General features: G+C 36.9%; 8 protein-coding genes across 14 annotated transcripts; 4 read left to right on the top strand and 4 right to left on the bottom strand.

The window, feature by feature from the left end:
• The first annotated feature begins 348 nt into the window (after positions 1-348).
• LOC117412537 (putative uncharacterized protein C3orf49) lies at positions 349-3,353 on the top strand. Its single transcript, XM_058988587.1, has 5 exons — positions 349-847; positions 1,058-1,527; positions 1,962-2,092; positions 2,474-2,587; positions 2,995-3,353. Exons 1-5 carry the CDS (start codon positions 795-797, stop codon positions 3,187-3,189), a joined length of 963 nt encoding a protein of 320 aa, XP_058844570.1. The 5' UTR covers positions 349-794; the 3' UTR covers positions 3,190-3,353.
• Positions 3,354-3,485: 132 nt separating this feature from the next.
• Positions 3,486-7,177, bottom strand: LOC117412117 (THO complex subunit 7 homolog). The gene is made up of 8 exons (XM_034020120.3): positions 7,021-7,177; positions 6,314-6,431; positions 5,632-5,759; positions 5,356-5,442; positions 4,914-4,971; positions 4,417-4,483; positions 4,262-4,331; positions 3,486-4,146 (listed from the first exon to the last, which is right to left on the bottom strand). Exons 1-8 carry the CDS (start codon positions 7,037-7,039, stop codon positions 4,079-4,081), a joined length of 615 nt encoding a protein of 204 aa, XP_033876011.1. The 5' UTR covers positions 7,040-7,177; the 3' UTR covers positions 3,486-4,078.
• A 238-nt stretch (positions 7,178-7,415) lies between these two features.
• LOC117412405 (ataxin-7-like) lies at positions 7,416-40,950 on the top strand. 4 transcript variants are annotated; one of them, XM_034020792.3, is made up of 12 exons: positions 7,416-7,594; positions 18,912-19,127; positions 19,285-19,353; positions 25,031-25,135; positions 31,998-32,259; positions 32,558-32,820; positions 33,074-33,156; positions 33,531-33,790; positions 33,878-34,076; positions 34,223-34,344; positions 34,491-35,484; positions 37,098-40,950. In XM_034020792.3, exons 2-12 carry the CDS (start codon positions 18,920-18,922, stop codon positions 37,113-37,115), a joined length of 2,583 nt encoding a protein of 860 aa, XP_033876683.3. In that variant the 5' UTR covers positions 7,416-7,594; positions 18,912-18,919; the 3' UTR covers positions 37,116-40,950. The 4 variants fall into 4 exon arrangements, with proteins under 4 accessions (XP_033876683.3, XP_033876688.3, XP_033876684.3 ...); XM_034020797.3 differs by lacking the exon at positions 37,098-40,950 and adding an exon at positions 36,576-36,834; XM_034020793.3 differs by lacking the exon at positions 7,416-7,594 and adding an exon at positions 8,103-8,491.
• Positions 40,951-42,205: 1,255 nt separating this feature from the next.
• On the bottom strand, positions 42,206-45,860 carry LOC117972037 (26S proteasome non-ATPase regulatory subunit 6). Its single transcript, XM_034920236.2, has 8 exons — positions 45,598-45,860; positions 44,536-44,741; positions 44,088-44,233; positions 43,746-43,965; positions 43,387-43,495; positions 43,003-43,171; positions 42,717-42,794; positions 42,206-42,429 (listed from the first exon to the last, which is right to left on the bottom strand). Exons 1-8 carry the CDS (start codon positions 45,731-45,733, stop codon positions 42,333-42,335), a joined length of 1,161 nt encoding a protein of 386 aa, XP_034776127.2. The 5' UTR covers positions 45,734-45,860; the 3' UTR covers positions 42,206-42,332.
• A 2,168-nt stretch (positions 45,861-48,028) lies between these two features.
• On the top strand, positions 48,029-53,850 carry LOC117412536 (solute carrier family 2, facilitated glucose transporter member 11-like; the record flags this gene model as incomplete). The annotated part of the gene is made up of 10 exons (XM_034920267.2): positions 48,029-48,204; positions 48,573-48,697; positions 49,172-49,301; positions 49,785-49,933; positions 50,048-50,235; positions 51,066-51,176; positions 51,575-51,676; positions 52,170-52,245; positions 52,538-52,665; positions 53,195-53,850. Coding segments are annotated over 10 exons (1,389 nt in total), but the record flags the coding sequence as incomplete, so codon positions are not given.
• Positions 53,851-55,671: 1,821 nt separating this feature from the next.
• LOC117972038 (periphilin-1-like) lies at positions 55,672-67,937 on the top strand. Of its 2 annotated transcripts, XM_058988588.1 has the most exons (7): positions 55,672-55,754; positions 56,767-56,859; positions 57,127-57,248; positions 58,180-58,373; positions 59,122-59,183; positions 63,719-63,829; positions 65,815-67,932. In XM_058988588.1, the coding sequence occupies exons 1-7, from the start codon at positions 55,731-55,733 to the stop codon at positions 66,007-66,009; spliced, it is 801 nt and encodes a 266-aa protein (XP_058844571.1). In that variant the 5' UTR covers positions 55,672-55,730; the 3' UTR covers positions 66,010-67,932. The 2 variants fall into 2 exon arrangements, with proteins under 2 accessions (XP_058844571.1, XP_058844572.1); XM_058988589.1 differs by lacking the exon at positions 56,767-56,859 and having other exon boundaries at positions 55,682-55,754; positions 65,815-67,937.
• A 7,395-nt stretch (positions 67,938-75,332) lies between these two features.
• Positions 75,333-149,917, bottom strand: LOC117411849 (prickle-like protein 2). Of its 3 annotated transcripts, XM_058988590.1 has the most exons (9): positions 149,759-149,917; positions 147,455-147,540; positions 88,593-88,776; positions 84,588-84,701; positions 83,895-84,032; positions 82,122-82,325; positions 80,101-80,287; positions 77,583-78,425; positions 75,333-76,830 (listed from the first exon to the last, which is right to left on the bottom strand). In XM_058988590.1, the coding sequence occupies exons 1-9, from the start codon at positions 149,798-149,800 to the stop codon at positions 75,950-75,952; spliced, it is 2,679 nt and encodes an 892-aa protein (XP_058844573.1). In that variant the 5' UTR covers positions 149,801-149,917; the 3' UTR covers positions 75,333-75,949. The 3 variants fall into 3 exon arrangements, with proteins under 3 accessions (XP_058844573.1, XP_058844575.1, XP_058844574.1); XM_058988592.1 differs by lacking the exons at positions 147,455-147,540; positions 149,759-149,917 and adding an exon at positions 110,689-111,040; XM_058988591.1 differs by lacking the exons at positions 147,455-147,540; positions 149,759-149,917 and adding an exon at positions 93,409-93,954.
• Positions 149,918-156,984: 7,067 nt separating this feature from the next.
• LOC117412356 (A disintegrin and metalloproteinase with thrombospondin motifs 9-like) lies at positions 156,985-203,668 on the bottom strand. Its single transcript, XM_058988593.1, has 40 exons — positions 203,146-203,668; positions 202,426-202,811; positions 200,600-200,747; positions 197,251-197,537; positions 196,492-196,575; positions 196,265-196,389; positions 195,862-195,902; positions 195,493-195,598; positions 194,772-194,918; positions 194,193-194,334; positions 193,829-193,933; positions 193,068-193,213; positions 191,702-191,883; positions 191,440-191,576; positions 190,883-191,000; positions 190,667-190,762; positions 189,283-189,449; positions 189,010-189,139; positions 188,507-188,633; positions 188,045-188,255; positions 187,779-187,943; positions 186,816-186,980; positions 186,088-186,207; positions 185,060-185,167; positions 184,744-184,911; positions 183,402-183,638; positions 183,052-183,213; positions 182,319-182,495; positions 176,316-176,483; positions 172,523-172,699; positions 169,583-169,753; positions 169,033-169,227; positions 168,250-168,379; positions 168,040-168,134; positions 167,474-167,568; positions 167,246-167,379; positions 165,867-165,958; positions 164,622-164,726; positions 160,985-161,072; positions 156,985-160,878 (listed from the first exon to the last, which is right to left on the bottom strand). The coding sequence occupies exons 1-40, from the start codon at positions 203,246-203,248 to the stop codon at positions 160,868-160,870; spliced, it is 5,751 nt and encodes a 1,916-aa protein (XP_058844576.1). The 5' UTR covers positions 203,249-203,668; the 3' UTR covers positions 156,985-160,867.
• Positions 203,669-222,830: the final 19,162 nt, after the last annotated feature.

Consider the following 222,830-nt stretch of genomic DNA (forward strand, 5'->3'; position numbering starts at 1 on the left):
TGATAAAAACTTTGCACTAGAGCAAAACATTTTTTTTTTTAAAAAATACTGTAGAATTAACCCATACAATTTAAAGGAAAGCCTGACACCTTCAGGCAAACTAAGATACTTGAAAAATGTAAAATGAAGTCTGTACTGCCATCTGCAGGGAAACACACACATTAAATGTGAAATCAACCAAATCCAAAAATGAGTCAAAATTAGATATTTTCATATACAAATAACTACTTGTATATGCTAAATATATTTCATCTGATGTACAATAGTCAGATGTATTTTAGATATAGAATGTTCATATGCAGACAGCATTGTCTGGAGGCTGAAACCCATTTGACAGTCAGAATGGTACTCAAGTGAAAACTCCCAAAATGAAGCAACGCCATCTGTCCACTGCATATTAAGTATGTAGCAGTCTACAAATGGCCAACTGTCGGGTTCGGTTTAATGGCTTGTACCATCTTGGGGGTGTTCTAATACATAGCAGTGACCTTTGGTATTTCTCACAGCTTTGGTAGAATTCTCATCTTCAGCCAAGTCATTTCTAACAGCACAGGGCTTTCAATGATGCAGTTAACAAGTGCAAGCAAATGAATATGGAATTGTGTTAAATACTATCAACTACATGTTAAGCAATCGGAAGAGAATATATTTCAGTAAATAAGTTTCCTTGTCCTTAAAACATCTTGAAGGTGCCGTTGATGGATCTTCACAGTCCTGGTTAGTTAAACATGCAGCAGAATAAAGCACGGCTTGCTTCTTAGTGCTGTGCTTGCAGAGACCCCAAGTCTACAAATATGAAAGGGAAAAAGAATAAAACATTGGAGCCCAAAGGAAAAGGAATTGCAAGGTACGCAGCAGCTATTGACTTTCAAACTTTTTAAGGTTAAGGAATATTCAGCAATTTCATTTCTTGACTCAAAATGGCACAACAACATTCACTTCTAAAATAATGTTACAGGATATAAGTATTGGTAAATACTGTACAATAGTATACATATTTTAAATCTGTTTTCCAAAATAATTACCAATGGAATTCTAACCTGTTCTTTTTTTATAGATGGCATGGAGCTGTATCGACTGATCTAATGAAGCCAAATGTTCTCCAACCTAAGAATGAACTGTCCAATGAAAGTGACTCTGAATGCAGTTCAATCCCGGAGGGCAAGCAAGATGGACTTGGGAGGAAAGTGAAGAAAACTTTAGGAAAGCTACTGTTTCTCAGTCACCACCATCAATCCCATGAAAAAATGAAGAAATGTCAAGATAATACATTCAACAGGCCAACTACAACAAAACACGCTGGCTTTATTGGAAAAAAGAGTTTCCTTCCAAAGTGCTTTAAGGAGCTGCCATCTCCAAAACTGTTCCCAAAAATGAAGCCGATGGTGGATGAGAACGGTTATTTGAATAAATATAACATTGTTAAAAAGGATACCAGAGGGACAAAGACAACGGATCCCAGGCAGTTTTACAAGATAGACGAGAATAAAATATGCACGTCATTTAAAGCCCATCCACATCCAACTGGTTTGATTTTGCACAAATATATTGCTTATTTTTAATTGTCATAATAATTCCCAATTTTATGTGAATTATGATCAAAAATCATAACAATTGGGCTACATTTTAGAGTACCTTTTTAAATTTTCATATGTGACATTATCTATCAATAACTAGTTTCGTTTTCCATTTTAAAATGGTCACATTAGTTACCCTGTGGTTCAAATAAACATCATATATATTATCTGTATTAACCATTATGATCAATTATCTATGCAATTCATATATTTTATATCAATTGTTTAACCTTTTTGCAAATGCTAAAAATCTGTAAGTCTATAACACCATTAGTTGCTCCTAATGGTAATATGGTTGGTTTTAAAGGGGGGTGTCAACATTTTTCATAAATATGCTTCAGGATTTTTTTATTTACTGGGCCGAATAAATTTCACTTTTTACAGCAACTATCCAAGTTGACTATGATGTGGTGGAGGCAGAAACAGAGAAGTTGATAGGAAACAAATGGGTTTTGAGATCAAGACGGACGTCGAGAAGAGTCTCTGTAACCAGCTTGCCCATTGGACTACAAAAGGTAGAAAATACATATAACAAAAATGAACAGAAAATAGCAAACACAATAGGAGTCAGATCTAGTTTTCAGTAATAAATCTTGTTATTTTCTTAGTAAATGGTGGATACAGAATTCTTACCTTTAGCTAATAAATATTGTATTGTTGAAGGGGAACACTATGGGTCTTTTCCAGTTACACCTATTCATTTCTGATTTGCTAGGTTCTATTGCCATGCTACAGTAGCACGCTTCCTCAAGCCATGTAGTGTCTCAAAAAGCCTGCAACTATAATTGGCAGATGAGTCAAACATATAAAAACAAAATAATAGCAGAAGTTGTTATTTTTAAATGCTTTAATTACTACTATTTTTTCTTTTTAAAATGTTTCTTCCAATTTTGTAGGCACAGTATTTAAAGAAAAGGCAACACTTTGGAATATTTAAAAGAAAGAAAAGGAAGCCAGTTGATAAAAGCAGAAAGCAGTCTGTTTTAACATTAGGAAAGCTCCAGACTCAGGCAAGTAATTTTGTATTAAATCATTATGCAGTGAAATTAACCTTTTTGATTTTTTTTTTTATCAAACAGAATGTAAGAATGCAGTAGAGAAGGCTAAAGAAGAAGGGCACTGGTCATTTAATTGATTATGCTTGGTTTAGATCTTGCCATAAATATTGATACTTTTAGAGTTTAGGTAAGATTATTCATGGCTTTTGGTTGCAACTGAACAACAGTTTGCTTAAATTACTTTGCATGTACATTTGTTAGAAATGGTTAATGAATCTACAGCATATGTTCATCCAACTTGCTCAACTGTTATAAAAACAAAACAAAAAAAAAAAACTTGTAAATCTCCCCCTCAAGTCTTTTTTCAAATGTATTCATATACTGTATGTATATTTATAGTTGCTGTATTTGTTTTTCAGGTGGATGATCTCATAGAAACTGTGGCTGATAGATCAGTGAAGCTCCTGGCACAGAGACATGCAGAGCTGGAACAGTGTGAGTTTCTCGGGGATGAGATCCTTCAATCCTCCAAACAGTTTCACAGGATTTCTAAGAAGCGTGCACGGAAATACAAATGGAAGAACTTATGTTTTCCTTGTGCCTGGTGCTGTTAAGGAACTGCCCTCAAAAACAAGAAAAAAAAGAAACACACAACCAACTAAAGTTAAACATAATGACCTGATTTCCATATGTTTAAACGTAATTTACTTTAAAAAAAAACAAAAAAAAAACAAAAAAACGAGATTTTACTAGGTGGCACTGTTCTGCAATGGGAATTTCTATCATTTATGATAAACTTTTGGAATAAGATCTCTGAAGGAATTGTAAATTCAAACTATAATGGACATGTGAAAAATATCTATCATAGCAACAGGCAATTGTTTAAACAATGTGATTCCATAGCACTTAATATTGGTTTCTTATTATTTATTTATTTGGCAGACACTTTTATCCAAGGCAACTTACAGGTGTTACAGGGCAGTACAATTTATGGGGCTAAAAATAATTGAAAGAGTGGTGGGGCCAGGAAATTGACACAATTTGCCATAACTGTACAACCTATTGTTAATTCAGTGTTAGAAAATTTTGACTTTCTGTTCTGCATGTTGTCTGTGCTTTTGGAGCCTTGGTCAGAGCAACTAAAACACCTTCAGTCAGGGAAGGAAGTTAAAGAAATGATATTCATGGAATGCACTTGTGTATTAAAAGTCATCTTTTTCACATCAAGAGAAAGAAAGTAGTAATGTAACTGTGCAACTCAACATTTCACTCCCTTAAGCATAATATACATAATCAGCAAAAACACACACTTCCAGGAAATTCTCTTCTTTTCATAACTGAATCTAGTGACAACTAACTAGTTTCAAACTATATGTATTACAACACCATAAGCATTTGCCAATTCGTATAATTTTTTTTTTAAAAAAGGACAAGAGAGCTATTATCTAATAACACACTAAAGATTGAGGTCCAAAACACGTGTAAACAGACTGCTTGGTCTCTTCAGTGTCCATTTTCTGTTTCCATTTGGTTTTCTTGCTGTTCATCAGCGTCCGAGAACTTTTCATCATCTAAACCAGAAGCAAATACCAGTACAAAAATTAAAACCATGAACAAATAGCAACTTCAATAAAATAAAATATTTCAAGAGTGGATAGTTTAATATCTAAAAGACCTAACACTTACTTTCTAATGTTTGTTGAAGTTCCTGGATGGTGCTTAGCAAAACATGAAATTGTTTCTTCCTCAGCTCAAGCTAAAAAAAAATAACACACACAGATTTTATATATTATATATAGTTATAATAAAACTTAGAAAAATGGTCTGAATAGTTGCATTACCTTGTCTTCAACATTTTCTTTTATCTGGGACAGATGCTGCAGTTCTTTGTCAAGCGATTCAAGCTGCCTGCAAGTTATACAGATATTTACAAATAATGAACAGGGTACTTTCTGAGATGATAAATGTTAGACAACGATCTACGATAAACATGATGGAATACATGAAACATAAAATTACAATCTTATGAGCAAAGAAAAAAACAACAAAGCAGATAAATAGCTGATAAATGTGGTGTGCCACTTATTAAACGATAATTTGCAACACAGACAGTAAAACTTAATTTTTTTTTTTTTCAAAAAACGGCACAACTTTAGTAGAATCCTGCAGAACTGAAAATGTAAAACCTTGGTCAAAACTCAAGAACTCTATACAGTCTTGCTGAAAATCAGGTAATACAAATGTTGATGTGTGATGGTTTCAGGAGGTAACACAAAGAAATCTTAAAATCCAGATTACATTATGTAATGGGAAAACATGTCTGATGCAATGTACTTACTTCAATGTGTCGTGCCTGTCAGGGTGCTGCTGAATGACCTTTGCTAACGCATCATATTCTAAAAAGAACACAAAAGTACACATCTACTTTGAAATCCTTATGTTTTGCAAATGTTCTCATGAGAATCATTCAGATCCAACTTAAGGATCTCATTTGGACCTTTATATGTTTAGAAAATATGAGCTGAACAGTTTATTTGATCTACATCTACACTTGTTTGAACACACACAAAAAGTCTGCTTTCTGATTTATGGAGACAAAATAATAATTATTGCACCTATGTGAAGATCACGACCAGTTTACAACAATGACTAAACAACTGCATGCATTTCCTCTGTGACTCTAAACCACAATAATGCTAAACAAAATAAAGACTATGTAAAGAAACGTTTCTACAAAACTATTTTTTCAGTACAGAACATCGAAGAATAAAACTCTTTACCTTGCCGGTTCTTTCGTATTCTCTTTGCTTGTAAAATTTCTTTTTTGCATTCAGCAATTTTTTCGTGTGCAGCTGTTAAGTTCTGCCCTGTAATAGCAATTCATATTTAATATTCATTTTCCAGTATAAAAAGAAAATATGGTAAAACTAAAACTTACACTGATATTAACCTTTATAAAGTACATGCATGTCTCATGCTGTGTGGTAAAACAATCTAATTGGGACTGCAAAAACATTTCACTGGGCAAGACCATATTCATAAATTGCATGTCTTACCTATTTCTGTGTAGATTTCTTCATAGTTCTCCATTTCCTTTAGGTTCATGTCATAGACCAGCAACGTTTTCCCCATTGAGAATTCACATTGTCCCAGGGTACCCAACATACGCTGGTACTGAGTGTACCTACAATGACAGAAAAGCTAATGTAGATTAATTTGTAAATAAACAAAATTACTTGGATGATAATAATAATAATAATAATAATAATAATAATAATAATAATAATAATAATAATAAAGTGAGAGACAGGAAAATGGAATTATATATTTAAGACATACATAAAAGACACTGATAAGGACTTGATTGTCAACATTATTACAAATGTCTATATATTATATTATATATATATATATATATATATATATATATATATATATATATATATATATATGGGTTTAAAACTTACTAGTATGACCATTTTCTTCAATCGATTTGAATTAAGTTCGTGGTTGTTCAATAAAATAGCTCACTGTATTTACATTGAGCAGAATATGTGTAGAGTATCAAGCACGCCATTATTCAAGGGATAACAGTGTGTGTGTGTTAACCCATGTTAACACCATTGGTTTTGATTACTTACAATGTAACTACATGTTTGTTAAATGTATTGTGCAGCCAGATTTGACTGTAACTGCAGCAGTTAAGGCGTTAAAGATAACAGCTTTACCAGGACGTACCCGTCTTCCTGGGATCCAGAATTACACCACTTGATGAAGCTCTTCAATAGGACATTAATGCGCCGATCGTCACCAGCCCCATCGCCGTCAATCAGAAGCCGCTTCCGGATGACCTCATCTAACAATGTGTATGGTGAAAAAAAAACAAAAAAAACTCAAATGTTAAAGTTTTTCTCAACTAATGTCTTTCGATGCTACTGTAATAAAACTACGCTGCCCCTTACACGGTAACATATTCACAATTTACTCTCCCACTTGCAGTTGCACACACAGGCAGCCTAATTATCTAAAGCTGGAACACATTAACTGTTTGAATGCAATGTTGTTAGATGTAGTATTCGTCGTGTACACGATAATACTATACATCAACACACGTGCTAAGATTTCCCACACATGTATATTTAATTTCTACTGTACAGGCAACCCAATCGTTCTATTTACACCAGTAGGTCACGCAGAAATTACCGTAAGTCAAATGGGCTAAACAAGTCAATGTAACAAATCTACACTAAAACTCCATATTCTAAACAATGCGTTTACAAAACTCGACTGTGCAGCAAGCAATCAGTCGAAAAGGCCTGGCTAGTTTTTCAGTGTCGTGCAAACGAAACTCAACAGAATCGTTAAACTTTCACAAACGAAAGAGAAAAAAAAAAAAAAAAAAAAACATCACGGTGTTTACTCTTACAATTTTAAATCAAACTTACCATCGGTCACAGACCCCATTGCTGAACACACCAGTACAGTACTACCAACACAGAGAATGTTTCTTCAAACAAACTTTATTAGCAGTTCAAAAATAAATAACAAGCGTTTCCTCGGCAATATTATGGTAATATTATGTGCCCCGCCTCTGAAACCAGTTGTATTGATTGGCTAGACGAAAATGGTGTTTTCTGTAACATGAAGGAGGTTAAGAAACTATTTCGCTTATTTGACATGTTGGCTCCATCGTTTCCGTACATTAGCATGCCATGCTGACTCTTAGACGGATCCAAAATGCCGTCAATTTCTTCACCATCTCTGTTCCATAAACTTTGCTTTGTGATAGGCTCGCTAGAATAACTTGCATATGGACGTGCAATGCGTGCGGGAAAAGTGACGTTTCTCCTCCCAGAATGCAGCCTGGTAAACAGACATGGAAGCTGCTGGTGAAGACCTCCACAGTCACTGAATACTGCATTCGTGCTTTATTCACAAATCCCGCATAAACTATCAAGTCGTTAAACTATACAAACGCCTTTAAAAGCTCTCTTTTGAATTTGAAACATCTGGATTCAGGTAAGCGGGGGATAAAATGGTTGTTTACGTTTTTGCTGGTTCTCAAAAGGCAATGATAGAAACATGTCGTTTAAAAAAATACGTTTGCAGTAAAAAAAACAAATACAATACAGTAATCTGCAACTTGAAAATATAAAGTAAAAACATATTGTAGCTTTTCAAAATGTATTTATCGAATAGTAAAGGGAAAAATACCAACGGTTTACTTGTCATTCTGTGCATAGTCTTGAAAGACCACACCAATGAAGCAGCATAGATGGATAGTGGCAACTTAGTTGAACAGTAAGTATTTACTACAGTCGCAGTGGCACCCTACACTGATGTAACATAATTCAAGAAGACATGTCAAATAAAAGCATTAAGTGAACATTAGCCACCAATTAATATGATAGACCAAACTACACATTTTCTGGTAGTTTTAACAAACAATCTTTATCAAAATAAAAATAAATCACTAAAGCAATTTCATTTGTTTATGGTATAAAGTATTAATTTCATTTGTTTATGGTAAAAAGTATTAACACCTTTATATTAAAAGTTTGTAAAAATGTAATAGAACTAGTTAAAAACATATATTCATTGATGAAAACCATTACATGGTAATTAAACTACATTATAAAGTCAATAGTCACAAAAAGAGGTAATTATTTCCAACATCGGTTGAAGAAGAACGTTTTGGCAACACAACAGATGATGGTCATGACAAGTTGGATTCACAATTTAGAAAAAAAACACTTGTAGCAAACTACAGCAAAGGAAATGGCTACAGAACAGTTTCAAACAAATCTGGAATACCACAATCCACAATCAGAGCAATAATCAAGAAGTACCACAGAACAAATTCAACTGAAACTCTTGAAAGAAGTGGACATCCAAAGAAAATTACTGGTACACCAGGTAGGAGAATCATCTGAGCAGCTAAAAAAACAAATCCAAGATTAACAGTCAAGGATGTAAAGAAAGATTTAGAAGCTGTGTGGTCCAGTGGTTAAAGAAAAGGGCTTGTAACCAGGAGGTCCCCAGTTCAAATCCCACCTCAACCACTGACTCATTGTGTGACCCTGAGCAAGTCACTTAACCTCCTTGTGCTCTGTCTTTCAGGTGAGACCTGATTGTAAGTGACTCTGCAGCTGATGCATAGTTCACACACCCTAGTCTCTGTAAGTCACCTTGGATAAAGGCGTCTGCTAAATAAACAAATAATAATAATATTTATTTGTTATGTTTTGTGTCTAGGGTTAATTGGTCCACCAAAGACAAATAAAAGATTATTATTATTATTATTATTATTATTATTAATTTATTTCTTTCTTTCTTACTTAGCAGACGCCCTTATCCAGGGCGACTTACAATTGTTACAAGATATCACATTATTTTTACATACAATTACCCATTTATACAGTTGGGTTTTTACTGGAGCAATCTAGGTAAAGTACCTTGCTCAAGTGTACAGCAGCAGTGTCCCCCACTTGGAATTGAACCCATGACTCTCCGGTCAGGAGTCCAGAGCCCTAACCACTACTCCACACTGCTGCTTGAAAATTAAAAAAAATGTTTATACAGAAGTTACAAAAACTACTGCATAAGATAAGAGCAAATCTGAACCTGTACTAAGTATCACACACATGATTAGACATCAAATATCATCAAAAGCATAAAGCAGTGGTTATATGGGGGGCAGCCCACCGCCTCCCCAGATAAGAAAACTGCTAAGGAGAGACCCACTGGAACAAGTGGCCAAGGGGAGCTGAAACAATATTATAAAATAATTGAAAGTTTGTGGAGGAGCTATAATGAGAAGCACACGATTATACGTGAAAACTGTCCATTTTGGGTTATAATAAAATATAGGCTCTTGGGCTACATATTGATTTAAAGCTGTTTAAGCTGTTCTTACAAAAACAAGAAATTTTAACTGGTTAAGGAGATCCAAGAGAGAACTTAACGTCACAGAGGGATCCTCTGTTTTTTTATGAAACCTTCTTTGATCTATATGCCAGTTTAGAAATTTAAAATGAACTACAATCAGGGTTAGGATCAATTCCTTTTTTTAACTCAATTTCCAATTCCTTTTTAAAATCAATTCTAATTCCCATTCCCTTTAAAAAATTATTTGGAATACAAAAAAAGGAATTGACCCCAACCCTGACTACAATTCCATGTGCCATATTAGAGGAGCTAAAATTGAAATGACCGAAACAAGGGTTAGACACTGCCCCCCCCCCCCCCCCCCCCCCATGAATGGTTTCCGTCCTGTCTAGGGCATCTGCTGATGGTGATAGTCTTGCGTTTGTCGGGCATGAGTGTAAACTCTCATGTCCTGCTCATAGTAAAACAAGAATATTCTTATGAGCACTAATTGTAACCTATTATTTATTATTTGTGCTCCCTTCCACGTGTGGTCATGCCTTACCTTATTTGTCTGAATCGCCACCACAAGCTGGGGGAATGCTGTTTCCTTTCAAATCGAAACAGCTTTGTCCGGCAAGGAGACACTGTCTTTCAGTGGAGGTGTGACTTAGATGTCTCGCCAGTTAAGACGTTTATTGCCCACTTAATGTCTCTAGTCTGTGAGCAGAATAAAAATCTTGTATCCAAGCTTAACAGTGAGAGCGCCCTATTATGTTTGAAAGTTAAAATTGTCTGTTTTCTTTTGAAGCTTTGATGTTTCAACTGGAACTGCCATCTCCCTTGTCTGTTCCCAAGTATAAAACGTACAGTATTATCCGAATAATGTTTTTTCCCATTACAACTACAGGTGACAGAATTCAGAATGTTCCTGCCGCTTCCTTTTGGAAGGACAATGTACTGTTTACAAGGCTCTCGGGGACGCGAGTACCCCTGTCCTTTACGCACTCATGGTTTGTCGGGACTCTTAGGTTTGCAGTTGTCTGCGTCTCCAGGACGCGCGTCAGTCCTTCTGCATTTCCGGGTATTTCATTTTATTATTTTAAACTATGCAGGTAATACAACAGCGTTGTGTGAGGTGCAAACTTTGTTTTGCTGAAATCCGTTTCAGTCTTTCTTGCTGACTGCTTCCCAAGCATAAGCAACTGTGTTTGAATGACGTTAGCGGCTACTGATAGAAAAAATGGCACAGAGAAGTTAAATGTCATTTTTTCAGTGTCTATTTGACTGTACTGTAGTTACAATACTGCTAAGTATAAGGGTCTACTGGTTGCTTGTTAGTTCTTGGCAGAATTAATGGTAGTTCTGATGTTGGGTACCGGTAGTTTTTTTTCTCCAAATTACAGCAGGTAGATATATAGAGAAAAAAAAAGAAATGCAGTCATTTGAATATCCCTACCACTAGCCCATCGTATATGGTTAAAACATGAGCTCCCCTCTTGTTAAGTTTGATATTAATTATTTTCATGCAGTTTTAGAAAATGTAACGAAAGCAGGGCTTCCTAGAGCTTAGTGTTCTGGCACAGAGCAGCGCACGCATAGTTTGCAATATTGAATAAGCAAGTTAGTTAGTTCGGGGAACTCAGGAAAAGAATATAGGCTTTAAGTGAGACCAAAAAATGTTAATTTTAAAATCTCATAGGGTCTGGAGCATTTGGTCTCTTTGAATGTTGGTTTAGTAGAATGTCCTTGGTCTTTATCCTGGAATTTGGGTTTTGTGGATTCTATTGCCTATGCTTTCTGCTTGTGGCTTTTAGTGTGTGTTTATTATTGTCAAAACTAAAAAATTTAGAAAAAAAAAGATTTGTGTACCTTACCATTAAGACTTTGTACTTTATTAGCCCCCCATTAGTTTGTCTGGGACCTTCCGTTTTTTTTAGTTGAGAGTCCTGGACACTCAATGGAAAAACGCTTTGGAGAGTCCTGGTTTATTATATTGTTGCTTGCTTTTTAGCAGTACTTTGCATTTTTGCACAGTGATACCCTGAAGCAACACACATGAAAACTGCTTTCTAAATCGTTTTTTTGTACTATTCAACTATTCTTGCTGCTTTGTCTTGTGTAAATTATTTTATCTATTAAATCAAGCTCAGTAGTGCCCTTAATGTTTATTGTGACTCTCAGCTTGAGGTTCCTGAGGTCATTATTGCACCAGTCGATGTCCGTCAGTCTTACAATCTTGATTGTGCGTACAGTACGATAATTATGAAAGATGACAACCCCCTCCACTGGTTAAAATCAACTCAGTTCTGATTATTTGCTAAATATCTGTTAGTTAGCTATTTAAAAAAATTCAATAAAAAAAAGATTCTTCATGCTATGCCTACAGTATTTGTGGCACATCGTTTCAGTCTCAATATCAGCAGTTTACATTTTTTGTTCAGGATGTTGCATGTTTTATCAGTTTTTATCTACTGCTGACTCGAAACCTCTGATTCACCCTTCTCAATAATTAAGCACGTGAAGTAAAGAAATGAAAGATGTTCGTGTTTTCAGTAATTCACCAGGAAATAGGATTATCAAACTGCAAACTGAAATTCTCTAGGTGGTTAACCAGGGATAGTACTTAGTAGCTTGGATTACTTGGCACTGACGACTTTTTTCCATAAGTAGCTCATGTACTAACATGAAAGCCCTTAGTGAGAGTGCTAGAATTGCTGCTGTCATATCCAGTCATCACAAATATTATGTCTTTCATACGGATAAATAGGACATTCCCTAAACAGTGATTATTTGGAGACTGTAAATTCTTGATTCTAAGTCCAAATTGCTGTCTTTTGTTCTGATTTGTCTTAACTGAAGTGGAGAAGTCTGATCATCTATAAAACCAAACCGATAGGGCTAATGGGATTTCTTTATCACATTTGACAACGTAAGGTCCTAATGGCCCACAGATCATAGCCTTTTTAAGGCTACTGTAGTCGCCCCAACTTTAGACTTATCCACAGTTCACAATGACCAGAATCAGTAGACCAATACTTGTGTTCAAGCAGTAGTGTTGGAACAATAACCAGTTATCATAAGATTAGCAATAATTTGTTGTCTCTTATACTGAAATTATCAATAATGATAATATTGTCAATGATATTTTATTCCTCTGTCTAACTTAGTACTTTGTTTTTCATAAAGACGTCCAAGAGAAGATGACTTGAATTCTGTCTCCCTTCTATAGTGGGAGACAGCAGTGGTATGACAGAGAGAGAAAAAAAAAAAAGAAAAACTGTGAGAGAGTAAAAACTGTTGCACTAACTAAAACAAAAGATTTTCTTGATTAAAATGTCACTATCAACAGCACTACAGTACATGTAGCAGACAGATTTAACTGGGAATGGTGGGAGAATATATATTTTTTGCATGTCTGATGTTCATATAACCTTAAACGTAGTGCATGATATTTCAACAGTACGTAACTGGGACCGCACAAAGAATGTATGATTGGATTTATTTCTGATTTTTGTACAGTCCACTTGAACCCGATCCTCTAAGATATGATACCCTCTATTAACTGATGGACCTCAGTAAATATGTCATTGACACATGCTCATACCAACTGAACGGTACTGATGGAAACTGATCAGTGCACATTTTATTTTGGGTCGAGAACAGTAAATTCAGCTCTTAGCAGGACAGATTGGATTCAGTTGCAGATAAAAAACATGTTTTTAAAGATGGTGCATTTGGGAATTCAGTTTCACTTATTACATGCTGTCACTTCATGTAACTGCCCAGTTTAACCATGTTAAGTAAAAGAAAACAAGGGTTTAATATAATTACTGTACCGTTAAAAGCTTTTTCACCGACCAAAGTGAGTTTATGTGCGTGCTTTCTTGTTGATGTGTCTGTCTTGGTCAACAAGCACGGTGAAAAAAAAACCTGTCGGATTACTTTGGCATTGACATGAGAAAGCACGGCAAGAACTGTTTTTGGAATGCTATTTTGTAAATTGCCAAATACTGTGTTAAAGTGCTTTGTTTTGCAGTCATTTTCACTGATCATCTTTTTATTATTATTATTATTATTATTATTATTATTATTATTATTTATTTTTTTAGCTGATGCCCTTATCCAGGGCGACTTACAATTCTTAAAAGATATCACATTATTTTTACATACAATTACTCATTTATACAGTTGGGTTTTTACTGGAGCAATCTAGGTAAAGTACCTTGCTCAAGGGTACAGCAGCAGTGTCCCCACCGGGCATTGAACCCATGACCCTCCGGTCAAGAATCCAGAGCCCTAACCACTACTCCACACTGCTGCTATCTTTGTGTAGTATATGTGCTGTCCAGTACTTTGGTGTTTTAGACACACTGATGTTCCTGGTATTGTTCATTTACGTTAATAAAACAGCTGCAAGTAATCCACCGAGTGGCTCCCCTGGTAAAAGCACAGCCGTGTGGTGTGCAGAGTGAGTCATACAGTGCAGGTTTGTATCCTGGCTGTGCAGAGTCACTGGTCTTCACTGGGGATTCCGAAGCAAGCGTCGTATTGGCTCTGGCACTCCCGCGGGTTAGGGAGGCAAAACCGCCAGGGACTGCTTCCCCTCATTGAGCTGAAACGAACCCTGCTGGCCAGGCGCCTAGTGAGCCCAGAGCATACACCTGCGGGGATGGCCTTTCCCCTCCAGGGGCTGGTAGCTCACTGACATCTGCTCTCGAGTTCCTGGGTATAAAAGAGGAAGCTGGTTTGGATGTGGGATAGGAGGATGCCCACTGAACCTTCAGTTCTCCAGAGCTGTGTGGGGAATCGCTGCAGAGAGGAGAAAAAATAATTGGGCATTCCAAATTGAAACAATTTTTTTTTTTAAAAAAGTAATAAATACACAATGCAGCTACAATGTAGTATGACTCCCTCTGAGATGCAATATGTTTACATACAGTATCTGATGGACCCCTGGAACCAATTAAACCGGATATAACAAGTTCTGCTGTATTTAGTTTGTGTACATCAGTCTTTAGAAACTAATTAAACTGATAGAATATGAATATCTGTGGTTTATCTGTTACAGTAACTGAATCCAATTTGTATTTTAAAACTGCAAATATACTGTACATGTGGAAAGAAAAAAAAATGTTTTACTCTGTCGACAAATGCTGATTGTTGTCTCTACATCTAGGCTTTGTCTTTTATGAAATTGAGATACTACTGTATACTTTAAACATCGGCACTGATGTTATGTTGTTAATACAGTAGGCTGAAGTATTGTTGTCATTTGTCCATTAGGAAGTCTGTACTGACTAGATGTATGTAGAAGGATTTCAACTGGCACCTACTGTAATGTATTCCAAGAATGTATCAACAAGACCTTAGACGAGTTTACACGAGTGACTTTTAACCACTTTTTTAAGGTCACAGTCAACGTAAGGAAAAAATTGCAAAAATAAATAAATAAATACTACTCATGATTTAAAGTAAAGGAATTTTGTGCAAAGCAAACTGCTATATGCTACTGTACAAGTTCTGTTCAGATTGTTCCTGCCCAAACAAAGAACCTTGTTTAGAAAATAGGTTTTCAGATGCTATACCTAGAATTTTTATGGAAAAGTCAGCTGTGTCTTAAAGTTGCTTGATCTTCAGTTTTAAAGTGTACATATTATTGTTAGAAGCCGAATTTTGGATTTTACACTTGCACTGTAAGGGGGGGTTTCACAGGCCCCGATTACTTACAGTAACATTTGGCAGCCCAAGATTATTGCTCATCTGGGTCTTTGAAACCTTAAAATAAAGTAACCATTTGTTTTAACTTATAAAAGAACACTGTAAATGGTGTGAGCCCTATCGTGTGACCTACATAATAAGGATGATTCAAATGAGCTGGGGCTGTTTGTATTGCCTGTGAAATCACACTGCAATACAGTACACTACCACGCATATAATTGTTCTGTAAAGTATTATACCCCAAGTGTACTGGTTTTGATTTCACTGTATTGTCTGCTGAGCCGCTTTAGAAAGCGTGCATTTTCAGTTGGTGGAATTGTGTTCAAGGTATCCGTGTATACAGTAGGCTGTATTACACAAGGTGCTGTTTTAGTGGATAAAGCCGTCTGTTCATGGTTTGATGAATGGAGACTGTCGTCTTGTGGAGGGTCCTTTATAACACACTGGCGATTCCATAACCTCTGTGCAGTACAACACGCTCTCCATTCTGCTCCCTGGGGGCTAATCTGAATGGAAATGGGGAAAGTGAAACTGCTTCACAAGGGCCTGTGGCATACTGCCAGCCTCTTCAGGGAAGTGTTTGATGTGAAACTTGGTGGAAGATATTGGCTTTTTTTTTAAATTTCTTAAGTGACATTTCGAGTGCATGGTACAAAGAGGCCTTACAGCCAAACCAAAACCATTTATTTTAGGTTACTGATCATGTCAACATGAGCCAAAAAGCTCACTTGAGTTTTTGATGGGTCTTCTTTGCAGAGTTGTTATTATTATTATTATTATTATTATTATTATTATTATTGTTATTGTTATTGTTATTGTTATTATTGTTATTGTTATTATTATTATTAGTAGTAGTCGTAGTAGTAATATTAATATTATTATTATTAATGAGCTGCAGCAGATATTGTTCATTGCATCTATTGCATCAAATGGTATCTTAATAACTAATAACATTGAATGGGCTGTAATTTAGATTTTGAACGTTTCAAGAAAAAATATGATTTCTTTGACTGTGCCATATGTGTTCTAGGGTACCAGAAAAAGCACAAAGAGTTACCTTAAGTGCATATAGGGGTGCCTCTAAGACCATGACATTTAAGATGCCATCCAAAAGGAAATGCCCATTACCACTTAATGTAACTCATTTCTCACAATCATGCTCAGATGCAGGACACCAAATATCCCCTCCCTGTCTTCAGTACTTGAGAATACAGCTTGGTCAACTACCCTACTTATAGTACTTGTTAGTCACCTTGTATATTTAGACAAGCTGGGCTATCCATGAAAGAAGTGTGCTTATACATGAAAGAAGTGTGCTTATACAACCAATGCAGTCAAGTGCTCCCATCTAGTGACATGAATTGAGCAATGCACTTTCTCAGGTTAAACACTGTTTAAAGAGATGTTGGCAGGGCTGTATTTTTTTCACAGTAAAAAAGTGCTTATTTCACAGTCGAAAAATAGGTCTTTCACAATTTGAAACATAATATTTATTGAAGCAGAAAGCAATTGTGTTGTCACATTCAAAAGTGACAATTTTCTCTAGAGTTATTATGCAACAAATACTCATATTTAAATACTTGCCTGAAAAACAGTAAATGCTAAATTGTAGAATATTTTATTTTTTAAGTCCACCTTTTAAAGACATTATGTTTTCACCATCAGTGAATTATCAAACAAAATAACAACATAAATATATGTAAAAAATAACAGCAGATATGTGAAATGTCCCTATTTTGCACTGGACAGAGCCATGTTTAGCAGATATATTTCCGATCTTTGATGCAGCTGGTGTCTTTTTTGTTGAGACATTTTAAATAAACTGTGCCGCTGTATGCAGTGGCTTCAATCATTTACCAGTCCATGTAACCTTGAGAGTCATGTGTTAATCCAGAACTGTTTGATAAGATTGACAGTTTTACTTCCACAAACATTGGAGCAAATGACACTTTGGTGTTAAGACTTTGATAAATATGGCCATATGTTTTGTGTTTTCAACCATTTCTTTGGTCCCTGATATTTATTTGCTCTTTAATACAGATTTAGCACTGACCAACAGTTTCCTTGTTCTTTTATTTAAAATTGGATCACCAGATTCAAAGGCAAATTACCATTAATGTAATGTACAACTTTTTAAAAATAACCTGAACATTTCCGATTTTATTTTGATTTGAAGATGGATCGTTTAATCATTATTGTGGAAAATGTAGATATTGTTTTTAAGAGGGTTCCAAATGACAGGAAGCAAGGATGCTTGAAAATAATGCAATGCATTGAAAAGATGAATGCAAATGAAAACAATTCAAATAATAGCAGGAAAAACAGAACTGGACATACAAAAACCTATAAAGGTTAACAGGAAGTAATAGCCATGAAATATTGGAAGTTAGATTTTATTTTATTTTTTTTATTATAGAGTTATACAATATTGCTGTGAGGGGAGCTTATTTGTTTTAGTAAGTCAGCCACCACTGGCACCATTTCATCTAGAGGTCATCGTAAGCCATTGATGGTGTCTTTTATATTTTCAGTATCCTTCACTTTGATGTCTGCTATAACGGATTTCGGATGATCCAGGACGTAAGGCTTTGAGATATTGGCTTCATACTCGATCCACAGATTCCCTTAATTCAGATTTGGTGCAAGAAAAAACTTACCCTGACTCGCTGTCAAAGCCATATATCTCAGAGACTGTCACAATTACTTCATATTTGTTGTGCTATACACTGCATGCTAAATGAGAGGTCATCTGGCATTGACCTCTGACCTAATGTGGCTTACCTGTGCATATTGAGGTCATGTCACATATCCATTTTTATTCATGTCTTCATTTTATCTAAAGTGACCTTTACCTTCCATTATACCACAGGGCTTGCTTTGTTTTTGTTAAGAAAAAGTCAAATAATCTATTTTTAAAGAATGTTTTGATGGATTAAATAAAGTTTGAAGTGATGTTGTACATTACAGTATGTGCATAGTCAAGCCATCACATGCATCTTGAGCCTCATTGTAGGAAGTATACAAGAGTATTTCCAATCGCAGAAAGAGACTACAGCGCAATTGCAGCACGTTCTTACCGTAGTTCGTTATCTGTGTAAGAATGTTCAAAATTCCTTGATTGTGCAGTTGCACTTTAATCCCAGTACCACTGTACTGACGTACACGCTGTAACTGATGGGAATCTGAACTGACGTACTGTAAAACAGCCGGGTTTAAGGAAGTAGGGCAATATACTATGATGACCAAAGCACCTCCCACACGATAGCAGAAAGCAACCAAAAAAGTTGCTCTGGATTATTATTATTATTATTATTATTATTATTATTATTATTATTATTATTATTGGTAATATTAGTATTATTAATAATACTGTGTTTTTATGTTCAGTCGTGGTTTTACAACAATTGATAGTAAAGAAAAAAAAAATAGTAAGGATTTCATTCAGGTCCAAGTTCTGGGTGCGCTGAAGCTAAATATAAAGTTAAATCTCGTAAATGACCCGGATTCCTTTAACTTGCCTCATACGCCATGAATACCGTACGTTGTGTAGTTTCGTTTTGCCTTAAAATTGTAACCTTATATTTTATATTGTCACAATAAAAAAATACACCTATCGGAGAATATTGAAGTGACAGTCTGATGGTTATTTTTGATCGATTGAATACACACGGCGTGCTACTACAGTAGCATGCGCGAAGAATGCTTTCATCCCACCTTAAACATTGACTACTGTTTTGTTATATTGTAGCGGAAAGAATGTCGGAAAGGGCCGATCATGACGTCAGGGCAGAGCCCCGCAAAGCGGCCAGGCAGCCCAAGCAGCAGCAACAGCAGCTCCAGCAGGGAGAAGGCTCCACAGTAATGGCGACTGTAGGGGAGCGCAGATCACTGCCCAGTCCAGAAATCATGTTGGGACAGCCCTGGAGCAATTGGGTTGATGTTGCCAAACTCCACGGGAATGGCGGTGAGTGATCCTAGCGAAATCCTGCCTGATCGCTTCTCAGGATCGCAAGATCCCGAGGTTTGATTGCATTCAGTTTTGTGATACAAGAAACGTTACTAGTTGTATCAGCAGCAAGTGTAACTATTTATCTAACTGATGCATCTGATTATTTCTTCAGGTGCAGAAACGGAAGAAAGTTTGAAAGAGTGCGGGAAAAATCGAGAAGCGATGAGGCTTTGTAGAGAAGGTGAGTTTCGGTTTATGTATCGAAAGGTGTGTGTTTGTTTTAGTGGTACGCACAGACTTCATGCACCGGCAGAAATCTGTTTTTTCAGCAAGTGTAGTTGGTGGACTTGTTAGTTGGGGCCCTTGAACAGTTCGACCGTCAGTGTTGGTGGGGAGTTTTATGAACACGATTTTAAAGGTTTTTTTTAAAACGGTAAACGAACTTGACGAAAGTAAAGCGTTGGTGTAATATAGCTGCACAGGTATGGATTGTTTGCTGTTTACAGCGAGGGAGTGGCAGTAACTTGTGTGACGGCAATTTAAAACGTAAAGAAGAGCTGAGTCTGTCATTAGCGACTGGTACTGTCGGGTCACCAAAACGTGATATTCGAAATTACGCTACAGTACCATTTGAAGAGTGTCGATAATACAGGAGCTTTCCACCCGATTTCAGTGAAATGCGTATTGGAGAAACTGATGATGCACACAATACGTGCATTTCAATTTAAGTAATTCGATTTCTGTCTTATAAAATGCAGAACATAATAGCCAGGTTCCACGTTTAGTGTCTCCTATACCCAGGACATAACAAGAAATAATGCTAAGTAGGTAGGTATGGAGTGGAGTACAACTCTGCCTTTACTTGGTACAACAAATACATTGTAAAGTGTTATTCATTATAATAGGGATTTTCAGACATGTTTTAGGAAACAATGGGCTGCATATTTTATTAGTATTATATTATATTATATTATTCTGCATTTTGCTTTTTTAAAAAAAAGTGTCGTTATATTTAAGAAAACTAAAACCTGCGTGATAGTTATTATCTTGTTAAATTGTTACTAGCAGACCTGTGAATTGGTGCTACAAGTAGAGTTTCTGATAGCTCTATTCAGTGTCAGTGATGTTACACATAACCTAAATCTCAACATTTAAACATTACATTCATTTGAGGTCTTTTCCTAACTGCCCACATGTGTTTGCAACACGCCATGGTTTTGGAACGTGCATCTTGTGAATAACATTATTGGTTGGGCAGCACTAAACAAACAGTTGCAATATAAATACTGTAAACCGTTTATCTAGCTCTTGTTCCCAGTCAGTTCTGAGAAACCAGTGAAAACAAGATTCCAGGTTTAAAAAAAAGGTACATTTCCATATTTACACTAGGTTACAGATTAAAATATAATTTTGCAGGTTTATCACTCTAGACAGAGAATACTGTCCGCTTCGGTATTCATTTAGTAATCATTTATAAGTTAATGCCATCCATCATTATTGATTAAAATCAGCTCAAAATATTTACAGTACAGTTTTATAAATGTATGTTAACTTTCTGCAACTGGTAAGCATGTAGAAAGATTACATTTTGAGTACCGATTGCTTGTCAGGAGCAGGCATTGGCATAAGCCCTAGCAGTAGCTACTCTGGACCAGAAGGGGTCAATTTGAAGTAAACTGGAAATCTAGAAGACCCTTTGGTGGAGTGAAAGTTATTGTTCTTGAGAACATTTTATGTACTTGTGGGCTGCCATTGGTTTCACTCTAGTACAGCAGATAGTCACATAGCTGGAGATTACAGGCACAAACCTACGTTCTTACTTTCAAGTTGAAATTCAATTAAAATCACCATGTTGATATTCACATCTGCATGCCGTTTAAAAACAAAATTGATAAACACATCTGCCAAACAAAAAGACAGAGAGGACCATCAATCAGTCAGCTTTTATTGAATTCACTTTCAGAGTCGAATACACAAATGTGAGACCATGAAGGGTTATTACTCAGTACATTTGGGAATAAAGTAATTTAGCTGTTTTGGAGTCATTAAACAAAGTCCCATTGGTGGTTGTTATAGTAGTCAAGTTTCAAGTCAATACAAAATTGTTAAGCTATCCATATCTTCCCAAAGATGAAAAAGAAGTTGATAACTTTTATTGGACCATTGGACCAGAAGTTAAAATGTACAAGCTTTCAAAAGCTCATACTTTAGGTCCCTCTTCAAGTAAAAGTGGATTTCAGGATAATCTACACCGTTTCTGTTTTACCTGATGATGATCCCTATGAGGTCTTGACATTTTCAACTTCTCTGTTGGTCCAATAAATGGTATCAATTTAAACGTTGTGTCTTCAAAGTCAATACAACACAGTCTCAGAGATACAATGATAACCTGAACCAATACACCCACATTTCTATTTTTTTTCATTTGTTGTTTTCCTATTTATGCCTGTGCTACTTTTTCCTTTGTGATGCTGAGTGACCTTTTATCAGCTTTCTTTTTTTTTTTTTTTTTTTTAAATTTAGTCATTGCCAATTAGTTTTTTTTATTATTTTCTCCCCAATTTGAAATGCCTAATTATTTTTAGGCTCAGCTTACCGCTACCACCCCTGCGCTGACTCGGGAGGGGCGAAGATGAACACACGCTGTCCTCCAAAGCGTGTGCCGTCAGCCGCCCGCTTCTTTACACTCTGCAGACTCACCGTGCAGCCGCCTCAGAGCTACAGCGTCAGAGGACAACGCAGCTCTGGGCAGCTTACAGGCAAGCCCGCAGGCGCCCGGCCAGACTACAGGGGTCGCTGGTGCGCGGTGAGCCGAGGACACCCTGGCCGACCTAACCCTCCCTGCCCCCGGGCGACGCTCGGCCAATTGAGCGCCGCCCCCTGGGAGCTCCCGTCCACGGTCGGCTGTGGAATAGCCTGGACTCGAACCAGCAACGTCCAGGCTATAGAGCGCATCCTGCACTCTAGCGAGTGCTTTTACTGAATGCGCCACTCGGGAGCCTCTCTTTTATCAGCTTTCTAAGGCTGGGATGATGCCTCGTTTTTAGCATTGATGCATCGTTCTCCAAAACAGCCACTGCATCCATGTCCTCATACTGAATAGTTAATAAATTAGTGAAAAGCATTGCTGGTACATAAATGAGGACAGATGTGATTGTTGGTTAAGGTCCATAATATCTTAAGGCAAGTCTGCCAAGTCCGTGTAGTTTTTGACTTTGCTAAGTGTAGCATAGCTACTGATCTTAAATTTTTTTTAAAAAAATGATTTAAACATTTCCAATAAGTGTTTTTTTTTTTTTTTTTTTTTTTTTTAGTTGGACACCTTCAAAATGCTGTATGTTTTATTTTTGGGGGGTAAGGGGAATGCAATACTGAGCAGGAATCCCTGATAATGTAGCTAAGCATGTAGGATTATGACGCCTGTAACCTTGAGTTTCTGGAACCTAATATTGACACAACACTACTGTAGTTATCAGCATTGTACTATATAAAAGATAAAGCGGGCGTTGGCAATATACTTATCACTGTGTGCATTTTTTTTGCCTGATTGATATTTTTGTAGAATTACCCAAACCCTCAAGTTTTTGGTCAGACAGTACTTCTTGATTCCCTGTGTACAAATACAACATTTTTGTTTAAATAACAATTAAAATTACCCACTGGATGACCCGCGTATTAAGGATGATGGCTTGATCCATCTCCCTGATATACTTTTTCAAACATGCAGACAAACTGACAATGAAGGCTCACTGACACAATCCTGAAAAAAAAAAAAACTTTAAAAAATGGTCAGTTTCTAGAGATGTCATTCACAATTTACCAGCTTTCCAGGTGATTTATTTAACTTGCTGGTCTACAAAAGGTGCAACTATAGGACAATCTATTAAAGGTTAATTATGTCTGATTTTCTTGGGTAGCTTTGAATATGTACTAGTCTATAATTACACTTTTTATATTTGTTGTGTTGCTAACAAGCAGTCCAGTGAACTGTTGTTTTCAGTGAATTGATATAACTAGTGATGCACTGATCATCTATCAGAATCTGTTATTGGCATTCCACTGTCATTATCACCATTTATTATTGTCTGCATTTTTTAATGATGCACCAAGGCTGTAACCATGCTGCAGTGTAGGAAACATGCTGCATGAAGATACTTTTAAACAGTAGATTGCAATGAATTTCGAATTTGAAAAAGCTCCGTCCCAAATCTGTGATGTTATTCTTTAACATGTGACTCGCAGTTTTCATCTCCAATCCACACTCGACATGCCATCTCATGCATGTGGGTCTCCTCATCAGTCGAGCAAAATTGGTGTTGGGGTGGTGGCTTGAGGTAGGAAGAGCAATCTTGATGGTAACTCGTTGTTGTTATTGTAAACTTTGTTATGTTACCGCTGTATGAACACATGTTATGTTTATGCATAACCACTGTTTGTATACTTTTCATACACTTCATCATCTGTGTTTCTTGTACCTTTGTATCAGGTGCCGGTTGTAAATAATAAATAGGCCTGCATACGTGCAATATAATGTAACCTACAAGCTTTTACATTTAACTGTAGTTCTAACAAAAATCTACGTAAGGATCTTGGGAAGAAATCATTCAGAATAATTAACATGTTATGTTAGGCTGTGTGACTGACATGAGTATGTTTGAGATGTGTGTGTGTGTGCTAAAATTTCAAAATAAAAACATTTTTCATTGGCCATGTTTACGACTTCTGGCACCCAGAATGGAAAGTTTTTGGAAATAATTTTAATGTCATCATACTGTCATCTTACTATACTTTTTCTAAATTTTGGAAATGTTGCGTTACATCAGTGCCGGTTTGATATGATTAAATGTCCAAGGACAAATTGAAAAATCATCTTTCTGTGACAGAAATACACTTTCTTATCTCCTGTAATTCCGTTGCAAATCTGAGTGTTAATAAATGCTTATCGCACAACTTCAGAATAAATAACTCAAGGGACAGTGAAACTCCGTTAAAATAAATACATTTAAAAAAACAGGCAAGGAGGGACAGAGCTACATCTGTGCTTCCCCCCCCCCCCCCCCCCACGATTGTCAAAAGTACATTCTTGGAATTTCACAACATTCTTTGAATAATCTCAGAACAGGTTAATCTGTACAAATAATAATTATACAAATACAGTATAGTTAAGATATACACCTCCAGACTTGCTGATGAAACCTCTGAAGTCTCAGCAGCAAGGCGAATTCTTCACACAGCTCAAAAATAAAGCCTTTGCTTGCGGTCCTAAGGATCACAGTATTGAATGCTGCTGTTGGAAAGTATATTAATACAAAGTATTTCTCTAATAGTAAGTAACATTTATAGCATTTCTTTGAAAAGTAATTGATTTGGAGTTAAGGATTGTACTTGTTTTAGCTTGAATTAAGTTTTATATTACAGCGAAGCTATTCTGATGGTCGCATTGCTGAGTAAGGAGGGGTAACCATAAAACAAAGCACATATAGAAATTGCACTTAGATAAAAGGTTTTATATTGCAGTGGTCTTATCTTTTCCAAGTGGTCCACCAGGTTGTAGGAAGGTTATGAGCTGGTCCTTGATATCAATAACATTGAAATGCTGACCTCCTGTAGGCTAAACCACTGCATATGCAAAGATCCTGTAATAATTACTCAAACAGGTAACCTTTGAAGATGAAATGTCCTAACCATGCAATTTATAGACTACCTTAAGCCAGCTGACTGCCAAAATGTATATTTCCATATGAGGGGCTGCATAAATTAAACAGAATTTATTATTATTTTTTTATATTAGACTTACTAAGTCACCTTCCATTAAAATGTCTTCAGATTTTCTTTTAAGATGTCAGTCATCCTGATTAGCAGTGGTCCTTTTTTAAAACTTTTTTTTTTAAATCCTGTTGTTTTTTTCTTACATGCAGACATGCCTTTATTCGGTCACTGCCCGGCACAAGATGATTTTTACTTGGTGATGTGTAACCATTGTAATCAAGTTGTCAAACCACAGGCGTTTCAAGCACACTATGGTAAGTTTACATTTTTATATTCAGATGAAAGAATATGAAGTGTCGCTCCCCCCCCACCCCCACCCCCTGCCATCAGTTAACCTTATGTAAACATATTTGAATTTTGTAAGGTAAGGGAAATAGTTACAGCAACATCTTGAGCATCTCGCACATCCTCCTGAGTAATCACACCTCCGCCGTATTTGTAATGTAGAATCCAGCTTGGGTCTGATAAAACAAGCAGAGATTGGTTTTATTTATTGATTTTTTAAAAAAAATTTATTTATTGTATTTTTTTCAAAACTATTAATTTAAGCATCAACAAGTAAATGATTTAATAAAATTTAGTAATTTTGCAGGTTTTTAAAGCCCGGTGAGAGAGGTGCTTGGTCATTCGTATTATGCAGGTGTTTAGAATCCTAAATATAGTACACCTTCTAGATTGTAGTTCATACTGTACTATATGCAGTTTTGAATGTGTCCACGAGATGGAGCCTACTACATAATTTTTGATCTGTGGTGACACCTAATGGAATTCTTTTGCAGTGACTGCTGTTTCATAAAATTAACTTTAAAGAATGTGATAAGTTTAACATAAGGGAGCAGTTGTGTGTGTGTGTTTTTTTTTCCCTTAAAGTACGTGTGTTTTAGAATTTAAGTACCCTTCATAACTTTTGGACCACAACCACTAAAATATCAGCAGATATTCCTGCTGTGAGCAGCACTCCAGATTTTTCTGTGAACCTTAGTTTTTAAATTACCTGTACAAAGAACCTGAAATGGCTCAAACTGCTATGCAACAGGAGTCTCTTTATTTATTTATTTATTTATTTATTTATTTTATATTCCATCAGATACCATATTGTTTTCGTCCAAGTTTTATACATTTTTAAAAATTGTGCTACTTTGCTACAACTAAAAGCATGTTGATAGCAGAATGTGAAAGCACTGCCACAAGTTAATTGAAAGGCAGTAGACCTATGTGTGACAATCTGATAATTCACAAAGTATTCATTCACAGGTCAAGCATGTGGGGTTTGGGTAACCATAAGATAACCTGCACAAGTTTTTTGTAGGCGGCATTTTGGATCAACTGCCTGCTTGAGAAATGGCCACTCGCTCGCAATGGAAAAACTATTAAAAAAATTTGGAGTAATATTTGCTAATCTACAATATTTATAAATCTTGGCTCAAGTGTTCTAAAATAAACAGTGGAGATTATAAATGGACGCTGTAACAGATAATTGGTATTGTGCAGCTGTCTTAAATGTTTAGCTGTAAATACCAGTATTTGCCTCCTCCTTACATAGGTAATCAATAGCAATCATGCTTAAGTTATCTGTTGACGGAGATGCACTGTGGGTTACAGAGGAAATCTTCCTCCTCTTGTTTTTTTAACTGACCCTTAAACAGAAAATACAGAACACCAGCTAAGATTGTTATAGAGTTCAATTGGGTGTAGTACAGTGAGACAGTTTAATCACATCTGTATCCTAATCCTTAAATCAAGGTTTATAATATTGTTACATCCGCACATACTGTATCCGTCTATTAAAAGATTGCGTGACAAAACATGATGGTGTTTTCAGATACCTTGCTAATTTAACATTAAGCATTAAAATCCATTACCCGCTAGAAAATGGACCACGGTGACAATGAAATAAAAGAAAGCAAGGTCAATTATTTAGCACTATTTCATGTCCTTTACCCAGGGTTTAAATTCTATTATGAACTAAATGTATTTTATCTGTATATGTTTTTGAAAATGCTTGCATTAAATAATGATATATTTAAGAGGTATGCAAGATGATTTCCACTGTACTGCAGTTCCGGCCGTGTCAGGCTTCAATTGGATGCTTTGTTGGATATTCTTGAATTAACTATATATCCTAGAGGCCACATATTTGAATTTCATTTTATTAAGCTAGTAATGCCTGACATGACTTAAACTGCTATGCAACTGGAAGGAGCATTCTTTGAATATCGTTAGACATTGCAGTCTTGCTGACCCTAATCACAGAAGAGCACACAGAGGTAAACAGATCTTGACAAAGGATAACATTTTCTGACTAAACTACAGACTAGATGGTAGAGGTGTGCATATTGGTGCATTTTTATGAACCATTTAAATGCTAAGCACTGTCAACCATATCTACATACACACCCACTCTTTATATTACATTCTGAATGAATACTGACAGCCTTGGTTAGTATTTTTAAGCAAATAAACCCTAAATGAAAAAAAAAATAACATTAACATTGCAAAGACGTAACAATAAACAATAAAATCATCGGTAAGTGTTTATATATATATAAATATAAAAACACTTACTTTAAATGGTTTAAAGTTGTCAGTGGAGATAGTATACTGTTTTTAGAAAAGTTTGTTTCTTATGTTCATTTAGCAAAAGCAAAAAAAACAGGAATCTATTCCGTGTGTTACTGAATTTATTTATTTTTGAGTAACTTTGCCCCAAATTATGTGGTTGTTTTATTAATTTTTTTTTTTAAATAAATAAAAGATCAACATGATCAAGCTCTTCAGCAACGTCAAACTCTGTACAGCGCTAATGCAAAAAAAGAGTTGAGCTTACGATTGGAAAAAAATTAAATACTTTCACTTCTGGAAAAGGGAGTTACCAAGGGTAAAATAGCACAAGATTTTGGAATTGGAAAGAGCACTGTGATTGATGTTAAAGTCTGCCTCTGAGATTAAAAAGTTTGAGAAATAAATTGCTCGAGTACTTGAGCATTACAATTTCAAGTACTTGAATCCAGTGCCACTCTCCTCTACATACCAGTGTACATAAACCTCCCAAACATTGCTACAAGTCCTATTTTTAAATGCCAATTTAATACAGTGTCAAGTAATATATTAAGTAATGAATATAGTTTACCTTCTTGTGCAGTGAATTGTATGGTCAAGTATTACTAAATAATGTAACGTATTGAAAGCAATTTAAAAGCTTATTAAATTGTTAAAAAGAGATGCCTGGACTACCTGTTTCAAGTGGGTTTCGGAGGTCCTTTACTTTAGTGCAGTAGTTCCAATACACAAACAAAAATTGTACTAAACATAACAGCTGTTTGGTCCAAAATCATACAGAACAATTTCAAGTGAGAAAAAGCCTACTGCCTATGGGAAGATTGGGGAATGGGGTCCACGAGTCTGTGGTAATCGCAACTCTTTCTCCCTTTGTAAGTTTTGTATGAACAGCTGCACCACAATTTTCTTTAAGTTTTTCCAGCCTCACTGTTGTTGTTTTATGGGTCGGCACAGTATGGCTCAACAAATTTCATCACATCTCGAAATCCATCATCTTCTACTTTGAAATCCAGCATCTTCTAAGCCAAGTCTGGAAATTCAATGGCCGCTTGTCTTAAAAACAAACTCTTATACAATAAAATCCACTTAGAAATGGGATGTAATCTAGGTGAATTGTACAATCCAAAGAATTATATTTTGTGAGATTTATACAATATTTTGAGAAATTATTATTACGATTAATACAAAAGGTTTCATTGTCTTTTGTGATATGTAGTGACTTTAGAGCTCTGTAAACATAAAACTACCAAAACATACTTCAATATTTTAAGACAGATGTGTTTTTGAAAGGAGTGAACATTATGAAGGTGAAATTACTTGGGGTTATAATGTGTTCTTGACACCTCCCTGGCTTCAATTAGAGGCCAATTCAAACTCCCAGGAACAGCACAGGAATAAACTATTGGTTATATTTAAGCATCCCTCGTAAGAGGGTACCTTTTATGGATTCCCTCATGTTTCCATGTCTGACACTGCAAGAAAGGCTCAGTGGTGATAACAGTTAAATAAATACGTGCACTTCATATTAAGAAATCCTACCGGGGATATACTGGAGGCATCTGTCCGCCTGTTTCTCTGTGTGTGAACTGCATTTACTATTACTGTACGTTGTCACAAAGATAAACCGTATGAGTGAATGTACTTTTCTTGTGGCACAGGGGATGCTTTGCTTTTGTTTCCAGTTTTGTTCTAAATAAGCAAAGTGACTTGTTAGAAACACCTTACAAATGGATGTAATGGCCTGATAACTGTGATTTTGGAAAGAACCCCTAATCGTTTTCAGATTTTTGGCTTGCCTGGGCTCCCTAAAGAACTTAAAATATATAACTCAGGATTTCTTTTGGAAAATGTGCCTGTAAAGTACTTCTGTAAGAGTATAGATTATGTTTTGAAGACATATTTTTCATTGTTTTTTTTTTTTTAATTAACTGGTCTTGGGGAGGGGAAAAAAAAATCAAAGACTGCTTAATGCTTCTTTTTTATTTACAAAAATATAAATTGCTCTTTGTTATTAAGCCACGTTTATGTGGAATCTTGACAGCTTTTGTTACGTTGCAGAAAGAAAGAAAATGTGCTCTCTTTTTCTGGTAAGTTTTTTTAATATACAGAAACAATTAGGCCATTGTTGATAAGGGCTCCCGCACCATAAATTGTTTCTGGTTGAGCCTACTGAAACTCTGGCAAGTTGCCTTTGAAATAGGAATAATTTGCATAAACCAGGACTTCTGGTATGACCATATTAGATAAAGTGAGACTCCTCCTGTTTTTCTGTTCATCTGCCAGGACCTTTGTGACTCAAGTGTACTTTTCGGTAGTAGCAAATGTTGCATAAGACCAAACATGGAGTCTGCTAGGAGTTTGTGGGCAGAGTCAGCTAACGATACCAGACCTCAGTAGCAAGTACGTACGAACACGTTATGTGAAACAAGAAGCTACGAGAAAGCTTTGTGGAGAGGCCTCCCTTTGTGCAGAGCCCTAGGCACAAAGCGAGTTCTCTTCTGCAGTTTTTCTGAGACGGGGAGTTGGCAGGGAGCCCAGAACTGCATGGAGTTTGCAGAAGGTTAGTGGAGCTGTGCATTAATTAACCGTGGCACGAAACGACAGTTGTACTGTGCTTTTCTTTCCCTTTCAGCTGTTTCACGCTGTACCTGTATTCCTGTTGCTGCTGATTTGCAGTAGAAGTTGTTGTTGTTGTTGTTGTTGTTGTTAGCTGTCCTTTGAGGAGTTGGCTGATCAAAGTGGATAATCGCAAAATGAGGGATTAACTGCTGCGATCGGCCCACATGAGCCATTCTGAAATGTCATTTGAGTGTTTTGGCAGAAATTCAAAAACAGATCGAAGTGGAGTTTACAGTGACTGCTTCCCAAACAAAAGCTGAGCTTTGCATTAGGCAGCCGCCCACAATTTTAAAAATAAACAACAAACCGCAGTTACCTGTCGGCATGCTGGAATTGTTTATGTATATTTTATTAAGTTTTGCACCTTCTGTTTTTGAAGTAGTTGGTATTTATTTGTGGTAACTGAGGTTTTACTGTCACAGGAAATGCTTTCAAGCTGTTTTAGTTTCCTCTTGAGTGCTACACATTGACACAGATACAGGAACCATTTCAACTGTGGTCTTTTTGTTGAAAAGGTGCACCTAACCAAATGATACTAATTCCACAGTAAATAATTGGATTAGATTTAGTTTGTAATATGTGAAGTGGGGATGCATTTATACTGAAGTTTACCCAACCATTTGTTTTCACTAGTTTCAGCTGGTCTTACATACGCTGCATTCATCTGTAAAAAGATGTATATAGTTACGGAGAGAATGAAGTGATCAGTTTGTTTACCAAAATAAAAGCAAACAGTGACTTTAAATTCACAGAAAGGAAATGGTTCACAAGTTTAGTGACCCATATGTACAAGAACAGTTTTTAGAAGCCTGTGTTGATATCTGATCTTCGTGTGTTTTCTGTCAGCTGGTATCATTAAAGAAATAAATACCTTTTTTTTTTTTTTTAACTGAGCTATACAATTCTTTCAAACAGAACATTTAATATCTCAAAGTGTACAGACGGCTAAGTGCATTGTAAAATTGAAGATGACTGTATGTGATACAAAAGTTTGCACTATTTGTATTTGTGGTATTTTTTTTGTCATTTCAAAATTGAAACTAGTAGATTTTCAAACTTGTGTTTTCAAAGTAAATATTATGGATTTTCATAATAAATACAAAACCCTGTATGTGCTATTGTCAGGTTGGAATTAACTGGATTCCCTTTTATGCCACACATTAAATGGGTGATAAATATCAATAGTGAGTACATTTACTTGTATATTTAGGTAATTTGTTCTGCGCTATTGGAGTAGACCAAAACAAAACCAAATGGTTTTATCAAACATCAACATAATCCTCTTTTACAATAGTTTTATTTTTATCTTTTATTGTTTTTGCCTGTAAGCTATAGTCAGATTTCATTAAGATGAATTTGAAGGGATTGGAAAAGACATGCTGACTACTTTATGACTGCTACTGTATTAATGCACATGTGTGCCATCCACTGATCTCATAATGCAAACATTTTAGAGATCTTGCTAGTTTTACCATTATGTTTGCATTGGTGGCCAGAGGGAACTTTCAAAGGAAACTTATTTTCATTTTATTTTAACTGTTAAAAACATATGTTTTTTTGTTTTGCTATTATTGTTCCTCTGGTTTTTATGTAGTATACAGTGATATTACATTAAATAGTTTCAGCTTTACAGACATTTTTTATTTTTAATTGAGACTTACTCTTGCTGTATTAAATATTTTAGGTTATTTTAAAAAAATGTAGATGTATTTAATTCTGTGTCACGTTTTCATATTTTATAAGTAAAGATGACGTGCCTTATTGGATGGTGCAAGAAGTTACATATTTGCACACCAGGTCAACCCATTTATAGATGGTTTTGACTTAACGGTATGTAGTGTGTGCAACTCTAGTTTTGGTTGTACTTGACGAGAAGGACATACGTTTAAAAAAAAAAAAAAAAAAGTTTACATAATTTCCGCTTCTTTTTGTCAACAGAAAGAAGACACGGCTCATCCAGCAAACCCCCACTTACCCCAACTCCATCTTCTGCGTATTTTCTGCCCTCAACGCTGCCATCAAAAAACAAAGGCAGTAGCGGCAGTGGCAGTAGCAGCAGCAGCAGTAGTCGCTCGTCAAGTGGAAACAGTGCATCGTCTAACTCCAAAATCTTAAAGTCGCCCAAAGAAAAGCTGCACAGCATCAGTGGGAGTAACAGGCCAATGCATCTACCACACAGCAAGGTGCCACATGACAAAATGTAAGAGCTAACATGAAGTTGCTTTTATCAAATGTTTGCTTGATCACTTCCTTGGTTTATATTGAAACAAACAGTCTATTTTTTTTATTTTTTTATAGATAACAGGTTTTGTCATTGCTGTGGTTTGGAGTTTGTTTTGTATTGTTTTAACAGGATGTTGGGGATTGAGATTTTTTGGAGAACTCTGACATTTATTGCGTTTTGATAAACATTCTGCACATTTCATAGAATATATGATTTAATCTGTGCAGCCCCCCCCCCTCCAGAAAACTAATCGTCTCATTTCTTTTCTTATTAGTATGCCACCGTTTGTTAAAGTGGAAAAGATGCATCCTAACCCAAAGGTAGATGGTACATCATTAAAAACAGTTGCCGGCCCCACATCTTCTACCACTGTGAGTTCCTCAATAAAGCCAGGGCTTAACTGTCCCTCAATACCAAAGCCACCCCTGCTGTCTCCTGGACAGATTCCTAATGGGAAAGGTCTTCTCTCAACTCCAGACAAGAAACAAGATGATAATTATGCCATTAATAAGAAGCAGTTGCACAAAAGACTGTCAGGTGAGTCCTTTGTATAAACTTCCAAAAAAGTACTCAAGCATCGTATTTACAGTATAGCCTGCCAGTAGCTAAATCAATAGATTGTATTATCATTACTGTGATGACGACGATGATGATGATGATGATGATGATGATGATGATGATGATGATGATGATGATGATGATGATGATGATTAAACATTTACAGTGTATGAAATGTGTTGTATGCCTGTTTAGTGTTCTGGTTTTAATCCTTTTTTTTGATTGTTTACAGAGCGTGAATTTAATGCTGATATCCACTGTGGGGTTGTGGATATGGAAACCAGGAAGCCCTGCACAAGATCTTTAACATGCAAGGTTAGTACTTAAGAGCTGAAAGGACATACTTTGAGTGAGTTCAAGATTTGTAACATAAAACATCTCTCAAACTCACTGCTAGGTTTCAAGTACAAACGCTGTACACAAGCATCAAATGATCATTTAGAGCAGCCCAAAAATTACATTTTTCAATCCAGCTGTGGGCCCCCAAAAAAGTTCTAGGACACTTTTGTTTTTGCCTTTCAATCTAAGATTGTGTATTTTAAGAAAACCAGCAAAGGTCTTTATCTTACATGGTTGTGCAGTGATTCAATGCATTTTGACAGGACATTGGGATGTTTTCGTTTTTTATTGACAAAAACACATTTTATTATAGCTGATTTGATTTGAACTTTTATTTTTTTATTTTTCAGACACATTCCTTAAGCCACCGGAGAGCTGTACTGGGTCGAAGAAAACGTTTTGACATTTTATTAGCTGAGCACAAGAGTAAAACCAGGGATAAAGAACTGCATCGGAATGCCGAGTACCCTCAGCAAACCCTCAGGGAACCACATCCCTCCCCGTCAAGAACTACCCAGGAAATACACCAAAACTCTCATGGAAATAACACTTCAGAGTCAAAGCCTTTAATACCCAGCAAACCCAAACCTTACAATCCTAGTCTTCCAAGGTGAGTTCAAGATTCTAAGCACAGGATTGGGAGTTGATTTCAGCAAGTATTTATCTAAAGCTAACGCTTTTTTTTTTTTTTGCTCAGGCCTACAAGCTACTCCACTCCACACAGTGGGAATGTCTCCAGTGACTCTCCGTTGGTTCACGAATCTCCCCACCACTCTGCAGCACCAGCTGAGGCAGCGTCCCGGTTATCCAGTGATGAGGGGGAGAACGATGAGAAGGAAGAGGCCACAGAAAGACTGGACTACCACTATTCAGGTTACCATCCTCAGCCAGCAGCTGTAAGTTCACAATTTGCTGGAAACTTTCATGCTTAATTTGAGACATAAGCACACATGGTTTATATTTAGGTCTCAAACAAAAAAGATCAAACTCTTTTCTTCCAAGCTTGATGTCCTGTTTTTTAATCCCTGTTTATTTATTTTAGTTTTGCACCTTTGGAAGCCGACAAGTGGGAAGAGGCTGCTATATGTTTGACAGGCGGTGGGATCACATTCGATGTGCACTTAACTCAATGGTGGATAAGCATGTTAACTCTCAGATGTGGAAGTGAGTTTGAAATACTTTATACATTTATCATTATACATTCCTCCTGATGGAGCCTTTTTTAAGCAGCTTCGTTTTTTTTTGTATGCGAGTGAATGAACGAATGCAAAAAGAATAGCTTAATATACTGCAATGTATTTGTTTTTCAGAAAAATTCCTCCAGCATCTGAGAACACAGGTTCTACACCAGCTCCACACAGGACAAGCACAAACTCATTGCCTACATCACACTACAGTGTGAACTCCACAGGATTCTTGTGCCCCACCTCAGCGACAGCCCCACAAATTCTTGGTTCACCATCCTACACACAATCTCTGGACAACAAATCAATTCCATCTTATGGGACTACTTTAAATGCCCACACTTCTTCTATGGGTTCTATAGACCAGGCTGCATATAATATGCAGTCAAGGCAAGTGTCTTCTTCGCCCCAAATGCCTTCAGGACATTCAGCTGTACCTTCCCTGATATCTAAGCCTCAGAAATCCAAACCCAGCAGCAAGTATTTCAGATCCAAGGAACCTTCTGCAACAATTACTAACTGTAACAATAACACCAACAACAACAGCAGCAGCAGCAGCAGCAGTAACAGCTCGGGAAAGAGGAGGAAAAACAGTTCCCCGCTTCTGGCTCATTCATCTTCTCATTCAGCCGAGTCATTGTCATCCTTTAAGAGAAACTGTGCATTGAACTCTGCCAGCGCGGGGAGCTTATATCCCTCGCCAGTGACCTCTTCATCTCACATCGGTCTCAACTGCACCACCAACCGAGCAAACTCTCTCAGCCTCAAACACGACCAATCAGGGAGGGGCCCTCCGTCAGGGAGCCCCGCGGAATCAATAAAGCGCATGAGCGTGGTGATGAACAGCAGCGACTCCACCCTTTCACTCGGACCTTTTGTTCACCAGTCCATCGAGCAGACCATGAACTCGCATGGTGGCTACTCTCACTCGCATGCTCCCATGGAAAGACTGGAAGGGAAGAAGCGGAAAGGTGCCCCCGCTTCCAGCGGTGTTAACAGCGGCAACAGCAGCAGACCCAACAAGGTGGCCAAATCGCCTGCTGTGAACAATGTTCACACGAAACATGCCCGCACAATCCCAGGGACGCAAGGACTTCCGAACAATTCACTTTTACAACAGGTACAGTAGGAAATGTTTTGTTTTATGGCATCTAAAATGTTTGGTAGTCCGCACCTGTGGTCGAGTTTTACTACTTCTCACGTCCGTTTTTATGCACGTCTGTGACATTTTTACATTACCAAACTGGATGTAAGTCATGGTGATCCAATAGTTCCTTGGCATGGGTTATGTATATAAATGTAGTGGCCTATTTCTGGAGTAACATGTCTTTTTTTGTAAGCAGTTAGATAGTAGAAAGTGGTATTTGTTATGAATTACTGACTATCTGGGTAAAGGTACTGTATTTATATTGTATACTGTATCCGATTTACTATTACAATCAGAATTCAATGTTTTATTTGAGCACATTTTGATTTAGTGACTTATTATTATTATTATTATTATTATTATTATTATTTATTTCTTAGCAGACGCCCTTATCCAGGGCGACTTACAATTGTTACAAGATATCACATTATTTTTGCATACAATTACCCATTTATACAGTTGGGTTTTTACTGGAGCAATCTAGGTGAAGTACCTTGCTCAAGGGTACAGCAGCTGTGTCCCCCACTTGGGATTGAACCCACGACCCTCCGGTCAAGAGTCCAGAGCCCTAACCACTACTCCACTGCTGTCATGCAGGGTTGGGGTCAATTCCATTTCCAATTCCAATTTTAATCCATTTCAATTTCTTTAACAACGTATGCTTTATTGAGCAAATATCTATCCATCTATCCATCTATAATGTCAAACACATTTGATTTAATACATTTGTATTGTAATTGTGTTGTTGACAAGTTGTACATGTATTTGAAAAGTTGTATATATGTTTGCTCAATAAGGCCTGTCATAAAATTGGGATTGATTTTAATAAGCAATTGGAATTGAAAAAAGGTGTTGACCCCAACCCTGGTGGCATGCCAGTTGCAACTAAACAGCTGTTTACTTTTTCAGTATACTGGCTTTTTCTATTCACAACTGTGTTCTCAACCATTGCGCTGTTTTAAGGTTTGTTTGTTGGCCCTGTATTTGTTGATATAAGTCAGAACACAATCTACCCTTCTTACATGTCGCATCTAGAATTACTCTGTGTTTCTCATTCAATGTAGATACTTAACACACTGTGACGATTACTCTCAGCCATAACAGACACCTAAATATAATAAACTTAAGAAGAGGACTGCGATCTACTTCTACACAGAACCCCAGACTGCCAGGTTATGTTAAGGTTTTATCTGCTGGTGTCTGGGCCAGACTGTTGGGTGTATAAGTACTTTTTATTGTATTATAAATTCTAATACTCTTAATAAGTTAATAAAGAATGTCCTTTTCATGTTTCAACTGGATAAGTGGTTTATGTAGACAGACCACCTCCAAATATAAATATAAATTATAAATTATGATATACACACTAGCTTGTTTCTTCAGTATTGAACAAGCAGTGCTGTAGATAAACACAACATTTAGTGTGATATACAAATGGACAGTCAGTCAGCTTCTTTCACTATATCCCCTGGTGGAGATAAGCATCAGACCAAAGAATTATTCTAGTTTGTGCTCTAATTCTAGTTGTACAATAATCAGGACATGTATTACTTTAATTAATTATTGATGTTTCTTTTCTTTGCCAGCCGAAGGCACGTCCCTGACGACGACTGCTGCTGTTGTACTTGCAAAAAAGAACTGGACATCCTCCAGCAGAAATAGATCTGTCTGGTACTCTGAACTGCAAGAGGCCTTTATCTCAGCTTCCCATGTTCCTCAGGGGTGGAGATCGACTGGACAGATAGTTATATCAAGGAATTCCCTGAAGCCATGTTTGTAACAATGCCACAATCAAGACAACACTGGATGAAAATCTGTCATGCTGTGGCTCTAATCAGTGTTATTGGTGGAAAGGACTGCTGACTGCCCATTTGTGAGGTTTTCCTTCAAAGGAGAGTGTATTAAATAACCTTACTCTAAATGTAAGGTACAGATAAGGGCTTGGGGGGGGGAGGGGAAGAAAGAACTATGGGTTATACCTACAAGAAATGCCCTGGAGTAGGAGTTACATGTGGCGGTGACTTAGGTGTTACTATTCAAAGCTCTTTGAATTCTACCAATCTGCTCCTTGTAGTTTGGATGCCTTTTATGTCGTCCTTTTAAGCACACAATGTGTGTTCAGTAGGTCAAACCCTGCAAAACCAGTGGGATTAAAACAAAAAACCTAGCCCGTAAGTAGTTGGGGATAAGAAACTGCCAGGAGTTCAACTATTTTATATCGCATTTATACAGACGGCTAACAATGAATTACAGAATCTTTTAAAGGTTTTGTTAAAAAAAAAAAAAAAAAAAATGGGAACATTTATTTTTCTAAAAAATACTGCAGCTGGTGAGTTAATTTTTAAAGCTGAAACTGCCAAAAATTAACAATACATCATTAGGGTTAGATTGTGTTTAGATTTTTTTTTTGTTTTCATTTTGAAGTCCACAAATTTAAATCATGGAACTTTAAATATTTAATGAAGAAGTTGCTGTTTGTTAATCTGAAAATTTGATCACAGTAGGTTTAAGGTAGAACATTTCAGGCACCAGACCATTATTATGGCAGTATATACTATATGTCCCCACATTTGGTACTGCATATTGATGAATAAAATACTAGTTAATAACACTCTTCATTCCAGTGAGGGTAAAACAAATATAACATTATGAAAAAGACCCAGACCTAATAGCTCATGAATTTTATTTTTATTGTTCATCAATTGATAAAAAAAAAAATTATATATAATATATAAACTCTAGAACCAACCACACAAATAACACATTTATAACATTGAATGGGTTGTCAGTGTGATGAATCTGCACACATCTAGTCCTTAATTCTGGCATGTGATTGGTTGAATCTCATCACATGACCAAACTCAAATTACGTCATCACGCTGAACGTCTTTCCTCTCTTCACACACAAAGCAAAATGGCGGACAACAGAAAATTAATTCCAAAACAAAGATGCTGCAAACACTAAAATCGTCATAAAAACGTCGCTTTCAGTGTTTTCAGACTTCCTAAAATTCAAAGAAATCCAACTCAACGGTGTAAATAAATACGACGTTCACAAACTCAACAGACTCCCGAGAATTGTAAGCTGCAGTGAGAAAGTCAGACGGACAGTTCTATGCCAAAAAAACTTCAATAACTATGCGCTATGGACTTCAAAAACATTACTTTCTTGACTGATTCATAAAACAAATGTGGACTGCAGACCTCGGCTCATAGTGGGAAACTAAAGGCCCCTTGGGAAGAACTGCAGTTACCTCCAGGGGACAATTGCAGCACTGTTGGTAACTAGTTCTTCCCTCAGGGGCCATAGTTTCCCACTATACACCGCCTCTCCAGTCACATACATACATGCATGGCAGAGAATTCTTTAAAGGGTATCCAAATAAATTATCTGAATCCTTTAATGATTTGCACTTTCTTAATCTGCCTTTTCCCCTTTTATTATCCTTTATTATTAGAAAGAACTTCCTATACTGTGAGTCCAAGTATGTACCTGTCAAACAGAATGTGCCACTGGTTGTGCACAGCAAGTGCACTACTTATGCAATAGTGCTTCCCACAAGACCAGAACCTATAAACAGTATGTCTTGTTAATTGGCTACACTCCAAAATCTGAATACCCTGCACATCAATTGCCTCAAAGCAAAAATCCAGAGCGATTTCCATTATTAGCATAGTAATATTAACTTGGATTCAAACAGGATTGTTTTAATATTAAAACAGTAAGGGTTTCGAGTAGTGCACCTTCACACCTAATAACTGTGACAGGTTTTCATAGTCAACAAAGACTTTTTATATACAATTATGTTCAATTGGAAACTGTAGTAATTGAGGTAATTATACAAGGTGGCTATTGATTGTAACTCCTGCAGTTTTCTTAACCCTAAATGTCACTGAATGACCGAAGCTATAAAGCAAAGTCGGTTTAGTAGTTTTCTTTTTGGCTTTTCTTGTATGGATTATGAAAAATATTGAAGTATCCCATTTTCAGAATACATATTTTGTTAAAGATTGTACATATTTAAATATGTATTTTTGCACAGGCATTCTTTCTTATAACCAATTTTGGTACAATTGAGATCATCTGATATTTATTTATTTAGTAAATAATAAAAAAAAACAAGATCAAGGGGTTTTATTATATTATGAGGTTCACTGCCAAGCCAATAATGCAATATGCCTACAACATAAATAGATGGACATCTTTTAATGTGATGGTCCTTTTGAAAGGTCAAGTGTTGTCATTTAGAAGTACAAGATTTGAAAATGGCAACTATACAAAATACCTGTATCTTTAATGAAGAATATTAATATAATACTGGAAGATCTTGCAATCTCTTGTTTTTGCCTCCTAGTTGGAAAAGACTGAATACATATGACCAGGAATATAATTCACCTGCCAATTGACAGATGGCTTATATAAAAGTTTCTGTTCATATGCTGTCGGTGATTATTTTTGTCCAACCATTTTATGCGAAAGAGCAGTTATTTAGTATATTCTTTAAAGTTTGTTTGACATAGGTGGTGGAAAAAAAGAAAGACAATTGGCAGCACTTTTCCTTCATAAGGTCTGGGAGTAGGGTGATTTTTTTTTTTTTTTTTTTAATAAAAAGAAAAACAAACAAAAAAAACACTTTAAAACACAATGCAGCCGCTTGCATCATTGTTGCCAAACTCCTTAATTTGAAACAGTGCTTTTTACTGATAACTTTTGTTTGCAGCTTTTAGAAAATAATGGAAAAAATGAAAGTGCCTGACAATAGTTTCACACTATGACTGTTTTAAGGACAGCTATTTTTTACAAGACTTGAATGTTTCAAAGTGTTTAGGAGCTTGCTTTTTCCACCTGACTATAGGTCCTAATTACTGGTATGTTTGTTGTAATTTATTTTCCTATTTGATAAACTTCTTGAGTTCTGATTGCTTATCTAACTCTTTAGATTGAGTGTTTCCCTTCACCAATTTTTATACTATTGAAGGCTAAAACCAGTTTCTCCCTAGACTGATTTTTGTTGGAATATGAAATGCCTCTCCTGGTCTTCAAATAACATTTGTTAAGCAAAAAAGACATCTAAATGATATCTTGGTTTACCCTTAATTTAGGTGCTCTTTAACAAGTCTGCCAATGTTTCCAGACAACATTACTAAGATCTGGTTTAAATAAGCACTACACATTTAATGTGAATAAAAGCCAGAAAGCAGCTTGCTTGCTTTTTGAGAATGGTTCTAAAAGCAAACTCCTGTATATAGTGTGAATAGTTGATTTTTGTATACATAATCAAATGCATTTGATCAGCTGGACTTTTGTGTTGGCTGCTATACAATTCATGAACAAATGTCATAGGATAGATATTTACTTTAAATATTTAAAAAAAATAAATTGTATAGTCTATTTGTTTTGTAACAGGTTTCTGTAAATAAAAATAATTTATACTGTTATTTATACGTAAAACAGGCCTTGGCTTCTTGTCTAAAAAAAAAAAAAAAGGAAACACATTTCTTGGATCAAGATTACACGTGGGTAGGGTTCATCTACTTGAAATAGCTTCAAAGGAACGAGGAGCACTTCATTTAAAAATAACAGATTAAGGAAAGGGTATAGCTGCTGCTGAAATAGATATAAAAAAAATCTTGACTACACAGCAGAATGATACCTGTGCTTATCACACTCAAACATACAGAAAGAACAACCTGGCAAATCCCTGTGAATATGCTAAATCAGAAATTCCACTAGCTAATGAAAAATGTACCCTGGATATTCTTACTTTTTAGCCATAGCTATACATTTTCCAAAACCCTGTTAAATGTGTTCCTGCAATCTCTCGCAACATACTCAAATCTGAACTGGTTTTTGGACAGCTTTGTTTCACATCTGGTCCCTGTCCATTTTATTTACTTATTTATTTATTCACATTTTCTAGAACCCCTTATTACATGGACCCCAAGGCGCTTCACTCAAAGTTAAAAATCAATCCATTGTAATAAGACAGTTAACTACAAAATTTGGTAACAGAAAGAAAGCCAGTTCATATAAAAAGAACAATAAGAACAACATAGTAGGAACATCAATCAAATTTGTAATTAGAACGGACAACAAAAAAACAGTTACATTATATTATAAATAAACTATGATAAGGCCAGTTTGTAAAACACCTGTTTTCAGTCTTGATTTAAAGACAGCAAGAGTCCTAGCTTCACTGACAGAATAAGGCACTGTTTCATAGTGTTGGAGCCTTCCAATAAAAGGCCCTTCCTTCCAAACGGTTTGTATTCACCCTCGGAATAACCAGCAGCCCCGCATTCTGTGATATAAGAGGGCAACTAGGAGTGTACGGGGTCAACAACTGTCTTAATACATCACAACATCCACCGGAGGACAGCCTGCAGCAATGGTAAGTAAATATGTTGTAAATCCAACAGCCTGTTCAAAACCACTTTACCAGATATGCCACACTAGAGAAGTTTTAATTTACTGTAAGAGCGTGTTTCTTTGCCCTGTCACATTTTGTTGGATAACAGCAGGATCGCTTATAATATTCTTATTTTAGTTTACAAAAGTTAAAGGAAAATATCTCAGATTAAGTCAGTGTAGTGCAGAATAAGTGAGACAGTATTTGTGAAAACATGGATTTTATTATATACAGTTAGGTGTTTACGTACTGTAGCAAACAGTATTTTTTTTTTTTGGGGGGGGGGGGGGGGGGGGGGGTTAAGTACATTTACTAGATCCATAAACCATTATCATCAATTGTAAATACAACAGGCCACACTTTAAAATCTTAACATTTCAAATCCTGAACATGTTCCTGCCTTTAACCAAATTACATGTTAATAACCCTGGACAGTTTTTGGACTCTATTCAGTAGGAGATCGCCCTTCTTTATAGTCTCTTGGTACTGCCAGTTCTTACTGTCAGGTCTGCATAAAAGGGAGAGAGAACAATAAATAATACAAGAAAACAAACTTGTTGGCTATAATCCAAGCATGCAGCTAAAAAACACAAAATAGTGGTTTGCTATACGATGGGATTAAAAAATGTGTTATATATTTACATTAGTATCCATGTCTCTAAAAACACATTGAAAAACTGAATTGTAAATTAAATGGAAAACACTGACATATTTGGAGGTAAAACATACAGTATATAATGTTCTATTTTGTCATTCAAATAACTCGAACTAATAAATTGTAAAGTCGTACTGTACCTGTTTGTTTCGACTATCTCGTTTACTTTATCTATTTTGCAATGTAGTCTACCAGCTGCAATAAATCGTGAAAGTTCTCTGTAAAATAGAACAAAAAAAGATGTACCATTGCATTTATGAGAGACAGAACACAACTTTGGAGTAAACTTAAAAACTGAAATCTACACACATTACAGTAGTTTTTGGACCTTGATATTGTAGAGATCCAAGTACCCTAGAAGTAACTGTGTTTTTACTGTTAATCTTAAGTGATGGATGCAAATCCACACCCTGCAACGCTACTTACTGATCTATGAACTCCACACTAACTCCAAATGCCTCTGCCATGTACCCCAGTGTTAGGGAGCGATAAGACTCCAGCAATTGGCTGTAAGCAAGGATTCTCATCTCCCGGACATAGTAACGGTAATGAGGAGCGAAGAGCCAATCCTTCTTGAGCTCCTGTTCCACAAGTGCTGCAATTAAAGAAAGCACAAAGTAACCTACTTAGGACTGAATAGAAAATGGTCTTTCTAAACCTACATCTCTGAAAGGTGGTGTGTACTGGGGTAAAACTTGTAAGGCCAAAAAAAAGGAAGATTACTTTAATCAGACAAAGGCTCACAAGAAAATTGGGAATAGTTTTCTGCATACAAGCCATTTAAAAAAAAAATAAATACATAATACCTACCTAATGATTGGAAGAATACAGAGTAACGACACTCGTATAGTGAAAACAAATACTGCCGCACTACAGGAAGACTGTGCAATACCTCCAAGATCTCTGCTCCCTTGATAACCTGTTCATCCAATAAGAAAATCAATTTAGTGTTAATGTAATAACTACCATCACCCAAAACTATAACCTAAACCTTCATTTTCATCTGTAAATACTTCACAAAGGTGTGGTTGTAACACACGTAGTTAAAACCAAGATGTTTGTTTTACCTCAGCTCTAAGAGTATACGAAACCAGCAACTACACCAATAAACACTGAAAATGCAGACTTAATTCCACAGTAGACCCCAGGATTGTGTATGTTGGTCTCACCTTTTCCCGGAGATCAGGTCGCTTTAGTGCAATCATACTGACGTACACTGTATAAGTTACAAATGTTTTATAATCCATAAGTTCATAGGAGGTAAATGTTGAGACTGTGTCCAAGAAGAGTTCTGCAGCTTGCTTGAAATCTCGAATAGCCACACAATAAAGACCCTGGTAAACCTTCAAACGATTCCTTCTGTCCCAGTCACCTCCTTCCTCTATTAAGCTAGAAAAGAAGCACTCAATTACTATAACACAGTGCTTATTCAAATGAACTATTCACTTATTTTGAGAAAGCATGCATCACCAAAGTCAGCTTCTAAAGAGGAAAGTAAAAACAAAACCTACCTCTTTGCTTTCTCAGTATTTCGTATAATGAGGTCACTGTCCATGTAAAACAATCCAATTCTTAACAGGTAAAACACAATATCAAGCCGATGTCCCAGAGCCACTGTTTTGTCATAGGTCTTGCGAAACGCAGTTAAAGCTCCTTCCTAAAACATGACAAACAAAACAAAACTTACCACCATTACTTAAACCATTTGCTGCAACAATATGCTTTAAAAAGCTGCTTGCAACTGTGGACAAAAACAAGGCTGGCTCACAATGTTGACCAATCATTAGTAACGTGGCTAATTGAAGGCACATTCTTTTATTCGCCAAATTTATTTTCAAACAGAAAAACGAGCAAAGGATATACATATATATTTTTATTGGTAATGTCTGATTTGGAGTTTCCTGAAAATTGTGGAAGCAGTTTAATAACGCGGTCTGTAGAACTCATTGTAAATTTTACCTTGTCTCCAATCCTGATCAAATATTCTGCTTTTGCCATCATTGCATCTCGGATTTCACTCTCTCCCAGATTCTTATCTGCATCCTCCAGCACATCATCCAAGCGTTTCAACTCCTCTTCATTTGCTTTTTTCATTTTACTCAGCAGATCTGTGTCCACCGTCCACTTCAGGTCTTTGCAGAGGCCCTCATAGTATGGTGCCATGTCTGAAAGTTGAGAATCAAAAGCAAAGTTATTTTAGATAACATTGTGTGTAAATATTACATACTTAATCTTAAATGCACATTTTTTTGGTTTCGGTTCAATATAGATAAAAATAACTTGCCCAAACTAGTTTCAAATTCAAGCTCATTTACTGTATAGCATCGTTTTGGAGCACTGTAGTAGTACAGAGCTGAATTGACAGTACTGGAAAAAACATACCAAAAACAGGAGTTCAAAAACTGTCAATTTAATTAAAAGAATTTCATTTTAAAAATTGCTGAAATACTATAATATTTGTAATCATGCACATATAAATTTCAGCCAGGTTACTTTTGACAGGTTGTAAAATACCAGTAAGGGTTATAAAAAATAAAAAATACAAAAACATCAAAACAACGACTTGACAACACTACAGTAAACACCATCTCCATTCTTATTTCAGTGTACTTGCTGTTTCTACAATGAAAACAAAAAACGTAAACAAACAACATGTTACTCTTGGTTTAATGTTAGTAATTGCCTTTTAACTAACTACCGTCCCCGGTATAAATTGTGTCAGTACGATCGGTAACGTATCTGTTAAACAAAAGTAAAAGCAGACACCCATTTAAGTAAACTCTCTAATAATTTTCTAAACAAATGTGGAGATTATTGACAAAACAATTGCCGTTTAATTATACGCTTATGTATTGGTTATACAGCCTCTCGTAGTTGCTGTTTTGCCGCGCTCCCTACGTACAGGCCACGGCTAAATGAAGTACTCGAGGCCCGGGATTGATTTCAGGCCCCGGTGACTCTGCAGATCTCTCTCTCTCTCTTGACGCGGCATGATTTCGTTTAATTTCATCCGCTACTCACTGTTCTCCTTAATGGCCCCCATCAACTCCTGTTTCACTTTTACATCCTCCCGATGGGTAAGCAGGAACTTGAGCTGTGCTATCCGCAAATCTGGGTTCTTAGGTAAGCCCTCTTCTTCTAGGTTTTCCAGCGGCATTCTTGCAAAATTGTCTGCTGGTTGTTGGTTATAGTCTTGACGTTTGCAAGTGATCTCTGTTGAGAGACCAAAGCTACGAAAATCAATGAGATCCAACAAAGCCCTCCCCTTGCCGTATTACCAACAACAAGCTAGTCATCTAAGAGGAACGCACATCAGAGGAAGGTCGTGTCGTTAACTGGCAGTGCCGCCTGCTGGGGAAGTTAAGATTATTATTTGTTTGTTTTGTACATTTGCTCTTCCGTGTAAATTTACAGGATATACCGTATTTATTGTAATTATCACACACACACACACACATTTTGTCCACTTCTTACTAGTTGTGACCCAATGTAGCATCATACTAATGTGCTGTATGTATAAATCCATACCACCTTAAAATGTGTTATAATTGTTTTTTTCTTTAGGTCAAAAAGAGGTTTATATAGAAGAACATTATACAACTTTGTATTCAGATCTTTTCAGACGTAGTCTAACTGGGAGCGGTGGAGGGTATTTATGGCAGAACTTTAACCCACTGCAGCTATAGTCGAGGGTAGCCAGAACGAGTTTTGCCATTACTTTACTTGTAGATAATGACATTGATATTGAACTGTTAATATAGACTTTGTCACTCCCTAGTGGTAAAATTGAACTATTGCAATCCTAGAAAATGTGGCCTTGTATGGCTAAAGATCAATTGCTTTTTGATTTGTATCACCTAAAATAAAGATGAAGCTATTTATGAGAATATGCATTAAATACATTAAAACTAGAAAAAATAAGGTGCCGGTATATCTATTTGCTACATGCATATGAAGTTTAGACTTACTATTGCTTAAGGTTGACCACGGTTCTGTCAACAATTAATCTGACATTTAAAATATCTAACAGACCATGTATAAATTATTGGGCAAGCAAAGAAAACAGGACATTCTGTGTAACATCTCTGTCGGTGGTGCATTGCCGGTATGGAAATCTTAATGAAGCAACTGGTAGGAATACTTTTTAATTTACTTAATGTAAAACCACGTCATTGTTTTTCAATTACTTTTTGAATTTATATAGTAGATAATTTAACAAGAACATAATGAAATCCAGTCGTGTTTAGTTGAGTCTGATATATAACAGGACTACAATTAATACACACTAAAAAAAAAAGATTCTGAAAACAGCATTCATTTGCAATGTTGTGAAAATTATATTTAAAAAAACATTTTAAATACAATTTTATTCAACCTCGATATGACTCAGCTGATAAAATAAGCATTTCTAAGTAACTGAGTGGTTACAAATTGATTGTAACTGTGCACTAACTTATTGCAATGGCTAGATTAAATGAGTGACTTTAAAATGTGCTTTTAAGATGGATGATGAAATGTCTGGTAAAACTTGGGAAATAAACATTTGTCTCAATATACAAAACCAACGACCCAATGGACAAGATATTGATGTTTAGCAAAGTTTATTTTCATCAAGACAGATGTGTCTTATGTGCCATACAGCATGTGACAGCAATGAAATATTATGTTGTGATTTGAGTAACGGTACGTGACAGTTTGTACAGCTCATTACTGTCAAGCATATCTTTTTTTCCTTTAATATTTTCAGTTCTATGGTCGAGCGCTGTTCTTCATAATTGCTTTGGGAATTGAAGTGGTCTTCAAAGAGTAAGTAGTTAACATGCTGACAACTTTTTACACATAACTTTAAAGTCTGTTTCAAAGCGCTGTTCAAAATGGCCGCTCTAGTGCACTGGGGTTTGAGATCTGTCCTCTAAATCACTGCAGGAAGCTCTGGCTTTTCTTTTCTGTACCACATCATGGATCGTTATTGCTGCGTTATCTGTTTGACAATGTGGACAATAATTCATACACTGTCAGTGCACTAGAGCGGCCATTTTGAAAAGAGCTTTGAAACAGACTTTAAAGTTAGAAGTGTAAAAAGTTGTCAGGATGTTAACAATGAAAAGAAAAATCACAGGTACGTTATTTAAACAGTTGTAGCAACACATGGGGATGTGTAATGCTATCTTTTTCAGAACCCCTCTGCTTGCTCTTGAACACAGGTTTGACTGTAGATTTGACCGTTATTGCTTTTAATTACTCTTGATACTAGCTGATATACTGCTTATTCACAGTACTGTACATTAATATAAATTGGTCTAAATTGCATGAATAAAATACTGGAAATATGAAGAAGAAAAAAAATCTGCTTTTACTCTTTTTTTTCTTTTTTTTAAATCCACAGGAATACAATGTCCTTTGTGTTACATTCAATCAATGGTATTATATAACTTCTTAAAATACATTTTATTTCATTAATCTGCAGTACATTCAGGATTTTATAAATGGAAGTTGGGTGGCACGTTATGGTAAACCTATGGAGGAGAGAAGTGTAAAATTGATCTGGTCAGCTATAGTGTCTGTCTATTCCATAGGAGGCCTGGTTGGGTCCTTAAGTGTTGGATACTTTACTATAAAATATGGAAGGTGAGTCATACCTGTACAGTATAAATGTTGTAAAAATCGTGTACCTGTTTTTCAAGAAAGAAACCAAGATATTTAGTTAAGTAATCGTCTGAGTGGGGCAACAACCCCATACGCCACAAACCAGCACGTGTGATCCATCTCTTTATCCAGGAAGTTGTGTATTAAAGTAATATCATCATCCAAGAATTTAGCTGGTTTTGTGGTTCTGTCTTAACCTCCAAGTTTTCTATAATTCAAAGCAATATGTTTTATTCCATGTATGAATACCTATCTAATAAATAAATAAAATAAATACATATTTTTATTTTAGTAACTTTGATAATACTCTGTGTGGAAGAATGTATCTTACCGGATTGTGTTCATTCTAGAAAGAAATGCATGTTTTATAACAACATCATCGCTTTAGCTGCGGTGGTGATAATGGGGTGCAGCAGAAAAGCCAAATCCTTTGAAATGATTTTGGTTGGAAGAGTTCTGTATGGCTTCAGCGCAGGTACATACCACTTTTAATACCTGCTATTGAAAAATAAGGAGGGCTACGTTGCAATCATGCCAGTACTTCCAGAATCAGGTCAAGTCAAATGCTCTCTGTAGCCAGTCAAAGCAGCTGATTCACACAATTACTATTCATTAATGTCAAAGCAAAAGCAGGGCGAAAAAAAAAAGAAATACTTTTGTTTGAACACAAAACCACCCAGAACATTCTGAATGGCATTTAAGTAAATTTACTGTATTTTTGTTAAAAAATCATGTTTTATAAGGAAATTGAATTTGATGAAAATCAAGTAAGATATATTTTTAAATATACTCTCTTTCTCTCTCTCTCTCTCTCTCTCTCTCTCTCTCTCTCTCTCTCTCTCTCTATATATATATATATATATATATCGTGTGTGTGTTTTGTAATTTATTATTATTATTATTATTATTATTATTATTATTATTATTATTATTATTTTACTCCTTTAAGGACTAGGTGCAAATGTCCATGCCATTTATCTTGGGGAAAGTGCACCCAGAAAAATCCGAGGAATTGTGACAATGTCTGCAGCAACATTCCATTCCATGGGGAAATGGTCAGGGCAATTCTTTGGCCTCAGGTAAAAAGATCCTTACCTTATAATTCCGGAGTTAAATATTACTATATAAGTTTGGTAAATTATTGAAAAATAGCTAGGCACAAAATAGTTATTAATGCATGCTTGAGCACCCTTTTACTGCTGTCATATAATTGTTTGATGCAACTTTTCACTTGTAACACTTTTCTATAGAGCTCCCTCCTTGCCTGCAGATAAAGTATTATTCTGATATTATTACTGTGGCCCACCGTTTCAGTAAAAACACTTTGGCACAGCGTGTGTTAGGTTGGAACAGCACTCTGTCCAGAAAGAAAGCATGGTCGTTGTGATCTGTACTGATCAACAAGGAGGAATGGGCTGCTCTATAGTCACAATGTCAGAGTTTCAAAGTTTAAAAGCATAATGATAAAGGGGGTGCAGAAGACATTTTAAAACGTTAAGGATGCTTCAGCTGTATATGCAAAAGAGCCATTCTCACTCTTCATGTCGTTTTGTTCTGTACAGTGAAGTTTTGGGGCATGAGGATCTCTGGCATTTTCTCCTAGCCTTTGCCAGTGTTCCTGCTGTAATTCAGCTCATCTCACTACAGTTTTTCCCAGAGGCCCCCAGATATTTACTAATCGACAAAGGAAACCAAGAAATGTGCAATAAAGGTAGATTTTGTAATTTTTTTTTCATTCCTTTTTCAGAAATTATATATATATTGTAGTAGACAAATAAAATGACTTTAATTACATCGTACAGTTGATAGCTTCTTCTTTTTCCAGCCCTGCAAAAGCTCTGGGGGAGGAAGGATTTCAAAGCTGAGATTGAGGAGATGCTGGAGGAGCAGGCTGCAATAAAAGGGGAAAAACCTAAAAGTGTGTGGGAGCTTCTTCGAGACAGATCCCTACGCTGGCAACTTATCACCATGGTGGTGATTCTCACCGCCATTCAGTTCAGTGGAGTCTCTATAGTAAGTAGTATATATTCCATTTGCATGAGGGCCCTGCATGCATTTTGCAGATAATAAAGACATGTATTTTGTCCAACCATCATGATCAGTTTCACAGCAGTAATAATATACAACACTCTTCCATGTTTTGCAGTATGTATCAGCAAGCAGACCTTGTTGACAATCCAGGCATTTTTTGTTGTATTGGCAAATTTGTCTTCCTCATATGAATCCTGCTTTCCACTATTTCAACCAATGATGTGCAGATACAATGACATACAATATTATATAATAGGCATAGCTTGTCATTGTCAGTGTTGCACCTTGGAGATGATATTCTTTATTCAGTTATCCAGCCCTGTTTAATCAACTTTTTACATGACAAAAAGCATTTGGCAAAATTAATTATACATGCAAAAAACTTAATTTAATTCAATCAGAACTTCATATTGCATACATATTGCTTCACATCTGCTTAATTTTATATTGTATACATTTATATTTTCTCAAAACTCCCTTTTCCTACTAAACAGTTTATTGAATTAGGCTCAAACAACATTCATCTAATTAATTTAGATCTTGATTTATCATGTTTATATCATGTTTAATAATTTAGTGTTTTGTTTTTTTTTGCTTAAAGGAGAGCTATCATCACATGAAGACACTGATAAAGACTTTTGGTTGAAACATTTGTCTTAGATTAAAGTTCCCCTTACTTCTGTAAATCATACATTTCCCTTTTCTGTACTTTCTTGTTAATGTCAATGATAACATTAGGATGTATCAGAGAGCAGAATTCAATGACCTAAGTGATTTCAAATAGACAAATAATGTGAGTTTGTGCTCTTCAGATTTCCAGCTATGCCTTTGAAGTGTTCCGTGAGGCTGGGATTCCTGATTTGAAGATTCGCTATGTGACACTGGGTGTAGGGGCTACTGAAGTCTTCACTTCAATCACATGTGTAGGTCCTTGAAAAGAAACCCCCCATACCTCACATGGAAACAGAAGCCAGTCTCTGTTACAGTTCCAAATCAAAAGGTGCTAAATCTGTGAATAAGGAAACACCTTCTGCATAATGAAACACAAGTCTCACAAAAATAAACAATAAATATATATATATTTATATTATATATATATATATATATATATATATATATATATATATATATATATATATAATGTATGTATGTATGTATGTATGTATTTATTTATTTATTTATTGGATAATCATAGACCTGTATAAATATCTTGCTGGCTCTTGACTGTGTTTGTATACAGTGGAAACAAGACTGAAGTCACAGAAATGAATCAATGGCTTAATTATCTTCTTTCCTTTAACCATAGACTTGTGTTCTTCAGGGATTTCTCATTGATAACATAGGGAGAAGAGTGTTGCTATGGAGGGCGTTCAGCTGCATGGCTTCAACAATGGCATTACTCACAGTTACACTTTATCTGAAGGTAAGACTTTCTTGTACTATATTAGATTCATTACAGCAGACTGGGGATCAGATTGAAACGTTACAAATTAAGGAAGCCATTTCAGAGGAATAAAACAATTACAGTATAGCATAATAACTCAAAACACCTGCTGCAGGAGGGAGCAGGAGGGAGCAGTTCTATTGTTAAAATGATTTCATGTGTCTTTGAAAATGTGCCTTGGCTTCAAAATAGGACCTTGAATGTTCACAGTCTGTCCTCTACTGTGCGTTTTTAAAAAGGAAGTGGCTTCAACAATCTGTTTCTATTTTTAAACTTGATAACATCCAAAAAATATTAGCACTACATATAAATGTGGTTTAATTTAGTAACTGCAGACTTAAGGCCTGAAATTGGCCTTCAGTAGTTTGTGTTCCATAGTTAGTTAGCAAAGTATGATAAAATACAGGAATCCATGATACCAATTTAAAAAATAATAGATTGTATTTTCACCAAGGTTTTTTTATCACCCTAGGATACAATATCTTGGCTACCATACTTCAACATCTTTCTTATCTTTATCTTTATCATGTTTTATGGACTTGGCCCAGGTAAGAAATGCTTATTAAGCTATTATTGTCAAATCATTAGGATACCAGCTGCATAATAAGTGAATTTATAATGTGGTGGTGGTGGGGTTGAACTTAAAAAATAAAATAAAAAGTGTGTGCCTAATATGCCATGCATTGTTGGTAAATTTAATATGAACTTAACAATTATATAGCATTTTATTGACATTTCCTTGCCCAAGTGTCTGGAATGTGATATTGTAATGTTCAGACTTTTTTTCAAGAAACAGCTTCATCTGTCTGATGAGTGCTTTTTTTTTTGCAATGTCTACAGCGAGTGTGATACTGCCTCTTTGTCTAGAGATTTTCATTCAGTCTTCAAGGCCGGCAGCCTTTGTTTTCACTGGGATCCTTAAATGGACAGAGTTTGCTGTGATAGGAATGGCTTTCCCCTTTTTACTTGTAAGTATAATGTTTCAGAAGGAATTCATTTCATATATTAATTATAAGTCCCTTGGATACATTTACATGGTAGGTACCCTCATAACATAATCCTCCCTTCAGCTGATTAAGCTTAACGTTTGTATTTGCTAGCACAATAATGGCTTTGATTAAGTTTGTTTCAACAAAATATGTTGTGCTATTAGATTTATTTTTACGTCTCTGTTCTTTACCATGCTTCTATGTGCATTATCGTTTTTTCACTGAACTTTTAGTCAGGAAAACACATTTTATCAGAGAATACAATTTGACATAAGTTTGTATTGGCGTGGTGCCTTGTCCCTCAAAATTATGATTGACAGCTCTCAAACAGCGCTGCGAGATAGGCAGGGAGGCAGTTTGACTACCAAACTCCTTAGTGAGGCTGAAAGAGTTGGATGTTCGGGAGCAATAGGTCAACTTAATAGCACGATAAATATTGTATAAACCTAGAATATGTTTCTTATCCCTGTTGTAATCTGCAGTAACAATATTTTTGGTTCTTTTTCAGGCTGAACTTAAAAACGTCAGTTTTCTGATATTTTGTGGATTCTGCCTGTGTGGAGCATTGTTTGTTTTTTTCATGGTCCCTGAAACAAAGGGAAAAACTATGCTTGAAATATCAGAAGAATTCAACAGAATTAATATTTGCAGACTTTTCTGCAGAAAGGATACTCAGAACCATGGCGAGACTATTCTAGCAACAAGATTGTAATGTTAAAATGCATTATTTTTCATTACCATGAATCTGGTACATTAATCACTCCAGAACTGGTAGGACCATGAGAAATATCTGTATGATCATACATTTCAGAAATTTTTGATGTTTCATTTTACATTTCTATCCAATACATTTACATTAAACAAAAATGGTTTACACTGATGCTTGGATCAAAATGATAGCAGTTCTACAGCAAATTTAATGTCAATAATGACAAGTCATTACATAACATGTTCTATGTGTAATGGAGATTGCTGCATTACAAAATGTAGATTTAATACAGGGTTTAATTATGGACGCAAGCTCTGAACATAACTTACAATGGGTGACAACAGGGGTCCCTTTTTTTCTTGTTTGTATTGAGCATGTCATCTGTACTGAAGGAAATGGGAGAGTAAATGAATAAAGGATTAAGTGTGATGTACCAATAAATAACTGATTCATTTACTGGAATAATAGACAATGTTTTATTTAAAGTGTTGTCTCATACTCCCTTTATACAGAGCAGTTTAAATAGTATTAAAAGTACAGTACTACTTAGTTTACAACAAGTGATTGTAACTGCAGAGTCAACTTTGGACCTTATATGCAAATGTGCTTTTTTTTCAAATACAAGACCTTAATTATGAATACACTGGGGTGATCTAATTATTGTTATGGTATTAGTTTGAAAGGGTTCTGCACTTCAGGCTATATTTATACAGAGTCAATATTGTAAAACAGGATTTTTTTTGCAGCAACTCAATTTCGCTAATGGCTTTCAAGGTCCATTTTTGCTGCAATAAATGTTTGCGCTTCTTTTTCTTTTAATGTACGGCACATGCATGAATAATATATTTCACGGCACATTCATTTTGCAGATTTTTAATAAACGTGAAATTAGCAAACATTTATTGCTCGTGAAATGTTCTTGTTTTACAGTATTTGTAAACTCGTCTATTTATGAAACAGGCGAATGTTTATGATAGCCTGTTTATGATAATATTTGTAGGATATTAAGACAAAAAAAATAAAAACATAATGGTGAAATAAAGATATTCATGCCAGCCATCTATGATACTTCTATTAAAAAACATTCACAGAGTTACCTTATCATTGCTTGGCAGCTGCTGTTGGCAATACATTTGTTTGGTGTGCAGTTTGAATCCAGGTGGAAATGGTTGACCTCATCATTTGAAATGAGATGTGACATCACATCCTGCTCTTTATCTTCCACTCCAAGAAGGATGATGATTGGCTTAATTATAGCACTGGTAAAATGTTAGTAGCAACTTGCTATGTGGGCAGTTATCCAAATTGCAGTGGGAATCACGAATTGTGTATTAGGATTGTATAGCCTAATAAAACAGGTTGATTAAAAGCAGTATATATTGCACACTGCAGGAATGCAAAGGAATCACACTTTTTAACGTTTGCATATTACTCACGCTACAGATTATCACACTAAATGTGCATTTTAAATTTTTTTCAGAATTTGCAGGTCATCATTTTGCATCAATGTGTGCAAACTGCAGATTAGTAGGTGCTTCTTCAATAAGCATGCACGCCAGTCTTAATTGATTATTATTATTATTATTATTATTATTATTATTATTATTATTATTATTATTATTATTATTAATTGATAAGCTGCTAACATGCAGCCACAGTGCCACCTACTGGACTACATCAACTTCTACATGAAATATCATCCAACAGAAAATCAAGTGACAAAAACAATAACTAGCTAGTTCTTTAAAACTACAATAAACTGCAAATATATGCTGGTCTATTTGCTTAGAGAAGGTCTAGTTGAGTCCAAATTAATGCCTGTGTTTTAAAGTTGTAAAAAGCAGACGGCAGTTTAAAAACAATATCACTAAACAAAAAATATGTGAACCATACTGACTGTATAAAATGTAACTTTGTAAAGCAATGAAAAGTACAGCTACCAGAAAGCTAAAACAGAAGATGCATTAGAACAACAAACATATTTTTGAAACTTTAATGTGAAAAACGTAAGCAATATACAATGTAAATACTGCTATAATAATCTTATTTTAAACATATTACTGTATCGCACTGGTTCCCAGAATTCTGCAGGAGTCGGTATTCTTTTTTATCAGCATAGTTTACACAATTCGATTTTAGACACATCACAAACTCGTGTCTCACGTGCTGTACAGTATCACCAATTTAAAGTACCACATTATACTTCCTTATTTGTTGTCGGTTGCTGCAGGTGTGGCTTATATATAATCAGGGGGTGCTGCCATGCGGCAGTCAGTGTCAGTGCATTGAAACAAGCGCTGCTAGGACTTCTGTCTCGGTAGTTGTACATCAACACATGCTGTGGTATAGAGATGCAATGGTAAGTTATTTAATTGAAATATGAAAATTAGTACATTCGCACAGCTTTGAATTATATTTGCACCGAAAACAAGTATAACATGTAGCTGCAGGACTGCAAATATAGACACATTAAGACGTTTTCATTTAAAACGGCTGTTACAGTATTTTACATGCGTGAATTACATGTTGATGGTGTGATCTAGTAAGAGGGGAAAGTTTCACAATTTGTTTTAGAAGAAAAACAATTCTTGACAGAAATTTGACAGATGTAAGTAATTGAAGAGACTCGATCACAAAAGATGCCTTATTTTGTACGTCAAATGGTAAACAAAGGGTTAAAGCTCAAATTAAAATTAATTTTGCAGTTTTGCAAATTTTTTTTTCAAAGTAGCACGTTATACCATTAACTAGTTTGTCTACTTGTGTAGAATTTGCAATGCAATTCAGGAAATGCTTATTTCCTGGTCACCTATTAAAGCTATCCTGAATGGAACTAGTTTATTGTTTTGCAAATGTCAGTGCGGGTACAGGTAAAATTTGAATGAAAAATTTGAATTAAACAAACCTTGTTGCTTGAATAACAAAAGCTTAATTGTGTTTAAAGGCTGCGGCTGCTAGGAATTGTTAAGACAAGCATCTGTTCAAGATATCTGTTTTTCTCTATATCTTTTCTATGCTACTAATTGCATAATAAATATTCCAAAATGTCTTCTTTTTGAATGCATTGTTTGAATTGAACATTTAGAGAAAAAGAAAGAACCGTTAATTCTGCCTGACCACAGCTTATCGCAGCTTTTGAGGGAGACGTTTTTTTAGCTCGAACTTCTACTTCCCTTTCCTTAAAATACAGAATCTATTTTTAGTCCGGTTGTATAGTGTTGCTTTTAATTATTTAGTTATGCAGTTTTAACTGGTCTATACTGACGCTGGAAATGTTTATTATTATTATTATTATTATTATTATTATTATTATTATTATTATTATTATTATTATGGCTTCAATACATGTAACAAGTACTGTTCAATCCTAGAGTTCTTCAAGAAAACGAGATGGCAAACTTGAATCAATTGATCAGAGACAGAAAAAGAGTGAAAACAGAAGTTCCAAAAAACATGAAACCAAGGTAAAATACAAAATCCATAGAGCAGTGTTTCCAGTGTAATGTGTGAAGATTAATTCTTCTGTGCATTCAGTCTGCGCCACCAGTGCGGTGATGATGGACGTTCGACTCTTATTAAGCAGCGCGCAATATTGGTTAATGGTTGGTTAATGGAAAACAGGTTTCTCTCTTTCCCTTTTTGTTTCTGTGTATAGTATACCTTTTGTATTTTGGACTTGGATTGTGTATTATTGGAAAACCAATCTATCTATATATTTTGTATCTATTTAGGATGACAGGAGACATTCCAGAAAAAGTAGAAGTCCGTTGAGACCTCCTCCATTAAGACCTCCTCCATTGAGACCACCTGTAACGTTTAGACCTCGGTTTGGTAGACCGTTTTTCAAAGCCAGGTATCCTGTCCGTAGATAATTTAAGCATCTTTACAAGAGCTGATATTTTTGGTAAATTGTTTGGTGCTACTTCAACTGCTAATGTCTTTAAAAAAAAAAAAAAAAAAAACATTCTGAAACACCTCGGGCACACTTTAACACTTTACCTAAGATGGCTGCCTTTTAGGAGTCATGTCTGGTTTGAGATATTGGCTTTATACTTGGTACACAACTGTTTTTGGTGATTTTTTTTGTCAAGTTTGATGGTGGGTATTGTACAGTTAACCCGTTGTGTCAGTAATTTTACAAAGCTTGCAATTGTCTATAGCCAAATACACCACCCACTCGATATATCGCAGGTATGTGGAGGGCCGCAATATAGCGAGAGACCCATAGAAAAACAAATAAAATAACGTACAACCACTCACTCATTTTATGGGGGGTGTCGCAACCTGCTTTTTCTTGTTTTTTGTATAAAAAGCAGCACATCGTTTTAATTGGTATTGCAGAAGGTCATTGATTCTCAACTTAAGTCTCCAGTTAATTTCATGAGTCTTCCTCTCCTTTCTCAAATGCACACACCCGCTGCATTGAAATAATATATTCCCAACATAGGAGGCTTGTTGCTAGGCAGCTGACGTCACTGCCCTGTGACTTTTGCTGTGTATTGCTGCCACAAGTGAACACCTCGTTGGCTAAAATGAAAAACGCTTCAGCAAGTAGATATTTAATTTGCTTTGTGTTATTGTGCAATACGTCTGTATATGATAACAGTACGATATTAATGCTTTGTTTTTAATTGTGGTCTTTTATAACCAAGGCATAATGGTACCAACAGACCTAAATATATGAATAAAACAATTGAAATCCAGGGGATTATAAACTACAGGATTTCTGTTTTAAATGGTGCACTTTAAGGGATTCAACATGTCCAGCTATCTTCTTGTTCCAGGTATTTTAGAAAGGAAGAACCCTTTTTCAGAACACCAGGATTCCGTTGTAGGTTCCAAAGAGCACCTTCTGTTGTAAGATCACGGAGAGGGTTGTCTCCAAAAAGGCCACATGCAACATCACCATCAACTGCCAACCACTGTGATTTAAAGAAAGATAGTAAATGTGCTTCAGAACAGCTAAAAGATCTGACGGGTATGTCTAGGCTGGTGAACATATTACAGTTATGATAGGTTTATTATTTTCCAACAGCTGTCTATTTAAAGCTGCAAAAACAACATTACAGGCATTTCGTTATTAAATTAACATTTTGTGACTCCGTTTTTTCATTCAACAATAAAATACATGACCCATTCTATTAAATATATATATATATATAGGTACTGGTATATACTCAAATGTTTAAATTTGAGTATATTTCTTTACAGTTTATTTGTTGGTAATTTCATGTTAAATGAGACATGACATTTATTTACCACAAGGGGGGAGCATTGTATAATTATAAGAACTTGAATATGAGGCCAGCAGATGGAGCCAAAGGTTCTGCGTTTCGCCCATTGTAGTTGGCATTCCTTATCTTATTAGGCCTTCAGTCATTCTGAATGTCTTGAGCTTTGTCATCGTTTTTCTCTATTGCTCTGCCATCTTACTTTCCAGCCTGTGTTTGATTTGAAATGCTTCCTGATTCTCCAGAAATCATGTGCAGTAGACACCTGTTATATTTAAAAGTTGAAAGGTCACGCATTATTTTCTTCATCCTACATTTTTGTTTCTATCAATTTATTAATCTTAATTCATAATGATTGTGCTAGTACTGTTTTCAATGTTGACATTTTCCTACATTCTGACTGTTGTTCAGCCTCTATTAGAAAGCTATTTGCTTTTGTACATTATTTTATCACCAAAACCTAATGCTATCTGTATTTTTTCTTCTTCTTGGAAGGAAATAAGTTATCTCCAAACAAAACTAATGATAAGGGTCTGGAGTCTAATTTCTCAGTTAAGGTAAGAGTTTTATACAAGTATACAAGTTCATTAACAGGTTAAACAAGGTTAGTCTTATCAGTCGGGTAATAGTTGGAAATATAGAATGGTGTTTTGTACTATTGTAACAAATCTACGCTTGTGATACCCCATCATGCTTTTACCCAGTTTGAAAAATAGTCCTAATGAAGAGTGTGACACACTTGAGATTTGATCAATTTGCTGACTTGCTTTCAACATGCAGTGCTTATGGTTCAAGGTAATTTGAAACCCCCTAGATTTATAAGCGCAAAATACATTCAGTGTTGAGAAATTCCACCAGCATTGTTCCTAACCCACATTTGGCTTTCGGACAAACCCTCATCATCTGAAAACAGCACAGCAAACATAATCAGTATTTCTTCCCAAACACAAAGCTTTTTGGCACTGTTATATATTCAGACACAGGCGATGTGAACCAGAAGTAGGAATCCCCTGTACTGGCTTTACAGTGCGTTCTTATGCTCTCTGGAGTCGTCTCAAACCTTCCTGTCCGGCTTCTTTGTTCTACTCTGAGGTCTGCGTATTGTCAGATATTTTCTCAACTAAAAATTAATTTTAAGTTTGAAGTTTGAAATGTAGCCAGAACATAATCCCAGCTAGCACATAGCCTGCTTCATAACGCATTGACAATATTAAGTACTATTTGTATATTTATTACTGGGATGTATATGGTTGTAGTTTTATATTTAACCATCTGTATTATCATGTTTAGGAGAAAATGTAAATCCGTGTAAAGGGTGCAGAAGTCACTTAGGATCTTTCTTTCTGTGGATTCAGCTGCTAGACAACCATTGCTACTATGTTCACGACTATATATCTATAATATATCATGGCAGTCATTTTAGCCTCTCCCAATGTGATAGTGACCTCTAAAACCAGAATCACATTCTGTAGTATTGCACATATGCGCCACATGTGACCAATTATAATTCTGTTTGTAGCTACCGCAGTATTTGTTTGTGTGCAACAATACCATTTTGTATTACAAAGCGAATCTTGAAGTATTTATATGTCAGCATTGCATGGTGCAATTATTCTTCCGTCTGTTAAGAACAAAAATATATACTTTTATTTGTGATGGCTTTTAAGGACAACCCTAACATCCTGTTAAGAAACTGCTACTCTGAATATAGATCTTCACAGTTCCCTAAATGTCTGAGACAAACCCTGGTCTTTCTGTGCTGTGGCAGTTTTATGATTAAGTGGAGTGCAAAAGAGAAAAACCAAGCAGGAAAAAAACTCAAGAATACAACTTGTGGTTACAAATTCCTTTTTTGTCAAGATTAACATTTTGTTTACAATACTGTTGAGAGAAAGGAGTGTGTCTCCCTGTGGCAAAGCGCCCCGCCCCTGTGTGCATTTGTGTTATGTGTTGTATGTTGCGTGCGTGCGTATGTTAATGTTGGTGTATAGATTGGTACACGGGATATAAACGGGTCTGTGTTTCACGTGTGTTTAAAGTGTATAATTATATTTAGGCACGAGGATGGCACATCACTTCACGTGCAGATAAAATGTGTATAATGTGTTGCACGTAATGAATTCACGTGCTGGGATTCAAGTGAGTAAATAATTAGTAATTGAATCCCAGCACAACAGTATATATAGATGCACGTTTTAGTCACTGGTGGTTGGTGTTCGGTGAGTGGAGAACGGGAGAGAGAGAAGGAGAAAAGAAAGTCTAAAGTAAAGTAATTAGTGTTATCTGCTCACCGTGTTTGTCCGTTTGTCTGTTCACTGTTTAGTCCGTTTTGTTTATATGTTTCTTTTGGCGTCAAGTGCCGTGTCCTGTTTTTTGTACTGTTAAACCCTTTTATTTGTTAAATAAACGCTGAGTGCAGCCATTGCACTCAGCTCCTCATCACCACCGTCTCTGTCTGTGTATTCCTCTCTGGTCTGACGCCACCCACTCTGGCCGTCTTTGTGACACGTGGTGTCATCGTGGGACAGCCGCGCCTCCAAGCGTCAGACCAGGAGGGGTCTGGATTTAAAAAAAAAAAAAAAAAAAAAAAAAGAGAGGATTACAAATATTGTTTTGGGGGAAAAAAAAAAAGAGAGTCAATGGCAGAAGACGCCATCAAACTGCGGGGCTGGTTCCTGGAGAATGCTGGGCTGGAGGCCCAGTCTCTGCCCATGGTCGTCCGGGCTCTGTGGATGATGGACTGTGAGAGATGGGAGGCATATCAGGAGGAACACACCCCAAACACCTTGGAGGAAGGTGTGGAGTTTGTCCTCAGCTACCTGGAGGCAACCATAAATGGAACAGCAGCCCAGGTAGCAGGACCACCAGCAGAGGAGTACCTGCTGTCCCCATCTCCACCAGCAGAGGGTGAATGCCTGCTGGTTTTGCCTCCACAGCCCGAGCGGGAGGAGCCTGAGCGTCCACAGCCCAAATGGGAGGAGCCTGAGCGTCCACAGCCCAAATGGGAGGAGCCTGAGCGTCCACAGCCCAAACGGGAGGAGCCTGAGCGTCCACAGCCCAAACGGGAGGAGCCTGAGCGTCCACAGCCCAAGCGGAAGGAGCCTGAACGTCCTACGCCTGAGTGGGAGGAGCCCGAACGTCCTACGCCTGAGTGGGAGGAGCCCGAACGTCCTACGCCTGAGTGGGAGGAGCCCGAACGTCCTACGCCTGAGTGGGAGGAGCCCGAACGTCCTACGCCTGAGTGGGAGGAGCCCGAACGTCCTACGCCTGAGTGGGAGGAGCCCGAACGTCCTACGCCTGAGTGGGAGGAGCCCGAACGTCCTACGCCTGAGTGGGGGGAGCCCGAACGTCCACAGCCCAAGAGGGGGGAGTCGGTGCGTCCACAGCCCAAAAGGGAGGAGTCGGTGCGTCCACAGCCCAAAAGGGAGGAGTCGGTGCGTCCACAGCCCAAAAGGGAGGAGTCGGTGCGTCCACAGCCCAAAAGGGAGGAGTCGGTGCGTCCACAGCCCAAAGGGAGGCAAGTCGGGGCTTCCACAGCTCTGGGACCCAAGCCACCAGCAGAGGGGAAATGCCTGCTGGTTCAGCCCCAAGAGCCGGAAGGGGAGGGGTTACAGGCTCAACCCCCTGAAAATTTTTGGGGGGGAGAAGGGCAGGATGCTGGTGTCCCCCAGCAGCCTCTCGCTATGCTGCTGAAGGCAGCACGGCGCGCACATGCCCAGCCGCCACAGCAGAGGGAGCCAGCACCGCCAGGAGCAGAGGAGCTGGAGCTGCCTCTGCCTCCACCACCGCAAGGAGCAGAGGAGCAGGAGCTGCCTCTGCCTCCGCCACCACCACCGCAAGGAGCAGAGGAGCTGGAGCTGCCTCTGCCTCCACCACCGCCAGGAGCAGAGGAGCTGGAGCTGCCTCTGCCTCCACCACCGCCCGGAGCAGAGGAGCAGGAGCTGCCTCTGCTGCCCGTACCTCCGCAGGGAGTACGGTGGCCGGAGCCCCAGAAAGGGGAGCTGCCGGCCACGAAGAAGGGGGAGGAGGTCTGGAGACCACTTTCCCCAGCAGCAGTTTCGCTGCAGGAGTTCTTGTGGCCGGAGCCCCACAGGAGGGAGCTGCCGGCTATGAAGAAGGGGGAGGTCGGGGGACCACCTGCCCCCGCAGCTTTTTCGCTGCAGGACGGAACCAGCATGCTGTCAGCCGTGCCACTACCGGCAGGGGAGCTGACAGCATTTCCAGCCATGGGCCCACTGAAGCCTCCCTTCCCAGCCCGAGACTTTGGCCTGGACTGCTGGGTTTTTAAGGGGGGAGGTGGCCGTTGAGGCCATGTGTGCTGCGCACAAGGGGGGGTATATGTGGCAAAGCGCCCCGCCCCTGTGTGCATTTGTGTTATGTGTTGTATGTTGCGTGCGTGCGTATGTTAATGTTGGTGTATAGATTGGTACACGGGATATAAACGGGTCTGTGTTTCACGTGTGTTTAAAGTGTATAATTATATTTAGGCACGAGGATGGCACATCACTTCACGTGCAGATAAAATGTGTATAATGTGTTGCACGTAATGAATTCACGTGCTGGGATTCAAGTGAGTAAATAATTAGTAATTGAATCCCAGCACAACAGTATATATAGATGCACGTTTTAGTCACTGGTGGTTGGTGTTCGGTGAGTGGAGAACGGGAGAGAGAGAAGGAGAAAAGAAAGTCTAAAGTAAAGTAATTAGTGTTATCTGCTCACCGTGTTTGTCCGTTTGTCTGTTCACTGTTTAGTCCGTTTTGTTTATATGTTTCTTTTGGCGTCAAGTGCCGTGTCCTGTTTTTTGTACTGTTAAACCCTTTTATTTGTTAAATAAACGCTGAGTGCAGCCATTGCACTCAGCTCCTCATCACCACCGTCTCTGTCTGTGTATTCCTCTCTGGTCTGACGCCACCCACTCTGGCCGTCTTTGTGACACTCCCACAGCAGCAAAGCTGCAAATGCCTGCTTTATATTCCATGAATTGTGTGAGAGTGGCCATTGTTTAAATTGGGATAATCGTACAGTAAGATACACCATGAAATCATAACAGGGGTGGACTGTAAATGTTTATGATTTGCTTTTATTTCAGGAACAGATGTTCCAACAGGTTTCACTTGGCAACAAAGAGCCTTCGTCTTTGGTGGCCCGCGCTGCTTTGCGTAACAGAGCCATTCAGCGAAAGAGGAAAGAAATCGAAGAGGTCAGTGTAATGGGCTTCACAGTAGGGGGTGCACTCTGTCAGGGACCTGAGAGAAGTCTCCAGGTGAACTTTGTTAGTTTGCCTATTCCACCAGGTACTGTTCTTGATTTCTGAAAAAGCAGTTTGAAGTAAGATTCAGCTACTTCTGTGATAATGTGTGAACAGCTGTGTAATGTTAAATGTTTGTTGTAATTAATGTTGCCCTATACAGTGCTATGTCTGGGCCTCACCTAATAGCATTTAGAGGTTTTAAACACACGGTTCATTCTAATTCTCCAGCTACATAACTGGCAGTATTCTTTTTTTTGGTATAAAAGGCCTCTTTATTCACATAACCTATGTAGTGATGTTTTCATAGAATGTATGCTTGATTCAATAAACCTACTGCATCTATTTTAGGGTGGGTAACAGTGTATATTAACCGCATTTTAACAACACATGCTGCACATGGAAACAAATGGCCTAATAAATGTCTTGTATGAATCACTAAATCTAATGGGTTTCTGACTGCTGGAAAATGGAATAAATGTGTGCAGAAATTAAAAACATCAAAGAATTTTCACTGCATCATTAAACAGTAAAGAATAAAGTACAGCATTAAATGTCACTTAAAATGAGGAAAAACAGTTCAAGATATATTTAACAGGCTGTTTGTGACGACATGTTATCCAGGAAGCAATTAGTATGCCATTACAAGAATGTTACAGTTTTAGATCTGCCGAGGCTGGTGCATCAGAACCCCTGGAGGCTTTTGTTCGCTAAAGAGGTGTGTTCTTAAGTGCATGTTGCTGCTGCCGTGTCGTGTTTGAAGTTTGTATGTATTTGTGAAACGTCTACCCCATTTTATGGACTACCTATATAGCACTGACATTATTACAAATGAACATATAACGATATATTAAACACTCAGTTGTGTTTCATGTACCTTGCGTGACAGCAAGGATTTGGGTGAAGCTTGACTCCTGCTGCAAGGCCTCATAAACATGCATATTTTATCTGTACATATTGTGACAAAACAAACCTATCCTGCTAGCCTGTAAACAATATTAACAAAGTATGCTAGTCTCATCCTTATTGAAGCCTGGTATCATTGATCAAAGGCCCCCAAACATGTGAGAAATGCACAAAGCACTTTTGATAAACACTAGGAAAAGTATAAAGCATATTGCAGTCTGCTCCTCTTACCTTTTCTCCCTGAACTCTGTTTAACAGGCCATGTTTCCATGGAAACTTGGCTAGTAGCTGTTAAAGCTGCTGGTTTTCGAGTTTGATTGTTCCCTTAGTGTGAGTGAATAAGGAAAGTTATGCTGCTGCACTGTATTGTTGCAGGTACCCAGTCACTGTGCATAATTCTACCACGTTAAGGTTCTTATCTATGTAACTATTTATAATGCATGTATGTTTTTTTTCAAAGTTTTGGCAGGGCAACTTTTGACACAACAACTGTTTTAAAATGTCTACAATTTTTAATTAAATCGTGACTGACGGGGATATAGTTAAACTACATGTAGCTTTGAAATAAAAGTCCTTGGGGAGGTGGGTGGAATACATATATATTCTGCACACAACATAGAGTAGAATCGCATAACAAGTGCCCATGCAGACTTTTATTCACTCCAAGATATAGCCACAATAAGTCAATCTTCAATGTGCAAGGGCCAGATGAAATGCCAATGGTCTGGGGCTTATTAATGGCATACACATGACATGTTGCAGTGGTAAAAGCAGCATCTCATTATAGTCACGCATTCCTCATTTCAAGGTTGGTGTCCCTTACTGGCCGATCTGAAGCCTAAACTGTGGACAGTTCCAGTTCTTAATTTGTAAATAATTAAATCAGACTATTTCTGTGTTGCAATTTTATACAGTAGGCTCGGACAGGCTAGTAAGTATGGGTTTAAATGGCTTGAAAGGAGATGCAACACAAGGCTAATTGTTTTTATGCATTTTCATAGTTGTGCTGTTTTGTTTGTTTTTTAAAACAGGTGTACAAGCAAGACTGTGAGACATTTGGAATAGTGGTAAAAATGTTGATTGCAAAGGACCCTTCTCTGGAGCAGTCAGTCCAGTTTTCTCTACAGGAGAATCTCAAGGAGATCGGATTCCGGTGTGTTGAGGCAATGCAGGACTTCATTTGTGATTATGACTCGAGGTGTCCCAGCATACCTGCACAGCACTAGTCTTAATGTAGTTATACTGTATATACTATAATTAGGCTTGCTACTGTTCGGTTTGTATTTTTTTGCCAAATCGACAATTAATGTCCACCTTTATTTTTTGAAGTATTTACCGTTTATGCCATTGAGAAACATCTCATTTAGCGAAAACCCTTTATCGTATTCAACATGCAACAAAACCATGGTTACCAACATTCTAGTTGAAATAACGTTTGGTCACAGCGGAGCTACCTTGTATAGATAAAGGTCCTACACAAATTTAAAAATGGTCTCAAATAAGCCGTAGAAAATGCAATATAAAAGTGTAATACACAGACTTTTCTTGCACAGATTTACAAGTAAAAATAATATGCACAGAACAAAACTTTAGATCGCTGAACAGAAGTAACTTGCACTTATTATCCGGAGTCTAAGCTCCACCCCTCTCCTGCACAGCTGGACTCGGAGTCACTGGAAGGTAAGGCAGACGGGCCCGCTTCGTCCTGACGCGGAGACTTCAGACGTCTATCAGGATATTGTGCGCAATACTCATTAAGTGTTTTCATCTTGCGCCCCATTTTCAAATCAAACTAGTAACTGTCACCATATATACCTATAATAGCAAAAGCCTACCTACACCTTAACCCGCTAATTTCAAAGTAGGCGCTTTGAATGACAGGCGCTGTAGCTGGCAAATGCAAGTGCACAGTCGGTGCAGGTTTGATTGACAGTCATTTAAACGAATGAGAGTACTCTAGCGCTGCTTCAGTCAATGAAATCTGTCAGAACAGGATGAAATGACTGACGGTGAAACTACAGTATCCACTGAGTTGACTGACAGCGACCCCCAGCCATTCAAAGCGGAACGGAGACAGGACAGACAGCAAGTATTAAAACTACACAAACTAGAGATGATTTCTAAATTATAATTTTGGTTAGAAAAAAAATGGCAAGTGGTTTTACTGACGTTTATCCTATATAAATTTATTTCAGTCAAATTTTACGTTTTAACAAGCTTTACCGATTCAAATAAAAAAAGTAGCAAGCCTAACTATAATGTAAATAGTACTGCTGTAATCTTTTTCAAAGCTTGATATTTATAAAGGGCTTTTTGATTTAAAATGACCACAAATCACCTCCTATCATAATCCGTCGGGAATTCATTATTAATTATTTTAAACAATTTAATGCCAAAGTAAATATATAGGTTAAAGAGAACAACTTCAGAGCAATTTGATACAAGGTTGCTGCTGATCCTGAAAGCTTGGTAGTTTTTGTCCAGTTCCTGTACAATTTTCTGTGGACCAGTTTTTTGACAAACATATGGATGCAATTTTCAAAATTCTTAGAATGTTTTAAGCATGTTTGCATTTTGTGATTATACTAAATCCCCGTGGTCTACAGAATTATGTTTGAGTTGCCTGTGCTGCTCTGTTTAGTACAAATCATTTTAGTTCAAACATTCTGAACTACATTTGAAATTGTGATTAAATGATTGCTTTGACGTTGTTATAGTAATAAATTGTAAATAAACCAATTTGTGAGAGTAACTATTCTTCATATGTTTACTTGTACTGGCTTATTACTACATCACTGCAGTAGAAAAGGGAAATGTTTATGCACTAAAGAAATGGGTTTGCACTGTAATTGGTATATCGATATCTTTGTACCAGACATGCTTATATTACAGATAATAAATACAGTATAACTGGAAGCTGAACAGTGCAAACAGTGATTCGAACCAGAGAATATTTTGATAAAACGGTCATTTTGTTGTTTTGTTTTAATGTTCATTAATACTGAAAAGGCATACAGTCAATCTTAAGTGTTTTCAGCACTGTTACAGCTTCTGCTTCATTGAGTATCATCATACAAGCTTTAAGATGGTGTTGCTGTTTGTCTTGGTAGGATTGGTTTCATTTACTTGAGCCGTACCCATGGGATCTCCATGTTGGAGATCAAGAACAAAATTTAAATAAACCACACATGACTCATTTAAAAGCATTTTTTTAAGACATAGGAGGAGGAGGAGGAGGAGGGGGGGGGATACATATGTTTAAAAGCACACTGCTTTTTATCAGTAGACTGGACACTGAATACATTCTATAATAGAGACACAAGGCATACCAACTGGTATTAAGCACAAAGGTATGTATTGGTAATGGATTTGTTAAATATATGGTACAGAGTAATGTTATCTCTAAAATAATTCTTCGTCATTTCAGTTCAACAGGCTGTTCGTTCACAATGGAATAGTTTCAAGCAACAACAGGGAGCCTGTGGCTTTTGAACTCCACTGGAGTCAGTTCTGGAAGGCGTTAGCAGGGTGAGTTCCCAGTCCTTCCTTGGAGTTTTTATTTCCAGGAAACCACTGACAGAATCACCCTCTCAGCACTTTTAAATCTTATCTCCACGCCAATGCCAAAACCATCCTCCCGATATCTGATTAAGCCAGCTGTGGTACTTTTACAGGAAAGACAGTTGGCCTTAGCCAGGTCATGCTTGAGTCATAATGATGTCTGCTTCTCAGACATCTTTTAAACATGTAACTTATTAGCATCCAACACTTAGTCAGCTTAAAGAAACCTATTCAGGCAACCCCCACCCATCCTCCTCCTATAGAATACAGTTCTCAAATAAACCAAAGCCTTTCAGTTCAAAACATACCAAACAGACGTTTCCATTCGAATTACAATGTGCTGTGTTCATTAATAACCCCAATACCCTACGATGCCATTTGCATTCCTGTGCTGTGAACTTTACCGCTGCAGCATGGACCCCTTAGGAAGTGGTTAACTGGGGCAATTCCTTTAGCATGACTTCTCTTTTTTGGAATTCAGAAGTGTTAATGTGGAACTAGCCTGTTGTCATTTTAAGCCAGAAGTCCAGATGTGGCCCTAAGGCTATTGCAGTGGCTATTAAAGGAAACTTTAATGCATACATACTGATAGAATATTTACTGATGAATTCAGCATAAAATGGATTTCTATTTTCTACCTTAAAACAAGTATGTATATTGTAGTCTATTTTGTGGTTTGTAATAAACTTGCAAAGGGCCTGTCATATTTAATGATGTGCATACGTACACACTGCATGTTTTAAGATTTTATAAAAACATTAGTATACTTTTGTAGATGTTTGGCACATGCAAATATTTTTTGTTTTAGTTTATAGTTTTTAGTTTTTAATGCATCTGAAATAATCACTTGAAGGAAAACAGAACAATTATAAAATGTTGCTTTATCTGCATCTTACCATCTGGCGATTCAATAACTCCCACACATGCTTGCAAATTCAGATTCTTCTATTTCTGCACAAGGTGAATGAATGTAGGTCATGCTGATCTTTCATGATACTGACAGCTAGGGGATGTATTTTACTAACATACGTGTTTTTTTTTATACACAGCTTAAGAAGACAATTTTCTATAATGTGAGAATGCTTACTTAACTAAAACCTTGAGTTTGCAATGCTGAGTATTGTGTTCTTCTCCCTCTGATGATTCTAGTAGCTTCCTGTCTAGACCTAGGTCACACACCTTTCCATGGTAGAGGAATATCTTGCTTGGTAGGATGGATCCAATGACATATTACTATCCTGACAATCATGACTTGTCCCAGAAATCTACATGTTCTTCTCACAGTAGCTCAACTTTCTAGTGTTGTATGTTGAGATCATGTGAAGGAATGATGAACTGGGAGTCTGTATCCGTCAACTCCAGAATGCAGGTCCATTTATCCAGATGATGCTGTTGCTTTTGTCACCAACGCAGTACTTCACAGTGCTCATATGTAGTTTTTATTGTTTGTCTGATGCAGTAGTTTTATATCTGTACTCAATTGAAGTACACAAATGTGTCTTCTACAGGGTGATGATTATGATTTGATATGTGAAATATGTTACATATATTGCAACCTGAGACTTCCAAAACTCATAAAAAGCCAACTCCACATAATGGGGAAAGCAGTAAAAACAGCAATGAAACTTTGGAGAAAATGGCTAGTTACGTTTTTATTCTCCCAAATTGACCATAAACTAACAACAAGGAGGAGCCATTTTTCTTATAGCTTTTTTTAAGCAAAGAACCAATGTGCTATCTAGAAAATCTATTGGCATTGGAACATAATTATACACTGATTTAGAGCAGTATATGTACCACCACAAACGTTATGTAAGCAAAGCAGCTGACAATGCCTGCAATAACACTCAATAACTTCATGAGGCAGGAAAGGATGAGAGATGAGAGTATAGTTAAATTATCTTGTCCGTTGCCTTCGCTGAGGAAGCTTTCAGAAGACAATCGTGATGAATCACCTGCATGACCACACAGGAACCTGGTGACTCTGCAACACTCTGAACAGGATTGGACTCTGATTTGCAGGGTAACAGCTCAAGTCTCACATGAGGCACAACTGTTAAAACCTTTTTTTTAATATTGTTTAATTTATCTTGGAGACCTATAAGGTTTGGCTTTGAATTCAGTTCAAGTCACAAATTAAACCAAGTTGAGAATCACAACTTATCCCCAGGTCCACTTCACAGAATGTAATAATGTGTTGAACTGGGTTAAAATCCTATTGATTCCTTCCTTCATTTTCAAATACTTTGTTAATTTCCCTTATAGTCAATGACAAAGTAAGCTTTTCCATGGAAGCGAGATGGCACAGCGGGTTAATGCGCCGCCGTGCTGCGCCGTCCCCCTTTGGGGACGGGGTTCGAATCTTGGCGAATCCTTCCTTTATTTTCAGAAGAATTGGTTCATTCACCTTATCACCAGTATGAAGGCGGCAGTTCCTGTGGGAGCTGGTGGCGCAGCGGGTTAATGCGCCGGCGTGCTGCGCCGTTCCCCCTTTGGGGACGGGGTTCGAATCTTGGCGAATCCTTCCTTTATTTTCAGAAGAACTGGTTCATTCACCTTATCACCAGTATGAAGGCCGATGTTCCTGTGGGAGCTGGTGGCGCAGCGGGTTAATGCGCCGGCGTGCTGCGCCGTTCCCCCTTTGGGGACGGGGTTCGAATCTTGGCGAATCCTTCCTTTATTTTCAGAAGAACTGGTTCATTCACCTTATCACCAGTATGAAGGCCGATGTTCCTGTGGGAGCTGGTGGCGCAGCGGGTTAATGCGCCGGCGTGCTGCGCCGTTCCCCCTTTGGGGACGGGGTTCGAATCTTGGCGAATCCTTCCTTTATTTTCAGAAGAACTGGTTCATTCACCTTATCACCAGTATGAAGGCCGATGTTCCTGTGGGAGCTGGTGGCGCAGCGGGTTAATGCGCCGGCGTGCTGCGCCGTTCCCCCTTTGGGGACGGGGTTCGAATCTTGGCGAATCCTTCCTTTATTTTCAGAAGAACTGGTTCATTCACCTTATCATCAGTATGAAGGCGGCCGTTCCTGTGGGAGCTGGTGGCGCAGCGGGTTAGTCCCACGGCCATCTCTCCCCGAAGACGGCGGTTCGAATCCAGCTCCCGGAGGTGAGTTCCTGAGGTGAGTAATGATGTTGGTTGTAACGAATGATGTTGGCTGTGTTTCCACAGGAGGAGGAGGAGGCCTGCCCCTGCAGAGGGAGCAGGAAGAAGATGGGGGGGGCTCTGGCCCCCCCCGGCAGGGAGGAGAGCAAAAGATGGGAGTGTTGCTGCCTGAGAGAAGTGAAAGTTGTACTCTTGTCAATGCAAGATACTAACATATGTTGCAAACTGTATGTACATACTGCTACTTTCTTTAAGATACTTATTTACCATTTTAATAATACAAATCTTAAACATACTAACCAGATTAAAAAAAGCATTTTGAATGTAGTGAGTAGGGTACTTTTAAGAGACTAGACGAAAGTATGTACATTCAGTTTGCAAAAGTACAACTTTCACTTCTCTCAGGCAGCAACACTCCCATCTTTTGCTCTCCTCCCTGCCGGGGGGGGCCAGAGCCCCCCCCATCTTCTTCCTGCTCCCTCTGCAGGGGCAGGCCTCCTCCTCCTCCTCCTGTGGAAACACAGCCAACATCATTCGTTACAACCAACATCATTACTCACCTCAGGAACTCACCTCCGGGAGCTGGATTCGAACCGCCGTCTTCGGGGAGAGATGGCCGTGGGACTAACCCGCTGCGCCACCAGCTCCCACAGGAACGGCCGCCTTCATACTGATGATAAGGTGAATGAACCAGTTCTTCTGAAAATAAAGGAAGGATTCGCCAAGATTCGAACCCCGTCCCCAAAGGGGGAACGGCGCAGCACGCCGGCGCATTAACCCGCTGCGCCACCAGCTCCCACAGGAACATCGGCCTTCATACTGGTGATAAGGTGAATGAACCAGTTCTTCTGAAAATAAAGGAAGGATTCGCCAAGATTCGAACCCCGTCCCCAAAGGGGGAACGGCGCAGCACGCCGGCGCAGTAACCCGCTGCGCCACCAGCTCCCACAGGAACATCGGCCTTCATACTGGTGATAAGGTGAATGAACCAGTTCTTCTGAAAATAAAGGAAGGATTCGCCAAGATTCGAACCCCGTCCGCAAAGGGGGAACGGCGCAGCACGCCGGCGCATTAACCCGCTGCGCCACCAGCTCCCACAGGAACTGCCGCCTTCATACTGGTGATAAGGTGAATGAACCAATTCTTCTGAAAATAAAGGAAGGATTCGCCAAGATTCGAACACCGTCCCCAAAGGGGGACGGCGCATTAACCCGCTGCGCCACCAGCTCCCACAGGAACGGCCGCCTTCATACTGATGATAAGGTGAATGAACCAGTTCTTCTGAAAATAAAGGAAGGATTCGCCAAGATTCGAACCCCGTCCCCAAAGGGGGAACGGCGCAGCACGCCGGCGCATTAACCCGCTGCGCCACCAGCTCCCACAGGAACATCGGCCTTCATACTGGTGATAAGGTGAATGAACCAGTTCTTCTGAAAATAAAGGAAGGATTCGCCAAGATTCGAACCCCGTCCCCAAAGGGGGAACGGCGCAGCACGCCGGCGCATTAACCCGCTGCGCCACCAGCTCCCACAGGAACATCGGCCTTCATACTGGTGATAAGGTGAATGAACCAGTTCTTCTGAAAATAAAGGAAGGATTCGCCAAGATTCGAACCCCGTCCCCAAAGGGGGAACGGCGCAGCACGCCGGCGCATTAACCCGCTGCGCCACCAGCTCCCACAGGAACATCGGCCTTCATACTGGTGATAAGGTGAATGAACCAGTTCTTCTGAAAATAAAGGAAGGATTCGCCAAGATTCGAACCCCGTCCGCAAAGGGGGAACGGCGCAGCACGCCGGCGCATTAACCCGCTGCGCCACCAGCTCCCACAGGAACTGCCGCCTTCATACTGGTGATAAGGTGAATGAACCAATTCTTCTGAAAATAAAGGAAGGATTCGCCAAGATTCGAACACCGTCCCCAAAGGGGGACGGCGCATTAACCCGCTGCGCCACCAGCTCCCACAGGAACGGCCGCCTTCATACTGGTGATAAGGTGAATGAACCAATTCTTCTGAAAATAAAGGAAGGAATCTCCAAGATTCAAACCCCGTCCCCAAAGGTGAACGGCGCAGCACGCCGGCGAATTAACCCGCTGCGCCGGCATGCTGCAGTTAGGATTGTGTGTCTGTGTATTGTATTTGTGTTGCAGTTGGGATTGTGCATGTGTGTGTGTACTGCAGTTGGTATTGTGTGTATCTGTATACTGTGTCTGTGCTGCAGTTGGTATTGTGAGTGTACTGTATCTGTCTGTGTGCTGCAGTTACTATTTTGTGTGTGTGTGTGTGTGTGTGTGTGTGTGTGTGTGTGTGTGTGTGTGTGTGTGTGTGTGTGTGTGTGTGTGTGTGTGTGTGTGTGTGTGTGTGTGTGTGTGTGTGCTGTATCTCTGTCTATGCTGTAGCTGGTATTGTATATGTAGAGCATATACTTTTGGTTTGAGGTTTAGAGGTACACATTTTTATACAAATCAGAGCACGTGTGGCTCTCTAGAAATCTAGCAACAGAACAAACATAGTGAGAAATATATATATATATATACAAGTAAAATGTATTGTCCCTAAGACAGATCTTGTTGTCTCTGGCTTTGGGCAATAATGAATTCCACACTCCTGTATAGGTCTCCTACCTATCCTCTGCATTTCTTTTTGTGCATTTAAAGCTGCTAGTACTGTTATGGCATGCAATCAGAAACTGTCAAGATAGCATGAAAGCTAACAAAAAAATGTGCTTCGTTATACAGTATAAAGCCTTCTTAGTATAAGCCTTGTAAATCTTACATAAGGAGCTCAGTCTTTGTAGTGAAACACAAAATGACAGACAGGATACCATTGTTTTCAAATGCTGTAGATTATCGGTAAACAGCAGTTCAAGAAGAGCAAACAGGAACAGAAGAATGTATGATAAAAAAGCAGGATTTAAACACCTAAAGGCACAAAAAAACCACTTGGATATCATTTCAAAAATAAATTTTCTCTATTTCATAGTATAAAAATTGCATGGAGCTGGAGGCAAGAGTATTTATCAGGTGAATGTTGAACAAGAAGATGTTTTAAATCTTAGTTCACCATCCCATGTAAATAAACAACTGGGATTGTTTAGAACGCTTCTGGAAGCAATGATACATTGCCAATGTTAGATCAGAAATACACTATTTATACACTATATATTCTGCGGTTCTGCCTTCAGGACATTATGAAATGTAAAACCTCAAAAAACTAGGAACCATTACTAATATCCAGTAACCTAAATCGTTTGGGTTTGGGTTTGGGAAGTAGAATTTGAATAACATTTATAAATGACAAACTGGGCATGGCTGCACTCAACAGGGTAATGATATTGTATGCAAGAATATGCGACAAACATTCAGCTCTTTCTTCATTAAAAAAGTACTTGCATTTGGTTTGCATATTCCCAATTTCTTTTATTAATAGGTTGCTTTAAGAATGGTCTGCCAACAAGAACTGACAAGAGATTCCCCCGCTACAAAGGGTATTATTAAAATCATATGTCAATGAGGAAAATGCTTTTTATTTTTAAGGTTTACTTGATCTTCTCACTGCCATTTTGTTATTTCCTTGGTTAAATTTTGCCACTTTAGTGCCATGTCAAAACGTAATAAATCACATATTTTAACCACATGAAGTACACACTCTCATGACTTACTGTACAGCTATGGCCAAAAGTTTCGCACCACCCTATTGAATTAACTAATTTTGCTTCATAAAGTCGAAGGAAACTTGCTGAATAATGTTACGTTAACATTGAATTGCATACCACTTTGTAGTTTTCCATATACTTAACAAAAAACTGACACACATTGAAAAAGCTGTACATTAACTATATAGCAAAGGAAAAAATATAAATAAAAACACAGTACAAATGTTCAGTGAAATACTGTTTTAATTTCAATTCAAGACAGGGTCAGCAAATAAACATGCATGCATTTTTTTTTCTAGAACTACCTTATAATACATAAATGCTTCTATCATTACAAAATATAAAAATATGTAGTAACTCATTTACACAATATGTACACTAAAACTTAATTAACTTAGTGAATTTATTTGTATATACATTTCATAAGAATTAAATTAAAAGCTATTAAACATGTAAGCTGAAAAATCGTATCTTCACTGATTGGCTAACTGATTAAAAAACAAAGGCAGTCACTAACATTGCTATTGTTGTTGGCAGTTTTTAATTACGGAGTGCAAGAACATGTTAGAAGGAAAAAATGAATATAAACTTGATAACTATGTAGGTTAATAAACAACTTTTGAAACAGTGACAATGGCAAACATGCAAAATGTAATTGTGCGGTCAATAGTTACAGTATATCAAAATCACAGAACTTTTGATAGACCTTATACAATATTAAAACCCCAATTTATGTTTTTCTTGTTTAAAAAAAAAAGTACTAAATAGACTTTCCCAAAGCGTTGGAGTGCAACTGTGCAAGCTAACATTCTTGAGTGGGATTAGACCCCCCCCCCCATTCGTTAGGAAATGATGCAGTTCTTGCTTTTCCTTCTTTTCCTGGTGCGAAGCTGGCCTCTGCCTCCCATTGTGGAAGAGCTGCCAAGCCCTGAAGATCCGTACCTGTGAAGATGTCCATCACTGGTGAGATAGCGGAGCTGGACAGGCTGTGGAATCGGCTCCCCCAGAAAGTATCCTTCATCTTCCGATTCCGATGAGGACGAGCAGGTGGAGCACCAGTCGTCATCTTCGTAGTCATCAAATTGAGGTCCTAGCCGATGATGGCTCGTGGGGTTTTGCAGTGTTAGATCAGAGGTGGTTCTGGGACAGCGGCCATAAGGTTCTCGTTTATAACCATACCCTAATGCATCTCTGCCGCCTCTGGGTAGCACAAATGGATCATACTCCTCTCTTAAATGCAATTGAGGCCTGTCTCTCACTTGGCTCTGCCTCTCAGCAGCGAGATTGAGTGCATTCTCTGAGCGGGAACGCCTGGACCTCCTGGGCCGGTGGTGATGGCGACGGCGCTGGTGCTCCTCCTGCCCTTGTGAGCGTCTGCGAGTCCGTTCACTCAGGGGAGGCAGTCTAGCATTAGGCTGATTGCTCACTCTGTTGACAGAATTTTCCTCTTCAAAAGTAAATCCCTGTGACCTCCTTACGTGTGCAGGCGACTCCCTGTACTGCACAGGGTACTTCAGTCTGTCAACAGGGGGCGCCATGTCCTGATACGGTTGTACAGAATTCAAGCTCCTCAAAGACTCGGTGCTTCTGAACTGCACAGAAGAGTTTAGAGTTCCCATGTTGCTCTTTTCCGACACGTTCATTCCAGAGTCTTTGCTTAAATCCGGCATTGAAAACCTGGACAAATGCTCCTGGCGTTTGGTTACTCCATCTGCAGACGTTCCTAAATGATAAAAGATAAAATATAATATCTTAAATGAGCGTTTTAAGTTCTAGATTAACAAAGGTATTCAAATGTATAAATTATCAGGAATCTAATAAAACCACTTTGCCTTCAAAAGTACGTCATTGCCATTTCTAAACCCGCAAGTACAGCCTTTTTTTTATTATTGAAGCATATGTTTATGAATGCTTCACATAACAGAAAAAAGCACTTTTTAAATTTTTTTTACAAACAATCATTTTGGTAGAAAATGAATGTACTTTCAAAAGGTCTAACACACACTTTAAAGAACTGTGCTGTTGTAGATACCTAATAAGAACATATGTACCTCAGCATTATCAATGGAGGGGGATGTTACTGCTTGCTTGATACATATATAATGCAAAGCTCTGCACTCGGTTGTCTTTCATCACACTGCGAGTGTTATATGCTGGAATTAGAAGCAGTTCTGCACTCTTTGCTTGTTAGCACATGCATATAAGAGAGTTTATGAACACTTGTGGTCATTTCTGATTTCTTAATTTACTCTCCAGTCTCTTAATGTAACTCCAATAACAAACAATGTTAACTGAGGTTAAGAACCTGTGTTATAAAACAAGCATCAACACCCACATTTTTGCATAACTAGCTCATCTTTTTCAGCGTGCATAAAACATGTCCCAGCAGCTACTGTTTTTATAGGGGTATTTTGTTTTTTAAAAGTGTACATCTGATCCCTTATTATCAGAAAGCTGACAGTAGAGAAAGGGTACCTGTTGCATTGGATAGCGCCAGCGATTCCATTGAACCCCGTGGAGTTTGTTCCATTGGTGTAAGTTGCTCGGTAAAGCTAAGTGCATTGATCGGATTCCTGGTTCGACATTGCTGGGCAACCATCTCCTCTCTCTCGTAACCGTGAAGGCTCACACTTCTTTTCTCTGAAAACCCATGGCTGGAGACGTCACTGTAACTGCCTTGTGGTGTCCTCAGCTTTGGAGAGAAATAGACCTCTTTGCTCTCTTGGGTCCAGTTATCATGGTTGCCCTTCAGAGTAGAAGTCGAAGCCCTCTTGGAACTACTATGGTCTTTTGCCCACATTTCTGGTTGCGCCCCAGGACTCTGTACAGAGTTATAGGTGCTCCGCACATTGCACTGGCTGAGAAGTTGTAAAGGACTTTGCATTTGCTCGGCTGTATGTCCATACTGGTAAAGTTCATCTCTGCTCTTCCATGCTTGTGGTTCCCGGTTCAGACTGGGCGCTTGGCTCGACAGGCTCAGCAAATCCATTTGCAAAGAAAGTGGGTCAACGTCGGTAGAGAATCTGCTAGATGCCGCTAACATAGGCATGGCCTGCCTGGTGTCCAGTTTCCCGCTGTTTCTTCCAATCTTTGCACTGCGACGGGATTCCCTTGATCTTGCACTTCGGAATGCAGAGTCAGAAGAATCTGAACCATTGGGGTCTTCACCTGCACTGCAAGCTCTGGAGCAAAATATCTGACCTTGCTTGGGAAGAAAAGGGCGCCCCAGGAGAGATTTCTTACATTGTGCACAACAAAAACAGGTCTCTGTAGCGTGCCAGTGTTGGCCATCATAGGTCATCTGGCCTTGATCGATACCTGAAAAAGAGGGTGGAAATGAGAGACATTTCAACAGCTAAGCTGCTGTAACAGATTCAAATAATACACATAATTGTGTACCGGCATGTTCTGGGACTGCTACGTTAAAGGGACAGAACACAATAAAATAAAAAAAGCTGTTTTAAGAATCAATGACTTATTGTTTTCATACTGTACAAATATTGTAATTTACTGTAAGTCATTGGTAAATGTAAAATAATATTTGTCTAGACAAATATATTTGTCTACCAGAGTTTTATGATTTAGTGTTTAAAGTTATATTATCAAAGCTGTTCAAATTTAGAAACCTCTGGTCTGGAATCTAATAGCTATTACCTTTTAAAAGCATTGCAAAACCAGAAGTGACTTGGCCTAAAAGTATATCTTACATAGTACAGGTATAATGCGTGAAGCAGTGTTTTTATTTTACATGTGCAAGTATATTTACTGATTACTGGTATATTGGTGGTATATTCCCCACTTAATTCTGTTTTTTTGTGGGTTTTTTTTACCCACTGTAAATGCAGCTAAAATATTCTTCCAAAAAGTTCAAATGATTACCAAAAAACTACAAATAAATGTTAGGCAGGCCATCATCATAGATAAACAGAAAATATTAGTATATGCATCTTTTAGTTTTCAAAGTATATTTTTGTGTCATGACATAGAAAACAAATTTGCTGTAGTCCATAATGGGTCACATCTGGTTTCAGGCATGTTATTGCAGTTTAAATTTCAAATCAGTTTTCCTTAAAAGATATTACACAGTATGCTGTGTAAATTCCACTCGCTGGGTCTAGGGTCCATCTACTTTGCATGCTTAGACACAGCTGAGAATCTGTGTGCCAGGAAACCACCTAAACCTACTTTAGGTGGTCATTATGTGGCAATTTTGCTTCCCTTTGTGCAATTATTTTACTCAGCTATGCAAACTACTTTTAATAGTTTGTACAAGTCAACTTACAATTTTAATAATGATGCATGAGGTAAAACTTTTTTTTCTTTTTGGTCTTAATGGAAATTTTAAAACAGGTGGTGTTCCCATATGCAGAATGGATTTCCCGGAGACAAAATTAAATAAATTGCCTAAAATAATTTGGTCTAGATCCATTAGCTGGAATATTGATTTCTTTTTAATGACCTTTCCAAGATTAATGGAAATGTTACTGGTCTTTCTAACATGCATGAATCGCTCCTTTAATTCTGCTTCTATAAAATGAATGCTCCTTCTACTTTGTATTATCACAAAAAAAAAAAATAATAATAATATTTTTCCAACAAGACAATATCCAGCTAATGGACCTGGACCAAATTACTTTAGGTGGCCATTTTATACAGAAAATAATAATTCTGTGAGATATCGTATTGTCACATGAGGACTGTGGCAATGTAAGCTTAATATATAACCCAAATGGACTACAGCATCTAAACATCACGTTTGTATAAATCATCTAAAAATCAAAGTTGTTATATTTAGAAATGTAACCCATCAAGTTAATTAATCAAAGTTCCTAACTAAATAATCCTGAATGAAATGCAGATAGCTGATGCTGAAGGTCACATGATTATTATTGCTGATATAGACAGATGTTCTGGGTGTTCCTGTTGAGCTCCAGAACCTTGAACAACACTGCGTTAATCTTCCATCAGTAGGGATGTGCAAATGCCTCCTTACCTATGTGTTCACCACACGTGTCACAGTACTCTGCATACAGGGACTCAAAGCAGTTACAGCAGTATGGTCTTCCTTCTTTCATAATGTATCTCTGGCCTCCTAGCACAGTCTCACATTCAAAACAACAGAAGTGTTTCATGTGCCAATGTCTTCCCTCGGCTTCTGTGCACTCATCTGCGAAAATGATCTACGAGAAGAAGAACGTGTATCTACTAATACCACAATGAAACCATTACCTGATAAATGAAGACAAACACTCCAGAAATAGACTTGGGATTAAGAGTGAAATTCAACCAAGCCTTAACACTTTTAATCTCCGTCATAAATATATATACAGACGTGCTCAAATTTGTTGGTACCCCTCCACAAAAAACGAAGAATGCACAATTTTCTCTGAAATAACTTGAAACTGACAAAAGTAATTGGCATCCATCATTGTTTATTCCATATTTAATAGAAATCAGACTTTGCTTTTGATTTTTTATTCAACATAATATTGTAAATAATAAAACAAATGAAAATGGCATGGACAAAAATGATGGGACCGCTAACCTAATATTTTGTTGCACAACCTTTAGAGGCAATCACTGCAATCAAACGTTTTCTGTAGCTCTCAATGAGACTTCTGCACCTGGTAACAGGTAGTTTGGCCCACTCTTCCTGAGCAAACTGCTCCAGCTGCCTCAGGTTTGATGGGTGCCTTCTCCAGACTGCAAGTTTCAGCTCTTTCCATAGATGTTCGATAGGATTCAGATCAGGACTCATAGAAGGCCACTTCAGAATAGTCCAATGTTTTGTTCTTATCCATTCTTGGGTGCTTTTAGCTGTGTGTTTTGGGTCATTACCCTGTTGGAGGACCCATGACCTGCGACTGAGACAGAGCTTTCTGACACTGGGCAGTACGTTTCGCTCCAGAATGCCTTGATAGTCTTGAGATTTCATTGTGCCCTGCACAGATTCAAGGCACCCTGTGCCAGGCGCAGCAAAGCAGCCCCAAAACATAACCGAGCCTCCTCCATGTTTCACTGTAGGTATGGTGTTCTTTTCTTTGAAAGCTTCATTTTTTCGTCTGTGAACATAGAGCTCATGTGACTTGCCAAAAAGCTCCAGTTTTGACTCATCTGTCCAAAGGACATTCTCCCAGAAGGATTGTGGCTTGTCAATATGCATTTTAGCAAATTCCAGTCTGGCTTTTTTATGTTTTTCTTTCAAAAGTGGAGTCCTCCTGGGTCTTCTTCCATGGAGCCCACTTTCGCTCAAAAAGCGACGGATGGTGCGATCAGAAACTGACGTACCTTCACCTTGGAGTTCAGCTTGTATCTCTTTGGCAGTTATCCTTGGTTCTTTTTCTACCATTCGCACTATCCTTCTGTTCAATCTGGGGTTGATTTTCCTCTTGCGGCCGCGCCCAGGGAGGTTGGCTACAGTTCCATGGACCTTCAACTTCTTAATAATATTTGCAACTGTTGTCACAGGAACATCAAGCTGCTTGGAGATGGTCTTGTAGCCTTTACCTTTACCATGCTTGTCTATTATTTTCTTTCTGATCTCCTCAGAACTCTCTCCTTTGCTTTCTCTGGTCCATGTTCAGTGTGGTGCACACAATGATACCAAACGGCACAGTGACTACTTTTCTCCATTTAAATAGGCTGAATGACTGATTACAAGATTGGAGACATGTGTGATACTAATTAAAGAAACTAATTAGTTTGAAATATCACTATAATCCAATTTATTATCTTTTCTAAGGGGTACCAACAAATGTGTCCAGGCCATTTTAGAATATCTTTGTAGAATAAGCAATAATTCATCTCTTTTCACAGCTTCTTTGCTTGATTCTATGACATACCAAAGGCATGCAAGTATACATGATAAAATAGCTTTTAATTTCATCACTTTTCAGGAGGAATGAAGCATTATTTCAATGAGCTGTAAGGGTACCAACAAATTTGAGCACGTCTGTACATATATATATATTTTTTTTAACAAGATCAAAGCATTGTTTCACAGCATACCCTTACCTCATCACAGGCTGTACATCTGGGTTTGAGGCGTTCAGCATGGTGCCTGCCACAGTATATCTTTCCATCTTGATAGAAATAAATGAGATCCACCAACAGTTCGTCACATATGCTGCATACGAAACAGTGTGGGTGCCAGCAAACACCATGGCCTGCTCTTGATGCAAACACAGCAATGTCTCCTCCATTGATCTGGCCTCCACACTGATTGAACAAGGAACAAAAAAAAAGAATAATTGGACATTCGGTATAATGAAGATGAACGGCCATACAATTCCAATGGCTCATCTTTTACATTACACCTATTATATCTATTTGCAACTACTATTTTAAATGGTTACCAAATAGACACTGTTAAGTCATTTTATAATTCAGACACAGACCTGTCAATCTATGATAACTTGTACTTGTACATAAATGGTATATATGAAACACTTTGCAGTAATTATGTGTAGAATTGCTCGCTGACCCTTGGGAGCCCAATGAAAATTAGATTCTCAGCTGTATGAAATATTTCATGGATCTATCTATAGTACAAAATTAATACAAATTATTTTATACCAACTTGGAGGAGTCAAACAATGATTAATCTAAAATGTAGTTATGCCTTTTAATAAGACAGATCTGTCTGTTTCAATCATACCAAAAAGTCTGCCTAAAGCAGCATTAAAAGATCTTCTGAAGAGACTTATACCAACTGTATGTAATTAAATATATATATATATATACACACACACATTCATACATACGGTTGGTGTATATATATATATATATATATATATATATATATATATATATATATATATATATATATATATAAAAGGCATCTGTGCACTCGTTGTGCAAGTAAAACCCCAATGAATGTATTCGTTTTTCCCTTCAACATCTGTTCTGGCAAAAAAGATACAGAATATATCAGAGCTCTGTTGCCAGTAAAACTAATGTTACTTACTTAAACATATAATTTACTTGTCACTCTTAAGGCACGATCTTATCGTAACCACACTGTAAACCATCAGTGGGATTGACTGAAATATTTGTGAAGCTTAATCCATTACATCAAATTCATGTTTATCTAGCGCAGTTATTTTTTTTGAAGTACAATTAAACAATATAATGGTTGACTTACTCATAAAAGCTACACCATGTATAGAAACACATGCTGTAAAAGGCTTGTTATTTGTTGCTGACGTAAGTGCTTTGTAAAGAGAACATGTAAAGGACCCCGAGTGTTTTTTGTCAAGGTGACAAAAGCTACTTGAACATTTTTGTTTTAAAATTGCATGTGATAAATTTAACACTTGGTGCTGTTTGTGAGAATTTCTTTTCAATTTCTTAAAGTGCTGCTTACTGTACATGTAATGAGTCTGTAGCTAGTGATGACTCTGCTGGCTACAAATCATCCATAAATACTGTATTCCAGTGCAAATTAAATACATGCACAAAGATTGGTAGTGTCCCAGACACAAGTATGTTACTTGCATTTGAGACGAGAGCTTATTGTCTTTGGTTTTTTTTTGTTTTTTTTTTTTTAATTCTAACCTCGGGTGCTATTTTTTCACCTATATTTTTACAAACAAGCATACATTTCAGACTGAACAGCCCACACAGTGTTCCAAGTAAAAAGAATGTAGAAAGCCAACAAGCTTCCCCAATTGGCCTAAACTACCCATTCCACATAAACAAACCATAATACAAGGTTCTGTCTGAGACTTGGACAAGTAAGTTTGTTCTGCTATTTCAGCCACTTTTAATTATTTAGCAAAGGATTACCTGTTCACAGATTGCCCCCGTCATAGTCACAGGGAAAGGTCTCACATTGCCTCTTCCAAGATTCTCTCTTTTCCTCTGGTTACTAAAGAGCTTCAGCTCCCTTTTTTCTTCATCGTCCAATGAGTTACAATAACGAACCTACAAATAAAAACCAGGACAGACAGGTTTAGTACTACTGTACTGTTTTGAAGTAGGTAAATGCAGAATGCAAAAATGGAAAATGGCCCAAATTTAACAAAATGGTTATTTGTTTTCTTAAAAAATTTCAATGTTTGGCCACCAGGTTGCGGTATGTGTAAATTCCATTAGATTAGAAACAAAAACCCCTTAAGTCAAGTGATTTTAAAACTAAATGCAATCTCTACCAAGTATTATATGTCATTTTAAAAGACAGAATGTAAAGGGAGTTGTACAGGAAGGAGAAATGCAGGGTATTTTACATTTATCAGTATAGAAAAGAGTAGAATCAAAAGACATTAATAGTAAATTAGAAAGTAAATGAAAGCACATTCTTAGGCATGAGACCAAGCCAAGTCTTAATAAATTAAAAACAGCCTTGTGGAATTACTAAAAAAAAAAAAAAAAAACACAACCAAGAAAAACAATTTGTCCAAATTGTCACGCTTTTGCAGACACCATTTTCCATCGTAAGGTAATAAAGAACATGGCCCCTGGTAATAGAGAAACCCTAACCTCATTGTCATGTGGAGGCAACTGATGGAGAAGCTGCTTGATTCTGTATTTCTCTCCAGGGCTGTTAACATAGGGCACCCTGTCCTCAGGAAGGCAGTTGTAATACTGGTGAACCTGTGGGAAATTTCATTGGATATTTTAAAACTGAAGCACTGGTAATGGCACACACTGAGGGCACACACTGAGGGCACCAATCACCAAGATTTAATTTTTTTTTTTTTTTTTTTTTAAATAAAAATGTTTTCTAAAATGTAGACAAATAAGCACCATTATGCTGATAAATACATTTGAAAAATGCCTTCTAAAATGGTTGACATTTTTACAAACCAAGTCATTAACAGACCACATTGTGCAAGGGTTTTATGGAGATGCATGTAATGTATAAATAATTTAGATGTTTTGAGGCAGATACACAGTTGGCTGGTACCCGTTTTTATTTTCCAGATAATCAGCATTAGAAACACTCAAGTAACGCATCTTTAAAAAAAAAAAAAAAAAGAAAAAAGAAAAAAAAACACACTTTAAACTTTTTACTTATAAAACAGAGATAAACATATGACAGCTATTTAAAAAGAGGTTTCAATATGCATTTGTTTTACAGAACAAACACAGCAGATTCAGACTTGCTTATCTTTTGATCTCACATTTATGACTTGCAATAAGCAGCTGGCCATCCAACAATATGATTTAACATCATGATTTACATTTAACATCGTGATTTACAAGTTTAATTTAAAAAAAAAAAAAAAAAAAACAACATTTGAAATATTTCAGCTATCCACATATTCGTACAGTTCCTTAAACCACTGGATTCTTTCATTAGGAATGAAAGTCCCTTTAATGGACTAAATAGTCAACTTCAATGCTGCCAGAGCTGAGACAAGGGCACAGTTGTTGCCAGGTTGTGATGTTTATGTATTTAAAAATGCCAAGACTGAAATAAAAAAGAATAAAACAAACAAGAAAAGTACAGACAGGAATGTTGTGGAATGACAGCTGAAATGAATACATACAGTCTGATTTTTTAATACAAGAATCTCTATCAAACATACACGCCCATTCTCTTACTACCTACAGTTTATCACCACTTTCTTTCCAATGAAAACACATTGGCTCGATATTGATAAAAGATCACCTATGTAGAATATTATTATTATTATTATTTATTTCTTAGCAGACGCCCTTATCCAGGGCGACTTACAATCGTAAGCAAAAACATTTCAAGCGTTACAATACAAGTAATACAATAAGAGCAAGAAATACAATAAAACAAGTAAAGTACAAGTTTGACAAACCACAATTCAATAATACAGCAGGTAATAGTGATAGTTACATCAGGATATGATTAAATAGTGATAGTTACATCAGGATGTGATTAAATACAAAGTACTACAGGTTAAAAACTTGGCAGATTACAGTATTCTGAAGTACAGGATTAAATGCAGTAAAATAGGGGCTGATAAGAGCAAAATAAAGCACATTTACATGAAGGGTGATAGTGTCCCAGGATACAAACAGAGGAGTTCTACAGGTGCTCTTTGAAGAGGTGAGTCTTAAGGAGGCGCCGGAATGTGGTCAGGGACTGGGCAGTCCTGACATCTGTAGGAAGGTCATTCCACCACTGCGGAGCAAGGGTGGAGAAGGAGCGGGCTTTGGAGGCAGGGGAGCGTAGCGGTGGTAGAGCTAGTCTTCTAGTGCAGGCGGAGCGGAGAGGTCGAGTGGGGGTGTAGGGAGAGATGAGGGTCTGGAGGTAGCTGGGTGCAGACTGGTCAAGGCATCTGTAGGCTAGTACAAGAGTCTTGAACTGGATGCGAGCGGTGATCGGGAGCCAGTGGAGCGAGCGGAGTAGTGGAGTAGCGTGGGCGAAGCGAGGCAGAGAGAACACTAGGCGGGCAGCAGAGTTCTGGATAGCCTTTCTGATATTTTAAGTATATATAATTTTAAACAAATGAAGTCTTGAACTAGATCATTGAATTTTATTGGGGTGCTATACCCATCACAGCTATCAAAAAGAGATAGTCAGAACCGAACAGACTAATTAAGTGAGATTATAGTGCTGCTAATGAACCATTGAGACTTGTGTTAGGTGTGAGAAAAATTACTTGGGAAAACCAGTATTTGAGTTCCCTATAAGAAAAAATAACATTTAAAATATTTCATAGGGACATAAGGGGCTATGACAATACATATTACAGTGATTCTAGCTCTTACACACACTTACACACACACACACACACACACTATATATATAGGTGCAATTAAAACCACAACGAATGTATTCATTTTATGGAATATATCAGAGCTCTGTTGCCAGTAAAACTAATGTTGCTTACTTAAACATATCATTTAGTTATCACTCTTAAGACACAATCTTATCATTCATTCTATATATATATATATATATATATATATATAGAGAGAGAGAGAGAGAGAGAGAGAGAGAGAGAGAGAGAGAGAGAGAGAGAGAGAGAGAGAGAGAGAGAGAGAGATACACATAGAGAGAGAGAGAGAGAGAGAGAGAGAGAGAGAGATACACACATACATATATACATACATACATACATGCATACTGTGCTCTGCAATTCAACACACAAGATTGTCCATTGCCTATTCCCACAGTGAAAATCCCAGAGGCTGGGCGAGGGTTTGGCTTTCGTTACGTGTAAGCAATGCAATTCTGGACGAGAACATTTTCCTTCAGAATTTATTTTTGCAGAAAACCAAACACCTCCCGAAACCTGAATTAGGAAGGTGTTCATTAAGAAGAATGTATTGGCTGTGGAAAGGGGAATGCATTTTCTCATTTTGCATTGTTCTTGGCTTTACACTGCTTTGGGGTGTGCAGCTCAATCAGCGATGATAACCTATTATTATTATTAGCCTTCCTAGCAATTTCATCTAGTCATGTACAGAATAATCATTTCCGCTCATCAGCATTTTGCAGAGAAGTTATAGCTGCATAAGGAGGGTTTTAGTGACCTTTAGAAGTCTCCAGCTGAGACTATATCAAAGCTAACCTCACCTCACATAGTTTTTTTTTGTATCAATGCTCAAACCGTGCTCAAACCGACAGGGAAGAAAAACTCTAATGCTACTTTTTTGTACCTGGATTGTGTGAAGTGTTAAGCACTTATACCTAAGAGGGTTTTGTAATGTGCAAAAGGATCACAATGTGGATTATGTCCAAAGGCAAAATGCAAATTCACCTTTTTTTTTCAGTGAATTACGCAGTTTAGTATCCCTGTCTATATAAATTCAACTTAGACAAGGGAAATTGGACAAGAGGTGACCTTAAAATCCAGGTTATTTTACTGGTTGGTCCAGAAAAAATAATGGTTCTTCAAGATGGTCAATCTGGCAGACATGACCCTAAAACCAGTCATTCAATTATCTCACCACAGTATTGTAAAAACTGCTCAATAATGTAGTCTTCTGACTGAAAAATACAGTTCATTTATTACATTCATTTCACATGTGACCTTTAAAAGAGCTGCATTCATAGCAGACATCTATGAGCCAATGACTTATTGACTTACACATTTACTCTGAAATGAGACATACCATTTCGTTAATTAACAAAAAGAAAAACCCATCTGAAAATACAGTCCCTGCTCTGTAAAGTGCTGGTCACACAATTTAGGCACATTTTTCAAGATGGATACAGGGATGCTTATTTGAGTGCTTTTGTAAATAATTCAATCAGTCACTAATACATGTTATTTGTTAAAACCTTCTTTATATAATACTATGCTACTAAAATGTTCATTCTCTTCTGTATCCAAACCGCAGGGATACTGTAAAACCATTCTCTGACTACTCTTTGAAAATATACTGAACCAAAATTAGACCCCAGGAGGGTGACTTGAACATTTCCAGAACACATGAATGTTTATTCCAGCTGGAAATAATGAATAATCCCTCCCCTGAAAAGAATCACGACAAGCAATCACATTTGTATACAATTAAAAAGATAATGGTACTAAAATGTAAAGTAAATAAACAAACCTGTTCTGGTTTTAATCCAGGGGGGACCCACGCATACTCCTCCAGGGCACAGCCGGAGTCATCATCAGACGTGGAGTTGCGTTGAAAGTCATACATGAGTTTGTTCACGGTCTTCTCCATTTCCAAAGGCATCACTGCCACAACATGCTCCTCCCGCGGGCACTTACAGTGAAGGCAAATCTTCCTGCAGAGAGCAAGAAAGCCATTTGTGAGTTGAATGTTCTTAGAGAAACTATTTAGGTGATTCTGTCCAATCAGCGGCGCTGGGACACAGAACTATAAACACATTCTTTGGCAATGTGCCTTTGGCAGTAGCCCAATGCATCCAAGGCAGCTTTCTAATCCAGCGTGTGTGTCTTTTGTGGAATATAACCCCTTTGTGTTATGACAGCCTGTGAGGGTCAGGAGACAAACTTGATTGTTAAAACTGCTGAAACCGAGTCCTTTTCTTCTTCATACCAACAAGGCAGTACCAACGCAACTGATCAGCTCAGTTACCACTCAAAAAAAGCCAATAGGCACATTTTTTACTGGTGACATACACAGCATTAAGATTTTTTAACAGTAAAAGCAGGATCTTGAGTGTTTATTTGAGCATCCAACTAATGAGACGTGGATAACTATCGTCATAACTATTAATAATGAACTTTATGTTTTATTTTTTAAACCCTTAATATATATTCAGCTTACAGTTTGAATTATGTGGCCCAGAGGCAGTTTGATTGGATGAGTTTTTAAAAATGTTTTTATTTTAAACAAAACTGAACAATCCTAAATATTCACAGCCACTCGAAGGTTCCACCCCCTTTTGCATGTTTAAAGCAATGTTATGTATGTACGAGACTTTGCGAAGGTGCTAGAGCTATCTTTTTTTTTTTTTTCTTAAAACAATACCAGTGTTGTCTGTGTTTGTTTCTTGAGTCTACAGGCTTAACTTAGTTAAGGAATGGATTTGTGCCAGAAATTCCTATTTCCTGCTATTCGTCAGATCAAAAATACACAAAGATCTAAACAGACAGTCTGCATCTGTTTTGTATCCATCCAGAATAGAGGACTCGGCCTGTGGCTCCCGCCTTCAAGAATAACAGCGCTTGTTTCCAGGGTCCAGAGTGCTACAGCTAGTTTAAACGGCTCCTGTTATGAAAAGTCAAAACACTATGAAAACAAACTGCCCAAGCTAATTTCAAACTTCATTTACTGTCTAAATACCACACTGTCAGGCAAATGTCTCAGAAAAGGTGTTTTTCTAAGCTGGTACACACCAGTAAATATTCTATTTGTGTGTTTTAAAACACGTAAAAAAATAAATAAAAAATCACAAGAATCATATCGAAAGTTGAGTCAAGTATTTCTGTTACCCAGCAGCACCATAATAAAAGTAATTTTAAATTTTTTTTTTTGGTTTCAATATACCAATTTTGACTGTTTCTGAGAGAATATTGAGACTATAAAGTCAAGCACATTAATAGTCTCTGGTTAACACCAGGCTTTACATGAATATTTAAACTAAACTGAATTGATGAAATGCTGATGTCATCTAACAGTACGGTGCTCCCCCCCCCACATCTCTCTCCACTCATTTAATTTCTATCAGAATCACTCCAGCACCCGGTCTGGATTGTTTGGAACAGCTGAGGTTTAGAAATGACTCCAAAAACGATGTACTGAGCAGCACTAAAGGTTGTTTTTATGGTGAGTATGATTACAAGTTAGTATTGTCTGCATATGGAGAGCAAAGTCAAAGCATTCTCTTGTTAAACTTCCCATTAACTCAAAAGTAATTAGGTTGGACCCACTAGTCTGACAGGCAACACAGGTCTGATACATACAAGTGGCAGACGAAATCAGATGGAGTCCAGGCTGGATGGTTAATCAAACGTCTCCAAATGCAAAAACGCCTTCCCCAGAAAGACAGTAACAAGCATGGCTTACTGACAAAGCTGTCACCGACCTGTCACGACGACAGGCAGCATCAACGCATCACCGTCACAAGTAAGAAGGACTTGTCCTGATCGAGCCTGAAGGGGAAGCAGTGTTTAATAAATGCAGCTCGTTCTTTTTGATTGCATATGATGTATCCATAATTAGGGGTTATGTTTAAGTATTCGCCTTCGGTTACAAAATGTTTAACGCGCAAGACTTTGTCTTTTGTTTCCTTTTAGACAATGAATTGCAATGTAACCTTGGCTGGAAAACGGGGTCACATTAAAGGTAATTGGCTTTATCAAGGCACAATTCCTTGTGACAGGTGAAAAATAAAATCCCATAATATCCCCCTAGCTCACAACAAGCTAAGCATTCTGATTTGCCCTCAAGCTCTGTCTTTGTTTCACCTTAAAATATTTTAATTCGAGTGGTAGACAATAAAATCCAGTTCACATCCTAAAACAAATGAAGAGATATATATCTTGACCACAAATATTACACAGCCTTGAACTTGCCTTTATCAAGTCCAGAAGGATGAAAGTCAGAACCTTAAAGCTTTCCTATTATAGCTCCTGAGCACCAGGAATGACAGTAATCCGCTGTATGCGTGATGTAAGGGCACAGCCATTCAGTATAATGTGCTAAACATCAGATGTGTTGCCAAATTAACAGTAAATCCAGTACAGACATAATGCCTAACCTAGCCATAGACAAATCAATTTACTGTATGGTATGTCAGCAAAAAAAGAAAAAAAAAAAGCATACCAAATGTTGTTCTCCAGAAACCATGCAACATGTGGCAGGGTCTTAAAAATGTGGATGTCTTTCTTGCCCTCAGAGCCTTTTGATGTGGCTCCCAGAATCATAACAGAATGCTTATAAAGTCCTTGTTGCCTTTCCATAGCGTCATCCCCCCCAGCTGGTTTTAAACAACATCACCAAATAATTCACAGCCCTATTCAGAGCAGCTGGTAGAAAACATCAGCCAATGTTTGCTCTGACATTGTCCCGGCTGGTCATTCTTTACACCCCTTAGCTAGCAGTGTCAGATTAAGGGTTAATTCAACATGCGGGTGTGCTTTCCTGTGCTTCCAGGCACCTAGATGAAAAACAGTGGATTGCACAGTTTATTTACACACTTAAAAGAAAATAAATCTAAAAACAAATACATATATAATTTTTTTTTTTAAAAATGGCATGCAGATCATTTTTTGGTTTCTACTTCAAGAAATGAAAAACGACATGGTCCTATTCTAAAACTGTAATAATAGAATGGGTTCCACCTTTACAAGATTACTCTTTTCACCTGCCATCATAAAATCATAATCCTTCCTTCTCTCTGCACAGCACAGGCACCTGTGCGGAATGCGTATTAATGGAACACATTTTAGGCAACACAGCAGACAAATCTACTGCTGACAGTGCTAATAAATACCTAATCTTTTCATCTTGATTCAATAAGCACACTGTTTGAACAGTAATCTCTTAGGCAGTAAAATATCCTCTTTTTTAAATCATGTAACATCATTTAAATAAAGCAGTAAGATTTTTTTCCTCTTTGTGAACACACGCATCACAATGTATGATTCAGAATAGTAGCTTAGTAGCTGAATTCAAGGTTCACAACGGTGCAGTAAAATGAATAAACAACTTAGACAGGATATAACTGATCTATGTCTGTAGTTTAAGGTATTGTAATTATTCAGGGCTGTGACTGACATACTGTCTTTTGAGACTCAGTAACCCATCTGTGAAAGCCATCACTGGGCTCACTGTTTGTGTATTCTGATAGTGAGAACTGCCTAAGGCTCTACTAAGAGTAGATGTCTTTTGTGTTGTTTAATGACGTTTAAATTGCAAATGGCTAAAATGTTGGAAATCTAAATAAAGCCGGAAAGCACTGTATCCATGAACTGGATGCTTAGAAGAATTTCAATTCTTAGAAATGGCATTTGGGTAACCATATGCCCAGGTATACGACTTGGTTTAATGGGGGAATAATGGCTGTGGGGGAGTTCTTTGCTTCATTTCTGTAGCTTTACAAAGATTGAGCTACATCTGCTGGAGTCACATTATTCTACCGTTACTCTGTTCAAATGCTAATCCAGGATGACCCATTCTGATTCAATCAATCAATCCTCAGGACAGTCAAACCACCATGACTAAAAAACAAAGAGTAATCAGATTAAAACCTTTACCAGGGCACGGGTCATGTCTACATCACAAACAGCAACATACAACAAAACTACAGCTGTATCCCTTTAAAAACATGTATTTAAAAAGGAGAACAAATGCAGTACAAAATGTAAAAGACCCACATCTGACAAATTCTGAACAAAACTGACTTCTGGTTTAAAAAAGGGTCATCAAGATTTATTTTATTTAAGCTGTAACAGTTCTAATCAAAAATGTAAAATCCTGATGTCTTTATGCTGCTTTTTACCATAACATGTCAGCTTCTTATCCCCCAGATAAATTAAATTATGAAAGGGCATAGTCTTGAGTTCATTACAGTTTCCTGAAATGATTATATTTCCTATTGATGTATACCTTATACTTTGCATGTTGTTTCAGACAATGTATCTGAATGCACAGTAGCACGATGCAAAACATACTGCAGGACTCTGATGCTAACACAGATTTTCAGATAGAAAATGAGAGATGTAATACTAGGTCTGACTTATCTACAGTGCACACAAAATCATTTCTTTTCAGAAATTGAAAATCCTTTCAAATGTCACAGAAATCATGAACCTTAACCTACCAAGGTTAAATAAAGAAATTCAATTTAGGTTAAATAAAACGTAGGTTCAACCAGGCATAACAATTGTAAAAATTTTAAAAATGGTATCCGTCCAGTAAGCAAACGCAAACCATTATTATTTCTTACCTTTCAATGCAGTCTCTGAAAGCTAGTCAGCACCCTGTTCCCTGGTGGGGTTTGTTTTTATAATGCACTGTTCATTGCAAACCTCCTCAAACAGCATACGCACCACCACAATGTGATAAACCATCCTATTCCCAATCCTTTCTGTGCAACGCTGCTAGTTTTTTCTACAGAGTGAGCAGCAAGCTTTTGTCAAAGCCTTTCAAGAGACACATATCAAACTTGCAGATTCCTGGAAAAAAAATAAAAATCTCAAAGCCGAGTGCCAGCAGGTCAAGCACTGTCTCTGCACTTTGTTTTCACAAGACTTTTGGAAACGTAAACTGTCCTCCCTTACAATTTGTGCTTTGTTCCTTTTCCTCTAAAAAAAAAAAAAAAAAAAAAAAACATATATCCTCCTCTTCTTCCTTTGCAGAAACCCAAATGAATCCAACAGGCTCAGCCTCCAGTTTATTAAAGCTTACAGACAAGCAAGCCAGTGTATGTTTAACTTGATCTCCAAGGTCTCCCCAGCACAAGACATTTGAAAGGAAATCTGCAGCCTTGCCAGCGCAATCACTGAGCAGGAGTACTGGCTGTTGCAGTCTACACACCTCCTGCATGCTAATGAAGGCAGTGATGTCAGCAAGTCAACGTCCTTACATCAGTATAATTAGCAGTATGAACGACTGGCATTTTTGATTCGTTTGCATGTAAATCAGGCAATTTCCCTCAATCAACAGCCCCAGGGCTAGTCGCACATTCTTCAAGATTGCAGGGTCTAACCACCCAAATTAGTGACGCTTCTGGGTGGACAAAATATTGGCTTTTGAAGCTGTAAGCATTTGGATCTCTTGGATTACGGCTTTGAACCAACAATCATTGACCATTAGCAGCTCCTGCCTGCCATTTACAACACAATGTATTCCTGGATGTAATGCCACAGCTTTTTCCTTAAACAAAATCAATATTCTTTTTCTTTAATGAGCAATCGTTACAGAAACATTGATTTGGAGCGCTCACTGGTGTCAAAATTGTACATTTGTGATTTTGCTCAACTTCATATACACCTCTGTATAACAAGAAGCCTAGTAGAAAATTGCAGTAAAAATCCAGGCAACATTTATTATAAAAGTATTTTATGTTGCCCTCAGGGATATTTTTAAATTCTTGTCACAAATGTCTAAATTAATGGGATGTCCCTATTCGATGTTTCTTAATTGTTGGGTCCCGAACTGTCTTTAGGCGTTTATTGAATTGCTTTCAATTATTCCTCCCTTTATTATCTTGCAAAACTGGGATTACTGGTTCATATCATTACTTCTCTTGATGGGGAAACCATAGCCCAAGGCTTCCCCTCTGATATTATGACTACTGTTCTTAAAACCCCATCATGTCTGTCTGGTATGGCTGGCAGCAGTATTCTGTTATGGATCGGGATTCAAAAGCAATTTCAGAATTAAAAAACAAAACAAACTTTTCTGAAGCATGAATGCAAAATCACGGGAAGCTAATATTTATATCATTTCTAGTTGTAGTGGGTTATTGCACCTCCCGACTAGTTCCCAGGTAAGGGGAAGTCATTTACAACAACATTGCTATATGTATGTATGTATGTATGTATGTATGTATTTGAATTTAACAAAGGGAAATCTCATTTACAAGTATTTCCTTTGGAAGCAAATTAGAAACTAAACATTTAGAACCGAAAAAATGCGATTAACATTAAATTATGAAACATGGTTCAATGATTACAACGCTGATAGAAACTCACTAATTGTATTGAAATCTGCCAAGATTTGAGATCAATCTAAGAGCTGCAGTTAAAGTTGATATATATATATATGTGTGTGTGTGTGTGTGTGTGTGTGTGTGTGTGTGAAACGCCCACACAGATCACTATGGTGATTGTTTGAACACAGTTCCATTTTAAAAGCTGTTATATTCTAAAGCATTTCAAATTCTTTTGCTTTTATTCGTGGAAAGTACAAGCTTTGCTTAATTACAGCGGTGATCTGACATAAACATCTTCATGACTTAATCACATCATTAAACTGATTCAGTAATCACTGCTGGGTGAGTCCTATACTATAATATGCAATGCTATATCTGCCTCTACCTTCTCGCCTCATCCGTACAAACTATTAATACCAACATGCCTTAAAGGTTACTTCCTGCTTCGTGAGCTTGTTTCCTGAAGAAAAAATAAAAAAATAAATAAAATAAAATAAAACAATTCTGCTTGGATGATGTGGAAACTTCTTGACTGACCAAAACCCTTACAGGCTTAATCAAAATAATTGAAGTCTGGAAATCCGATATGAATCTTGTTCTGTTAGCAGAAAACATTCCCATTTCACAAGACTGGAAACAAATGGATTTCCAAATCATTTAAGACACAAGGTAACAATACTATATTCCACTGTCTACACATTCGTGGCCTATTTTATTGATCTAAAACAGCGACAGATCCAATTACTGCCACCATTTCACAAAACAGTATATCAATCCTGCTGGTGTTTCCCCCCCCCAGGAGTGAGTTGGCCTACATTACTACACCACACAAACAACAACAAATGCAGGTGTCATTCTCTGGATTATTAAAACAGAGACCAGCTTTTACATTTTGAATTTCAGAATTTATAATTTATCCCTGCAGTTTTACTATTAATTACATGCTGGCTCGGGCCTTAACATGCACCTTACTTTGTATATTTAGCAAAAATAGAAAAAAGCAATTCCTCATCAGCTATGCATCCGTTTAACACGTTTAAATCATTAAAAAAAAGAACGTATACATTTTAACAGTAGCAATTACCTTTTCCCCCTCTACTTATCACTGTGTAGAGATTTGAAAAAGAACCACACTGCAGCTCTTCTCAGCCACGGCACCATTTCTTGGTCAATCATAATGCTTGACTGCAGTTTTACATGGCATTTACTCCAACCAGTAATAAATATGTCACAGCACTGGGTACGTACGATAACACATGTACCGAGTAACTGAGCGTTTTAATATGTGGTTTATGTATTCCTGTGCTAAAACCATTTCATTTGGCCAAGTACTTTGTGAGTCTGCCATAATCCAAAACCTGTTTTTATTTTATTCTGCAACAAAACACATTTAGTAATTCAAAAGGCTTGCACCAGATTGTAACGAATTAGAACACTTGTGAATGCAAACAGCTGCCATGCATTTACCAGTGTATAAACGCTTTATACATCTAGTCTTTTGTTTCTTTAGCAGTATATTTTCCCTCAGGCCTAATCAACAAAAGTGTAAATAGGCTGGCCATGAAAGAGTGGGGGGGAAAAACATATAACTTCCTAAAAAATGGGTGCCCCATTCTAATTTGATTTTAATCTTGCAAAAAATAACACTATTACGATAAGAACATGAGCCCAATTTCTCAGAATAGCATTTTGCTAAAATGGCGGCTTTTCATGTGGCAACTGTAGATGGGTATCAGTCTAAAACAAACAAAGGTGGGTCATATCCTGATCCAACAGCTGACTCGTTTGGTCTTTCATGTTTCTTAGGGCGTCAAGATAACTGCATACCTATCGAAGAATAAGCAGCCATTACGTCAGACAGCACTTCCAGCTGATTTCCTGTTGTAAAAAAAGGCAAAGATCTATTTCCTAGAAAAGTTCTCACAAAACTATTCTGTTTCATTGTATAGGGCTTGTTTTCGCCACTAAAAATGACCTTGTGAAATGCCAGAGAAAAGAGCAACTTTATGAAGGGTCACCACAGAAACGATTACTATTAAGGAACAATATTGTTTCTCTTCCTCACCATACTTTCTACTGTTAGGAAAGAGAAGTCTTTGAGAATGAATATTATTTATGACCTACTTTGAGACTGCCATATCATTTTTAGTTTGATATTATAAAATTTGGGTCAGAGAAACAAAACAAGAGCAATTTTTCATTTTATATAAAAAGATTAAATTTATAAAATAAAGGTTTGCTGTACTGAGGGGGAGGGTTGAGTATAACAGGCTGGCACTGAGTGAGGACTAAACATTGTTGCTAGGCGCTGCCGACTACTGCATTGAAAATTGCAGGGTCAAAAGTGCCACCCATCATCATACAACTAATTTGTTAAACATTTCAGTATGGACTCACCAGGATCAACATATTGAGGCACATTATTAACATTTTCAAATGTGCCCCAGTAGAAACTGCAGTCACCGTCTTACAGAAATACACATAAAATGACACAGGTTTTAATGTTGTTAAAAAAGACACCCGGCAGAGAAATCCCAGCAAATGTGAAAATCATGAGCACTAAGGGCGGCACCAAACATTGCAAGTCAAATGTAGCACTACTTACTATTGTTAGGAGGTTTGGTGGTCCAGTGGTAAAGAAAGGGGCTTACCAGGAGATTCCGGGTTCAATCCCAGCTCAGCCACTGACTCAGTGTGTGTAACCCTGAGCATATTGTAAGTGACTCTGCAGCAGCAGTTGGGAAGCATAGTTCACCCCCTAGTCTCTGTAAGTCGCTTTGGATAAAAGCATCTGCTAAATGACTAATTAATATTAATAATAAAAATAATGATAAATGCTTATTACTGTCCATTAAAAGAGGCTGTTTCCCTGTAGCTGGTGAGCTACAAAGCTACAGTTACCAGTTACCAAGAGACGACTAGGGTTTTCTTCTAACCCAAATAAAATGTTTTTCCTGTGTAGCAGTTCAGCTCACACCATTTCTTTACCTCTAACGCCAGAATTCACTTGTGAAATACTCCCAGTGGGAGAAATCCATTATGCCAACCTGCAAATCAATAAAAAGATGGGAGCAGGTGTCAGAACTTTTCTCATCCAAATGGAATACATTACTAAGAGACTTCAAGGTGGCTGAGCCACATGATAATCCTTTTCATTCCGATTCATTACTCAAGGTCACCACAGTACTGAAGTGTGAGATGCTGTTTCTGATTTCTACTAACAGGTGCTGGAGACATATATATATATATATGTGATTATTTACTGAGCAAAATGTGATGTAGGAAAGAAAACTGGTTTTGATCTTTGCAACTTCCACAAACCTTATGATCTTACTGTATGTGATGCAAGGAAACGGAAATTGTTTGACACTAACTTGACAGACTTGACCAAAATGCACTAGATTCTAAATTCTATAAATAAACTTTAGAATATTAGAAACGTATCTATAATACCATTTTTACAAAGGTGATTAAATATTTGTCTTGGGGGAGACTATTATAATCTTGTGTGTCACCAAGGAAGGATGGATGCACGTTCTTCTAATTTGAATGGTTTATTCAGAACATATTACATATATTCTACAGTCTTTTTAAATAAATTAGGTTGAATAATGGCTTAAAAAAAAAAAATCCCCCAAGCATTTGCATGTTTAATTTCGCAAGACACACTCCCACAAGAAACCTGTGAACAAAATCTTTGTCATTAAACCATGTCATGTTCCATTTGTGAACAGCTTTTCTACTTGGGCACATACTGTATCATGATCTGTACAGTGATATTGTTTAGATTCTGTATTGGTGCATACAACAGGGACCCCTGTGAAACACCCTTTCTGTTTGGACACCATGTCGTTCAACACACCACGATTTAAATACATTTCTATGTGTCAACAAACTAAAAGCTCAAATTCAAATGCTGCCAGCAGCAGTTCCAAGATGTTTTTTTTTTCGATGGAAACAGACTGGGTATGTAAAAACAAGCCAAACAAAATAGCACCTTCGAGCACTTCTAGTTCTGCCGAGTCTGCTAAAAACATTCAAAGCATTCAGGGTTTATAACCGCAGTATAATATCTCTGTTACACACCGGACAGTGGTAGTGTGCCAGGGGCTATTTTTATTTAACCTAATCAGAGATCTATAAAATTGTTAATCTTTCCGAACAGATAGACAACCATTTGCACTCCGTTTAAAAAGATTGAAATGTGCCGTTAACTTCATTATATATAAATTGTTCAGTCCTTGCTGCGTCCTTGGATGAGCAGCTTACTGAATTATAAACAAGACAAGTGTATAAAAAGACCTTGGACTCCTGCAAGGGAATTTGTTGGGTTTTAAAGTGCTGAAATATGAGTTGCAAAAATGTCAGCATTCACTTCTGTCTTTTGTAAATTACGTTTTTAAAACTTACCAATGACCAAAGAAATTCCAAAACACAACAATGTAAGCTATCAGCATTACACATCAAAAATCGTAATATTTTGTTCCAGAAAAAATAAAAAAAGGACCAACAATACCCATGCTTAATTCTTAACCTTATGCAATGCGATTCTTTCTGTGGAATTAACACAGTCTACATGATTGTGAGCTTCTGTCTTCATTGACTTGTCAGTTTGGATCTGAAATGAAGTAGGTTTATAGCTGTGTTAAAGAAAGCAGATTAACATACAATCCCGATCTCCTGTATAATTAGCAACATGAAAGGTTATTTAAGGTTGGACTACTGCATTATATTCCACGTCAAGTCATTAAATATATTTTTCCCATAAAAAATATAAAGGGTGTGTTATGAGTTGGAATAAACTTCTATTTCAGCCTTACACACTCTATAACAGAACGTTGTCAGACCATGTTTATCTCCAGTGATCGCCTGCTGTACTTTTCTGTAGTTCTATTTGTCTGTGACCCAAAAATAATAAAAAAATATATAAATAATGGATACAACTTCAAGTTTATTCTCACAAAAGTGCAATATTACTCTGTAAATGACCTACATACTGAAACCTTTTTTTTGTGTCTGCGTCTCTGGCCACATTTTGCTTAGCGGAAATTATATGGAAATTTCTGAATCATTTGGTTTTCAAATTGCTCAACTCAAATCTATCGGTTTATAATAGAGACTGAGTGCAATAAAATGATTCAATCTGATTACACTTCTGTAATTTAGCGTTTGTGTTATGTATAAATTCAATTAAAGGAAAACAAAAAGTGAAGATTAATATTAAAATTAACTGCATTACTTTTAACATTAACTATAGTAAGTATTATTTCAATATGATATTACCCAAGCTACTTATTGCCATGTTGTAATTTATTAATTTAACATCATCGTTTTGTGTTTCATTCTCATAATTGTTATAACAAAATGTTTGATTTATAAAATTGCTCTACTATATATAAAAAGGTGGTTTTAATGAAAGACAAAATCTTCCATTGTTAAATAGCCCAATTACTGATTTCCCTTAGGAGTCTCTATTGTCACATCTGAGGGCCACGCATCACAGAAAAAGAAAGAAAAAAGACTGTCACCACATTCCCGTACAGGGAAACCATAACTGAAGATCACAGACTTTCATTTTGAAAGTGAGCCAAAATAAACTGTCACAGAAACATTTTAAACAACATAAAACTCTGCATCCAGTTTTGCTTTCCTCCTGGCTAGTGATTCAACACTTGACGTTAATTCATTTTAAAAATGGCTTGTGGTTGAAATATGCATGCATTGTTATCTCTGCTTGTCTTGACTCCTCTGAACCAGTTACTGTACATTTCATTGGCACGCAGGCTCACTTTAAAAAGGCAACAATGTGCCGATAAAAAGCAATGATATCTCCCCCTCCCAAAAGATGATTGGGCTGTTGAATAAACCTGACTAAATCAGGCAGCTGACAACTCTTACAAATATTTAGCAGGCCTTCTAAGGCAGTATACAGATACCGATTGTACAAAAGATGTCTGACTGCATCATGCTCAGAGCAACACCCCACAGTAGAGCAGGGAGGTCAGTGCTTCAGCTGTCAGAGTCTAGTATCCTTGAAAACCCAAATTAATCAGACACTTAGACAGGGGCCTAAAGGTGAACTCAATGAAACGGTAAGCCAATGTACTGAAGATGTATATCTTCATCCAGTAATGCAATAGCCTTCTGGTTCAGTAAATCTCCAGCTTCAGTCAATACAGGACACGGCTCGGCTTTCATGCTCATGTGACCTTTAGAAACCTGGCTTAGGATACTGATCATTTGCATTTAGCTGCTGCATTAAGTGATCGTGGTTTTAAAAAAACAAAACAAAAAAACACGACTAAATGCTGCATTAAAATCTGCATAATTGACCTTAACAATAAGCGTGATCATTATACATATTTAAATAACATTTGATTATTAATGTCAAAGAAAATTTCTGTTAGCTTTTAATTGTCTGAATGCTGCTTGCTAGTGCATGACTGGACCATCTTTAAATCACAAAGCCATTAAAAAAGGATGTGTGTATGTATATATATATATATATGAGCTATTAAAATAATGACTTGACATTTGCAGGTTCTTTACCTCCATCAACAGCAATTTATCCATTAAATCTGCCAAATTAGCTCTGATTAGCAGTGATGCGTCTTAGCAAACATATTCTGTGATATTACATGATTTTATCATTACCGAAAAAATAAATAAATAAATAATAATTCTTCTATAATGACAGATATGGCATAAAATCTTATCTGCATGTACATTTTTAAGGAAAAAAATTGAAATTGGTTAGTCTTTAACATGGCTGAGGTCAGTAAAGACTTTTTATCCTTGACCTGCAACATAAGCACATTCAAAATGTAAACAGCTTCCATAAGAGGCAGGGGAACATCCCCCCAGTGCAAGTTCATTCCCCTCACTGCACTAACAGTGAATTAGCATATAGAAAAGGGGGGTGAAATACCCCACCTCTCTGGCCATAAACTTGTGCAAACTTTGAAGATCCTGAGCTGTCCAGTTCAACTTTAAAAAAAACAAACAAGCTTTATTTTACTGCCTATTTAGGAATACAAAGCCTTTAAGTATGATCTGGATAGTAAAATATGAAAACTGCAGAATATATGCAGTAAACCATTTATTTTCCACTTCAAAGAATTAGCAGAATTAGTCACTTTTGTTATGATTTACATGCAAACCAACAATCCTGTGGATGTAAAAACACACGTGGTATATAATGGTTTAATACACTTATAAGTAAAATACCAAACTGAATTAAAAGTTAGATATTGCTATATTTGATATGATTAAAAGAAACCTACAGGTGTTGTGCCTATGTTGATAGAATGAACATAATATGCTAATTAGTCCCTCCTTTATATTTTTACCATTTAACTTGCAACTGTGGTAACCATGTCTTTCTAAAATAGCACAACTATGGTTTTAATAAAATACAGAATGCTCACGTTAACGTGTATTGGGGTGTGGAGTTGGATTTTCTTTAAACTGATTACATACAATTATGGATGCAAATCTTAAACCTAAGCAAACATTTAACACAGCTGCTACTGCCACCCTTTCATTATTTCTGAAATACTCATACCCAGCAGGATTAAAGCTATGGAGTTTAGGGAACCATAATTGTTTACACATGGAAGCTGTGTACATTAAGACATACCATGTAATGAAGAATGTATTAACTGACATAGCTGAATATCACCTGTGCATCAGAGCTCAAAAATACTGTAACTGGGTTCACGACAGGAGGAGAATATAAACAACCAAAACTGCCATATTACAGTATATTTAAAAACACTTAGTGGATGCTGCACATCTTTCCAGACTAAAAACTGCAAGTGGACTCCATATGCTGATTATTGGCTTTTAGAATCTGCTGGTCTGAAATAATTTCATGTCTGAGAATAATAAACGCTGTTTGTAATTGCCAATTTTAAAACAGCATTCCAGTATTGAATTTTCATCTCAACAGAGATGGTTAACTCCCTACTAGATACTGTGCCTTTTATTTAAACCCATGAAAGCACTCTGGCTTACATTCTTTTACTTCAGCACTTCTGGACAACGTTCATTTGGCTGTAAAAATCCTACAATAAACTACAGCACCACCAACTAAATGGAAGGAATCCAAGAGGCAATCCAGACACAAGGCAGTGAGAGGGCTGGCATGTGGTCAGAGCAATGACTTCAGCCTCAGAACAAGAGAGTCATTAAAAAAAAAAAAAAAAAGGACACGCATTGCAGTCACCTTTTCTCGTTCAATTACGCAGCCTCCTTTGAAGAGCTGCGAGAGGTTTGAATGCAGCCGGTATGACATCACACCTGCGCACTGTGGCGTGATGACGTTAATCATTATTCCACCCCCGCGCTGAAAGAGAGCATGCAGCAGGCAGACACCACTGATGCTCGATTGCCATGAGAACCGAGCACAGTAACTGTGAAAAACTATGGGGGAAGAGAATCAAGCTGTGAAATCACCATGGAGACAACAAGAAGATTTAAATTAAAAGGTAACAAGTTTGAGGACATTGTCCTGCTTCAAAGCCAGGAACTTGTTATTAGGTTTTTAAATACCAAGAACAGAAAATGATCCATTTGGATAGAAAGACCTCTTATCGCTTTGCTAAGATGCAGGCATTTTAACATCACAATGGGCGTCTTAAACTCTATTTACACTTGACGAACTAAGACTGCTATTTATACCATTTTAAAGAATGCCCCAATTTAACAGGCATTTATTCAGCCTGTTGTTCCTCCTCCCTCTTCTCTGCAAAAACAGTAAAGAATTGAGTCAGTCCTAGTCAAAAAAATCACTGAACACATGATGATGTTGTTTGCAGCACAAATATCCTTTTTGCAATATGAGGCTGTAGCACATAACGTTGCCAGGGGAAGTACAATGGTACCACAGTAGTGAATGATTAGGACAAAGGAGGACTGACATTTCCAGGGTTAAAAAAACAAAAAACAAAAGCAGGTCATATTCACACATGCACACCACTTCTGATTCAATCTACTGGAGGCCCTGAAGGTCCATGTACTGTAACACAAACAGACAATCTAACAAATACACTTTCTAGCTATTACTGTATACATTGGGTCAATGCACTTTCCCAGCCATGTCAGATACTGAATAGAGACCAGAAATAATCATTTTCAGGTCTCAATGTACAGTAAATCATCTTTACTTTGTATTTGTTTGCTGTGCTGCCACACAGTATATTTTGAATGCATTGCAAACATATGCTTGCATGGTTAAATGGTACAACAGAGAAGTCAAGAAACATTCCCTTGAGGAAAGATCCTTACAGGGCAATTCCAATGACACTACAATAATAGTTTTGCCTGACTGGCACACAAATGACCTCTGAACAAAAGGAACTCTTCTTTGAAGACTTCATCTAGTTAAGTTTAAAGACTCAGTGCCTGTCAATTCCCTTGGTACTAAAAATAAACTAATAAAACATCTTATCACATGATTGCACATGTGACTATAGTCAAAGAAACACGCAAGCTTGCTACAGAGAATCAACCTTATTCATTTCAAGTTTTAAAATACTTGCAAGGCAAAGTCTTAAATACATATTGTAGCTGGGCAGGGCTAGAGTTTATTTTGGAAGGCAACAGAATATTTTAAGCCGCATGTGCGGCTGTGTTTTTCTTTCAGCAGGGAGTAAGTTGATTTGATAGACAGGTATGGCTCCCACAAAGACTATATAGATGTCCCTTGCACTGTACCTACAACGACAGACCTTATACTTAGACCTTATAATTAGCCATGCTATTTTTTCTGAGGAGATAATTACCCTATGGTTTAGTCTGTAGGCAACATTACTGCTCACATTAAAGTCTATAACAATAAATAGAACGCAGTAGAAAAACAAATGATGATGAAAATAATGATATGCAAGTGTGTAAAAATTATAGAAGGTACAAAGTAAATAATCTTAAAAAACTCCATAGTTGTTGTATTTTCATCACTCGGTGTAGTACAACAAGCTTGGTGATATTTTATTTTACACACACAGTAAATATATATTTTTTTTCTTTTTAGTACATTCTGTAGAGAACATTTCTGGAATGGATATATCTTGCCAACTTTTTTTATTGTCTCTATTGCAACTATTGCACAGCAAGAGACCAAAACAAACAGCAATATCAAAATTATAGAGATCATTTAAAAGGGAATGTCCATTTACTCAGTGCCCAACAGATTTAATTAATTGTTTACTGAAAGATTTAATATCATAATATGGGAGTTCAAGCTCATCTTATAAATATCTGCCAAATGTTAACAGGTAATACACAGAATCTGGGACCAGCCGTGAAGGTACAGTTCAATATAGGGTTAAATAAATGACTGACTCTACAAAAAGCAATTTTTTAAGAAATATTTTTCCACTCACAAAAATATATAGATTTGTTATCACAATGAATTATTTTCCAGCATAGCGTGTTTCCCAGAGTTGGCACAAAGGTTCACCACACTGGCACACTTCAAGAACATGTTCAACAAAAGGCTGCGATTGTTTTACAAGCAGCCAGTTGTCTAGACCCACTCTTACCAATGTGTCGTTTTCTGTCCCTGACTATTCAAGTTGCTTTTTGCATGAAGGGGTGCCAGAGGAGTAAGAAAAGCTTAGGAGCACGCAAATGAAAGACAACCCCTAGTAAAGACAGGAGCTGCATGGCACACAAATAATCAAAACTCTGCAAGACTAGCTGTAGGCAACAATATGCACAACACACTTATAATGGTATCAATAAGGAGATTAAACAGAACAGAACAGTCTGTTCTGAACATTTTTACATATATCTTAAGAATGTAAACATACTGCACAAAATGTTTTCAAACTGAAAAGCTGTGAAATGTTCTAGAAACCCGCGTTCTCTTTTTCTTTTTTGCTTAAAAAAAATGCAAACAAAAAGCCATCCATTTTAGCTGTCTTTTAATCAATATGAATGCTTCTAAGTGTTGTTACAATTGTGGCTTTACAGACTGCAGCATTTTAAAAGGACATACTGTCATTTCAGCATCGCATCCTTTCGTGAAAATGATATTTTTATACAATACTACCTGAAGCCATGATCAATGACATGCATCAGCTTTCTTGGAGGGGGAGGGAGGTGGGGGAAGAGGGAGAAAATGAGGGGAACAAAACAAGTGACAGTCTGTGTGCATGCTAAAACCAGATCGGTTGAAAGGGTCGTGAAAGAAACACGGTTTACAAAAAATATATCTTCTTATCAATAGAAATCAATGAACAAATAGCATGTTCATCAAACACTACTTTCTTGTCTGTAGCGGTGTATGCCCCCCAAGACATATTTAGGGAGATTTCAATCTCATGGTATCTTCCCTCAGACAGACCACTTAAATCACCCACACCCATACTGTACCACAAATATGTAACAAGGGTAATTTACACTATTGCAAGGAATGCAACTGAATTTCACACAGACCCTGTGAACTAAAATGTATTTTCCCCCATCACCCAGCCAGATATTTGATTGGTACCAAAAGATCTGCAGCAATTTCCCTGCCACCCCCACCGTGAGGGAAATCAATAACCCCACGGTGCGAGACGCACATCCAGAAGCTCCCTGCATGTCTCTGGATCAGACTGATCTCAACGGCAACACCACAGCAATAGTCAGGTATCCCAAGCTGAAAATAAAGGCTTTTAAGGATCTGCCTTATTCCTTTCATGAACAGAATGGCCGTTTTCAATGTGTTTTAGTACTAGGTGGTATCAGAATGCTTGAAACTAACCCTAGGATTCCATTTTAACTATTGGATTCCTATCCTTATGACAGCCTTTAAAAAAGTACTAAACAACAAAAACTATGATAATCGTGTGCAATTAACTAATTCAAGCCCTAAATGCTAAAAGACATAAAAATAAATAAATATTTGGTACATTTTAAAAAAGCCTCTATAAAAACGAAAAGATTTTAAGCATTTACCAGTTTGGTAGTGGCAGATATACACCGTTTGGCTTGTTCAATCTGTGATGTTTACAATCATTATCATATAAAGATAGATTATTTGCCCAATATGTTGGCTATATATTGTTATATCAATATATTTTTGAATAGTTAAAAGTTTTTTTTTTAGTTTTTTGTTTAAAAAGACTCTCTAACCCTCCCATCTCCCACTGTCCCCCTCCCCTATAATTAAATTTCAGTACCACACAACCGGGTAAAAACACTTTCGAATTGTCTCACCTCCTGCCAACCTGCACGTTGGACCTTGAAAGCTTCACCTGATCCATGAACGCCTGTAAATCCAAATTAAACAGAGTAATCATCGAAGGCTAATAGCTTGACATTCATGGCTCTGTGAGTCTGTTTCCTCAAGCACATCATGAAATCTGCATAGCATGAAGCCTGCAGCTGAAGCTGTAGGATACTCCACTGGAATTCCCAGTGCCTGAAGGGGTCACATGACCTGGGGCGCAAAATTGGCTGCTCAGCTGGATCCCGGATCACAGACATTAAGTGATGAAGCCCACAGGAGTCCAAATGACCTTGCTGGAAATGATATCTTAGCTGAAAGTTATTTTACTAAATAAGGTTTGAAATAATACCAATTAACAGCAAAAATGCTCTCCTCAATTAGACCATTTGCATTGGGTGCATATGCAGTTACTATACTTTATGGGATTTAGAGTTTTTTTTTGTTTTTTTTTAATAAAAATGTGACCATCTAGTTTAAAGCATTTTGATGCCCGAAAGAATACTGCTCAGTGTTAACCACTCTCTAGAGTATCTATCTTTATAATCCTTAAACAAACAATAATACCCTTACACAGCTTTACAAGACAGTCACACTGCACTGATACAAGCTTGCAAATTAAATAGATTGTACAAATGTATATGAAAAACCCTCAGTGCACACATGAACTATTTTAATCATTACAATCTGCATAAAGCCTTATAAAACACACATCCCCATAAGATTAACAAATAGAGACTGGTTAGTGCTTATATCACAGCCATTTGTTATTTAAAATTATACTACCTTAATCCAGTACTCCCAGGACTAAAACATCTGCTCTTATGTACCTAGCGAACTTTGCTATCAACAAACACACCAAGCTAGTCAACAAACAGTAACTAAGGGTGAAATTAAACCCAATTAACACAACCCACTGTTAAAACCTAATGGTGCAACACTTGCTTTAATTAGCTGAAAGACAAAGATCTTCTAACTCCTCCTATCCTGACTTCAGGCTGTCTTTACCCTAATAAAACTGGGCTTCCTCCAACTTTTTTTTTTTTGCATTTCTAGTATATTTTATGGGGCCTTGGAGTGAACTGTTCATGATACAAACAAGATGCACTTGTAACCAGGATAGCAATACCATGATTAAAGTGCATAGACATACTTTTTGAATTGCCATGCTTGGTTTTACCCAGAAATCAGAATAGGTGGATTAAAAAGCATTTTGAAAAGTACTGTGCTATAATGGAACAGCCAAGTCCCAAGAGTCAGTTTTGGAAGTGCTGCTTTTGGATTGAAATAAAATAATTTAAAATGTTGTGACATAATGCTGGAATTAAAGTTCTTACGCAGGGAGGGACATGAAAATCTAAGGAAAAATTGAGGCGGTGCAGACCATGTAGGTTAGAGATCTTCCTGAGGGCTTTGTTAAAAACAATATATAAAACGCTTCACTTTTTAAAACTCGGTCAATTGAAACAGGCTGTTTATGAATTTCAAAACTGTTTGATGTACTGAATGTGGAATGGGCAAGGCAGAACATTATTTTTTATCATTTTCACATGGAACAAAACAGCTCAAAAGCATTAAAAAGAACTGTTGCCCAAGGGCCTTGACTATGTGGATTCATGGTAATTTGTTTTCATTAAAACGTGAGTAAGGATCCATCCTACAGACCCTCCAATAGATTACACTAACAATAAATATATATATATATATATAACTATATATATATATAAATATATATATAACTAAAATATATATATATATATATATATATATATATATATATATATATATATATATATATATATATATATATATATATATATATATAAAATTAAACAAACACAACCAGCACAGTTAAATACAGTAAACTGACAACAGCTGCAGAAAGAGTTCCCTGAATATCTCAGCATTAAAGAAATAACCGGAATACTTGAGGTTAAATGTCTGGAGCTTATTTAAATCAAAATAGTTCTGTATCCAAGGTTGAAAGGTCAGGGCACAACAATCGTAGGTTCCGAAATATTTGTGAGACATGTAGGGCTGGAAGCATGGTGATGACAGGGTATTCAGCTTTTCCTCTTGAAGGGAGGGACTGAAAGCAGGGGCCACTTGCTTTAGCTAGTTAAGTCCTTCAATCCCATCCCTGAGTAGTCACAGCAGCAGTTACTCCAGCCCCATGACTCTCCCGGTGGTAGTCACTGTTTCCAGGCAGGGATCAACTGTATTGAGATCCACTGATACAGTGGAAAGCTCCTGGAAATTTGACCACCAGGTTAAAAGCCAAGGGTCATACAAATTCTAATGGATAGGATCCAGGAATACGTTAAGGCAGTGTGATGCACAACGTTGTTATGATAAAAGGGATGAAAAAATATGTATTACACTATGGTTTCTTTACAAATAATCTATTATAGGAACTGGGGAAAAAACACACACATACGTATATTATTGAGAATGAAGAATTTATCTTCTCTCTACCATGGCGTTGATGTAAAAAAACAGAAAAACAAGTAAAAAAGGGCGAATAAGTTGGAGCAGAATGATGCTTTGCTGGGACCGCCCACTCAACAGAAATATTCACTTGTATCTACTGTTTGTCTTTAAAGAAGATCACAATACGTTTGGTAAATCAGAACTGTGCTTCATACCCGTCAAAAGAATAAATAAATACAAATAAAAATTAGAATTAACTAAAATGTCAGAGCTGGTACAAAATCACTACATCACAACAGTGTAATCATTTCGAGTGCTAATCTTGACATATCCTAGATCAAGCACACAAAAGCTAACAAAAAAACTGTGCTTGAACAAAAGACCAGTAAAAAAGAGTTCAAGAGTTAAAAATAAAATAAAAGGTATGCTGAACAACCAGCTGTCAAATGGTTCCAGATTTGCATCCTGTCAGTCCACTCAAATCCCAACAACAGCTGAAATGACATCAACTACTCCTTTTTTCAAGAGCTGAAGATAAGCAACAGACTCCCACAGGCAAAGCAGCTTTTCATTGGAGATAGTGTTTACTTACGTGAAAGAAGTTAAGAGGCGCTTGAATAACAATCATAAAAATCATTCCAGATTTGTGCTCTAATATTTGCCTGCCACGCGTTGCTGCTGGCAGCACAGGACATTCAAACTTGTATAGGTACCTTTTTGCACAGGAATCTAAACCATTCATTTATAAGCTTTGATTCCATTAGTAACATATTTAGAAAAGGACGGTCACATTACCAAAAGAGAGATGAGAGCTTAGTGTACGAGATCCCTCAAAATCAAGACATTCACTTAGATTTCAGTCCTCTAATCTAGTGAACAGATGTACAGTTTCACAGAATCACATATTTATATACTGTACTTACCTTTTTTTCTCTCCACCAAATTCAGGTATTAAATAGAATAGGATCGGAAAATAAAACCTCGGCAAAAAAAAACAAACACACGCAATAAATTTTTTTTTAAAATAAATCACTGCAGCAAAAAACTGAACACCACTTTCAATGTCCTCTTAATGAGAAAAATCTGGTTCCTGGAAAAAAAAAAAAAAAGAAGATGGAAAAAAAAGCTTTGAGGCCCTCCAGGGTACTCAGCAAGAGGTGGAGAAGCATTCTAATCTAGACTGCTGACTGTGTTTGCTGCTGATCCACAGCCATGTGGAGTGGTTTTACCATTCAGAGGTGCTGAGAGTATAAGGAATGCAGGTTAGTTCACTTGGTTGGGAGCTGCTTAGGCTTCCTCCAGCACATGAAAAAGTGACACCCACCTAACCTCTAGCCTATTGGAGTGAGTCACCAGCCATTATCCAATCCCAGACCAGCAATCAGACTTAGATTAATATCGTAAGAGTCTGCAGTGCCAGAGCTCTGGAATAAGTGGGGGAGAAGCAGCAACAAAAACAAGACCTGGTTTTGGATAAACTAGAGGAAAAAAAAATAAAGTGCAACAAACAGAACAGGACTGTTTCTGCAAACTCGCAAGCTTGTGCATTTATTTATTTTTGACTGGAAAGGTGGGAGTCTATGAAGTAATCTAAATATCTAGCACGCAGACGCGATTCATAAATTACTCATGCTTGCACTTTCCAAGTAAATATACTGTAGCTTTCAAATGGTTCTCATTACATTTAACCTCTTCAGTACTGTGATACAAAGTACCATGCAACATCATTGTCAAAAGAGCTTTTTGTGTGTGTACATAGTTTTTCGTGTTAATGGTTAGGAAATAGAATGATGCATGTAAAACCTGGTCTTTGTAACTTCAACTCAAAAAGTGTGTGGTCCCCAAACTGACCTTTTACAGACTTTCTATGCATGAACCTAACATTTTAACTCTTAAGATGTTTTTGTCCAACAGGAAATGTTAAAAGTATAACAAACCCTACAGTAAAATCTGGGTGCTGTAAGTCATAAAAGACAGTGCATTGATGCCCAGGAGACAGCAAAGTTAAACTGTAAATGCCTCATTGTGATTGCCCTGGTAAGAAAGGTTTTACATAAAGTTAATAAAAAGTAACTTTGCTTTTAAAGAAGGTTAAATGGAGTCCAAATAAGTTACGCATATTCGTTTCCAAATGTATGTAAACTTAAGTCTTTAGGGTTAAACTTAATCGTTTGACCTTGGCAATTGAGCTCTCCATCAGTCTTTATCATTAGTCATAAACTAATTTCTCAAATTCGACTGTTAGGTTGGGGAATTGTGAAGCATTATTTTACTTAAGCATTTTTTCACAATGTACTCCCCTCATCATTTCACTATAAAGGATAAAGGCAGTGAATTAGTGAAAAGTTCAGTTCTCACTAAAGTATGGCAACTTGGCCAACAGTGAATAAACCAAATTTGTGAATTACTGAATCATGAGAAATCACCACTACAGAGAACCTCAACAAACCCTATATATATATATATATATATTGTAATATAGCGGGTTGTGAGAGACGGCAGGGAGGGGGTTAAAACCTCCCTGCAAGGAAAAAACATGTGGGTATGCACCGTTTTGTATTGCTTTATTGTTTCAATTGTTTGCTTTAATTGTTTTATTGTTAATTGTCTTCCGCACCTGGGCGTTATTAGAAATTAAGCCCAGGTGCGGGAGTTTAAAAGGAGTGCAAGCAGTCTGCTCGGGGCTGCTGAGTAGAAGGAGGCAGGAGAGGTGCTCTGTCTCCGAGTAGCCAGAGAAGAAGTAAGTGCGGTGTGACACCAGTGTGTTTTTGTAAGGACGGGAAAACAGCTTAGCTGTCCCGTGTTAGGAAGGGTGTTCCTGAGAGTTGAGTTAGTGCTCCAAGAGGAGTTAGGTGTTTATTTTGTGTGTGTTTGTTGTATTTTTGTGTTCATTAAAATATAGCGCGTCAGCGCTTCAAAACGCCATTTCTGAGTCCCGGGTCGATTCTTAAAGGGGCAACGAACCCAAGTGAGTGAGGATCGTTTACATTTGGTGGCAGAAAGTGTGGGCGCCCCTAAGACCCAGAAAAATGGATTTTCAAGAACTGATCGAGAAGATCAAAAGAAATACAGCTGCTCAGGAAGAGCAAAACAAGAAGTGGAGAGTGGAGCTAGGGCTACCGGAGCCAGAGCCTACAGAGCTGGACCGGCTGCTCCAGAAATGGGAGGTAGAGCAGCCGTCCCGAGTGCCAGAAGGGGAGGAGCTGCCGCTGCCAGAGCCCAGAGGGGAGGAGCTGCCGCTGCCAGAGCCCAGAGGGGAGGAGCTGCCGCTGCCAGAACCCAGAGGGGAGGAGCTGCCGCTGCCAGAGCCCAGAGGGGAGGAGCTGCCGCTGCCGGAGCCCAGAGGGGAGGAGCTGCCGCTGCCGGAGCCCAGAGGGGAGGAGCTGCCGCTGCCAGAGCCCAGAGGGGAGGAGCTGCCGCTGCCAGAGCCCAGAGGGGAGGAGCTGCCGCTGCCAGAGCCCAGAGGGGAGGAGCTGCCGCTTCCGGAGCCTAGGGAGGAGGTGTCGAGCGTACCTCCACCACAGCCCCGACCACCACCCCTACGGTCCAGTCCGGTGTCGCTGCGTCCAGTCCCTCACCCCTTGCTCCTGGACACCCTGTCGGTTAGCCTGGACCTCCCTTCACTTGACCTGGAGCCCAGGAGTCGGCAGGATCGGGCACAGTTCTCCACCTGGTCCCCTGCTCCGCTCCTCCCGGACATTAAGACGTCGCTGTGCTGCTCCCAGACGTCGCGTACGCTCCCCCTGGTCGCTACGTCGCTCCCCCTTGCTGACCGGACGTCGCTGCACTGGGTCCCAGCTGCAGACCTCTGCCCGCTACTGCAGCCTCCAGTGCCCCGGTTGTCGTGCCGGTCGCCCCTGACGAACCGGTGGGGTCCCTCGTCGCTGGTGCGCGGTCCCTACCTGGCTGACCCAGGACGTGGACCGATCCACCCTCGAGTTCGCCCGTGGAGGAGGGCGAAAATTGACATTTATGGACTCGAGGGTGGGTGGTTGTGTTTTAGGGGAGGAGGTGGCCGTCTCATGGCCGGTGTCTTGGAAAGACAAGGGGGGGGATATGTAATATAGCGGGTTGTGAGAGACGGCAGGGAGGGGGTTAAAACCTCCCTGCAAGGAAAAAACATGTGGGTATGCACCGTTTTGTATTGCTTTATTGTTTCAATTGTTTGCTTTAATTGTTTTATTGTTAATTGTCTTCCGCACCTGGGCGTTATTAGAAATTAAGCCCAGGTGCGGGAGTTTAAAAGGAGTGCAAGCAGTCTGCTCGGGGCTGCTGAGTAGAAGGAGGCAGGAGAGGTGCTCTGTCTCCGAGTAGCCAGAGAAGAAGTAAGTGCGGTGTGACACCAGTGTGTTTTTGTAAGGACGGGAAAACAGCTTAGCTGTCCCGTGTTAGGAAGGGTGTTCCTGAGAGTTGAGTTAGTGCTCCAAGAGGAGTTAGGTGTTTATTTTGTGTATTTTGTTTGATTTTTTTGTGTTTATTAAAAAATTAGTGCAACCGCGCAAGAAAATCCATTTCTGTGTGCTGGGTCGTATTTTTAAAGGGGCACGAACCCGAGTGAGTTGTGCTTTGTCACAATATATATATATATATATATAAAGTGTGCTTTCAATAGGGATTGATTAAATCAAGGCTTTCTGTAATTTCAAGAAAGAAGAGCTAAACCAGTGTTTGGGGATAACAAACAAATATGCAAGTAGTTATTTCAAAATGAAATATAATCCATCATTAATTCATTAATTTCCTTAATGAATATACAGCGAATAAAAAGCATGGTTTAAACCTTCAGTGCTTTAACAAGCTCAGCCTACCTTGACTAAAGTGAAGCATTCGGTCTATTAATACTGTACCCCTTAATGAAATGGTGAACCTGATGCCAAAACGAACAGCTTGTAAAATCCCATGGCTTTGTTAATAAACAGTTTACTGTTAAAATTCAACATCCCTGTGCCAGGCATAACATTTCATAGTATGAAATGTCCAAATGTGCGCAAACCCACACACTGTTTTAATGCCCTCTGAACATGCTTTTCAACAATATTTGGCAAATTTCTTTCATCCCAGTTTTGGGCTTTATGGAAGGTAATACTACGACAGCCAGCTAGTCCATGTTCGAGAGGTTTGCGGACATGAATGAAGGAGAAACCCACAGGGTCCAGATTGTGGCTCTTTGCCCAGAAGACGTCAAAAATGGAACTATACATACAAGGCTATTACTCTTCCACTGCTCACATAACTTAGATGTTTTAATACAGTTTCCAGAATTGGCAATGATTAATTAGGTGTAATGTACTTTTCTATTTTTAAGCATGTATGTCTGTCATCAGTACATTCTTCAGTTAATCCTAACATCCTAACGAATGGTAAAATACAAGGTCAGGGCTGTAAAACTTAATATTAAAACAATTATATTTTTGTTCATAAAAACAAGCATATTGCTGTACCTTAACCCACTGCACCACCAAGCACACTAAACATGTATAACCTTCACATGTGTAGTGTTAGGATAATGTGATATCTTGTAACAATTGTAAGTCGCCCTGGATAAGGGCGTCAGCTAAGAAATAAATAATAATAATAATAACAACATGTACATTTTAAATTTAGTTAGATGTTTATGGTGGAATAACTGTAAAGAACCACAAAATGCTCTTGTTTTAAAAAAGCAGTGTCAGTGTTTAAATCCATACCCAACACTACCACCAATACCAACATCCAAAGGAGGCCGATTCCACTTAATCACTAGATGGAGAAATCAATCACGTGAGAGCTGTGGTGTTCGCTCCTGTGGAGATGAAAGCATGGCAGCTGTGTGGACACTTCTGGTCTTGCAGCATTACTATTACTATACAAAATGTGTAGCTGCAGGATTAAATAACAGGCTGTTAAAAAGATACATTGTTTATTTTATCTCTTTTGTAGTCTGAAAGTCAGCTCTTTAATATGAATTGTATAATTTTATAAATAAGTATTACACATACAGTATCAGACAGACCTACCGATTAAAAAAAGTTTTGTTTTTTTTTTTCTTCAAATATTAAAGCCATTATATTGAAGGCTGTTGAGGAAATCATTTTTTTTTTTTTTCTGAACACCAATTAAGTGTTCAGTAAAAACAACTAAATCTTATCTGTCATATTATCTGCTTTACTGCTGGATTGAAAGGAAAATGCCGCCCTCTAAACCTTGTCTAGACAGTGTATAAAGTTATGTGTAAGATTTTACATTTTGTAACACAAGACAAACTATTCTTAAGTAAAGCCTGGTGAAGAACATTGAGGGAAATTCATTCCAATCACTAAATGATCCACAATCCTACAATGAGCTACATAAACTACCACATAATGTTTCAAAGCATGGTTTGCAAAATCATGAATTATTTCCCCATAATGAGTCCGAATGTGATTGTCAGTTCATAGGCCTGTTATTGGGGAAAGATTTCCTGCTTCAGAGTGGGAAGCCATGGCCTGCAGAGACCATACTTGACCCCGAGCCAAGGAAAAAAAACTGTTCACGCCTGAGGCTCTTGGCAGGGTCTGTGCTATTGAAAGTGTCTGTAAGATGTACAGAAGGGAGAAGTGTACAAGGAAAATTAAGAATAGTATCACCGCCATGAATGCAAAAGAATGTCTTTGTCATCTCAATAGAGCTTTAAAAAGACTCCTTTTCAAAAATATAAGCCTGTTGCAAAATGAAACGCTTCTGCTTAGTACTCTGCCAAGTGTGGAATTCACATTAGACTGATTCAGTAATGGATACCAGTACTGTTTAAGCTTGCTTTTTTATATTTCTTTACCCTCAAGATACATAAAAAAGCTAGTTCTATATTCTTTAACGTGTTTAATTATAAACTGTATAGTATTTTCTTTGGCATATTCAGATCATCTCTCCAAATCAATAGTTGCTATTTTTTCATTGTTTGTTGGCTCGTTACTGCACTAGCTAGCCGACATACAGCTGCTGCCATGATCTTGTTATAAAGAGATGATGATTATTGTCCTGTATTAAGCCTCCGAGGCAGGAGCAGTTTGTTGTCTTGCCTTAAAGTCCATTTATAAGAGAAACATTACTGCCTTTATGAAGGCTTTAATTTTGCATGTGAACAAATGCATCGATGCTCTCAAAGCTTAACTGCCTCTCAAAGCTATATGCTTCATGAGCGCAATCCAGATGCATCAAACACACACACACACACACACACACACACAGCTATAGCCAATAGTTTTGCATCACCTATCATTTTAGGATTGAGACATAATTAAAAAAAAAACTTTAAAAAATGTATGAATATAATTTAGATATTTTATTTAACATCATGTCAATCAAAAAGAAACTACATAATTATATTGCAAAAGTCTATATATATATATTTTGTGGAACTTCAGTTATAAGCTGTAATCAATTCTGAGTCAGTGAGAAATGCATCAGAACAAAGGTGTTTTAACATAGGGGCATTAGGAGGAAGAGACCATGTTTGGTGTATATTTGTATGCATTAGTTTCTTGACAAGCTGTCACATTACAGATTAGTTGTATAAAACAAGCAGAGGTATAGAAATGAAAAACAGTATCGCACTGAATAAAATACCAATGTATTTAGCTGCTCAGAAACTGACACTACACTCTGCTGAGCAGAACGAATGCCCCCTGGATTTTCACAGACAGCGCTGATGAAATTAAAGCAGAAATAGTGATCTGTGTGGGTTGCTTTCTGGTACACCATAAATCCTTGGAAGCCGGCTAATATATGTGGCACCGCACTGCGTTTTATCAAGGAAGATCTGTGAACATGTACAGTACATGCAAGTGCCTGACATGGATATTATACCTCTTGCAAAAGTACCCATTTCCTTTAACCGTCCTGCATGGACAAAGACCTTCCAAGTAATTGGACCATGGTAATTGAGAAGTTCTCCCAAAATTGCTTTTCTTTTGTCAGAAGTACAATCCCATCTGGGATCATTCAAGTGTCCAAGACACACACAAACCTAGCCACAGTAGATAAATGCTTTCTTTTCCAGACAGGTTTTATACCCAGAGAGCTCCTGGGCTGAGTCTCCCACTGGACACCTCATCCCGTGACACAATCAATCACTGGATATTACGACTATTGAAAGGTTGCATACTGGCCAACAGTCCTGCTGCTCTCTCTTCAATATTGATCTGTTTCCAATGACCACTAAAACAATACTTCCTTAGACAAAACGCTTTCTCAGTGATAAGACAAGAAGATACTGACATCTCAAAGACACTTTTTCCAATTGCACCTTTAACAGCAGTGAAATGTAAGAGTTTACAATTAGTGATGACTCCTGTTAAGAAACAGAAAAAAAGAGCAGTGATAAAACATTAATCAATGGGTTGTCAAACTGTAGCTGTTCCTGCAACACTGTCATTGACTAGCCGCTCAGACTGGTTGGTTAAGTCTTTTAGGCATTATGAATGAAGTGCATTGATTGCTGATTAATAATGAGGAAGTCATTTGATACTTTAACAGCTACATTGTTGGGCTAAGAACATTAAAACAGCACATGCAAACCCATAGAAATTCAATAGCCTTTTGTGCATGCTTCTCTATAAAAACTCGTCTTACGAGGTAGACTTGTGGCAATAATCAGCCAATTACCAACCCTGAGACCAGGGGGTCTTGATAATGATTTGATTCAGCCAAATGTTAAGTAATTAAAAAGCTGATGTGATATTGCAGTAATGTTGAGCAGTCAAATCCACTTAATTGGAATCACCTGGGATCAGAAAATTATTTTACAATGGCAATTTTCAGTTATCAGATTTTAATTACTCTGGGGGAAAGAGTATGAGAAGTGTGTTGTAGGTGGTCAATTTAATTGAACTGCACACATGTACAAAAACGTAATATTCCTACTATGCAGGTAAATATATCTATTGCACCCTTTTCCTGTTTATACTTTAGTATGGGCCTAAATGTTAGTACCTACTGTAATGTAAACAAGAAAGTGGGGATAAGACCAAATTCACAGAGGATGGAATCATGTAGATTTTAAATGACCAGAACATGAAATCCGCTAGCAGAAAGGAAGATATAGATTGTTACATTAAGGATTTTTGATTTTACATACATTTTCTACATATATATATATATATATATATATATATATATATATATATATATATACACACACCCATTTGGCATCAACATGTAGCTTTAATAGGTTTATGGAGGTAAAATATAAGTACAAATTTAACATGAGGGGCAATACATTATTTAAAACCTGATATTGCAATTAAATAGGTCTATACTTATTCTGACATCCCTGCCAGGCACAAACACATAGGGGATTTATATGCATGGAAATCAAAGAAGCAATGCATCCCCTCAAGCATGTGGATGCTGTGCGAGTGCCTGTTATTGAGTCAAATATCAATAGGATGGAAATGAGCAATAACCGTCCCCCCAGTTATGTACAAACTTCATGAACCCAGTGTCAGCTTTCCCTGTAGTTCCTCCTGACTGGTTTTAGATCCCTGATCAGGGCACTCTTCCTTCTGAAGGCTCATGTCTTGCTGCTCACTGCCTCTGCACACTGCAGATAAAATACTCTAGCTAAATTAACATTTGCCACTTGGGACTGAAGGCACAAAACAAATTCAATTCCACACTAGCAGATGTCATATATCAGGTGCTCAGATGCAGTCACCTTAACAGCAAGCACAAGCCAACCCTTTATTAAAAAAAAAAGATATATATATATATATATATATATATATATATATATATAGTAAAATAATACTGACCTGGGTGCTTTAAAGCATGAACAAAATAGGTTTCTTCCTATAGCATATACTTTGGGACACACACCCACACATACAATACTAATTTGCAATATACTGAAAGAGTCTTCTAAGGTAGTTAGCAACACATGTAACCTGGCTATTGCTGTTCTATCAGGGTTTTTTTTTTAGTTTTAGGGAAATAATGGTAACTGGAATTTGCTCGCTGAAACTGAATGAAGAATACTGCATACATGGGCACAGACAATCCCCCTTTTCAATGTTCTTTCTGTTGGGTAATAATTATTCTTCAAGCTAGACTGAATCATTTACAGTACGAGGAGTTTAAACTGCACGTGGCGGTTCAAATTCAAACACTAATGTCAAATTTTACTCTCGAAAAACAAAGTTCATGTGATGCGTATCACTGAATACATTATAGAGTTTCAGATGATATTACCACCCTAGGCATAACTATTCCAACAGCAGGTTAAAGTAAAAGCACACTCTCAGTTTACAGGAGGGCGTGCTCTAAGCATTTGCACCAAGCAGCAACCACTTATTTTACAGGGGGGATCCCAGGATAACCACAAATAGGTGGTTCTTGAAATCCAAGGTGTTTCCCCAGCACTGTAAACAAGATGGGGCTTATCCTGCTGGAATAAAGGTTGTTGAAATCACCTCTGAAGTAGGAAAAATAAGTAAAAGGATTTGATACATATGTAAAAATAAATGTAAATATAAGTTCATTTCTGCACATATACCCTATGGCAGTTCCTTGTGTAACAACCCCCTCACAGTAAATATTTCATTTTTGCCTGTTGCTTATTGGCAAAATTCCCATCTTATATAGACTTTACATCAAGATTGTTGGAAACAGAGTAAGCTCCAATGATGTAGTTCTTTAATTGTGGAAACTTGCAAACTAGCCTCATCACCGCATCCAAGACAGCACACTTATCAAAGTGTTCCTTCAATTAAAAAACAATCTCTGACAATCTTCTCCCTGGTGAGTGCAGCTTCAGAGCTTCTTGCGTGTGTCCATGTGCGCTAAGTTAGCTGTCGGAACAGGCACAATGAATGAGTGATTTTAAATAAGCTAGAAGGCAGTGCTGCGAGAAATCAGAGGGACTGTGCAACTGGGGATTCACTTATACTTGGGAGATTTTTTTTTTTTTTGTTCTTATAGATGTCCCCCATCTATGCTAGTGGATAATCATCATACTTCTGCGATTCCAGTTCACAGTGACCGGGAGTAGCTTTGAGATCCCCAGGTCACTACGTGGCCTCTTGTGATCAACAGCCCATCATCTTAATTTCCCATAATGATCCCCATGGGTATGAAAAAATAAAAATAAGAAGGAGCAGCTATTGCTTGAAATTCTGGAAAATGTAGCCCACGCTTTTTCCTTTTCCTTTATTTAATTTTTTTCAACTGGTATGGCTCATCTCCAGAAAATCAATAGCATGGACTGTTCCAAATTAAACTACTTGTATAATAAAAAGGATTCAGGAGCCAACCTTCTTTGATGGTCTGTTTCCTTTATGTATTCATTCTCTTCCAAGACAGCACCTGTTATACCAATATCCATAGTCTAGAGGGACTTGATGCTGTGCTGTTTAAAAGAAAGACCAGGGAGTCTTCCCTTATGCTTATCATTTTTTATCATCTACCCAGGAGTAACAGCTGTCCATCCAAAAGGCATTTATAGGTCTCGGGAAGAAAAATCAAAACCTGTAACTGTTATGATACATTTGCAATTGGAGATACTGAATATAATGAAATACAGTTTCTATTACTTTTGGAAGAATCTGTACTGCATTTCTCAGAGGTTTTATTTTTCTGGGTGTCCAAAGTGAAATGTGAGAATGTTACAGAAGAATCAATGGCTTTGTTCCATCTCAAACTGTATGTTTGTCTAATTATTGTTTTCTTTTCATTTTCATTTTTAAACACATCTACCACACTACAGGAAAGACGGGATTCCAGTTTCTTTGTATTATTGTGATTATAGTACTGTATTTTACTTCTCTGAAGAGGAGAGAGAAAACAAAAACACAGCTACAATAGTCTCTTAATCAAATCCTTAAATTTCCAAATCAATCAAATTCTCTCTAAGCATCCATTTACGGAGAAGCTTCGAAGATTCAGAGGAATATTTAAAAGATCACTTATGTTATGATGCTTGTAAAAGGCAGTAGGATAACTGTGCTTTTGTCCGTCGCAGCTGAATAGCCTCTGACAAAAGCAAAATGATTTGAGCTGCATTTGAATGTGTTCACAGAATTATAGTTTAAAATAGCATGGCCAATGTCTCATGTCTGAAATCGCATGCATTGTTCACCTTCAATTATGACGACAATGCACCACTGCTTGGCCCAATCATCATCTTCAAGCATATATTTGTTATAACGAGAATTGTAGAATATTTGCCTAATGTAAGCCAATTATTGTGAATGTTAGGAATCAGAAAATCCTGATTGATCCATATCGCAATCAGACTGCTTTATACACTCTGTATTCTGAATGGAAATTCCTTTTCTGGGATGTTTGCATACCCTGATTTTAAAGGATATGCTTCAGCAGCTGCTGTAAAGAGGGGTATTTGGTATTTCTAGTAAAAACTAAAACATTTGCTTAGATTTTCATTCATATTTTTAATTAAAGGAGTGATAAGAAATTCTTTAAACTCCATTTGTTGTACCGTATTAACATTACTACGGGTCCCTCTTTTTATCGCGCTGACAATCTTTTGGTTATTCCCTTTAATTTCGGATATGCTAATATTTCAAGTGAAACGGTACAGATAAACCGCTGCATCCTGGTACTTTTACTGCAGGTCACATGGTTTGATTGCAGCTGGATCACTGGAGTGGGTTGAAAATATAACAGATTAACTAATTAGGTACCAGGAACAAGCAGCACATTTACATCTAGAGACATCGTAGAAATACCTGCATATTCTAAATCGAAGTATCCTTTAAAGATTTTCAACAGAAAAACAGGGTAACCAGTGATAATACTGCAAATGCTAATAAGATGGACCTTGATAGACCTTGCTTTGCACTCCTCTAAATCATCTGAGAAGGGAAGACAGCACCCAGCTGTATGTGCAGCTGCTACAGTAAAAGCAGGGTCACAAACCTGAAGGCATAAATGTACACAGAGACTTAAATTAGGAAGAGAATACAACTACTGATACAGTGGTAAAATATTAACCAACAAAAGCTCTTTAAAAATCAGTGTGAGAATAACACAATATTTGTATCCCATTAATCTAAACAAAGGCAGGTCTAAATTCTGCATCCATTTAGATAATTAACATGTGTAACAAGGCTTTGACAAACCAACTTCTATAACAGTGCATTTTAATTAACAGTATTTTAATTATTTAAAAACTTCCATATTTGCTATTGTTTAGATCTATTGAATATATACCCCATGTTTACGCAAGTCTGTACGATACATTATCAATTTTGACAGTAAGCAAAAATAATGTTTATCATAAGAAGTGTAGTCAAAAAAGAAATATAGAATTGTGTGGTTATTGATATTTCATGTATTTCCCTTAAAGGGAAGCCACTTCAAAGTGTTCTATAAGAAAAGGGAAAGTCTGGAGTAGACTTCTGTGCAACTGACAACAGCAACAGAAGTATTCCCAAAGGACTTCAGCATAGTTTTAAGTTTCAAAACTGGTAACTCATTAAAACGTAGCACAGCTCATTTCAATTTTAAAACTCCAAAAAAGGTTACAATGCTGTCAAACTAAAATGCAAATGAATGCACAGCCTTTCTAATTAACTAAACTCCAAGGTCTATGGACTGTAATGTGAATTATTACCCATTCTGAATGCAACAGATGATCACCTCCCTTCAGACACGGATTAAAAAAAATCCAGCTTCTTTGAATTAAGTGAAACCTGCTAACTTCTAATTTGAGTCATATCTAGAAAACAGCATTTAAATATGTCCAATATTGAGTATATTTTTGACAGAACTGAATAAAGTACTGTATGTTTTACCCTGATTGAAATCGGAGGTACTATTTTAGATTTCAGTTTACAGATCATCTTTCACAGCAGGTTAAACAAATAACTATGCCCCCAAAATCCTCTGGGAAATAAAGTTTATTTTTTGAGTGAGTAAGGTGGAAATGCCATCTCTGATATGGCCAGAAGTTACAACAACGTTGTGGTGAAAATAATGGAACTTAACTGAGAGAATCATAGAACACAGCAGAAGTGTAAAACAATACCTCAAAGACTCCGATGTAGTAATCTAAAAAGTGAGGAAAAAATGATAATTTGGAAGTGGGGAAAATGTTCATTTAGGAGCTGTTCTATGACAGAATTCAGGAGAGAAGAACAATTACAATTTGGGAGGAAGGAGGATGTGGATTGTTAATGAAGTTTGAACAGTAACATCTCTAGAAAACATTTTTAAAGTCAACTGATATTTGACATTATACCCCTTTAATAAAAAAGAATAATTTGATGTGTGTCTATCGCTCTTCTGTGTCGCACTGCATTCTAATCCTGGCTAGACAACTGGACTTTTAACATTGGCTTTATGAGAAAAACAGCATAACTTTGAGCTGAGATTTGAAGTTTTCCTCCATGATTTCTTGCCATTCAAGTATCTGTTAAGAAATCAAAATAGAGAGCCGAATCATCAAACTAATCCTCAAACAAATCAAAATTATGAACCAGCCAGCATTTCACTCCCGTGTTCATAGTTTAGATGAAGCAGTATCATATTTATTTGGAACAATACAGATGCTTCCAGGAGTTCTAATTAAACATAACATTAAATACAGAAAAGAATAAAGTTGGTCTACATGTGTGGTCTAAGTTCAAACACCATCTGCCTTGAGTCCCTCACTAAAATAGGTGTAGTCTGTTCATAGAATAAAAACAAGCTGTTTAAGCTCAAATCCCACTTTTGTGCAAAACAGGTTTTAAAATCCAAGTTGTCTGGTGGAAGGATTTTTAACCAAATGCGTATACCCAAATGTTAAAGTTAGCCTAGAGTTCAAAATTGAGCAAACTCATGACTAATTTAATTTAATTTATTAAAAGACTTAACAGAAGACACATGACAATTTTACAGGATGTAAATTGTTAAATAAAATATCAGTTTCATTTCACAGACCTCAATCCGTTTCAAATAGTATGATGAAACCATCAAGCGGACGATGTTAATTTGCCGGGACTTCTAAATTTAATAAATGAAATCTGATACGAGAAAGAAAAAAAGGAACTATGAAAGGTTAAAATGTATCTTGATCTAAATGAATTAAATAATTGAAGGGACAATGAGTCTTTATCGGGTAGTGACAAAATAAATTAAATCACCATTATGTAACATAATATAGTCTTTTCAGGATAATAAATCTGCAGACTGTTACCATTCTTACTGGACACCAAAGGAAATGGTTTAACTCATCTGAGATTTAACAAACACATTCAATATCCCAGTATGGAAGGAATAGAAACCGCTGAAAAAAAGAGCACTATGCAGTACTAAAGCAGCAATTAATCTTATATTTGAAAGTGTAGTTTACATAATACTCAGCTAGATGATAAATTATTTATGTGCCTTATTGCCATCTGGCCGATAATTTAGTTAAAGTAAATACAATAACCGTTTAACTTGGCAGTCCTCACGCTTGAATTCTTTACAGCATAGGGCTTTAAAAATAATACAGTTCAGATCGACGCTGATTAAAGAAATTAGACCTACCGGCAATGCACACTTCATGGTGTCCTAATTAGATTTTAAAAATACAAGTACATTATAAGCCTTAGCAACTGGCAAATATTTATTTTTAATCGCCTTGTATAGTTCGCTCTGTAAAGAAAACATTAGCGTGGAACCATGAGCCACGGCCATTTATAATATCCATGCATTCAAAAACCATGCTGTCACTTCTTATTCCCATGTCTTCCTTGGGCAAATAACATTTCAAAGATTATCCAAACAAAAATGTTTTACTAGACTTTGAATTCTTCTACAAGATAATCAGGGTTACAAATCCAGTTGTGGTAGAACTGCTTCTGCCTAAACCCAAGCCCATTATTACTAGGTTTACAACTTGAAGAATAAAAAAAAAATCACGCCCATTTATATTATTACTGTTATACGTCATCTGAAGCAATATTAAATTGCTACAGTGCATGCACATTCCACTTAAAACAAGATGTCCCTCGAACTGAAATGACCTTTATGATGTAAGAAATAAAGTTGACAGAAAACTGCTTTTGTCTCTTCATATCCTCTATCAAAATAAAAAGCAATGGTCCAGTGTGTCTGTGTCCCTATATGCTGTGCTCCCTGGACAGGGGAGCACAGCTCCTTCAAGGGGCCCTCAATTAAAAGGTTTAGGAACTACCATCTGGCAAAGAGGCACACTGCTGAATGACATTCGGACAAGTTCCAGTGATAGCTGTGGTCTGCTGCAATCATGTGGACAGATATGGAAAACATGTGTACTTGCAACATTCTTTTCAATTTGTAACAATTTGTAACAGATCCTATTAGGGACCACTACTAGTTAAAAAAACCAAAAAAAACCAAAAAACACATACTTGTGTTCAAAGTGACATGTTAAAAACTGTCATGCACATGTTTTCCGCTTTCGACACAAATTCTAATGTTAATGTGCTGACCTCCGCAAATATAATTATGCTGGGCTAACTTTGAGATGCACACTTTGCCATGTACTAAGCTTCAGAAACTGTGTGCTTGGGGGGGGGGGGGGGGGGTAGCTGATGGAGTTCATTTCCTCAGGGACACAGTTAGTCATTTTTTCCTTGAGGTGTTGAAACTACATGGGAGCATATTGCACATTCTTTTCCTATAACTGCATAACTGGTTTGTTTATTTAAGTACTGCCTAGCTTCTCAATGTGTTCTGGGTTACAACCATTAAAGAGTATGGAGCTTCAAATGTCTTTTTAAGTGTTATTTTTACATTTGCTTGCTACTTTATAGTGTTTGTCTAAGTGGTCGTGGGTTAAGTAATATTTAGTTACAGTATTATAATTCTCTAAATCTGTCTTGACCTGGTTTTGAACTTGTCTAGATAATCATATGTAAGGGGACTGAACAGTCTTCCTTCGGCCATTCAAACAAACTGACAAAGTGAACTTTCAACCCAGGACAGCCCAACCTACTGTCTCTGTATCCTCTGTGTGTGTATATATATAGTAGGCAGGGCTGAACGAGTTGGCCATGCTGTCACATGATTTGAACGGACTGAGGAAGGGTGTTTAGTCCAGGCACTTATGATTCTCTAACAGTTCATATACTTTACTGTAGAAGTACAAATAATGTTTTTTTTTTGTTTGTTTTCTGTTTTTTTAAAGATTGCATTTGTTAAAGCATACAGTGTAATAAGCTGCTTAATATCAAATCCATAATACATTATTATCTTGTCACATTTACCTAGCAATATAAAAAATTACGTTCCCCCTTGAACTGATTTTGAAAAAAAAAACAATTCGAAATTGTGCTGAACTAGCAGTTTTTGTGCCTGAAAGTTATAACATGTGCTGTCATTATACAAAAATTGGAAACAAAAATACAGGATACTAAACATTTGAACTTGATGCAGATTTCCACGCCAAAACATAATGATCAAGGATAAAAGAACTTGATTCTAACATTCTGCATGCAACAGAAAAAAGTACAAAAGTTTAGACTTCAGCTAAGAAAGGATTAGGAGTTTCCATTTCAACATCAAAACAGGCATAGTGCCAAACTAAAAGCATCCACATTCGTAGCAGCATACAAATCAAATGGAAGCATTATGGTTAACCCTTTCCTGCCTAAATAGAATGACCATATACAGCCATTTTTTTTTAAATATAAACCCCCCCCCCCCCCAAAAAAAAACATACTTTTTAATAAATAATATTTTTAAAAACTGCCAATTTTGACCCCTTTCTAAGACAGGCTATAGAAACACTATTAGGGCATTACAGTTGTGAAATTGTATGAGGATTTCAAATAAAAAAATCAGATTTCAAATCTTCTACCACTGCGGAGCTACAAGATTTTGTCTGAGCCATAGTCTGTATGACAAAATGGCCCTATTTACAGGCTAAGCAAAATATCACAAAGTACATTACCAAATTGTATGTAAAACCTTTTAACCTTGAAATATATTAATAAAGTAAAAAAATGCTGTTTATTAAATTATTCAATAATTTTGCATTATGAAGAGAAAGCTTATTTATATACAATAATAAATAAAAAGTTTATAAACAAACTATAACAACTATATATTATATATATATATATATATATATAGACACACACACACACACACACACACACACACACACACACCAAGCCTTATTTTTATAAATATTAAAATATTTAACAATGACCCATGATATGTACTAATTTTGTATGTTGGTGTTTCTCTGCTTATTACAATAATAATACCCCACAGATTGTGTGCCTAAACACATAGTGTGTCTCTAGATGATGTCAGAGTAACAGCATGTCTTTCAGCAGTTTTGTCTGCACCTTCTAATAAAAACAACCATTATCTTCAAACACCAAATCAGTGGGGTGGGGCAAGGAACAGAACAAATTAAGATAGTTAAATACAAAAAAAAAAAACATTAATGCAAAATATTAAAACTATACAAGCAACCACTGCATTTTGTAACAAAATGGCCAGTGCCCCATGACTTAAAAAGAATATATAGTACCACATGTAGACCTTTAACTTCCATGTGACCTTAATGACCCAAAACAAAGCCAACAGAGCCTAGCTAATGACAACTAACCCAAAGTCAGCTGGCTACTACTAGCAAACAAACTGGGGCCATCAACGAGAATGTGTTTGGTGTTTGTACACTATGTTAGAGACGGCCAAAGCACAGATGGCAAGAAGCTGATGGGAAGGGAGGGGGGGGGGGGGGGGGTACTCCTCAGAAACCTCTTTTTAGAAGTTTGTTTTTGGCTTGCAGACTGGAGGGAATTCTGCAAACAATATGTAAAGGTGAAGGCCAGTGTAATTGCTGTGCCAGTAGGACCCGATGCATCACGCCCAATCGACGACCATTGTGCGATGGCTAGTGATGTGACCTTGTAAGACCTACAGTATGACCCTGTCAGAAAGATTTGGGAGTGTCAGATTTTTCCTGACGCGATCAGGCCCAACTAAGATCTAAGCCATCATCTAAGCCATCAATGTGAGGTAATTTGAGTGCGGTTGAAACCAACATCAGGCTTTACTGAGCAATCATATGTGTGGCCTGCAATATATATTTTTTTAAACCAAAATATATCTGCATAGATGTTTGTATAATAATTAAAATTTCATAACACCTTTACTGAAATTGAATACAAAAACCAATATGCAGGTTTGTCTCTCACCCATGCACGCCCACACAACCATAGGATTGGTTTTCTTGTGTTCCCAATAAGAAGTTTAAAGCATTGAAAAGGAAGGTTCTTTTTTTTTTTACATACCTATAAAAGTAACAAATCTGATACATTGTGTGTGAAAATGTGTGTGGTTTAAAAAACAAAGCAATTTTCTAAACATGGTGATCAGCAAGACCTATTCTGGACCCTCTTAATTTCACAGGAGGTAGCAATTGTATTTGCTGCTTTCTAGCCCAGTGATTTCAACTATTTCGGGGGCAGCTTTCATTTCTAAAAGCTGTTTTAGTGCCAAAAAAGAACAGTGGAAAACCTTTCAACAACTCAAAAGACTGATTGCATTTTTGCAGCCGTTCTGATAATGGCATGCCTCTGTCTTTGAAATGGAACCCATTTAATTATGGAGTAGAACGCGGTACCGTCTGAGCTCTGTCTGTCTACTCAAAAACCAATCGATGCTAAAAGCAATCAATTCAATAGCACATGTTTTAAAAAGACCAGTAAGAGTTAAATTAAATACAGGAGTGTGACAGGGTCTTCCTCGTGTCACGCGTGTGGGTAGCCACTGTTCAAGCATACAGAGAGACAGATGTGGTGTTGTTGAAAACGCCGGCACAGGTGCGCAGGTTTTATTCACAAACAAACAGTAAACGAAAGTAAAATAAATGTGGTCATGTGACGTTACCAGCGATGGTAATGCACAGAGGACTAGTACATCAAGCTGTACAAAAAGTGCAAAATAAAACACAATACCACAAACTATAAATCAAAGGTGCCGTGAAAACGGCAGGCCTTGCAGCAGCCCTGAGCCATCTCCCGCGGATGTTTTTAACCTGACGGACACGCTATCAAGACCCACCCACCCGCTGATTGAGGTCCAGCCCAGCCAATCACCTGCTGCCCTTCCCCTCAACCAAGCCTAGCAGGCAGCAAGTCTCAATCGAGCGTCCGTCTGTAAACAATAATTCAATCAAACAAATCAACTCCCAAAACTACACAAAATAAACCCATTTCCCCATACAAATGATATCAACACTAAATACACATATGCAGGGCAATCGCCCTGCTACAAGGAGGCACAACATATTTATGGGAATTAGAATCTTCCAACATGGTCAGGGAAATACAGGAATTAAAATTTCACTACAACATCTTAAGTGTAATGTGGAGATGAAGTTGTACGCCTTATAGACTGCAGGCTTGTGATGCACATCTTCCCAGAGTCAGTCAACAAGCAGGCACTACAAGAAAGGATAACCTGTGTTTCATCTGGTCTTTCATTGCAGTGTACATGGTTTAAGGCAATTAGAAGATTAAAGGCAGTTCAGAAAACGCCCTCAAGCTGTTGCGCATTTAGCTGCACAAATTGCGTGGTGTTTGTTCTACTGTGTCCTGAAAAAGGGTGGAAGGTGTTGCGACTAGTAGAAAAGAGCAATTCGCTAGAGCCCCAGGAGAAAGCTTAGATTAAGGTTGTACTCTTACGTAAATTATCATCAATACATAGCAGTACTATACATTTCAATCAATAGGTGGCATATTGAGGGGTGAGATCTGTTTTGATTGCTGCAATATCAGCAGTGGGGGTAGACATTGTTTTTGTTCACAAGAAAAATTTTTCTAGTTATACTCAAGCTGTGGAATTTTGAAAACACAACCAGATCCTCCGAATTACTGTATACAACTCTGTGTCACGCTATAAGAAAATGCTTTTTTTCTCTTCTCCTAGAAGAACTACTCTTGATAGTCAACCAAAAATGTTTATAAAATGCCAACAACAATACAATAAAACAAACAAAAACTTACAAATCTCTCAGAGAGGAAACAACTTCAAGAATGTTGTTTATATCCTATCCTGCAGTTTCAGCCAAGCTCGGCTCTACTTTCACAAATATTTATTTTAAATATTAAACAGTTATGGATAGAACTTCTGAGCTGTTATTAGTCAAATGTAATTTTTACTAAAGATACATTACTTTGTTCGGTTGTCAGAGGACATTTTGAAGGCTACATTTTGCAAAGCTTTTTATCTCTATGCAGACAGGAGTCAATGTTTGCCTTATGGAAACATGCACTTGTACAGTAATGGTGGTTTGATGGACTATTTTATTGGAATCATAGTTTGCTTAACACTGGGAAAAACAGTGTAGGGAGATTTCTAGCCACCATAAACCATGACAATCAAAGACAAAGAAATTATATAAGCATAGTGTCAGAATGAAATGTAATCTCTTCAGAACTGCTCTGAACAAAGAAATCCAACACAAGATGCTAATTTCATCATATAATAAAGAAGCTCTCCAAGTTTTCTTTTATGCAGGCATTTACCAGGACACGCTGGTTGTATCACAATAGATTTGTTCACGGACCCATCAGCTTTACAGTCAGTCCTCTTCGATCATTAATCATAGCCAAGCATTCAATTGCTCCCAATGAATCAAACCATTTATCTCCTGCAGCTAATTCAATAAGACCACATTAGTGTTGCGGTACTGACGTTGAACTGTGCTGCCCCGAGCTTCTGTATGGTGACTTAAAACTTAAACACGTTGCTACAAAAGAAAAGTAACAGATGATGAAAATCATAAATCAAACGCATGCAAACAATACATGTACAGATTTTCACACTTGTCATTTTATACTAGCTTTATAAACTTGTTAGGTTTTTTTTTTTTTTTTACAAGCAATTCTAATGGAAATTTTTATTATCTTTTAAAAGCTTCGCTCCTCTCAGCTCAATTAATCCTTGTCTAAGTAGTGAAACACAGTTGTTACTTCCGACGTGGATAAAGCCATCTTTGCTGGGTAGAACATGTTTTCAGCATGATTAATGTAGAAACCACACATAAATGCATTTCTGTAAACCCAAATATGATTGCTTTTGAATAGTGGTATCTAGTTTAAAATGTGCAAGATAATAAAAGAATGTCACTGTATTACATACTGTAATTAGTTGTCTTACTGACAAATTAAAAGCAATTTATTTTCTAATAATGAAAGTAGAACTCTTTGAACCTTCCAGATGCGGCTTTATATGTTGAAAGTTTAAAATAAAAGCAGCTACATGGACCGTGTATAGTGCACATTTGGCAGCAATGGCGGAAAACAGAAATACAAAAATACAGAAAGAATGTTGAGGAAAATATTGTTCTGTATACAGAAGTTTGTGTGTATGTGTATTATTTTTATAAATATCCCTTTACTGTTCTGTTCTCAGGCTTGATGAACAGATACTGCACTTGGCATTTTGTGCTGTAAACAACTACAGTAATACGAACCTTTCAGCTCCTGTCTGGACTCTTAGAGATATGGATTATTATCACTTAATTCATTTTCAGCTGGCTCCCTTTTCATAGGAGTAAAGTGCAAGTCATTTGGTAAGTGCATAATATAGAATGAGTCTCTGAAGTGTAACATTAGCGAAAGGATTCACAGCTTCCTACACAAACACCCCAGACGTAATGCAAAATGCTTTTAATACTAAATATGTACAGTGATGTTTCTACTTGACGTGGTTTATGATTCTTCTAATGATTATATGTGGGTATGACAGCAGTTGCCGAAGAGGATTACTATTTCAGAGTTTCATCTTGAACTATAATTGGATGCATTAGACACAATGTCCATATGAGGGTGTTTATCTAGATTTGCCCAGAGACCATAATATAAACAAGACTTTTCTTTTTTAATGATATGTACATAATTTAGTCAGGTACAGTAAATTAAAAGCAATACCTCTGCTGGCCAAAAAATGGAGAATGCAAGTCAAATGAGAAAATCTCCCAGTCCGCAATCTATGCAAATGTCATTTGATGTGTCATTTGATCCACTCGACCAACACAAGCTGGGTAGGAGTTGTGTACATCTATTCAGCAACAATCTGCGTAAAGTAGATTAATAGTCAATGCTCATACACTGTAGTGGCTGCATTGACTAATGTGTGCATCAATGTCTTCTATGCAATGCATTAGTTAGAAGTGACAGTGGCCCAAATGACAAAAACCTTTAACAATGGAAAGACACACATATTTTCGCTGGACACACAAGAGTTATGTACTGTGGGCTATTTTTGGTCATTCGTCAGTGTTCTGGCCAGTCAATATGTGCCAGTACCAGCTTATACTCTATAAACTGGCTATAATGACATGCTCATTTTGACTAAATCTGTATCTCCACGCTTGTACATGCAAATCAACTTCAAAGATTATTTTCCATATCTTAAATATATGTCAGTGTTACTGCATTTGCAAATCAAAATAGATTGTTTGGGGCATTTCTCCAAATTCGCACATTTCTTAGATTATGTGGTTGCCAGATAACCATGGGCATGCATGTTTTAATTTAGGAGACAGACTTCAAAGAGCCAAGTTAAATAAAAAGCACAAGCTAGCTATATTACGCAAAGGAATGGGACACAACCTCAGAGGCTAAAGGGGATGGTTATATTTTGTAATGAACGCTATTACAGGGGAATGCCGATAAACAATCTCTCACTGTTTGAATCTGAGACTGGCAAGCTCCAACAGATTTAATGAAGAAGTGGCTGTGTTATGAATTTAGCAACTTTGAAACTTTGAAAAAAAAAAATAGAGAAAGAAAGGCAGTTAAAAAAATGGTTTCTGAATGGTTGCAAGAGAACATAAGATAGAGTTCAGCCGTGGTATTCTAGGAAAATAACCTGAAGAAGAAAAGGTACTGGATCAATATAAATTCTAGGAAAGGGGTCTATTCCAATTATACTGTAGATTTATCTTTTTTTTTTTATTTAGTAATTGCCAATTGATTTTACTCCGTTTTTCTCCCAATTTGAAATGTCCAATTGTATTTTAGGCTCAGCTCACTGCTACCACCCCTGTGCGGACTCGGGAGCGGCGAAGACAAACACACGCTGTCCTCCGAAGCGTGTGCCGTCAGCCGACCGCTTTTTCACTCTGCAGGCCCACCATGCAGCCAACCCAGAGCTACAGCGTCGGAGGACAACGCAGCTCTGGGCAGCTTCCAGGCAAGCCCGCAGGCGCCCCGGCCAGTCTACAGGGGTTGCTGGTGCGCGGTGAGCCGAGGACACCCTGGCCGACCTAATCCCCCCCCCCCCCCCGGGCGACGCTCGGCCAATTGTGCACCGCCCCCTGGGAGCTCCCGTCCACGGTCGGCAGTGGAATAGCCTGGACTTGAACCAGCGACCTCCAGGCTACAGGGCGCATCCTGCACTCCACGCAGAGCGCCTTTACCGGATGCGCCACTCGGGCCCAAAGAAATCTATTTTTGATTATTGTCCCTGATTCTTAATGAATGCATTTATAACAAAAAATAAATAAACTCCCAAAGATAATAACCAAACTTGCACCTTTTTGTCCTCTATTGAATTTGGCACACCTTGGTAAGTAGCTGCACTGGTGCCTCATGATTATTGTCCTGGGGATCAAAATCTAGCACTGACCACCTGTCCTGTTTGCAGCAGTCTGCAGCACGTCCCTTGTGAGCAGCACCAGTCTTTGTATTGAGCAAAAGAAGCAGAACAGGGACCCATATGCAATCTCATTTATCCAGGCCAGTAGATGCCACAGATTCGGGGCCTAATGTATAATAACAAAGAGGATCATCTTTGCATGATGGACAATTTCCAGGTTGCCTTGCACTCAGTGTGATACTTACAGCCATCCACGTGACTTTAAAAGATGAAAAATACAAATCCTTACAAAAAGTAAGCAGCTCTGCATATACAGTTCACTGTGCATACCAACCCATCTCCCAACAACAGCTAACTGACAGCAACACATAACAACACGATTTAAATATCCTTGGGTAACCAGGGTGCTTCTTAAATGTTAATCCAGCACAAATACCTAATCAACAGTATGTCACGTGAACCATTAAAACTATGTATCTGGTTATAGTATGTTATTCTCTACACTGATGGGAAGAGGATACATTTTTGATAAGGGAATATGTTGTAGTTTTTTTTTTGTAGTGAATTGGTAGTTATTTGAATACAATATTAATGAGACGTTTAATCAAGAGCACTATTTTTACATATGTGTTAATTTACCTTTTATTCCCCCCAATTGAGATAATCTGATTTAAAAAAAAAAAAGCTTTCACTTTAGATTTAAATCCATGGAGAAAACAACCCTAAAGAAGTTACATTACTAGGTCATCACCTAGACTAATAAATCCTCTAGGTTCTGTTGTTGCAGGTCTATATAACCCACCATAAACAATAATGGAAACTGAAACAAGATTTAACTCATTTACTGCCATGGGCATTTCATATGAAATAACATGCTTTTTTGGCACAATTTGGAAAAAGTGGTTAAACGTTGGCTCAACAACAGTAAAAAACAAAAAAACAAAAGTAAGATTTCAGATTAAGCATGCTGAAAACTGTGTTTTCACTAAAGTCAACTAGTAAACCTTCAGACAAGACCCTCGGACAACAGTAACAGGGTTGAAGCTACACTCTACACTGCAAAACCAATGGTATCAAAAATCCTTTCAATATCCATTGCTTTATGCACGACCAGAGAGAAAACCTTAATCTAATAGCTCTTGAAGTGTATCTGTGACAGTACAAGGAAAGCAACTATGTAAAAAAAATATATTTTTTTTTTACAAAAAGCAGACTGCTTGCTTCTAATGTGGGTTACCCATGATGAAGCTTTATCAAGGAAACATGCAAGCTTGAATAGATTGGATAAGCTGGGACTCAGCAGTGGTCACCTCCTAGTGGCAATAGTCTGACCTTTTGTCTATTGGCTAAATGTCATTTATTTATGGATGTTACAAAAGACAGCGCTAGATAATAGCTTATTGCTTACTTGGATTTTCCACTAGCGCCGCTGCTTGCTCCTTGGGAAGATTTGACAGCCGATAAAAAGAAAGCGTGGCAAGAAAAAACGAGCTTTGGATTATGAAAAGGGATTTTAGTGTAAACCCCTAAACGCTGAAAACATGAACCCTTGCAGATTGCTGCAACACATTGTCTGCTGATTCAATGAAACAGTTACCCTGCTGTTATGGGGTCACGATGTTAGTAATCTTACAAGAGGCTCCATCTTTTCAGAAATTAGCAAACCGTTCTCCTTTATGAGAAAAATTTCAGACATTACAGGAACAAGACTGGTAAAGGGAATCAGTACCCTTAACTTAAGCAGTGCTGAAATCAGCAGTTTAAAAACTCATTCCTGCAAAGATGAAAAATGTTTTGATTGACATTACTATATAAGGCTTCAATAACCAAGAAATTGAATACAGTTATCAGCAATAAAATCGCAACATGAAACTCAAGTAACACAGGTGATTCTGTAGTGTTAGATTCGTATATGTCCATAGGGAAAGCTGTAATGGAACAACCTTGAAATCTTAGGAACAAAGGGATGTTTCGTTTAGTTTTATGGTAAACTCTTACAAATTGGACAAATTGAAAAATCAAGAATACACGTCTTATAAATCTAAACAAAGTAACAATCCAGTCATTTTCTACACACACACACACTATATATATATATATATATATATATATATATAGGTTTTTGTTATGTCCTTCTATAATATCACTGGGATGGGCAATAAAGGTATCAACCTCCCTTTAAAATGTGCTAAAGTTTTATTGAAATTAGATTTGTATTTAGTGCCTGGTGCCACCTGGAGGCTAAATATTGTAATTGTGATAATATTTGAATTGCAACTGTTTGTTGCACACAGTACAAGACAAATAATCACAGGAGAATACAAAACGAAAATGCTAGAAAGGAGTAAAAGAGAAAAGGATCATGAACAAGCACAAACTAAGTAAAAACTGTTGTACCTGGTCCATTTAACTGCAGTTAAAGCGATGAAGCCCTTCCAGTTCCATGGTGTAGTTTGCTGAGTCTGTCAATGGTGACGTAATTAAACCAGTTATGTTTATTGTATGAAGATTAAAGCCCCAGCTGGACATCTGATCACCTGCACAATGCAGACTACGTGATGCATTGCTACGACCTTGAAATGTACAGTTAACCCTATCGCAAGAAATTCCCTTTGTTTCTTTCCAATAAATTATCATTCAGTTGATCATTTTTTAACAAGCTGTGAAAATGTCTGAGGTTCACACGTTTGCAATAGATACCATTCTAGTTCATTAATGCGGTCTATTTGAAAATGTTTATGAACAAAAGAAGCCCCATCAGCTACACAGTCTTGCAGATGTACTCTACAAGCATTACTCGCCCCACCTCACCAACCAACCAACCAACCATGTAGATACCGCCCTCTGCTGTTTGCTCAAACTGAACTGCAGCCTTGACAGCTAAAGGGAAAAGAGCTAAAACAGTAAACACATTGCAATGCCGGTACCATTACCATAAATAAAAACCGATCTACTGAGAGAGCTGAGAGCATCTGGAGATATTAGGTTTGGGAAAGAGAAACTGAATTCTCATTTATTTAAGTCTTTTGTGATTATCCAGTTTTATGTTTGCTAAAAACACACATTTTATTATTATTATTATTATTATTATTATTATTATGATGTGTTCTGTTAAAAGGAAGATAAAAGAAAGTCTGAATGTTATAGGATTAGATGGAAACAGTATTTAATGCATTCACATGTTCAATTTGGTACCAAATCCAAGCCTTGTCCACAAAGATTCTTTTAATTTCTTCTTTTAAATGTAGCATTGCAAATCAACATTTTCTTGATTGCTGTTGTAATTGTGCGATCGTTGACCTGTTTTATAGACAATCTTACTTGTAACATGTGCATTAAACCAACCTTTAAACGCTTTGGACATAGGAATGTTAAGTCTTATCAGGTGGCCTCCGTATGGAACGTTGCAGTTTATCGATGTTGTCATCAAGGCAGACTAAATTAACCCATAATTGGCGATGTAGCCACAGTATATTTGTTTGACTAATGAGAATGTAATCTCGAAGTGGAACAATAACTGCAAATCAACATTGGATGTATAAGCAACACAATGAAATTAAGAAAGTGAATCCTTTCCCGGTCATGAAAAGATGAACAGAGTCATAAATGCCCTGGAGCTGTAGAACACAAGTAGATCAAGTGACCTTGTAAGAACTTTAATGTTCATTTGTATGTTCTACTGCACAACTGCAGTCTCAATAGAAAATGACCAAGAATACTTGAACTACAAAAGTATGCATATATGATTACGCTCTTTAGAATTCTTCATCTCCTCCAAAAGCCATGTTCATTCTGTTCAAATATGACAAAATCCTTTCATAAAGTGTATTCTCTTTGCATGTTTCCCCAACCAGATTCTGGAAAAATAGATGCTGCACATGCTGGGAAATTGCTGGTTCTTCCATACCTAAACATTTTTAATTTAAGAAAATATTTTGTAATTCTTGTTCAAGGAGTTTTCTACAAGACGAAAAAGTGTTAATTGATGACCTAACATCATTCATGAGCCAAGGTGTTTTTTTTTTGCTACTGAACAAATTCATGCAAAATACATGAACAGATAAAAGCCTTCTTCTCAAAGCATTATTCATGTAAAAATCTAAGAGACAAAGAGACAACTCCAAGGGAATTGTGCTGTCAAATTCATTTAAATACTCATTTTAATCAAAAGGCAGGATATGAAGTGGCTGAGTTATTATGTAAGGATTACTTTCTAACCCAAACTTAACAGCTTTATTTAAAGGCATCGTTTGTAGTTGAATATTATTGGTATTTAACATAGGGGCAGTATCAAGACTGTTAATATATTGTATTCCAACAGTATATTTAGTATTCCAACAGGCTTTTCCCATAGCTGAGCACATTTAAAGGGTAATTTTTTTAACGTTTTTAACAATAATATCAGTATTTCTTTTGAGATTTCCACACACTGACAGCAATGTCAAAGTCTTTGAGGAATGTACCACAAAGAGGAAATCGTCTTTACTTTTAATTAGCGCTTTCCTATTAACATCTCACGCTGCATGAAAAGTCCACCACCACTTTTTAAAATAAATAAAAGAAATGCAAACTACTAAAATATGTTTTTACCTTTCAGATTAACAGCACAACTAGCATACATCAATTTGTTGAAATGCTGGTAGTTGCTGTAATTCTTAATGAATGCAATTTGTAATGTTTTGGCAGAAATAGAAGTGGAATTTATCAATTGAGTAAAAAATCAAAACATAGCCCTCAGTAGCTCTAACATTTGAATGTATAATGTGAGAAACTGATGCCAATCAGCTCAGGGATAAAGACAAGGTCTTGTGGGTTTTTGGTAGCTGTGACAATCCAATAGCATCTTATGCTTCTCAATACAGGCATTCACAAAAGCGCTTTCTGTTCTTGTTCTTGTGTATTTGACTCTCCCTAGGATTTCAGACCCTGCTTATAATCTTCAAATTCCGACATGGTAGCAGGCGGTGAAACCAGCGCGTTCTGCTAGACTGTATTTAACAGCTCGTGGTCACATGTCTCCTCTTGTGTAAGCAGGAGAAAGGTTGAACAGTGGGATCCATCCTTGCTATCTTAAGTAAGTGCCCTTCATCCTGTCTGTTCAAAATGAGAAACGGCAATAACACAGCCTCAATCTGACAAGCTTCGCCTCACATTTACTATAGATAATGCCAGAATGTTTTGTTTTTTAAGTGGATATCTGTCATTTATGCTGTTTTTTTTGACAACAGAACACATAAATCAGAATACCACAACACAAACTGTTCTCGTTTAAACTACCTGAAGAAGAAAATGCTGCAGGTAGTTTAAAATCTCTTTTTTCTTTTGTTTTTAGAAGCTTCAGTGGGTTCTTGACAGAATGGAATGCGGCACTGCATGTCACTTCTAAAATAGAATGGAAAACTTCATACATTGCATTATATACAGCTTACTCACAAGGCCTACATTGGAATTGAAAACAAATTAACAACATTGCTATATGTAGGCTATTATTCTGTACCTTTTACTGCATTTAACTTCAACCCAAGGACTGCAATTATCTTTCCTATAAATTGAATGGCATTGCATTGAGGTACAGAAATCAACCTATTGCCATAGCAACAAGGAGGTGGCACCTGTGTTTATATATAACCTTTTTTTTTCTTTGCAGGAATGTCTGTTTTTATCAGGGAAAGCATCAAGAAACAGTACATGTTGGGGTTTTCAAGTCCCCAAAGTAAAATGCTGTGACATGGGATTTTTTTCTAAGTAAACTGCAATTAAGGTTACTATAATCCCACTGCCAACATTTTTTCACAATGAACTTCATCTACTGTCGCCTGAAAGACAATAAATATTTCAGCGGTACTACAAGTGCAATGTAGCTATCGGATTCACTTCAAACTTCGGTACTTTACGGGTAATTACACTTTATAATATTCACCAACTGAACTGATCATGTAATTAGTAGGATAAGTGGGGACACATACATACATACATACTTACATACATACATTAAATAATGTTAGTCTTAGAATTGCTTGTTCTTACCATGCTGTATTTGTATATTTTAGTAGAAAACTAAAACCCTGATATAACTTTTTCATTGAAATGTAATGTCAAGTGTAATGGCATTCAACAACATAAACATGCACTCAGTGATATGCAAAGTTTTATTGAATACATTGCAAGATGTGGCTTGTTTATGTTTTGTCAACAGGCACATTGAAATGACACAAGGGGACACACATTTTGTGAAATAACACTAACAAGGCTTGTTAAAACAAACTGCTGCTGTTAACAAATCAAGGACGGTTATTTCTCAGCATTACTGGTACCAGTACAATTAAAATGAAATATGTACCACTACCAGCGCGTAAGCACATTTTAAGTATACTTTTCTAATGATACAGTAAGGGTTCAAGTGGTTTTATCCAACCAAGCCATATGGGGTAACTACAAAGAAAACTCCATGCTCTAAATTGATATATGGATATTGTATTTAAAAAAAAAAAAAAAAATCTGAGAATAATACCAAATACCATGGAACATTGACAATATTGGCTAAAACCATTTTCTATATATGATGCTGTAAGAATGATTTAGCTTTTAAGCTTTAATTAACTCAGAGTAAAGCAATTGGAAAAAAATCTGAGTGAATTAACATTTTGAACCCCACTGAAAAAGCATAACCAGCATTAAATAACTTAAGTAGAAAGGCTTTGAAAGAATGTGTAAGTTTTGGATAATTTGTTAATGGATGGCAATATTATACTTCTGTATTTCCATGATGTTTGCCAGAAAAAAACACGTGAAATTAAGCAGGCTTAATTCCACTACTTTTCCGAATTAGTAGCTGAAGCATTTAATGACTTGATTGTTAACGACTCTTCATTGTCTTCAATTTCTTATACTTTAAATCTGTACTTTCAACACCACTTATAACAACCAGTTTAAAATTGTGAACCGGTTGACTGATGTAGCGAAACCGAGGTCACACCTGTGAATCTGATGGCATAATATCCCATCTTTAGGAGCTTGCAGTCTCTCACTGCTTTCCAATTTAGCTTCTCAACACTGTTCCAAAGCTTTGAAAGGACCCAAAATGCAACCAGGTTGGTCTTATCAAACAACACTTGATGATTATTATCATCATCATCATTCAGGGTCGTGCTCAAATCGAAGAATCACAAACCTTTTGAAAGGAACAGCAGATCCATGCACAGATACAGATTATGGTTTTAAAGTCACAATCTGCTAACCTAGCATATTCAAATTGCTAGGTAGAAGGAGCAGAAGTGGGAAACTGAGTTCTGATAGCGATCTGTGTTTTTCATTGCAGTAACATATATGCAGTTGCCTCTTCCTTTGTGCATAAACAGGCAATGGTTGCTTAACCTGCTTTACTCTAGTTTAAAACTACTGGTGTGTTTTAATAATAAAAAACAAATGATATGACAAATGAGACCAATGTGGCACATGAAAGCCAAAAGCACACATATTGTGCAGCATTCAGGCAGATCCTCTACAGTGCTTTACTGTTAAATACAGGGTGTGCATGCGGGCTGCAGGTAGCTTGCAATTCAAGTATATGCTTGCGTGAAGGAGTTCCGATATGGCCACACAGCTCTGGAATATGATTGGCAGTACAGCTCATTTGTCACTGTAGTTCTAGGTATCATCTATGGTTTATCCTGGTGTAAATTCTATTCAGGAGATCGGAACCAGTTGGACTCCATTTAGTCAATATGTCACTGCTAACCAGTCCAGTAGCAGGGTGATTCTGAACTGGGCCAGTTTTGGTTTTCTAACCCCTGATTTGTCTATGCAGCAACATTCATCTACTGAAGAAATAGTGTTCTGTAAAGATGCTAACCTTTGATGGTAGATCATTTAATTACTAGCAAAAAAAAAAATGGAATCACACAATTGCATGAATTCTAAGCTTACCTCGAGGTATCTCTCTCTGGTATCATACTAGTGCTGAATGCGCCTGAAAATAAAATTGCAGTATCCGATTATCCAGGTTCTCAGATTATAAAGATCTTACTGTCAAGACAACTATAACATGTTACTGAATAGTCTACTTACGGTTTATCTTTCACCGATCAGGTTTCTTTTGGAATGTGTTACCCAATAACCAGGTGATCACGAGTCTTAAGCCCTTTCAAAAGGTTGCTTTTGTGCCCTCTGAAACCCAGCAGTGTATTGTGTTTATGCTATTAATTGGTGTGAATGTGAATTTGATTTAGTGGTTTGTCAACTTCTTCCATTTGGGGGGTCTGCTGAAGTTGCCCAAAAACAACAAGGGGGTGCATCATCTCAATACCAAATCCCTTAAAGTTTCAAAAAAGGGAATGGGGAATTAACAATTATTTTTAGGCTCAGCTCACCGCTACCACCCCAGCGCTGACTCGGGAGTAGCGAAGACGAACACACACTGTCCTCTGAAGCATGTGCCGTCAGCCGACCACTTTTTTTCCCAGCCACCTCAGAGCTACAGCGTCGGAGGACAACGCAGCTCTGGGCAGCTTACAGGCAAGCCCGCAGGCACCCAGGGGTCGCTGGTGCGCAGTGAGCCGAGGACACCCTGGCCGACCTAAACCGCCCCCCCCCCCCCCCCCCCCCAGGGCGGCGCTCGGCCAATTGTGCGCCGCCCCTGGGAGCTCCCGTCCACGGTAGGCAATAGAATAGCCTGGACTCGAACTGGCGACCCCCAGGCTACAGGGCGCGTCCTGCACTCCACTCGGAGTGCCTTTACCAGATGCGCCACTCGGGAGCCCCAAGTGCTGCTCATATTGTATAAGAATTAAAATGATTGATTTCAGATAAATGGCAGACACAACGATTGTCATCTGTAACAGTGTAGCAAAATTGATAGTCCAGTATACAGTAGATACAATTAGAGTGGTTCTGTAACTTGCGTACAGTCCCCCCACCCTCCCCCAAGACACGCATGAACAGAGTTTCTGTTAGCAATTGGTTATTTATCATATTTATACTTGACATTGAAAGGCAACATGGTCATTTTTCATTAAAAAAAAAACAAAAAAAAAACATTATTGGCTAATGGTATATTTGGGTTTGTGATTGGCCATGCAGCTTATTTTTCACACCCAGAATCAATGTTGTTTAAGAAACATTTATATAAAATTCAAGAACATCCTACACCTCTGCAGCGATTAATCCTCCAGATGAAAAGTACTTAAATAAAGCATTCTTAAACCTATTGAATCAAAAATAAACTATGCATTTAACATTTTTGAAAACATTGGATCTGATTGCTAACAGATTTGCATTTTGAATTCGAAATGACAACCACCTCAACAGTCTGACGATATACAGGTTTTTAATTAGAGCAGACACGCTCTTCAGAACACAGTGAATAACACATTCCCATTTCAATTTCTTTGAGACCAAAACACTGGTATTCCTGATTCACCTTTTCAAGAGGGACTCTATGCTTCACCAGACAGTGTGAATGCTCTCGCCATCTGTGTAAACGTGACCACAATCAGTAAAGCTGTCTTCAATACAAAAAGAAAAAACAAGTGAAGAAAAAGTATTCCGTCTCTTGTCAGACGTGTAGAGTGCAAAATAAACTCTCTCAAGTATGTAACCAAGTTCCATTCACAGACACTTAGAATACCAAAAAAAAAGTCAACTGTGCCTTTTGGGTCTTCAACAAAATAGAATCCCGAGCTTGATATTAGACAAAAACATGCAAATTGGCATTCATCGAACTTAATAAGGTGGCCCCAGATAGGCAACAATTTGTGACATCTATTATCTTTCCCTAAAAGCACAGAGTTAAAAAAAAAAATGAAATTAAGTCATTAGATAAAGTAGTTGGATTCACTGAAAAGCAATGTATGGTGCAGATGTTACCAATTTTCCATGTCAAAAGGGAGAGAATGGCAGTGAAAGCAATTTGCTCCTTTATCATGAGACCCATTTATCACCTTGCAGGTCTGCATATCCATGCTAATTGTGTGAGGGAAAGCTGTAAATTCATTCCTCTTTTGTCTGGTCTTGGCCACCATGTTTTTCTTCAGTTTCTTCTGCAACACATTATGCGAAAAGGCACTTTTTAAAAGGCTATTCACATGCCAAAGTACCAGTGACAGCTTTATTTCATCCTCCTGCTTGTTAACATGCTGAATGGTAACCGGTTCAGTGTGATGCAGATCTGATAAGGTTACAGCAAGGACAGGGGCTCCTGAGAGTTTGAAATGTCTCTGTATTGGGTTTCTGCTTCCCACTCAATCCATACAGTTTTTGTGTTGCTAAGCACAGAAAGCGCTTTGTCTACATACACACCCTTCAAAATAACACCGCATCACAGACTTAAGTCGGCAGCAGAAGCAGTCCTGTGAATGTAACTTTTGAGAAGTCTAGTCTCACCATTACCTTTTGTATCTTGTGGAATATTCCAAGGCATGCAAAAATGTTCTCTTTAAAAAAATAAAATAAAACAAAAATAAAAACTGCCCAAGCGCACATACTTTGGTAGAGGTTTATTCTCAAGATACTTTTCAAAGAAGCACACCAGAACAGATCCTTTAGAAAACTGTAACTGGGTCATAAGATATGGCATATCCAATAGCAAGCTCTCATATAACAGATGTTAATAGTGCTTGTAATGAGGCTCATTACTACAAAAGAAATCAATCAGGCTAAAGGCAAACATAAATATTTCAGGAAAAAGGTTTGCAGTAACTTAGCAAAACTCATTAAGTGTGTTTTCATGTGTTGTTTTTTCACTGCTTCGTGAGCAACTAGTTTTCCAGAGGCAACACAGGTCAAGTAAATATCATATATTTAAAAAGATCCCATGGAAACATGTTTTGTTATCCATATATAAGTGTAACATTGTTAAATATGTATTGCTGCTCCTCCAGGCAAGATAACAGTATAGCAATATGCATTGACCCTAAAGTAATATAAAACAACAAATTATATTTGAGTCATATTTTATACATTAACTTTGACATGGTAACACAGCAGTACACAAATGAAATATAGAGGAGTCATGCATTTCTTGCTTTATTTAAATACATTAAATTCTTCTTCCTGGGCTGAATATAAAAAAGGCTTACTAATTATTTCCATTTTAAAACAGCACAGATGTGGCGGTTTTAATAATAATATGCAGTTGTAAATAAAACATTGTACTAAAAGGAGGTTTCATCTTCTGTATATAGAAAACAAAGCAATTCCCGACATGCAATATTTGCAAGAAGGGACACATGTTCTGAGTGGATGAACAGGACAGTATATAAATGTATTTAAATCCCCAAACTACACAATCCAAAGCTTTAGCATCAAATCTATTGCTAAAATCTAAATTGCCTTTACACATACTGATAAAATGTATCATTACATGTCTGATATCCCTACAGATTATGGTTTATCCCTGTTGAATATTCTCAGCTTTCTGTTGATCTTGCCATATGCAAACATTTTTTCTAAACCTAAAACAGTGACTAAATATAGATATCCCCCTCTGTAAAAATATGTACATCACTGAACAAAAATCACATTGTGCATTTATGTTCTTTCAATGGCAGAAGTGTCGTCGCCTTCTTTGGAATAGAAGGTTTTATAACAAAGAGTCTTTATGGTGAAGTGTACCATTAAGTGCTCACAGAAAAAGTCCTCCACAGATTTCCCTACAAGTACAACCTAGAACAGCACAACATGCAGCAGTAATCCAGGCAGCAAATTAGAATATGAAGTCACCTTTAGAACAGAAGGAAAATAGCCTTTTACAGTTGGTCTACAGGAAAACAAAACATGGAACGAGGTATTAAGACCGTATTCAGCCATGGCACTGCCATTCCAGGAAAAAATAGAAGAAGGAAAAAATATGCAGACATTATCACTAATATATCTCTTACACTGGCCTTCAAGATTAAGTCTTTCACTGTCTTTTTGTATTTGCCAAGTTTCCTAAACTATACTATATCGTCTGCTATAAATGGCTGGAAAAGGGCCACGGTTAATAGTTTTGCCACAAAGACGCGCAATTAAGGAAACATTCCTGCGTTACCAATTACACTGTAATGGATGACAGCAACTGCAGGTTTACAAACCTTCACATCTAATTCCCTCCAGCATGTTGTAAATTCTGTCTTTCAGTCCATTTACTTCCTTTATCACAGAGTTAAACTGTTGGTATGTAGAGGGAAAGTTTCAGCCTATTAAGGGACTAATTGACTTATCTGAGAGCACTGATCATGAGATGCAACTTACAAGAACTGCTCTCTGAACCTTTTCACAAACCATATCTTTCCATTGCTCACTAGATTCACAAATTGTGGTTTAACAACAGGGTTAGTCAATCGGAAAAAAAACATAAAATACACTGTTTAAAGTCATGTCTAACAATCTGGCAATGCTATTTAGCTTTGGCATTCAAAAAGAAGTAACTGCAAACATCTTCTAAGTATTTATCATTGGGACCCACACTGCATTCTTGCCAAGTCATCGCAGCAACTGTTTAAATTATTTTGTTGATCTGCAAAAGGATAGCTGGAAATGCTGTCACCAAAATGTTTTTTGAATGCATCTGCACAGCTAGCAGCTGTTCACTGAACTATGTGACGCAAAGATACTGAAACAGAATCACAGTCACATAACAAATGTTGAAAAAGTATTTAATAAACAGCTGAATTGTTATGTTTTAAACAGTTCAGTATGCTAAAACTAGGAGTTATTGCTACTGTCTCTGTATTTGAAGAACAAAATCAGCACATGACTAATATAACACTATCTGCAGCCAAATCCAATACTTTCTTTATTTTTCAATCTATACAGTAATTAGAATGGTGAGGGATTCAATATGCCAATTATTACATTAATAAAAACTATCCATTTTATAACAAATTCACTTAATTACCATCTTTAAAAATAAATATATACCAACTACCATAATGATTTTCAAAGTGTCTCTTAAATGTAGCCAATTAAACATTTGTTTTGTATTTCAACTGACTAACAATTTCCCTGCATGCTGCACTGAAGTTTATTTATTTTCTCTAGTTGTAAACATAAATACAATGGAAAATATTTACAAAACGAACCACCAGTGCACCACGATCACCATCAGAAAAAGATATAAAGAAAGAGTCAATTACTGACATGAATACAATTACATACCTCCATTTATGCAACGCAAAGCCAGGACACTGATCTCCACACACATTACAAAGCTGTCCTCTTTCTGGATCATCAAGAGCAGTCAACTGCAAATGGTTGAAAAAAAAAGATTTTAAAAAACACTTCTGGATACAGACAGCAATGTAACAATGTTCTTTACAAATACCCTTAGGGGTACAGATAAACTGCAAATGTATCCAGCAATACAAGGCTGAACCTTATAGAGCTTCCCGAGCTACACATGGTAGAGATTATCCCCATCTCTTTTTTGTGTAATAAATTCAAATGTTTAAGGAGGTTCCGGAAATGCACAGCGTCAAAGAACCATTTCTTATGCTCCAAGGCTGAGCAAATGTACTTCTACATTCAATAACTCTACGGTGGGACCATGCTAGTCACAATTAACAGCACATGACAATACAGTATAGAAATAAATATTTCCCAAACAAAAGGAAAAGGACATATCAGTGTACTTACTATATATGGAGATTCTTTGACAGTTTTAAAGCTAAAAATAAAAACTACAGTGTAAAACAAATCTGATAATATGAAACACCTTTTGTGTCCAGCCTATAATAACTATGATTATTTAGTTCTAAACAATAAAATTAAACAAGTCGTGTTTTCAAAAGTTGTTGAAAGTTAACGATATGGTGCTTTTTTTTTTTTTTTGACAGGATGTATTCACTTTCATGTGTGACAATTGAAAAGTGACAGTAAAACATTCAAGTGATGTTTTTAGCCTACTGGTACAGTATGTCAGTGTATATTAAGTTTAATTACAGAGGCTCTGACTACTGTTGACATAAGCAGCCAGTGATCAATCTAGACTACTGTACTGCGGGTGCACCTCGTTAGCCAGGCCATAAAAGCCATCTCAGCACTGGCTTGGACCAAAGGATTAGAATACGGTTTCCTACAAATACTTATTAGTAAAGGGTTAGAAACCTGACTTAGTGATCCACTCATGGAACCATCTAAAATATTTCTGATACAGATGATGCAGTATGACCAATGAAATATACTACAGTTGAATTCTAGTGGTTATTCTGTTCAGGTGGCCTTTCCTAAAGTTTGCATTTAGGCCATCGCACACAGTTTAAGAGGAAAGGCAATTAGTGTATTAAGTACATTACTTATTAAAGAACTAGATATTTTTGTGGCTACTTTGTATTCCCCTGGCTTGGAAAAACCAAACAAAAAAGGCATATGAATCAAAGTCTCCAAAGAAGTTGAATATAGAGCAAGTATGATGCATTGAGACACATATTTGTACTACTGAAAGGCATGTATTTTTTTAATTGGAAAAATACCTGGTCATGATGACTGCTAATTTAATCTTCACTGCACTTTGTTCTAAAAATCTATGAATTTGATGTCTGACTGGACCCACCATGATTTCAAGTTTCCATGAGAACCAATTTAAAACTTGTAGATACCCACTGATCCAAATCGAGTCACAGCCTGTTTTAGAAACCCACTAGACTGTAGCTGGAGAGCGATTTTCATTTTAAACCAAATCTAAGATATACCTATTACCTTCTGTATGCTTGTCGCAATTACTAAAAGTTACAGTGTTGTCCTGAAAGGTGAAAAGCTGACAAATATACAAGAATGCATACGTATTTATCTTATAAAAATCTATTTTCATTAACAGCTCTCAAATATTAAACACAATACTTTCAGCTTTATGAAAAATTAAGTTTTAAAATTAAGTGAGACAATACTTTTAAATAGTAGTGTTTCTTGAGGTTTGCCAGTCATGAGAAATAAGATTAATGTATGTAACCTTGCACAAAGACCATTCAATTCTCAGTAAAAAGAAATGCACTGTACTTTACTGTAGTGTACAGTAGGGGTATGAACAAACTACCTTTTCTTGGGCAGGTGTTTGTTCAAAAATGTTGATAGTATGTGCCAGTGGCTACATTTGTCTTTCTCTCTTTTTTTGTATCCAACAAGAAACAGTGTTGCAAAATGCAAGTATTGTTTTTATTTCTTAAAAAATTTGACATGGATGAAAACTGTAACGATTAAACTTGCTGGTGCAAGCTAAAAAAAATCCACTTAAAATGCGCTTGCAGCTGTAATAATAATACGACTTTATCATCAGTAAATACAAAACGCATTCACAAGTTTAGTACTGGACACACATCACCCTTTCTTGGCCAATAAAGCTGCGAAGCATGGATGTAGATACACCGCACAAACCCCGAGGGTCCCAGAACGCTAGAACAATGCCACCTTCACCTTTGCCTAAGCTACAGATAAAATAGCAAAACACACCCAGCTTGCATTACTTACCGATCTGCTGGAATGTCTCTTTTTGGAACTGCGAGTGAACATGACAAGTTAATTTCCCAGGTTTCTGATTTGTAAACGAATACTAACTCCTCTTGCGCATTGGTAGATGAATCCTCGATGTGACGCTCAAGTTCCCGCAAGCAAACACTATCCAATGTCATTAATGAATAAAGAAGACAGCCAATTTCCGGAAATCGCAACTCCACCCAAGACAAATTCAGCCAATGACATCGGTCACTGGCTCTAAAGTCGAGGAGTTTTTGTTGATTTTTAATACAAATTTGACATACCCGCATATAAAAATAATCAAAGCACCTAAGGTTTAGCTATATGAAATGAAATACATAGATTCTATGTTATATATTTCATTTTTTACATGTACAGATAGTGCTAGTAACATGTTTCCACAAAGTACTTTTTGCTAATGAATGATATGTTAAGCAAAGGTAAATAAGTAACTTTTGACCAACAAGAGAACTTCATAGTTTAAAGTTTAACCTTTTCAACCCGTTTAGAAAATTCTGTTAAATCCCTGCAATAACTAGTTTGATGTAGCCTATGTATTTACGTATTTATTTATTTGTTTGTTTATTTATCATTATAATCGTTTGGCGAGTAATGAAAATACGTATTACATAAACCATTTACTGAATTATATAATCAAGAATCTACTTTTTCAACGACCCCCAAAAATGGATTCTCTCTCTCTCTCTCTCTCTCTCTCTCTCTCTCTCTCTCTCTCTAGTCTATATTTGATATCAAATTAATCAGTTACATATGCAGTACAAAAGTTACTTTACAAAACGTACCTTGACACGCAAAGACTCCTATTTGATGAACGCTCACAGTTGCGCACTGCACAAAGTACCACATTTTCATTGGTACCAAATATTGTCATGACACCAGTGGTAAGACTATTATGTACTGTTCATACGTGTAAAGCAGTGGTAGAAAGCAGGAGTCTCAAGTTCAGTTTACATTTAGCCTCTAGCCTTTCCCGTAGAGTACACTGTTTGCTGTGGGAAAACAAACAGCAAGAAATGTGATTTAAAATGTGTCATCTGCAGTACGTTACCTGACTGCACGCATGGTTTGCTTTTTTTAAACCCCTGTAAAGCAGTTGCGTGACCATTAGAGACGAATTAGTGTCAGAGAAGAGAGCTGTACAGTTGACAGCCTCTGTACTGTAGAGTGTTTATCTAATGCAGGCTTTGGTTTAATTCAGTTTTAAGCCAATTTACTTATTACAGCAACTAGAAATCAAAACTGCTAATAATGGCTGTTCAAGAAATTCTCTAAAGTGATGTTCACAATATCTTGGTCCTGACACTTTCCATTACAAATTCTTGCTGCAGTTACTGTATTCAGTCACATGGTGCCACAGTGTGTTGAGTCGCAATCAAAGAAAGCACAACTAGAGCATTTTGTCCCGTGTCTGCTTTGCAAAAATCCAATTAAAGTGAATGCGTTAGTCCGCCTTTCGTTTTCTCTGTAATGTATGATTCGGTCTGAATAAGGTTTCCTTCCAGTCAGTGGTGCATGTCGTTTGTCTCTGACAGCAGCGATCCATTTATCACACTGAAACAAAAATGGCTGTCTGGCACCTTCACTAGATGACAATTCAGACTTCAAAAGCATTTCATCTTCCACACTGCAGGGGCACTTTACCTAACCTTTAGCAAAGATGGAAGATAATATATACTGTGCAGCCATAACTCTGCCTTTGTGCATAATGCAATTCGCTTCCTGTGATCTGTGTAATAGGACCCCACATGTGCCACATACCAGGGTTCTGTACTGCTTATAGGAATCTATGTGTGGGCAAGTGGGGGCCTATTCTTTTCTACACAGGTAACACATGTGAATGGGGGGGAGACATAACCAAGAACTTCCATCAAACGTACATGTTGTGTCAGGATAATTGGGCTTCATCTGAGTCCAAGTGAAAACACGATAATCAACAGCAGTTCCAATGACACAAATTCCATTTGGTTTGGTTCTTCCTCTTAGGCAATGGTTAGTCATGTGCCTCTAACAGTTACAGTTTTCAGTTCAGACAAATGTTAATTTTTTTTTTTTCAAGTACATTTAAGTTTAAACAACTTATTGGTAGTATTCAGTGAATGCAGTTTAAAAAAAAAAAAACTGAAGTTTGAGGGCTTAGCTGACTTCATATACAGAGAAATGTCACCACTCCACTGCAAAAAACCCCCAAAAAACTGGAAACTACAATTGAAGTCATGTCTTCAACAGCACCCACCCACCCATATATATATTTTTTACATATATTTAAATGCATAAATACATATATTTAAATACATAATGCATATATTTCTTTTAATACAGAGCTACAAACAGAACCTATTATTAGGCCCCACAATGTATCAAACTGTGCAACCATAAGCCCCTAACCTGGCATACTGTTCCAACAAAGTGCTGGAGTTACCCAGGGGAGGAGATCAGAGCACTCTTCAATTATTCAGAAGTACATCACTGTGGGTGGTGTGCGTCTTTGAAAGGATGAATACAGATCGGCAATTTTAAAGTTGAGTAGCAGTAATGTTAATGTAACATTCTTGTTCATTCGTTGTCAAGATATTGTTTACATTACTTCTCCTGTTCTTACTTCTCCACTGGAAACATACTTTGCAAGACACCTCGCAGCAGGAATAAAGCCGAACAACCTTCTTCTTTACAGACCATTGAAAACTCCCTGCGGATTTCAAAACAACACAGGAAAAAAGAAACTTGCTGCCCCTTCAGTTACAACATAAGCTGTGCAAATCATCACTTTTAAAAGTGTGCACATTGTTCTTATTATTCGTAGATTTACACAAATGATGGTTAACAGTAATAATGTTACATTATTAGAATAATAACTGCTCCTTACATCAGCAGTTTTACAGGATAATCAGTTTTAATATCCCACACACTACATTTCACATTGAAAAAGTCACCACAGTACTTTGGTATATTTTGGCAGTTTAAGGTAAGCATGCGTAAGAATGGGTTTTAAAATGAAATGGGCCCTTCTTACTGTTTTAATAATTGTGAGATGTCTGTATGTCTGGGAACGCACGGCGGACCTCAGTTACACAGAGTATTTGTCGATGTATCCCCTTAATATGTTAATCTCTGTGGGACACAAACCAAGTCAGTTAACAACTTGCAGTGGCTCATGGACATGGCATTCTATTGATTACTGACATGGGGATCTCTACGTACAGTACCAATCCAAGACTCTTACACAACCAAGCAGCACCCTGCTTCAGAATACCACCCATTACTACAGTATATCTTTGTCTTGGATCTTTCTAACAATCATATTTTAGAACGATTTAATAAATGTAGCGTCAAAGACATCAAATTACGCCACAAATGAACCTTTTAAAGCAGGCCTGTTAGAGTGTCTTATACATAATTTAATGGATTGCTGTAAAAATGTCTGAAGCCTTCTTTTGATTTTTTTTTTAAAGCAAGCATTACATCCCACAATCCCCCCTCTTTAACATGTCTCTTCTCAATGATATTCAAATCAGAGAGTTGCTTTGTGAGTAACAAAGATAATGTAACGTATTTTCCATTTAAACAGAGCACTGTCTACCAAAGCTCATCCTCACCACTGCCATGTTTTGCCTACAGTCACTGTGTGATCTGATTAAATATTACATTTCCTTACTTGAAAAAAGTTCTATCAGATATTGTGACATGGATACAGCACACCTGTTAGGGCCCCAGGTCATGCTTTCAGTTCCTTGCCATCTTTTCCCATGGGTCCTTCTTATTATGCATAAAGACCTATACTGTACAATGACACTTCATGTATTGAAAGATAGTATAACCAATTCTGTCATATTACTACTTACCAACACCAGAAACAAATTTGGATGTTGGAGAATATTTAACATGTATTGCAATTAATAAATTGTTTTATTTAAATACAAATGAGTTATAAAAAGTACATGGTATTATATAAATGATAAAGCACCTGCAACATCTGCTTCAGTCAAGCCAGTAAGACTTTCAATTATTAATCGTGAGATTGCATTTACTTCCCTATAGCGCCCCATCACATTACCCACTTCCTCATATGTTCGAGTCTGAGCCAGGAATCCAGGTGACATCAGGGATAAATCCAGATAAACAAAGATCATCTTTTAGTAAATATTACTGTCTATCGACTCCCACCTATCACTGTGCAAAGGGGACTTCTTTACATCATTATATGGAGATCATTCATCACCCAACACGTCATGTTAACAACGATTCCAGCCTCACTGCAGATTATAAAACGCTCTTACAGAAGACTAATGGCAGGGTGCCTGCACTTGTATGTATCTTTATGTCTTCAGGGCTGTCTGAGATGGGGGTAGCTCCCTAAGGCAACGAGGTGAACAGGGAATTTCCATTTTCAGAGTATTGAGAATTACACTTAATTCATTAATCATGGATAGTCCCTTGATTTTTTTTGGTCCACTGTATTTCACTGCTGTTATTAGACAGGGCTTTCAAAATACACTCAAAGAGGTTTTAAAATCAAGAGACAAAGATCCAAAGGAGGTTATATAGGACACTGTAAAGCTTACTACATGACTAGACAGCCCCTTAAACTTAAAGAAAATGTAATTTCCATGGTCACAAGATCTCTCTCTCATCGCAGCAATACAAGTGATAAGAGCAGACGCTTCATACATACATAGACATAAAAAAGTCTGGTTTTATGGTGCAGGATACAGGTATTGAAAAGAATGGGTTAGCCTTAATGCACAGGACTTTGTTTGCAGTGCATTCCTGCCCACACAACCGTGGAACATTCTAAATGTACACTGCACAAACAAATATCACTAGGTAACAAGGTAAATAAACAGAGACAAATCCTTTAAAAACTCACCGTCTCCAGACAGTCAACAGACCATTGCTGTTAAAGGGTTGCATTCCTTCTACATAATTGTAAACTTTAAGACTACTTAAAGTTCCAAATCATTAACAACACAGGTCTTTAATGAATGTAGACGGATATTTGCTTCATGGTGTCCAGATTTACATTGCTTCTTTATTTTCTCCTATTATACAAAGTTGATAAATGCTGCTCAACTACAGGGCAAACACGGTAGTATGGAAAGAAGTGGATATTACCTATAACATGAATATCACGTCACAGAGTGCCTGTCTGCAAACTGAGCACATCAATTCCTTATCTATGAGGAGATAAAACAAATATGTGAGCTTCATATAACAAGCAATAATTGCTTAGGTCAAGAGAGTTTACTAATCATGCAATATGGCGAGCCACTGTCACTTCAGGGCTAGCACATACAGTATGTTAAACTAGAAATACTCTTCAACTTCCCATGAACTAATCTCAGTTCATGTATTCTTTCATGTAATTTCTCTATCGTTTCCACAATCAACAGTAGGAGATAAGAGTGAACCTAGCTGCTATTCTGTTCTTTTGCAATCCATGCGTTGCCTTGTATGCTGAACAGAACGTGTTAAGACTTGCAGGCTGATTATTTAGAGAAAGCGGAAATATAATATAACCGTAAGTAAACCGTTGAATTTATCTGATTTAATATAGTGCAGGCAACTGGTAGTCATGGTTATATTAAAGAGTTCTATACTAAAATGCCTGTTGTTGCAGGCCATGGTTATGTTAAAAAGAGTTCTATATTAAAATGCCTGTTGTTATGGGCCAACATTCGAAATTAAATAAATACTTAAATATTGTTGAAAATGGGACCTGGATTAGCCACAGCTGGATTTTATTGGCACATTTTACAGCACTGATGAATAACCCTGGATTGTATCAAATACCTATTTGTGGCTATCACAAGATTACCCCTAGAATTAGGGGGCTGTTTAAATCCAGGGTGATTCCCCTGTGCCGTAAATCAAAAAATGTACAGTCTGAATGCATAATAACTGCTAACTCACTCATGCAAAAACGTAGATATATTGACTCCCATTGGGGCAGTCAAGAGTGGAATTTCTGTAGTTCATCTTCCATTAGCTTTTAAGATACCACCAGACATTGCAGGATGCTGATTCTTCCTTCATGGCTCACAGCAATCGTTACATATTAAACAGGAGTTACTAACAAGTCTGTTATCAGGGGTTAAAAGACTAAATGATTCTTACAGAACCACTGTGGGAAATATGTTGCTACAGAAAAGAAAATGTAAGAAATAATAATAATAATAATAATAATAATAATAATAATAATAATAATAATAATACTTTCAACAGACCACTCTTGATAGCCACTTATTTGTGGTGTTCAGCCAAAAAAACAGTTTATAATCCTTGGAAACAAATAAGTTATACATATCTTTAATAAAACATTCCATTACAGTTTGCAGTAAATCCAGGATTGGTTTTGTAGAAATTGCAATACCTAAATTACTTTTCAGTGGAAAGACAACACATTTGAATGATGAAAGTAGCTCTTACAGAATGGCTGAATTGTGCCCCACAGAAAGTACTCAAAACACAAGAACAACTGGCTTCATTCCAAACGGCAACCAACGGAAAAAATAATATATCATGTTTTCACCCCTTGCAAACCAAGCGAAGATAGTATTTTAATTATAATACCATGTTTTAACCACAGCATTCCAGGAGTGTTATTATTTTTACTGAGTACTGAGGCAACACAATGGTTTAATTAAGCTGTCAGCTCTACAGATTCTATTTTACGAGGGCAGGACCCACAGCTTTAAGGGAAGACATTATTATTAGTATTACCAAATCTCCACTAGAGGGGCCTCTGCTCACTTAATAGCATAAGCAACCACTGATTTACAAGTAGCCATGAACAACAGACATCACAAACATCCTCAATTCTTGACATTTCTTTCTGCCATATACTGTACTGCATTATCTATTACACAGAAAAAATACAGCATACAGCAAAAAATCTCAGTAAGAGTTTGTTGTTAACAACTGCATTGCAGAATCTGAGGTTATATAGTCTCCCCTGATGCATGATGCTAAGAGGCCTGTTCTATATGCATTTCATCTACTATCAACACAAGAGAGGAATCACATCTCAGAGTAAAGTATTATTAGGATCAGTCTCTAAGCTTTATTGGAATACATATTTAAGCCTTACAAGTGAATTCTCACCTAGACTTGTGAGCAGCAATAATGCTATCATATCGCCTCTTCCGTTCCACAGCTTAACATTTGTTTTGTTCATGGAAGTGAAAACACCAAAGTCAACCCCGTGTATCAAAATAATTTATTTGATAAGCAGTGAATAGTCATCAAAACAGCTTTCAGTGCATAGTTTAACAATCAGAGATCTGGCAAAAAAGGATCTTGTTTTTACAAACCAATAACTTAAAAATGTAACACACCTCAGAATTAATTTAGTATTAAAATGTGTGCTTAAATGCAGAAATCATAAACATAATTAATACACTTCCAAACCTATAGGTTCTGAAGCAACCGCATGTGTTTCCTTTTAAGAGTAAACGCAATGTATTTCCATTAATATATAAACCATGGCTCTGATATGGGTAATCATGTGAATTTGATAACACAGGTGGCACTGATATATTACAACACAGTGAAACTGAATCAATAGAGTGAATAACTAGGTGATCTACAAGTACAGATTGAAAATACTGTATATGTAAATATTAGGATTCCTATAACACAGTGCCCAGTATAGAGGTAAAACTCTTTTCTGTACATAGTTACACATGATAACATTTATATACAACATTTAGATAGAAAAAAAAGACTTACAGTAAAATGCATCCGTTACACTTTTCACTTTTAAATTTAGCAGAAATCTAAACAATTAAATCAATTCCCTTATTTTTGAAGTGATAGGATAAAATAATTAAGTGCAACAAAGGCACCACAGTTTAGACACTGCTTAAAAAAAAAAAGCAATGTTACCCTTAAAAAGCACAAAAGGTTGTCAAACACAGACGGCCACTGCTTTTCAATTTCCCTTTTTATAATACCAATGAATAAACTAGTTAATTGCCACATACAGGTCATGTTATATCCGTGCTGAAGGCAAAGTAAAACAAAATACACTGGAAGACATTACATAAATTATAATTCACAAATATATTTACTTTAAGTGGGTCAGTCCTTGCTCTGACTGTCGACTCATCTTTGGCTCTCATATTCCTGGCAGCTTCCCTACTTATTGGAATAGTCATGTATTAAAGTAACCCTGAGGTTTGTAACAGGTTTACTGAAACTAGATGCCATGTGATATATACAACTGAGGTAAATTAGACACAATATGTAAATACACTGTTAAAAAAAGGTTGGTTTTCAATCCTACTTTGAGCATAAAATCAGTAGAACATTCTACAACAAGTTATCAATTTTCAAAACTCTTTTTACAAAAATCATGGCTGAAAGTCTGCAAAGGCTTGATGAAAAGTTGCTAATATTGTTAACCTTTCCTTCAGTAATTAGAAATACGAATACAAAAAACAGTTTCTTGAAATAATGCGCAAGTCATTTTACTTGGTTAAACGCTAGCAGTGTATTTCTAGGGTTTCCCTTTTTCTTTAAAAAACAGATACATTTCAATATCAAAACACCAGGCTGACAGCATCGCGGGCAGCAGTGTGGAGTAGTGGTTAGGGCTCTGGGCTCCTGACCAGAGGGTCGTGGGTTCAATCCCTAGTGGGGGACACTGCTGCTGTACCCTTGAGCAAGGTACTTTACCTAGATTGCTCCAGTAAAAACCCAACTGTATAAATGGGTAATTGTATGTAAAAAATCATGTAACTGTATGTAAAAATGATGTGGTATCTTGTAACAACTGTAAGTCGCCCTGGATAAGGGTGTCTGCTAAGAAATAAATAATAATAATAATAATTGTTACAGGTACATAGTTTAGCATTCACATTGTGAAGCAGATTTTTCAGCTTCAGTAATATTCTGACTGATGTTAGAGCTATCTTCTAAGATTTATCACTCAAGCGCTTTTGCAACAAAGGTATGATTTAATACATTGTTATAAAACTATGTCAGTCCTCCTCTGCTTTGATAGTTCTACCATCCATGCTAACATTACAATACTTATGACATGGGTTAATAAAGATATATGGACTAGATTTTTCTTTAACAAAAACAAAACGTACTAATGAATACAAATGTACTACTACTAATAATAATAAAAGAAGAATGTGCAATAGTTACCATTGAACCTTAAAAAGGAAACAATACGAAAAAATATCAAACATGAAAATATTTCATAGCACCATTTTTCAAAAGTGTCCTGAAAATGTGAAAGTAATGGCCATGCCTTCCTTTTTTTTCTTTGCATGGTGAACAAACCAATTTGTCATAATGTACGTGGGTGCTCAGGATATAGACACATATTAAAAATAAGATCTGTTCTGACAAACTGCCAAAACAAACTAATGTAATATATTTCAAACGTTTTTACCTATTGCAAAGGCTGCACGGTACACTGATTTAAAAAGTACACAGTAAATCCATAGTTCCATTAAAATGACATGACAATAGCTATGCTATAATTCAGATTTAATATTGGGTTTGACAGTCCCAGAAACAAACACTCTGGTAAATCTCTGGTACAGGGTGTAGTTTTGCAATCTTCTTTTGTTGTGGTCCTCTCAGCCTGACAGTACGAGATATAAGAGCATCTCCTTCTCTGTCCATCGTCATCAAGGCTGAGATTTGGGAAAAAAACTGAACTTGCTGTTTATTTAGTGATGCTTGAAATCTGATTAAGGTTGCGTTGAGCGTGCAAGCAAACAGGCATTGATATAATGACTGGAAATGTTCACAAGATTAAACAGAACTTGGCAGAGGCTGCCCGGTCGACAAGGCCGCCTACAGGCTCAATCAAAAGCTGTCAGGGGGAATACAGATTACCCCACTTGTTAATTCCGCGCTTGTTTTCTTATCAACATGCTTGCTTGTTTCCTAATCTTAAGTATTAGAGTGCAGGAGTAACTTTTTCTTCTTACTTCTACTTTATCAAGACCATTGCCCATTACCCATGACATATCTCCTGCAGCCGAAGGGTAATTGATGAGAAATGCTTCTTAATTAAATCCAAAGCATTGGATGTTCCTCTGAATCTTTTCATGCACAGACAGACGACTGGCTCTGATCTCCCTGTAGTGTCAACTTTTCATCTTCCAAGACATTTTGTGTCACACTTCTCTCAGCTGTCCTGGCTCCAAGCACTTTAACCTTCATGAGTTTCTTTCATCTCTTTCAGTCTAATGGTCATCTTTCTTTTTTAATGGTCTACGATTCCTTTTGTTTTAAGTTTCGATGCCTTGGAGGTCAGTGTGGTTGTCAGGGCGCTTCACAATGAAGCACAAGGTACGTGTTTTTCACCAGAGCTCTTCTGTCCTTTGTTGTAGTTTATAAGTTATGTCATCATCATAGACCAATCAAAGTGCTGCATTTACTTCACAGGAATACAAGGCCAGTGTATTTAGAGCCCTTCACACTCAACCAACTCTCTGAGGTAAAACTAGAAGAAAGGTCTTGCCAAAACAAATGTAGAGAAAACTTCAGGATAAAAATACAAAATCGTAATCTGTAGTTCAAATGGGTTTTAGTGTCTGCCGCTGATGGCCTTCTGTCCTGTAAACACAAGTCAATGCTTGCTTGATGACACAACACATCCTGGTGAGTTTATTTAGTATCAGGAGGAGGTAATGCAATCCCATGTGTTTTACTGCAAAGGACACATGCTATTGTACTGAGTGTGCCTAACAAATACATTCTTGTGTTAATAAACGTTATTTTAAATGCTGCGTAATTTGACCTCTTAAAGAAAAAAAAAGAACGTACAATTCCTATATCCTTTTTCACTTAAAAATGTCAGTTAAAATATAACAACAGCGCAATTACTGGTAAAATCATTACACTGCAATGTAAACAAAAAGAAAAAAAATATATACTTAATACAACCTTATCACTTATAATAAAAATATGTAAATCAAATAAATAAATTTCAAATATATATATATATATATATACAATATTTACATTCTATATATACTGTAATATGTACACATTGCAGGCACCAGAGGTAATATATATTTTTATCTTCATTTTGCCTTAGCACCTCCCGAAGATCAGAACTTAAAAAGCTCCTGAAAGAAAGTGTGAAAAATGTATTAGAATTATAATACCAAAACAAGCTTTACTTAATATATTAATATATTAAATGTTTCATAGAGCACAACAAGAAAAGCTAACCTTCTGCTACAACACGGAAACCTGTTCCAGAAAAAGGAGTGCATTTCCCACAGTATCCTCCACATTTCCCTGTCACTCTGCTGCTATCCTGTGGAGACAAAAGGAGTCACATCCTAAATGGTAAACTGAATTCCTCTAACGCTACACAATGGTGTCAAATATCCATAGATTTCACACAGGTTTAGTCACAGTAGGGGCTATGACATTACACACTGTATTTAAAAACTATTAAATACATCCTGTATGAGACCTTTTATAATTTCAACATGCTTTACCGGTGTTGCCTTTGATGTCAAACACATTTATATTTTGGCTCCTTGTTGCCAATTACCGGCATAGCCTGCCGATTGGGCCTCTAACATGCAAGTATTTTAGATTAGCCATCCTAAATTACTCTATGGGTTCACTATAAAATGACATTTCACAGTCACACGCTTGGCAAAACATCATGAATATGTTCCACAGTGGTGGAAGATAGACCAAAGTAAAGCGAATGTAAGGTGCAGTGTGGCATCAAAGCTGCTAAAAAAAAGAATGCATGGCTATGTATACAATATGCAGTCAATGGCAGCATAGTCTGTATGACTAGCTAACCATGCTCACTCTTCCTCTAGGCAAGAAGGCTATATATCCAAAATGCAATTCTAACCTCTTTTCCTTTCCAGATTTTCAGAGTGGAATAAACCTAACCAAGCTCCTTTAGCTTTTAAATAAGGGGTCCTGGAGAGATACAGGGTCTTCTGGTTTTCGTTTCAGCCGAGCTCTCAGTTACTTAATTGGACCAATTATTGGCTTAATTAGTTAAGATTAACATGAGTTCTGGATCTTCAGCCACTGATGACGTAAAGACACCTATAAAACCTGCAGTATCGGGGCTCTCTGGGACCAGGGTTGGAGACCCCTATTGTAAAGGCTCGAACAGAAAATACAGCGTTCTAGGCGTGGGTCACCTTGTCTAGGGATATCAGTAAAGTTTATCCCTATAGGGCTAGATTAAGATAAGCCAATCAGGTAGGCCAAGGTTACTTAACAGTTATACCTAAATATCATAGCAGGTGCAGTTCAGCCCACAGTGCTTGTTATCCATCGATACAGAGATGTCAGGAACAGGTTTGAAGTGCACAGCGAGCAATTTATACACTGCCCTGCTTAAAATGTCCAATTACTGGATCTCCATTTAACTGAGGCCCTTTGGGAAAAACCTGACCAGGTTGTCTGCAAGCAAAAAAAAACTATTTTTAATGAGTATATATATATATATATATATATAAATCTCACATTCCCAGTAACAGCATGAGTGGAAATTAAAATTCTGTTGAGTTTCATCTCACACTATCTGTCAATATACCAAAATTCACATTGTATGGTAAGATTATTAATGTTTATTAACATTAACTTTAGACACTGAAGGTATCGTAACAAAAAATGATACGATAACTTAAATTCTCTGAAGAAATACTACAGTACAGCGTGAATATAAATCAGATTGTTCTTTTCTTATGGTGACACCCAGAAATTAACCAAATGACCCTATACTTTTGACTAATTAAAATCTCTTATAGCTCCAACTCAAAGCAACTGCAGTTAACATGAAAGCTGACCTCTTCTCAGCTAAATGGAGCAGGGATCTCAAATTACACTGAGAAGCTGTTCCACCCACCCACTAACTACTCGGCAGGCTAATATGCCCATGACATAATGAGGACACAATGCTTATGTCACATTTACAATATGTTCAGTAAGGCTCTGCTGCAGTTCCTGTCAGATTGGCTGGATGTAGGCTGGTAATCAGTTATCGTCAGGCTGTGGAGAAGTTCATGAAAATACATTTACATGGAGGTGACTTTAAACAACAGAGCTAGCTGCTGTTAATACTTTTTTTGGTGGTTCTTCACTGAAGATACCAGGATAGATCTGCAAAGATGCATCATCTCGTTTTTAAGATGTTGTTTTATAACTTTTTTTACAACAAGCTAAACTTTTAGTTTGACACAATAAGATAGATTGCAAATGTAATTATCTCATCATAAGCACTCATCAAAGGCTTTTACAAAATACAGATGATTTAGCTTTCAGGTCTTTCTTACTTCTACCCACTGCCTCTGGGTGTTTTTTCTTTTCTCCTGCCAAAAGAAGCATTTTAGCTGATTACCATTAGAAAGACATTCAGTTAACTCCTTTCTTTCAAAGCTCATTATGCCAAGTTTCTCCAAAGGAGAACTTTAAGGAATCAGAAGATCTCAAGGGAAAGTTTGAGGAAATGTGAAGACTTGGTTCTCTGCCCAGAGGCTACACTAAAACTTGCCTGCTGTTATTTGTTGAGTTTCTGACCTGGTCAGTTGGACCCTGTTGAAATAGTTGCTTGACAAAGTATGTTAAGTATCTCAGGAAAGTGCTACTTTGGTGGCAACTAAATGAACTCGCCTATTTCTAAATAGTCCCCTTTATTTTCAATTATTTCAAATCAGATGCTGAAATAAATTAATTATTTGAAAGATTAGTGGAAACCTGCCAAAAGCATTTTGAATCAAGGTTTCCACTTAACTTGCATAATATGCTTTAGTTCAGTCAACAGACCTGGCTGTCTTTCCACCTAATTGGATAGCTGGGAGCCCTAAGAGATTAATGTTTAAATACTTTTTGGGCTTTTCCTTCCTAAAACTTTATCAGTATGCAGCCCGGATCAAATGAGCTCTGCATTATTCAGATGCGATGGTCGGTATAGGTGAAATGTGGAGTGGGTTTCAGCTGCCTTTGATTAATCCCTAAATCAGAATCTATTAAACATCATAGGCCTGTGAACTGTGAGTGGAAGCCAGCACATATGACAATTACAATGAAGAATTTGTAAATTTAAACAAAAAAAACTAGTTCAACTAACAAGCATCCTTTTTTTTATCACAGCTGAAACCTAAACTAAGCCTTCCTGTATTTGTTTTGCTGGAGAATACATTTTGCATTAATGATGGCTTTTTTTATTTATTTCTTTCTCAGAATTAGACACCCCTTTAGAGTCAGGTTTTCTTTCTTACTTAGGTAATTCAGTAACTCTCGTTGGATATTTTTGCTGTGTAGTTTAATTCAACTGAAACCTTAGCAACAGTTACTGTGAATGGCTGTGGATGTCGATACACATAACCTGACCCATGCATGAAGGTACACAGTAAGGCTGAGCCTGAGACATGTCCCTTTCTAAGCAGTCAGAGGTGATTAGAACCATGTTTAAAACCCTTTTTTATTGGATAAAATTACATTCCATAATTGGTGTTTCTTTATGCTGGTCAAATATGCACAGGTAATGCAAAGACAAATTTATATAATAACTTCAACAAAGGAATATGCCAACTAAATTCAGATTTCCCCCATAAATTCCTTGCACTATTTTCCACCTCTTCATTCACATATTATAACTCACACACATCCTCTAGGGTTTGGTGTTGTTTTTATTTTCACTTTTGCTCCCCTGAAGTCACAAGACGGCGCATTCAAGACTCTGTACTTGGCTACCTTTGCACATTCACTTTCTGCTATAAGGGTATAAGATCCTAGTTTACTATGTGTAGCACTGAATCCAAATACAACCTCAGGTGAGGTCCTTATATTACCAGTAATACTATACTGTAGTTCAATCTCTTACCGCTGATTTTTGTATATCAGCCACAGCGTAATTCCCTTGAGAAATCCATTTAGTTTCTTCAGCCACCTGAAGCCCTGTGCCAGACAGGTTGATACTGAAACGACCCTAAAAATACAGGAAAAAAACTAATTCAATTCCAGACAAAAATGTACACAAAAATAAGTAGGCCCGTTTCATTAAACATTTGTTACTCGCACTTTATTTAAGGAATGCTTTTAAAACTTTTTATAAACATTCTCTTGGGTTCTTAAATTCCTAATTGTATCCTGTGTTAAAAATAAAATGTATTTAGTTAGGATTTACATCCACAACAACTAGGTTAATCTGCAGTACGGCACTGCTTCAGCATTTGGTTGTTCTACATAATTTCCATTAGGGGGCAGCAGAGTTGTTTTATGGCCAGGCTTTCAAACTGTACTTAATTGTGCATATTTTCTTACTAGGCCTCAGAGTCTGTGTAGACAGGACTCACAGCAGCTAAAACCAACACATGCAATTTTACAACTTACAGAAAGAAATCCTTGAATGACAGTAGCTTGTCCTGAACTAGATCCAATAGAAACAAGGTGCAGCATCAGCCAAGCCTGTGTTTCCAGGCATTCAGTGGATGTATTTCAGTGGAGAACAAAACTTGCCTCAAGCACAGTCTACCTTATATCTATTCAATTTCCCTCGTAAAGTAAATCTCATCATTACATTGAAAACACAAATGTTTGCAAAGCAGAAGTGCAGATGCTGATTCTCATGCATTCTTAACTTTCTTCAGCTGACTTTGACTTGAGGTATTTAATATCGAGGTAGATTCCTTTGCTTTATATGGGCATTGGTTGCTTCTATATGCATCATAAATGCTGATGCTCATGTGAAGATTCTGGAAAAGTACATATAGACTCCTTAATGTTCTCTGTTGGTTTGCCATGGAACATAGATTTTAAGGTTGAACAGTAAAACAGTGTTGCAAAAAAACATTGATTTCATTAGGCGATTGGATCAGCTGAGCACGTAAGCATCCAATGAGAACGCTCATATTTCAGCACCAAAGTCCGAGTCAGTAAGACGATGTTTAAAAAGTAAAGGTAATTGTATTTTTCATAAGTCCGCTGTGCCGTGCCGGCGAGGCGATATAAATTGATTTTAATGTTGTGAATTTATGTTACTTAAGTTTGACCTCGGTAGAATGTCAGCCCTGATTACAGCCCTGTGTATGTCGCATGCTGTGTCTCCTCCATGACTTATTCCACATACCTGAGGACACCTGGCAGCGCTGTAGCAGTCTCCAGCTGTTGCAAAAGGAACATGGTGACCTTCCCGGGTATGTGCAAACTGCCAGTCTGTGGCTGAGAATATCAAAACAGCTGGTAAGCATCTAAAGAACCTCATTCTTAAATATCTTAACACACTTACAGCACAAAAACAAACTCCCTTTACTAATGCAAAACAATTACCAGGTCTCCTGATGTTGGACTAGAATAGAACCAAGTTAACGCTTACAGCACTAGCAGAGTGATCACAGCTCCATACTGGTATTACCCAACTTAAAACCATAAGGTAACCTTGATTTCAAAGCCCCAAAATACTTTAATATAATTACAGTCATCGTCAAATGTTGGGGTAATGTAAACTGATTTCGACCTCTGATAACCTTGGAGCCATAAGTGCCGACTCCTGTTTAAATTAAGAAATACATCTGTGACCAATTCAAGCTTTAATTATAATGTCTGCACTATCAAAACAAGGATTTTTTTTTATTAGGAATTGCACAGCCAGCCATTTTACCTTCCAAACGTAGGCAATCGTTTTTATATACTTGTCTCACCGAAATACTTTTTTTCAAGTCGTAGTCCTCAACCTGAACAACGTACATGTTTTCTTAAGATGTATGTAACAGGGTGGAGACTGTGTGTGAACTTGCAACCTTGCACACCACAAGCGAGCATCTTAACCACTATGCAAAAGAGCCAGGCACGTCTGCTTTTGTGGTTATTTTTCCTTTTAACCTCATCTTATCTTACTGTGGACAAAACCCTTAACGACAGTGCATCAAACATCAATACCCGTTCCATGTACACAAGTTACATACTCTGAAATATGTATTTCATATTCCATATATTGTTTTCAAACAATGACTGTCTTTTTCTGCGTTTCACCCCAGGAGCACCAGGGCTCTCAGAATTGGGTACACAACTAATTTGTTTGATTTTGATTCATGGTGAAATCCATTACATAGGTCAAATGTGATGGAACAGGAGGTAATTACACATCATTTTCCAGAAGTGGGGTGATTAAGCTGTTAAGCTTTTATACATTTTGTAAGACCATACATTTAAATGCCCCACACAAGTATATATTAACACAACAACTTGTCCAGATGTGAATTCTTTGAGGAGATTGATCATTTTGAGAGCAAACCACCCCACACATTCACTTAGGTCTTATGTTTGCCACACCATATTTACCTTTTCCCAAGAGGCAAAAAACTACATTTTCATCCAAGATGAATGCGAGCAGTGAAGGCAGAATTAAACTGACAAGGCCATGTTTTAAGAGTAAGGAGACACTTATTAAAATGTGCTTGCAGGTAAACAATTGTAAGGTATTATGGGGAACATCCTGTTTTTACTCACTTATTATTTGCATTTTGTGGAGGTCCATCCTTACTTTGCTGAAGGAGGAGAATCCGGCTGCAGTGTAATCTCTTCTGCAGTTACAGTCTTCCCGCCTGCTTCCATTGTAGGGGCACTCAGTGGGATTGTTGAGTCTAAATCAAACAGACATTTCAACAGTAAATATTGGAAGGGATTACTGCCTCAGAGATTTCATAGTGATAAACTGCACCTTGAGGTTCTTCTTACCTAAAGCCAAATACTTCAGAGAAATTCTCAGCATCACCGATCACAAGCGTTATATACTCCCTTGGACTTTCTGTCTGCATTCCAGCACAATAAATCTAAAGCAGACACAAAGAAAATCAGTAAATATGTAAGCTTTGAGATAGGAAATTTAAAAACTGCGCATTCAGCAGCACACGAAACAGATTACTACCAGTAAAATAAACAACGGTCGAGATGTTCCCCCAAATACCATCATGTAAAAAACCTTTGATATCTTATTCTCTTTGTGGTTCAATAACATATTACTGTAACCTCAATGTCCAAGTAACTGGGGAATAAAACCCACCTTTTTCTCTTTGTGGGTGTTAGAAATCGTAAGCAGTGCTGATCAGATTTGTTACTTAACCTTTTAGTAAGTTAGTATGAAGAACAGATGTCTTTTATCCAAGTGTTGGTCTTCACTGTTTGAACACTTGTCGGGGTAATTAAACTATAAATATATACTGCCCACCCACTTATTAGGGATAAACCATACCATGCAACAGAAAGACCTGATATATTATATTTGTTCATAAAATATAACACACCTTCACAGCTTTTCCTTGAATATTCAGCAAGTGTTCACCATCTTCAAGAAACCCTTTTAGTCTTTGTATGTCGCTGCAGCTCTTGGGTAATTCACCTTAAATTTGAAATGAGAAATGCAAATCAATGAATACTCACCATTACCATCAGAAGACCTTTATTAAATGTACTGGTGAGGTGGCAGACTGATTAACCCATGTCTTTCTACTCACAGTTATGGTTTTGACACACTCTGCTTTCCTCTGGTCGAGTGCTTAACTGACATCGATTGCTGGTTTGGTCATCGGCTGTTAAACACTGGACTGTCCTCTGCATCACACCTTCTCCGCAGGTTGCTGAGCACTTCAATAAAAAATAAAAACACACACACGGTTTTCAATTAACATATGTCTTTGAACAATAGACATATGTCTGTGCCATCAGATTTAATAAGTCCTGTCATTGAATAACATGCAAATAACCCAATAAACGTAAATGAGGTGTGCAAATTGCAATATTGGATCCCTTTCTAGCATGAAAAAAAAATACATGCAAATATATTACTGAACTAAACCAACAAAGATAGATGGGTCTATTCTATTGATATAAACAGCGGCAGATCTAAATACTGCCACTGAAATAATTAAAACTTCAAGGTTATAAAAATCAAACATCTAACAGTCCATGTGGGTCTCTTTAGGGCATTTCTGTAAAAAGCTGTAAAATGCCAGAGAGTGTCTTATTTATTTATGTTAGTGGTATTTAGATATGCCGGAATTTTGATCAATTGACCCCATGGGCTAGTCAGTCAAGAAAACGTTAGCCAACTTAAACATCATTTACAAAGTAAACGTTTAGGGAGGACTTTGTGTGTCTTCATTCAGTCATAATCCCACAGATGGTAGCTTTGCACCATTGCCTCCTCAGATAAGCACTGTACACATGCAGATCCCATTGTATGAAGCAGGATTACTATTACAATCAGTAGGGTGAAATTAATTTCCAAATAAACTTACAAGTCCCCAGTCTCCTACTCTCCAGGATTCAGGTGCAGAGCACTCCCCAGGGTTACAGGCCTGAACGCTGGTCGGTGGAGTACCAGGGCAATTGGACGTGGCCTGATACCCATATTCATATTGGTCCTTAGCACTGTAAACTTCACTGCAAGAAGCAAGTCTTCTCTGGTATCCTTGGCCACAACTGACCGAACACTAGGACAATGCAAAGAGTAATAACCGTTTCGTCTGGTTAGTTTAAACTGTCCTTACATATTTGTAATACAAAGATAAATACAAATGTATGCCTACATAGAATCCTTAATGCCAAAGTGTTTCTTCAACCATTCAGCGTGTCACAGCTAGTATTTCTTCTTTATTTTCTCAATTGCTTGCTCCATTGCAACTACAACCATCCTTATTTCTGTATGTTATTAGTCAGCTGGCCTTGCTGTTTAAAATGACTTTAACAGCAGCAATTAACTCTATCTAACAAGCGCTGGATCTCCTAAGACTCCCCCACTCACAATCATCCAAATGAAGCTGTTACACACATTTTAAAGAGTCTCACCTCTGACCATGCGCCTGTAATCCAGATAAAGTCACACGGGTGGGTATTGCAGCTCTCTAAGTCAGCAGGTCTCTTGTCAGTATTGCAGTAAATCTCGTTCACTTCTTTCTTGCTGTCATCATGGCAAACCACCTTCCGATATTTGGTTCCAGAGCTACATGTTTTAGAGCACTAAAAAAAGGGAAATATATATTAGTTGCAGTGGATTCAATTTACAGACTTTAATATTATGAGAATAAAATCACAGTTTTTTTTTTTTTACAGTTGAGGCCTGTATGTAATGTTCTGTATGATTATTATTTTTTTTAATTAAAAAGTAATGTTTTCTGACCTTAAGAAAAAGTTTAACACTAACTTTGCATGGTGATTTAGCAGTTTTCCCATGTTTTTCTCATGGCTAAACTATGTAATAACCATTGTTTACTATGGTTTGCCTTGTTTTTTTAATATGCTTTACCATACCTCTGTGGGCTTTACAATGCTTACCTAAACTTTACCATGTTTTTACTATTATGGTAAACTTTTATAAGGGGCCACACAGCATGTGCCAAAGAATCTGCACTTAGTTAGCAGGTTTGTTCCCCTTCCAGAGTGTAGCCACCAGCCTCAACACGACCCCCCCCCCCCCCCTCCCCCATGCATTGTTAAAAAATCAGCCCTTATTGTTAGTATACCGAAGCTAAGAGACTGGTGCTTTAATGTGGTATAGTATCTGATTTAAAAATCTAACAGAGTTGCAGCACAGCATTTAATGTATACTGTTACTACCTGGTATGTCTGCTATATCACGCTAAGGGCATATACTGTACCAATGACAGTAATTTAAAGATATTTATATATGAAGAACTACATTTGTTTAAAATTGATATAAAGCCAACATATATCCATGTGACACACTCTGAAAGTTCAGATCAACACAAATTTGAGAACACCATGATTTTAATTCATTACAGGTTGATTTTAACGAACTGCAATTAAGCGCTGGCTTAGATGTATTATAGCTATTTCCCAATATTGTTCTAATGTAAATTGAACTGTTGTATTCCTGTATTCTCTCAGAGAGGCAGTCAGCACACCTTACAAGGCATGAAGAGAAGGAGCCCTCATAAAACGCTATTACCTACGTCTGTGTTACATATTCCATCTCAGCAAGCTTTAAAGTGCATCACTACTCCAACTTCGCTGTACAACAAACCATAAATCAAGATCAACGTGCTGTTCCAAACAACAGACACGATCTTTAGCGATGTAAAAGCCTTACGTCAAGAGAGCCTGTTTGTGTGCCAACTGGTCTGGATTACGTTTCTCTTTTGACACAATACAACTTTGCAATTATGTAGCAAATTTAAAATAAACAAAAATTCTTTGACAAACATATTCTACCATTAAATGTTTTACAGTCACAGATTAATTAAATTGTGCTTGAAATTCTATAGCTCTGATTAGATGTTCTTATTTGTATTTGGTACTATACTGTATAATAATAAGCGTTGCCCATAATTATTAACACCCTCTATAAATGCCAATATTATTCCCAAATAGCATTAAATAAATGTTGCTGCAACAAATATGTTATTGATTTACTTTGGTATTAAAAAAAATGCTATTGTCATTTAAAGTGAAGTATTCATATTTAAAATAAATATCAGACAGCTAAATGATATAGTATTGGACAATGTACATATTTTCCTATTTGGTTAAGTGCCATTACACATTATACTCTGACTGGCTTCACAAATATATTGGTGCTTGAACTTGACATTATACAAAAACTAATCTGAAAAATAAACAGAAACGTAGAGGGGGGCGGATGGGTAGTTGGGCAATTTGCCAGTTGCATTTTGCGACCACTTAATGTGCTTACAGTACAGTGTGCCTTTACAGCAGGAGTGTTAGTTATTTTATCAAGGAACAGGAAAGTACAACAGATTTTTACAAAACAGGCTGAACATGTGTGTCCAAGCATGCAGGGGGAACACAAAACCAACAACATCTGCACTGCATTACAGCTGCTTCCGCCAACGAAAAGACTAATTAACTGGCAAGAATGCTAGGACCTATTTCTTGGAATCATGTCTGTCACATGTTATAAGTTTCCACAGCATACACCCACTACAGCGTGGAGCCCTGGAAACCCTTAGGAAAGCAACGTGACCCATCTAAAATGCACCTTCCACAATGGGGTTTTATAATTACCTCCAGCTGTTGAATGGGGCAATGAGGGGGACAGACACGTATTTGGAGGCAGGTTTCTGGGCTCATTAGACTGTTTGGTAAGTACTGTAATTTCATGCTGTTTGGTGACCTAGTTTTAGGGCCGCCTGTACATTTTTTCTATGCAATTTTAATAAAAACTTTTGTGATACAATTCTAAGCAAATGTTTCCTCAAACTGTGAGACCTTTTTTTTCTACAGCCCTCTCTAAAAGTGTCGTAAAGTGTAATACAATTGGTCCATTCTGGTTCGCTGTAAACTTCAGAGTTTAATCACAAAAGTTAGATTATAAAGCTGCAGGTTATTATTATTATTTTTTTTTTTTAAACATTCCAGTTTTTGATTTTGCCCTATAATAATCCATATGCAAATAATTGAATCTTTGGCATGTATTGCTACTTTCATTATTACAACAATGTACTAACTGTAATTACATAAGTAAAACAAAACAGAGAAAAATTGCCTGATTTTCATCATCAGCAAACCACTACCCCCGAACTGTAATCCCACCCCCCTCCCTCCCCCCCCCTCCAGCAGCTAAGGCTGGAGCTCCACTGGCCATCTGACAAAACTCTTTGGAAGCAGTCAGTCGTATGGTCCAAGTTCACAGCTCACACTTCTCACAATCAGTAACATGACACTACTGGACGTCACCATGACGACGGCTTTTAAACCTGTTTATTTTGAAAAGGGCATGGTCTGTCTACCACAGGCCCCTGTGCTTACTTCTTGCCATTCCTCTGCTTTCCAGCTGTAAACCACAGGACACTCCATTGCCTGACAAGGCTGGATGGACGGGGGTCTGGCCGACTGGGTACACTCAGTCTCTCCTGAAGTCTTTTGGTTTCCAATCTGACAGGATACCTCTCGCTGCTGCGTTCCTCTCCCACACGTTAATGTGCACTGCACAGGTAGATAATGAAGGTAAGATTCAATTTTACACTTACTGCCTTAACCTTGATGTGCTGGTAATACCTAATAATAATAATAATAATAATAATAATAATAATAATAATAACAGCTGCCTTTTATGTAAAGTTGGGAAATCACTAGAAGAGCTTTTTTAAAACTGTAGTGTCTATCAGTTTTGTTTATATGTTTTGCAAATAGTCTAATTTTGTTTTGTGTTCACTAAGCTGACTTTTTGTCATGTGGCACAGTACACTGAAATTAAACTATTTCAAAAAAGATTCTTCCAGGTCGCATTTCTTTGAAATGTGACATTTAGGAATGCCATGTTAAAAACAACATAGTCGTGTTAAAACATAGATACATCTTGCTGTTTGATTCTTGCCTTTCTAGTCTTGATATTCTTGTCTGAGTTAAGCATCTTCTTAACATAGTTGTATACATACAATTCCTATATATGGAGCAACATTATTATTATTATTATTATTATTATTATTATTATTATTATTATTATTATTATTATTGCCTAAAGGGTAGTTGAAGGAACTAGATACAGTTATTCAGAGCATCTGCATAGAGGCAGCATACACCAACAGACAGCAGCTCCTTTGAAATAGCTGTGAAACTTAAATTGTAATGTAAAGTTATAATGCAAATTTTATGTAATATTCTGACAGAAACAGCCAAAAGATTCACTATTTCACTCATCATACTATATGAGCATGTTGTTGTTTTTTTTGGTTTTCCTAAAAGTTATCCATCGTTAACAGACTAATCATAATGATGGGTACTGTTTACACATGGAGGGCCTACCCCTTCCTAACTGATATAAAAAATGCCACCACTTGCAGTTATTAATCGTTAGCTGAAACTAAATGTTTACTGCTTATCTTTTCTTATCTTATCTCTTAGTTTACCTACCAACACAGTGCGCAATGTAAAGTCACGCTGTACTAAACTACTGCACCTTTAACTGAACATAAAGCGGCCAAACTGGGGCACCTGGATTAATATTATGTTTAAACTGCAGTCCAGGGTATGTTCCTTATGGTACATATTAGAAAATGGTGCATTCAGCATAAGGGCAATATTGCTAATAAAGACCAGATTGAGCATAAGCCCTGTGCAGAGTCACTTACAATAAGGCCGCGGCTTTACATCTCATTCGAAGGACAGAGCACAAGTGACTTGCTCAGGGTCACACACAGTGGTCAGTGGCTGAGCTGGGATTTGAACCGGGAACCTCCTGGTATCAAGCCCTTTTCTTTAGCCACTGTGGCTGATGTGTGTTAATGTGTGCGAGTTGCTCTGCGATGCGTTACAATAACATATTGGATTATATGTAGTTTTCCATATGCTTAACGAAAAACTGACACAGACATTTTGAAATCTAACATGAAATACTGTACTACTATTATGGCTTCTGGTAGACTTTTGCAATATTATTTTGTAGTTTCATTGATTACATGATTAAATAAAATATCCAAATTATGTTCATATAGTTTTTATTTTTAATTATATGTCTTGATCCTAACATTCTAGGTGATGCTAAACTTTTGGCCATAGCTGTATATAGGGGGGGAAACTAAAAGAGTATTTTAATTGTTGGGCTCTGGTAAAATATAATTAGGGTTCCATCACTGGGGGAGTTGTCTTATGCAGGGGAGGAAGAAGTAGCACAATTCCATTAGTACGTGTGGAATGAAATACACTGTGATACTGATAAGCTGCCTGCCAAACCACTTAGCTGTAACTTTACATAGGAGCAAAATATTCATTAAAGGAAAGAAACTATTTGTAAACAGACCCAGGGACTATGATATTAAAATGTGATGATTACAATTAAAAGGAGTAACTATTATGTACAAAAATAAAACAAAAAATACCAAGCACAAGTGTTGAGTTCTGTCTCAGTTACTAAGAAACCACAAGCATTCTTTATTCCAGATAAGATTTTGGGACTGTGGAAGGAATGAGATTTAGCAAGGACATTGGGCTTTGCAGTCTTACACTTGTTTAAGAAAGTTATGACATGGACAGCACTGTTCTACCAACAGATTGTAAAAGAGGCTTTAGCAAACCGAGTCCAACAGAACTAATTTCTTATTGCAAGTTTGTTATCGAGTTGTGAATGAACCTCCTAAATGGATATGGATTCAAATGTTATTGTAGTTCTAGAGTGGATGAGAATGGTCTTTTTTGGTCTCTACCTGCCTCTGCCTTGTTTTGAGCTGGCTTGGGGAAGGCCCTGGTATTTAGATCAGGGTACCCTTCAAGTTTCCAACCCATACTGATATTCAAAATACAATGAATTTCATGATTCCTAAGAAATGTTTTAGTGAATTATTTGGTGCAAAAGTGTAATTGTTTTTAAATGTTTTTGATGCCATTTCATATTTTTGTTTGTTTGTAATGTCTGATTAATTTATACTTTAAACTGTATGCCATGCTGTTCCCCCAGGACATCCTCGGATCAATGGATCTTTCCAGTCTTAATTCATGTCGCTCTTGTGTGATGATGCCAGCTTTACCCTGGCTGTTTCTTTTTTTCTCTGCTGCTCCTCTCGCATCCTTTGATGACACAATGATAGTAGCCCTCTTGTTATGCCTTAGACCCCAGTTACGCACTGCTGCCTGCAACACTGTGCTCCTGGCAACAGGCCACCTTTCTATTGTATATCTAGGATGACCGCACTTCATATTCTGGTCTATAAATATTCTCCTTTTGATGAGTGTTTTCTCTGATGTACAGAATTTCTGCCCCCAATCAGCCCCTCTCACAGCTATGGCTCTGGAGATGCAGGTTTGCTTCCAGAAGGTTCTGCCTTTCTTTGTTTTTCTCTGCTGCCAAATGCTGGTAAGTTACAGCAATACACTTAACAATTATGTTGTTCACATTTTAGGTAACCTTCAACCTTCAACATGAGGATTGAACGATTACATCACTATTCTGTAGCGCTGCAACGTCTCTTAGAAATTCTCAGTTTTCAATTTACAGAGAACAAAACCATAGCAATAGTAAAGAGTAAAATATCAATTTACTAGTTGACCAGTTCTCAGACACATACCAGTTATTACAGCCTTATTGTTTAGCAGATGTGTTCCAGATACCCCCGACCCAACTTCTAACAAACATGTGTTAATATCCATAAATGCAACCTTATAGAAAAATGTAATATTCTCCAAATACGTCTTTTTACAAAACTTTGAGAGAACGGTGCCAGACTGGCAGCAAGTTTTGTTGTAATTTGAAATGATGATGATGAAGATGAAGATGATGACAATGATCTCAGGGTCTATCTTTATGATCAAAGGGTCTATCTTTATGATCAAAATAGCAACAGTTCAAAATACTTTGGCACTAAAACTTGCAAGCTATATGGCTGTAACATGAAACAGTAAGTACAAATACAGAAAATAAGTACATATGCTGAAAGTAAGTAGACATACAGAAATGAAGTACAAATAAAGATGCACTCGTGACTCGAACTGACCAAAAATAAACACGTTATCAATATGTAAAAGAGAAAAGCCAGTTAAAGGGCTGTGCAATCTTTAATGATTAGTTGTGGAACAAGATCCAACATTTGATCAATACCAGGCATCTTACCTGTCCCCAGTTTCCCGTTTTCCATTTCGGACACCTTCCCCCTCTGCATTTTCTTCGCACGTTTGGTTTTGGAAGATGTTTACAACTGTCATCTACCACTCGTTTGCCTTCTTTGGTCATGCAGGAAACAGTGCGGTGTTTGTGTCCTTTCCCACAAGAAACTGAACACTGCAACATAAAGATGGAAAAAACACTAGCAAACTATTTCCGTAGCATGTCAAAACTGATTCTATTATTTCTTTTAAACTTGTATTTTTATTTTGTTTTAGTAAACAGGACCATAAACATTTATCACCAGCATATATTCAGCATTGCCATCTATCTTATCCCATATACTGTACACATACATATTCTACCCAAGCATTTGGCATGGTTTTATAAAGACCTGCCCACAGGCTAGACGGGTTAACAAGTTTGCATTCAAAGCAGCAGAACCACCAGGAATCAAAGCCAAGACCAAATCAGCAGGTATGGTAATTGAAAGCTTTGTTGTAAAGCAACTAACTGCAACCCTTTTCTCAGAAGGGTCACCGAACTTCCAAAATTGTAACTCCTTCTGACATGCAGACACGACAACCCCACTTTGGTTTCAGATTTTCAAGTCTTCAGTCTAAGATTTGAGAATCGAAGCCTGACTGCATTGGTGACATGGACTGAACATGACAGAATCTTGTCGAACAAGCATCTTACCCAGCGTGATGCCCTCAATGATTACTTTGCATTTTCTTATTTAAATGTCACTTAAGTCATTAAATGGTATATTGGAATGGAACAGACTGAAACCTTTCACCCTTAGCTCTCCTTACTCTATAGGGTCATTTTCTGCGGTTTGAGGACTGCAAAGGTTTTATGGAAACATCATGGTTATCTTAAGAACATAAGAACATAAGAACGTTTACAAACGAGAGGGGGCCATTCGGCCCATCTTGCTCATTTGGTTGTTAGTAGCTTATTGATCAGCTGCAGACTAAAGGCATAAAATGACTTCGAAATGTTTCTTTGTTCATGTCTTTACGTTACATTTAAAAAAGAAATAAGGACACAGTAAATTAAGAAAAGCTAACATTCAATGTTTCATATTTTTTTCTTTTTTGTATTACTCATCTTTGCATACAACATGTAAACACTGGACCAATACAGACATAAAAGGGGTAAGTGTTTACATATTCATACTCCATGCACATTCTCATCTCAAAGCCCAGGCTGCAGCCCTCCGCCAATTATGACTGCATAGCGAAACTATATTCAAAGGTTTCTTGCTAGAGATGAAACCAAATCAACTCAACATAGTGTGAAAAGGTTGTCGGTAAATTCTCTTTTTAAAAACGGCCAAGATTATTGCCTACCGATAAACAATCCCATGCTTCATGCAGGAGTCGAATGATGGAAAAAACCATATGCTGAGGAGATGATTTTTTTTTCTTTTAAGTGCAGCCCTCTATCTAGTTCAAACATCCCGGCAGCCTTTGAATACAGCCATTTCACACAGATGTGTGCCACATGCAGGAACAAACAGTATGAAAGGGCACTTCAGCCGTTGGTAGTGATTTATGTAGAAAAAGACATTACAGAGAGGTTGACCTGAATAATCTTCTGTTTCTAAAGATGCAGCTGTATGAACTACTCTCTTATGGGAACTGAGCCACGGAACACTGAGTTCTTTTCATATCTACTATAAAATGTTCTTGAACAAGTATGCAAAGGTGAGAGTATCTGTTTTTTTGCTACCTGCGGCAAGTCATTATTTTCTTTAACTATGACCCTGTTATTAGAAACTGGGGGTTGAGGTCAAAGAGCATTTTCTTTGATACTGTTTAGGTTAATATGTGTGAAATGTAATGAATATAGTGTCTCTGTATCAAACGTGCATGTTCATCATTTGGTCACTTCAAATCTTGAGGCACATTACAATCAAGACTGCTGAAATACAGAATTGAGTAACAAATACAAGTCATTATGAGTAGTAATTTTGTTTCAGAAACATAAATCTACTTAAGATAATTTTTGTTTTCAACATACTATTAAGTATAACAAATAGTTTCCATCCACAAGAACTCCATAACTATGAAACACTCAACAGTACTAAATGTAGAATCATGAAAAGAAACGTAATACATTCAATGACAAATATTGCCATTTCCTTTTTTACATTTCTTTTAGAAGTCTGTGCATACATATTTTATATCCTCATGCGGCTCCAATAGAAATAATTTGATTATGCAAACAAATTACACTTTCCTTACAGAACATTTTCCCACTCAGTGTTCCCTAAGAATAAAATCAAAAGATAATATAACAAATATTGTGCAGTACTTAACACTTCCCATTAAATACATATTTTGGTTTATTCCTAAAATTTCTCAATTGTTCTTTAGCTACGTTAATTATAATTTGCCACTACACAAAGTTCACTGGTACAGCGTAGCCAATAAGTGCTTCCACACTGTTGCAAGAACATGTGCTGCTATACAACAATTGTCACAATGTTATTGTGTAGCATTGGAGAAGGATTTTAAAATGGATCGTCTTCTTAAACTTATTGGCTTGCATTAGAGAGAAAATGGATGGATGATTAAAGAATGCTAAATAATAAAAAAGTGAATTGCAATAATAAGTGAATACTGTAGTGTTCCCTATAGTATTTTCATAGCTAACCTGCTGTATTTAGAGATAGAATGAGAGCCAAGGCCAAAGCCTTACAGTTTAGTGCCATACTTGGGAGATTTCACTTCTGTTTTCTACCACAAGAGTTCCACAAATATGCCAAGAAGAACTAACATTCTTTATAAACTATATTTTCTTTCCTAGCATATGAAATAAGCTGGGTTTCAACACTGCAGGTGCAACATAATCGATTTCACACTACCCTTAAATAACTGCTTGAAAGAGCCAGTTCTGCCAAAGTCCAAACTATTTCAACATGACGTTTAAAATACATGCATGTGGTTACAGTGCTCCTCAGAGGCCTTCAGAAGCACTAACCAGCTGGAAGATCCAATATGTGTTACCTCATCCATAGTGAATGAACACACAGTCACCTCAGTCCTGCGTCATCCAACTGACCCAGAATATTTTGTTATCAATGACTATGATATCACACATGTTTAAAAACAAAAAGACAAATGCCAGCACGCCCAGTAACCAAGAATGTGCAGAAAGATGCTGCTGGCCTTTGGGTACAGGGGAAGCCAATGCTACTTGAGAAATCTATGAATGGTCAAGCGACTCTCACCAAGACTGAAATGGCATGACGGGTCTACAGTTCTTATGAAAAGCCTGCCCTGCCTTCCAACAAGCTCACGTTTGGACAATCAGAAAATAACCTGCTGTTCGTGGATAGTCTCAAGACTGTGTGTTGGATGCAAATGAAACTATACTACAATATACAGTAAAATAGTCACAGTTTGCCTACCATACCACAAGGGTTGACAGCAGTCATTTGATTGCTACTTAACGTGTATAATTGCAATAAACGTGACCAATTGAAAACTGAATAAAAAGTACTGTGCCCATTAATGTTTTCTTTACGTTGGCAATATTAAAGTATAAACAAGCTCACGTACAATTACTTGTATGGATATCACTTTAGATTACTGCTATTGTTAGTTAATTAGCTAGAGGTTACCATACTATAGAATTGTTAAAACAAAATGTTGGGTTTTTTTATGTTTTTTTTTTAACCTGTCGATTTCAGTTGTGCAGTTCATATTGTAACACAAACAATACATTTTGACCAATTTAATAATGGAAAAATGACACTCAGTCTTTTTAAAAAATGATTTTAGTTAAGAAGCCAAGAAACATTCTGCAATTACTGAAAACTTAAATATGTTAAATACTAAAAAATAAAGTTCATTTATGTGAAACGTTACAACAATACACTTTACAAGACAGCCATACTGTACTGGGCACAGCACGTCCATTTCAAAATGTATTCTGACAATACAATTATTGAGAATCCCAATCGATACACAGAAAGTGATTTCGTTTTTATTTAGTTGGGTTGTGCAGATGAGCTATCATACAGGTTACATAATGGGGACGGTCCAGTCTGAACTGATTTAGCATTGGATGCATTAAAACAATGCAGGGCGCTTCAGAAGTCTGTAAACCGGCTGTAAACTCATGTCTTGTGCAAGAATGTAAAAAAAAGAGAGAAGAACTTCAACATTTTCTCAACTGGCTGTTGAGGAGGAACTTCCTATTGAACACTTGTGAGTTTTTTGTAAATTATGTTTTTCTTTTTTGTCTATAGCTTCAGACTTCCAATACACACATTACATGCAGCATACATGCAGTACATTCGCTTCTGTGTATTTCAGGGTTTTCTGTAATGTTATGTGCGTGACATGTATAGTTCATCCAAGCAAACATAAGCAAAAGAAACATTTGATATCATTATTCTACTTTTCTTTAATTGTTACCATTTGACATTAACATTAAACAATGTAAAATGATACAATACGTATATAAAAAATGTAATATTATTAACAATAAACCTATTATACCAAGTAAGAAATAAATACACAATTACATAAATATACAAAAAGTCCATAAAACTGAAACAATTCAGCCAATACTGCAGGTTTAAATGATGTGTCTTAAAAACGATGCTTCATGTACAAAGATTAAAGTCACTGTGAATTAGCTGCAACATTCCAAGTAATACCTGTCTTTTGGCTTGTGAGGTTAGTTTAACCGGCCCTTTGCCCACTTCAAACAAAGTGGGCAAGTGAATTTTGATAATGAGGTAGACACAAATAACTGGCTTAGAGTTTGATAGTCAGTAACAAAGCTGGTCCTCCTTGTTCTCGCATCTTTCAAAGTTTAGTAAAACACGGTTACAAGGAAGGTTCTGCTCGTAGCTTCAAAAAAATAAAAAAATAAAAAGGCTTTCAACTGACAACAAACAATTGGACACAGCAGTTTTGAATCACAACAACAAAATCCTTGCACTATCACCTATTTCCTAATGTGAAAAAAGTGAAATAAACCATCTTAATTTTAGTCTCTCTACCCACTCTTAAATACCATTGAAACTCCAACGCAGGGTAGACAGTGTGGTAGGAAAGTGTGCTAAATGTCAGAGTGCATACAAAAAACGATAATAGCACCCACAATGTCCTTAAGGACATTGTTCCTCCCTTGTTCTGAAGAAGCACCATTAAAATCCTAGAGTATTATACAATAATGGCTACATTTGTTTGTTTTTGAGGTATGGCAAGGCATCTTTTTAATACATGGATGCAGCTATTGTTGTAATAAACCAACAAAGCATCCACACTATCTATTTACAAATGCAGTTAGCAAATACTATATATATGTATATATATATATATATATACAGTATATATATAAATAACACCTTTGGAATAAAGTGCTTTAAAATGTTGGATATGCCAACACTTATTTTACCTTTTAAAACTATTATACTAATATAAAGAATCATGTTTTTACATTGTGAGCAAATACATTACTTGCTTGATTCCTTCAAATATACAAACAATATAAAATAAAATATGTACATAAAATATCACTCAGTATACATAAAAAAAACTACTTTTTGTTTGTTAGGCACAATCATTCTCCACAATAAGTTTGCTATTGCTGCATAACTGCAAGTTGAGCAGTGGTTTGCATTGTGAACTATGTACATGAATTAAGCAATTGCTTACTTAACAAATTATAAAAGAGATATACAGGTTTCAACTTAAAAGCATTACTTACAAACCAATGCTTAAATGCCACAGAGTGTAAATATGAACCAACAACAACAAAAAAAAAAAAATAGGAGCAACAGGTATCAAAATAAAATGTGCATAGTGAACTTGGAAGTCGAAAAATTCTTGTTTAGAAAAGTACTTTACCCTACATGTTACTGGCCTTCTATAAATTAAGTGCACTGTTTTTCTTTTTATGTACAAGCTTAAACACTGTTAAAAAAAAATCCTGTCTTTAGAAAAACTGTACAAGACTACAGAATAAAAATATTCATGGCCGTACCGAACTCCAAGGACCGGTGTTCCAGACTGCATCTGGAGGACAAGCCTGAGAAGTGCACTGCTCACGATCTGGAGGTTTGTCAAGAATTTCACAGTTCAGATCATTAAATCGCTCCCCATTGGGCCGCTGACACACAACCAGTCTGGTCTTGACTCCGCCACCACATGACTTCGTACACTAAGCAGAAGAACAGAAAACGTGTAACATTGCAAACAAATCTGATGATCTTTCAATAAAAAAACAAATAATAAAAAAGCTACACGCACACATTAGACACCTGGGTTACAGCAAGCTTTATATAAAAGGGAGCTTATGCAAGTATCAGGCAGAGTTGTTGTGGGCACCATTTTGGATCAACTGTCAGACTGTGAAATTCTGACCCCCATATTACTGGACCAAAATGGTGCCCAACTAAAACATTTACACTGTTCAGGGTCAGGCTTCCCAAACCCGTTTCGATAAACCTTGAGTTACTATATTCAAATAGGTGTTAGAGTTGGCACTAGATTTGGATTTTTTACCTCTTAGGTAAAACAGGGAGACAGTTAAAGAGTTGGATTGCATCAACCTAAGTAAATGCTTGTGTAATTACATTGTAATAATTTCCAGATTTGTGTCGGGAAGCTGCATATGTCACTTAATGTAACTTGCAAGGAAGCATTGCTATTTCAGTATCGTAGGTTGCTACTATGAATTTTAGTATATTTCTCACACAGAGTAGCACAAATCTTACCTCTCCCCAGTTACCATAGACCCACTGAGGGCATGGACCAGATTCACACGATCGCTGCTCCACTGGCTTAGTCCTGTCATCACAGTAACTTGCTGCATAGCCATTTTCATCTTGACACACAACAGCACGCCGCTGGAACCCTCCAGCACAAGTACTGGAACACTGTCAGAAAAATTACAAAAAGGAATCTCAATACTTAAGCTTTTCAGAATACCAAATGAAAATGTTTTGTTTTGACATTCATTAAAATACTAAAAAAAAGACAAAAACACACCTAAAAGCAATTACGTCACGTGTGCAAATGTCCTTTTTTAAGCACATTTATTTTTGTTATTTAAAAATGTACATACTGCTCCCCAAGGTCCTATTCTCCATTGGTGGGCTCCTGGGGGATACGCACGGCCCGGGGGTCGATGAGTGGGTAATCTCCCCTGGTCAGAGTGAGGGGGACACTGAGACATGGCACATTCCTGTTCGGATGCTGGACGATCGTCTGGGTCGCATTCGCTCACGTCAACAACCTGATCGCTGAAATTCACACAGACCACTTGCCTTGTCGTCTTCCCCTGACCACAGCTCACAGAGCACTAAAAAAAAAAAAAAAAAAAAAAATCACATCAGTCAAAAATGACTTGACCGGTTTGTCTGGTTTCTATAGTTTTACCTGAAATACATCTAAACAAGTCAATAAGTGTTAGTTCGTTTTGTTTTAGCAGTGGTTTAAGGAGTTATTATGTGAAGCTGCAGTCTATAAGCAGCAGTGCCAAGCTGCCTCAGTTTGGCAGTGTCAGCTCAAGCAACAGCAGCTGTCAGTGAGTTGATAGGGAGTGACTGAATATTTTGGTACGGGTTCAAATCAAAATAGTGGAGATACTGATACTTAAAAGAGTTAGATGTTACAGTTGTAATTTTTGTTGTAAGCAACACACTTTTTTTTTTTTTTTAAATGTTCAACAAAATGACCCTTTCTGCCCAAAATGAGAAACCTGGCTAACACTCAAACAAACGCAGATCAATGTACATGTTTGTTAAGAAATTTCAAAGTAGAGTTGGCTTCACGGTCAATGTCTGCGAGGTCAAGGGAGTAAATCAATGCCTGTGCCAAAGACTTCGATAAACACGCAAGACGAAGTCCAAGGCCAGAAATGCATACAGTGTTGCCAGAATGAATACCAAACTATGTGCACATGTTCAGGATGGGTAGATGCTTTTTTATATAACAAGTATATTGAATAAACCATATGAATACGTATCCAAGAGATGTAAGTATATTGCATTTTATCTTTTCACAGCCATATCATCTTCAGCCATATGCCTTTATATACATTGATACAAAAATATAAAATATTAAACTATGCATTTAGTCATGTCAGATCCCTACACTACCTGTTTCAAAAGTGATACACCCTATAGATTGCTTAGGATTTTCTTATTTCTGGTCAATTTCTTGTCAGTGGACGTTCGGTAACACCAATAATGTCCAAGTAGTATATTCACCGGTAACACCGGTAATGTTGTCAGGAATTTAAATACAGTATCTAAACTACAATAATAGTATTATTTCCCATGCAATTCCAATTTCCAATTCATTATAACTGACACACAGTTCATATCAACTGACACAATGAAGTGTTTCCATTTCCCCATTTAATCTAAATTAAACTATATTATATTTAAAAAAAAAATTCTTACCAAGGTCCATTCAAGCGTCTTCCACTGTCCACAAGATGAAACAGAGCACACCTCTCTGGCAGGGGGCTTAGTAAGATGGGAACAAGCCGACTCCTCAGCTACTCCACCCTGATTGTCCCTGCAGCTGACATACCGCATTCTGGTGCCTTTCCCACACGTGGCAGTGCACTGAAAAAAGAACAACTGGATTAACTCTCAATTACTCACAGGCATATTAACATTTTACGTTAAAAAAAAAAAAAACAAATAGTATTCTGAAAGCTTGGCCACTTCAGATAGACAGTTAAGTGTGAAACAGGATTTAAAATGTATTTACTGGGGTCCAGGATCCGTATCTCCACTGGGTTCTGTGGCCCCCATGTGATGGTAGTTTTGATTCTGGAACAACTGGTTGTGCAGCGGGACACACAGTCATTTCACAGTCCTGTCAAAATTTAGATGCACTAAAATTAATGGTTCACTTATAATGTATTCTCAATAGAGAACAACAACATACAATCACAAAGGGATTTTAGGGTAATAATAGGCAGGTAACCGGTTAAATAAACACAATATATGTAGTGAAACGTATGACCATATATTAAGCTTTGCAACAGTTTACTATTAACTTAATCTACTTTAACTGTACATCCAGCTGATCAAATATTAACCACAGCACTGATTCATGGTGGAGGGAGTCTTTTAAGCAAAGTTAATACATGATTCTATCTTAGATAATTCTGCAAAATGCCACACAGCGCAAGACTCATTTAGGCAAACCTTATTTATTTTTCATATTAGATGTTCCAGCAATGCAAGCAGTACCCCTTCACACAGTTGATTGTGAGAAATCATGTACCTTGGACAGCCCATGCAGTTTATAATCTGCCGCTTGTACCCAGCTTCACGGATGAATGGCTGGAATCACACAGAGGTGAAGTGACTTGTTCAAGGTCAGAAAGCCTGTGGCTGAGCTGTGAACCAAACCCAGGGCCTCTCAACTGCCATTGTTCAGCTTTAATTACCCACCACTGCTTCCTATATTATAACAACTCGCAAACAGTGTTCTTTTCTGTATCTTAGGAGCTGTGCTCTATCTTTTCACTCAGAAGTTGTATACTGGTTAAATTAAATATTTCGCTGAAACAGTACATCATTCTTTGACTTTTTTTGTATCAACACTTCCACTTATTTCCCCCATCAAACGAAAGTTAGCAGGGTTCATAACTAAAACTGAGTATCAGAAATAAGGATTACATTAGAATTAATTAGATTGGGTATATAGATGAAGAAACTTCAGCACATGCATGAAAGAAATGGGGGGAACTTGAAGATAAAATGTAAATTAAAGGTAGGTGGTTTTACCTGAGTATCTGTTGGTCTTGTAGCTGCATTGCATTCAGTGTCATCCATGACAGAACCATATGATCCTACAACACATTTAACTGCTCTCATTTGGTAGCCCGGGCCACATGTGGTTGTGCACTGCAAGCAGCAACAAGAAAAATCATGTATACACCCTTTGTAACCCAATGTTTATAGCAACAATCTCCTGTCATATCTTCCTCACACAAATGTTAAAAGCAATGGCTGGAACATGAAAGGAAAGAGAAGTTCTTGGAAGTTACTGTACTTCTTCCCCCACTTAGAAATCAAAGTTCAGCACATGCCGCACTCTTCTACTTGACCAGCTTGAGTGAAATTAGGTCAAATCTGCAGGGCGCCGGTTCAGCTAGAATTGCACATGGTTCATTTAATGTCTTCAAATATACATTGAACACGATTGCCAATTCTATGGTATGCGAGTGCATAATCTGTGTCACACTTTTGTACTTATTGGAAGTTTGCACACTGCATTTAAGATAAGATGCAGTATTTTGAGAAGCAATCATGTTTCGTTGCAAGCACATAGAGATGTTTCCGTGACATTTCCTTTCTTTAGTTTGAAAGATTAGAACATTTTGTTGATTAGAAAACCTGCCTGGTTTAATTTTGTAAATGTATATTATAGCTTTGGTATAAATATGTCTACAAACATATGAAAATTTAAGAACTCCTTTACAAGGCAACAAACAAGGACATTTTAAACTGACCTGCCCCCATGGTCCAACCTGCCACGCTGCGCACTCCTGTTGTTGACAGGTTTGCATGGATACTGGTTTAGATGAAGAGTCGCACAGTCGGTCATCTAACCTGTCCTCTCCAAACTGACACCAGGTCTGCCGATGTTTGTACCCTTTCCCACAGGTCACAAGACACTGGAAACACAACCCCACAGCGTGAGAACATGAAACAACAACAAAACCTGCATTCATATCTCTTTCTGGGGTATCGCTGTCAGCAGAGGCCCACCACACACCAAATACTGGGATAAACATTACTGGAATAATGTCAAACTGCCAAAAACCGAAATAATCTGATTGTATCTGAGTTGTTTCCAGAGCATGAAAGACTCAAGTGAATGTGGCCAGAGAAGTCAAGGTCTGAGCAGCAGGACAATCAAAGCTTCTTGTTCTTGCCAGACAATTGAGCTGTCCAACAAAAAGGAGTGATTCCATGTTGCAGCATCAATCCAACACTGGTAACCACGAGACTAAAAGAAGGTTTATAAAGGGGCTGAAAAAAATCTGAAAGGAATATATAGAGGTCCAGATTTTCAAAGCAATCCACTCTAAACCATCATTGGCCGATTCTAAAACAAGTCAGGAACAACTTAAGAATACTTACAAGCCCCGAAATAAATGAAATGCCCGATTTGTTTATTTCCGGTTAACTTTCTCAAATGCTGGCAGAACAACAAGATTTCATGTACCGGGGCAGCAGTGTGCAGTAATGGTTAGAGCTCTGGACTCTTGACCGGAGGGTCGTGGGTTCAATTCCAGGTGGGGGACACTGCTGCTGTACCCTTGAGCAAGGTACTTTACCTAGATTGCTCCAGTAAAAACCCAACTGTATAAATGGGTAATTGTATGTACAAAATAATGTGTTAGGGCATCTGCTAAGAAATAAATAATAATAATACATAAATAATAAACGATGTCTAAAACGTCACTTACCTCTGACCAGTCACCTGTTTTCCACTGTGGGCACACAAATTCATTGCACTTCTGGGTAACAAGCTTATTCTGCTGACTGCACTTGCTGTCATCAAGGACTGACCCCAGAGAACTAACACACACGGCACCCCTTCTTTGGGTACCACCACCACAGCTTTTGGAGCACTGAAACAAAAACAAAACAGCAGATTATTTTCCGTCTTTTGCCATGCTTTGCACTGTGTAAGGTAAAGAAAGCAATGGAACGTGGACTGCGGTTTGCTTACTTCTGTCCAAGAAGAATACCGCCAGCCTCCTACGTTACATTCCCCCTGGCATGCTTCCGTTTCATCTGGCTTGCGTTGATTGCTACAGTATCGGTCATCTATCTTTTCTGTTTTCTCTTCTGACCGGCTGTGCTTTGCACAGTAGATTTCTCGAGTCCTATAACCAGGTCCACACTGAGCTGTGCACTCATTTTTCCTTGCTATGTGCCACCTGTTACACAACACATTAGAAAGCTTTATCAGGGTATTATAGAATCAATTTAATTTTAATTTGCTTTTGTCACAGTACAAACATTATTATTATTATTATTATTATTATTATTTTTTAATAACAGTTGAGGTGACATAAACTGTTTGTAAATCAGTCTCACCGAAGCATATGCTCAGTAAATCTACCAACATGACAAAGCCCAACCATTGTAGCTCTTACTTGTTTAATGAAGAATTAGTAAGGTACCTCACCTGATTTCACATTCTGTGTTACAAGGCTCAGTTACCAGAGGAGGGTGGAGAGATCCTAAACATCTTTGATCAGAAACTACCACACGATCAGACTCTCTGCTACAAAGAGGTCTTCTCTTGCGTTCACCTGTTCAAGAAGCACATAAGATAACAGGGGTTACATTTTTATTTAATTTTGATTTATTTTATACAAATCCAATATTCCAAAATAAGTTTTCCTCCCAGAAAAATAAGTTGTGACTGACCACATTGATTGTTATAATCAGTTCTTTTTTTTTCTTTTTATTGCAGCTATAACGGTTGTCAAACAATAAAATTACAACCATTGTAGCAGTTACAGAAGAACAAATACTATCCTAAAATTCTAGGAGATGCAAAATATTTGGCCATAGCTGTACATCGAATTTTGTGTTGTACCACCTATTATTTTAGCTCAGAAGAGTCACAGAATCCTATTGCAGGCTGCATCCAGTTCTCTGCAGCGTATCGTTCTCACTACATACCTTGGCAACGCTTGCTGCACTCCTGCCAAGGACCATATGGATCCCAGAAGAACTTCTGCGGTTTGTCCTCAATGGGAATATTGAACGAGTATCGTACATCAGGGTTGTATAAATTTCCCACTGATAAAACCTGAATTAAAAATAAAAGAAGTGAAAAACAGACCATGGGAAAGCTTTTAATCATTTTTTTTTTTTTTGGAACATATAAAAAAAAAAAAAAACTATATGAAAATAACCACCTTACAAATATTTTGAACCAATTTATAGCATTACCTGAACTGTAATTTCTTCGTCAATGCGATCCGTGCAGTTGATTCGTTCTATTTCGTGGTCGGAACCGCTGTATTCTATTAAGGTGTTTCCTACTTTAACTTCCCTTTTAAACATGCTAACAACAAACTCTCCGTTTAGAAGAAATTCTCCACGGCTGTTGGAAAAAGCTGTTACGAGGAAACAAGAAAAATAAAATACATCAGTGAACCAATACGTGAAAAGTGAAATTTAATTATTGTCTTTCAAGATTATTGTAGTTATTTGTACCAGTACTTCAAAACATCGCTTTCAGATTCCTCAGGTTTCTGAAAATATATTACAATAAAGATTTATTTTTATTTTTTATACTAATAACTAGCAAAATGGTGACGTTAAACTGATAAATACAGAAATTGTTTGAGGTTCATGTTTTTACCAAAATTCTTAAGCAAGTATAAAAATGGTGTATCTAATTGGGACAAAAAACATTCATCATGCCTTGGAAACAAATCTGAGTGGTTTCCTGTAAAACAGCAGTCTATTGCACAAATTCACACTAATGTGATTATGTAGCTAATTTCCTGAGTTACTTTCCCCACCATTTCACCCATCACAGTTATACTACTACAAAGTTTCTTGCTGCAAGACAAGACAACTGAAAAAAAAATCAACAATAGATCAGGTAAAGTGCTGTGCATCCTACTAAATGTTGACATATATGTTAGAAACCCATCAGTCTCTTGAGGTGTCTTAATTGTCTTTTGAACTAGTTTACAGCCCAAACTTAACCAAAGGGTACTTCCTTACACCTTCTGGGGTTGGAGGAATCACTTTGCACTTAAAATGTAAAAAGGCTGCTTCTGTCTTTACACAGTTCCTCAGGTTACATTTTTAACACTTAGTCAAGTGTAAATAAGCATATGCAGGCCGGCCTTCATTAGCATCTTTAAACGCTCCTCATGACCACTTGTACTTAAGCATGTACTGGAACACACTTCCAAGTACAAGTTTTGTGTTGTAACTGAATTTAAAATGTAGCACTTCACATGTGATACATCAGTGATGTGAACGTTAAAATATTGTACATAGTGCTTTACTCACAAGGCTGTATCTAATCCTGTTACTTTTAATTGGGTCATTTGTAGACAGGTAGTAGTGTTTCAATCCCCTATATCTTAATCGCCCACTAGGATTAAACACACAATGTACAGAGGAACAAAAAAATTGTCTCAGTGCCTTTGCATTTGTATGAGCATAAACAACTTGAGCACACCCTGAATTCTGGGCTGGACTAACATGTACACAGCGCAATTGTACTTTATCAGTTTTAAATTATTTAAAAATTACAACACAGAAGTAACTCCAGATTACAAATATAAAAGCTGTAATATTTTAATAAACTTACCAAGGTAGTTGTCATCTTCCGGTTTTCCTGAGTAGCTGTGCTGGCGCACATCAACATTTGTAGCACCACTTGGAATACGTACAACAATGTTATATCCTGAAAGGAAAGTGTCCATGTTTACTATTTCATTTAATCTCTACATGTATTGATATATCAGATCCTTTTATGAAAGTAATATTAAGAATAGTACATGCCAATAATATACTTTCCTCTTACCGTAACTAACTGTATTAAATGTGCCTGACACTGTTTTACAAGAAGAATTATCACCACCACATACACCACATTTATCTCTTCGTGCTTTTGAGTTTAGCACATGGTCGCATCCAGCTTGCTGTAAAGAAAGGAATATGTGCAGGACTTGTATTACAACATTATACTTTATTGTGGGATGCCTTCACTTTTTGAACTGTATGAACTCCAATTCAATTTAAAATCTAAATTGAAGAGAAAAGCATAACTAAGTGGAATAAAGTAAAGTGAAAGCATGGCAAAACACTAAGGAATATTGTATGAGTTTAAAAAAAGTGATTGATGTATGGCAAGCTTGAACAGGGTAATGCAGTCAGCTTCCAGCTATTCTCCATGTGAAATTGCTGCCAATTAATGCCAATCATAGTAGGAAGCAGTATATGTGCTGGTAAGTTAGAATTCGTACAATACCATTATATCCAGCAAGAGCTCATCATTTGCAGTGGCCCTTCAGAAAACTCCCACAGTAAACAGGCATTCCTTCATATTGTTTAATACAAAATAGTTATTAAATGTCTTACCCGACAAAGACCCTGTACGCAGATATCATTAGTATCAGGACCACATGGAGTACCGTCGATAACGCTGTCCCTGAGCTGATAATAGGCTGTGCTCCCAGCAACTCTGCAAAAGAGTTTGCAGCGGTCTTTCATTAAAACTGTGAAGGGGAATACAAATAAATAAATAAAAAAGGATCAGTTAAAGCTACTGGTGGTTTGACTTTTAAGAAACTGTACGCACCTTTCGTAAAGATTTGAATGAGAATTTTGCGAAATGACTTACGTCCGCTGTACTTGGGAACCCAGCGTACATTTGGAGGTAGACCATTAATGTTAAAATGCTTTCCATCGAAGGCTTCACACTGCTCCTCTCGGAAGTCTTTCTTTAACTTGGAACAAGGGTCAGAGTTGCATGATCGAAACTTCATCCTTCGACCGAGGCAGTATTTTCCACCATTTTTCGGTCTGCAATAGAAACAAATGAAGGAGATATTAAACAGACTTCATGGGCAGTTAAATTGCACAAATGTACAAAGGCATTTCTTGTGGGCTCCGGTAGTATTTGCTTTCATATACTATATAGGGCAGCAGTGTGGAGTAGTGGTTAGGGCTCTGGACTCTTGACCAGAGGGTCGTGGGTTCAATCCCCGGTCGGGGACCCTGCTGTTGTACCCTTGGGCAAGGTACTTTACCTAGATTGCTCCAGTAAAAACCCAACTGTATAAATGGGTAATTGTATGTAAAAAAAATAATGTGATATCTTGTAACAATTGTAAGTCGCCCTGGATAAGGGCGTCTGCTAAGAAATAAATAATAATAATAATATACTTATCTCTAGAATTCATCTCTAGCCCAAGAGCCCTAATATTTGCCCTAAAGCAATTCCTAAATACATTTTTCAGCAAAGCAACATACTGACCATTATTCATGTTATTTCCACAAGAATATGCAATGTAAATACACAACAATATGAACACTATAATTATTATTTTATTAGAGCGTGGTTAGTGAACAGTTAATGTAAATTGTCGCTTTAATTTAAACAGCAGTATATTCATGACCCATGCAGTGCAGTTTTATTATTATTTTTTTGATCACGTGATGTCCCTCCGTTCAATTAAACACTTGGAAAAGTGTTGATTATGAAACAAGTTCACTTTGGTTTTTTCTCCCGTAACTTGATTATGATTCTGTTTCATTGATAATGTAAAAAAAGGCAGCTCCTCATTTTGAATTCAAACCGAACGCAAACAGCAAATTAAGTTAACTTGATTTAATTAAATTGTAATTAAGAGGAAACTATTATTTGCAAAACAGGTTATAACATTTTTGCAGCAAGTCAATAAGATTTTAAATCTGGGAAAAGCAATTTAACTAAACTCGCTTTTTGCGTTCGGTTTGAATTAAAAATAAGGAGCTGCATTTTATTTTTTACATTATCAATGAAACAGAATCATAGTCTTATTCGAGTTACAAGAGAAAAAACAAGCGATCTTGTTTCACAATGAACACTTTTCCAAGAGTTTAATTAAGAAATTGAGTCGGCCCTATTAATACTGCAAGACTTAATTATCAGTTTTTAAAATAAAATGAGAAGAGCTGGGTTATCTTTTTTATTTTTAATCTTGCAGTTTTACAAGTTTCCTTACACAGGTCTGTTGCACTCTCTCACTGCAATTTTGATGCCACCCCCACAGGTCCTGGAACATGTTCCAAAAGGACTCCAGACTCCCCACGCTCCATCAACTGCTGTAGCTTCATGCTCCCTAGCAATGCACAGGCCATGCTTGCAATGCTGTGGAGAAAAAAAAACAGAGAAACTATACAAATATCCTGAACTACAAGGCAGTTACAATACAAACTGGGGAGGGTGGGGGAACATAAAGCACGCAGTATCCTTTTTTTAAACTATCAAACAGAATCATTACATGTTCGATTACTATATTTATCTATTTGTTTGCTCTTTTAACTAAAGAAATACGTTCTTACTACAGTATAAATCAGTATTGGAGGGGGTCTTTCATTTCTGGAAAAGTATTTTCAGGACTATATTATTTAGGAATACACAGTACAATCTGAAAGTAATTACGAAGAACCACTCCAGTTGTCGACTTTTGACAAATGTAAGGCTTTGTGAATTACCACTGGTGCCCTAAAATCTTCCATGTAGGAAACCAGGCAGGAAGTATAATGTTGGAAAGTACTAATTAACAGCTTCATGTACTAAAGCAGAAAGAAAAAAAGCGACACAACGTTAGGAGGTTCTGGGAGGGAAAGAGCTTGTGTTCCTGCAGCTGAAGCCATATTTGTCACAATTCTGTTGAAGAAGTGCAGAGCATTTTAGGCCAAACCGTAGAACAGTGTGCAGCATATTGCACTGTACTTTGGATCGAATATTTGTCAGACTTACTTTCCCAGATGCACATTCAGTTCCATCAGCCCAAGGCATGTGTTGAGTACGGCAACCCTTCTGAGCTCCTTCTGGGCTTGAGCACCAAAGTCGCCTGCATTGTGTCTAGTAAAGATTGGTAAACACTTGTGTAAGTTATCTTTATAGTATGTTTGCATACAGTTTCTGATCTATTGCATTAAGTTCATCACCTCCTTTACCCAAGTAGTAACTCATCTGTGTTCCTCCCTAATAGTACTAATATATGAAGTGTGCAGCATTAAATCAAATATGTCACTTTTTTTCTTGTATAGCTATAAAACAACACGCTAATGAAATTAGATTATATAAAATGTAACTAATAAAATATTAAGAAGCTGCTTACCATATACGGGCACACCTGAGTTCCGGGTCCAAAAATAAATTCACATTGTTTATTAACACTATAAATGCGACCCGGAAGTTGTTGAGGCAGAGTGTATGGTTTAGATGTAGGCTCATCAAGCAAGCATTCTCCATACCCTGTACTAATAACATTGAAAAGAAAAAAAAAATCAACTTACAAGAGAAGAAAATCCATTTTTACATGACATATTTAAAAAGTTTATTACTGTAAAAATATATGCATTTATTGTAACCCCCCTTTTATTTGTGTGCCATAAATACATGTCCATTTCATTGTTAACTTAAATGTCTGCTAATTGCATGATTTACTGTATACTATGCAATGCAATAGTTTTAGAGTTGTTCTTCATCACAAAAATTCAGACCCTAATTTTGAGTTTCTTTTATAAAAAAATAAGAGGTTTACAGCATTAAATTTAAAACATTAAAAATGGTGTTCTATTACATAGAATTATCAGTAATGTTTTTTTTAACTAATAAGGATACTGTATATTTACCATATGTAAGCCATTTTACAATTATGTATAACAATTACTGACAAAACCTGTTATTCACATACTCGAGAAACTCAGTAATGTATTTTCTGCTGCATTTTGACCACATCCATGGATTGGTGTAATAGTTTAACATCGGTGCCATTACATGTTGCTGGTTTTTCACCCCTTCTTCTTTGCATTTGTTGCTATCATCGTGAGGCATGTTAAACCTAATTAGAAACACACACACAAAAAAAAAGTTTTTCAAAAAGTATAGCAAATGAAAAAAAAAAACTTTCATCAATATAAATATAAAAAATGGCTAAGTCAGATTTTTATATTAAAAAAAAAAAAAAAAACACCAAACATGTCCCACATCGCCATTAAGAGGTAATTTTTGAAATCTTTCAGTATTCACAAAAAAAAACTGTTAAATGTTACAGAGCTAGCATACTCTTAAGGTAATGTATATGTGGGAGCGCCTAGAAAATGCTTTAGGAATTTTGTATTAACTCACTTCAGAAAATAAAAAGATCATGGACATCAAAACTACACATAATACTACAACTGAAAGTTACATCTGCTCATCATTTTTTGCAACCCTTATTCTTCTGCTTAGCAAATCAATCACAGTCTCATGGGTATTTTGAGAGGAGGATTATAGTTTGAAGTTCAGTTATTTTTGCAAGAATAATTTAACCATGGTTTGTAGCCATATTCTTCAATATTTCTGTTACTGGTAATTACATTTTAATGTTAAAACACATGTGCTGTATGTTCTGTAGAAACTGGTGCAATACTTACACATGACCAAGTTCATGAGCTACTGTAAAAGCTGTGCTTAGTCCATTATCTTCACTGATGGAACAACTTCTATATGGATCACAGACTGTACCCAACTCAGCCAAACCTGTCAAGAAATAGGATTTTATGGTTATTATTTAAAACAAATGTCCATTTTCATGAACAACGTATATGATGAATGCAGCATTTTCATAGTATAAAACAGCACTATTTTGTTCAGAATTGTACAGAAACACAGAAACATAAGGGCAATAAAACACATTACAAAAAACAAGAAAAAGTACACAATTCTTATTTATGGTTTAAAAAGGGTTGCTGTTATACACTTTGTATAACATTTCTAGACATTTCACACAAAAAAAAGCTTACCTAATGTATCACATTTGTCACGGGCTCTGCAAATATCTTGTCTGTAAAAGAAAAAAAAATGACTGTGGAACTACTAATTTAAAATAAGCAGTAACATTAGCTAGCTAGCTAACAATTTTATGAAAGCAGTGAATTGTTCTTAAAATCACTCATTCTTAAAATCACCTCATTAATCATTCAATCAACCGTAATGAAACTGGCTTTACAATAAGGGCCTCATCACTTTACACTTAAAATTACTTGATGCCTTTGCTATGACACTGTGCAATAACACCAGCCAGTGTTCTGTCCTCCCCCTTTTGGGATGGAATACCAGGTCCTAAGCCAGACTGTAATAACTAAGCACATACCACGCTTATGTCCCTATCTCCTGAACTTACCAAGTTCACACTGTAATGTTTACCTTGTAATTAATACAGCTGTATCATGATGGGCATGATGAGTCTCATCAAGGTGATTCTGAGTTTGTTGCCATATGCAGAAGTTCTTTAATGTGGTCTGGGCATTAAATGATATCGCAGGACCTTCCTAATTAACAAAAGACATCGAATATATAACATTTTCGTTTCAGTGTTTGTTTAGGATTTATAAAAATATGTATTGCATAATTCAAATATAAACAAATCTTACCTGTTCAGTATTTATTATAACTAACTTTACAATAACAATATTAATTAGATTTCCAATGCTGGGGTCCTTATAAATAGATGCCACCTGAAACAAAGACATTAGATGGAAATTAATTAAAGCAAATAAATAAATGATGCAGTGACAGAACACATATCATGATATAAATCTTACAGTTTTCCAAAGGTATACTATAAAAAGACCATTGCCCTATTTAAAAATCACATATCTTATAGAGTCTACTCCTATAGGTTAAATTAAGTTTGATGGTCCTGGGAAACACAAAAGCATGGTGGACTTCACTGTTGGAAACTTGATTACAGACTGCCATCCAGCAGTGAAAGCTGCCTTTGCCAGAATTAAATATAGGTCACCTAACCTTCTGCATGCAGAATTACAATGCTGTGCAGGTTTGTTAGAAGGAGCCAAGCTGCATGTAAAAGTACAGTAGACTCCCTCCTTGTGATCCATATAAAGACCAACTCAACGTTAAGTCAGACCTTTTCAATTTGAAAACAGTATGAGCATCTCACTCTATTAGGACTCTCAATTAAGAACATTTTTCATAGTCCCTTTTAATTTTAACAAAGTGATTTGTGTGTGTATAACATTACTTTCATTTATATATTGTAACCTTGTGAAGACTTCTAAAAATTGGGCTGCTTAAAATACATTTAATAATTATTAATTATAATTTGCAGCAAATATCACCCTTTTAATCCCCCCGCACTCCCCCAAAAATAAAAACCCAAACATACTCACAACAGACATTAATGTTAAGATGTAGTGTTGCAGGTTATTCCCATGATGCTCCACCATTTTGCTGTCGGCAACCACCATGACTTCAACAAAACGTGGGTATGATAGAAAACGCTTTGCTCTCCTGTGTGGTCCATATTGACTAGTGTCATTCCCATTTGGTTGCTTGGACGTTGTAGAAAGGTGATTTGCAGCAATACCAGTTCTTAAAGTTTCCAAATCAGAAAATATACTGCTTGGGTGCCCTTTTTTCAATGTTCTTTTATTTCTTCTGTGTCTATGTTTGTGTTCTAAAAAAGAAAATGACATAAAACAAAAACAATGCAGACTTTCTCTCGGACAGCATTTCATTACTCATTTCAACTGACTTCTTAAGAAAGGCTAAGACCATCAATCAACTTAACCTCTGGGTCTATGCTGTGACCTGTTATGTGACTCTTAGAGAGCCTAGGATCCCTTGAACACCGCATTCTGAAACATTAAATCAAAACCTCTGGGAAAGGTGTCAAACCAGTACTTTTCTCATCTAGCTAATGGGGCATTTTACACAACACAGAGCACCATATTTCAACTCCTTTACTGGCAGGATACCTCCCATAGTCTTACTTAGATAGGCAGCAATGTGAGTGGGAGGATTCCCCGCTGCTTAAGAATAATCTGTACCTGTAACAGATTTGACACAAACACCTGTTTCAAGTTACTGCAGATATGGCCATTTTATATAAACTTCAATTAACGTCTTGCTTTATAAAACTAGAGCAAGATACCATTGTATTTGGTTCTTTCCAGGCACAGCTTGACCAGGGTTGGGGTCAATTCCTGTTTTTCAATTCCAATGTCTTTTTAAAATAACTTCTCAATTCAGTGTTTTATTCCCATTCCCTTTTAATCAATCTCAAACCATCATTGATCAAAATTGCAATTAGCAGTATTCTGATAAAAAGAGCTTATTGGCTGGGTTTCCATGCAGCTTAGAAAGTCATCACTCTCTCTCCACAGTCCCTATTTATGTGACGTAGCACTCATGTACTATGCACATTCCACGCGCCATTGGAAGTGCATGTCTAAAGCATTGCATGACTTTAAAGGGTGGGTAAATAGCGTTCTCCTGCTAAAAAGTCATACAATTGGCCAAAAACTTTTTGCATGAAAACATGTCCAGAAGTCATACATTATGCTTACGAGACTTCAGCAGTGAAATCCTGTGACTAATTAATAATAATAATAATAATAATAATAATAATAATAATAATAATAATAATAAAATAGGTTTATAATAAATATATATGCAGCCAAATATGTTTAGCAAATAATACATTCTATAATAAAAACTATCATAGTAAACAGCGCTTTTTATGTAATTTTTTTTTTTTTTTAATTATTATTTGCGTAACTAGGTCTGCTTATATTTTGTTGGTGGCCAAATGGTCTGCAAATATTTTGTTGGCAGGCTGCACTTTCAGTGTTTTAACTCAACCTAAAAACTTGGAAACCCAGTTTAAGAAAGCTGTACGATATGAGCAGTCACGCAAGGCCAAATTGGAACTCAGACACAAACATTTAAATACACCCTCCCGTATTCTAATATTAATGAGGTTATTTGCATTTGGAATGACAATTTCTCGGGCTACATGGAAACACACACAACCCGAGAAAACGTTGAGACTTCTTTTTCTTTTTTGCATAGAAATAGCCCCACTTAGTCAATGAAATTGGCTTCAATTGAAAGTAGTTGAACAATCACAACAATGATTCTGTCTCTAAAATATGAAATTCCTTCGAAGGAATTGGACAAAGGAATTGGAACTGGAATTGGAATTGAAAAACAGAAATTGACCCCAACTCTGCACTTGACTGATTTCAAGTCATTGACAGATAAACTACAAAGCAAATTTCATTAGAGCCCTCGCTTCGGGCTGGGGAACCCCATCCCAATCAACATCCAGCCGGTAGAGTTTCAATGACAGGCATGACTGCTTTATCATTCAATAAGGCACTGTGAAGTGGTCTAGGTCTTCTTTGTGATAATTAACCTTAGTATTCCTTACTGCTCTGCAGTTTACTTAATGTTAGTGGAATTATCAGATCTCCTTATCTGACCACTGTAAAGGTTAGAGGAAGTGCAAGAGTCTTGAGGAATGCTAAGTACCAAAGTAAGATCCAATGATAGTAATCACAGCAATGCTACTAAAGAACAATGCACCAATGCTCTTAATACAGTTCTGTAACAATAAAAACAACTTTTAATGTGTTATTATATGGACACAAATTGTGAAAATAAAAATGCCTGAAGAAATCAGAGGTGGTAATCATTAAGCATCTGTTATGCTTCCATGGTCCACAACACTTAAGAGTGGTGGCCCAATATCCCATTAATATTTGGACCTATAGTATTGATCTAGGTGAACTAAATTGACACAAGTGATGTTTATCTACTTGACTATATTAACTTTCACAAATCATTGGCCTATACATATTTATTGGCCTCTGGAGAATATATTTACTGTGGGGAAATTGAATGGATCTTTTCCAAGAAATGTATATTTTTAATTAATGAAAAAATAAAACAGTGTTTCACAACATATTGCTTAAAATAACACACAACTTAAAAAAAATCTTACCTTACCTGTCACTAGCATAACACCACAAGGCCACCACACTATAAATTCACTTCCTGCGTATCAAATATTTTCAGCCCCCATTCCCCACTGTTGCACAGGAAGTGCATTTATATGATCTACAGAAATACTATAAGAAACTTAAGAAAAAAGTTTAGTTTTTTTTTTGGTTGGTTTGTTTTCAAACCACAACTATTTGAAATGTCCAAGTCCTGAAAGCATTCATCTTGTGATTTTGAAATGACATTTTCTACTGATCCTAATGAGGCAATTTCAGAAGTGATTTTTCTAACATAACCTTGCTCTCTGTCACATAAACTTGTTTGAAACATGTTTTTCAATGCCCTCCCTCACACATCTTTTTAAATATTAACCAAAAACCACAACAGAATAGCCAGAGTAACTTATTACTAAAAACTACCATTGCTTAAAAAACGACGCCTTACGACTGTGCTCAGTAATCAGTACAAGAATTAATGGCGTGAACAACATTTATTTTAAATATTAAAAAAAAAAACAGTAGGTAAAAAGTAACTAAAAACAAACCTAAAGATGCTGAGCTTTCTGTAAGACAGCTGAACTAGCCAGCTAGTTGTTTGAATGGAAAAAATATTTACTAATTGGGTTTAACAAAAAATATACCAAATGTATTCATCAAATTACACAATATCAGAACTGCTAGGAATTTCAAAAGCTAAATGCCAGCAGTGAAAAGAGCTTCAAATTGTCCTTACCTGAAGCGTCACAGGTTGAGTTCTTGTTGGGTGTATCTTTTCTGTAGACAACATGAGGCTTGTTGTGTTCTTCTTCATAGTCTTTGCCTTTGTGATTTTGGAGAGGTTCTACAAAAAACTCCCCTTCTGGAGACCTGAAAGTGCCAAACTTAAAAAACAAGGGAAATACATTTACACATTGTATCAGATAATGGAAGATGTTTAACTACTACAACTAAGCATTATCAATCTGAGGTTTAGTTTTTTATTATAGATTTGTTTAGGTCGAAGCAATTCTCAGTGTCTCCAAAGGGTACTCAGTACAAGTAATAGCGTTATGTTGAGGGTCGGTGGGGAGTGGGTTGTTAATGTTACTAATTAGTGGAACATATATAGCCTATCCAGGAAACTCCTGTTGTTTATTAATTTTCGTGTTAGGACTGTAGCTTTCTAAAGCATGAGAGGAGTACCACAGAACAGCAATGTCAATTGTGTTTTCATCAAACACTCCCTTTTAAGGTAGTATAACAGGGTCATAAATAGGCGACTACAAATATACCTTATGTGTATTTAATTTGAATAACAACACATTAAGAATTTACTCCTTCAACAATCAATTTTGCATTATCAAGGGACTAAAGCCAACCCCTTCAGTGTGCCAACTGTTTTTTACACATGGATTAATTTTTGTTCCTTAAACAATTCTGTAGTCAACACTGCACCGCCCACATAGCCAACCCAAACAACTCTCTGAAGCAGGTAAACAAACTCGCATTGCGCAGCATTATTAAAGACAACACGTTATGTAAGCATCAGGCTATGTATTTTGGGAGATTGTACAGTTTGAGACTTGAGCGTTTGTTTACACCCCATTTTTAATAGACAATGCGTCTTTACTTCTGTACTACGAAGGGACTTTAAACGTTTTTTTTTTGTTTTGTTTTTTTCTTGCTTGTTCAAGACTACGAATAATTTTCCTATGTTATACTACATTCTTTACAAAAGGTAAGGACAGATATTACTTTTTTGCTTTATGAATTAATAGAGTGGTGTGTATGCATTTTTAAAGCGGTTACATTTACATACAGTTACTGTATGTTTCCTCAGCAGTACAGCTAGATTCAATTTCTAAATAATTTGGGCGCCATGGGGTGTTAATAAGATGACCATAGTGATACTAATATTACATAATCACATGTATACCCATCTTTTATAAATATTGATAACACATTACTGTACCGAACGTATAATGTAGTTTCCGTTATTGCAATAGCAAGTTCTCAAACTTTCTCTCACTGTCAGTTATGCAAGGGTTACGCCCACCTACGTACCCATGACATTTTAACATCTCAACCCCTCGTGTTGACGTCATCTAGGCTCTTTTTTGATCTTACTCGAACGTCATCGGCAGAAAAGTTTAAGACTCCCCTGAGCATTTGGCTGTACAGTACACTAGTATCATCGTATGCTTATTGGGACTCCTAACGTTTGCGCGTTCATGAAAGTTACTGATCGTCATGCTGGTATACTACTAAACTTAGACACGGGAACAGACTTTTCATTTTACTCAGCCAGTAATTTACTGCACTAAAGCAGCCAGACTTTTAAGGACTTTGGTCCAAAGATACAAAAGCAGGCTTTTGATTGACCTTACCAGATCGGATGGTAATGTCACTACTGATCTCAAACTAAGAGATCTGTGTGTACAATTAATCAAACACACATACAAACACTAATACAGTATAGTAACATATTACAGTAATATAATAATTTGAAACACTACATTTGCTATCCAGCTGTTTAGCAATTGTTTTACAATTATATATGTATAATTAATGGGTACTTACCAAACCTGAGCATAGGCTAATAACGGCAATGTGTTCTGGTTTTGCATTGACGTGCCCAGTGTAAAAACAGTGCTTAAAATCGGTGTCCTCCTCTTCAGAGGGAAGATCTGCTTGGTTATTGCTGAGGGGTACTCCAAGTTGCGTGACAGTGTAAAGAGGCGCAATAAATCCAGAATCTGCGGTGAGGTTCAGGTGAAAATCCAACCCAAAAGCCACAATTCTGTATTGAATTTGTGAAGAGGTCCAGAGGTCAGCGCCACTGCCGGAATTATCAATGCTTCGCTTTTTCCTTTTGAAGTGCATGCTAGAGGGGAATGCTTCACCAACTTCATTCACTCTTGTGGGAACCACTATCTCAAAAACACCCTGCTGCTCAAGCAGTTTTGCTGAAAACGGGAAACAAATAATATTTGCATCTCCAACATAATGACTACAATCTATAAGTAGTGTTTCGGTTAAATATTGAATATGGTGTTATTTAAAGTAATTAGCCAACTGAAGAAGTACACTGCACGAAAACCTGTACATTTTATCTAAAAAGTGTATCCATGTCAAACACATTCCCAGATTTACAGTAATGCCTATTTATTTAGCATTATAACTTCATATTGTTAAATCCAGTAAGTGAACAACTGTTTACATTATTTAAAAAAACAAACGTGTGCTGAAACAGTTTTACGTTAATTAGTATCAATCCATAAAAGAGTTTTGCAACTTTACCTTGTCGTTCATGTATATGGGGGTTCACTGTTGCCGCTGTTGCTACATTCAAGAAGTCTTGGAGTAATGTTGCAAATCCCAGTGCCCAGAACACAAGCTGCATGATTATCCGTTTTACTTAGAAAGCAGCCCTTAAATTAATTCGAGTATTCAACCTCAGTCACAGGTTAAGTAGTTGTCTCCAACCTTCAAACTGTGCGAATCTGCTTCATCCAATTTGTTTACCCACGACGTTTGAGTGGCAGATTTGTTATCAGTGATTTGCGTTTTATCAGGAATCTCTCACGTAATCTCTGGTGAACAAGCATAATGTAAAGAGGGGTCCACAGTCAAAGGCAATTCTGGTGGGTTAGTTTACTGTCCCTTGCTCTGGCTGCAGCAGCCTCTCAGTACTCTGCACGCTCGTGCGAGTAGGCGTGTTTAAACTCTCTGAAGGTAGGAACGTTTTATCACGCCTCTTCTGTCTGTTTGCCAATACTGGATCGAATGGCTGTATTTTTAGAGGACATACTTTTTATTACAATATTAAATGAAAGAACAGGGAAAATGCATTTAAAACTAGCGTGTCGCATAAGTAATATATCACACGTCATTGTGTGAATGTGGGTGGGGTGTTCTTGTAGTACCATAAATAATATGTGGCCAACTTCAAGTACAGTACAGTACTATTGTAATTGTGTCAAGGTTCTGACATAATACCCTATCAACATTATAACACCATGTTCTAGATAAAAAATAAAAAAAAGACATAGACACAATTTATGCCAGACTGCTTTGGTACAGGGACTGATAGGCTTTACTGTGTCTCGGTGTACTGTAACTAAACATCATGTCTTCAAAATGTAAACGTTTCCCTTCTATATGCTAATCTTCAAATACAGAATCAGTATTTTAGATTCAATCATTTTAGAATGTACTTTAGATGTGTTTTTTTTTTGGGGGGGGGGGGGGGGTTGTAAGAAAATAAAATAAAATACATAGCTTTTTCATAATTATTCAGTAGGGAACCACAGCAAAAGTAGCTGCTGCATCATGTAAGGATAGTGTAAACCTCCCTATCCAGAAAGTGGCTAATGCGGTCATTCATGAGGAGTTAAACCACCTGGCAGGACAAAGCTGTACTGTACATCACGTAAGGGGGGGCTGCTAGCTGTAAAGTAGTGACAGATGTAAAATAATTAATTCTAAATAATCCACTAATTTTGTAGGCATTAAGATGTACACTGTAAATGATGGAAAATCTGCAGATTGACACATAGCTTTTCAACTCATTTTGCACACATCATTTGAATTCTGTAAATGATAAAAAATATGTATTTTTGATATTGTGCTGTGCAGATGTGCAACCTATTGTCTGTTGAATGATTTTTAAACGCTGCAGCCAAGGGGCTTGGAAGCGTGTGCATATCAAGTTGGAGCAGCTGTATACCACACTTCAACTACACCCAGGACAGGAATTCAGGGGCTGCTGTAGCAAGCAGTCTTCATGTGGTCTAAAAAGGGATTGGTGGAAGAAGACGAAGGCATCAATCAATCAATCAATCAATCAATCAATCTGCACTATGATCCAGACAGTGAATGCAGGTGGTGAGCAAGCTGAATTGATAACAACAGTGCACAGGGAGTTAAGCAGAGGGGGTGTTAGTCATGTTTCATTATGCAAATCTCTAATGGCACCACAAAATTAAAAAAAAACCTGCACGTGACACCATTGTGTTAACAGCCTTGTTTAATTGTGATTGCAGATGTATTGTGAGGAAGGCATGCTGCACCTGCGCAATAATAACTGTTCAAGGTGGCAGAGTAAACATTTCGGCATGCTTTTCTTGGACCACTTGGTCCAGTGCAAGGTTGTGCCAATGCATTCTGAACATAGAGGCAGATCAAGTTCTCTCAGTAATGTTACATTTTTGCCTGAGGACAAGGATTGTTTCAGGACTGCAATTATTCATTCTACCAAAATTGAAAAACTGGATTGAATAGCACAACTCAGTCTTCTTACCTCTCAGCCAGCACTGTGCCCAGATCTCAAGCCAATTGAGTACCTGTGGGATGAACAGAAACCTTGTCTTTGTCACCTGTATAAAAATCTCACTTACTGGTCACATTATCACTCTCATACAACATATAGATTGACATCTACACAGCATTCTATTCACTAAAAAAAATAACAGCCCATTGAAATTAAGGAAGATACCCACTTCTAATTGTTGGCAGATGGTAAGATGATTCATATAATATTTATCATTATTATTTTGTGGTGGGTAGTTCTCTAATATGGGTATGTAGCTACTGCAATAGTTATTTAAATACTTTCCAGATTTACTAATAAAAATTAAAAAAAAAGCTTTAACAGCAAGTCATGTAGCAACAAAGAATATTATTAATGGGTTAACTAGTTCAAATTGTTTTCAGGTGTGCTTGTATACACCCATATTTAGGTAACTTGCCATTAGTTGATTTTGTCTCTAAAGCATAACAAAAACAGACTATCTGATGAAAACTTCTGAAAATATTATGTCAGCCGTCTCATCCGACATTTAAACCTTACAAAAGATACACATGTGCTGTAATAGATTGAAAAGACTGATACCCTGGGAGCACACATGTTGCAGTAACTTTTTGACTGTACACCCAGCTGCAACTTCTCCAGGAAACGTACAGCAAGTTTGCGAAGAAAACCAGGTGGTTGGCTTTAACTTTCCAAGAACAGAATGGAGGACTACATAGTAGCAGCTGTTGTTGGCTGTTTTGTAATAAACAGTGATGCAGTCATGGAATGGATACAGAGCTGTGAAACAGGAACACTTTGACATCCACCATCATGGCACATGGTGGGCATTATTTTCATAAATTCCACAAATCTTACATTTTTTGTTGTCTACATATCAGTTTTTTTACCCTTCATGGTACAAATCATGTAACAAGTTTATTGTCAGTTTCTGTAAAAAAAAATAATGTGTCCAACAGAAGTTTCCTGTGTGTGCTGGCCTTAAAGTTTACACACAGTATATTGTATATTTTCTTCTTAATATTATTGTGCCGGTTGGAATGACGTGGTATATACTGAGTACAGCTCATGGTTTAATGAGAAGACCAGGTTTGGTCAGATCCTGTTCTCTTATTAATTACAAACTGGTGCTACTACCCTGTACTTCCTGTCATGTTAGGCGTGGTGCATCCAACTCCAATGGAATAAATCAAGATAAAAGGATGTGACTCTTTGTTCGGGTAATGGTGAAAGGTTCAGAACTAAGATTCAATGATAAATCGACTATCTACTTTTACACACGTAGCAGACAGAGCTAGTGGTCGAGACTCATACATTATGAAACTGTATGAAACCCTGTTTGAGATAGTGTTCCCACAAAGGCATAGAAATACTGAACCTGGTATAGTGTATCCTTGCTAAGTGGATTAGTCAGTTTATATATGTTATACTACTTGTTTACTGACATCCCTTGAGAGCATTCAGAGATGCTAATACTATTTTTTCCTTTCAAACAGAAAAGATATATGCTTGTTAGACATCAAAGGGCAGTGAAATATGATTTAGTGTGTGGTTTGGGGAAAGATCTTACAAGGCTGTTGTTATTTTGCTGCCTTTATGTTACAAAGACTTATAGAGAAACTGTAAAATCTTATTTTGTTTTTGTTTTGTTTTTTTTTATATACATGTGATAGGAACCCCCTGTCATGGGGATTTGTATTTGTGCCCACCTGAGTGGATACTCAGCTTAGATAAAGGAGGGTACCAGGAGCAAATCTTGTAAAACTGATGTAAATAAATAAGCAGTAGTTCTAATGTTTATCTTCCATTAAAGTTGGCATAATAATATTTGGAGATAACCTCACTTGAGCCCTAACTCTTATGCAGGTGTTTCTTTCTCTCATAATGCTTGCTTTGTACCTGCTGCTTTCCTTTATGGGAGCATGATGTCTGTATTTTCTTCACAGATGAAATTAAACCTACATATTTAAGATCAGTGGGTCTGGGGTCTCCCTGTAGTCATAGTAACACATATAAGCAAAGATAGTAGTCATAGTAACACATACAGTATAAGCAGAGATACATCACAGTTTCCACAGATGATTGATTACGATGAGAAAATGTAAGAAACATACCACAAAAAACACCATTCAGTATATTACCTGGAGATGAGTTTGAAGTTATCACACATTTGGCAGTTCAGTATCGTAATATGGTGGTTATTTAAACTACCAAGACAACATTTTTAGCCATATGATATATAATATCAGGTCGTATTTTTTTTTTTTTGTGCTATTCAATAAATGATTCAGTATGTTCCCAGTTTTCTATAAATCAACATGTTTATAAAATGAAGACTTCTCATCGCAAATTACACAACGTAATTGTAATAGAGTAAAACCAATGGGTAAACAAAAGTTGTGTTCTCTGTCTGTGCAATGATTATGAAAAGTTGTCTTTAAGATTTAGATTAAAATCATGGCGGCATAGTCCGTTCAGGCTGTCTTTTGAGAAAGTTACAGATTTTCCCCAGTCTGCACATAAATGTGTTTGGCAGTTGTAAACCACTGCTTTTCAAAGGTATTTGCCTTTCACTTGTCAATGCAGCATAGCTGTAACCTGGTTGTGGTAACTCATATACTTGTGCCAGAAATACACACACCACGTTTGGACCACCAGGAGTTTTTAATGGTTCATGTGTGTACACCTTTTACATTACCAGTCAGTTTAGCCCATCTGATCCTAATTGTTATACAGTGTATACTGTAGGCATCAAGCTAGCAGATTGCCCATCTAAGTGAGGGATGCACGTAGCATGTCATAATTGTTAAGAGCTGTAGTCATTAATGTTTTAAATCCACCCCTTTATTAGATTCAGGACCATTGTCACTGCTCCCATTCTTATTTTGTTCATTCAGTTTATAGTCTAATACACCCTGTCCTCCACGTAGTCCCTCATGTTTTTGTATTGGTAGCAATCCCATTTCATTTAATTTGATGGACATTTCATTTTATTATTGTGCAGAATTGCGTGAAACAAACATAAATGTGTTGCTTTTACGATGTTTATAAACAAAAAAATTAAAATAGGACTTGATTTACACTAGGAAAAAAAACATGGTGAAATGGGGTCTTTGTCTTTTCGATCTCTGCATGTCTAATATCTTACATAATGCAAGTCCCTTAAGATAGAACAGATGCTATTTATATCCTCTATAATTGGTACAGGATGTTTTCTAATGTGTGTCTTCATTTATTTGGAAGTTTTTTTAAATGATGATATTCATGCTTTGCACGTGTATAATGTGTGTGGCAGATCAGTGTTAAAAGAGTCTTAGGTTAGTGGCTTCCCTGTGACAGAGGTATGTGAAAGTGTTAATGTACAAAGTGTCTATTTCCCACCCAAATACTTAAGGGATTAGGACACATACATGCACGCATACATTTGGTATAATTAGGAAAGGTCTAAATAATAGCTTTGATTTTACATACATCACTTTGTGGTCCATGTTTGATTTGTATGTAAGTATTTATTTACAGCAAAGATAGTGGCCATACATTATATTGCCATAATGTCAGATATCTTTAAACATGAGAAGCTGGCTTTCTGTTAAGAAAATATTGTACTTCCCAGCACCAGTTCCTTTCAGGAGTGCGCTAGTGTAGCTGAATGAAACATTAGTGGATTGTAAAAACAACATGTTTTAGCTCCTGTGGTCCTCATTTCCTGGAGCCCCATAATATGTAACCAAATCGTTCTCTCTTGGAAATGCCCCCTAGTTTCAAGCACTCAATAATAGTCCCTGAATGAGTGCAGGAGCTAGCCGTTCCACCCAGTTATTGGAAGAGTATATTAAGGCTCTATTTGGAATAAGGTACTGAATTGAATTGCTAGGTCACCAGTGCTGGTAGTTCTTCCTGCTGCCTGCTTCTTGGTTGTTGCCTCTGTGGTCCTTCAGGCAAGCTTAACCAATTTAACTTCACTTCCTCTCCAAATGACGAACAGATAAGGACAAGAAAAAGGCTTCTTTTTTTTTTTCTTTTTAAGAACTTCAACTCCTTGGTCGTCTATACAGTGGATTTTCTGATGCGTTTTTGTGTCACACTGAAATGTATATAAAAAGATGATATTCGCTGTTATAATTAAACAACTGCTATCACTGTGCCCCTAGCTGTAACACGCTTGGCCAGTTTTTTGTTCTCCTCTTATGACTTGAAAAAAAAAATATATATATTTAATTTACTGTGATGCTGAGTCAACTATGGTACGCAAATGTCATGCAGTGAACCGTCGAATTGTCAGGCATTGCTTTCACCACTGTACAATTCTGTCTTCAACAGCTTCTGGGGTGACTGCTTTACTCTGGAACCAGGCTTTAAATAAGAATAGCATTATTGAAAAGCTGTTAACTCTCTCAGTTTGCTTAGGTTGCTTAATCTCAAGATAGTACAAACCTCCCTCCCTTTCTACTGATAGAAAGGTTCACAAAGTAATTCCATTATATTTCCAATTCAATACATGCTGTAGGCATGAACCTGTCCACTTAATGAAGTGACTGTAAACTACTTAAAGACTTGACTACTACCGAAGGATTCATTATTCAAAAACGGTACCCTGTACATGTGTAAATAACGAGTTATGAGGTTATATTGTGTTTTTAATTATTTGAAATGTATGTTGCAATGCTATGTAAGGATTTCCTGAGCAAATTTACACAAGATGTGGCTGAGGTCATTTTATTTTATTGTAAGTTACTCATGTTTTGCTTTATTTTAATTGTCTATTTCCAGTTGTGGCCTCCTTTGAAATGAATATTCAGATGCCAGTTGTGGCAGTGAAATTTGATGACTCAGTAAGCCAGCCCATAGGGCTGCATAGGGCTCCCACCTTTTTATTATCTTAAATGAACTTGTTATTGATCAGCGATTTCCAGGGCAGCTTGTGATCTTATTCAATAAATGATATATTTTCCAAGCACATCCCAGCTAATCAGAACACATTGCTTCCACGTCACGCACTTTGTAATAATGTTATCCTTACTGGACATTACGAGTAGTATGGCGGAACCGCTGTGCTCTAAAGGGTGACACTTGGAAAACTCATTAGTTTTTATTGCCCCCTCACATACACCTACTCACCCAATATCATGTGTAAAGTAATTGCACACTCAGAAAGAACTGGTTAATGAATTAGCTTCATGCTTATGTGCTAAGCAATGCATACTGAGTTTGCATTTATAAATCATTAAATAATGGCAGTAGAATGGCAGGTAGGTATACTGACAGTCCGTAAGAAAATGGTAATGAGTGTTTATTTCCATGAAATATTCAGATATTGAATGCATTCTTGGCTCTGAGCAGGTTGCCAATGTGCTGGAAAGATGCTTCCCTTCCATTGAGAGTAAGAATTTTGGCAAAGTTATGAAACTTTATGACATAAACTAGGCACCTTTGAAGGCATCAAGATATGAACAGTATTCTTATAGACAGTTTTATTCAGTATTTTAAAACGTAAGATTCCTACAGAGGCATGGTTAAGTCATCAGGATTTTAATGATTAAAATGACTGCCAGAAGGAATCAAAACAGAATATGCAACACAAAAAAAATGACAGTGATAAAGAAAATATAATGGAAATGTTATTAAGGGCTACATATATAAAATAATGCTTCCCTGGTTCAATCCAAATCCCCATGTGCATTATGTGAAAAAACTTTAACAAGAACATTACAATATTATACACGTTTTAGCAGCTTTCTCTAAAGCTAACGGACATTGTCGAAATACATACTGTAATATCCCATATATACATTTTTTTCAAGTGATGTTAGCTTGACCAGGTCTGAAGAGAAAAATCTAAATGATTCATTTTAAAGCTGCACATTAACATTAGGAAGGAAAAGCACCAGACCTAGCAATATGAGAAGGTAACACTAGCCAGTTCAAAGTTACCTCTCTGTTTAGACATTGCAGCAGGACTTCAGGCATTTGCTTCAGTTGAAAAAAGTATTTTCATTTAAGGAATCTTTTGGGAATCATTACTTGGTGCTAAAAATGTTATGCTTTAAATGCTACGATTACTGGTCTCTTAAACGTATTAATAATTCCCGAGTGACCTGTAGAAAAGTGGACTGATATTTACTTCAATCTGTTTTGGAAAAAAAAAGACACGTAGTAGAACACCCTGAGAAGCCTTGAGAGAGGGAGCAGGCCACGCAAGGGTGAGGAGGAGCCGGAGTAGAACAATGACCTTGTTCCAGTGAGAAGAGGGTAGCGACACGTGGACTTCATCACCTGCAAGGGTTGTGGTGCTTATTACTTCCTGTATAACGTGACTGTGAGCACTTCAAGCAGCAATTGAATAAACAGCCTGTAACACTAGTTACACTCATTTTTCATTGAATCATTTTCTTTAATGTGAACACATGATTTATTAGATTAATAAGAAAATAATCATTTAAAAAAATAGGTTAATATTATACATTTTATTTAGATTTTAACTTTGCTCTCTTCTACGTTTGTCTCCATGGTCGCCATAGCAATTTTTACATGATACAAATCAGAAGCTGCAGTGTATCTTGACATATCCTACGACAAGGAAGCAATCTGATTGGTTGGAAAGGTTTTAGCAAATGTATTAAATGATAAAGATTTTAGCAAATGTATTAAATTAAGCATAACAGCAACAGCAAAAAAACCCATTACTTAAAAAGCACACAAATTACTAATGAAATAGCATCTGCCTCTGCCAGCTGCAGTAGTTCATGCTTTTGTTATATTATATATAGTTTGGTGTTCTGGGTCACAAATTCTATTCTCTTGCTGTCATTGCCTTGAGAATAGTCTGGATCCAAGCCTGCTGGCAGACCCACTGTGCACTTAGCAGGATATGACTTCCAAACCTTGTCTAGATGGCAGTTTCACAGCAGTGAGCAAACCTGCATCGTCAGGCATCCATTGGAGGCTTAAAACCATTGAAGAAGCAGCTTTGAAATATTGGGAAGTTTTCCAAAATATCGATGTGAAATAAAGGTTGTAATATCACACACAGTACAGAATGAATTAATGAATTTATGAATAAAATGCAATTTTTTTATGAAAATGTTCTTGTTGGCTTCTAAACTTTTTTAGACACAAAAACAGATACTAATACAATATGTTTACATTATTCACTGGTCAGGTTTCCAAACTCTGGCTTTGATCCACAAGTCATTAAAGTCTGTTGTGAATTTATTGTATTTCCCTTAAAATGAGTTTATCCTTGCTTAGCCACAGGAAAGCTCCTAAGTGAATGGAAAATAGTTCTAATGACTTCAGTCTAAACTATCAAGAGATGAAGCTGACTGAAGCAGTTTCTCTCCTATATTAAAATACTGTGCTTATGTTTTATTAATAGGTTCAGGTTCAGGGGTTACACACATTTTCAATTTAATTCAGGAAGTATATCTGTAATGTAGCTTTAAACCGATCATTCTAAAAAGAAGTAAACTACAGTAAATCAGTCCCAATTGACATACAGCTAAAAACTCTCAGAGTAAACCAGATTAAACACACTGCATTTTGATTTTGCGAATAACACTCTAGTTCTATGTTGAGAGACACCGTTAAATAAAGAAAAGGACTTTCAATATGAAACACATTATGATTGTACTGCTCTTCATACACAACCAAAAAGTTTGGCTGAGTATTGGGTTGGTCTCTGCCATCTAAACACAATATATGTTAATATACCACAGAATAAAACTACAAACTAAATTTTCCTGTTTTCATGTAAATGTAGCAACTGGTTTCTGCATATACCTGTAAATGGAAAAAAAGGTTCCACTACAGTTAATTAACCTGGCATGAATATGATACTGTGGGTCGATGCATTTAAGCTACTACAGATCTGTTATACTAGCTACAAAGTCTGCTTTGTATTCTAGGACTATCCTGGCTTGTGTTTCATGAATTGTTGGTGCCAGATTCACAAGCTGGCTACAGTTCTTTAGGCATTTTGTTATATGAATGAATTGTTTGCAAGTACAGGAAATATCATATGTTGGATAGTTGAAATTCCTCCGAATCATATAATAAGAAATGTTCCTTCTTTAAGTAAATGGCAGTATTTAATGGCGTGAGCTGAAAACTACTGCCAGCATTATTATATTAAAAATAAAAACATTTCTGCTGAAATAACAAAACAGCTTTCATGACATGGATTTCTTACACAGAAATAGCACCAAAGTCTAAAAATGAAACACAGGCACATTTCATTGCACACATCCCCTGAAAGTTTAAGTTGAAAATAGATACACCTCTAAAAAGTAATTCTGATTTACTCTGAAAACAGAGATTAAGGAAACAGGTAAACTACGAAACCCCTTTTGTTCTGCATTCACACAGAAATGCTAATGCAACATAGGCCAGTTCTGGCTTTACATGGGATATAAAAACAACCTAAAATTGTTCAAGCCAATATTTGCGTACAGTAACAGTCCATGTGATAATGCCCGTTATTCTAATGCAAATGCAGTGTCTGACACTTGAACGTCATACAAATCAAAGAACCACTACTGCATAGGTAAACTCGTCCGTTTGAGAGGGAAATGATTAAAGCAACCCCATTTGAGATGGACATGTAGTATTTGCAGATATATATAAACTCATTAGCAAAATGTAGCAATGACCTTGACTTCCAACCTCACATGACATGCCATTTGGTGGTCATTTTCCTTTCTACCTTCTGGATGACAATAGGCTGTATTTTATGATTCACAAATGGCAAAATTATTAGTTTATATGGGTGGGAGAAATGTTTCATTTTCACTTGGAATAATATTTAGACTTACAACACGGTCTTGTGACATTGCAATGCAGGAGAACCACTTTCTGTTTGTGTCCAATGTCATCAAGTAATTGCAGGAAAAGAAGTGTAACTGATACTGTGGTAATCCACCGAGAAATGCATCATTCAACAGCAGGACAAAAGCTTGCCATAAGTTCTGAGTTGGTTCTGAGGGCACATGTTTCTCTCATAACCAGTTGAGTGACACAGTATGAAGTACATAATGTCATAAAACACAAGTAGTGAAAAGAGGATTGTTTCGGATTTGCTTATAAACCTGGTAAATTGATGTCAAACTTAATCCCATTATAATACAAATAGCATATTGCACAGTGGTCCTGATATGGTAGCACACTACCAGTGTGTATAAAAACAGTTTGGTCCATTCTACCAAAAGCTCATATCCAGCACATCTGCTACCCCTTAGAACAGAATGCATTGCTACTGAATTGCTGTTGAAAATACACAGCAAAAGGAGGATCTGATATGCTAGCTATTTATATAGCTGGTCATTCTGTTGTTTGAATGTAGATTCATGGTGCAAAGTGATATAGCACTTCATGTAGTAGAATAAACATTTTAAGACCATTTTAACACCTTGTGGTACTGTATGTGTTTTCCAACTCTGTTTTGTCACTTATCTAAACACTGTTTATAAATGAACCTGTCTCGGCTGTCTTGTAGATTTTTAGATTCAAGTCACTACTCTGGAGTTTTGCTCAATCAGTTACCGTTATTATACCCTTTGCAATGCAGGCATGCATGTAACTCCAATGATCTGCAAACTGTTTCTGTTTGATCTTTAAGATGAGTGGATCAGGACTTTGAAAACATGTACAACAAAAAATCTGTAATCATGCTGAAGCATGAGATTTCTGAGCTACCTTTGTGCTTTTGAGAAGGATTGGAAATACTTCAAAAGAAACAAAATATTCTGTTAAAATACTCCTTTGGGGTGATATCCGGTATATATATCTTTAATGCTTGCCTGTTTTAATAAACCAAAAACACAATCTTTTGCTGACCATTCAGTATGCAATGCTATACAACATGTCTTTGGGTATTTAGGAAAGTAAAATACTGCAAGGCAGGACATTTGGAAGATCAACATGTAACACTGAGTAAAAGGTGATATATGAGACTATTTGGCTTTACAAAACATTGAGAGATTAGACAACACATCTCTGTCAGATTGATCATATTGATCATATTAGTTGTATTATTTGTATGCTAAATGTTCCCTTATTTTGCTAGATTTCATTATAACTGGTTTTAGTTACACATTTAACTGTGCTAGCTTTGCCGTTTTAATCATAAAGCAATAATGGTATGGTTTGTTGCCTCACTGGTTTTGTGTTAGCATCATCACGGTTTCCATGACAATGCTGTGAACCAACTTCCTGTAAGATTCCCCAGGCATTTATTTGCTTGTAGAAGAAGCGTGTCTAGCTTACACACATTCTAGACTGAAATATTCTTATGAAAACATGTACTTTAGATAAGTGTACATATATCTATGTTCTGTTATTCATTATATATATATATATATATATATATATATATATATATATATATATATATATATATATATGCATATGAAAGAAAAGGTTTTTTAAAACTGTACACAAAAGGTTTAAAAGATTAAAATAATATTTTATTTTCAGGACGTTTTTGGCAAAAGCCGTTCTTCATCTGTTTAAAAAGACAAGTAAACACAGTGCAGTAAACTTGTTATTATTAAGGATTTGTAATAGTACACAAATTCTGTGGACAGTGTCATGATTATTAGAATAGAATGTTCATTCCCAGAGGTTCCAAAGTTCCCAGTTTGAAGATAAACTCTCCTTCCTTTTGTTTCTGTTCCATAGCACTGATTGATCACACAGACTGTGATGTCTTCAGCAGTGTGATCATCACTGTTGAAGCAATGGGCTACTGGAAAATGCAGTGGTTTTAATGCTAATGCTTCTTAAGTGAAAAATCTATCTACCTATCTTCCATCTATCTATCTATATACATACACACATGTCTGAAAGGAGGTATAACTGCAGTGTACAATTACACAAAAGGTTTAAATGATTAAAAAAGTGTAGCATTCAGAATACTGTAAACAAGGGATCTGCTGGAAACTGCTTAAACGTCAAGCTATTCAGGAAGTCATTTTCTTTTTAAAATCAATTGTATAGCTAGTCCCCCATCTCATTAATGTTCACATATCAGGGCTTTTCAAAAGTCACTTCCTAGAAGGAGCAGGAGAGGGAGGACTGGAAAGTCAATATCTGTACCTGGTCAATATCTCAAGTCAATATCTGTACCTGGTTGGTAACTACAGTAAGCTAGTCTATCTTGTGTGGTACAAATTCATTTCCTATAACCACATGTCTGTTATCTTTATGTGATTTGAGAAGGATGGATGACATCATGAAAGCTTCCTGTAGGTTGCCTACTATCAGCCTGAAAAAAAACTGCAGAGAAACCAAGACTTATGAAGAACATAAACAATAAATATACATCCAATAATGTTAAACAAAACTATGGTAAAACAGACAATACGCAGAAGAAAGAGTTTTGTGTTGAGCCTTCATGCCAGGTGCTCTCTAACAGTCGTGTAGTATATTAAAGCATTTTGTTTCCTCTGAGTAAAAAAAAAAAACATAAGGAATGGAATGCAATGCCCTTTTTCTTTTATATCTAATGTGAAGCAGTTAAGCATTGCATTTAATATCAAATATCAAAAGGCCTGGGAAATCGTGAATAATGCCTTTACGTAGCAAAATATACTAAATAGATCCTTTCAGACATATACTATTAATTTAATTGTTATTACATGTTTTGACGGCAGTACATTATATAACAGAAAACATATATTATTATTATTTATTTCTTAGCAGACGCCCTTATCCAGGGCGACTTACAATTGTTACAGGATATCACATTATACATTATTTCACATTATACAGTAATCACATTATTTTTACATACAATTACCCATTCATACAGTTGGGTTTTTACTGGAGCAATCTAGGTAAAGTACCTTGCTTAAGGGTACAACAGCAGTGTCCCCCACTGGGGATTGAACCCACAACCCTCCGGTCAAGAGTCCAGAGCCCTAACCACTACTCCACACTGCTGCCCATACAGTATATACAGTATGAAAAGATTTCTAGTGAGTTTGAGGTTTATCAAGAACAGTGTTGAGCATTGTGCTTTTACCATGCCATGTTTACAATTTATACAAAGGGTTTTAATAAAACCTCAGGAATAACTGAGTGTCTTCAAACATTCCTGCAAACTAATGTAAACTATGTATTATCAGCAGAAAACAAGACAGTGCTTCTTTGTTTTATGGTAGACCAGGTCATCTGCTTCTCCTCTCCACTCCACAAAGGTCAATGAACCACAGGGAGCACCCCCTGCAAAGCTGTTTGTAGAGCCAGGATGGATCTAAACAAACTCTGATAAATGATAAGCTTTTCTTTTTTCTTTTCCTGCACAGACACATTGAGCTTAAAGATTTATATGTGAATTAACATCAACAGTCATTATCATTATCTTGTCAATTGATATAATAAAACAAAAAACACTTAGTTGTAACAGTTGTTTCCCTTTTTTCTAAATTCCTTAAATTACTAACATTGTGTAACCCTTTGGATTAAATGATAAAACAAGCTTGTCCTGTATAAGAACAGCATACAACCACATGTAATGATAACAATCAAACATTATGGGTAGCTAGTTGACCATTGGAAATTTTCCACTGGTCCCCCATTAAATCTGTTGATGGTCGTTTGGTTTTTTGCTTGCATGATGTACTTCAATTCTGAACATGCACGTAATGCTATGGAAAAAAGAATGCTACTACTCACTGGTATAAAGGGCTAAAAGGCGCAAGATGCTGTGTAAATTGAACATTTTTTGCACACCCATATTAAAAAGACTCAAAGTACACCACTTTATGTATTGCTTATTTATTTAAGCAACAACAACATTTTGTAAGTAAAGTAAACACTAAAATGATAAATGAAGGCCTGTACATTACAGGAAAGGTTTGCTGCTTAACTATACATGCTGACTTCACATGGCTGCGTTCCCAGGACAACGTTACCTCAAGGCAAGCTTCTGTTTCTACACAGGAAGGTTTATAGGTTCAAACATTGGGTCCTCTCATAAAAAAACACTTACACTGCCGTTGGCTATCCTTGGAACAGTGTGAGGGTGTACGTACCCTCTCATTTATTATGGATCTGCACAGTTTAAAAGTCTCTTCTTTCTTTTTTTTTTTTCTTTTAAATGCATGATCGCAGAGTGAACAGAGCCTTTCACTTACTGTTAAGGGTACGTAGCGAGGACATGTTGGAATTTTGTTGCCATGTTAATCTTTTAGAGAAGGTACATTGACAGCCTAAAGCAATAATTTAAGTCAGTTTTTTGGCCTATTGTAAGTAATATCCAATGATGCAAAACTGAGTCATATTAACCATACTCATATGTCATACTTTATATGCGGCACAACTGAAAAGTTTTTCTCATAATATTTTCCTTTCATTCAATAGATGAATGTTTATCAAAATGAAATATTTTAGAATAGATTTTGTTTCAGACAGACTGCATATTAATAACCTTATACTGTATATAGCAACGAAAACACATGGGGTTTATGTTACAAGTAACCCAATAGTAAGAAATGAAAGCTTCACTCCTACACGTCCGCAGGGTTAGTTTTTGTACTCAAGCCAAATACTGGAGGAATTTAACAGTTGTGTTTCCAATGGTGTGCTTAATTTATGGTGTGATAATGACTTACTGTCATATAATTACATCAAACGCTATAAGAATTATAGTAAAGACAAGGTAAAATAGACAGATAAGCAAACTTTTTTTATAATAGTCAAATTGCATTGTAATTTATAATAATTATATACATTTTCTCCATAAAAATACAACTGTTACTGGGGAAATATACCTACTAGTTAGTTTCTAGATAAAAACATGACTTCAATTTGAAACCCCTCTTGTGTCACTGTGGTTCAGATCCATACAGTTTGCTACAATTTATTTATTTCAGAATCTGCCTGTGAGTATGTGAAGGTCAACATCCCAATTAGGTAATAATGAAATTGCAAAATCAACGTACCACAATTTTGTTCATTAACACTGCCATGTTTTCATAGCTTTTGAAAATCCCAGCCACAGTGTTTTATAACATCATGTTTCAATAAAGATCTGTCATGAATCTAATTATCACAGCACAATTTAAGCAAAGAGAGTCATGGACCTTGGCTGTGCTCCATGACACCTGCTTCACTACGTAAAGAATGTATCTGTCATCAGTCCTACCTTTTGGTTTTACAGAGCAGCGTAGCACATTACCTAAAAATCCCTCTGGGTCCTTTAGTAGGACTTGTATTGATGGAAGCTGTAGCTCAATGTGTTTTTTTCCTGGTACAAATATTAGGAATATTGTACATATTAAGACTGTAATTGATATATAGCGCTACCTCGAGTGACTTATCAATGTCATCAAAAACCTCAGATGGATTTACATCATTATATCTTCAGGCTGTACATTATTTGTTATAATAATTAGGTGCACACAATTTGATGAATTACTTTGGTTTCACACACGCAGATTACACATGAAACCAGAGTAATATATTTATATATATATATAATAGATGGGCTTCAGTGAGTTACAGGAAAATAATTTCATCTAGGGTTTTTGTGACATCATAAATTACAAGACCAAAGGTCAAGTAATAATTTTGATATGCTGATTTTTCCAGTTAAGTTTGTACAGCTGTTTGAGGCAAAATTGGTGAGGACAAAGTCCAATACAGTTTTATATTACTTTTTTATTGTTAAAAAAGTAATATAAAACTGTATATTCACAAGGGGCATTCACAAGGGAATGTGTGTTCAAAGCAGCAGGTACAGTTTTTTTTTTGTTGTTTCCAAATGGCATGACCACTATATTTGCATTTGTTAGTACACATTTATCTTTACTGTGTTTTTTTTTTTTTTTTTTTTTTACTGCATGTTGTCTATTGGTCCGGAGCCAAACGTTCCAAGACATTTTATACTAAGAGCATCTACAAATACACTTAATTATAACCTTTAACTCAAATTTGACCCCAAACCTTTAACTTAATCGAACCTTAAAGTCACTATGAGATTGCAGTCAGTCTGGTCCTAACATAAAACGTCAATATAAAAATCTATGCAGTTTACACTTGGTTTTCTCGGACAACATTGTAGGACATCCTGTCTGTGAAAGTTCAGCTTTGCTTTTGATCATTTCTCTTCACTTGTGCCTAAAGTAGCTGCAGGCTTTACCCAGCGTTGGGTTCGCAGTCTACTTCACATCCTGTAGTTTGCACTCATTTTGCTTTTTTTCCATGGGAGATGCTGGCCACAGATTTCTTTGTAGTTTATATTCCACAAGTAAGAGAAATTAAACATGTTTTTAACTCTGTGGTTTCATGCATCCAAATATCTGAGGTCTTTTTACTAGTTTGGAGAAAATCAGTGCTGGCATTTGCTGTAATTGAGTATTAACAATATTGCCTGGAAAGGCTGCATATTACACTATGTTACATTTGGTGAAGTGTACTAGCATTAAAAAAAAAAAAAAAGTTTCACTCCTTTCTCTCTTTTAAGCTGTTCAAAGTCTATGATTTGGATTATCAACACACTTTTCACCCTGGCTCAATGAAATGGAACACAGAGGCTCAGTTAACAATCTGTAAGGACCTCTCTTTTTACACTAGTACAGAGCAGAAGCAGCACACTTCTTTAAGCCAGAGGAAAATGTGTTTCATTAATTTCCATGGCTTGGTTACCAAATAAAACCTAAACAAAGAGGCTCACCCTGCAAATGAAACTTTTGAAACAGAGCTACTGTAGATATAAAAAGTGACTTAGCACTGCTTGAAACTCTAGGCGCTTCATCTTTTAAACATGACCTTTAAACTGACATAAAAGCATCAACGTGTCCACTGTCCTCTGAGAAAACAGTTCTAAATTCAGAGAAAATGGATGCATGACATTCAGCCAACACAAATACTTGCAGTTCAGCATTACTGTCGAGGGTCTGTAAACATACCTACAGCACACTTCAACATAAACAAAGATTCAGAACCTCTCAGATCTGCAACCTCATGAAAACTCAAGACAAAATGAGGTGAAAGTTACAATATTGTCAGAACAATTCCGCACACCTTTATTAGGGTTAACCAAGTTTCCCTTAGCCATGTCTTTTGGCAGGTCTGCTTGTGCTTCGTCAAATGACACTGCTTTTCAAATATCATGTGACATTAGGAACGACAAGAGGTCTTTGTTTTTTTTACGACTCATTTCACACTGTTTTATAGAAGATTTACACTCAGAGGGTGGGGATTCATATCATAACAGTGTACTTATGAAAAAGCTTCACTTATATACTGGAACAACTGCCAAGAACAAAGTGCTACCACTCATGTAGTCTTTTATTTTACGTTCAGGCCTGTTTTGTGATACACAGCATACCCTTGTACACAATGGTACGAGCTGAAACAGCATACCCCTATTACCAGGATCCCATGCTTTTGCCTAATGACCTAATTAACTTGGATAAAACATCTTCTGTAAATGATACAGGGTAATGACCTCAAAGGAAACTACTTGAGCTGATAAACAGTTGAAAAAACATTCTGTCTTATTACTTTCTCCTATCAAGAGCCTCTACTGGGATTCCAGAGGTAGTAGAAAAGCTCCACTAACTACAAGAAACCAACAAGGGTGTTCCTTATCTGTATTTGATAGAGACCAGAGCTAGAATTTGAAAAGCTCTGAGTTTGTCTGTATTTTGTATAAAAAGAAATAAATAATGTATTGCACTTTTGGGAAGGGGATATTTTATATATATATAAAAAATAATAACAAAATAGAAAAATCTGGTTACAAGATACATGAGTTAGGTACAGAGGGATCAACATCTAATTTCCAGTTCAATATCTACTACTGAAACTGTAACATTATTTATGTTTATAGCTTCTTTCAGACCCTGCTAGGTACTAATATTGGACTATCTAATGCTAACTACAGAAGGTATAGTTCAATCAGTGCCATCCGGGGTCTGTGAAACCATCCATCATGATTTTAAGAGATCATTAAAAATAATTTGACAAAGACATCTACATTATGAGATTTTTGCTGTTTTACCAAGTAGCACCTTGATCAAATAATAATTATAAAACAAACTGTTTTTGATTAATTTCCATCTGTCAACAAGTTACTGTTTTTTACCCCCTGCCTTTTCAGAATCAGTGTAACATACCTAATAAACAGAAATATTTAAGTAAGTTACAAACTTTTTTGTAATGTAAACACATACATACTAATGTATTTTCACATGATTCTCTGGTGAATAATCTTTGAATCAGCACTCCCTTTATATTTTGCAGGACAGCGAAACCAGACATGTATCTGGTTTGTGTTCTAAAATGACATATTCTGTCATTTTTTTTTTTTTTTTTAATAGTATAGGCCAAAGTTAAAGGTGGCTTCTAAATGTTTGGTGAAACAATTGAAGTTACACAAAACAGAATCAAAATCCAAATGTTTGATTTCCATTTGGCCTTTGACTTAAAATAGGCAAAACAGGAAGCAGATTTTATTTATAATTCTTTTTATTTTATACCCGTCAGCAAATCTCTTACATTCTAAATGCATGTGTGTTTACATAGTAATTACATTGTAAATACACAACCAGTTCAAACACATACAGAGGGTCCCGTGAATGAGTACATGTACAGGTTAAAAATATAAATATACAAAAGTGTGTAAATATAAAATCAAAAAGTGTATCGGACTATCGCCAAATACAATCCT

This window comes from Acipenser ruthenus, chromosome 16, assembly GCF_902713425.1.
Source record: "Acipenser ruthenus chromosome 16, fAciRut3.2 maternal haplotype, whole genome shotgun sequence".
In the NCBI taxonomy this organism is placed as follows: domain Eukaryota; kingdom Metazoa; phylum Chordata; class Actinopteri; order Acipenseriformes; family Acipenseridae; genus Acipenser; species Acipenser ruthenus.

Excerpts from the sequence above, each read along its gene's own strand:
- LOC117412537 (XM_058988587.1), top strand. The coding sequence starts at position 795 with ATGAAAGGGAAAAAGAATAAAACATTGGAGCCCAAAGGAAAAGGAATT. Across the intron at positions 848-1,057 it reads AAAGGAAAAGGAATTGCAAG|ATGGCATGGAGCTGTATCGA; the intron begins GTACGCAGCAGC and ends CTTTTTTTATAG. Across the intron at positions 2,588-2,994 it reads TAGGAAAGCTCCAGACTCAG|GTGGATGATCTCATAGAAAC; the intron begins GCAAGTAATTTT and ends TTTGTTTTTCAG.
- LOC117412117 (XM_034020120.3), bottom strand. Across the intron at positions 4,484-4,913 it reads GACAGGCACGACACATTGAA|GCAGCTTGAATCGCTTGACA; the intron begins GTAAGTACATTG and ends TATAACTTGCAG. Across the intron at positions 4,332-4,416 it reads AAGAAAATGTTGAAGACAAG|CTTGAGCTGAGGAAGAAACA; the intron begins GTAATGCAACTA and ends ATTTTTTTTTAG.
- LOC117412405 (XM_034020792.3), top strand. The coding sequence starts at position 18,920 with ATGTCGGAAAGGGCCGATCATGACGTCAGGGCAGAGCCCCGCAAAGCG. Across the intron at positions 33,157-33,530 it reads CAAGATCTTTAACATGCAAG|ACACATTCCTTAAGCCACCG; the intron begins GTTAGTACTTAA and ends TTTATTTTTCAG. Across the intron at positions 33,791-33,877 it reads TACAATCCTAGTCTTCCAAG|GCCTACAAGCTACTCCACTC; the intron begins GTGAGTTCAAGA and ends TTTTTTGCTCAG.
- LOC117972037 (XM_034920236.2), bottom strand. The coding sequence starts at position 45,733 with ATGCCGCTGGAAAACCTAGAAGAAGAGGGCTTACCTAAGAACCCAGAT. Across the intron at positions 44,234-44,535 it reads TGATCAGGATTGGAGACAAG|GAAGGAGCTTTAACTGCGTT; the intron begins GTAAAATTTACA and ends GTCATGTTTTAG. Across the intron at positions 43,966-44,087 it reads AATACTGAGAAAGCAAAGAG|CTTAATAGAGGAAGGAGGTG; the intron begins GTAGGTTTTGTT and ends CTTCTTTTCTAG.
- LOC117972038 (XM_058988588.1), top strand. The coding sequence starts at position 55,731 with ATGCTGTGGTATAGAGATGCAATG. Across the intron at positions 55,755-56,766 it reads TGTGGTATAGAGATGCAATG|AGTTCTTCAAGAAAACGAGA; the intron begins GTAAGTTATTTA and ends GTTCAATCCTAG. Across the intron at positions 63,830-65,814 it reads AGAGGAAAGAAATCGAAGAG|GTGTACAAGCAAGACTGTGA; the intron begins GTCAGTGTAATG and ends TTTTTAAAACAG.
- LOC117411849 (XM_058988590.1), bottom strand. The coding sequence starts at position 149,800 with ATGTTCACTCGCAGTTCCAAAAAGAGACATTCCAGCAGATCG. Across the intron at positions 147,541-149,758 it reads AGAGACATTCCAGCAGATCG|TTGACTGCTCTTGATGATCC; the intron begins GTAAGTAATGCA and ends AACCATTTGCAG. Across the intron at positions 78,426-80,100 it reads CACGTGTGGTGAACACATAG|GTATCGATCAAGGCCAGATG; the intron begins GTAAGGAGGCAT and ends CCTCTTTTTCAG.
- LOC117412356 (XM_058988593.1), bottom strand. The coding sequence starts at position 203,248 with ATGCAGCTTGTGTTCTGGGCACTGGGATTTGCAACATTACTCCAAGAC. Across the intron at positions 189,450-190,666 it reads GGAAGATGACAACTACCTTG|CTTTTTCCAACAGCCGTGGA; the intron begins GTAAGTTTATTA and ends TCCTCGTAACAG. Across the intron at positions 189,140-189,282 it reads ACGAAGAAATTACAGTTCAG|GTTTTATCAGTGGGAAATTT; the intron begins GTAATGCTATAA and ends TTTTTAATTCAG.